Source organism: Opisthocomus hoazin, chromosome 1, assembly GCF_030867145.1.
Source record: "Opisthocomus hoazin isolate bOpiHoa1 chromosome 1, bOpiHoa1.hap1, whole genome shotgun sequence".
Lineage (NCBI taxonomy): Eukaryota > Metazoa > Chordata > Aves > Opisthocomiformes > Opisthocomidae > Opisthocomus > Opisthocomus hoazin.
Window position 1 is genome coordinate 151,701,083 of NC_134414.1, and position 288,358 is coordinate 151,989,440.

The 288,358-nt window shown below is 44.6% G+C and overlaps 4 protein-coding genes across 5 annotated transcripts; 1 reads left to right on the forward strand and 3 right to left on the reverse strand.

Annotated features, from left to right (window-relative positions):
• Positions 1-2,073: 2,073 nt before the first annotated feature.
• On the reverse strand, positions 2,074-147,960 carry VWF (von Willebrand factor). Its single transcript, XM_075441816.1, has 52 exons — positions 147,842-147,960; positions 146,246-146,300; positions 145,514-145,672; positions 143,797-143,899; positions 143,502-143,710; positions 135,363-135,487; positions 127,543-127,759; positions 125,282-125,404; positions 121,559-121,670; positions 119,383-119,429; positions 114,932-115,068; positions 113,414-113,552; positions 112,705-112,805; positions 109,559-109,754; positions 108,374-108,589; positions 102,650-102,890; positions 101,727-101,821; positions 100,272-100,432; positions 93,251-93,354; positions 86,580-86,718; positions 84,714-84,848; positions 81,387-81,533; positions 80,573-80,713; positions 78,872-78,991; positions 78,100-78,256; positions 77,389-77,547; positions 76,071-76,206; positions 72,081-73,423; positions 71,215-71,334; positions 68,859-69,002; positions 59,723-59,866; positions 58,604-58,768; positions 56,271-56,314; positions 51,552-51,729; positions 47,059-47,279; positions 45,873-46,065; positions 44,872-45,213; positions 38,039-38,244; positions 33,805-33,907; positions 33,621-33,695; positions 32,992-33,096; positions 32,307-32,512; positions 30,783-30,932; positions 22,859-22,969; positions 20,794-20,977; positions 19,868-19,908; positions 14,928-15,044; positions 11,644-11,742; positions 10,122-10,250; positions 7,963-8,002; positions 3,342-3,439; positions 2,074-2,411 (listed from the first exon to the last, which is right to left on the reverse strand). Exons 1-52 carry the CDS (start codon positions 147,869-147,871, stop codon positions 2,223-2,225), a joined length of 8,451 nt encoding a protein of 2,816 aa, XP_075297931.1. The 5' UTR covers positions 147,872-147,960; the 3' UTR covers positions 2,074-2,222.
• Positions 147,961-178,830: 30,870 nt separating this feature from the next.
• On the forward strand, positions 178,831-199,973 carry CD9 (CD9 molecule). Its single transcript, XM_075441827.1, has 8 exons — positions 178,831-179,002; positions 190,633-190,735; positions 193,613-193,710; positions 194,917-194,991; positions 196,205-196,297; positions 196,942-197,031; positions 198,837-198,920; positions 199,600-199,973. The coding sequence occupies exons 1-8, from the start codon at positions 178,937-178,939 to the stop codon at positions 199,663-199,665; spliced, it is 675 nt and encodes a 224-aa protein (XP_075297942.1). The 5' UTR covers positions 178,831-178,936; the 3' UTR covers positions 199,666-199,973.
• A 22,855-nt stretch (positions 199,974-222,828) lies between these two features.
• On the reverse strand, positions 222,829-238,872 carry NOBOX (NOBOX oogenesis homeobox). Its single transcript, XM_075418637.1, has 12 exons — positions 238,720-238,872; positions 238,610-238,631; positions 237,963-238,058; positions 237,459-237,566; positions 236,570-237,265; positions 236,057-236,163; positions 235,378-235,496; positions 234,387-234,520; positions 226,505-226,775; positions 225,579-225,925; positions 223,450-223,797; positions 222,829-222,887 (listed from the first exon to the last, which is right to left on the reverse strand). Exons 1-12 carry the CDS (start codon positions 238,870-238,872, stop codon positions 222,862-222,864), a joined length of 2,427 nt encoding a protein of 808 aa, XP_075274752.1. The 3' UTR covers positions 222,829-222,861.
• A 3,907-nt stretch (positions 238,873-242,779) lies between these two features.
• On the reverse strand, positions 242,780-280,121 carry ARHGEF5 (Rho guanine nucleotide exchange factor 5). Of its 2 annotated transcripts, none has more exons than XM_075441835.1 (15): positions 280,048-280,121; positions 256,438-260,020; positions 254,438-254,519; positions 254,000-254,064; positions 253,419-253,681; positions 252,348-252,508; positions 251,309-251,461; positions 249,803-249,932; positions 248,823-248,897; positions 246,843-246,932; positions 246,370-246,524; positions 245,627-245,788; positions 245,152-245,222; positions 244,718-244,822; positions 242,780-244,373 (listed from the first exon to the last, which is right to left on the reverse strand). In XM_075441835.1, exons 2-15 carry the CDS (start codon positions 260,003-260,005, stop codon positions 244,219-244,221), a joined length of 5,235 nt encoding a protein of 1,744 aa, XP_075297950.1. In that variant the 5' UTR covers positions 260,006-260,020; positions 280,048-280,121; the 3' UTR covers positions 242,780-244,218. The 2 variants fall into 2 exon arrangements, with proteins under 2 accessions (XP_075297950.1, XP_075297959.1); XM_075441844.1 differs by having other exon boundaries at positions 256,438-260,017; positions 280,048-280,116.
• Between the last annotated feature and the right edge of the window lie 8,237 nt (positions 280,122-288,358).

Below are 288,358 nucleotides of genomic sequence, written 5' to 3' on the forward strand. Positions count from 1 at the left end.
TTTTCCAATAAATAATCTAGAGTTCCTTAGGAGAATTACTAATTGCTCTAGGCTGAAAGCCAATATCTTTATTTTTGTCTGTTTGTCTCTTGAGACACTTAGGTCCACAAGATTTTTCTTGTTGAGGTATAAGTGATGAAAGCAGGAATGTTTGCCCCTCTGTTGGTCAGATCTGTCCATCCACTTTGTTGCTGGTGGAAAATACCACCTCTGTATGTCTGCTTTTGAGAAGTTCAGAAAACTGCAGCTCCATCTCTGTCCTGTGGATGCTCCTTGTGTTGTCCCCCTGCCCATAAGCTGGAAACAAAGGGGCAGTATGGCAATGGTAAGGGGAAGAGGAAGACATTGCCTTTTACTGCCTATCCACTCCTTTTCTCTTGTCCTCTCTGATGTTGCAGGCTGCTGTTCCAGGAGTTTCTTATTTTCAGCTTCAGATGAGATGCTGTGCAGCTGATTACCTGGGTGACCCAAATCCATCCGTCAGGAAGCTTAACATCCAGAAGCAACTACAAGAAGAAGCTACTGCGAGGATGGAGGAAAACTGATGACAGAGATCTGCTGAAGTAAGTGGGGCTGGTGCCAGCTAAAACTTGGGTTTCTCTCCCTGGGGTTATTGTGGTTCCGTAACAGAAGAAACAGAGATGCATAGGAAGCCTGCACTTCTCCGAGCAGTATCCAGCAACAAAGGATGTCTTGAAAGAATAATAAGGGAGAAAAGGGCCTACAATTCAGTATGTGTTGAAACCACAGCTGAATGGCAAAAGAGAAGAAGCAAGGATCTGCCTGGTTCCTCTCAAAAAGGAATACAACTTGCCTTTTTAGTTGAAAGCACAGAGGGAGTTTTTGTTTGCTCCCAAAGGGAGACATTCATGCAGACGGGGAGGTGTTTTGACCCATTTAATCATATGACATTGGCATTCATGTAAGGAGCAACAGCTCTTCATCTCAAAACTTTCCTCCCCGTGACCCAGGGGAAATGGTGATAATGGCCTCTGGAATGACTTCCATTTTTACAGATACCAGCCTAAAAACTGCACAAGGATAACCTGATTTCCCGTACTTTTCTGTTAGGCTTCTCAGGAGTGCTGTCACCCTTCATGACTTACATATATAGGGTTTTCACTAGTTCAAGAACACTTCTGCTAGAGCTGGAGAAACTATTTTGACCCAAAACCTATTCCTCAGCCTTAGTGATCCCATCACAAACACATGGAAAGTTTGGGGTTGCTTTTAGTTTTTTTTAAATACACCTCCTGTATCAGATTTATACTTTTTTTTAAAAAAAAAAAAGGTTAGCTCAAATCAAGAGGAAGATTAAATATTTCTTATCTTGCAAAAACGCCCTCTATGAAGTCTGTGTCCCGGTGGATGACAGGTTAACCATGAGCCAGCAGTGTGCCCTGGCTGCCAAGAAGGCCAATGGGATCCTGGGGTGCATTAGGAGGAGTGTGGCCAGCAGGTCGAGGGAGGTTCTCCTTCCCCTCTACTCTGCCCTAGTGAGGCCCTATCTGCAGTGCTGCGTCCAGTTCTGGGCTCCCCAGTTCAAGAAAGATGAGGAGCTACTGGACAGAATCCAGCGGAGGGCTACGAGGATGGTGAGGGGATTGGAGCATCTCTCCTACGAGGAGAGGCTGAGGGGCCTGGCTTGTTTAGCCTGAAGGAGAGAAGGCTGAGAGGGGACCTAATAAATGCTTATAAATATCTTAAGGGTGGGTGTCAGGAGGATGGGGCCAGACTCTTTTCAGTGGTGCCCAGCGACAGGACAAGGGGCAACAGGCACAAACTGAAGCAGAGGAAGTTCCGTCTGAACATGAGGAAGAACTTCTTCACTCTGAAGGTGACGGAGCACTGGAACAGATTGCCCGGAGAGGTTGTGGATTTTTCTCTGGAGATATTCAAGACCCTCCTGCACAAGGTCCTGTGCAGCCTGCTGTAGGTGACCCTGCTTTGGCAGGGGGGCTGGACTAGATGATCCACAGAGGTCCCTTCCAACCCCTACCATTCTGTGATTCTTTGATTCTGATCTCATCTCTGTACAACCCGAAGAATAATCAGAAAATGCTCTGTTGTGCTAAGTAAGTTTTATTGTTTGCTATGTTGATGCAATTAGTTAGTCAGGATTCTACTGGACAAAACCATCTACAGAGAGAAAATGAGGCTTGCACTGTAAAGTTCCTTCATCATAAAACTTGAGATTACAGAACTGGGCTTCTTGGAAACATTCAGTCTGTACACTTCCGAGAATAGCATTCGCACTGAGAGGCCGAAGGGATGTAATGCTGCACCACCGTCCCATTGGCACACCGGAGGGGGATCGTGACTATGGTGGTCTGAGTGGCTGTACAGCAGCTGCACAGATCTTCCCATTTCTCTGTCTGAACAGAGTATCTGGTATTGCTTCTGCACTTGCCCTACACGGAAAAAAAGAGATACCAGGTTTGAACAATGCCAGACCTTGGTGCAGTCAGACTCCATGTTCTTCCCTTCAAAAAGAAGACCCTTCGCCAGGCAGCTATCTGAAAAGCCTGGGCATGTACACTCTGAATACTTCTCCTCCCCGTTCCCATTCTTTTCCCAGTAGCCATGGAAAAGATAGACGCTCATTTTGCCTACTGCCGTAACTAAAGGGAGTACTCAAGGGGCTGAGTGCAAGCCATCTTCTTGACTGTCACCCTTGTATGCCTATAGTTTTGACTGCGTACAAGGGTTGTATAAAATCCTTGTAGGAAACATGGTTATCTCAGATTAAGCAGCTGCCCTGCTACAACCCAATCTGGGAAAAGAATGTAATCTTTTGTTCCCAGTCTCAGAGAAGTGGGAACACCCAGAAGCGAAGCCATGTTCCTGTTTCAAATAGAATTTGCTCTATAAGGTGTAAGGTGTAAGCAGAGAATTAAACTTCTAACCTGGTTCTGGAAGAAATGCACAAGACACCCAGAACAAAACAGCTTAGTTCAGAGAGTAACAGAGGACTTGTAGAGCTTAAAAAGTACAGAAGCTGCATCAGAGGGCTCAAGTTTAAATGTCCATTAAAGTATCATGCATCTATATAACTATTTACACTCTTATAAATCAACTTCAGAGCCTGAAGATGGATATGATTCTGATGGAAGCAAAGGAGAGTTGTATGAACACAGCCTTTACGCCTTAGTGTATGTGCCTTTTTTCATGCTGGCTTGAATAGCGAAAATTCAGGATCACCAAATAAGTGAATCAATGAGAAGGACAGAAACTGATGCTCCACTTACTGAAGTCACGGTGGAGGCACAGCTTTCCGCTGTGGAAGAGAGAAAGGGAGCAAGGGCGAGCCTTGGGATGGGGAGGTTGCTTTTGTTATTTACCTCACAATGAGAAATAGGCACTTCCTTTTCAGCCACACATCCGTTGACATTCCTGTACTGCAGTCTGGTACTTACTGGTCGACATTCCACTTCCACACCTACCAAGTTGAAAAAGAAAAAAAAATGTTTTGATAATGCTGACAAATGGGGTTTTTAACTCCCTTCCCTTTATTACTGAAATTGCTGTTAGTGAGACGTCATTTCTGGTAAGATCCCTAGCAAGAGAATTAGGTGTGTCTCCTTAGAGTAATTAATGTAGAGATGTGTGACTATATCACACTACAGCCCTACAACTCCACTGGAGAACAGGATTTCCCTCATGTTTCTTCTCAACTGACTGTTTTGTTTCAAAGTTAGGCAAACCTAACATTTACCTTTTACCTGTTGGATTCTGTGTTAGATAACTCTGTTTTTAAAGATAATTCAATGGTACATTGGGCAATCAGGTGCACAGGAAAAAGATGACACACATGGGAACCCCAATAACCTAATCAGAGAAACAGAACACCCTGACCTGGCTATTCCTGGGGCTGTCACAGTAGAGAGATCCCATTTTCCACGGATGCACTTCAGGATGAGGCAGTGGGAGCAGGTCTCCAGATCACCTTACAGACTTAGGTGGGTCACTGCCTTCAGGACTGTGTGGGACTCCTTATGCAATGCTAGAGAAGAACATTTTGGGGTTCTACAAGACTTACTTATCATGAGATGTTTAGGGGAGGAACCAAAGGTGCGGTAAGAGAGGGATTAAGGTGTTTACTGAGGAACAAGCATGGAGAAATGCATGGATAAAGGCATAAAGGGAGCTGGTTGCATGTTAAACAGCTGCCGGTCCATACTTTTGCCTGACCTTGCCTTACGTTTGATCACTGCAGTCTGTCCTGTCTTCTTATTAAACTCCATTTCTAACTGCTTGTCCCAGGTGATGGACTCTCTGTTTTGTGTGGATGTGTGTGTATGGAGACTTCTGTGTCAGCAACCGGAATTGGACCACAGGTCACAGGGCCCATGAGTCTCGGTTAGCAGCGATGCAGGGCCAGTTACTCGACAGAGAGAGTGCCTAAGACCACGAAGGACCTTCATCCTGATCAGCCAGAGGGGAGATCAGGATGGGAACGTGGGTGCTGTTTGCCAGTGTACTGAGTGTTTCTGCATGTGTATATAAAGAACGTGTGTATGCATGTTGTATACACGTGTGTGTGCCTGTTGGGGTACAAGCTCAGTCTCATGTTGCCTGGACCTGGGGACATGGAGCCGTGGCAGCCTCCCCTCTGCCGGGCTCCTGAATATGACAACTCTTAACAGTCCTTGCACGTGTGGTGGATTTTGCAGAAAACTAACGTGGCAAAAAGAAAAACTGGGGAGAAAAATAAAATTAAAAAAATAATTCTGTGAAAATCTAACTTTGGATCAGTGGGAACTTTTCCTCTGTCTTCAGTAAGTCATGAAAAACTCTCATACTGGTTATCCAATACTTTTTGTTCTTAGTGGTAGGTAAATCATAGAATTGTCCCTGTTGGTTTTTTCCATCTAACAAGAAATCCACACAAGAGGCAGTAGGTCTGGATTTGTTATGTGTGGAGGGTGCAAGCTCAGAGAATCTGCTGATCCTTCTTTCTGAAGTGAGGTTGGTTTGCTATGATCTGTTAACTGCAGCAGTCAACAGTGATCCTGCTCCTCCACTTTTGAAGGGAACCTTGCCATTGACGTGCTCAAATACAAACTAATCCAGAATATTTTGTTCTGAACACTCTTGTCTGCTTTGGTCCACATATAAAGACTTGTGAAGGAGCGAATGATTTTTTTTTAAGTGGATGTTTTATGCACTGCAAACAGCAGTTCTTTGTAGTGTTAGCACAGTGCTATGCCTCTGTAAAGACAGGCACCTACTTTTACTCATTTCTAACTAACCAATGGAATTTCTGTATTTATCAGAATACTGGACTATTTTTTATGTCCTACACAACAGCATTACAGAGAGCTGACGGAATTCAGCTGGCCAACTACACAACTAAGTAGATACATAAATTCAAGAGAAATGCATCCATCTTCCTAGCAGCAAACAGAGTTTTCAATATCTTTTCCATGGGAATGTTAGTACCAAATTGGCTCTGTGTCTTGCTAAGGCTTTACGTTTCATTTAAAAAAAAAAAAAAAAAAAAAAAAAAAAAAAAAAAAAAGCTTGAAAAGTGTTTCTGGCTCCAGGGCTGCCAGTTCTCTTTTAATGATTTCATCACTTCATTTCATAAAACTTGTCCACCTGGAAGGAATACACAATTGTGTCCGCACAACTGAAAGACCCAAACAGAATAATTGTCATCAGACTCAACGCAGCTTCATCACCTTTTTGATCCTGACTTATTGACTTGTTCTCGAGTTACTTTACTACTCTCCTTTACTGTTTTTGTAGACTGTGCCTTCTTTGCAAAGGCAAGTGCTTGTAACTTAACAAGGCACGGGCAATGGAGATAACAGAGAAAAGAGGCAAGAAGCAGAGATGCAACTTCTTTGTTAAGTGGGAAAATAAGGAATATCCTTTGCAAATAATCAAGTCCTTTGCTAGTACCACAAAAATCTAACAAGAAAATAAGCTGTTCACTTATGTGCTCCTATGTACTTAAAACCTGGAACAATGACCTCAGGCATACTAATGAACTCCAGTTGCCAAGGCATAACACAGAAAGGGAAACTGGCTTCTTAAACAACCCTTGCTCAAAGCCACGTAGGACCCTACTGAACCAAAGGCATCTCCCTGAACTGTGCTTTGAACTTGAGAGAACGAGTTCTTTGCCCAATTCTTTATGGTACTAAGGTGTCTGAAAGACAAACTCTCTCAAAACCTGGGAAGGCAATGTAACCTATATCTAAGTCTCTGCGTCCATGAGAAACTGATTATTCTCTTACCTGACTTTTAAGCATAACTAAATTACTCTGGTTTTACAGCAGCTTTGCCAAGCCTTGGTGTTCCATGCAGAGTGTGTAACAGATGGCATATTGCTATGGAGTCCCATATAGGAATATATAGGAATATAGGAATATATATAGAGAAGAGAGTTTGGTATATAGAAGTATCTGTTTGATTCAAAGCTGTGTGTTAGTCACCGTCCTTCACTTGATAACTCATGGTTAGTTGGCTGGATGCAGTATGTTGGCTTTTTCCTTATGAAAGGCCCTGAATAGAGAACCAACCACGAAGAGGTCTCTGCTGTAATATGGGATGTTTCAGTTTTGAGCTATATCCAAGCAAACACCAATGGGAATAAAGATCTAAAGGCCCACACAAAATGCGCATTTTTAAGCATGTGATATTTCACTTAGATCAGTTTGGTTTTCCTGCTGCAAGGAGGTAGCACATTTAAGTCACTATAACTGTTAAATAAAAATACGTATTGAGCTGTGCTCATTTGGAACTGGGTTGCTCTCCTCAACTGCAGTGGTAGGCACGCTCTATTTGTAGAGCCTGCCCACAACCCTGTCTTTGAAATCTTCAAATCTGTTTTTGTTAATAAATAATTTTCAGTATTCCTTACTTGAAGCCCAGGAGATCAATGCTCTCTTAACTAAATTACCCGTTTGAGCCATTTGATGACAGTCTCCCTCACTAGCTTTCTGACTTCTGTTTCTCAAGCCGGAACTCAGTGCCTGTACAGACAGGCAATGGCTGCAAACTCTACAGGAGTTACCATCCTTCATCAGGGGTATTACTACAGCAGTCACTGTGCCAGTGTGGTGATGGCTGCTATGCTGGCCATCTTTTATTTATTAGCACACGCATAGAGAGAAAAAAAAAGAGAGAGATAATGGAACACAGGCAAGATGTTGATATTCTGACCTTAAAAGAGAATATCAATCTTTTGTCACTACTTTTTAATTATTTTAAATGAGCTACAGTATTATTAATTTTTAACGTACAAAGCAGAAAACTGAGAGGTTGTCTGTTCACAAAAGTGTCAGAGATTCATTTTAGAAATAAGAACCCAACCCTGCAATCCTTCCTCATGTAAGCAAACCCTGCCTATGCTCACAGCCTGACTGACATTTGGATTGTCTACACCATGCATTAAATTAAGAGTTGCAGGACTGAGTCCTAAACTGCCGAATTTAAGATGCAGTCAGGCAGGCTGTTCAATACAAATGCACCTTTGACAAGCATTTCCCTAAACATTTTTTAGTTATTACATTATCAAAAACTAATCAAAATTACATTACTGCCACTAGGGTTTTTTTTCTAAATTCATTTTAAGTTGATTGATTATTCATGAAGTGGTTGCCTCACACATTCAGTATCAGGTTATGTGACTTGTCAACCTGTGTGTGCAATGCTGTTCCTGTTATTTTCAGATGAACAATAAAATAAAGCATTCATAATTAACATCTACATAAAATGTGGAGAGTATCTGTTTCTTTCTAAGCACTTGTGAATACTGTCAAAACATGTGTTCTAGTGGACAAAACATGACAGCAGTGTCCCAGTCAGAGGGCGGACTTGTTTGGTGGTTTATTTTAACCACATTGCTTAGCTCTGTTTCATTAAACTGCATTTTATGCAAAACGTAGCTCCTTACCCAGTAGTTGACACTCTCTGCAATTTCCATACAAAACTTTTGGCTTATTTACTTACATGTGTCACAGCAGGTATTGCCAACTTTTGCAATTCTGCCCTAAAAAATACAAAAAAAAGAAAACTTCTATTTTGATACAGGTAATACACGTTGATTCTGCTGAAAGAACATAAAGGGATGTTTAAAACAGGGTATTAGGCAAGAAAATTGTATTTCTATATTGTACAAAAACATAAATCTACATTAGTCATCATCTCTATCCATTTTAAGGTTTTGAACTTGTGATTGTATTTGTTGACAGCTGATTGGAAATAATGGACTACATTAGCAAGTTCGACACCTGAAAGTATTGCTTTCACGTTATATTAGGAGCTTTCTAAAGACAAGACATTGAATATGAATAAATTTCTGGGAACCACAGTGATAAAAACAATAGCATTCAAGTCTTACGTCTCTAAGAAAGGAAGTTAAACAGTCCCTCCTGCTTTTTTTTTTAATCAACATAGATGAAACCATGCCTATTCCACAACAGCTGAAAATCTACAGACAAATCATCATAAAATATCACATCTGTCAAATAACTTTCAACAGCCAAAAATATTATTTTTCTTGTTTCTTTAATATCATGTAGAAAATAAATTTCAGAAATATATGTATGCTGGAAAATTACTGAAAACCCATAGTGAAAGGAAAAATGGAGAAATATTTACCCTGCAAGGTGATGTCATTGTTGCAATAAACACCTGAACTTACATGCATAAGTTTGGAGGCTTTTTTAATTAAAAAACTAAACTTTCCATCTGCAGCTAGAGGAAAACCACTAATTTTATAGCTGAAGTAGTTCAATTTTTTTTGATGGGAGGAGAATAAATGCAGTTTGGGAAGTTCTGGTTAAAAAGTAAACTATTTTTCATCGATTTACAATGAAGACCTTTAGAATATGATAATAACCCCAAGGCTGTAACATAATCCAGCATTTCTCTAAATCTTTGCTTTTATAACGCAGCTGTGTGTCCTACACTGATTTCGCAAAGAGAGAAATGCAGTGTAGAAGCATTATTCTTCCTGCATTATTGTCCTGGGTTCAACTGGGATAGAGTTAGTTTTCACAAGCAGCTGGCTGGGCTGACCCTAACCAGCCAATCAAATAGGATATTCTATACCATGGGATGTCATGCTGAGTATTTAAGTGGGGAGCTGGCTGAAGGAGGGGGATTTTCTACTCAGGAGCAAGCTGAGCATCGGGTGGTGAGAACACTGCATGTTGTATATTCTTTTTATCAGTATTATTGATTGTAACTGTCTTCTCCCTTTGCCATTCTGTTAAACTGTTCTCATCCCAACCCATGAGTTTTGCTTTTTTCCTTCTGATTCACCCTCCCATCCCACTGGGGAGGGGGAAGAGTGAGAGAGCAACTGCGTGGTTCTTTTGTTGCCAACTGAAGCCAAACCATGACAATTACACATACCAAATCCTCCATTTCCTTGGTGTGTATGTTGAGAGAGGTTTGGGCATGAGCTTTGTCGAAGGCTTCCTGCTACCTGTTGTGCCCAAGAAAATGGGGACAGGTGGGTATAAACACCTGTGTGATGCGAGACGAGCAAAAGCAGGACCCCACATGCTACACTCCAACCTGCACTCTGTTCCTCAGCATACGGCTAACCGCAAATCACGGGAAAGATGGGTGGACGCGTTGAGCGGGGTTTTTATTATACCATTGTACAAAACAACTGCAAATGTGGAAGCTTCAGCTCTTCTAACAGCACTGTGAAAATTCCATTCCCTAACCTCATAGGGGTCCCTTCCAACCCCTAAAATTCTGTGATTCTGTGATATGTGTATTCATAGAAAAAAGGGGCTGATCTCACCATTTTCTCTGTTTGCGTAGTTATCCACACAGTTTTGCTCAGGATACCAAACTGAAAACATTGTGAGAACAACCATTTTCTTGTGTTTGCCGCTTCATATGGAACAGAATTACTGCAAGCTCAGCGTGCCTCCTGCAGTACAGTCCCACATAAAACCAGCATGTAATTTAAAATAAAGAAAATTTACAGTTTTCTGAATTTTAAGGTAAGTTCAAATTCAGTTTAGGCAAGGTGCTGGGGTAGAGTTGGGGTTTCCCACCCTGATACACATAAGGTGCATATATACAGAAACGTAATCAGGACAGAGCCCATAAGGAAACCTGGAAACAGGACCCATTTCAATACTTACTCCTTCAGCCAAACATCTTCTGGCATCAAACGGAGGACAGCCAGTGATTCTCCTTTCCCAGATAAATTCCCCTTTCTCATTTACTTTACAGAAGTGACTATCACAGCCATCCTGAAGTGATTCATTTGGCTGTAAAGATTTAAGGGTTGTTAGCTTTACACAGAAACGACATGGGACAGCAACATTTCAGGATACTGTACAACCTGACCTTTGCTTTACTGATATTTCAATTAATGTACCATGGTGGTGACGTTTATAAAAAACAGAAGTCTTTAGAAAAGATAATTGTTAATCAACAAAGTCATCATCCTCTATTTACTTCTATATACTTCTATAGGCATACTGATTACAGCTTAGTCAAGACTGCCAAAACCTGACCTTTTTCAGCTCTCTGAAAAAGAAAAAAAAGAAATTTCCATTAACTTAAAAGAGAAACTTGTCCAAGTGAGAAACTTGGGAGTTTGGCCTATGAATTGTCTTTTAAAGAAACATATATATTAATATTTAACTTCTGGCTGAGTTGGGAGCTTCTTTAAACAAAGCACATAAAATCCCTCCCAGCACCCGCCACCCCCCCAGAATCATAGAGTTATTTAGGTTGGAAAAGACCTTTAAGATCATCGAGTCCAACCGTAAACCTAACACTGTCAAGTCCACCAATAAACCATGTCCCTATGCCCCATGTCTACATGCCTTTTAAATACCTCCAGGAATGGTGACTCCACCACTTCCCCGGGCAGCCTGTTCCAGTGCTTGACAACCTTTTGTGAAGACATTTTTCCTAATATCCAAGCTGAACTTCCCCTGGGGCAACGTGAGGCCATTTCCTCTCGTCCTATTACTTGTTACTTGGGAAAAGAGACCAACACCCACCTTGCTACAACCTCCCTTCAGGCAGCTGTAGAGAGCAACAAGGTCTCTCCTCAGCCTCCTTTTCTCCAGACTAAACAACCCCGGTTCCCTCATCCAGTCCTCATAAGACTTGTTCTCTGGACCCTTCACCAGCTTCATTGCTTTTCCCATACTTTCCCCATCTAAAACTTAGCTCAGTAATGGAATGAAAAAAAAACGCTATCTGCTGTTTCTTGTGACAAGCCAATGTATTTTAACCAGAAAAATATCAACTGCTGTTTAAGAACATACCATGCTGAAGAAATTTTTAAAAATTCCCATTTTCAACTTTAATTAGCAATTTCTCTTTTACAAAAAGGTTTTTAATTTCCTCTAAGTAGTTGCTTGAGCTCATACTTCAGTTAAAGTTCCTTGATAATATTCATGCTTGTGGGTGCATCTAGAATGTCCCTCCACATTTTGCACTGTGGCATGAAGTCTTACCTCCTTTTTTTCATTTACAAACAACAACAGAAAAAGAACTTTCTTGAGAAACTATTCTGGCATATAAAAGAAAAGGCACTAGTAATACCATACTGCCTAACCAAAAAGGTAAAAAAAATGCACTCTTGTTGGGTTCATCAGGAGTCTGTGCTACATTTACTCATAAATAAGAGTGCTTAAAACTTACCTGAAGGTATTTAAGCCTTCCATCTCTCAGCCTGATGCCACATGAAGTTGGCACACATTTTCCACAGCAAGAACCAGGGATTTCCTGCATTCTGTAATTCTAGAAGGTAAAGGATATTTTTCTGTGTTTATTTTGTTTTAACCACGCTTCCTACACATATTCGTAGAGGGGTTTTTTTTTAAAAAAAAGCAGTAGACAAAGTGCTAGCCAGCAAAATGCTTTTTTAAAACAGTAGGACTAGAATAACTTAATCTAATTAGTTGCATTCTTTCATTGTTTGGTTTTATAAAGACTGGTATTAATCCTTGCACTGGTTTATTGTACAATAGGGAGAAAATTTTATTTCCAAGTATAAAGCCTCCTGTGTCCACTAAATTCAATATTCTTTGACTGTAACCATTGTAAGGTCAGGTCTGCTAAACAAAAGATGACAATAGGAGAGGGTAAGAAACTTCTTTAAATGTTTTGAGTGACATACAGTTCACATTTGTGGTGTGCAGGAGCTTCTCTGTAAAGTTAATGAATACTACGCAGTGCAACTTAGGGAAGTAGTTTGCAGTGCTTAAACTAGGAGACAAGGGCAAGATAACCACAACGTAGCAGGCAGGGAAAGGGGAGAACAAGGCTAAGGTGGAAAACATGGACTATGGAAAGAAAAAGAAAATGGCATGATAAAACAAGAAAGTAAAAAGAGCATTAGAGAGGGTATGATATAATAAAATGAAAAAAGAAGAAGAAAGAAAAGAGGAATAATGGAGCCCTACAAATGGCACAGGAATGAAAAAACAGTGGCATGGAAAGGAGCATGGGAGAATGAGCAGCACTAGATGGAGAGGAAGAAAGGTATAGAGTGGGTAATGGAAAGAAAGAAGAAAAAAAAAACCAGAAAGGAACTGAGTTAACACATGAAGTGTCCCACAGTAATGTCTCCAGCTGCTACACATAACCAACAGCTGCTTATGATGAGCTGAACATTTTTAAGACAACAAACACTTTCTGGTTGAGTGAAGGCATGCATGTTATCCATATGTTTTTTATAGAAAAAGAATTTGGGGAGGGTGGGGGGTTACTATTAAATCACTGGAAGAAAACACATTTCATTGTTATTTAGGTGAACTTGCTCTACTAGCAAAAATGTAAGCACCTAAAGTCTTAAAGTGACCCCAAAAAATGACCCTGATGAGCAGAATATGCTGCAGTTGGCTGCACTTCAATTACCAGTGCATTTATTTTCACAGCTTCAGAATCCAGTAGAAAGCAGGTGCTCCTTAGAGAGCATATACTCTTAACCCATGATTTTATCCATTACGAAGGAATTGCTTTTAATCTGGGTGTACCATGAAATCAATGACTGTGAGACAGGAAAGATCCCAAGCATGTGTGTGAATCCCACTGGCCTTCGAGGGATGAAGACAGGCTATATCTTATTAGATACTTTTTTCCCCCTAAAGCTCCACAGATTCATTACAATGGCTACAAAGGGATACGTACACCTAGACCTGCAACCTCCCTTGGGTAGCTGCACATCTCCTGAACCCAAGTTCATAGTGCTTAATAAGCCCAACTGGAAATTGCCCTTTCTTCGGAGTTTTTTGTTTAGTCTGTACTCTTGGGTCAGGTAGGGGAAAGGAGCTGCTTGGGAATTGTGTGGGTGGGGAATGGAACAGGAGATGAATGTTTCCCCACTTTTTTACCACGTATTTTATTGATTCCACTACCTTTAATTTCTACAGCTGGCTTCTTGCATTGAAAAGCAAGAACTGATGTTTGTGTATTTTTGTGTGGGAACATATACATGCACACGTGTTTCTGGGCACAGATTCATTCTAGTGTATCTGGGTTTTTTATCCTGATCTGCCAGGTTATATTTTGTGGAAGTGAGGAAGATGCTCAGCACTGAGCTTGGCCATTTATTTTTGTTTCAGAAGCCTGCGTCTATAATCATATCTTATAGGAGGGGTGATATTAGGGTCCAGAACCTCCTAAAGTATTCCAGATTCTCCCTTTTTTCACAGGCTACACCTGTATCAGCAAATAAAGGGGGTCAAGGCCAGTTTTCTGGCCCCGCAGACAAGTGGAACACATACGTATGTCTAAACTGCATTCTGCCCACAAAACAGGCTGGCCTGGGGCCCTAACCACTGACCTGTGCCCAGGCATCATTTGGAAGTTTGTTAGTTCAGATAGGCCAGCTGGGACACTGCTGATAATTCTTCAAGATAAGTGGTTGCAGGACATAATTTGAGCCCGCAGTCTCCCTCTGTTTAGTTTATTACTACAGATGAAACCAGAGAAACTTGACTTACTGCATTGTCCTTTCCAGATCTACTTGGGGATTGAAAAATGGACTCATCCAAAGCCCTGTAACATGTATGCCTCTCCTGGATATCAGCTGGAAACCCCATACTTTAGAGATGTGGCTTTTTGGTGCCAAGGCCACTGCTTGGCCCTGGGTTTGGTTGGGGCCATTGGGCTCCATCCATTATCCAGAGAAAAGCAGAAGAGGAAGAGGCATTTAAGCCTTTTTCTGTGAAACTTAGCTGCTGGTCTGTGCTCTTCAGACAGAGATTAAGCTAGCCTCTGCAACTTGCTTAGGTCTCCTTCTACCTGAGGTATTGATGCTAAGAGAGAAAACTATGTGATTGAGCAGAACTAGTCAGGCACTCCAGTCACACCACTGGTCAGTGGAGTAAAAATAGGAGCTATTTGCCTCTGTCTTTCCCAGCCAAGCTCACTCCTTGCAGATGATGGCAGCAAAGCAGCAGCAAAGACTTGAAAAAGGCCAGTGGAACTGAAGGGGACAATTACCTCAAATCACCTAAGGCATGGTTGGGAATGAGACAGAAATATTATTGAGCCTGGCTATTAGACAATTTGGAATAGTCATCGGAAGTCCCTGAAGCATGCATATCTAGCTGAGCTACTGGTCCCTGGAGGGACAGATCATACTGTAGGAAAGGAGACACAGCAGTTCCTGTTGCAAATGACTTGCCAAACTTTACTTTGCCCTAAAGGTAAATAGTATAAAACATACAATAAAATGTGCCTGTGGACCTAAGTACTATGAAAAGTTACCTTTCCTACACCGTGGATTTAGATCACATTTGGTATATTTCATCTAATTCAGGGAAAGAGGAATATGGAGCCTTGACTTCTCAGAAAAAATTGAAGAAATGCAAGAGACCCCAGAGTTGCACAGAACATAAACTGGTGTATACAATGAAGAACATGACCTTCTCATCAGAGACATTCTTAACCAGAACATCCAGACCACTTGCACTTACTATTGGGCATGGTTCACAGCTTAATTTTGTACATGTCAGAGTGTATCTCCGAGAAGATGTTGACTGGAGGGAGCAGACACATGTTGTACATTGATCCACCATCAGTCGTCTCCATGGCTGAAACATTAGAACCGGTTTGTAAGTCAGTAATTGTCTTTTCAACAAAACTCAAATAAATGAGCAATTTTATCTAGGTTAAATCTCTTTCATTAAATCTTGCATTGGAATTCTTTGCAAGAGAAAACTGAAAAGCAGTGCCCTCACTTTCCAGAGACACAAATTCTTGCTTCTGTAATTCCACAACAACCAATACAGCTGTTTTTCAAGAAGGGAATTCCTTCAAATGGATGAGGAATATTTTGTCCTGAGCTATCCTGACGATGTGTTAGGTGGTTGCCACCAGTTAATTTTTCCTGAGTGTAATGAATTGGTTCACCAATGAGTTTTTATTCTTGAACCATTGCAACCCACAGATCATGGGCAGAAATTACTTGTTATTGTTCTTGTAATAATACTGCTTACAATCTCCAGTGGCCTAAAAGCTTGAAATTGAGAAAGGATAAAGAAAAACAAAAACAGAAACAGAATTACTGAGTGAAGAACTGGACTTGTCCATAGTTACAAGCAGATCAGTGTCTGAGCTGGCACACAATTCAAATTACCTGAGCTCTTCCTCAGAATCTTATTTGCTAAATCCCATCACCTTTTCAAAGCAAGAAAAAATGGCATTTAAAATATTTAGTAAAAATGTCAAATTATTAAATGGGAAACTAAAGTGTGTGGAGTTAGTAATTGGATTCCTAGCACTGAAAGGAATCCTAAATACAAAGTCTTTCTGCCTCCCAAGCGCACAACCTTTCATTTCAACCCCAAAATAACAATCCACTAGGGTGAAGGAACAAAATGGGAGGAGCCTACTGAAGATTTTCACAAAGAACTTCTAAAACCTAATAAATAAGATAAGCAGACACTGAATATTGCTAGATTATAAAAGCTTTGAACTGTGCTTCAAAAGTCAATGGAATGTCACTGTTGATTTCATTTGGAACAGGAATTTCCCATTCTACTTACTATACATATCCTCAAATTCCTTTTTTTGTTGTTCCACGCTAGTAAACGCTCATGGTACAAATGGAGCAAAACCAAGAAGCTGGCCAGAGCAACAGGTAAAGGTAACGTGTTTCTGGATAGTTCAGAGCCAATACTCTGACACATACACTGAAGGACAAATGTTCTGATTAAAGAATTTTAACCACATTTTTACTCTGCACCCCAGCACAACTGAGGTCCTCAGGCCTCAGTGGTTTTCTATAAAGCACCAGCAACAGCAATTACTTTTTTTGTTTTGCAGAGGTCTAGAAAAAAGATCCCCTACATACTACATGATGGAGGTGGTAATACCAATGGGGAGATCCCTGTCTTTTAACAACTCAGCTTGAGACTTCATCACGGGGCTCTTCAGCTTTCTTGTTTTAACCTTTTATAGTGAATATCAAGTCATTAATCTGGAGGGTTAAAAGAGCTCAATGGATGCAGGCATGAGGACACACTTGTAACATACTCCTGTGGGAGAGGGGCAGGTAGCAAACGTCATATGAAACTCCAGACTTTTTGTTTACTCTCAACATTGGAAAGCATTCAGACACCAGAGTGATAGTTCTAGTACGGACTACAAGGGGCAATCAATCCACTGACACTAGTACTGCTGGTTAGTAGCTCCACACACGCATGTGTGTGTACATACAAAAGCCTTGCAAATCTGGGAGATGTCCTCATCATGTTGACCTGTTTCAACGTATGTTTGGGTTTGTTCCGTTTAGTATCATAATTATACTTAATTCATGCCCCCTAGAAGTAAATGCTTATCACAGAATGCCTCAGCAGCTCTACGCTTTCACATCACGAAGAAGGGGTCTATAAAGCCACAACTGATATTAGAAATTATACCCTCATTGGATCTTCTAACAGTTCTAACATTCCAAGTAAAGACAAAAAAGACAGATAAAGTTGAATTTACATTAAAATCACTGTTACAGGCAGGAACATAGGACTTACTAGAGGCATGTTGAAACAAAATCCTCACACAAAAGTGACTTGAACTCTTGGTGAAAGGTCTTACCTTGATCCACAGTTTGCATCACAGCTTAGTTCTATGATATTTATTAAATGCATTTAGGGATCAGCATGCAAATGGCTTTAACAATGGCTTTCTGTGAACAAACATAGCTTAGCATGACAGAACTGAATGAAATAATGGATTGATACATCTTTTTCCCTTTATATAATACACCTATCATGTGTTTTCTTGGCTAACTTAGAATGAAATGTCAACATCTGCTAACCCAGTGTTAGTGCAACCAAAATAACCTGCATAAAGCCCAAATCTACTCATATGTCCTTCAAAAATGCCACTCAGTAAAAGCCTGGGAAAACAGATGAGTGATATAGATAATCCTTTTGGTAAATACAGCCACCTGCTTGGAAGTCTGTAGTTAAAGCCCACAGTATTGTTAAGAACAGCAGAGTGAATGCAATACACCAAATTACTGGAATATAATATTGGTAACCAGATACAGGACAAAAATGTAAAGGGATTAAGGACACAGTCAGTTAACAGAATGCAGTAAAAGACGCAAAAACTTGGAACTATTCAGTGAATGAGTTAATGGAGCAAAGTTTTCCCTTGATATAAAATGAAACTTGAAACCTGTTCTTAAAGGACTCTGAATAAAGGTTTTGAAATCCAGGAAGTATAAATTTCTGTGGACACCACATCTTCCTTCCTGACCAGAACTCTGGAACAGTCATTGAAGTAGAGAATAGTGTTAAGACAAAGCTGTAGTAACACCAGCTGCTCAAAAGCTTTCAGACATATAGCTCACTAGCTTACAACAAGCCATTAAATGAAGCTAGTTTAATTGAAGAGAAAATTTCATTAATTTAAGACAAGTTCTAATATAAGCATTACTTTTTTTTTTTAATCAAAACGGACACTTTTTTTAGAAATCTTCCAAGATTATATCTCAACTCGAATTTCACACTCTCCATACTGAGAAAATATTTTGGTAACTGTGTTGTTGAATGCTAACTTCAGTAATGCTTCACATTTGCGACAGCAAGAGCACAGAAGTAACGTAACAGCTGGGGTCTACCTACACCCCCAAAATTTTGCACAGGCAGTGTCTGAAAAAATGACCAATTGTCAGGAAGATCAGTAATGCATTTTAAAAGCTGTATTAAAAGAAAAAATAAAAAGAAAAAAATTTTAAAGACAGCTTTTATATATAGTCAGATAGTAAGTGAGTCAAAATGTAGTTTTGTGTCAGCTGAAACACTTTATGAATTAATTCCAAACAGGGAAAATTTTATTAAGATAGGATTTTTTTTCAATATTACAGCAGCTGAAACATCTTATTTTTAAGTCTTCAAAATACAGATACTTTTCATTTTGCCTTCAACATGACATTTTGTTTCAAGATTTGCTTATGCTTCATTTTAAAATATTTTAAAATGTTTTACAACACTTGAAAATAGAATAAAAACTTTGCTGGACAGATAAGGTAAACATTTTGTTGGAAGAGAAAAAATTAGTTGTTCATGAAAGAACAGCATGCCACTGAAAAGTTTTCTTTTTGCAACACAGAATGCATATGTATATGCATAACCTATATAACAAAAGGTGGCAGGAGCTAGCGATTACTATACTGCATGACACTCTCTACAAGCATGGTCTTTATAAAACGCCACAACTAGTTTTGACAGCATACTATAGAGGAGACAAAGAGAGTAATCAAAGAGAAAGCAGATTATTTCAGATTTTACCACTTAAAAACCCTTCTCCCAGTATTTTGATAAGAAAGGCAGAGTTACTCCTCAGATTTAATTCTACAGGGAAATAATCACCATGCAGAATGATGGATGCTTGATGACAGGCCTTTAGCTCTAACAAGCTGATAAACTTATGCCTGTTGACTATGAAAAAAATCTAAACCAGAAGAAATAGATGGAGAAAGGTTCTCTCTGCCATACCTCAGATGTCCAAAAAGATTTGGGTAAACTTACCTTTTAAATATATGAAAAAGCCAGACGTACATTGCCAATGCAGGAATATGTAGGTTAAAAGTTAGGTTAAATGACTAAAGAGGACCTGTTTCCCTGGGGGATAATGAGAATATTTAGAGCTCTTTGACACCAGAGGTGCTGCCAGAATATGGATTTAGGGAAACAATGGACAATTGACAGAGCTCTCCAAAGATAAACTCGGCATAAATGAGATCAGATGCTTAACTCCCATCATTCCCACTGTCATGGGCTGGGTTAAACATTCTTAATCTACCCATTAAATATGCAGTTGAGAAAAAATTTCCTCTGAGGGCATATCAGCAGGGATCTTGAAGGGGGACAGAGGTCAAACAGTGAGGAAGCTCAGCTTTCCTGTTCCTGTTAATAGCCAAGCAGGGATACCCCTCCTTCCACACAGGTGGAGTAAGAGTCTCCATCCTTTTTTAATCTGCTTTATCCTCTAGGTAGAATACGGGAAGTTTTTGCTTCCCTGAAGTGGGCAAGGATCATTTTTGAGATTATCCCTCACAGAGAGTTTCCTGTGTGTTTGATAGCCTGCAAGTCATTGCACAACACAGATTACCACAGTTTCTAAGCATTTTTCTCAAGCATCCTTTCAAGATAAGGAAACATTACTGTTCCCATTTTGCAGAGACGTTCATTGTCATCTAGGAAGACAGTGGCAGGGTCATGAACTGGACATACACGTGATGAGCCCTTCACCACTGCATTTACCCCAAGGTCTCACTCGCAGAGATTGTCTGAACAAAGCTGCCCTGTATGCTCATGTGTATTCAGGCAAGTTCATGTTCTTCAAAAGCTTATTCATACATCTAAATGTCTTACCACCATAGCCAATAAAAGGAATCGTGTCTTACCCCAATAACAGTGCCATTCAGAGGACAACCATTCAGGGGTACTGAAAAAAGAAGATAATATTCCATTTAGCATTACCATTATCATGACATTACGGAGATTTAATAAACCACAGGTATGCTTTTTTGACTTATTAGAGTTCCAGCGGAGGACATTTAGATCCAGAGGCATAATTGAGCCCTCTTACATTATACCTAGAAAGATAGCAATTTGTCAGAGTTATCCTAAATTCCACCTTCAAATATCTCTTGCTGAGCTGCTTTGAACAAGTAAATGGTGCTATATAAATGTTCCCCTCCAGTTCAAGCCTCACACTCTCGCAAGATGCACTCAGGTTTTCTGTAAGTTGCAGTGCGTATTTCTCCTCCTCCTCCCACTGCTAGCTTCTCACTCTGTGGCTGCATATACACTTGTCAACTAAACATGAGTGGAAGTCTTCCCAGACTGAGGCCGATTAGACAGATCTTCTGATTTGGACTTTTGACCCAAGACTATGCTAGGAAATGGCCACAGTCACAATGCTCAGAGATGTGCAGAAGACAGCATGGCTGCATGCAAACTGCCTGTTCATAGCAGGCACTGGGGAAAGGGTTGAACCTTCCTAGGCCAAAAGCATCTCAAGACCTCTTCTAAATGCTTAACAATGCAGGCTAGAGCTGTAGACACACAGACCGATATCTCTCTCTGAAGCAATGCAAAATAACTTCAACAGTAAGCAGTTCAGTAGGAGACAGAGGATATTAGTTAGAAAAAGAAAGTAACAGCAGCAGGTGCTACTGTACCCAGTGTCTAAATTATACAGAAGAGCTTCAAAGTAGTACTATACTTCCATAACACACACTTTTGAAATTGCTGTTGAGAAACAAGTGATCAAGACACGAGATGATTCATTCTCTAGTGATTCCGTTTGTCATATGCAAAACCTCACCACATCTGCAGGAAGGACAGCAGTCTATTATTTGGTCACAACGTAGTTCAGTTCCCTCTGGACAGTCAGGCACATCCATTTGAGAGCAAGAAAGATTCTTCTGCTGCACAAAGACCTCATTGTTCACCCGGACACACTCATTGATAATGCAGTGATTGAAGGGGGATCGCCACTCTGTGCCAACCTGATGGGAAATTGGAAAAGGATTAAATACAGGCAGCAGTACTTATGCCAGTGGATAGAGAAAAGATCACCACGACCAGCACGCTGGGTTGCAAAAAGCACATTTACTGTGTCAGGAACAGTCTGTCACTCAACAATTCTCCAGAAATCCTTACCACAACAATCAGTTTATAGAACAGTCTGTTGCTTGGTTTGCAGACTATAGGAGATACAGGAGTATTATTATGGTGAAAAACAAAGGGGGAAGTAAAATAACACGTGCAGAAGAAAAAGCACTCTTAACTAGACTTAAATCTACATCTGTTACCCTGTAGCTGGCTGCACTGCATTGCGCTGTAGCCTAGCTGGCCCTCTTTCTGCTAGAACCTGATGAAAGTCAGCTCTACTAAGCCTAAAGGAGGCTTTGGCAAGAGGCTCTAGACCTGAAAATAATTGCAAATGACAGACCTACTGGTTATAATCACCCATGGGTCAGAGAAGGCAGGAATTTCACATGTTATTATGGGAAGAGACCACCACGGGCCAGCAAGAAGATGCTGTCACAGTTCAACACTGGGAGGAGCTGATCACTGCTTTGAAGCTCTATGCCTCAAATACTCTTTGAATACACTTCAAGAACAGTCAAAGTGAGAATCAGACCCACAGCTCCAGTAAATTCAAACATCTTTACTCAGAAAGTTAAGGAATACTTTTCTGTCATTTTTTAAATGGGTCTTTGTTAATGACAGAAGAGTTCAAAGAGGACACAGCAACAAAGGGACAGCAGAGTACAAGGATCTATTACTCCATTAGGACAACTGAAATCAGGCCTTCTGAAGGCTGGTTTTATGCAGCAGAGCAGACTATCGATCCACATCAAGAAATGCCCTTGGTAAAATCCAGGAAGAGGCAGGCTGCAAAATGTTACATTAACTTTTGAAAAGACATCAGTAGACTGCCTTTGCAAAAGAAATTTTTTAAAAGACAATATCAAACGTGTGAAAGCGAGACATAGATGAAAATGCAGACACACTACAACAAACAACACTTAGGGAAGAAAAGATGAGGAGACGGTCTATTATTTTAAACATATTTAACTCACTGTTCCCACCTTTGTTGAATCCAAACTCTGCATTGGATTAAGCAGTTCAGTGCTACTGGGGCAGGCAAAGGCTTGCCAAGGACGGGTGGCTGATGGACAGAACAAACTGAACAGGCTGAAGGAATGAAAAATGTAGGCAAGAAAAGAAACAAAGATCCACCCAGCTTTCCAGAGTGGTAGGATATCTGCTGCACATTTCAAATGGCTGTTGCAGGTATTCACTTCCCGTTCGGCTCTTTGAATGCTAAGGGAAGAGGCACACTGCTCAAAATAAACTGTTATTCCAAGCAGAGGACAAGCGTGGCCTGGACCACCAAGGTCTGATCTGACATGCAGCAATCGTCTTTAGCAACCAGAGAATAATTCATGGGTTTACCCTCATTTAATTCCCAACATTTCAGTGCATACCAACTAGGACATTCTATTTGAATAGAACCAGGAAAGTCAAGCAATCCACTACCCCACCTGCCTGTTATCCATAGAGTAATACAAATTAATCTGGAATAATTTAAACAAACATCTTACAGCCAAAGAAGAACATCCTGTTAGTATTCTTTTGAGTTAGTATGTGTGAAAATTTACATAAAAAGATTGCTTCCTTAGACCCTGAAAATGGAAGAGAGCGTTTGCTTGTTAGAAACAAGTGGGTAAGTCACATGCCTCCCAAAAAAACTGTTTTTCAGTGCTGCTTGCCATATAGCAGAAATAACACATAACTTCCTCATCTCCTCCCATGGAACACAACATAACTCCAGGGCACTTCCGCTAGAAGAAGAAGCGTCCACACCACCACCACCTCACCTCATGCAAACGAGGATCTGCATCACCCCGAGACCAGAATAGCTGCTCCTCACAGGCAGTCTTCTGGCATCTCCCACAACATTCCCCTTCTTGGATGATATACTTGTAACCCTGTTGGAGAACAGAAAAGGACTGACTGATCCAAAAACAGAAGACAAAGGAGAAGATTAATCCTAAAAGAAAAAACTGGAATAAATGCTTAATGTTAGCAACTTTTATGGAATGGGGAGTTTGAAAACAGAACTGTAAGGCCACACACTGCTATTACAAAACCAAAAAGCAGTCCACCCAGCTCAGGATCCTGTTCAATGGTTAACCTTATCTACCAGAAAAAATAAATAATAAAATGCACACCACATTAGGAGTAGAAATTCTTATCTCATTAGCTCCTGCCCAGCATATGTTTTGAAGACATAGTCACTTCATCTACATTGACTAACTCTATGTACTATCCTTGTTCAGGTCATGCCAATCGACTAATGGGCCTTGTGAGGACATCAGCTTCTCTAGCGTGTTATGGAGCATGCCTTCTTGGAGTACACAAAATGCTGATGGTGCCTAACAAAAAAGAATAAAAAAGAAAAAAAAAAAAAATCTGAAATCATCCAGAAACATCTTCCTTTTGCTAGGATCTGTTCATATATGTAATAGCACAAAGATTTGCCACAAGACAGAAAAGAACACAAATAGGCAGAAATGAAAAGGGAAGAGGTAAAAGAAAAATGCTTTCAGAGGACCCTGAGCTATTTCAACAGCATTAAGCAGCAGTCATTTCCAAATGTTGGTTTACTGTAAGTGAGCAGATTCTTTTATGCATTAGCAAATTGTAAAAAGCAAGACTTTCGAATAATATCGCTCTGCAGAGGAGTGCAAAAGGAAAATTAAGTAAGCCCACTTCTAAGAGTGACTGTCACAATTGTGGTGAGATTTGGTAGGAATCTGTACGTGAATGTTAAGAATCCAGTTTAAAACAAATCACATTAAATCACCTCTGTTTTTACATACGAGTCATATATAAGAATTTTTATTTAATATTTCAAAAATCCTTTCTTTTATATATAATACTATTATACAAAAGAAAATGAAAGGCAAAAATTGTTCTAGTAGCATTTTGAATGTTAATCTGTACTCACAACTCCCCTTCCCATCCCTGAGACTTCAAGGTTAGGATTCAGCCTGAGCACTTTCAGACATCTGATTGCCCTGTGCTGAAGTAGAGGGGGCATGTAGCCCAGGGAGCAGTTTTGACTGATCATTAAATCTTTTCATCTCCTGAAGTAACCAGCCAAATATTCAAACACTGGAGTATCTAAATGAAAGAAAGCAAGGAGCTTTATTCTAATTAGAAATAACATATTCTATATTTAATAGCTAGGCAGTCTCCAAAGAGCAAAGCATAATTCTGATTTCAATACAGAGTTGAAGGAGAGATGTTCTGTCAAAGAAAATATTGTTGGTGTGAAAAATGCCAATGAAAATAAGTGTAATTTTATTTTGGTCAACCTCTTTGAACTGAAATTGCTGAAGTATTCCCAACTGCTCCCTCACTTCATGGACTGTCCTTGTTTTGCAATATGAAGCACTTTAGCAAACCTCAATAATCAGCACACTTTAATATGGAAGGGCATTTTGTATGCTGTCACACAATGTGACACCAGACCGACCTAGCTTTGTGGGGAAAGTTGTGCTGTTGAAGATTCTGTTTTATATGACTTTTATCTGTTAAATATATGTCTGAAGCATCTGAAGTATGGGATGCAAAATTTTATTTTAGTGGCAAACACAGAGAAATAAAAATCCTTGAGCTGTTTGTGCCCAGAATAAACTCAGCATCCTGACTAAGCAAAATCCAGCTGCAGGACCCATATTTCACTAAATTAGTTTGTACAGAGCCCTCTGAAGTGCAAACAAAAAGGGGCTACGCAGACTCCAGGTGTGATTTGCACTCCTAAGGCGCTGACAAAGATGTTGCTTTTGGACAGTTCAGCCTGCTTCAGTGGCCCTTTTGGTGCTCAGTGGGTTCAAAATCTGCGGGCTCTGACTCCTAAGGGGAAGAAATACAGGAGATCACAGCTCTTGACCTCGGTGCCTGCTGAGCTTCTCCTAACAGAGCCCCTGAACCACTGCAGAGTACAAACCTGCAAAATGCAGCAGTTCATGTGCTCCTCAAAAAGCAGAGCAGCCATCTGTACTTGAGAAGGTGGACAGTGATTCTGTGCTGTCAAAGATCCTCCACAGCATGAGAAATATTTCACCATCACAAAACCCCACCCTCACACCATGGAAATTTTAGCCCACAGGAATAAACAAAGCTTTATTCTATGTTTAATTCTAAAGGTGGCAATGTTTAAGGTTACCTCTAAGAAAAGGAAAATGTATTGCGCATTTTGTGGTGGTTTTTTGTTGTGGTTTTTTTTTCCCCAATTTGATGACTCCTGTACAAGGAGTATACGATACCAGGATTTATTCCTGAGCTGGACAATCTATGAACACGAACATCTGAGAAGGCTCGGATACTGTGCTGTTGAAGGTTAATGTTAGATCAAACTAGGCAGAGTTCCTTCACTATTTTTCATTTTCTAGCATATAGATGCTAGTGTATAGAGATGCCAATATTGTCCCCTGCTTTTTGTGGACTGGATCTGCTGCTTTATTCCTCCTCTGCATCTTGCCCCCTTTTTGTTTCCTAAACACAGATTTCAAACAGGGAATTAAAACTCGGAAGAAGCCCTAGGTAAGTGACTGTCTGTCACACCGAGAGGCAGATCACAGTCTACAGGACTAAGAAAATCCCTCTGCCCCAGGAGGTAAGAGCTAAGGCAACACAAGGCACCCCTGGCATCTGGACAGATGCCCATGGCGGACTTGGGAGCGATAACAGGCAGCTGCTGCGGAGAACCTAACAAGCACTCAGCTATGCTGCCAGATCAGGCTGTTTTATGAAACACAAATGTAGAGATAAAGCTGATGTCCCACGTGGAGAGGATGAAAGCATGTGGATTAGAACATCCTACATGGGCGGAAATTTTGCCCACTTTCGAACTGGGGCTTGGCTTGTGACAAACACCAGAGGAATGCAGACTAATTCTGTAGCATTCAGAGAACGTACATTTTGGTTTCGTTGCCTACTCAAGGCTACCAGAGGGATCCGCACAGGCTATGGCTTGGCATATTTGTGTACTACTCCCTCTTTTGTTCTAGCGTTGCTCAGCGTACATAGTTCATCTTTTCATGTGTGCTAAGGTTTTGTCCAGAAGACTCTGTCAGCTGCCTCTTGGGCAACAGAGCAGGAAAGAAAGATCGGAGATTGTTCCTCAACATAGTACTTTTAAGAATGCTTCAGTATTTGCCTTTTACGTATTGAGATGATAGTACCTAGAGAGGGTTGGAAGAACCAAGGAGAATGAAAATGACAACAGTAGACTGAGAAAAATCCAGCAGAACGGATATAAATCAACTTGAAATGCTGAAAGCAAAATCTTCAGTTCAACACAATTCTAGAGACTTCCCTGGAGCTGCACTCGTTTACCCCAGGTGAGGACTTAATTCTCCGTTCGCTAGTCTCTAGAACATTAAGGGATCATTTCCTATTTTCCATAATAAACTATGCTTTAAAATGCAAGCAGGATGTTTCAAATTACTCCCCACCAAGACTTCCAGAGTTTTTAAATGGGATACTGCACATCTAATATTCAAACAACAGTCTTGCTTTTACATTAGTTTCTTTGACCTCCTTAATACCATGCTTTACGTGCTACTTCACAGGAAAATATCCATTGGAAATATTGGCGATTAAAGCCATAGCTTTTGTAGTCAGCATCTATTACAACCATCATTCACTATGTCTTTGCATGTAGGGTGCAAACATTCTTTATTTTAATTTAACACACTCATCAAGAGGCTTGAAAATCTAACCTAATTAACGTACACACACCTAGCCAAATGACTTTGCCTTAAACACTTATCCCAGAAAATGATGCTTCATTCTTCTCATAATTATCTAATACTTTAAATTATTCAATACTTTAAACACACTCTTTTACACTACAAAGTAACCTAATTTCAAGAACACTGACAGAAAGCAAACAAAGTAAGTGCTCCCTTCACATCAGTATACTGGTGATTTTAAAGTGTTTTGAAAGCTGCTATCCATTTCACCACCATGATTCTCTGAAGCGATGTAGTCTGATGTAGTCTCAGAGAAATCATTCCTGAAGAAGCGCCAGAAGAGTAGGAAAGTACAGACACCACTCCTCCCTGTGGCATATACAATAATTACAGCAATTATCTGCTCGCTTGCTCAAAACTTTGGTAAGAGAAAAACAGAGAAAGCAAGGGGGCTATGACATGTAATCAAGCAAATCCATGTCTGTCTGCAAGCGAGAAGGCTCTATTTGCTGTTAACCTCTTCAGAGAACTGTGAGATTGGTTCATTTTAACGAAACATCCACTCATTTCCCATAGCGTTTCTTTACATTCAGAAACAACAAATACGATTTGAGTTTTATTTTGTCGTGCTCAGGAGAACAGTAGTACCGTTCATTCACCCAGGTGAAGGAGCTAGTAGATATATTAAGGTTTTTTATTCTTTTTGGGTAGCTAGATAAAACACTGTAAGCAGTTTTCACAGAAGTCAGATGACACAGTTGACAGTGACACTGCACAACTTTAAGACCTGGCAATGCATTAATAGCCATGAGCAGCAGAGAGTTTGAACATCACCTTAGCAACGATCCATAATTAAAGTATGTCTTTCATGTCTATACAACTTTCAGTGTCATCTAATCTGAACTGAAAAATAAGCTTTAAGGCCAACTGAAACTGGATTACAGAACAACTGCGGTCCTTGTTATGTATATCCACTGAACCAGGAATAAGCAAAGGAAAAAAGAAAATCTGAGCTGTGCAGGTTCTCCAACAGCTACAGTTTTGGTTGTGCAATTTTGATAACCATGAAAGCAGCAGAAGAAAAAGCAGATTCCCAAAAAAGAACTGGCATGGTTTCCACCAAGGCTTTTTGCTCGTTTTAAAAAAGCTTTTTGACACTGCAAAAGCTTAAGGTTGATTTGTCAAGAAGCTGTAGCATTAACGATACTTTATTAGAATAACAGATTATTGATAAAGTTATGGCTATGAGCCAAAGCCCAGACAGATACTTTAGATCTAATATTTCATAATAATTGCCATACTAGAAACAAGCCTCTTCTACAAATGGAAATTGAAGGGATTCCTCTGCAAAACCTGAAAGCTCTTACCTCTACCCTCAAGGTTTTCACTGCACTGGGCATCCTCAAGCTTCCTCATCAAACTCTACACTTGCAGAAAGAGCACTAGCCTGCTTTGGTTTTTTTGTTTTTGGTTTTTTTTTGTTTGTTTGGGGTTTTTTTTGTTGGGTTTTTTTGTTTGTTTTTTAAAGAAATGGGTTTTGCTCTGGTCCTAGGGAATTATGCAGTTTAAAACATAACAGAGGAAAATATTATTCAAAAAAAAAATTATATTTTTTACACACCTTCTCATGCACACATACCTATATGCTATCCAGCCTTGTTCTGATGCAGAGTCAGTTAAATGATACTGATACACAGTGGGATTAAGGCATCTGAAATTCTTTGAAAACCAAGGCACTATTAGCTTAACAGAGTCCAGAAAAGAGAACTGCTTTTCACATGTTGGTTTGCTTGACTGAAACATTCATAGTCAAATTTCAATGCATGATTAACTGTTTTAAAACACATATTAGTGTAAATTCAAATGAGAAAGCAGGGTTTCTACAACGGTAACTCAGCTGTGAGGTACTGCACTTATACACTCTATGCCCAAGGTCAGTCTTTGACTCCCAGACACATTATTAACAATGTCAAAAGCAAAATGAACACCTCTAGCTTCTCATAACTGTATATGTAAGGTTTGCTAATGAAGAGCTTTCTTCCAAATGTAACTGAACAAAAGCAAGGAGGAAAAAGAGATAGCATGTGTTGATTTTTCTCAGCCTCTGCTCTGAATGCAACTGCATAAATAGGACACATTAAAAAAACAAAAAAAAAGGCAGACTTTTTAAAACCAGTTAAAAGGTCTAGGAAGAACAGTGAGAAATAGGCTGCAAAGATTTGGAGACTTGGTGGAGGCAGAGAATGTACATGACGTATTTGTTTGGAGATCCACTGAATTTCCAGCAAGAAGCGAGAAGCCTACTCCTGGAGCAGAAAAAAGCAAGTGAATCTTGTCTCACACGCAGCACTAGCAAATTCAGAAGATCACAGTAGCATCCCAGTCAGCACAGTGAATCAAACACCGAAGCAGCATATGTCCCTCTTAGTCAAAGGGTATTGCAGGTATTGCTGTAGCGTGCCCTCCTTTGCATTCCCCACTGACAAATCCCACCTGGCCACCTACAATGACACCAGGGCTGTCTGTTGACTCACAGGCCAACATGCAGACTTCTATCAGTTACTGGACCACTGAAAGCACTGATGTTACAACACACATTTAGAAACCCTTCTTGCTTGGTCAACTGAATTTTGTGTGGGGAATGCAATATACAGCTTAAAACAAATATTTAAAAAGCAGCTTAGAGATCTGCATAGTATTAACTAGCTCATCTGTGCTTCTGCACTGAGGAAAAAAAGCAAATTATCATCTTCTGGGCTTCCGCGGGCAAAACCCTGGGTCAGCAAAAGACCTACAGAGAATATTCTGAATCCCACACAGCCAAATCCAGTTGCTCCACATAGACCCCCCAGAGCCTACTGAACTTGCAGATTGTGAACACAGCAGACCACAGCCTAGGGAGGAGCTGCTTCAAGTCAGATGTGCCTTTTCCTGAATAGAAATGGCTAATAACATCAAGAACAATCTCAACTAATCCATGTATATTCTGAAAGCTTTACAAAGAGGCAACAAGTATTTGCGGTAGCCTGTGGTGTTTGCAGCACAACTTCTCATCTGGCCACACGGCAGTTCGTAAAGGAGATGGTTTGTCAGCACTTCTGCCACCTACTTTTTTCTGGAGACCCAAGCTGTGTATTTCCACTGTCCTCACTGACTGACCCATCTATGCTAACCTCATGAAGAAAGGACATGGGAACATTCAGAGATTATGAGTACAAGGTGCTAGATACCAGACCAAAATGCAACTCTAGGGCATGACATTTAATTTTACAGTGATTTTTTACTTCCTGTTTCTCCACATCATGTTAACATGAGGAATGCTAGGGACGTAACTTGGGTACTTTAAAGAAAGTATAAAAACCATTTTGCACAAATCATGTTATGGTCAAAGTCTTTGAATCTATGACACTGGCAAGTGCTGCTGACTTTTACCCAATTCCTTTGACCTTTCTAGAATTCTACCAACTTTTTGTACCAAGTATCTGTCTCCTCCTGTTTGACCAGCTATGCCAATATAACAAAGCAGCTCACACTTCCTTTGCGGGCTTCCAGAAGTAGACCAGGTCATTTTACAGCATGTAGCAGATGTCTAGGCATAATAAAGGCCACAGCATGTGGTGTTCTTATTGCTACAATGGGCAGAGCTGAGCAATAGACAGATCTGAAACGTTTTCTTCAGAAAGTGAACTTCAGCTAGAATCAAGTCATTTGAAATTGAACTTCAGTCATCACAAGTAGTTATTGTGCAAGTGGTGTAAATGACAGACATTTCAGGATGCAGTTTTCCTTTTATTGAAATATAAAATAAACTTGTCACTGATTTCCTTGGCAGCAGGATACGGTCCTAAAACAATAACCCTAAAATAAATTCAGTAATGCTCAGGCCCTCTTAGACTCTGTTCCCAAGATAATTCGTTGCTACAACACTTCTTGTCTATTTTTCTCTGGTTTCTCTAAACATGCAGGTTTAAAAGTAATCATTTAATTTCCCCATCAGGGCTCTGCTGGCTAATGCACTGGTTTAAATGTTACTCACCCGAGAGCAGAATGTGTTACATGCTTTGTCATGACACTCCATCATCTGAAGTCCTGTAACATCATCCCTCATACTAGTGCAAGAGCATTCTCTGCAACCATCTTCCCAGGTTGTCCCGATGGAGTAGACTATGTTGTTGTGCACACACACCTATTGAAAGCAACAATCAACACATGAAAGAGCACACTGTTGCTGCAAAGCCACATTGCTGGCTCCAAAAAGCTGCTTTTTAAGATGTGAAACCTACCATAAATTTTATGGAGTATTTTGAACTCAGTAGAAATGCTACAGGTCTTAAAATTGTGGCCATTCTGTTCAGGAAAGGAAAATAAGTGCAGCCAAATCCCCTGTTTTATAAAGAATAAATTGGAGATTTTTATCTGCAGTTGGTGGAATTACCCAGGGTCTGACTCAAATTCACTGGAAGTATAATGTGACACAATATTTAGAGATAGTAAACAGTGAGTCTTGTAGCAGGAGCCTTGCACACAAAAATTCTTCCAGCTAAATCAGCTGATCTCAAAAAATCCTACTTTGAGCTACAAGCATTCATTCTCTTGTATCCTTAGGCCATCACAGCTACCACAAAAGTAGTGCCATATCTTCTATTACACTTTCTATTAGTAAATTTTACAGCGTGTTACTAAAGAGTTGAACATCATTTATTTTTATGGATATAACAAGTAAGGCACAAAGACATAAAATTACTTACACAAGGTAATGAACTACTTAGGAACAGAAAATAAAGGCTACATCTCCCGAGCTGCAAGACAGTGTAATCCTATGTTAAGCTGTTAGGTAAGGTTGCTTCAATGAAAAGTCTACATTGCCCTGCAACCTCTCCTCTAAGCAACCTTATCTTAAAGGTTAACTTAATACAACAACTTAATAAAAGGTTGGCAAAATGAGGAAAAATATATCCTGGTGAAACTTTAACAGAGTCAAGCATTAATTTGGCAAAAACTGAAAAGTGGCAATATAGTTCATATAAGATACAATGCCTCCTCAGGCAGAGGCAAAGATAATCAATGGGCACAATGAGTTTAGGTCTAGGGTGTCCCAGATATTTCAATGAAGTATAGGATTGAAAGAATATATAGTAACTGTACTGATCCAAAAGTATGTACCTCTGTTATCCAGAAACAAATTAAAAATTTTACAGTTACTCCTGAAATTCCTAATGCTTGAATGACTTTGAAGTTTCATATAGAAACTTTCATCTATACGAAACTTTGAAGTCATTCAAGCATTAGAAATATATATACATATAAAAATCATCTGATTATCTCAAAGTCACAAAAATGGGTTAGTTATGTCAGAATAAATGACTGTAACACAACAAGCAACAGTCTGATGCAACAGTGTATTTCTGCAAGGCACATGTAAATTAAAAATGCCCGGGCATCGTTATCCAGTAATCTCTTTGGGGGCTTGTTAATATCTAGCTATGTGTGCACTTTGGCACCATCAGTCCACGTACAAAAGATACTCTCATCTGTGGAAATCCCACTTCATTCCCCTTACCCTGCCTGGAACGCAGGTGGTGGTTACGCAGCCGCAGTCATTGGTGAGAGATCTGGACATATATCCCAGAGGGCAGCTCACTGTTGAGTTTGTACAGCTGCAGGTACACTCGTATTTATCACAGCACTCAGTCTTCTTAACAGTCAGCTCTCGATGTGGTGGGCAGAAAGGTCTTTGAACTAAGCTGCATGCTTCTCTGTTACACTCTAGCAGAAAAAGGTAGGTACCACGTCAAGCACACGGCATTTCAGACTGCCACGAGAGAACAAGACAGTTCTCCCATAGCAAGGCACTAATTGCTACTGCAAACTGTTATAAACCTACTTAAAGACTAAGAAGTAATGCAGATACAAAAGACCCAGGTCAAAGATCGTGCTGCAAGTTCAGTAAAAGTTCCTACCCTGCCACAAAAATCTTCTCTCATATACAATCAAAAAGATTTATAAAATAAGCATAAGGGTCAGAGCACACACATCCAAGACTAGAGCATTTCTCTTTTCCTTAATTCAAACGCATACTCAGAAAGTGCCAACAATACCCTTCTTACAAGTCTGTGAAATCATGACATTTTTGTTGGCTCCAAAATTAAACCTACCAGAAGGAAAAAACAATGTTTAAAGAAAGTTGTCACTGTTGCTCAAATGCAATGCCCCAGCGTCACTCCGTGCTACAAAAATTATCTTACCACATGTGTAATTTGGTCTGCATTCTCCAGGATTGGTCAGAGCAAGCTGCAGGCCAAACTCACAGGCAGGGGCAGGAGGCAAATCACAGGAAACCAGATCACAGACTAAGAGAAATCGAGAGAGTGTTTAAGACCACACCTGAGTAGTTAGTCCTCAAAAAAAAGACACATACATGCATGCACATCCTGATTAACCATTTTTTCCCTACACTCAATTGCTATCCTACAATATGAAGTAAGTTAGAGTTCAGCAGGTCCAAGTTTGCTTTCAAAATAGCTTAGGGGACAGTTCAAGTTCAGGTTATGAGTATTAAGGTTCTAATGTTATATTTAATGTGCACATACAGACCATGCAAAAATAGACACTTGAAGGAAGACCGTTCTAATGTCATTTAGACAGAAACAAATTGTTCTGTTCTCTTCTTCATCTCTTACAGAAAGTCAGGTTTGAAGTGAATTGAGACTCACATCTCCAGGAGTTGTTTATTTTTCCACACAGATGATTGTATGGTCATTCAGTTGTTTAAAAAGCGGTGTATTGCATTAAATAAAATAATGGATTGCATCCTTTCGAAGCATTTCGTGAAAATATGTACCAAGAAGACTCCCCAACATTTATGAGAACCTACCACACTCGTACTCGGGGCAGCACTGGCTGAGATCCCTGCGCAGACGAGGGACTTCACAGGGACCACAATGAGCAGCTGGAGTAAGCAGAAAACATTCACAAAACAAGTTTGGATAAGAACTAGAAAACTAGGTAAGAAAAAAAACAGACCAAGTGCAATCATACTTAGAGCTAAATGAATTTACGTTTGGCAGTAGGGCAAGGTCGGACGGTGCAGTTTACTTTCCTGTTATCAAGACATGTGCAGATCTTGCAAGGCTCATCAGCAGGAATCCATGTTTCCATGTGCTGCATGAACAAAAACCCAGATTATTAGAAAGAAATCAAATATTCTGGTCACTGGCACATTGGCAATGGAAGTGGATGAGGTGGAGCAACATTAATTTGGAAAACCAGAAGACTATATTCAGGATTGGTTGGCTGCTCTGTTAACAGTAAGAACCTAAGGAGATACGTAATAGAACAAGTTCTTCCCTTGGAAAGAAGAGGTAATGTTTGTGTTTAAGTAGTGTTCCTTTGATCAAGTAGTGCATGACCAGAATTATGTTAACGTTTAACCTAAGCTTAGAGACAGAATATCTTGGCCATCTATACTGGCCGTTTAATCAAAGACAAATGCTCCTTCTTGAAGGAACAAAGGAAAGTTGGCAAAAGAAAGTAGCCTTGAGTCATCCTTAGGTGATGTGATCATATATGGATAAAAGGAGTTAGGCTACTTCATCGAGGAAGACCACCAAGGACCGTCAGAAACCCCCAAAAGTGCAGAAGGGTCTGAAAAGAAGCCAAGAAGAATGACGCCACGTAGTGGCACAACTCATGTAGATTAGAATGAATATGTATTAGATAGACAGAATATGCATTAATTTAATGTATAAATGTAACAAAGAAGTAGGCACTGGGTGTGCTTGATGTGTGAAAAGTCCACCGAGCACCCAGGCCTGAAGAGAACTATAGCTCTCCTCAGTGTGTGAGGATGGGCTTATCACACACTGGGTAAAGAATCTGCTTTACAGACACAGACACACAACTCTGAAATTACTGTACTGTACCAATTTAGCAAAAGATGTAATGAATGCATGACTGGGGTAAGCAATTACTATTGTTTTAAGCATGAAAAATGCTCAGAAGTTATAAATGCAATCGCAGGCTATTGTGAGTAACAGTGGACTCATGCAACGACATACCATGACTGGATGTTCAGTGGTACTAAGGGAAACAGCGATATTGTGGGAAATACGTAGAAGTGGCTGCTTTCCCAAATTAGCAGTACTTCAACACATAGAAATCAACAGTACACATTTTTGACTGAGAATATATGGGGTCTCATCACTTGATTTCTCGGTGGACTGCATGCTGGAAAAGCACTATAGCAAGGCCATATTGGAAACCATCACTGTGGTGATTACCTGAAGCTAATAAGCACATTCAGAAATTGCCAGTAAAGTATATCATTATTCAACCACTGCTCTGTCTCTTGAGAGAGAGGTAAATAACTGATTTTAAAGATGCAGTTACTTCTAAAGAGCTGTCTACATTTAACACCCATGTGAATAGATAGGTAAGAGTGAAAAGATGCACTATGGGACAATAATGTTAATTTGCACGGTCTGAGTGAGAACATGTAGAGTAGGTTAGGATGCCACAAAGGGAAAAAGTGTCATCCAGAAGACCCTAGAGCACGGTTTAAAAATAACAATCTGCTGACATCCTTAATACTAAGGAGAAAGGAAGGAAATATCAACGCACACTGCCATCTGCACCAGAAATATCTATGTACTTAAAGCCGTGACAGGAGTCTGAAAAAACAGTAAAAATGGTACTTTACTTTCAAAGGTTAACAGTGTGTCAAGGACAAGACAGCAGGCATGCTAGAACAAGCCAAACAGAGGTTTAACAAAGCTTAGGAACCAAACCGCATGGGGTTGGTTAATCCATAGGAAATCTATTTTAGTCATAGAAAGCTTGCATCGATGTATTGCCAGTAAAGAACATTATCTCGGGGCTTGGGAAAGCGACTCAAATCCCTCTGCCAGAGCATTTAATGGCCTCAGGGCTAAAAAGTCCTGAGAAGGTAGCTGATAGAGAACACGAGAAGAAATTACAAGAGACAGATAACACATTGTTAGTAGAGCTCTATATGGGCGTTGGTATTGAGAATCCCATAAACCCAAGCACAACCTGGGGTAGAAAGGAACAGAAGAATGAACGTGAGAGGGAAAGAAGGGGGTTAAGGAAATCATAACCCACCACCAGTTGCACTGCCTGTTGTATTGCTCACACAGTTAATCCTGCAATGGTGGAGACACAGAACGGCTGTGTGAGCTGATCCTCGCCTGCCCTCCACCTCGCCATCCACACAGCAGCTGCATCTAAGCCTTACCATCGGGGTACAGACGGGAGGTTTTCAGAGTTAAAACCCCATTAAGGGGCATGCGACAACTCATGAATTTCAGAACTTCTGCAGACATAAGTAGATATCATCCAGACATTACTCCCAAGATGTGCACTGAGTTTTCTCCATGAGGGCTTGAAACAATTATTTAAATGGAAAATGCACTGCATTGCCTGAGGATTCAGTGATTTAAGGTGCACAGATCCTTGACTTTAATCTGCATTTGCAATAACCTTTTCATACAGAATCATAATACAATAACTAGAGTTCTCAGGGTCACTGAGAGTTGTGCACTACTGATCTGTGTTTAGGCAGTGATTATATACATTGCAAGCTATTTTTTGCTTCAAGAGAAATAACAAGATTTTTTTCCTACCCTTTTATTATAAAAATTACTGTTTATTTTCTTTTAATTTCCATTTTACCAGCTCTGTAAGCACTACACTAATGCAATGATACTGTATTTCAAACAAAGATCCAAAACAGAACACAAAGAAAAAATCATGGCCATATGTATGGCGATACTGTAATCTTAAAATAAAAGCTAATAAAAGCTACATGTGTTCTATCCTTCAGAAAGATCTAACCTTTTATTTTGAAAAACATCACCGTGATGCAGTTGTGGAACGAAAGAACACACTTTCCCTGCGTCTTCCCTCTCACTGCCAAAATCAGTAGGGTATGTACGCCTGAGGAGGGGGCTCGGTGCTTGCCATCAGGCTCCTGCACCAGCCGCTTGCCCAGCAGTAGGAAATCCTCCCAATCGTATTTAGCTCACACCTTTTCACTGCGCTGCGCTTCGACATTGAGCAGCGGGCAGCACTAAGGCAAAGCACCCTGCTGCCTGAAGAACCGCGTTCGCTCTGTGAAGTTTGATGCTTTTGTTGTCACTATGTTAATCAACGCAAACGGTATTTGAAAGAGATGTTTCAGCCACAAATAGTCTTTGCTTCCTCTCAGTTTAACTGTAAACGCTTATAGCGCATTTCTTGCTGAACTACACACAAGCCTAAATTTGTGCACGTAAAATGAAGTTACTCAGAGTACATACATTCACTTACTTCTTAAAATCTACCTCATTACTTACAGAGTATACTCTACCCACGCACACAGAGACTTCTGTTATTTAAAGAAGATCTGTGTTACAAAAATGATTATGTCTCTGACAGCAGGTTTGGTGACTATGATAAGACCATTCAAAAATCTCGTTGAGAATCTAAAGCCCATAAAATGCTGAAATTGAAGCCCCTCCTTCTTCTTACAGGTCCCTAACCAAACTGCAGATTTAAAAGGACTGGCTGACTTAGGTGAACACTCTCAGAGCTGCGTAGCTGGGGTGAAGAGGAACAACCCCAGCTACTGGGAACAGGGGAGGTAGGGAGGAGCTGTGTGATGCCAAAAGGGAAATCAACAGTCTCCCTCACTGCAGCCTGGCACCCAGCACCCCTAGATCTTCCCAATCTCATCCTGCCACAGAGAGCTCTGACCTGGCTGAGGAAGTGGATTTTCAGTGAAACTAAAATGGTTAACTTCATCAAAGGAATGATTGTCATCAAAAAAAAGGAGGTAGGCTAATACGACTCGGCGTAAGGTCGTCTTGGTCTCACTGCTCCACACCAATCACTGAAAACACCTCAGTAAGCTTCGCAAAGACAATATGGCACATTTTAAGTGAGGGTTCCAGATCTACAATCAAATAGTCATTACTGGCAAAAGTCTGCTGAATGGAGGTGTTTCTTTTTGGTAAATGTTGACTTACGCCATCCCTCCTCTCTTCCCTCTAGACCTCCCTCCACACAAATTTGTCATGCATTTCCGGGTCTCTACAGTCCCAGCTGCGAATTTTATACCCGTCCCAGCCAATTTCACACCAGGGGAGCTACATGGGGCTGACAGCCGGCTGCTTATGAGGAACTGAGCTAGAAAATCAAGTATCCAAATGAGAAAACAGACTTATAAGACAGATTTACTTGGAAAAGTACAAACCCCAACCGCTTAAAAAGGCAAGCTGCTAAGTATGTAGTTACCTGGTGGTGCGTGCCATCTTTGCTGACGCATTGCGTGCAGACTTCTTCATCAACACAGCTGTCATTAAAAATCACCTGTCCGTCTGGACAGAAGCAGCCTTCTGTGGGATAATCCTTGCAGACACTGAGTTTGGTACTATTCTCACAGTGCTTTATGCAGGCTTTGTGGCAGTGATCGTATGTCAAATATGTGGGACATTTCATTGCTGAGGAAGACAGAAAAAAAACTCTTTAGATAAAGAGATCTGAAATGCAGATCATTGTTTCCACTCACACTTTCTTTAGAATTCTGTTCAGGTTTTTGAAAGCCATCATCTGATGAACATATTTTGTCCTCTGCAGCCAATAACATCTTTGAAAATATGTTTGTAAAACAAAGTCCACAGTGGAAAGTGATTGAAGGCATTTGCTTAAGTTACAGTCCATGCAGAAATCATCAAGCCACATTTTCAGGCCACGTGAATCAGCAAAGTATGACTTACCCTAATAACGACACAATGCCTTACATGAAACGAACGTCTTGCCTAACTTGATTTTCAACACTCAGCAAGAGACACAAGAATTTAGAAACACCTCTATGCGTATTAGAGCAGCAGCGGTAACAGTGCATGGCTGGGAGACATCCAGGACAGACTGAAGCATCGAACAAAGATTTTTTTGACAGCTCGATAGGTGGCAGTGCTCCCAAGCAACTAAAGAAAGCTAACAAATAGAACATTTTGGCACTTCAAAACTGAATCAGTTGGTTTTCTGCACCTTATTAACTAATTTGCCATATTAATGGAATTAACTGAATCAAGCAAAGTTGCATTCCCCCCTAAGCCAACATGTAAAATTTTTACTGATGAGTTCATAACACTGAGGGTATTGTCTCTAAAAGCTAACATAAAAGTAAGGCTACAGCTATTCAAGAAACCTATAGACACAGCTTCCATGCTGTATACCCCCTTAAGTCTATTTTATTTTTCTCTACAGCTTCCATTAGGAAAAGTGTTTCTAATTTCCCAGTTTGTGACTGCTGTGAGGCTTATAAAACTTTTTTTCAGATCCCTGACAAAAAACACTGAAAAAAATTATGGAATGAAGACCTGAGCTCCCAACCAAACCAGCATCCATCAACTGAACTGTCTACACACACCCTTCTTAGCAGTCCAAGGAAACAGAAATGTCTTCAATGTTAACCCTTTTCTGTTTCAAGCCATGCTAAATCCAGTTATTTCTGGTGTGTTGGAGTCTATGGTTGTATGCATGGACAACCATCACAGTTCACAGAGGAACTTGAAGAGCCACAGGAACTTGATGGGGAGTCCAGTCCTGCCGTGAAATGCTTTGGCTGGATTCTGAAAACACAAAAAGGTTCATCCAAGTAAAATAGGAGAAATCGGCTGCTTATAAACCTGTACTAGCAGCTACTTAGACTATACTATGTTTTCCAGAAAACTCGTTTCCAGAAAGAATTCTGTAAACAAGGTGCCTAGAGTAAGCACCAGTGCCTACTGCCTGTGATGGTCTCAACATCAGCTCAATGAATATGTGAAAATACATCCACAGCACTTATTAAGGTAGTGTGTCACTTTTTTATTCCAGTCTTGGTAAATATACTCAGCACAGTGGCTTTCATCTTGCTTACCTACCACTAGCCCTAAAGCAAACCCAGTAAACCTTTTATGCACAAAATTAGCTTAATTTATTTTGGAATTTAATGCTGCTGTCCATCAGCATAGAACCTGGACAGCCCTCAAGAGGAATAAGTACCAGTGCTAAAGCCTCTAACATACTTCATGTAACGTAGCCCCTTCTCCTTCCTCCTCTGTGGCTGTTATTAAGGAGCCAGGTCTGTGAAAAATGCAATGAAGAACCATGCCCCGAATTCCAGATATGCTATCAAAAAGCCTGTGTGCCTGGGTAAAATGGCAATGTTTTTTTCAAGGAAGGAAGAAATAAGGTGGTTATGTTTTGCAAAAGAAACGTAAATGAGCTCATGTGAATACACTTCTTTTGAAGTCTCCTCTGTCCTTGGGAATATGGGAATAAGATGTGCATAAGCAGAGTCAAGAGATGGGATAAACTCTATCAATGCCCAGAAAAACATCCTAACCATCCTTTGATCCTACTGGCACAATGACAACCAGTAGAAAGCCACCTCAGACACATTACCACCCTTATGGTCCAGAGATTTAGCCATGTCCTACATGACTTACAGGTGACTCTGCTTTTTGATGGAAACTTCTGCCAGTGGTACGGAATGTGAGGAGGCATGAAGGACTCCCCACAGTCAGCCTCAGAAACAAGTATTTCAACAACCCACCCTCATGACTGGCTATTTGAATGCTCACCTCAAATGCCTGTTATTTCTGAATGAAAAGACTACGTGTGAGTACTAGCAAAAGGGAAAAATAAGGTTGAAAATGACATAAGAGTAATTCTTCTGCCAAATTAGTTTGAAAAGAAATCTACCTCAAACACTAGCCTGTATGATGTTACTACGCTCATGTATTGATATTGTATTCCATTTGTTGGCTCCATTAAAACACAATCTTTTCTTTCAGACAGGGAAGAGAATAGTAAAAGAAAAGCTGGAGAAAAAAAAATGCAGTTTCCTGTAAACCTATGATTTCAAGGGGTCATCTGGCACAGTTAAGTATTCAGCTGCTTAATTTTCCTTTAAATTATAGTAGCTATCCCTAGTAGATACTGGTTGGGAGAAAATAACTTCTATGAGGATCTACAGAAGGTGCAAGTCCATCAAAATAAAATAAAACACTTAAATTCAGAGTGAAAGATCTAATGAGTTTGCACTGGGATTCACCCTTTGTGGCTCAAACAGACAAGACAAGACAGAGCATCCTTGGTTGAAGTACTAAAAAGATATTTAGGGGAGGGCTGTTTTTCAAGACTGTGATACATGGAGAAAGGCACGTGTCCTTTCAGACCACAATACCCCTCCTTTCTTATCAGCAGCATAATTTAGCACAAATTTAGCAGCTAGCTAGCTCTTGAGGTCACATACCCCTGGCTTGCCTTTTGCCTCACTGTACTGTCCTGTGCAGCCAAAAGGACAGGTAAAACCCTAGCACTGAGGAAGCTGGAGAGAATAACGCACCAGGACCAATAGCTCAGCAGCTGCCAGCCAACCTCCCTGCACTGCTCGGGCACGGTTTTCTTAAATCTCCCTGAATGGAGACATCCCTTTATCCAAAGGGATATGTTTAGAAGGTTTTTTTTCCAGTGTTCTTGGGAGTGGTTTCAGGTCACATGAAACCAACTTAGATCAGTGCTGTCATCAAAGGTGCAGTCCCCTCTGAATCTCCTCACCTCAGCTGCTCTTTCCTGCTGATACTTTCTTCCCTTTTATGGTTAGTTTTCAGAACTCACGAAGCAGCACGTGAGGACTACTGCCAGCACAGCAAAAGGAGTGGGAATGCACGGCTGGAGACGGAAGAAGAAAACTGTCCCAGATCAGCTGAAGGCAGTCGTAAAGCCACCCCCACACTGTTGATTTCCAGGTCATGGTTTAAATCCTTCAGCTGTTATGGTCCTCACCAGCATACCTTGCTCATGCAGCAAATGAACAGCAGCAGATAATCTCAGTGTAGCTCCACTACACAAATCCTTCATTAGCAGAGATGGTTTAAAGGTTTCTTGTATCCCGTTGCTTCTCTCTCCTCCTCCTGACCCTCATTCTTGCTTTTCTGCCAGATGTCACTGCCCCTCAGTTGGGCAGGCACAGCCTGCTACGCATTTGCTTTCCAACCTGGGCCTGCAATACAACCCAATGAAAGACAAAACACCAAACCCTCCAACAACCAGAATGGTTCATGAAAAACGTCGCGTCCAACCCAAAATATCTTTCCAGGAATCCCTGCAGCTGCTGACTGTCACCAGCATCCACCTCAGAGAAACACAGCTTTACTGAGCAGTACCAACTAGCAGTTTGTTTCATACACCGTGCAACCATCAACTACCTGTCTAAATTTAATTCATCTGCAAGCTGGTATTGGCAAGTACCTAGAGGGCATGTCCATACTGCACATAAATGAGGTTAAAGAGCTGCTGAGAAGCACTCACGGCAACATTAGCATACGAAGATTCACAACTGCTACTTCTCCTGTCATTTATCTTCTGAGTATTTCTGCTTTCTGAGCAAAATTTGCTAACTGGTGCTGTTACTTGAGCTACACAGTTCAAAGCTGACTTAGTCACCTCCACATGAGCTGCCATTTCTTTTGTAACTGCAGAATGAATATATCTTGGTCCACTCATTAACCGGTATATAAACAATCCTACGTCCAGGTGAATAAAACTTCCTCTCCACGCAAAGCTGAGTGACAACACGTGTCAATACTAGCAATGCAGTGATTTGTTATAAATCCCTATGATCTTCACACTATTATAGAGCCCATACCATGATCGAAGCGGAAACCCTATTCAGCAGGCATTCACTGTCAGGGTAAGCCTGTTCCAGGGGTGCATGTTCTATGCATCAGGTTTACATGGCTATCAGTGGAAGCTACAGGCTGCTGCAGCACACATCTGCTAAGTGTGGGGAATAGAAAAACAAGAAATACGTGTATCTTCCTCACTAAGCATTCCCATCTTGTGGTAAAGTTTCCTTCCACCCATTGACACAAAGCTGGAATTCTACCAGATAGCACTCAACATATTCACTGTCCCAAAAAGCAGCAAGGAAAGCTCAGGCAGGGGAACTGAATGAGCACAGGATGGAGAACAGGCTCTGTGTCTTTATCGGATATTCCAGCAAGTATGTTTACCCATCCAGGCAGAGCAGCGAGAAAGAACTTGTACCGCTTGAAATGTCCCCATCTGGCACAACAAAAACCCAAATCTAACCCTAAAAAAATGACAGGGAGTTGGGGGAGGGAAGCAAGGTACTCCAGAACCATGCCGGTGTTATTAAACATGTAGCGGTAGAGTGATTAAGCTGCACTGTCTATTTAGTCGTGTAACCTGTACAATGTCCTTGTAATTGGCAGGGGGTTTTTGGCAGTTGCACACATGTACCTGCTTGAATGGAGAAGATGAGGTATTGTTAGGACACTAACGATTATTTTATGCAACTAATGTTAAAATGGGCAACTCTTTGGCTGTCCTTGTATACGCTGTGTAACAAGATGGGAATTTGAAAACTGCAGAGAGTTATTAAGGTACTCCACTGACATTCAGCCTTGGATATTACAATCTGCAAAGTCTGACTGAAGCACTAAATTTGGAAAACGGCTGGCAATACTCTCCCTCTGTCTTCTAGGACTATATTCCAAACAGACTATGTTGTTTCTTAAAAGATTCAGTTTGCAACAGCAACACTTTTTTCAATAACCAATCCTGGAAGGGTATTTAAGACACTAACTGGAGGCTCATGCCTAATTCAAATTCATATTCTTGGCTTCCTATCCCATCATTCCCTCAGTTTGAGTTCCAAATATGAACAAAACCAAAACATGTACTAAGTTTTTGCTGTATCATGCCTTGAGGATGCTGATTCTCCAATTCTAAAATGAAAAGCGTCTGGTCAGCAAGAGGGAAAGAATACAGGGCAACAAGAACTGACTAAACTGGAGAGGCAGGAGATGTGAAAAATAACTGGGGTATCAAGACACTACACGAGGGGCTAGCTGGGAAAGAAAATGCCTGCATACATACACACACATGTCAGATACCTCACTAAACCTGAAACACTGGGAGCGAGTATCTCGATGTCTGTAACCGTCACTGCAGACAGACTAACAGCAGAAGGTGTAGAATAAGCCACCTCAAGAGTTACTTATTTGTACTTAATTATATGTTGCATTTTTGTCAGATCTTTAGGTATGCCTCATAATAGCGCTGCTGAGACAAAAAAGAAAAAAAGAAACAAACCAGGAAGATAGGGCAGAACTTCTTAAGAAGTCTGTAAGAATTTAGGGGAGCAGGTATACAAAACAACAGCTGTCTGAACTTAGCACTAGCGTGCTTGTCCTGCTTCTTCTGGGCTCTGGGCAATTTGCAAGGCTCACATCCTGCTCTACTGCTTTCTCACAAACTCTTCACCTCCAAAACACAAGCAAAACACAGCCAGAAGGAGAACTGTATTTGCAAAGTAAATTACAGCTGGTTTGGTCAGTGTAGCTGGCATGCACTGGCGAGAAAATGCACCACAGAGAGTGGCCATTTCCACATTTTCCACTGCAGTAGAAACTTAAAATAACACTGGCTCTTCCATCATGGTCTGAAAGGTTTAGGCGTTGGTTGGAATGCGGGGGATTTGCAGAAACTACTACAGAGAATCCAGAAAAGCCTTATTTTATGTCACTGGCAGTTAGTTATGACAGTGACAGGCTGGTGAGCAGTTCCACCAGTCTAAATTACAAGTTTCCCTGTCTGCCTTGTACAGATCCTCCAGTGTCTGTACCAAAGCAATGACATCTATAGCTAAAACTACCTAGCAGAATCAGAGCAGACTCTCAGTTCAAACCTCACCCCACAATGGTTCGGTGGCTGCAGAGTCAGGTACTGTCACATAGCTGTGCTTGCCTGTGCATAGCTTTCACAGTATTTTTGTTTCATAGGTTATCCCTCCAGCCTTGCATAACTACCTTGCATTTTACAAGTTAGCAGTTTACTAAGAAACACCTTTTCCATATTATGCAGCTTAGCGGATGACAAACCAGCTATCAGATCTGCAATACCACTTGTACAGGAAACTTGATTTGGAACTTCTGCCCCAATACACAGTATTCAAAAACTAATATTACACTGACAAATTGGTCATTGTCACCACCATCACTGAGTTAGACAGTTTATATATCAGTTTTAACATATCGTAAAGCCCTTACGACAAAACTCGGGTGTTCTCCAGTCTACGCAGACCCCGTTTTCCCTGCAGATGTGAGCGTAGGAAGTTATCATCTCGCAGGCTTCGTCCTCATAGCAGCTGCTTTCTGCGCAGGCTTCGTAGAACATGTTGGGGGAGATTACCCTGTGGCACTCTGCAAACTGATCGGAGAGCAGAACGTGGCAGTGGCTCGTTGCATGCTCAGAGCATGTGTCTTCTGTCCGGATTTCACAGATCTTCCCCGGCTCTTCCACCATCCAGTCTCGAATAAACACGCTGCTGTCAGGAGTCACAGAGCCATCACGTAACGTGAAGTCATTGACATGGTTCTGGTCACACACCCCTAAGAGGGTGAGTAAAAGGAAAAGAAAGAGTCTGAATGCAGTCAGCAATAAAATAAACCTGGAGAAAACAAACACGGGACAGACAGAGTTGGTTTGGGCCGCTCAATGAATTCCAAGGGGCAGCAGAATGAGAAATATTCCTTATAGGCTAATACCAACAGAGGCATAAAAACCCTGGGTCTTGTTTCCCATTTACTTATTACGGGAGGTACAAGTTATGCCACCGAGCTATAAGCTATACAATAGATTATACCATTGAGAATACCATAGAATTAATTCTCCCAGGTAGTATTACCCCTTAGAAACCTTCCACCTTCACTGCATGCATAAGTCATGTCTCTCACATAAATGTATGTGTAAGAACCTAAAGCTAAATACTCACCAAAAAAAAAAAAAAAATCTCCTTCAAAACATAATGTGAAATAAATAAAACATGAGAGATGTCTAGCCTGTTCTTTCTAAGGTATTACTGGGAGTCAATGAGCTGTTACATTGATGGCCATAGTAGAAAAACCTACGTAGATTAGCAATGTGCCAACAACAGGGGACCAGTTCAGCCAGAGAGTTTAGAGGTTCCGGGCCACACAAATTACAATAATGTAAATAGCAGTTCAAGCCCAAGTAGGAAGCTGTTAAAATTACTATCTTTCAAACTTACCACAAAGCCCTTGTGTTCCTGAAGAAAAGCTCTTTGAATTAAGTTTAAGAATAAATTCATTGTTTCTTGGAGTAAACGTGAGATTATGTCCAAGATGGGAGAACTTGATTTCGTGCATTATTGCTCCATAGACAGTGACTTCAAACAAACTGCTAGAATAGGGGATATGAACCCTTTCACCGTTAACAGCTACCTGTTTTCAGAAAGGCAAGATCACCACATCAGTCGTAGCAAGCAGTTAAAATCAACCCAATCTTACAGTTGAAACACATTTTGACTTCACAAGTACTTGAAGATCCAGCTAAATCTGGACATAAGAATCAATTTTGCAAGCTGAAACTTTCTATGGAGCCTCAAAATGTACAGCACTAATTGACCTTCATTCTGTGTATTATACGAACAACTCTGAACATTTTCCCACAAGTGCATTCCTTCAGCATCACATATACAAAGGCAAGTAATCTAATGCCATGAAGTTAAAATGCCGTCTACAGACTCTGATTTATCAATAAACCTCAGTGAAAGTCAATGTTATCCATCACCATGCAGAACTGGCTGCAGGTATTTTGGTCCACCCTATATTGCTGTACACAAGTCAGAAGAGATCCCCTTTGCAGGCTAGCTGACTCCGGTACGTCTGAAGAACTCAGAGACTGAAAATGCATCATATCGAATTTGAATACTTCTCTGCCTACAAAACAGACATACTAAATACTAAGCTGGCCTTTTGTCTAATGCTGAGGTCCACTTGCACACAAGGTAAGAACCAACTCCCTACCTCTTCTACTAGCCAGTCACGTATAGGTTTTTGAAGAACAGAGGCTGCTCTCCCATGCACAAAACGATAACATTGTGTAAAGGACCTCTGCCAGCAGAGAAGAATCAGAGTGCAGTATGTCCTGTCTATAAACTCTGCCTTTCTGGCAGAAGTGTCAGGGAGACATTGCCAAATCCCATGTTCTTGACATTGTCACACCAGCACAATGGGAAGAACAAGAAATGTGTCTGACTCATTATGCGAACATAGATCATATCATGAAAATGAAAAAGGACATTTGCCCAGAAGCCTGACAATAGGCTGCAAGGGGAACAGAAACTGAGTAAAGGGAACAAATTTGTCCCCATAACCTGAAATTCTATAACATAAGCAGACAATGCACAGATCACTTCACTGTGTTTAGCTTACTGCCATGTCACTGAACAGCTGAACAGATACACCACGATGTTTCACTTCAATGGAGTCCATACAGTTCATCTTCAGTGCTGCTCTGCATGGTCCTTCATGGAGGAGAACTTCAACATCATGCTGCACGTCTCGAAACAAGGTGTAGGAGCAATTGCCGGTCAGCTTAAAATTCAGCCCATCAAAAGTAACGATATGTCGCGACGAACTTCCTATACAGACACCTGCAAATCAATGGAAAGAAAAAAAAACCAAAACATACTGGCATTCTCTTTTGTTCAAATTAGACTATTTCTTCACTATTGCTGTGCGCATGTGGAATCCTTTATTTGAGAAAGCTAGGAAGTTCATCAATTGCAAATGCTGCAGCAAATCATTGACAAGAAACTTTGGTAAATACTTAATCCCATGTTTTTTTTGAAGTATCTTCATCTGGAGCAATAGTATTACAAAAGGTTTGCACAAAGTCAAAGAAATCCCTTACCATTAAGTTTACTCACATTGAATGTGGTTTATTAATACATTTTATATGAAAAATAAAAGCAGAGAAAATGTATCCCTTCCCTGTTTGTAGAAAGACTGTAACATACTTTTTTTTTTTTTAATTTTTGCATTGCTTTTTTATTATGGTATTGCATTTTATTCTGTACAGTATTACAATTGAAACAAAATAACACTATTTCATTCTTATCAAACACATCACAAGTCAATACCAGGGGACTTTTTTTTTTCAGATGAGATACAGGAAAAGGGCAGAGAAATAATGTGCACAGGACAAACCAGCGGTCAACTGACAGCTTAGTGTCCTAGTCATTACGTTGCATACACTTCCTTGTCTTCACAGACTGGAAAATAAGGAGGATTATAATCTCACAAGTACCAAAACAAAACCTGAATGAAAGGATGCTTCTGGCTCATATGTTTTAAAATCTTTTGCTTAAAGATAATAAGGACAATAAAAGTAATGTCAGCTAAAGAAGTAGGAAGCAAATTGTCATTGTTAGTAATTCAGCCACTTGGCTTCTAATTGAGATTTGAGAATAATCTGCTTTCTGTTCATTGACCTTCAAACTTAATTTCCCAGGAAGAACAGCAAACAGTAACTTGTGCTTAAAAAACAAAACAAACAAAACAAAACAAATAAAACCTATCTTGTGTACCGTCAGGCACTGAATTGTCAAGAGGTACATCCCTTTGGAGCACTGGAGCATCTTCAGATATCTACTGTACCTTCTTGCAAAGTTCGTGTATAAACAACAATGAAACAATTTAGCAATAAAAAAATGTTTCTCAACCTCTTTTTATTCATGGACATCTAAAGAAATTCTAAGGTTAATGGGAAACCTTCTAAATTTCTGATGGGTATTCTGTAGCACAGAATGTATTCATGCAATCCATTTAAATCCATTTAATATTCCACAAACACCCAAGAGCCATGAATCCTGCATTGTAAATCACATTGCTATAAAATTCCTAACCAGTTCAGCAAGTGAACACCTTCATGGTGTAACTTCTGATCTACTCTCTGAACTCAGTCATTTGACATAGGAAGAACACTTTTGCAAGCAGTTCCTCTTTGCAAAAGCACGTGTCATATCATCCGCACTATCAAGTAATTCTTTGTAAGGGCTCCAACTCTCTAACTCACTCAACACTACTTTGCTGAATCACAAGTAAATTAAGCGTGCACTGCCATGCTCCTGCAGCACAGATTGCCTAACCAGCCTCCATCCACAACAAAGAGATGCCGAAGCACACTGACCTCCTACTAAGCACCCACTTTGCTATGCCCATCTCTAAAGTTTACTGATTGCTGCGAGTTTTGGCTCCGACTTCAGCACACACGGCATCAGAATCAGCCTTCTCGCCTGCTACGGGTGTTGCTTTAGTCGACACAGCAAGATTCTCATTTTGCTAAGTAGTCACTGAAACAAGGGTTTTGATGGCATTGGGATTTATTCCTCCTTTTTCAACATATGAAAAAGTTACCACTTTCCATCACAAGCTGTATCACCTTGGGAAGAAAAAATTTAAATTTTGCTTATCATGGCTCACTAAATTCATGAAGAGCTAAACAGTCTCAGGTCAACTGAGGCTGGAGAGTTGGGCAGAGAGGAACCTGATGAGGTTCAACAAAGGCAAATGCAGGGTCCTGCACCTGGGGAGGAACAACCCCATGCACCAGTACAGGCTTGGGGCGGACCTGCTGGAGAACAGCTCTGCAGAGAGGGACCTGGGTGTCCTGGTGGACAACAGGTTAACCATGAGCCAGCAGTGTGCCCTGGCTGCCAAGAAGGCCAATGGCATTCTGGGGTGCATTAGGAGGAGTGTGGCCAGCAGGTCCAGGGAGGTTCTCCTTCCCCTCTACATTGCCCTAGTGAGGCCTCATCTGGAGTACTCCGTCCAGTTCTGGGCTCCCCAGTTCAAGAAAGATCAGGAGCTACTGGAGAGAGTCCAGCAGAGGGCTACCAGGATGATAAGGGGACTGGAGCATCTCTCCTATGAGGAGAGGCTGAGGGAGCTGAGCTTGTTCAGCCTGAAGAAGAGAAGGCTGAGAGGGGACCTAATAAATGCTTATAAATATCTGCAGGGTGGGTGTCAGGAGGATGGGGCCAGACTCTTTTCAGTGGTGCCCAGCGACAGGACAAGGGGCAATGGGCACAAACTGAAGCAGAGGAAGTTCCATCTGAACATGAGGAAGAACTTCTTCCCTCTGAGGATGACGGAGCCCTGGAACAGGCTGCCCAGGGAGGCTGTGGAGTCTCCTTCTCTGGAGATATTCAAGCCCCGCCTGGACAAGGTCCTGTGCAGCCTGCTGTAGGTGACCCTGCTTCGGCAGGAGGGTTGGACTAGATGACCCACAGAGGTCCCTTCCAATCCCTACCATTCTGTGAACTACAGGTCTTTTCATGATAATCAACTCAAGGTACAAAACATAATTTTAATTTCATCCTTTCAGAAAAATCTTTATGAAGACTTGTTTTGCCAAACGTATGTCAAAACGTACGTCAAAAGTAATGTCTTCATGTTGTATCAATGTATTTAGGATCAAGAAAATTATTACAGATACACGTTTTTATTGGCAGATATCATTAAAAAAATTATGTATGATTATTCAACTAAAATCTTTTTCCCTTTTTGAAATATTCATATCAAAACAGAAATGTTAGCTTTAAAGGGTTTGGATAATAAAATGTGCTTTTTGGAACTGCTGAAACTTGGGGTATCAAAATTTTGGATGTCTAACAGTTCAGGGATCAAAATTTAGCTACCCAGCTAAAAAATTGTTCTTAAAACAGCCTGTTCAGCAGGGGACATTTTAAATTCAGATTATACATTAAAAAGAGAAGGTATATATAGGGTTCTGATTTACATTAAAAAGTAACAATATGACACCTGCAGGTTCCTGTTTTGGAGATTTCTGCACATTTTAGCTGTAATAGCACGCATTATTGGGCGGTAGAAACGCATTCTTTCATACAGCTACAACCTTTAAGAGTTCTTCGATCTGATCTCTTCGACATTTACTTCAAAATAAACATCCTGACTAATTTGTATGGAAATCGAATATATGACTACAACACATCTGGCGCAGAGAGAAGGTGAGGGTCCGTCCCCAAACCCAGGCTGAGGTGTACCAAAAGACCCCACGGCTGAGTCTACCACTCTTTCCACCATGAAGTGCTCTTCTCTGTGGAGCAATGCTCTGTGCCGTGCTGCATGCAGCCAGGCATCACTGGCCTCTTTATCCTGGACCGCCACCACTTCACTTTTGTCAGAGCATCTGTCTGGGTACTGAGGCGATCCAGAGGCTCCAGCTCAGTTTTTTGCTTGAAATCATTATTCTGATCCTCCTCCCTCAAGTTTTCCTTTCACATACGTGGGTTTTTCCTAAAGAATCTCTCTTTTTAATAAACAGATCACCAGCCTCAGCGCTGAGTGCAAGTAGGTGCACTGAACTTCTGTTCCTGTCATCCCAGCCAAGGCACTAATCACACAGAATTCATCATTTCTGCTCAGTATCACAGTAGCTCTCTGTGTGAGGTTTTATGGAGGCAGGGAGTATTTGTTGTTGTTGTTTCTTTAATACATGTGCTTGGCTGTGGTTAGACCAAACCCTCAAGCCTAGAGATGGACCAAGAATACATCACTTGCTTACAGCATGCCAACATAAATTTCTGTTTTCTTCCACACATTCTCCTTCCAGGTTCATACAGCTTTGGAAATCAAGTCTGAGATTCTCTGATTAAGCAGCGTAGCTACACTAATGTGAAAAATAAGCTCGCAGTGGTGCTGAACTTGTAAATAGCATCACACATTCCAGGCACCAGCAAGACTCCCGCACACCTAGCTGTTTATTTAACCAGTGTACAGCTTTAATCGTCCCACCTCAGCCATCTTTCCGTGACTGAGCAGCTCCATTCAGCATTACGTTTCTGGTAAGTATTTCAAGTGATGGGGGTGGGGGGAGCACACATGCAAAGATAGATACTCACACGGACACATCCATCGGCAGCCACAAGTTTCTTCAATCTTAACAGCAGGCAGATTGCTGTGACATACCGGTTTTGGCATCCTCTCACAGTTAATTTGGTGACTCTCCAGAACTGTGTAATCTCCTGGAAAGCATGTCACAGTGTGGCACTGGTCCGGTAACGTCCATTTGTCACCAGGCTAGATAGGGAGACATGGATATTTAACAACTGAAAAGAACATGGGCGGAGGCGAGAAAAATGCAAAACTTGACTGCTGCCACACTCCTACAGCTAGTACGTAAAGTGACACTGACAGCAGTGCTGCTCAAATTAGCCTTGGATAATTAAATAATAGAATGCAGCATACTGAGGACTTCATGAGGATGCGAAAGTTTAAATTAGCAATGCTGTAAGAAATAGACCCTGAAATTCCAAGCAAAAGATAATAGTCTAGAATAGGAGATGTTTTGTTACAGCAGAATTGAAGAATCTGGTACTCCATCTATTGTTAGCTTAGCCATCCTACAGCCTGCATGGATAGCATAGTCAATACAGAATTCCCCTCAGCTTCTCTTTAAATGTCAAAGCCTTTAGTTTTCATAAGCTATAAAATTATTTTAGAAAGAGCTCTGAGCACAGATGGTCACAGCAGAGCAGGAATTAACAATATTTGTTCCAAGCTAGAAAGGCGTGGAATACTCTAGTTACTTTATCCACAACTCGAAAACTTTAAAACAGTTCCTCACTTCCTGAAGGGAAATTGTTCCTTTACCAGATTCAAGTTATTAGATACACATAGTGGTTTTGTAAAATTAAAAATAAAAATATATAGATATATTCTTATTTTCTATAGGACAGCCTAAATTTTAAGGCACCAGGATTACATACCACGAAACGACAGGGAAGCAGATGTGGAGAAACATCTGTTTCTACAGAAACAGTGGTTCCATGAACTGGCTAACATTTCTTGATATTCACTAGCAGAAACACGTGGGGAAGAAAAGGTGATTTCTATTGGGCAAGGTTATCTCCCATCCTCTCCTTTTCAGCTTACCCATCATTCCCCTGACAGAGAAGAGCAAAGGGGAAAAATATCTACGTAACAACAGCATAATTCACAGGCTGTTCTTGGCACTAGTGTGCAAACCAAGAACAATGATGTAAAAGTACTGCTCTGTATCTCTGAGTTACGTGATACCATCAAGTCTAAAAGAGAACTGCCAGATTTGCAGCCATAGAAATTTACATATTAAATACGAATTAATTCACCGCTTTCAATTATGAGTTACATACTGCTTTGTATGTTTTGGGACTATGAGAAGGGAACTTGTCCTGAAAGCGGCTTAATACTTCTCAGGCTTGTGAGCCCAGAGGAAGCTGTGAAAAAGTAACATGAGGACCTTTAAGTACAGAAAAAATATTTAGATCGAAAGTGAATGATTTTTAATTACAGTTGTCTCGCCTACAACTCACAGAAAGTGGAGCACCTGGAAGGGTACATATACAGCTGTGCAAGTCTGGCAAAGGACCCTGCAGCTTCCACACATATTTAATTGTTTTTATTTCACTCCTTAACAGGAACGTCTATTGGAAAACATCTAAGAGCTGGACAAGAAAAGCAAAGCACAGCACATAAAAGAAAAATATCACTTGAAGGATCCAAACAAAGCCAAGAATCCTGGTGCAAAGGAAAACACAGGGACTCTAAAGACAAGGAAAGCATAAATCCCAATTGATATGAAATCGTAGGAGTAAGAAAACGACAGAAAGGAAAGCAAAAGCAGAGGTTTCTAAATCGTGAAGGATAAGTCTGCTGAAACCGCTGAGCCTGCCAGCACACCAGAGGAAGCCTCAGACTTCCTCTCTAAGGGAGCTCTGAACCTATGGACCTGGACTTGCACACTCTTCCTCTCACTGTGCATCTGCTGGACAGAGAGCCATGTACCTCGACCAGGTTCATCAGCTGGCACCTTTTCATTTAGTTACAGGATATGATAATTTGGCCACTGGATATGACAACCACTAAAAACCTCCACGGATTCAAAGAATGACTGAACAAATTAATGGAAGAGAAAACTGTTGAGCACTATGAAACATAAAAAGATGCCACTTGCAGCTCAGGATGCCCGAGTCACAAATTGTTCAAGGCTAGGAAAGTTCAGGGAAGTATCACATATGCTTACTTACATTCTTCCCTGACTTCTGTTTTTGGCCACTTAATACAGGGGACTGGATGGATTTTTGGCCTGACCTAGCACATTTGATCTTCTGTCCTTGTGCTACTGACCTTAGCCACAATTCATCCTTCCAGAGTAATTTCCAGGTTAGAGGTAATAAAAAAAAAAAAAAAAAATGTAACAAGTCACATCACTATTGATATTAGATAGGATTTAGGCTGAGTTTTTTGATCCCAAGAACTCTGCTTTCCTTGCAGACTGCAAGAGATCAGTTCCCACAATCTCCAGGTGCACGACAGACATCCTGCCTGGGGAACCGAGCCTCCTGCAGTAACTCTGAGTAACGCCTGAGGTATTACGGATCCGATGTAAGAGCCTGTGTTTTCTGAACTAGGAAAGAGCCTTGATTCTTCACCCCTGGGGAGTTGTGGACTACGCTGGAAGAGGGTAACGGGCCAGCAGTGGCACGTTACTGACCATGAGTCAGCAGAGGAATTCAGACTGTGGGTGCTGAACACCAGAGGCAGAGCATTTCCACGGTGTCCTGTAGGCACCATGGGATGCTCAGTTGCCTGCTCCCAAAAGGCAATGTCAGCAGTGTCCTCTAAAAACCATTTTTTCCAGCTGACAGAAAAGGTAACACAAAATCCCCCTAAAGGCTACCATTTGAAAGTGTAATTCATTTTTGTACAGACTGGAGTCTAGTCTCTTTTAGTCCAAAAGCATTATAGCCAGAACGGAAATCGTGCTTTAAGTCTATCACCAAAAAAATGAAACCTGACATGGCTGAAATTCAAGTTTAGGATTCCCAGCACTTATCTACCTGTATCTCTGTCTGCTTCTAGGAGCCCAGAGGCCTGAACACATGAAATTCTAATGAATAAACAACAAGAATCTGATTATTTTTTGTTTTAAATTAAGAAAGTTTTTCAAGCTTAGTTTGTGTTTGTTGTTTTTTTCTTAATTAGGCTGTCAACCTCAAAGCCACCAGGTTATACTTAGTGTCTGACCTAGCTAAAGCCTTTCTGTGTTGTGACCAGCAGACTGAGGCCACCGTGTAAGGCAGCTTTGATATAGCCATATTTCCCATGTCTAGACAATTCGTAAGCATTTCTTTATTAGCCACATCCTTCCTTACAGCCACGTCTTCACAAGGGAAAAATCAAAGGAATATTATTAAGGTGCTGGAAATTCAAGGTAAATCCTAGGGCAGAACTTGTAACTGACCCCTACTAGAAAACATGTAATAAGCTTACGCTAATATTTTTAAATGTATGTAGTACCATATACATTTAAAAACTTTGGCATCTCACCTGAGATAAAGGAACTGAACCATTTACAACACCTACATCAATCTTTTCTTAGAGCGGATCACTTCTGAGAGATCAGACAGGTTAACAAACATTTCTGAGCATTTTCTCAGGTTTAATAAAAGCTTTTCTGCAAAAAAAACACTAAGAACTTTGATTTCATTACTTAAGAGATGGTTTTCCCTAAAGATATGACTATCACACAATAATTATCTTCCTATAAAATTTTCATAGGGACAAGGTATTTGTATTTTTGCTGAAGGAGAGGGTCTGGACAATGCACCTTTATTCTGGCCATGTCTAGCTTTCCCAGAAGTTCTTTCACCAGGAGATGGAACTCTATTTTTCTTTGTCAGGGAAGACACACACTGTCACAGGTTTTGGCTCTGCACTGCCTTCAACAGCATTCAACACACTGCAAGATCAGGTGTCATTAAAGAAAATCTCCTTTGTATGCAAAGTTATCTCATCAGTTCAAACGCCAACATTTTCCTCCTCCAAAATAATTCTTAATACTTCATATCGTCCAGCACTTTTTGTTTCAGCAGTGTGCCCTGGCTGCCAAGAAGGCCAATGGGATCCTGGGATGCATTAGGAGGTGTGTGGCCAGCAGGTCGAGGGAGGTTCTCCTTCCCCTCTACTCTGCCCTAGTGAGGCCCCACCTGGAGTACTGTGTCCAGCTCTGGGCTCCTCACTTCAAGAAAGATGAGGAGCTACTGGACAGAGTCCAGCAGACGGCTACCAGGATGGTGAGGGGACTGGAACATCTCCCCTACGAGGAGAGGCTGAGGGAGCTGGGCTTGCTCAGCCTGAAGAAGAGAAGGCTGAGAGGGGACCTAATAAATGCTTATAAATATCTGAAGGGTGGGTGTCAAGAGGATGGGGCCAGACTTTTTTCAGTGGTGCCCAGCAACAGGACAAGGGGCAATGGGCACAAACTGAAGCAGAGGAAGTTCCGTCTGAACATGAGGAAGAACTTCTTCCCTCTGAGGGTGACGGAGCCCTGGCACAGGCTGCCCAGGGAGGTTGTGGAGTCTCCTTCTCTGGAGATATTCAAGACCCACCTGGACAAGGTCCTGTGCAGCCTGCTGTAGGTGACCCTGCTTGGGCAGGGGGTTGGACTGGGTGACCCACAGAGGTCCCTTCCAACCCCGAACATTCTGTGATTTTGTGATTATCTGTGAAGGTATTCATGGTCCTGCATGAAATTCGTAACTTGAAAGCCAGATGGATGACCCACGCAATACACTTACTTTCTTTTTGTTTCCATCCTCATCTATACATTCTCTGACAGGGTCTGAAAGAGAAACAGACATCTTTTAGCCATCGCACTCCCTTATCCAGCCTTTTAAGTAGAGGCTGCTTACTTTTAATAGAGATTGCTTACTTAAAAATATGACTTGGGCTGTAAAAAGGGGTTTTTTTTTTTTGTGTTGGAATGTGAGAATCCCTACCTGAAAACTGCAGGCATTTGTCCAAAATGTAGAAAGGTAAGTCAAAGAATGCATAGTTTGTTACTGCTTGCATGACCTGACTTCTGCAATAACATTGGTCCCAAAATACCCTGTGAGCAGTAAGTAGGGTCTGATTCTACAGGACGGCTTTTACTGACAGCCAGCTCTGCCCAGGTGGTACTTAAAAGAAGATCATGGCTTTAGCTCTGAAGCAGGGTCCAGCCTTACTTCTGAATCTTGTGATGAATTGAGAATATTTCTGGTAATCAGTAGGTAATGGGAATTTACACAGCCATGCACACACACATTTATTAAATGCAGAAAGAAAAATACAGTGAGTAAGCCCCAGATAAGATTTCTCAGCAACTAGTGCAAGTATGGAAATAGCTGCAATAAGAATACTCAATTTCTGTTTCAACATATTCAGGCATTACTGTGATGGGCAGTTTTTTATATAACCAGTTAGATGGTCACAAGGCACACACTGAAATGCAGTTTCTGTGGGTATGTGCTCTCCTAACACACCTAAAGATATATGGAAAGTAATTTCATGTAAGTACTATGGTATGACAATATGATAAGCACGCATTATGCTAGTATGTATATGCTCTATGCTCTGTCTTTTCCAGAACAAGTAATGTATTTTGAAAGCATTTAGGAAATCTTTTAAACCTTTTTAACAGTATTATTTTTGGTACACTTCCATACATAAAGTAAGAGTCCTTCCATACAAGAAGTCCAACTGTATGAGTCTGGAGGGGAAAATTATATTTTGCAGATCGTAGGAAACTTTAACAAAACAAAACAGAACATAACTCCCCCCCCCCAAAAAAAAACAAAACAAAACAAAAAAAACAGAAGAAGATAGTTTCCCACCCCATAGCAAAGGCTTTACCATCAGCAAAAGGGAGAGGGTAAACTTTTCAGATTTAGGTGTCTAATATAAGCCACCTGTCATTCAAGGTTTTGAGCATATGTTTTGTGCTGTTGAAAAAGCTTTCCTAAAAATGCAAAGCTTTCACCTCTAGCACCAATAGCTTACAGCACAGATTGCAGGAAGAAAATAGTTACTGGTTTTAAATTCCTGCTCCCCATCCTATATCTTCAATCAATGTAATTTAGGGCAAGAAAATCGCATATTTTGCAGTGTGAGGAGAGGAAATGCATCTTTAAAAGCTTATTTTAGAAGAAAAGAAAGAAAATGGCAGCTGTTTAAATCTAGAAAATGGCAGCTGTTTGATGCTCTGGAGAGATTTTAAAATGCCAGAAGTGATCCCAGTGGAGACCGATCGGATATCTCTAAGCTGGACTGTGCACACTTTGCAACTTCCTCATTCTTAGTGGTACTTGGCTCTACAAAAAAAGTCCACTTCTCTGAATGGAGACGTAACTAAGCCCTAGTAAAGCTGGTAAAAACCTACACAATGACTAACACAATGAGACAGTGGTTTGCATAGAGAATACATAGGTGCTATTGTAATAGAAATAAAAAAACCATGAGTAATAAATATCCATGTACACAAAAACCATGGAGGGAAAAGAAGTAAAATACTGACCAGAGCTGAAGTAAGTTTCATTAGATGGGGGGTATTGCTAGCTATAAATAAATGATTGCTTGTTTAAAATATTTTACACTTTTTTTTCCGGTATTTGTTTTCCTGGAAAAGTTAATTTGTTCTTTTTCTTTTTTTTTTCTTACCCTTTGGCTGAATTCTGTGTAGACATACATGTAACAACGCTTAAGTCTGTGCAGAAAAATAAGTAATTTGAAATCTTTACTCATAACTAACTTGTACCATTTCTGAAGCGTGCCCCCCATTCATTCACGACAGCTTGAGCTTTCCTAGTGTCCTTCAGTTAATGATGAGCCGTGATTATTAATAAGTTCATAGCTCGACAGCAGTTGCTGCAAGTTGGTTAATTAGAATAGCTGTCGGCTACACGCTGAAAGGGCTCAGATTTTGTTTTACACCTAAGTGATGGTGGTGGTCTAGGTTAGCATTTGTGATGATTGAAACACTAACAAACAAGCATTGGGCTGACTGCTCAAATCAAGCAAAATCATTCTGGTTTCGGCATTTCAGTTTTGGGGTTTTGCTCCAGCTACAAGGCTACAATTATATTGGACTTACCCATGCACACTTTTTTGATAAATTCACTATTCAACGTGATCATAGTGGATAAGTCTTCAAAATTCTGAAGCTTCATAATTCTGTTAGCAGCTGATGGCCCAGTCAAAGTCCTTAGTTGCTCTTCATCATATCTGTCCCCAACTCCAATTGGAAACAGGGATACCCCTAGGAAAAGAGAATAAAGGGTTTTAAAAGCACAGTGCACAGGAGAAGGAGGTCTTTGCTGTTGTATTTTCTTCATTTGCTTCTTAAAAAAAAAGACTGTGAAAAGTTTTTTCCAACAGTTAATTTTTAAGTTTTAACTGCATCAGTTCCTCCACATAGGCTAAAGGCAATTAAGGACAGAGATGGTGATGCTCTAATCACAGTGTTAGCTAAGAAGAGATCTATTAGTCCCAAGCATAGTAAGATCATGCATGGTCAACAAAACACAGCTGCAGACTTAATAACAACATCTTCACTTTTTTTCGAATGTAAAAAATCTCAATATGTTGTTTTCTTTCTTCAGTTACATGTTAATTGGATTATTTTCAAGGCATTTTATTAAAAAATAATAGTTGTTATTCAGTACATGCCTTATTCATTAGCTTTCAAAGCAACCTACAAAGGAATTCACTGTTCCTCAGCTGAATACCTCAGGAAGCTGAGGTACAGAGATTACAGCCAGAAAACCTGAAAAACATCATGCAGCACACATTGATACCAAAAGCATGTTCTTGTATAGGTCAGTGCAGAATCTGACCAAATCCTGTCTCTATTATTATTACAGTGAATCTTTCAAGACTGCAACAGTACTGAACTTCTAACATCAGATCACTTTTCTGTCATCCCTGGCTATACACAGAAACTGGGAAAATTAAATGCCACAAATTTGTGAAGCTTATGGAAGCTGTTAGCTTAAATTGCAGATTGGTCCTGAATTTACCAGTAATTCAAAGGCACCTTCATCAGGCAGGTTTTGTTCAGGCCTGTTTCTTACCAAAACTTTACACACAGTAAGTCCATGTCAGTGAACTTCTACGAACACACCAGTGCTTTAATTTCTCATCCTTTGTTCTAGTGCATTACTTACAAAGCAACAACTCTGCTTAAAAATAGTGACGGCGAAACGAGACTCACTGTTCACTCTTGCAGAAAGTGCAGCAGCCTCCACAGTGTCTTCTGATCTCCCCGACACGATGACTATCGCGACCTTTGATGCGCTGGGCCTCCCTCCGTGGGATTCCGACATTGCATTCTGAACTACAAAATCAATGGCTTTTCCTAAGAAATTAAGAGATAAATGAAAGATATTATAGAAGACTTATGGGGAGCTATAAAACTAAATCTTACTTCATATTAGTAGTTTATACAGTACTGGAAAATACTTCTTCTTAAAGTACTTTTCATGTCTGCTTTATTGCTGCCACATGAAAGATCTCAGCTATTAAGAACCTACCAGTACTACTAATACCTCCCAACACAGAAGGACCACCTTTAGCCTCTCAGTCTCTGAAGTAATGGGAATTTTACTGCCTTTCCTTAGCCATGAGGATAAAGTTATGGTCCTCACTTTAGTAGTTACCTTTTTTTGAAAGTGTTACTATTGCTCTACACAAAAGGAAAGAAGGCAACGTAGAAGATGTAATTATCTCCCAATTGCAGAACAACAGTGACATCCAGTGGCTACCTGATCTAAAACTTCACACCACTGAATCACACACACAAGTTGCTCTGCTCCCAGAGAAGATCTAGTCCTTCCTTAACTTGGTCAGCTTTCTCCACGGGTATGAAAAGTGTAGCTTGCCTCACTAAAATCAGCAACATCTCCGAAATCTAGACTCGGACTAACCCATAATATACCTGGGTGATCCATATTTAAAAAAAAAAAAAAAAAAAACAACAAAATAAAGCAAAAAAAAACTCACCACACAAGACACAAAAAAATTCTGCCTTAGCTCGGGTCACAAACTGGTTTAAACAGGTAGCTGCTGCCCTTTCATTTAACATCTGTGAACACTCAGGCAAATTTTTGTTCAAAATCATGACCTCATCAAGAAAGCATTTTGCTATTACTTGTATTTAGATATGTGTTTGCACAAATATTTATACTGGGAATGATGATATGGGGCTTTCTTAAAAGCTCCTTTGGGCTTGGAAGTTATCAGGTCAGGAAGCAGGAATGATACCGTGTGACTGATGTGACATTCAGGGCAAATAGTGAATGGTGAATACTAAATACCTGAAAAACTAGTTCCTCTGAGTAATCTGCAAGAACTGTGGAGCACAAATATGTTTGCGTGAGGAATTCACTGACCAGTTTTAAATAACAACCACATTTGTAAAACGCTGGAAGTCACATCGCAGGTAATTCACCAGCACACCACCAAAATATCTTAGCACACCTGAACATTTTGTGCTCCATCTCTTCTTTCATCATGTCACTCACCCCTTTTCACTGGTAGAAGCAAAGACCCTTTTCCCAAGCTGCTGCAAGCATGGACAACCTCTACGAAGCTCACTCAGCACACTGATTGTTGATAACATTGCTACAGCAACTGGATATTCTACAAGGCTTTAATCAGCCTTTCAGGAAGAATTTATTCCTTGGAAGAATCTAGTCTAGAACAGGTATCTGGTAAAAGCCCAAATGTCTCCTTTGCCACAGTCCTGGTTTGGAGGTGACATTCCCTTCTCAAATACTGTTGCTTTCCCCATCCTTTCCTGTTGTCTCACACCTTACGGTCCCTGACTGACAGCTTTGTATCCCCTTCCCACCTTATCCAGACACCTCTTCTTCCCTGGGTAGCCCATGATCATTATTTCCTCCCGAGAACCTCAGCCTCAGCTTCATGTGTCACCTCTCCGCAGAGATGCCCACAACTGAAGCGAAGAACTGAGTCCCACCAGGCCCTGCCAGACCCACCACAGGAACAGGGTCCTCCTCAGCTTCTCTTCCTAGAAGCTTCCATCTATCACGCGCCGTTACCTCCACTAGCCATCTCCTGCCTAGAGAGCGTCACATACTTTTCCAAGCAACAGTTTTCAAATAGAAAGATGCATGTTTGTTTAAATCAAATGCTTTTTGGAAATGTCAATTATGATCAGAAGGAAAAAAAAATAAAAATAAAAATCAACAGAAACCTTTCAACAGCATTTAAGAACAAGATGGGATGTTTCTCTTTTGCTTCTTGCTATGTAACAATTAACTTTTATTTAGTTCTTCCAACTGTGTAGTTTCATTCTGTTCTTATAATCTGATTTTCATTTCCACTTTAATTCTGAATTATATTTTACAAACTAAATGAAAACACTTTAGAGTTTCTGTTCAGTGAAAAATCTCAAAATTTTAAATGTTTTTCTACTTGCAACAAAGCATATTTTAAATCCTTATTAGTTGGGTGATGGCAATTCCATTTCACAAATTACTATTCCTGACCAGAAAAATTAACTAACCCCAGGTATTAACTCACGTCCTCTACAGCTGTCTCATAATCATTGCTACAAATGGTTTTGTTTTCCAGTTGTTACTCTGTATGTCTGTAGAGGTAGATGTTAGGTGCAGAATGGCATGTTATCTATAAACAACTAAGGGATAAAACACGATACAGAAAATTAATATGACTATATTCCAGTCCCTGAGATTGCTTCAGGATGGTCAGTGTGCCAGAAAATTGACTCATTCCCCTTTTGTCCTATAAATAATTACTAGAAAAGTATTTCAGCTTTTAACTTTCAAATACTTTAGGTTGAACTTTTGGACAGCAAGGCTCACGAACGATTTTTCACTCATCTGTGAACAGTACTTGGAATTTCTGTGTCTGCCTTTCCTCAATGACCCCTTGACTTTTGTGTGGTTGGTGTGGTCACCAGCTGCTCCAGCTCCATTTTTCTTGCTCCCACTAATTCTGAAAACTTTAGAAACTTCCATACATATTGCAAACTGGAGAAACCATTATTTTAATAATTTCTAATAAAGAAATCAAGTTCCTTTGTAACAGGACCAGGGACTATTTCAAAGTCCCCCCAAAACAATCACTCAATTTAATGCATGGAAAATTTGTTCTAGTGTCCTAAAAACTCTTTGGATTTCTCCCCTTATTTTGAAGCCAGCCCTAGAGAAGAGAGCCAGGTGTCTGAAGACACGATCAAATGAACACTTTTGTCCTGCTAGAGAGATTCAGAAAGTCACCATCCCAAGCTGGAAGCTGTCACCTCTCAGTTGTTTGTCTCTACATCTCACCAGGGAGGGTAATAACAAACTCCTCAGGGGCCATAATAAAAAATATTGACTGCTAATAAAATAACCAACTTGAGCATTTTCTTACTACTAGACTGCAACGTAACAGCAATCTGCCATTTTCATACCAGTAAAGGAAATTTTAAATGTTTACACTGAAATAAATCTTACCACACAGAAAGCTATCCTAAGACTGGAAGGAGAGCACACAGCATCTTGAACATAATTAAATTAGCTTTAAAATGACCAGGTCTGAGCCATACGGGCTTCAGCTCTCAGGAGACCACCTTGGGTCTTGTACTCGCCCTCGGTGGCTGACATCTGGGTCACTGCTGCTGCTGGCACCACTACAGCTTGCTCTGAAATACCCACACACGTCGCAAGCGCATCTCTGGCTGCGTTAGTGCCGTAGCAAGCTGCTGGCAGAAGGAAGGGTCGGCTCCCCCAGGACCCCCAGCTGGGCATGCCTTCCCCGTGCTGCTGCCCACCCGGCCGGCTGCCTCAGCCAGCTCACCCTGCCTCAAAAATAACCGCTCCAAAACAAGTGCATCGTTTCCAGGCATTCTAGTGCTTCCCTCAGCTGGCCGACAGCCCAACGCGTGCCCCTTCCCGCAGCAGGCAGGCAATGCAAGCGTGCAGCGCTGAGGTGTCCGGGGCCGAGGCCGAGCCTTTCTGCTGCAGCTAGCCCTTCAACCCAGTTAGCTGCACGGGACCACACCATCAGCTATTTATTTCAGTGATGGACCTTAGAGAAAAATCAAAGTACTAATAGAAAATACCCTAAATTCTCCTCAATAAAATAAAAACAAAACCTTTTTTTTGTCTTTAAAGAAAACCTGGCAGTGGCCAAAACATTATTTTCTAGCATTGACAAGGGGTATCATGTAAGCCCCAGTGAGGTGAATGGGAGGTTTGCTACGGGCTTTAAGGGTTACAGGTTTTTAAGGATTTTCTCCTTGTGTGCACGTGACCCTAAGCCTGGACTAGCAGCCAACACATTCCCACACACTGAACATAGGAGTAAATTATGTTAATCTCATGTATTACTGTTACAAATGGTTTCTGTTTCTCACATGCATAATGTGCTATTGAAAAAAAAAAAAAGGCTACAAATGGGCTTTGGAAGCAGAATGACTTCTATGCCCACATGTATTTTAGGCATTAGACATACAACCCATGAGAAATCAAGAAGGCAGTCTCGAAGCCAAAAGCCTCCATCACATACAGGAGAACAGCAGAGCTGAGAGCAGCATGACACACAATAAAAAAAAAAAAGCTGTTCCCAAAGGCAGTGGATGCGATGGGGTATGCGTGTTAGGTCATCTGTCTCTGACCTCCTGCCCCCTCTTCTCCTGCTGCCTCCTAACACGTTACACTTATGCTGGTCCTGACAGGCATAATGGCCACAATTAATTTCACACATGCACACATCTCCCCTTCCCAAATTTGACCATCTAAACTTTTATCTGGATAACTGAACAAAAAGGAGCTTGCAGAAGCACTGAGCCCCCAGCAGCCTTTCAGCTCAGTCAGCAGAGCATGACTGTTAGTCATTGGACACGTCCAGAGAAAAAACACAAATAAATAAAAAGACAAAGCAAAACCCCATCGATCTATGTGGGCTGCTTTAGAAAAGGTGGGTCGGTCATTCCAAAGGCTGCCACCACAGCACCAACATCTCCTCCCCATCTTTCAGTGCTGATACACTCCTGACTACACTGTGGAGTACAAAACAAAAGTCACGTTTGGCATAATCATAAAGAAAAAACAACAGAAGACATCCTACAAAGATGGGGGGGGAAATGGAGAAGGGATGGCATCACTGCACGGTCATCTTCTCTCAGCTAAGACCATGAATATTTGATGCTGAACTTCTGACAGTCAGAAAAGGCTTTGTAAGAACCTTTTTCTGGTTGCCTCAAACAAGACTACTCAATAAGGGCCAATCAGCTGAGCAATGTGTTGTGTTTTTTTTTAAATCACCTGATGCACATTCAAGTCGGACTCATATTCTGAAGTAATAATTTAGAATGGTTTATGTAGCAGTTCCTGCAAGGCCTGAAAGCCGATTAAATGGACATAAACAAGCTTTAAGGACAAAACACAATCTGTTGAGTAGGGTTGGAGGTGTTTACTGGAAGTCTACAGGGAATTACACTAGGTTCTGCCTTATTGAATAATTTCATTAATGATTTGGATAAAGGAGGAAAAATGTGTAAAAAGGCATGCTAATCTGAATCACAGATATTAGATTGGGAGCAATTACGAACATCATGGAATGAACTGAAAGAACACAAGGTGCCCTAGAAATGCTTGAAATACATCCAAGAAATTAAAAACAAGATTCAACACAGAATAAGCCAATCTGGAGGAAAATAAACCAATAGACGGACATTTAATGGTTTGGTGGGTGCCTCAGGGAAAGCAGAAACTGCTTAAAAGCAACCTTTACAATTATTTTCTTTAATTTTGTCTGAAATGAGGAACAAAACGTAAAGCCCCAGTGAGGGTCTGTGGAGTTGTGACAGACAAGGGATTCCAGTTCGGCGGAGGTTCCTGCTGGGAACTTGTGAATCACTGCCTTAAGTGGCCTCAGTGGTTTTGCTAACACTTCTGCAACATCTCGACCAAAAAAGAAAAAGTACTAGAAGAGGTCTTAATCACCCACAAGTACTGAGAGCAGCCTGGGAAAGAAGCAAAAAAGAAATTGTTCCTCAGCACTTGAAGAGGTATAGAAAAAGCCAACAATATCTGGACTGTAGGTAGTCCAGATTGCATCTATTTAATCCAGCACTTTTCTAATCAGGAACACCCTCCATGATGATAATCCTGAAGCTGGTCTTTATAGCTTAATTCACGGTCTTGACTTGACATTGAATTGGGTTTTTTTAACTGCAAATAGCAGATAATTTCAATTTTGAAACAAATTAGCTATTGTAAACTGATCCCACAGATCAAAGCTTTAAATAGTCAGTTCTTAGCACATTGATATTCTGGCATTAATATGTGCCAAATAACAGAATGGCTCAACTCTTTACGAACAGCACAGTTCTCTCAGTCCAACAGCCCACCAGCACTGAAAGGGGCAGGCTATGATGTCCCAAACCCTACCCTCTGCTTTCCTGGATCTGCAGGGCACAAATCCTCCATTTCTCTTACCACCAAGGGGTTGTGACGATCCCAGGCTCCACCAGGACCACACTGAATGCACAAACCTCATAATAAATTAACTAAAAAAACCAAGGAAATAAACAAAAAAAACTTGTCAGGACAGTGAATTAAAATAGCTCAGGAAAGGGACTAGTAGAAACCCAAAGCTGGCTTCAGAAAAGAGCTGACACCACCAATTCAGAAACAGAAGCAGGGGAGAAAGTGAGGAAGACCTCTGTCTTTCAGTGGATGGCAGCCCTTGGACCAGGGCAGCTGCTGGCAAAACCACGGCCTTGGGTGGGTGATGGGGGGCAAGATTTTGAAAATTCTGCATAGACTGCGTCACTCAGGGCAGAGATCTGAATAAAGTGCTGTGGTGGGCCTTTGCTTCCTAAACCACAGGCGGTGGTTAGAAAGGAAACATTTATACTTTCTTAATCATGACAGGCAAAGCTAAATGCCGTTATTCAAATATGTTAATAACTATAGAAAGTTTCAGTAAATATATTTAAGATTTTTTTCTTAAAAGAGGAGGACCACAAAATTTTATTTTCTGACAATGCTTTCAATAGAGCTGAGCCACACAGATCATACTTCCTCCAAATTTTGAGTCTGAGGCAGGCAGTGGGCGTGGAAAACATCAGCCTGAACGAGCTACTTTTAGTAAAGGTATAAGCAAGCAAAATCATGTTTTTATAAAGTGTTAAGCGGTATGTACTGTAAGGATTGCTCAGTGTGCTCCCTATGACTCTCCTAAATATCCACAAATGCTGAACAGAGGCATGTTTATGTGATTCCCGGTTCTCTTGCATAGATCACTCTTTCAGCTGAATGAAGGCTTATGCAGTCGACTCTTGCTTGCAGTTAGTTTTCTTTATTTTCAGTTATTTCTTATGTGAAGTTGTGTACAATTTCATGATGTCTGAATATCTCCAGAGCTTATTCTCAGTAGGTTACTTATGCAATAAGATAACATCAGGCAGATTTTGGCTCAAGCATGGGAAAGCTTTGTGGTATAGGCTGCTCTTTTTTGTTCTGCCTATGCCCTCAAATACTCTATTTATTATTTTTTTATTTCTGAGTAATACAATGTATCTCTCTCCTGGAGTTTCCTTATGGCTAAATGAAACAGAAGAGGCAATGCTTGCTGCAGTAAGACTTTTGCAGTGATGGCAACAGAGCCTAGCATTGCTCTCTACACATACAGCTTTTTTGACCAAAATAGGATGATTTGGATCAGCAAAGATGTTTCTACCATAGGGTAGCACGAATAAGAAGAAACAGCCCTGGTCTGATAGTAATGATATTTTTGATAGGCAAATCCTGATCAGGCCCTCCATAGGCTAGAAAACAATTGTAAAAGCTACCTAGGGAACTGCAACATTCAGACTGAGCCATCTAGACTTTTTAAGCAGCCTCTGTGTTTCCAGAGGCCTGAGCACAGACAGAATGACATGAGTGACACGCGTTTCCCACGGATGCCGAGTCTCCTATAGTGTCAGCCGAATTCACACACATTACAAGGTGCAGGACAGGACCACAGTGACTTATTTTCATTACTTCATTTGGGAGGAACTACTTCTACTCTATCCCATTTTGGTTCATTATACCACATCCTTCGTCGTGGTCTCTGAGCGTTTTCCAATGAGACATAAACAAATCACTAACGAGTATGTCATGTGGCTGCCTCTCCCATTTCATTTCCCAAAGGCCGTGTTTTCTCTGTTTATCCTGTAGTTCAGTGTGGCTTACTATACACATTACATGGAAGGCTTCATGAAACTTATCTATTTGTACGTAACAATTTATCCCACAACGAGCCTATAGAAGTCTCATCAGCCATCTGGTATTTTTATTTCTCCAGGCTGAGAAAGCAATCATAGCTAATCCTCCTGCGAACTATGGAAGTCAGGTTTTATTTCTCACTCTTCTGCACCAATAACTCTTTACAGTCTGAAGTAGGCCAAAGACCCTAAAAATCTGTGTACTCCTCAACTCTTATAGGACCCTAATGCTAGGTGACTGCCAGAGCAAATGTGGTTCCAGTCCAGAAGAACAAAATTCTCAGGGTATCTGGTGAAAGATCAGATATGCTGTAGGAGAATCATTTTTTGCTGAACCCTACAACAGATACATGTGTGTGTACTGAATTTCCACAGGCCCAGTGGGAAATCTGTGTTATGTTTTAACACATAAAAATTAAAGTGGACATGTTTTTCAGGATACAGTTGTCTGGAATAGAAGACAACATTTCACAAGCAACTCTTCAGCTAAGGTGCCACCTTAGGTGATCCTTGCTCCCTGGCACCATCTCAAGCCTTGTGCCAGACCAAGTCCTTGTGGGACCAGCACGGCAACATGGGTGAGGGACCTGAACCACCCAGAATATAACTACTGTTTTGCTAAGTTATTTTTCAATCAGATCATTTACACTGGCTCAGCACAGAGTAACAAACATCTGGCAAGGGCAGCTACTGAAGTCAGCATAAGCAGTTCTGCTGCTAAATGTCTAATCAACTAATTGATGCTGAAAGGTTAGTGATCAAATTCTTCACTTCTTAATTAATGTTTTGCTTGCTTGAAAAATAACAAATGCAAATCCTGTGAATTACTTTAAGGCTAAAAAGAAGCAGGTTTTCTTCCTTCCAAGATAAATCCTAATTTGATTTAGGACCTATGGATACATTTTAATAGAAAAAATTGAACCTTTACCAAGAAATGTACATATAGAAAAGATATGAGTGAACTAAAAACACTGAGGATCCTACTGCAGAACACTACCACAAGAGCACTGATATAAACTGGTAATTGGGGTCACGCTATATTTAACATTTCTGGGATTTTTTTCCCTCTTGTTTAAACATCAACAGCCACATAATCACTCACCTAGTCTGGTAGGACCTTGCTCCCTTTGCTGAACTGAGCGCACCATCTCTACAAGCTTTTCAGTCTCTTGAGGCATGTTCCATGAAATTTCTAGATTATTCTCCCTGGCATACTGGAGAACTGACACCTGAATTGAAGTATTGCCTGAAGCAGAAAGCAGAAAACAAACATTTTAAGCAGTGCATGAATGTCTTCTAACAAATCTAAAGGATACATTATTGTTGTGTTTTACATTAAGCACAACTAGACAGTGATTTTCCATCAGAGTGTGAAAGCTGCATTTTCAATCAAAAGATCAAAACTGAACTATTCCCAGGTGAAAAAATACGCAAGTACTGCTGGAAACTGTTGCTTTTCTGTCAGGAATCAGCATGCAGTATTTTACCTCAGATCAATTTGATCAGGATTGGAGAAAAATCACTTTACTGATCTCCAGATATTCTTCCTTTTCCATTTTAAAATTGTCTAAGCATCACCTTTTTTTATGGGCACATCATTTTGCAAGAGTGGTACTCTGATACCCTGAATTTCATGGGCCAAGCTCCCTGAATGACTACATTTCATGCAAATTTCCCTCTGTCATACACCACTTGAGTGACATGCATCAGGCTGCAGCATGGGACACAGTGCACCCAGGGAGCATGAGTTGCACAGGGCAATGAAGAGAAATTCCAGGTTCTGCTGTTCTCTGACATCCTGGTTCTGCTTAAAAATTATGTAAGAAGTATGAATAAAATTATTAACAGAGGGTTGATATAGATAGTTAACAAATATCAGACTTGCAGAATTGAACTGGGCAATACATTGTTGATAATCATCAGCTGTACCTCTCTTTCTGGTCTTAGAAGGACTTCTACCGTATACTGCAGTTATTTATGTATATAGCATATTATTCTTTATCGCTGCTTTGTAAAACATTTATGAAGTTAATAATAATTTTGATTTCATGTACCCAAATGTTGCAGCACTATATTGATCTGAATATTGTCTACTCACCACACTTTACAGTTTTTTCACCATCATCTTAAAGATTTTAAAATCAAGGCCTTAGTGAGGAGTTATTTCATAGCTACATTATTATCGTCTTGTTGTCAGTGATGTAACATTTGCTATTACAGGCTTCAAAGATAAGGAAAACAGCTAGGCTAAAATAAATTATCTGTTGGTTTGTTGTTTAGTTTGTGTTTATTTCACTTGGCACGCTCCCCTATATCATGCAGGCACACAGTTTTCAGAAAGAGTGTCTTCCATGTATGATCTCTGAAAAATCCAAGTTATTCTAAACATATAGAAATGCCATACTTCTCCTCTACGAGCTCTCTAATTAGTACAAGTGCTGGTAATCGCTTCTTTTGGGAGCACAGGTATAATACAAACATGTCAACACCCAGTTGAAAATACCAGCAGCAACAGCAGTTGCTCCATGGAAACGGTTTAATGCTGAATTGAAAAAGTACAATTCTGATCAAAAAAATACAGGTTTGTTAAATGCTACTGGGAAAACACAGGATTCTGTGCATCCCCTGCCACGTGGATGCACTTGGTGCAAGGACACATGATGTCCTAATTTACTACATGTGCCACACGGTCCCTTCTGGTACGTGCAGGATACAGGGGATTCTGCCAGGGTGGCTGCACTGACAGTATCTGTGCCGAACGACCAAACTCGAGGTGTACCTCCCGTCAGCACATACTCTGCATGCTCAGTGAGTCTAGCACTCCCAAAAAGTGTTTGTCATCCAACACGGGTCAGGAAATGAATCTTAAAAAGTCAGTTCCAGCACCCTAGGTTAGCCATAAAGGGCTGGTGAGACCCACAAATGCCAGTTCCAAAGATCAAAACCTTGCAGTCGGACCAAACCCGAACCAAAACCCCTCTGAGTTATCCATTCTTACTTGAACCAGAACTGAACTTGAACCATTATTTTTAAGTCTGCTGAACCAAAAACAAACATGTATTTTTGCTTTTCTGACACTGAATAACAGTTCAGCTAAATCTCCACCCTGTGACAGGGATCTCTGCCTGTTTGGCACACACACTTCTTACGTCTAGTACAGTATAAAGGGACACGCTCATCAGAGCTGCTGTCTGAGCTATTTCTCATCACATGATACCTGGAATTGGATGTCAGCCCTTTATTCACCCGAACCAGAACAGCTTGGCTTGGGAGGAAATGTAACTGCATCTCAACCAAAAGCTTTACTAGTCCGATTTCCTCAATACTAACTTAAATTTTTTTGAGGGATTGGAATGACTCATTTAAAATCGAAAATTTAAAAAACTATAGTGGGAAGCTGTTTTGTCCTGTATAAGCAAAACGTCTTTATGCATTTGAGTTAAAAGACAGATACATACTGATCTCAACTCTTTCAATAAATGCCTGTATAAAGTTTTTCATTTCCTCAAACTCTGATGCTCCAATATGGGAACTTCCATCCAGAAGAAACATGACATCCATTGGTTTGTTGCACAGCTCTGAGGACAGGTGGGGGTGGGGAAAAAAAAAAGGTTATTTACACATTCTAACCAGAAGTAGCATCTGCTAATCCATTGTTAGGAGCAGAAAGGGCAGAAATACCTGCATTTTGGGAAAACAAAGCAGGTCAATGACCAGTTGAAACAATAAGTAATGCCCCTTTAATGAAAACCTTGAGCTTTATATTCAGTGGGATACATTCAACTCCTGCTTTTCTACTAATGGTATTTTACTCTCAGGTGACTAAAACAAAAACAACAACAAACAAACAAAACAACCAAACCAAAAAACAACAACAAAACCCCAATAACAACCATACCAAAACACAGAGTACACCCCACACCACCCCCCAAAAACAACAACAAAAAAAACCAAACCACAAAAACAATGAAATCTCTTCCAGAATGAGGAAGTGTAATTTTAACTTGCTTGAGGCAGGCAGATCAGAATATCTTTTTTCTTCTGTCACCCTCCAACCTATCTGAAAGCTACTGTACTTTGCTGACAGAGGGAGCCAAGGACTTCCGAGCCTACAGAAGGCTGGCTGCAGGTCTGTGCTTGGTACTGCTGAACTGGGGCAGCACCCTCAGCCTCCAGTGAAGACAAATGGTCCTTCCTCAGCATTGGGACAACGAGATACCAAAGGAGATACGGGAACCCTTCAAATTTCAGTGACGTGAGGGGGAAATGGAGGAGAAAGGATAGAGGAAAGAGGAAATTGCACAGAAAATACATCCAACTTTACCTGGAATTTCTGTCCAAAGTTTACGAGAGCAGCATGACTGCAGCACTAATTCAGGTGCTTCTTCAATAAGTGTGCTATAACTATGCAAGATAATTGGGTTATTAGGCTGACTGATCTTTCTGAGCTCTTGGATATTTGCATTAGGGGTTATGCCTATGGGTATAACATTTATGCTCCTGGGAGGTCGTGTGATAACATCAGTGGAAGGACTGGATGACACCATATATACCAAGTGAGGAACGTCTTGCCTGCCCCCATTCACTAGTGTAAATGTGTGTTTGGAAACATAATCGAGGGCATTCCCAGTGTTGGTAGCCTTCCCTCCTTGGTAAGGTATGCTCCTCACCTTCTCAATAATACTTTCCTTTGACTGTATTTCCCTAAAGGAATACTCCAGAGTGACAGACTCTGAATACTGCATGACTGTAATATGAATATCTTCCTGTCCTATATTCATTTCTGTGATCACCCTTTCAAGGAACTTCTTGACGATTTTGAAATTTTCCTCCCCTACATTGTCAGATCCTTCCACAATAAAAGCAATGTCCAGCCTTCTGCGGGGGGTGGGGTTTTCTGAAAAGGGTGGTGGCGTTGTGAGTCCCCAAGGGGGAAACAGGACACTGGATCTTGCTGGAGTGGATGTAGCTTGTAACAGAGGACTTTCTTCAGGTCCCAGCTCACAGAGATGATCAATGAGGAGATTCCTATTATCCATTAGCTCTAACACGTTGTTCATTAGGAAGGCTTTATTATCTGGTGACTGCTTTTCAATGAACCTGATTTGCTCCACATTAATGTATGGTCCAATCCCCACAGGTATTACTGCAATTTTTTTATTCTTCAAAGCTGTGAGGATGCTGCGGAGTTTTCCTGGAGACTTGCTTGCTATAAATAGCACTGCAATTCTGGCAGCATTGGTCCTTTCTGCTTTCCCAAAAACATGAAACACAGTGTATTTAAGGACTTCAGCAGCAGATGCTACTTCATCACCTGTGTATTTTATGCTTTGGACAATTTTTCTCATCTGGGACTGTGTTTTGATATCTTTAAGGCCAAGATAGATTGTGGGGCCAGCCCTATACACCAGAATTGACACTCTGATTTTCTTTTGGGAGATGTGGAGTTTCTTCATCATGCCAATTATGAAAGTCTTCAGCTGTTCAAAGTCCTCCTCTGACAGTTTATTGGAGCCATCCATCAGGAAGGCCAAGTCCATCATCTTGCTGCACGAGTATTCACTGGCTGGTAGTTCAATGTCCTCCTCTGGAACAGGTGTTGTCGGTGATAAGGTGTCCTCCACTGGCTCACAGGCTATGCAGGTTAAGTTCTTCCCTTCACACAGACTACAAGAAACACCAAATTTAACTGTAAAAAAATCAAGACTTCTAACAACCCATCACCCACATATAATAAAAGAATGTCCATACAGATACAGTTAAATATCGCAAAAACACAATAAAAACAAAACATGATGTGAATGCTTTTTTCCCTGCCCCATTTCCTCACAAATCCCCACGAGGTATCGTACAGCTAAATCCTATATGTCCACGTATGTTTTTTTAGATCCAGGAAACATATGACAAACTATGACATGTTTGTCAGAGGACGCTCTCCTTATAACAACTTTTGGCAGAATGTGTAAAATCTGTGTCTGAAAACTGTCTAGAAACCCACTGCATTTGAGGAATATGGCTACCTACAAGCCACTGGTGGATTGAACTGGTAGATCTGGTTTGCTTCACAAGGAAGAAAAACATAAGGCAAATTGGAGGCAGCTAATGCAAAGTCGAGTAGGAAAGACGCTTTTAGCTCTGATACGACTTAGCAGAATCTGTGAGAACGCTAGGTTTACCTAGGTTTTAACCTTAGTGAAAACAACAAACGGCCTTTTTTCTACCTCTGAAGTGCACTCCTTTCCTTTTCTTTTTCCCCGATTCATTTTGTTTTGAATACAGCTTTGGCACATGTTCATGCTTCATCTTCTATGTCTCCTTTGTTATCTTCCCTTTATTTACTATGTTCTCTGTTTAAGTCCCTTTTCTCATATCGAATTATGCATTTCGTCTATAGCTGTTATCTCTTTTTAGTCCTCTTTGTCCTCCCTTACCATTCCTACTCACATCCATTAGTACATTTTTTTCTTCCTCTTTCCACCTCAGCTCCCATTTTTCTTTTTCGCCCATCTCTCTCTTTTCCACTATTCATTCTTCCATACCACCATGAGATTTTTCACCTCTGTCACCCTCCACCTTTTAGGAATTAGTTTATAATTCATCTCTTTCTATCTTCAGCAAGGCTTTAACGCTTCTACCCTTCTAATTCCTGGTTGCATGATTCTCCTTGCTTCACTTAGAGCAAAGAACACGACCGTACTCACGCACAGGGTGCTACGGACTCAGTCAATATAGTTTCCTTGTCCTACTGGGCAGTCCAACAAACAGAATCGGAAAAGCTTATGAAAGAGCAAAGACCAAAAAACGCTTGTTTTCACTTCCAGAGAAAACCCAGTATGTACCAACTGAATGAGTCAATACTGGAAAAAGGTGTCATTTTCCAGGAAAAGACTTCACTTTACACGTGGCACCTGAGTATAAGCTGTCTTAGTTTAAGCATTACATTCTTTCAAGCTGCTTTTAGTGTCTTCCTAATTGAAGAACGCACAGCTACTTTTGGCATTAACATATAGCAACACAAGATTTATTATTTGAATCCTAATATGAACGAGCCTCTTCTAGTTTCCAATTTCCTTTGGATATTTGCTCTAAAACTCATTTTTGTGCAATATTTTCTATTGTTTGTACAGATGGCGTAGGCATCTAAATTAGGTGACAGCTATGCAAAAGGATGTTTCCCTAGTGAGGTAAGTTTTCCTAATGTTCTGAAATCTTTTGTGAACAATGGCCAGTGTATCAACATTTGAGATAAATTATTATTAAGGATTACAAAAATTAGGGAACAGAGACTCATTTATGAAGATTCTTTTTTGACCTTTTAATGGAATTCAAGGTTCTTCACGTATACTGTTAAAAAAAACATATTTAACTGATCAGCCTAACAGTCTCACGCCCCAGGTTTATAGCACAGACATACACTAGCCCCGGCAAGAGGCCAGGAATTCAAAGTCCGTACCCATTCAGAACTTCTGTGAGGTTCAGAGCATTTGGAGCTAAGGTGTTAGTCTGGGCTAATAGCTGCTGCAGTTTTACAACTCAGTTTCTATTAAATATGGTCAAATTACAAGATGGAAAACTCTCCTGTATTCATAGTATTATGAGTGACTAGTGAAAGTATCTATCAAGGGTCTAGACATCTGGAGAATGCCAAACTTTCAGATACTACAGGCTTTGGTGTAATACGCCATTGGGCAGTATGCAGAATGCAAATCAGTCTCTGCCACATTGCAGCCTAAGGCCCTTATCCTGCACAGGGCACAGCATTGTGTACCCTTCCATTAATTTCATCATCTTTGGAAACACATGCATACAGGATCAGGCCACAGGATATCATCTTAAAATCTTGGGGAAACTGGTTTTCCAATAATAGTACACAATTCCAACTGCTAGTAATCTCAGCGAGTTCTAGACTGAGTGCACATTCAGATCTTGCACTATATGTAGGATTTTTTTAGTACTGGCAGAAGGAAAGAGTCTGATGGCTTTATGGATGTTGAATCACACCTTACACAAAAAGCAGTGGAACATATGAAGCCATTGGGGCCACCTACACATGGGAAAAGGCCATTTTTGAAAGCGGTTTATGAATTTCACTTGCTTAAATTCAGCTGACCTCCTATAATCCCAACCGTCACTGAGAAACCTCAGATTCAGATTGTACACAAAGGGATACTGACATAAAACATGATTTCCAAGCTTCATCTTCAGTGGTATATTTAAAGTTACATTCAAAAACCTATTCATTCACATGTGCTTCATCTCTCTCCCTTCATCCTACTCAAGAGGCATGTAATTCCACTGCATAAACCCGTCATACCAAGACTGACAGTGCTGTGGATCATCTCCGTGCAACACTATTCTCCTTCCATGTGGGATCCTGACATCTCCAAATGCACACACGGGACAGTCTTCTGGGCTGACACAATCCAGGGACAGTTCATCAAGTATTTTGCCTGTTTCAAAATAGCACAGTAGTATAAAGATGTCAATTTTCATGATTTGCAATGCTAATCATTGCATTTACCCTGCTATAAACAACATGACGAGGCTCCTGACTTGGGCTCAGAAGTTCTGAATACTCTGTCAGTGTCATGGTCACTGCCAGTTTGACACAGAGGAGTATTTCCTTCCTTCATAACCACTTTATTTAGATATTGGAAGTTCTTAACCCAGTATATAATCTGCAACAGCCACTGCCATGCAGAAGGTGAACATATCTTTAGAGCATAGCATTGAAGATGACAGGAGAACATGGTATTTTCCTTTTTACATATATATCATCGATTTCTCCCGGTATCCCCTTCCTCACTCTGACAAGAGATACCAGAGCCCCAAATAGTTATCTTTGGCCTTAAAATACCCACTTCCTTTGACTTCATGTCTTCTCACTCTGACCTTAGTTCATTCATCTGAGTTTTCACTCTCCTTTGGAAACTTGCTCATCTTTCACCCTTTCCCTTTCTGTCTCTCCACACCTCATATTTCCCATATTTTTCCCTTTCCCCTTTCTAAGAGATAGTTGATGGGAACAGCTAAGCTGAAAGCTCAGGCTGACAGGAGGATGCCTGCAGGGCACTCTCAGGAGCACCAGAGCCGTGGAGGCACTAAGCAGGTCAAGCCAACAGGTTTCCCCCAGTGCAGTAGCTGCTCTGAAGGAGAGCATTTTATGAGCGTCCAGCACAAGTTCATACACTCTATAACCACATAGTCAATGACCTCTGTTGGTACTCAGCCCCTAATCCTCCTGTCTTCCTTTCTTATCACCCCACTCTCATCCTCTCTTGTTCTTGCTGGCACCATTTCATTCTCCTCTTCTAGGCATCACTTCATGCCCTTCATACACTGTGCTCATTTCACAAACTCAAACCAGGATGCCTAACTACCTTCTTCCTTATGCAGTAAGGAATTGTGGTGAAAATGCATCAGTAAGCTGTTTAAGGAGTTAACTGCTACATCTACATCTTTTGCAATATCCAGCCTTACCAGTCTGCGAATATTTATGGACTATAAGATCCCTTTTTGTGTGATAGGAACACTTAGGGGAGGGGAAAATAAGTCTCTACAGTAATACCTACAAGTACCAGGAGCAGAGCAGAAAAAAGTAATTAACTGCTTAAAGCAAAAGATGGAATTACCTGCAGGGCAGTGTACATGGCATCCTTCCACACACTGCAGAGGGCACGCCAAAGGCTGAGGGTGCTGGCAGGTTATAGGACAAGCAGGTCCACAGCTATTATATCGCCATTCACATTGATAATCTAATTCTTGTTTGTTCAGGTCCTCACAGCTTTGTGCTATGGTGTGAAAGAATTGGAGGAAAAAAAATGAAACCTGAGGGTATTCACCACGCGTCTCAGAACTATGACACCAAACTTGCTACAAAGTGGACCCTACGTGCATAGAAAAATAAATATTTCCATCTTTAAATAACAATGTATTTATTTTACTACATTCAGGGCAAGCCACTTCTTAAATTTTTTTCACATAATGAAGTACTTGCTCTAGATCAGAGATATTTGGTTTTGATAAAACTAATTGCCAAAAAACTTTACATTTTAATTAAAAAAAAAAGAAAACGTACAGAAAACATTTCTTTCGCTATATTTGTTTGTACCACGGACTATTGCTTATTGAGAGAGTGTTTTTTCCAGGTATGGCTATGAACATAAAACAGAAAAAGGAGAGGAAATGTCACCGTGAGCTGCTAGCCCAGTCCCATTAAAGAGAACTTCTTTGGACATCAGCGGAAACAGAGCTGGATAAGAACAGTTTATCTGAGCCAACAGCTTACTGATTAAAAGCTTGAATGCTTTCACCCAGTTCTTCCTCATCCGCCCTGTACTTACGGCACATAGCTGGTGATCTCCAGTGAACAGCAACACCTTTTTGTGCACAGATATGTGCATACGCTGCTACAGCATCACAGAAGCAAGCACAGTCTCCAATAGATTCACAAGCACAAGTGTCATACATGCAAATATCTATGTAGGGCTCAGGATTCACCTACAAGAGAGAAATACAGGGTACAGAACACTTGCTGATTGCTCTCATCTCCTTCTAGACACATTTAACCTTCAGATGGTTTGCCTGCTCCATTCACCAAGAGTTGAATTGCCACATAAATCAGTGTAGATCTTTCTGCTGATGTCTGCAAGGACTCAAATTGGGCCCCAGTCTCAAAGTTGTTACAGACACTGAAGATTACTGCCCCTTAATATTCCCCCTATGGAGTAACTTTATATGTTTTTGGGCCCTGTCCCCACACCCTCTTGTGCAGCAACTTGGGTAGAATGCAGTCTGAATGGCATTACATTAGCTCAGCTTTCCCTCCCCTCAAATCTCAACCCTTGTTCCTGACTTTATGTGTCAGTCTTTGGGCTTCAGAGTAAAATTGTCCTCAAGCAGAAGTTATTCTGTAGCTTTCTAGTAGTTGTTATCCCGCATTTTCCCATGAAGGATCAGCTACAGGACAGGGTCAGAGATGAGAATGCAAATTAGTCAACCTCCTCCCAGCCCTGTGTGCTGTCAGCACAATTATACTTTTCCCCACAGCTGTAAGAAGTGTCAGCACAGATCATGCAGAATTGAAGCACGTGAAACACATGACACAATACTCACAAGTTTTTTGCATTCTTCAAAGAGATCCCCAGACAAAATGCTGCATGACGTTTCTACCATCACCTGCTTCACTACATTTCCATTACACAGTGGAGACATCGAGGTCTGTTCCAGGTTGGGCTTAATATTGTAAGAGACAAGCACACATTGCATTAGCCTTGCCTTCGCCTTGCCTTCAGGACTCTTCAAATTGAAGAGACTCACTAGCACTAGACATTTTTCACGACAAAGGAAGTTGTTTCTTTGAGTAAAGTTGCAACCTGTTGTACGGCAGGCACAAATCCTGCCATGACAGAACGCAGAGTAGAGCAGGTCACCTCCTACATTTTTGACAGCTCTTCTTTGTACGCTGCAGTTTTAACACAGACATTTTGATGACAGCAAGTCCCACTGTACCAAACATCCACCCTGCAAAACGATCATTCACAGCTCTACAGAAGGCCCATGAGACTCGCAAATATGGCCAGTCTTCAAGAGACAACACCCACGGCCACTGCTGAACAGAAACAGCTCAGTAGTCTCCCCCTCTCCCATTCAGTTTATCTAAGAACAAGGAACACAAGAACCGACACGGCATTTATCATGGGAGAAGGTCTTCAGGTTCTGTCCTGTGCTTATCACACTGAAATGAGGAGCTGCTCCTTCTCAGTCTTACCCTGCAGTCTCACTCTTCATTATTGCAACTTCTTCTGTGCTTCAATCGACTCACATCAAAAATGTGACATTCAGCAAGATAACACTGTGGCTGTGTCACACTTGCACATAACCAGCAAACTAACCCAAAAGATTTCATGTGATCAAAAATGCTTTTTTTTTATTTTCTGATAATTTAAAACCTTCAAGGAAAGACCTAAAGAAGGACTTTTTTTCTCCTGTCTCTCTGAAAATATGGATGAATTTTCAAAAGAAATTTTTCAGCCTTAAAAGCATCATCTGAATAAAATGTTTCATTATACAGATGTCCAAACAAGCGGTCTTCAAGCTGTTTCTTCTCACTTTCTGGTTTGGAAATACTTTCAGCCATAATTATTTGTCAGCTCTAGACAAATTTAGTATTTAATTTCATTCTTTCAAAACTCTGTATTTGGAAGAGAGGAAGTATGCTCCCATGTGTAACATAACTAGTACCTCATGAAATCATCTAATCTCCAGGACCAGGACATAGATAACACAGATACACTTTTCAGATAGCAGGTAACCTCCTCAAACCTCTCCAGTGTGAAAATCATAATGGAATGCTCCTTAAAAAAGAACAAGAAGCACACGGAAAGAAATTAATCTGTGCATTCAGTAGTTCATAAATGGACTGACTAAGATTTGGGATATAGAAGTTTGGATAGAGAAATACAAAATTTTTATCTGAACTCCCCCTGTCTGAAAATTACAGATGTTTTTTTTAGATTAAGTCTAAAATGAGATTTCCAGTTATACCTCGATTTCAAGCATCTGGGCTGGCAAACTCTACGAACAGCCTCTACCGTACAGACTGGCTATTTTAACATTCATCTGCAGCCAAGCAGTGCAGGGGCCTTAAATAAGTTAATTGATCTTTTATCAGATTTCAATAAATAATATTATTTGGCAAAAATACGGGGGAAGGAGTTCATTGCTATTGATTTTTACCCTTTCAAACCTCTTTTCCCAGTCTTGAGTGATACTGTAACCCATATTAATTAGTTTTCACAGTTCATTCGCAATCACCTTTTCAACATCAGCACAGTACGGATTAACTTTCCAAGAATTCCCAAAGTCAACTGGATCTACTTCAAGATGTTCATTGCTGCTGGTCAAATCATTGTTTTGGATCCCATCAAAATTTCCACACAGACCACACACTTGATCCTTTGCAGGGAAAGAAACACAAAATACATAAATCTTACATCTGTAGACTGGCTTACAGTTTTGTTAAGAAGTCTTTTTAGCCTAGTGCTTTAATGGCACAAGGCTCAATAACTGAGTTATCCCTGGCCTTGCCAAGTTTGCTAGAATAGACATGGTCTTTCACAGAGAAAGTTTAGTTCCTCTTCCCGTCCTGCATAGCTGAAAGTAGGACCGGTCTGTCTCCAAAGACTCCAGGAAGCAAGACGACAACTCTGACCAGTGGTGCCTGTTGACTCTCCTTAGAGTGTGCCTCTACAGTCCCATTTTATTTTCAGAGCTGACTGTCCTATCACCATGACTAGTGAATCTGGCCCCTTACACTGCTCTTCTTGAACATAGAAGAAATTATCTCAGTCACTTAAGGGATAGGTACTCTGAGGCACCACAGCATTCAATCTTTCACTCATAGCTCATCTCCAGAGACCCAGAATTTACCAGTTACAGTTGAGCTACTGGGGAAACTAAGCAATCCTTATGATATTACAAAAAAAAAAAAAACCCTTAATTTTCAAGCACGTGCCCAATACTCCATGGAAAACTATCTGCATGTCTGTATTAAAAAAAATGCTATCCCCCAGGGAAGAGGTAAGTCCATTCTTTAGTGAGAGTAAGAAGTGAAGGAAAAACCACTTACTTTGAAATTGCCTTTTAAGATAACTGAGACCCCCATTGCCAGATCCCAGGTCACACTGATGCTTTTGCCCAGTAAAATGATGTAATAACGGCCAGACTTCATGACTTCTAAATCACTGTCATCTTTAGGAGGTACCTTGATGTTTACCTGAACAAGAAAAGCACATTGTCCTGTCAAGAGTGTCTCTAATTACTGTTTCATGTAGGTCACTTCCAAGTGGGACATGTGCTCATATGCTAACAGCCATTTCCAAACATGCTGTTTTCCAGAGAACAGATAGTTCCCATACACTACACAGGTGCTCTGGAGCACTTGCAAAACTGCAAGCCAGGTATGGGTAAGGGACCGATTACAGGCTTGACTCTACACTGAAAAGTTCCTGTGGGTAAATTATTGCCTTAGAAACAAAACTTCTGCACCAAATTGGTATACAAGTAAGGTACTTCAGTCTCATCATGTTTATATAATTTTGAATGAGGCTATGCCCCTTGTGCTCCCAGGATATAACATACGCTCACCACAAATGCTGACACACAAAGCAATGACTGCTGAACAGAAGCACGGCTGGTCAAGAGGACAGGATATACCCAGCTAACAACCAGTTTAGTGAGAGTAAGAAGTGAAGGAAAAACCACTTACTTTGAAATTGCCTTTTAAGATAACTGAGACCCCCATTTATCTTAAAAACAGCTAACAACCAGTTTAGTATTCGGTTAATGGTTTACTGAAAAAATAAGTTCTATTTTTATTTCATCTTTTTAGGAAACTAACAATTCCGTGCTCCTGAGGCAGGTAGCAACAAAAGGGCTGGCTAGGTTTACGTATAATGCAAACTGGGAGAACGACATGCTTCGGTGGCCTCTGAAGAACCAGAGCCTGACTCTGAAGTCAGGAAGTACTTCTTTCCCCAACCAGCCACACCAACGAGAAAATCCTGAGAGATTCCTTCTGGTGTCTCTTCATTTTTCCATCACTTTCACTTCCCCTGTGTGCCTCTTTCCATCTGGCTGCAAATTCACTGCCTCCAGCTACTAAGAACTTCAGAGATTAATTTAAAATGCTTTCTTTCATATCATAATCCCCTTTCCATAGTAACACTAACAGGATTATTAACCACATTTGGAGATAAAGGCTTGGCTGTTACTTTAAGGACCACTAATGCATTAACTGAAAACTGCTTAATTGTGGAAGAGGCAGATGAAAACTTTCAATCAGTGCAAATAATGATTAAAGCAAGGGAGAAAGAGGAACCCACAAATCATTCACCCACTCCCTACTTAGAGGGCACAATATTTTCACATCTCACTATTCTTTGTTGCTCAATTCAGTAAAAGCTTAGCATTGTAATTCTTCTCTTTATCTCTGGGTTATTATCAGAAGCCTTTATCCCCAGCGAAGACAGTTCACATCCTCCAAGGACCTGCTAAAAAGGGCCTTCAATGTCTTTAAGGAAAAGTATGTTAAAAGATATTTCAGGAATTGGAAGCTTTTTCATCTTCTCCTCTGCCCACTGTATTACTACACAGTCTAGTCACACCTGGCTACTTATCTTCTATATATAATAGTCTCTGTTTTTCCAAACTCAGGCAAAAAGCAGGAGGACAAAGCTGAGCTGGGAGGTTGACCTAAATCAGAGAATTTCTATGTTTATGGAGGCTTTTTGCCCAACCATGAAGTCATAAACTTTTGACCTTGAAAACTGGCAGATTTGTTTGTTTCAGAAAAGTAAAAATAATTTCATGATTTTTTTTTTTAATGTAAGCCAGAACTGTAACATGCAGATACTTCAGTTAAGATCTTGTTTACTTAAAACCAGAAGAAGCTCTCAAAACAGTATCATCTTAAAACAAGGCTTCTTGGAAACATTTTAATGGCAAAAAAAAAGACCCAATTCTCCTGCTTGCTTCTAAGGATTCTTGTGGAAAAAGAGTGCAGGAAGTCATTATTTGGGAAGAATTTGCCTAAGAGTCTTTATATCTGTTGTTTTTCCTTGATGTCTTATTTGGTTGCTGTTACTTCTAAGAAAATCTACTCTAGACATTATGCTGAGCCTTAAAGTCCAGAAAGACAGCTAAAAATACAGCCAAGGTCGTGTGGACAGTCTTGTGATACGGATCTAGGTCTTGAAGGACATATTCCCTCAGGAACTAAACACTTTCTGTCGCTGGAGGTGCTGGATGCCTAATCACCTCTTGTCTTTTCTGGCCCTTCTTTAGGTGTCCAAATGGAATCACAGCTCTTCTGAAAATCTGTTTCCCAAAGAAGTTTTCAGTCAAAGCCTGGCTCTATGGACTGATCCCTCTGCACCCTCACCTAAGCAGGGGATTCTTTAGCAGCAGAAATAAAGAACTGGTTGGGCAACCAATACGTCCTATGTTCATTCGTGCAGCAATCAAAAGCCGCCATGGATCATATGCTGTCAAGATGCACTGCAGAGACACTACCAATAATAGTCATGTTTTTATATGTTCCTATCAAGCTTCGGTGACACGCAGCAACTTGCAGGCGATTTGCAGACTACGCAAAACCTGGTACAGCTTTGTCTGTTAACCCATAACAAGGCAAATGTAGAACGGTTTTACATTTCACTGGGAACATTTTTGCAAAGCTCTGCTCCAGACGCCAGTTCAGAGCACAGTACTTCTGAAAACTGAGCAAATGAAACACTATAATCCACTGTAGTCCTGCAATGATTGAACACACAGACGGTCTTGATTGTTACGGTGCCCAAGGCAAAGAGCTGAACTGTGCCCTTTGAAAAGCCATGGGGTGACATGGGAGGTGGAAGTGATTCTTGGTCAATCTTCAGTGGTTGTTAGTAGGAAAGGGGGGAAGAAAAGAAGCATCCAGTCAATTCAGCTTTCCATCTGACAATTTAACAGGGGAAAGGATAGTGATATTTGCTTCTGCAGTATCAACTTGTTTGAGCCATGACTTATTTTTTTCCTGTGTGCTCAGTCCTTCTGATGGCTAAATTAGTCTGAAGTTTTACTAGTCATGGGACAGTCATTTCTTAGCTCTTCCTTGCACTTAACCTTGTTTGAAATAGACTTAGACCTTCCATGTTTAGAAAGGGCACTCCTTGTATGAGCTTGCATTGAACAGCATGCTTATCAGAGATAAATTTATCGGCATCAAGCAGAAATATCAAAATGGCATTGCACCTCTATGAGCAAAACAGGTACTTGTAATCCTGCTAATCTGTTCATTTTATGATCTAATTTTCAAGAACCACTGAGCATGAGGTCATTCATGCCTCATCTTACTAAACAATCTGAAATTCTTTTCCCCAAAAAAGGGAAAGAACAAGAACAAAAGCATACATACGTTTCCATTAAACAACTCTATTTCCCCACTTTCATACAGAATGATAACCCTTTTGGTGCACTTTTCCCCAGTGAAGCCACAGCCTTCATTTGAAATTAGTATCCGGAATGTCCCAGAGTCATCCTTGCAGAAATCCTATCAGATGAAAATAAATGAAAGAGTCATTAATGTGGAACATTTGAAACCTGCATACAGATCTGTGGGGAAAAAGGAAGCCTCATATAATACCCACTGTACTCTGTGGACAGCAGGATATGTGTTGGCATGCCAAACGTTCCTATATTAATTTTGTGCCTAGTGTTGATATTCATGTGCTCCACCCCTTAAAGAATGAGGCACACTCTGCCAGTGACACACACACGTGCATTTGATGGCTGGACTTGATGACCTTAGAGGTCTTTTCCAACCTATGATTCTATGATACAATGTATTTTGCAGGAAGGATCCATGTTATTACAGCATCTGTGATATTTTAAAGACGTACAATAGTCACAGTGTACATCTTAATACACATATAATTGATTTAACAGTGAAAACAAGACTCTGTGGCTTTAATAATAAAATAAACATATAAACCTAGAAGGTTAGGTTAGAAAGAAACTTGCTGCACAGTTTCAAGCAAAATGTTTGATATCCAAGTTTTCCCACCTGTACATGAATAATAATTACAAGAATGTCAGCCTGTTTCTTGGGGAGCAATTGTGTCATTTAATGTATTGATTTTCTTTTAAGTCAAATATTTCTGAGATGCATGGAGAGTTAGTACTACATTTATGTGATGACTCATGACTATCAGGCCTTTTAGGTTCTTCGGGTTTCTTTCAGTATACACTTTTTAAGAAAAATGCTCTGCCTACAGTTCTCTGTGTTTGTCACCTGAGGAAAACAGATTTCGTTTTCATTTTAAGTAGTTTTGTACTACTCTATGCTATTACTGCCCATAAGATCTTTCCACAGAGTTGTCACTAGTGTCAGAGAAATCATTCTTCTAAGGTAATCCAGCTGGCATCAAAGTGGGAGCATATTTCAAAGATCTAGCCAGAGACAGGTTGATCATGCTTTCCCACACAGGAGGAACTGCAAGGAGGAATGTGCCTCATGAAAGGGGTCTGTGGCTACTTTTCAAAAAATAGCCCACCCAAGAAACACAACAATTTGTAACTGCAGAAGACTGTTGTTATCAATCAGCAGTGGATCCATCTAGTGTTAGACCAAATTTTCAGATAAACCCTTCTTATTTTGCATGCACATTCTTAAATACCCAATGATTTGCATCTGTAGATGAGCTTTAATCTTCTTTATCACTCTAAATTTCTGGCTGCTCCCACAAATCACAGGCTGACATTAGTGTGCTATGTCAACGGGATATTGTCAATGTACCCAAACAGGCTGGTGCATGGAACAGGACAGTGACTTTGCCAAAATGAAAAAGCAGGGTCTGTGCTCTGGACACATTTAGTGAAGGTTCACCCAGCACTTCTGGTCTCACTCAGTCAGACAGTAAGACATCACTACAGGATAAAGCGGCTAGTGGGGAATGAGACAAGATTGACTTGTGGGTATCTACAAGTCCTTGTTAGAGATGAGATTCAGACAGCTTCTCTCTGTACCATGCTGCTATCATATGATTTGTGACTGCCAGCTAGACACATGACAACCTAATTCACTTCTATAGAACACAATGCAATCTCCATATTTCTCAAGGCTTCTTTGAAGCCATCAATAAGCTCTGCTCTCCTCTACCATACACCTGGCTTAGTAATTAAGAATACTTTACTGGGATTTATCCGAACATTGGACTTCTCTCCTGGTGTAAAACACTTTATACATATTATCAGACAGCTTCAGTGTTCAACATATTCTTACCTGAACTAATACATATTGACAGTTTCCTGGAAACTTGTATTTCAATCCGTCAAACGTCAGATAATGAGCTGTACCGATAACAGTGCATGTGCCATCACACATATTTTTGGTGCATTCCCACTTTCGACCATGGCACACACTGTAACAGAGAAAACAAATCAGTGACAGTTGTAATTATTTCCAATGTATATAATAAGCAAGAGAATGCAAGGTGCTTTAGGCAAAGCAAAAGAACAAAGGTTTCTGCCTCCAAGATCTCATGACCTGAAGACTCTCCAAAAGACACACAAGTGGTGATAAGCTACTATTTTGGCTTGTTCTGTTCTTTTTCCTGGGCCTGGGTCAAGGAGTACCCTACTGCAGACCAAAAAAGAGCATTGTTCCCCTGTGTGTCTTAATCCGGGCATCGGCTGCAGCTCTGTGAGGAACCTCTGTAGTTGTCTGTGCTGCTGTCTGTCCTCAGGTATGTCCCCAGCAGATACTGTCTGTGTTTGGCCTTGAGAAGCTACTTCTAGAGGGCTCCATAACTGAGCTGCTGGAATCCTTCTCTAGATAGATTTCCATAACTATCTACCATGCAACAGATGACAATCACTCTCACTAAGTTAAATTAGCATCTGTTAGCTTAATCTTTGCATCTGTTTGCATAAATCCAAATAGTGCTTTAACATGTTAAATGAATAAGGAATATGTTTCCCTTTTTCTTACAAGCTGAATGTAGCAGTATGTGCATTTTTAACTTCCCTATTACAAAAAGAGGCCTGCACAGAGCCTGGAAGAATATTTCATAATACTATTAGTATTTTATTTTGGATATCCTGCTCTGAGTAACCTTTTAGAAAAACAGACTGATTACCCTCTAAGGACCACTACAGGTTAAACATGAAGTATAATATAATCAAACCTGGTTTTATTTTCAGTACTGTCCATTTTTCCCTCATTGAAAGCCAAAATAGTAGTAAATTTAATATCCAACTGATGTCATAGGACATGCATTTACTCTAGCGATCGTCTTCTGAAATCAAGTAACCAGGACTGTAATTGAGTCTGCCCAGTGGCTTTTGTTCAGATTATGTACTGAAGTATAATACCACCCTTCTCCAAAGAGGTCTCTCTGTTCTTAAATTACATTCATTCTTCATGATAATTTATCCCACCTAGCAACTGGAGATGTTACTTCACAGTCTGACAAGAATACACATATGGACAGAAATATTTCTTTTTCTGTACGTAGGTACACATACTCATACACACCTCTGTCCTATGGTGTGATACTGTCCCCTGAGGTCTCCTGTGGTGATCAAACCAGAATGTCTGCCCTACAGGAGAACTCAAGTTTGGCAACCTATGGACAGGACTCCAAGCTAAATCTCAGCTTATGCAACAGCAGATGTGACAAGGGTGTGACAAAGCTCCTGATCATGAAAGGAGATACACCGGTGGTTCTCTGCCTGTACGGCTTGCACGTGCAGACTTCCTCACAGGCACAGAATATGCAAGAAAAAAAACGGCACATCCTGACATGCAAAGCAAAACAAGATGCTGTCCTGTTTATTCAAGGGGAGGGGAATTCTGAAAAGAAATCAGACACAGGATTAAGGTCTTGATATCCTTACAGCCATGTGCTGTAGCAGCGGTACTGCATTGTCATTACCATACAAAACCAGTGATGCCATGACAAAAGGGACAGTGTTCTTTCTTTATTTCACTCCTTTTGCACTCTTTTTGCCCTTTGGGTTTTTTTGTTGTTTTGTTTTTTGCTTTGTTCTAAAAAACAAAACATAACAAAACCACATGGTGACCACATTCTGAGTGAATATTTAAAATACAAAGAAAGCCATTTCTCTTACTTTAATGTAACTCAATTTGTTTTGGTGTAATTACACCAGTGCAATAGACAGAGGAAAAAACAGGGCTCCTAGTCTTCATGATGACACCAAACCAGCCGTAATCCAAATCAAACATTACTAAATTTCTGAGAGTTTCCAAGAACATTTGTATCCTTTCATTGCTGTGATACATAATAATCTAAACCTTACATGGTACCCTGATAGATAAGGCTCAGAGGTAAACACCATTATCACAGAATCATAGAATAATAGCATGGTTTGGGTTGGAAAGGAGGTTATAGATCATCTAGTTCCAGCCCCCCTGCCATGGGCAGGGACACCTTCCACTAGACCAGTTGCTCAAAGCCCCATCCAACCTGGCCTTGAACACTGCCAGTGAGGGAGCACCCACAACTTCTCTGGGAAACCTGTTCCAGTGCCTCACCACCCACACAGTAAAGAATTTCTTCCTTATATCTAACCTACAACTGCCTTCTTTCAGTTTAAAGCTGCTACCCCTCGTCCTACCACTACAGGCCCTTGTAAAAAGTCCCTCTTCAGCTCTCTTGTAGGCCCCCTTCAGGTACTGCAAGGCTGCAATAAGGTCTCGCTGAAGCCTTATCTTTTCCAGGCTAAACAACGCCAACTCTCTCAGCCTTTCTGCACAAGTGTTCCAGCTCTCTGATCATTTTTGTGGCTCTCCCTGGACCTGCTCCAACAGGTCCATGTCCTTCCTGTGCTGAGGTCTCCAGAGCTGGACACAGGACTCCAGGTGGGGTCTCACCAGAGCAGAGTAGAGGGGCAGAATCACCTCCCACAACCTGCTGGCCATGCTGCTTTTGATGCCACCCGGGATATGATTGGCCTTCTGGGCTGCAAGCACACACTGCCGGGTCATGTTGAGCTTCTCGTCAATCAACATCCCCAAGTCCTTCTCTTCAGGGCTGCTTTCAATCCTTTCTCCACCCAGCCTGTATTTGTGTTTGGGATTGCCCCGACCCATGTGCAGGACCTTGCACTTGGCCTTGTTGAACGTCATGAGGTTAGTACAGGCCCACCTCTCAAGTCTCTCAAGGTCCCTCTGGATGACACCACTTCTCCCAAGCATGTCGACTACACCACACAGCTTGGTGTTATTGGCAAACCTGCTGAGGGTACACTCAATCCCACTGTCCATGTCACCGACAAAGATGTCAAACAGCACCGGTCCCAGTAGTGACGCCTGAGGAATACCACTCGTCACTGGTCTCCAGCTGGACATCGAGCTGTTGACCGCAACTCTATGAGTGAGGCCCGGTGGTCCATCCAATCAAATCCATGTCTCTCCAATTAAGAGACAAGGATGTCATGCAGGATGGTGTCAAATGCTTTGTTCAAGTCCAGGTAGATGATATCAGTTGCTCTTCCCTTATCCATCAACCCCGTCGTAGAAGGCCACCAAATTTGGCAGGCACAATTCACCCTTAGTGAAGCCATGTTGGCTGTCACCAGTCACCTCCTGATTTTCAATGCACGTAGTTTCCTGGAGGATCTGCTCCATGATCTTGCCAGGCACACAGGTGAGACTGACTGGCCTGTAGTGCCCGAGGTCTTCCCTTTTACCCTTTTTAAAAATGGGGGTTATGTTTCCCCCTTTCCAGTCAGTGGGAGCTTCACGGGACTGCCACAACTTCTCAAATATGATAGATAGTGGCTTAGCAACCTCACCTGCCAGTTGCCTCAGCACCCATGGATGCACCTCATCAAGTCCCATAGACTTGTGCACCTTCCTTAGATGGTCTCAAACCTGATCTTCTCCTACAGTGGGCGGTTATCCTCATGTTAAAATGAGGAAAAGAGGGAAACTGAGAGTAAAGATAAGAAAAGACTTCAAAGCATCTACCCAGTCCTTTTTGTTCTTATCCAGAGGTATCCTGGACAACCAGAAGCCTTGCTACAGAAGCTGCAGGTATGAAAGGGCTATTTCCCTTGGCACCCACGGGCTTTTGAACAGTGAAATAAATTGATTTGCTAACGAGCAAGAGACTAAGAGAATAAAAAATAAAAAACAAGGTCAGTGAAGCATAAAAACTGCTCACTCTTTAGTTTGTTATTAATTTTGGGGAGCTAGAATAGCATTTGACACCATATCTAATAATCTAATCTAATAATAATACTAATTTAATAAACTAATAAGGAATAGCTTGCTTAAGGTTGGAGAAACATTCATCTATTAAATGCTACATGAATGCAGATGGACACCATCATTGCCCCAGGGATTTTCTAATCAAGCTCTATAAGGGCAGGGAAAGGGGAATTCTATCCCTGCTTTACAGATGTAAAAACTCTGGGATGAAAACCCTGAAGAGCTTTCCCAAGATCAGATTGCTAACCAAAGAAAAACCGGGTACTGAATCGAGGTCTCTCGTAATGCCTTAACTCAAGCGTAAGCATTGTTTAATCTTGATAACACTTCACAGTATAATAAATATCGTGGAATATATTTTCTTCAAAGAACGAAATTTCTGTAACACAAAACCTATTGCACCCTGTGCTATTAAATCTCTGCTAATAGGTAGAGCAATGCCATGATTTTGTATATACATGCACGGACAGATTATAAAGTACGTGGTGCAGCAAAATTCAGATTAACAAATTTCTGCTGTGCGCTGCTTCATAAATGTTATTCCAAAATTGTCACTGAGCTCTACAATGAATTCCCAGCACATAGCATAACAAAACTTTGCCACTAGCTTAGACTTGGAGACATTCCGTTGTTCATGAATTAGGGTCTCCCATATGTCAAGCCGAATGTAAACGCCAAATCTGACACCTCTGGCTCATATATTGCGTTTGCAGGTGTTCACATCTGGCTAAGAACAAGTGAGAACGAGAACTCCTGCAACAGCAGTACAAAAAGCAAAAACAAAAGAAAAGGAAGATCTGACCTACAAAATGCAGACTCTCAACTCTTATTAATTCTCAAAGCAATAGTAATTTCCTATATCACTTTCTAAATGACATTTGACTTGATATTTGTTGAGAACTATCATGAAGCTTTTCAAAGTCACATAGTTCAAAAAAAAGCTCTAGCGACATACTTGAATGGACCTTATTTCCAGTTATACTTTCACATTCAAGGAAAATATCTAAAATGAGAGGAAGAACTTTTTATCAATGAGAAAAAGCATGATTTCTAACATTTTCTTGACCCTGATTATTGAAGAAAATTCTATATATTACAGGAAATGTCAGTTACAGTGGCATTGCCAGAAACAAAAGGGCAGTTACAAGAATGAAGCAACATGGTTATTACTATTTTTAAGATTGAAGATTTTAAGAATGACTAAAAATAAAAAGACTGGATGGTTATTGTAAAGAATCTTGCACATTCCACAACAATGCCTAGGAGTTTTACACCTTACTGTTCTTGTTTCAATAAAATTTTCATTGGGTCTGTTTTTCTGTTGAGTCACTTTTACCTAGATGCAACGTAAGCAGGCTACAGCATAGGTACTTATATAAAAACACCAACTTCTACTCCACGTTCCTCCCTTCAAACCTAATTTTCCCCAGATCTAATTGCAGTACATGATTCACAATGTAATATGTAGCTGCAAAGGAAAGAAAAGAAACAAAACACTGAAAAGTCAATATTTCCACATAAAACCATAAAGCTTATATCCAAGTCTAACTTACACTATTTAGAAGCAGTCCCGCTAGTTTAAAAATACAGCACTTGAAATCACTGTTGCTCAGAGATCAGTGCACAAAACAAAAACCAAACCATACGACTCTTTTAACGGTGCTGATTCTCCAATCCAGCTCCCCCCAGTCACACAGAGGACAGCAGAAACTCTGCTTTTGGGGGTGCCACAGAGATGGGCAGGGATATTTTGGGTAAAATGTAGAAGAGATCCTGAAGTCTGAGTTCAAAGAGAACAGTTTCCATACTGCCGGTGGCAGGATGTCCTACACCTTGGCCTCTTGGAGTTCTGCAGGAACAGGCCACCATGCCCTCCACAAGGACGCGTGGAGAGCAAAGCACGTCGCCAATACAGCAAGCGTGCTGCACCGGCAGAAGCCAAGAACTGCCCAGCAGACAGATATCCTACACTTTACCCAAGGCAGTGCCAAAGGCTTCCCTCCATGCAAATCTCACAGCCCAGCCCTTTCTTTTGAACATACAAATTCTCTTTCAAGAACCAAACAGGACAGATAGGGATGTGGGTGAAAGACATGGAGCACTTACTCTTGTCTTTCAAGAAGATATCACCAACACCCTTTTTTTTTTTCCCATCTTTTTATTTTTCTCCAAGGTATCAACAGAATGAGCACTCATTTGAGATATAAAAGGTCAACTCTGTTTCTGCCTCGTTTGTTAACATTTTTCTGAAGAGCTCCTGTCATATTATAGCTGGCATATCACACCCCTTCTGCTGAGACATGCTTCTGGCTGAAAGGGACTGATTTGAGGGGCCCCAGATGGCAAAAAAATGGAAGCACGACAGCACAGCTTAGCAACAAAATGCAGGCTCCACTCCTCCCAGCTCAGTGGAGCACTTATATTGTTATCTTGTGTTGCAAGATCAAGGAGCAAATCCATTAGTGAGTGGCTGCAGAGGACCTCTGCAGACACAGAGACTGACTGTTTGTAAGGTCCCACGTACAGTCTGATAGATACTGCACCGGTCTTTCTGCAACACGAGAGGGGAATATGCTGGTCTGTGCAATACGTGCGTTACTACACTGCAGAACCTGACTTCATATAAAATAGATCTGCTAAGCAGCAATATTTGGTTTTATTAGAAACATGTTAGGTGCCCTAGATAAAAACAGAAAAATGCATTTCCAGTGGCTCACCAGGTGTTGCAGTCTTTAGTCACTGTCTCTCCCTTGGCATATTCTCTTCCGTTGTGAAAACACGGGCATCTCTCAGGCGCAACACACTTGTTTTCATGTCGTACCTAAGCAAAACACACAGTTTGTCAGCATGTGGGCCTGCTGGTATGTACCAGTGAGCAGAGGACTAAGCACAAGGACACGTGGATAAAGAAAAAAGGAAAGAATAGAGAAAATGGTTCAAGACTATCTAAAGTAAGAAAAGTACAGCATTGCTAATATTTTTTCCCACTAACGCAAATAGAGCTATGGGTACATAAATCACAGTCTTGTTTCAGGGCATAAACACCAGCTTAAACTGCTGGGAGAATAAATTAGATTATAGAAGAATGTAACGAGAAAGTCCAATTTGGCCAAAACCAGGATGCAATGAAGATAAAATAGGTTAACCTTAATATGGAGAGCAGGTGGATAGCACACACTTCTCACACACAACAAACTGAAGGATGGCCTACCTGAAAAGCAGACCAATACAGGGCTCAGCTAGGCTGAAAACTGAAAGACAGCCACTGAGGAGGAGATGAGGAGCTGCAGCAACAGAAAAACTAAAGCCCAAACGAAGATTTGGTTGTGACAGACAACGCCTCCCAAAAAACACCCACTCCCCTGTCAACTCGCCTCTGAAAATTGCACTAGTAACTCATTTTCTTTCAAATACTTACTTATTCCCCACCAGGCAGGATGAATATCAGTCCACTTGAGATATTTTTCTACTCTCACAAGCTCTGTCACTGGGGAAGAGGTCATTACGTTCTGTCTACATTTTTTTCTTTTTCAGTTTTACCCTACTGATCTTAGTTTCTCTTTGTAGAACAGCAAACTATTTGTCCTACTTAAAAACAAAAAAAAACCCAACAAACAATAAAGAAGTAATGCCTTTAGACTCTTCAGTTTTTCCCTTCCTTTTCTCTGTTTTTAATGTGATTACTCCCTTTCCATTTCAAAGATAGCCAGGATTAGGGAACGAAACAAAACCAAGGCTGGCTATGCTGCTTTGCACTTGGACATGGTTCTGCAAAACCAGAGGTAGGTTTGGCTCTTGATTCATGGAATACTGAAACGGAGAGCGCTTCCCCTCCCTCTCATTCAAAAGTCACAAAATATCACCTTCCCACTTTAAAGTTTTTCTGTAAAATCATTACAATCATTTCTTTTTACCATTAAATATTGGCCAGTGAGATCAATGTAGTCTGAACGCCAGGTTAATAAAATAGCACAGCTCTGCCTTTTCCTATGGGGACCTAGAATTGCCACAAGGAACTACTAATAAAAAGGATTTCACAGCCTGGAGACCCTTCCTTCATATGCAGCTCCACATGCTCTGTGGCTTATGGAGAGATGAATTATGCCAAATAAACTCACATTGATAGAAGCAAGATGGAAATAAAGAAATGCTTTTTTAGATGACAGAGCTGGGGCTCTGCCTTGGACTTAATCTCCACAAAGGATGAGGAGAAAACAGGCCAGAGAGGACCATATGTTTCCAAGGCTGCTCAGTTCCTTCCTTCCTTCCATCCTGGTGGCATTCAGAAAGAAAGCAATATATGACCTCACTCTCATGGCTGCTTTTCTGAATTTTTCCAGTGTTCAGCAACACAGGTCACAATAGACTTGAGGGCTAGCCTCTGGATACAAAACTTGGTATTAGGCATGTGGTTAATAAAAGATGAATTAGGACCTCTTGTACTTGCTCCCTCACACACGGACACGAAGGTAGTCACAGCCTATCCCCAGTTCTAAAAACTGAATAGACTGGTATTAATATATCCATCACAAAGATATGGTCACCATGAAGCTACAGTGCAGCAACTGTTAATCCACTGACAAAGAGGAAGACTACCTTGTCTGAACACTGCAGAGTGAGTGCATGGGATTTAGAAAGCTGGATATAAATACTCAAAGTGGACTTTGATGAGAAGACTAATTATTTTTGCTGCAAAACTCAATGGGTGATGATTTTTTTTAATAGTAACACACAATCTACTGGTCATATTGACACCACATCCAAAAGTTGGTATATGTGGCAGCCCAATGTCATGGTGTTGAGCACGGTACCATGTGATGCTATCAGGCCAGTAGCATTATTCACAAACAGCTAGACTTTCTGTGGAAGTCTCTCAATCCATCAATAGTCAGCATTTAATACAGGAGATCTAACAGTCCTGAGTGCCTGAGGTGGTGGGAAGCGTGAGTGTTGGGGCAGCAACCACAAGAAAAGACAGGTTTGTAATGAAAACAGCTGCTGTTCTCACCACCTGATGATGCTCCTGAGTGCATGTCCATGGGATTATGAGTGGCTGACCAGGTGATGAAGCTACCCCCTACTTGGGGATCTGAAAGAAATCTCCATTATTTCCTTACTCTGTCTTATTAATTGTTAAACCTTGACAAATCTTGCAAAAGGAAGGACAATACTACAGGTTTCAGAACCTTTAAGATTCTTCTCCCCTAAACTCTGCCTTAATGAGGCTGAATTTTAATCTCTCTTGGTCAACACGATTCTGATGAGTATCTCACTCTCAAGGGAAGCTCCCGTTTTCATGCTGTCCCTCCTGATACACCTAAGGGCTTCAGCAGCAAGTCAGCCAAAGATATAAAGGAGTAAGGAACTAAGAAAAAGGAAGCGGGTCAGATTAGAACCCAACAGCTCACACATTTTGACTAAAACAGCCTGTCATCATTGCTGTGCAAAGACAAGCCAAAAATATGTTAGGACAGACAACTCGTGCAGTTTTACACTTTTCTTTTTTACACTTGACTTCTGTTAGCTGTATGCTTCTTATGTTTGTTTTATGAAGCATTATCTTTGGGCAGTTGCACGTACCAGAAAGCTGGTACCCATCTCCTTGTGCAGACTCTGTCATGTTGTTACTTAGGATAAGCCTACTCTGAAGAATACACAACAGAGCTAGCAAGAAAATTAAAATTGCACTCTAAGTTTCTGCTGAAAACAGTTTGGAAGAAGAAACCCTTGCAAACTTTTATGATTAAAATGTTTAGATTTTTTTTTTCTTTTTTCTGCTAATACATCATAGTTTCAGAAATAGTTTTATTGCAGCAGTCAGAATACAATAAAATGTTTCATTTCAATTTTAAAACTTAATTTGCTTCAGTTGTTGGAAATTGAAAGAAACTAATTTTCTAGTTTTGGAGTGTCTGAATTTTGTTCTTTCTGATTGTTCTGTTCCTCTTTTGCCCCAGAAAGACGGTTAACACTCCGTTTGTATATTTATTAATATTTTCCAACGGGAAAAACCTGGAGTGCAGTAAACTAATCTGAGAAAGCATATTTTTCCCCACACTTCTGCACATATGTTATGATTTATCTTTTCTGCTTTGCAAAAGGGTGACAAGTACGGAGAATTTCCCACCCTCCAGACAATCAAAGACAGAAAAAGAAGAATTACTTTTCATTACATATTGTACACTTTTATTTTCAAGAAAACAAAACAATGTAAAATATTAAGTCAAGATGAACTGAAAACCATATTTTTCTGTTGAAAGAAATTAGTTTTCATTTGCATCTTCTGACTGGGGAAATAATCAATTGATTGATTGGCAATTTCTCACCCCAGCAAATTTTCTAATCCAAATCTAGCCAACTGCAGCATCATGTTCATGAACAATCCCTGTTTACTTTTTAAATTATTTTTCAGATATATAATTCAAAATCAGCAGGCAATTTGTGCATGAAGATTTTAGACTATGGATTGCTCTGCTTAAGATCGATAAATCAGCTAACTGATCTGTAAATATCTCTTTATATATTCAGGAATAACATTACACTTATTTACACGTTAACTCCGACATACACTTGCAAATTGTACTAGAGAGTTGTTTATGTAAACTGCATAACTTTGATTGCGTTTCTTGATGGTACGAACCATTTTAGAGAAGCAAAAAGATTAAATTTGGTAAATGGTAATAAATCATCTGTGACTATTCATAATTTTTATATGCTATTGTATCACTGCAAAAGAAAAAAAAAAATCTTCAGTAAAACGGCACCGGTTCTTCCAAAGTGATGATATGTGCAAATATTTATTCCCATAAACGTTCAGTAATCTGTTACTTCCCACAGACTTTCCTACAAACAGCAGCTCACCTCCATAAGTGCTTGTAAATTAAACAGGATTACAGAACACCAACAAGGGAAACTGACCAGCAAAAGCAATAGTAACACCTTTTTCCAGTCTCCTTATTCCTTAGCTCTGAAGTCTGGAAAACACAGACTTCTTAACTTCACAGCCCTTTCCCTCAGTGTGCCCAGAGTCTTCAATGGAGAGAGAGGCAGCGCGGAAAGGAGAACCCGGTCACCACCCCAAATCCTTCTGTCTTTGGCAAACAATACTGGGATCGCGGAGGCTCATTGCAGAATGCAGAAATAAGGAAAAAGCCTCCCCCAAAGCACCCTGGTTAGGTACCTATTAGTGACGGGGAGGAAAATGCTCTGTGACAGGTGGCAGGTCCCATGGAGTCACAAGCCAGGAGTCTTAACACGGGGCAAAGGACACCCACCTAATGAAAGCACCGAGCCTGACCCCGCCTTTGCATGGCTGTGATTACCACAAAATCATCTCTACACTGGCTTCTCCCATCACAGCTTTGACAAACATGTATCTCGCAATTTTTCTCCCCTGCCAGACGGGAAGCCTACGAGAACAAGCAATTATAGACTGAGTTTACTGAAAGATTGACCCATACTGTCATCTAGCGGGCAAAGCACTTCTGCTGGGTGGGTTTTTTTTGGTTTTTTTTTTTTTTTTAAATACTGGGCCCGATTCTTCTATCTAAAACCTGACAAACCATCTTGTTAAAATTAGCAGCATGTTTCACATGACTGCAGAGTCAACTAGAGTTTCCACTTCCAAAATGCCAAGACTCCTTCTCCTGGCAAAATGAATTTTATGAAATAATTGTTTCAATGATAGCTCCAAAGTGCTGAGAAGGAATATGAAACTGTACTAAATGTGAAGGTTAATTACTAAGAAGTTGATTGGGGGGGAGGGCTGTCCCTTGTTTGTTTGTTGTTTGTTTTTTTTTTCCTATTGAGGAGTTGTTATAACTTATTTTACATTTATTTATTATTTCTGAAGTGTACTATTACCATATCCTGGAACTAAAACCAAATCTCAAGCTCTTTTACCATATCACAGAGACCTGATTGTTACGTACAGAGAAAGATCTATTTACACTGGAGATCTTGGAACTTTACAGGTACACAAACTTTTGTATGTTTACCTATCACACTACTATTTAGGAAAATCCTTCTCTAAAAGGAAAGACATTTAAATGTGAAAAGAAGCAACACTTGTTTTCCAACTGTGGTGAAAATTTGCTCAATGTTGATATGACTGCCTTCAATTATGTTGTATACCTTTGACTTCAGACCTACAAGATACTTTATACGCCTGTGATTTTGTATACAGCTGGCATTTTATTCTGCAGTAGTACCTATTTACATAAGTGTGCATTTATCAGCAACACATGGTAGCAAAGTTAAAAAATACATGAATATTAATGCTAGAAATGACTGTGTTATGAGAACTCTATTTTTTTTTGTTTGTTTCTAATAAGGCAAGATAAGGAATTTCAAGGGACAAAACACTTGTGTTTATACAGAAGTGGAAAAAACAACATCTTTATAAAAATACATGTTTCCAGGGAAAATGCATTGCTTTTTTAAAATGGAATTTAAACTAATGGATTAGTTCAATTCATTAGAGCTGAAGCCTAAACATCAACACACTTCTCATGCCTAGAAGTAAAAACCCACACCTTCTTTTGCTAAAAGTCAATGTCCAGCACATATTAAGCTGAGCCCGAACCCTGAGTAGGTATAAAACAGAATAAAAAAAAAATTATCTTTTGCATGTCATGACTTCCTGGACTGCAGCATTTGAAAACAACTTGCTTTACCCTATGCCCCTCTGAGTCAGGAAACCGCACCAGCACATCTCAAAGCACCACATATAAAGTCTCACAACTGTAGAGTATTTTAGCCCTCAAACAAAATAAACACACAGCCTCAACTCTCTTTTTCCAGCATCTATCTGGTACATTCATCTGCCTTTCCTGCGTTGAACTTCACAAACTTCTTAATCCCATCAGTTTTCCTGGACAGAGAACTCAAAAGTGCCATTCACCTCACTTCATAAGGAGTGCACCATGTGCCTCACCTCTTGCTGCCTGGGACTATGCCCTCGGCCCCCGGTGAGACCCTGCGCACAACTCTTCACCTGCCCAGAGCCTTGCACAGCACTGAACACCGGTGCTTTTTCCTATGGCCCAGAGAACAGCAGCAGCAATCTGCTCTCTGTTCTACTCCATCTGCTTTTTATCAGGGCTCTAAAAAGACATTGAGTTCGCAGTCACTGGCTTAGCAAATAACTATTTGCTATTTGCCCTACTTAAAAATGACTAAACTAATAATTAAATCTAAGGGTTGCAGGGGAACATAACGCTAGACTCCAGAAAGTATCTTGCCAGTGAAGAAAGCACGGCTTAGCACACCATCTGCAACTCCAGGACACCCTCTGGAATCATCTTAGCAAGTTTCGTGTCTCACGTTCCTTCTCATGGGGAACTCTCAGTTTGGTACAACACATGGGAAGGCAGCAGCAGAGGTGGAGACTTGACAAGGAGGCAACTAGTATCAGCAGGAGGGTTAGGCTGGATGTGGGGTGGGTATCTGGGGGATGGATGCCTGTGTACTTCTGTCTCTCTGACTCAGGAAGTTCAGTAAGACTAAGGAGTAGTTTGGGAGAAGAGTTGAAGTGGGGTTTGGCTTTTTCATTATTGACTATTATGACAAGTTAAACTTCACCTTCTATGCAGATATACCAACATACATACTTTCAACCAGCCAGAATTTGACAGAGTCAATACTTCACACCTGCATGTTTCAAAGCTGCAAGCAGACTGCTAATAGGAAAGAATGAAGACACGAAATCTTCTCCTTCCCGCAGTTAAGCAGGCTTACCATCCCTTTTGGACAGAGGCATCCAGATATGCAGCCATGGCTGATGCATTCCAAGTCATAATTCTGGCAAGTCTTGGCACATTCCAACCCTTCAGCTCTTGGGTTGTTTGCAGGACAGACAAGTCTTTCCATGGGGGATCTGCATGTCAAGCTCCTTTTTACTTTAAAAAATAAATTTACAAAAATTGTAATTAGAACTCAAGTATTATGAGCACAGTATTCTTCTAAAGGATGGATCAACACTGTTATTAGAAAACTAATTTAAAATATAGAATGAAGCAACGCCACTACACCACTATGAGTGACATTGTGAAGGTAACAGTCCCCACTTCCCACGATGGGACTTCAGTCAGGCTATCATAAAAGCATGTATCCCAATACAGAAGCAAAAGGAGCTGCATAAGGGTTCAGTTCCAGATTGCACTAGGTCTACAAGCACACTTTAGTGTGAAACATATTTCAACCTTATGATACTAATGTGAGCACAAAATTGATGTTCTGAGAAGGAACAGTATCACATATTACTGTATTTAGACTCATTCCCAACACGGAGTATAACTACACGGGTCACCTGATAACAATGCCCTTAGCTTAAATACAAAGTTTTGAAACTCTTTGAGAACTCAGGTTCTGATAGAAGATCAGAATTTCCCAAGAAACTAGGTTATTATTTCAAGTGATGCTAGAAATATGCCTCTCTAAGGTTTTGTAAGACTTCACGCACTAATATCAGAAAAATTATGTCTTAATAACATTACAACAAGAGTTTGGTGAGATATACACCTAGGAGGCTTCACCTGAAGGACAGTGGGGGACAGCCAGTGACACTGTCACTGGTGGTCTACCAAGACCTTCTCTCCCATTATAATCCATAAGCACCATCTATATATCAGTGGAGGACCTCAAAAAATCCCAGACCACTGATAATCTGTTTTCCAGTGCAGTGCTTAGCTCTGCAAGGCAGTTGTCAGTCCGGTTCACCAGTTCTACTGGTGAGATGCCTGGTGGCTGGAGGACACACTCAGTGTCTGACAGCACTCTAACCTTCAAGCCACAAAAAGCATTGTCTGCACCAGAAGGAACTTACAACCTGCTAGTCAGAAGCAGGAGGTATAAAGCTGGCTAGTCACTGATGTTGCGTGGTCCTCAAATAGCAACTCGGGCACCAGATCACCACCAATGGACCCCTTAACATCTTCGTTTAAAGACAGACTTCCTTCAGTGGCTAACTGTAATTTTGAGAGGTGGGACACAATGAGACCTGCACCGTCCCACACAAACATTTTGTTTCTATCCTGTAACAAAGGTTAGAAAAAGAGTCAGACCACCACCAGCCACTGCAGCCTCTGGTACTTCTTCCCTGTTCTAGACTACCAAGAGATTGAAGAGTGAAAAAAAGAAAAAAAAAAAAAAAGAGAGAGAAAAAAAATATGAATTTTTTTAAGGCATACTAACTTCTGGCAGATGGCCTCTCATCAGCGAAAACATCTGGCAGGAAGGCACCAGGAACTCTGTTTGTACTGCAGTGCATGAAGCCATTTTCACAATAGCTAAGAAAAACAAATAGAGCTTATATTTAACAAAGTGACATTTAGCTTTCACTCACGCTACTTTTTTCAGAGAGGCCTGCGGGGAACTTTGTCAGAGTACCAGAATTATACCTCTCACTGGGGCTGATCTCTTGCTCTCTACCCACTGTGCTTACCAACCTTAAAGGCAAACCTTCCTTAAGAAAGCTGCCGTGATATATTAGCATGGTAACCTGGCTGTATGCTAGCCCTGTCCCGCTGAATCCAATGCATCTGCACAGGCATAAAGCTGGGCAAGAGAACAGTCAGGTCTGCTGTGGAGAGAGGCAAGGGATGCCTTAGTGCCTGCAACTTATGACTTCTGTGGTACAGGAGAAAAGGAGAAGACGCTGTTCCCAAAGCTGGCCAGAAGCCACCCAGCAATTATATTCCTGTTCTCTGTGTACTGCTACTCAATTTAACAATTACAAATGATTTTTAATATTTGTATCTTTGATAGAGGTAATTAGGTTTTAACACTTAAGAAATGTATCGAGGTACATTAAAGTGACATTTTAAAAGCCTACAAAGTGGCTATTGTCAGTAATTAAACTCCACTTCAAACTGTCAGGAACTGCTCATGGAACAGGGATCACTACTGCTTTCTGACTAAGGCGACATTTGAAATTATATGGACAGAGGTGCAACAGCAAAACTCACTATTTGGTTTGGTGGAGGTAAAATCCTGCCATCTTTTAAACTACTTCCAGTGGAGGTAAAGGAACCGAGGAACTGAACCAACTAACTACTCGGGCTATCCGAAAATTTGCGTCACAACGTGTAGGGGTGAGTTATGAACATTGCACTTACCACACGGTGTAATGATCTGAAAAGATGTCCTCTGGCTGAAAGATCTCACCGTCATAGTAACAAGAGCAGTGGGACTTGGGCACGCACTGCTCACGCTCGTCCAGGTAGTGCCCGGGGGGACAGTAGCACCCTTCCACGCAGAGCTCATCACAGTCCTCATCTGGGTAGGACAGAGACCTGCAGGTCTGGTTGCACGGTGTCCCACACTGCCGGTACACTTGGCCTTCAGAACAGGTCATTGCTGTTGAATGAGGTGCACATCAGGAAGGCTGGCATTTGATCCAAAGCCAACTAAAGGCAAAGCTGACTAAACCAGACTGGGAAGCTGGGAATTAAAATGTATTTACTCTATTTACTCACCGATGGAGGTCTGTATTACTCTGTCTCTCCTTTAACTCTGCAGCACCAGTGAAGATGAGGGCACTGCTTATATGTACACAAGCAAAACCGTACTACATGCAGTTCCAAATAAACGTTGGGATTAGATAGCAACCCCCACATTGGAAATCCATCCACAAAATTTCATCCAGAACGAAAAACACGGGCTCTGTCCAACCTCTGTTATTACTTGGATCTACAAGCTAGGAGCACTACAAGCATCATGCACACATTCACACTTCTCTTCCTTTGCAACATGGCTAGGGACTATTTGTCAAAATAAGTAGAAAAGTAGGTTTCTGCCTTGATAAGCAGGTGCTGCAACAGTTTAAAGCTTCACATCCCAGAAGCTCTCAGTGATTTCTGTGGAAACAAGCACAAATAATGAAGCCATTTATTGACTGTGGAGCCAAACCTTGGGTACTAATGATTTTTGATGATGAATTCATTTTCATGGAGACCCAAATATGGCCTTTGGAGCTATTTTAGCTTCTTTGTTTATAAAAGACCCACTTAGTCCTACAGGGCTGATTTTGAGGCACCCTCCTCGGCATACATCGGCATGGGCACTAGGTGGCAGCTATGACAACACATTTCAGAAGACGACACAACAACAGTATTATCAAGGACTTTTAACAGGCCTCTTGATAATCAAGATTTACAAAACCTGTCATGTATAGCAAACCTCCAAAGAAAACAGCCAGAGTTGTAAGGTGATACGGTAGGACGTGCAGCAGAGCGAGGGAAGCAGCTGCAAATAACAGCTGGCACATTCGTACTGTGCAAAAACCAAGATGGAGGAATTATAGAGAAAGGTTTTCCTCTTGTCATCCCTGCAGAATGATCTGACAATCTGCCCAGAGGCATCTGAGGTGATCTGAAGCCTTCTTCAGAGCAAAGATCTCCGAAGTCTTGTGCCCAGTTTGTGTCCAAACTATTCAACACACCTTCCACAAAACAGTCCAAGAAGTTGGTGTGCTCACCAACACAGTAGGCAGAAGAAATACCTCCTAACTCAGAAATCAACAGATGACAGATTCACTCAGCTATAAGACTCTCTGGCAGCTACTCACAGAACGATGCTTCTGATCTACTTCAACACGATCTCTGCAGTAAATCAAATACTGAACAGGCCCAGCCCAGGGCTGAGGACCATTTTAAAAGTAACTTTCACCACTAAAGGTATGTGCGAGCAGGACAACTATGAAGCCTCAGCCAAAACTACAATTTGCTACACAGCAACCTCTGGAAACAAGGAACCGGTTTGGCAAATTTCAGATGGGTACACCAGTTTACTAGAGTTTTGACATTCAAAAATGACAGGATAACTGAGCCCAACACCCTGCCCTACTTCCTAGTCAATAGTAGCATGCCCTGCCCACCGGGACAAGTTTGGAGTGGGTCCCGTTTTTAGATAAAGTTTTGTAACCCATCTTACCTGCCCATGCACTTCCTAAGATTTTAGAAACTTCGCCCATTTTTCCAGTTCTGCTATGCAATGCCATGTTCACACTCCAAGTCCTAATCCACTGCTTCATCACCTCTCAGCAACATCTGTTTTTAACAGCAAAAAGGCAAAACAACTGACCTAGGAGGGGACTGTTGTCAGTACCCTTCCTAATACACTGTCACTAAAAAAAAAAACATCCCGTTATTGCCAGGAAAATGAGAGGAAAAGGTGAGGTGCATCTAGTCTGTATGGATGCCTGTTATAAACCTGAAACAGCTCAATGCTGTGCTCTGAAGCGCAGCCTGTCCAAGGGATAAGATGGGAAATAGTGTCAAAGCATTGGCAAAATGTGTATCCATCAGATAGTTCATCCAGCTTCTTGTGGGTGGGTTTTCAACCCCGAGTGAGAGAGGCATAAATTCTGACCAGTTTCTCAGATAGTGCAAGGTGAAAACACAATCACATCTAGGTCAGAGGTACCCCACCACCACCAGAGTAAGGAAAACAGTGGGCTTTCAACAGCTCCTAAAACCTGAAGAAAGATCTAGGGACCTGTTGATTCCCCCTTGCCACAAAATGACACATACATACATACACACACGAGGCATGGAATCATCAAAACATTTAGGTTGGAAATGACTTTTAAGATCAGAGTCCAACTGCAAACCTAACACTGCCAAGTCCATCACTAAACTGTGTCCCTAACTGCCACATCTACACATCTTTTTAACACCTCTAGGGATGGTGACTCCACCACTTCCCTGGGCAGCCTGTTCCAGTGCTTGACAACCCTTTTGGTGAAGAAATTTTCCTAATATCAAATCTAAACCTCTCCTGGTGCACCCTGAGGCTCTTTCATCCCATCCTATCAGTAGTTACTTGGGAAAAGAGACCAAAACCCACCTCACCACAACCTCCTTTCAAGTAGTTGTAGACAGCTGTAAGGTCTCCCCGCAGCCTCCTCTTCTCCAGACTAAACAGCCCCAGCTCCCTCAGCCACTCCTCATCAGACTTGTTCTCCAGACTCTTCACCAGCTTTGTTGCCCTTCTCTGGACATGCTCCAGCACCTCAATGTCCTTCTTGTAGTGAGGGGCCCAAAACTGAACACAGTACTCGATGTGCGCCCTCCCCAGTGCCAAGTACAGGGGCACGACCACCTCCCTACTCCTGCTGGCCACACGATTCCTGATGCAAGCCAGGATGCCGTTGGCCTTCTTGGCCACCTGGGCACACTGCTGGCTCATGTTCAGCCGCCTGCCAACCAGCACCCCCAGGTCCTTTTCCACTGGGCAGCTTTCCAGCCACTCCTCCCCAAGCCTGTAGCGTTGCATGGGGTTGTTGTGACCCAAGTGCAGGACCTGGCAATTGGCCTTGTTGAATCTCATACAATTGGCCTTGGCCTGTTGATCCAGTCTGTCCAGATCCCTCTGCAGAGCCTTTGATCTCTGTAGAGATCAACTTGGTGCCATCTGCAAACCAAGATCTCCTCATCCAGATCATTGATAAAGATATTAAACAGAACTGGCCCCAAACTGAGCCCTGGGGAGCATCACTTGTGACCAGCCACCAACTGGATTTAGCTCCACTCACGACGACTCTTCGGGCCCAGCCCTCCAGACAGTTTTTCACCCATTTTTTTGCACATACGTGCATGACAAAGACAGCCCTTCACAGTATGGCCTATCTGCTCCTTCCATGCAGCATGAAGGGATTGGCTCTGTTGCTTATTCATGGTAGCCTGCAAGGATAGGAGTCATCTCTTAAACAACTAAAATAATCTCAAAGACATGGGAGATGAATGCGCTTGTTAGCTTGACACGCAGCAGAAATGCTGTGCTACGCTAATGACTTACCTCCCTGCCGCTTATCCACTCCAAATCAAGCAAACTGCTTCTGTCAAGTCATTTCCCAAGAAACTGAATCTCCGTTGACCGAGGCAGGAGCAGATCACGTGTTCAGCGCACGGGGCCATCAGTACAAATTACTCAACCTGCACATTCACTTCTCAAGCCCATTAAAAGAGGGATTGTTCTCCTTCATGTGACAGGAGATGTCTGAGGCAACAGGATTATTTAATGGGGGCTGATGGATCTGCAATCAGGGAAATCGTCACTTTATGAGAGCATAAAGCGCTCTGTAATGCACAGAGAGGAGGAAGCAGCTCTGCACTATTAAAGATTAATTGTGAAAATTGACTTGTTCAATTACAGAAAGAACGATGGTGCATTATCGCTACTTTTTCTTTCAGCCTCCAGACCTGCACATTTTTAAAAGGATTTTTATTACATTACTGTTCCACTATCTGAACATTTACATAAATTACGTAAAATATTACGAAACCATGCAGTAGTTTAACATAAACTGGTTTTGTTGTCATTCGCAGCAAATACTCTCCAGCCCGCAGAAGCTTTAGTCACTGACCTTACAGGTACCCTACTGGGTGGAAGGCCAATGACTTCTCTTTCTCTCTCTCTTCCAGTTTCTACACTCTCAGTTTACAAATGTTTTTCCCACCCCCTGTTTGCAAAGAAGTAGCAGAACAGATCTGGAGAGCTACCAAGCACACATGCTTTTGGCCAAAATTTTCAATTGCCTTCTTTCTTCAACAGCAAAGTTGCTCAGGAAAATGGAAAAACATCCATTTCACAAATATTTACAGGGAAAAGTGTGTCCATGTTCCATCAAAATCCCATTGCAACGGATTTTCTCCTACCACATTGACCAAACAGAGATAAAAGATGTTGGCTGCTTCTGCTCCAGCTTCTTAGCAGTTCGGCTACTAATCTTGCACCAGACCAATCTATACAAAAATATCTTATTCCTTCTGTTACCCTACCTCTAACCCAAACCTGCAGTCTGAATTTTCATTCTATCCGCTGGCAACATCTCATCTTTTAGACTTCAAGCTTTTGAACCAGGGTTGCCATTTATTACAGGTGGCATCCTGCAAACAGTCCTCAGTAGAATTCAAACCTTAACTCATGACAACTCTTGTAGGAGTTAAATGTCTACACAAAATACCACAGACAAAGCTCTTGTTTGCTTATCTCAGTGGTGCCACCCATGGCCTGTTGATCAAGGTTAAGGATCTCACCTTGGACAAGCCGCCACATCATACCAGAAGTTATAAGGAGAAGGAAAGGTGCTCATACGTGGTTAGCAAAATGAATGGTGTACACGAAGTGAGATCTGACACAGATCGCAGACCTCTGCATTGACCAGGTGATAATCAAACTGTTAAAAGAGATACAGACGCCAAAGTGGTTGTGGGATCTCCATCCTCAGAGACATTCAAAACTTGTCCAGACAACCCAGGCAATCTGTTGTAAGTTAGCTCTGCTATGAGCACGGGCTGTACCAGAAGACTGCCAGAGGTCCCTTCGGATATAGGTTTGTCTGTAGTTGTGTGATTCTTTTCCATGATACCACTTGACCGAGCATCTGCCTTTGAGCTTCCTCCTTACCCTCAACTTCGGCTGAAGTCGAGGAGTCACTGATGAGGTCAGGAGCTGGGAAGCTTGGGCCTCGAAAGCAGGAAGTACCAAAAAAAGCAATTCATATGTTACTACAAATCACTTGGAGATTCCCACCCCGGGATATTCAGAAAGCTTCTAGGTGAGTAGCTGAAACTTAAATACAGCTGAAAACAGAAATGCAGTCAAAACCTCTGATGAGCTATGTCAGATGACTGCTTCTCTCCCCCACTGCTGAGCAGTCTGCGAACAGTTTTTGCTTCCTTGCTAGAGTAGAGGGAAGGTATATTCTTTCATCATTTTCCCTAAAAAATATTTGGCACTTTGCAGAAATCGTCTCATTCTAGATTTCTCATCTGACATTGCCAAGAAATTCTTTCGAGACAAGGAAAGTAAGGGGGTTTTAGGAGCATTTCACTTACGGCAGAAGTCAGGTTCTCTCCACTGGACCAAGATGTTCCTCCTAGCACAGACTGCTGCGTAGTTAGCAATAGCAGAGCACAGACAATCCTTGCCACTGGAGCAGGAGCAAACATCAAAGCGGCAGTTCTTCACATAAGGAGTGGGACTGACTTCATGGTGACAGGGTTCAAACGCAGAAGACATCAGAATTGAGCAGGAGTCCTCAGCATATTTGGCTAAAAAGAGAAAAATTATATGCTTGTACTCAAGCAGTCAGTGGCTTACAAGAAATTCTAGAAGAGCCACAGCAAGTATTTTCTTTTTCTTTTGTAAAACGAATACCCCACACAGAAGAACAAAATAGGATGAAGTAAGCATAGAGATAGCATCATAGCTCATAGGTCATGAGCTCCACTAAAAGAATAATGTTTCACTAGTAAAACAAATTAAGGAAAAGCAATGCTTTTATGTTCTGTTACCACTGTTTCTGGTGCTGTACTCCCTTTTACGTGGCCTCTGCTTTCTGCTGTTTTTTATATTTGCAAAATTAAACCTTCTAGGCTGTACTACACTCACAAATCACCAGTGCCTGCTCTGATCTACAGCCATAAAATTTTCTGTGTGTTTGCAGGAGGCTGCTGTAACACCTGGGACAAGAAAATTGCTCTGAGAATTTCTCCCCATGTCAAACCAGGAATGAAAAGCAGCATGGAGGGAAAGAAGGCGGCTGTCTGTTGGGATGCAGTAAAAGAAGGGAGAAAAGGGTTCAGGAAAAGTGTATGAGGTGTAAGGACAGAGGTGTGAAGAGGACAGGTATTTTGTCCACCCAGAGGATAAACACAATACTGCTGCTGCTTGTAGGAGTAGCTTCAGTGGCACAAATTTGTGCTGTGACTGTGATGGTCTAACTCTGACTGTGGTCCCAAGTGAACAGCAGCATGATCCCACATTACTGATTTTTATGTTCAGTTTCACAAAACATTATATTTTCCTTAGGAAGCCTGCATCAATCGGCATCTCTCTCCATTTGGTTGGATTTTTCTCGTTTTGTTTTAAACAGAGTTTACAGCCATCCCACTCGTAATGTTAGCAACACTAACTTCTTCACTTTCTCTTTATTTTTCTTCCATTTATGTGTTTTATTGTTGTGTAAAATGGAAGATCACAGTTTGCTGCACGTGTTAATTTTGGATGGAGTTCAGTACCTAAACGAGGATTGAGGTTGCAGGGGTCACTGTCTTGTTTCAACAAGTCTTGGCAGTCTGCATTGAGCTTCCAGGAGTTTCCAAAATCTTCCAGAAGAGCTTCCACCATGCCAGAAGGTGTAAGAAAATCGTCCCCTTGGTTACCATTGTAATTTCCACATAGCCCACACATCCTTTCAGAATAGACTGGAGATAGCTAAGGAATACAACGTTAGCCTGGTTATTCTCCAAGACAGGCCACCATCGTATAGCAAGATTTGCTAAAGAATGAACCATACACAATTTACCAATCAAGAAAATTCGCAAATACATAGTAAAACACTATGGACACAATATCATGGTACTACATTTTTAAACTTCTAACAAAAACGCTACCATTAGTAGCAGCAGGACAATTTTTGCATGGTACAGTGATAATTTCCAATGGCAACTAAAGGTGACTAGGAGAAAAATGGCTTGCTTTCATGCTTTGACCAGCACTCCAGTTCTGTCTTTCCCTGTTGTTCCCCTTCGTTCACATAAATGAACAGGGCAACAGTAGGGGTTGCATTTTTTATTACAGTGAGATAATTATATTTCCAATGGTAATCTGGGAAAAGATACTGCACCTGAAACCATTTCACATTTTAAAAGACAATTTGAAGATGAGGAAAATTTAAAGAGATTGTTTTGTCACAAAACAGGAGACAATGTTGGAGGAGTTGTTTCCCTCAACATTAATGACTATTAACAAAATAAGGAAGAGTTTACTACCCCTAAAGCTATGTTACCTCACATTAGACCTTCCTCCTGCCTAGAGAAAATTATAACGCACTATAATCAGCTTTGTAAACAACCCACATAGCAGATGTACTTTTCACTCTGCCTTATTCTTGCTGCAAATCAAGGGACAGCTGAAATGGGACCCTAAACTTAGAGGTAAACAGGGAGAAATCTCCTAAGCAACACCTGCAACACAAAGGCACCAATATCTTTTATTCTAGTAGGAACTGTCAGCTTCTATTAGAAGTAAAGATCTGGTACATCACAAGTACTACCATCCGCCCTCGGGAGCTGACTCAAGGCTTTAATGCTACAGTAGCTCTCTGTATGCATTTAGTAGAGGGCTACTTTGGTCAGATTGGTGGGAGTAACCAGTGAAACAGAGGCAAAAAAGCTGGAAAAAATATTAATTAAGAAAACTGGTTTTCTGTATAATTAAAAATAAAAATAAAAACATCCTCCAAAATATAACCTAACACTAGCCTCCCTTCAAACACCACGGTCAGAAAGTAAATACAGAGCATCGAAAGGAAGGAACAACCATGAATTATTAGAGGACACATATCCTTATTGCTCCAGTGGCCAAGGAAGCTCCTTTTTCACGTACTCTGCAGAAGGACAATGACTCACACAAATCCAAATTCTGACATATTTTCAAGTGGAAGCTCAAATCACAAATATCTAGTGCTCACAGAACGGACAGCCTTCTTGAAGGACATCTAAAGACTTTTTACCAGAAGTCTGGCCAAGGTAATGGAAGTGTATCACTTCCCCCAATTGTCAGAAATACTTGGCAACAGGTCAGTCTACAAATCCAACATAAACTAACGCTCCAAAAGCAATTAAAAAGATGCTTTAGATACCCATCAAGGGAAGGAGCTCAGAGCAGAACAGAATAAATGCAGATGATTGGAGAAACTTCTATGTCTTTCATGGGTAGAGGATCTGGAGCAGAAAATTAGATTTGGTTTAACTGTAAGAAAGAATTTGCCAGGCTCTACAGGTCTCTGACCAGGCAGAAAAATGCTTTGAATACTGAGGAAAGCCAAAACTTCTGAAATGTGCCAAGGGACTGAACTGAATTATTCTCAGCCCAAAAACAACTTCTAGGACCCTTGGAACACAGAGATACAGGCTAGATCGAAACAAAAATAGCAAAACCACGGATGCTTTCTAAAGTTATTCTTGACCTTTCTTCTCTGTTATCTTTTCAACTCTTGTACTCACTTCTGAGCTAGCTTTCACAAACCCTTACACTGTGCCAGACATTACATTTAAGCCAGATTTTGGGGCAGGCGAGGAGAGTGCAGAAGCAATGCCATGGTTCAGAGATGGCAGTGCTCACTGCCTGCTAGAAAGAGCAACCCCAGGAAAACCGGTTCTCTTGGCAAAACTCTTTGCAGTGCTCAAACCTGCCCCACGCACAGCCCAGCTGCAGATCCGCCATCACAGGCAGGGCCGTGGTTAAGCACCCATCCATGCAAACATGGCAGGAGCACGCCGGTCCGTGGCCACCCAGCATCACGTGGGAGCACATCACGCCTGTAGCCTGCGGGTCACCACACCAGGAAGCTACAGGTGGACTCCTGTCCCTGAGGAAGCAAATACACCCTCAAGGACAACACATGCAGTCCCAAGACCTACCGATCTAACGAAAACAGCCTCTTGGAGAAGCAAAGAGGGCAACAGATGGCTCAGCCGGAGAAGCCATGATGGTTTATCATTTACCATGCTGCAGCTAACACACACACACAGAGTGGTTTAAGTAAAGCTTTCTCTTGTTGCAGCTAGACTGCTTCCCTTACAGCTCATTTCTTTTAAACCTGGCTTGGGTATTTCCACAGTCCGCTGCAGTCTGCATCACAGACAAACCCTAATTGTTAATCAAGGATGACTTCAAACATTCCTCACAGTAGAAGGAGCATGCAACATATTAATTAACATAGTAATATAATAATAACGTAGTTAATTTATTTTTCCTGGAAATTATGAGTAACTCTGTCCCTGGAGCCATATTCTTCCTTTATTTTAAGTCATACAAATCCATTGCTTTAGACAGGACAGTCAAAGGAAATGAAAGCAAAAATCCAGTTTGGAAGGTATCTGCTGAACAAAACACAAAACTATTCACGGTTAATAATGGCTGTCATGGCAAAAAAAAAAAAAGAGAAAAAAAAAAGCTACCAAGCTGCTGTGGGATGAAAATCTTTGTTTCTGGAATACAAAAGGACCTGTATATTGCTCCGGGGGTAGTAAAAGAGAATGGAATTTCTAACATGCAACACAAAGCAATTTCTCACTTCAGACAAGAACATCTTTGTACATCTTTGGGTGGGACGAGAGAGAGGGCAAAAAGGCAGAAATAAAACAGACAGAAAGAGTACCTTCACCAGGAGTTCACCATGACCATCCCAGTCAATCTGCAAATCTTCCCCGTAGGTAAGGCGAACTGAAGTCCTCACCGTTCGCTGGATACGAAGGGCACCTTAAGACAACCAGAAAATGTCAGTCAGTCAAGCCAGGATGCCACCAACGTGGCGTTTCACTGCCTGGGACTGCTGTGTCACGCTGAGCAGGGCGAAAGAGTGGCTGCCACAGAGCAGGGGGCACACAGGTCTGCCAAAGCAAGGGGTGCCAGCAATGCCCACTTGGCAGCCCCCGAGCTTTGTGCCTGCTCAGCAGTTTACATCTGCATGAACTGATCCACGGGCTCTGTTTTAACGTACTCAGGAGCCCTAGAAGAGGATATATGTGCACTCTGCAAGAACTCGGGTGTTAACTGTGACATTTTGCAAGATAACTGGAGGGATTTCGAGCTTCTGGATAAAAAAGTAATTTTAAAAAGCATAAACCGACAGTGGCTTTCAAGATCACATCTCACAAACCCAGGCCAGCTTAATTCTCCTGATTTTAGAGGAGCTGAGACAAGATGTGTCAGCTGCAGGGAGAGAAGCTGGAATGACAGAGCTTCTAGAAGAGGATGCAAGTGAGAATTTGGTACTGAAAACACTTCAGTTGGCTAAGGCGTGCCAGTAAACAGCAGTAAGAAAGACCCCTTCAGCGGCTGGCCAGAGTTCGACCATGCAAACACACCTTGTAGCAAAGGGACCTGTATGTCTTGTCCATTCAGTGAAACTCCTCCTCCATGCTTCATTTTAATGAGGCTGTTGTCCATATCCCGGATTCGGACGGAAGCTGAGCGAGTGCACACGGCATCAGGATCATCTGCACACTACGGAGAAGGGAGAATTTGCCTCGACCCTCAAGCTTTCACTTCACTGGTGACGTAGCCCCAGGCCCCCAGAAGGCATTTCAGCATCCAGTTCGGGAGGTGTTAAGTGCCTCAACGGTTTTATGGATCTAGTTTCTGCATCCCACAAACACCAGGCTGGCAGCCTTTCTTCCACTACCCTGCTAATCACACACCATGGAGCTTCCCGCAGCTCCTTGTCCCAGAGCCCAGAAAGCAACCCGCGGGCTCTACACCGGGACGTCAGCAGCAGCCCGTGCCGGCGGCCGGCCCCACCGGCAGGAAGGGCACACTGCCCCACGCAGACCCTCACGCCGGGAAGCAGCTGCGTGGCTCACACTGCCCAAGGCTCTTCTGCTCCTGATTTTCCCCGGCTGGTGGGTTACGCAGATGAGGAACAGGGATGGCAAGGCCCCCGGGTCTCCTCCCTGGTTTCGAAAGGGAAGTTTCGGTGGAAACCCGTTCTGCAAGTTCCCAAGCACAGATGACCTCAGAGCTGCATTACCAGAGGTTCCTAACGCAGGACACAGGCGTAGATGGTGCATACGACCACGGCACCCTGTTCCTCCCAAGCCTGCGACCTCTCTGTTGCTCGTGGCCTGCAAGGCAGGGTGACGCTCCCCTTCACTCCTGTCCATCTCCTGACTCCATTGTACCTCTCCCTGCCTTCAGTTCCTCCGTCCCTGTCCCTTTCTTCCCCTCTGCTTGATTCAGCACCTTTTTTCCATCTCCAGGATAGTTCACCCATTCCCACGCGCAACTGGTCGATTAACTTCACGACCCTGTCACACCCCCTGAGGCTTCCTTCCCTCCCCGCACCAGCCTGGCTCCCTTTCCTGCCTCTCTCCAGCCGTCTCCACTCACTGACCTCCAGCTGCCTCCCTCACATCCGTCAGGGGAGACGGAGAAGAAAGTCGGGAGCTGCCGACCGGCTCGCGAGCCACAGAAATCACCAGCCAGCGTGACTGAACGGAAAGCACCCCAAGGTGCTGCTCTGCCCACTCGGTGCCCGAGGAAATGGCGTTTCCCCGGGCACCGGAGCGGCACCAGCTTTCAGGGTGCTTTGCGAGGGGCGCAGCCTCCTCCGCGCGTGTTTGTTCAGCCGGCAAAGCGGCGGCGAGGGCTCGTTCTCAAGATCTCATCACCGATCTCAGCAGGCTCCTGGGAACGGCAGCGGGGAGAAGCGAAATGCTTCTTAACTAAGGAGAAAGGCTGCATCTGTTCTTTAAACTGAATATTTCATAGGAGAATTACTTCTGTTGGCCTGTGCGCCTGCAGCTTGCATCACGCTCCCGCAGCCCTTCCCGCCCTCTCACGAGCGTGCGCAGAGGCACTCAGGACCCAGCCAAGGCGGCTGTTACCTGCACGGTCTCGATGACCACAGAAAAGGAATTTTCCACGCAGTCCTTGGCCAATAAGTACTGACAAATCCCGCTGAAGGTGAAATACTTGTTGTCGAAGCTTTTGAAATGGGACTGGCCGGTAACGGAGCATTCTCCTGAAAAACGCAGAGCGCCGTTAATCACCCCAGTGCCAGCTGCAAGCAAAACCCTGCCCGTCCCTGCAAGGCATGGAGGAGGAGGAGCAGCCCAGCAGAGCAGGTTGCACAAGGCCCAAGTCCCCTGCAGACCAGAAAGCGCAGGCGAGATGCCTGTCTCGCTGTTTATTCCTGGAAGTCATTACCGGTAGTAACAGCGGGGCCAACAAAAGCTGGGAATATGGTATAAATCGCACCCCAGAGCTGAAATTCACGCCTACGGAAAAGCCTATGTAATGTTTCAAACGGAGGGTCGTGAGGATGTCGGTGAATGGCTCAGCTCTCTGCACTGAAGCAGATTTAATCCTTCTGTAGTACATAACCTGGAAACGCTCTCGAGTCTTCTGCAGGCTAGGTCGTACCTACTACTTAAGTGATGGGTGCTGGTGGCACTAATTGTAAACAGCAACCGATGATTTCTTTTACGTAGGAACTAAGTTTCCCTCTTGATACATCGAGGAAGCTGAGGAGGCAGGAGCATGGAATTACTAATGCCTCAGACTGGCAGAGCTAGGAAAGGTGCTCGGGATTGCCCAGCATTACCCACATGCTCTGCACACTGGGCAACGTTGCCTCTTCACCCCTCTGCAGGAGCTTGCAGCATCTTGACATAACACGCTCTAAATCCACTTTTAGTTAGCCCAGTGGGGTAGATCTGCACCCATGGGGCTGGGTGCAGATGCAGGAGTTTTTACAATGTTGAGAATCAAAATTCGCAACAAGACTTGTCGGACTCTTCACTGCTGCTCTGCTCTTCTTCTGCAGAGGTGCCTCATTCTCAGTCTGTGTTTCACACTTGTGTCATGGCAGACTGTGAGCCCTCTCTTCATCTCTCTACTGGTGTTTTTAGAGTATTGTAGTATGGTTTTATAAAGGCAACGGTGTCTGAATGCCTCCTTCACACTGGCCTCCTTGAACACAGCCCCAAAAAAGTTTTTGTTCCTTTGTTTGGCTGCCTTGAACACCAATAAGTTGTTCTAACATTAAAGTAAAAACACCTTATCAGAACAAAGAGCTGGAAGACGGTCACGTATGCAGTTACTCCAAGGGCAGAATTTATGGTGAACTTTACTCTGAACCGTTATCTTAATTAACTAGTACAAAGTTAAAAATAAATCCCTAGTTACAAGAGCTACATCTAAAGTTCTTACAGAATAATGCAAATATCTGGCTTGTCCACCCTTCTGCTATGAAAAGAGGCTATTTAAACACGTCAACATCTTAACATTGTTAAGTTGTGGCTTTTCATTGCCAGGAAGGCAGTATTCCAATGCCACAAATGGGACTTCGTACCCTGTTAGGCTAGGGCCTCTGCAAACACAAAGGAAGGCTCCAACTCCACAGAGCTTGCAAAGAAATTATTTCATATGAGAAGAGTATTACACTTAGAGATGGTCCCACAGAAAGCAAGGTGGGCAAAGACCTCCTTGTCCAGAACAAAATTCAAGTGCTGGGCATACACTGGCCATTCACTGACAAAGGATGGAGAAAACTTAAATGCTACAAGCTGGCAGGTAAACCCCATGAGTTATTCTCTCTCCATTGCCTTTGAGTCCCACAGAAGCTCTGTCTAATGAACGTCAAATGGAAATTTCTGTTTTCGACATACTATCAGCGTTAACCATCTTAAACCAGGCTGTGCTGAACAACATCATCACAGATCCTGAGGATTCTTAGCCTTGCACAGCCCTCAGAAAAGTCCAGTGGATATTTGTCATGCCTTGGAGAGTAAGGTGGCTTGGTATTTTGGAAATCTACTTTCTGTTCAGTTAAGCTTGGACAAAGCTAAAACAAGTGTTATTCTACTCATCTTCTGAGTCAATTATCTGGCTATGCGATGTGGAGAACAGTTTTAAAGAAAACAGGCATAACCCACTATACTACACACAGTTTGATTTCCAGGGCATTCTCTGCAACTAGGAGCTAAGAGGACATGCAGCATGGACAGCTGGGGACCACTACTCCAGACAAGTCCCAGCCCTTTGGCACTGCTCCTGGAAGGGCAATTTCTTTCTTATGGGTCCCTCTATCTACTCCATTTGGTGTAATGCATCCCCTGAGATTTCCTAAAACCTACTGCCTTCATAATTAATTTAATTATGATAGCAGCTTGAGAGCTTCTTGCTAGTGCTAGCCAGCTACTGCTAGTTGGCTGACACAGCACTGCCTTCTGAAGCACTACCTCCAACCGGGTACCCCGTTTTATCACCAAACTTATAGCTAGGCAGTTCATTCCCATAGTATAAAAGAAATCTTTCCTGATAAACAGGTTGGTAAAAAAATAATGGAACTACCTTGAGCTTATATAAGTCTAAGTACATAAATTTTCCATGACACATGAGTTTAGAAATATTTGTTGCAAAAATAACCAACCAACAACAAAAATATGCTGTAAGATTGCTACAAATAGACAAAACAGTACAGGTAACATAAACTTGGCTACTGTTCCTATCAAGGACTGCTACTTTGGGAGGCTCTTCTGCCCTCCCCTACTGTCTCAGTACAGTCTGTAGATGTTAGCAGGTGTACGCACAGCAGCTGCACTCATACAGCCTTCAGTCCTGTACAAGCCTAGCTGAAAGGTGACTTGGATATATTGGCTGAAGATGAAAAATAAGCTGGCTTTCTTTTGAGTTCTGCTCATTCTGCAGAGCTTCCCAGCTCAAAAAGAAAAAAAAAAAAAATAACACCAAACCAAAAAAACAGCAATGCTATACTCCCTCTTGCACAAAGCTGTACATAGACATCTGTTTGTAAGCCTCAATACCAGGCTTATCTTCAGTTCTATAATCACAATGAAGAAGACATGGCTGGAGCTGAGGATAAAACTTTGGCCCACGTCGTATTCATAGTAGCCCAGAAGCAGCAACATTAAGAGCTACAGCCTAGGTCAAAACTGAAGTTAGAAGACCTAGTCCTTTTTTGTAAACATGTTGCTGCCCATTAGCTAAAAGACGTAACAGATCAGCTGGGGCTGTCTCCTTGATTCTGTGTTTTAGACAGCGAGATTCCCTGCACTTGGAGAGATCTCTAGTGAACACCTCAAGCACAGAGCTTCTCACAGTCCTGCTTGGTATAGCTCACTAAAAATGTCATTTCTATTTTGGATATTTGCATAACCTCCTCCTCTTTTTGTTTTTCTGCTGAGAGAGCAAGTGCTATTTGGAGCAAGTGCTCTTTCCGTCTAAAGCAGGAAGAAATGGAGCATTGATGGGTCAGGCAAGCTTACTGCTAATAGAAAGACATATTTCTTGATAGCCATTTTAAGACAGTTGTAATTCTCCTAATTTGTAAGGATTGCAGAGTCTCATCCCACAAAAAAGAAATCCAACAAAAACCATAAAACAAAACAAAAAACCCCCCGCTCTCTCTTTTCCTTTCCTGCCATAACCTCAGTCTCCTTCTCATCCCTTCTGCTGTCAGTTCCCAAAAGCAGGGAGCACAAACAAGAGGAAGTGCCGTGCTGTTCCCCTGCAGTCTCCTACACACAACACCAGCAGTCAAATGCAGTTTCAGGTCAAGCAGCCCTTGCCATGGCTGAAGACAGCGCAGGAACTGAGATGGGGGATGTGCCACAGAACTAGCAGGAGGAAATAAGGAAGGTGGCACTTTTCTGGCCAACGCACAGCATGAAAAGTCACATTCCCCATGTAGGCAAAAACCTGGGACAGCAGCCACCAGTATCAGTGAGTTTGGGAGGTAAGCACAGCAGGAGCAAGGGGAGCATGAAGACCTGCAGAGCTGGCTCTCCAGTCCGCCACCTCACAGAAGGCAGGGCGGCCACCTTCTCCCCAGGGTTGTAGCTCCTTCACCTGTAACATGACCTACCGGGCCCAAAGCCATGGGGTGTCAAGAGTGACCCAATCTACTTCCAGTACTTCAAATTGTCCCACCAACAAAAGTACGCTAATTCAGACAACCAAATAGGGAACGGTACCTGGGTCAAAGAAACCCATCAGTGTTCGTCTACCTGAAAGCCAATCCTCTGAACATACAGACCCGTCTATCTCGGTAAACTAAGCAATCAAAAGAAGAACCATTCTTCTCACCAAACAGGATTTTTTTATTGCTACACATAAACCATACAGCACAATGTCTGTCTTGTCTCACAAGAACTTATAAATATGAATCCATCTGGCTTGCACTGGAGCAAGCAAGTAAGAACAAGGACAGATTCACTTTTTGTGTGGGGGAAAAAAAAAAAGCGGGATGTAAGTGGGAGGGATGTAGGCAAGGGGTACTTGTCAAAACTCGAAAAGAGAAGAGCCAACCTACCTGGGCATTCCCCATTGCTGCAGATCCAGGTGCCACGTCGACAAATGCTAAGAAACATACCATGACAAGTTAGGCAAGAGTACGTTAATTCAGATCTTCTGTTGCAACTTTTTCCCAAATAATTGAAACATGGGCCTCTGTTTCCAGGAAATTAGACTAGTCCCCAACATCCTTTCCATCTCCCATAACCTCATTTCTTAATATATCCATCCCTTCTCACCATCATTTGACAGCAACTGCTGGTAAAAAGAGCTGGAATGGTTGCAAAACACAAGAACTTCTTTTTTCACCCCCTCAAAGTTCAGTGTTTAAAGGACTTTTCAACTACATTCCAGTGATGTGGAATGAGTTTTAAATGCAGTTCTCATGGTATGCCTATTCATACAACAGAATCATAGAGAAAAAAGTTTGAAGGGACCTCCAGAAAAATCTTATGCTACAACTCCCAACTCAAACAAGGGAATTTCAAACCTACATCAGGTGGTTCAGGACCTTGTCCATTTGAGTTTAGAAATCTCCAGGATGAGGTCCCATAGCCTCTCTGGCAGCTGTCCCAGTGCTGCACCACCTCAGGAGGAAGAATTTTTTCTTGTGTCTAAATACAGTTTCCCCGGCTGTAACTTGGGTCTATTGCTTCTTGCTCTTTCACTGTTGGCTTCTGAGAAGAGTTTGGCCCTGCCTTATTTAAAACTCTCCTTTAGGCAGAGAAAGTGCTCTCATTAGCCTTTAAACATATCTATTTCCCTTTGATTCTCCTCACTTCATAAGCTCCCCTGCTATGATCATCTCCAGTGTCCTTCACAAGACTCTGTCAAGTCCGTAAACCTCTCTCTTGCAGTGGTGGTCCAGCACTGACCACACTACTCCAGTCATGGCCTCATGTATTTGTCACAGGAGGTCAATAATCCCTTTGCTTCACCAACCAGCTAGACTTCTGCTAAAGCAGACCTTCATCAGTCTGACAGCGTACTGCTGACATAAGCTCCTCTTACTTAGTTTCCCTTTCTGTGCAAGGCACAAGGAGATAGATTGTCTCTCCTTAAGTGACCTTGGGTGGTGGATTTAGTGCCATCACCCACTAGCACCACTAGTAAATAGTAACTAGATAGTGATTGGGATGGCTGTCTTCCTTGGGTCTGTGGGATAACATGTTGGTCAATCCTAGAATCTCCAAAATCAAGTAAGTTTCTAGATGTGCTAGATTCTTCTTACTCCTTCCATTATCCCAGCCCTTGAAAACCATTTGTGGGGAGTCAGTTTATTGAGGATGGTAAACACAGAGCCATTGGAATGACGTTCTCCGCAGCAGTATCAGATCTGAATAACAGGAAGCATTTTCGAACAATACAGTCTGGCGGCACTGATCTCCCAAGAGCAATAAGGTCAAGCAACGTGGCCAAGCTCAAAGCTGCAGACAGCTCCAGGCAAAAAGACAAAATCCCACTGTCATGGTTGGTTCATATTCTGTGATACATGGCGCAGATAATGAAAAACTTCCGGTTAACAGGGATGATGCACAGACCATCTTTCTTCTGCATATGATGGCCCTAACTGAGTCTTTCTTCTGTGCTCTAATTAGAAACATCTAGGCACAGAGTTGTCTGAACTCCTGCCACAAATACATTCACTCTTGTATATAACCAGATCAGGAATACATTACTCGTTCCCCTTCCTTTCTTTAGACAGTTAGCCTTCCCCTTCAGGCTGGCATTCATGAGTGAAAGAAAAATTGTGAGCCGTGCAGCCGGGAAGATTCATTAGCTTTGTGAGACGTTCCACGGACGTGCCTGAGCTAACTCCTCTTGGAAAGAAACAAGGTTTAGAGGTTAAATAAATGTAGGAAGTCAAAACAAAGACACCACTGCTGACACCAACTACACATGGAAACCTGCCGGTCTGTCTTATCCACAGGAAACAGGTAGTTCTCTACTATTTGAAAGAGTATGACCCCCACATTGTTCTATCAGATCAAATATCCCTTTAAAAGCAGAGCTGATTTTGTCTTTGTGAACAGCTCACTTCTTGGAAGGGGCTGGAATTTCCAATAAGAGAGCAGGTTCTCTGCCAATGAAAGGAAATTATAAAGGGGAGAGAGATTTCTAGAAAGATCATCTACATGGTGTGCAGTACTTATTCTAAAGCAACAGCAGCCACACCAGAGCAATACTGAATTTACCATGAGTTGCAGTCCTGGGAGATGGTGAAGCCAGGAGGATAATGTTTTCCTGAGTGGATGCAGGAGCAGTCGGAACTTTCAATGCAATGTTCTCCCTCAAGGAGCTTCCCCTCTGGACAGATCAGATACACATGCCACACACACAGGGACACAAACATAAATATGATTAGATTTTCTAGTTCTTAGAATCATAGAATGATTTGAGTTGGAAGGGACCTAGTTGAGTTGGAAGGGATCTAGTTTCAGGCGCCCTGCCCTGCGCAGGGACACCTTCCACTAGACCAGGTTGCTCGAAGCCCCATCCTTGAACACTTCCCAAGATGCGGCATCCACAACTTCTCTGGGCAACCTGTTCCAGTGCCTCACCACCCTCATAGTAAAGAATTTCCTTCTTACACCTAACCTAAATCTACCATCTTCTGGTTTAAAGCCATTACCCCTTGTCCTATCACTACATGCCCTTGTAAAAAGTCCCTCTCCAGCTCTTCGTCATATGTTTTGGCAAGACTTCATATCCATTATTATCCAGAGTTAGTCACAGACAGCAATAAGCAAGAACGAGGCTTGCCAAAAAGCCTCACGGGGACTGGTGTCTACTTTCCTTCAAGTGCTGCCTCTCCCTCAGATGTGCTTGAATGGAGCATTTCTGGTGCTCCCAGAAGAGCTCCTTGCTTAGCCAGTCCCCAAGTCAAAAACATACATATTGGAACATAAATGAGTCAAACACAGGGAGCACAATCAACCTTGATCAGAGCTGGTCTAGAAACCTGACTGTTTGAAAAATACATGCACTTTACTGACTGCAGTAAAGGGTGTCTGGACAGGTTCTGTATTTGTTGTAAGAGGACAGAAGAGGAGACAAAGTAGGGAATGAAGGAATAAAGTTGGACAACATAAAACTCTAGCTGATGGGGTCTGAGAGAAACATTACCATGTGGAACCGTGGTTTCTCTTTTCAACATCTGCAGAAGCAAAAAATGAAAGGGCTATCTTCCCAGCTTAAATTCAGTTGCTGAGATTTCCATATTACATAACTATAATTACCTATTCTAAATATAGAGTATTTTATCTTAAAAAGATAAATGGAAGTACAGATGAGTTACAAGCCTTGTCCAAGATTACACTATAAGCCAGTAGTAGAAGCAAGGACAAGCTTCTTTCTCTTAGATCCCTATGTTGGTAGATAGAGGATATTTCTCTGTTCTCAAAAAAGCTGCTGTAGCAAAACATTCTGACTGCTGAAAACCCATCTCCCTCCTCTCTGAAGGACTCCTTCCAATTGATTGCAGAGATTCTGGCCTTTTTCCCTGTCAGCAGCAGTCACCACTGACAGCGAGAGACAGGTAAGTCCCCCTTCTCCCATTCTTGCCATAGGGCTGCCTGGAAAGATCTTTGCTGTTGAGAAAATCCTTCCAGCGAGAGATACTCAAAACAAGATGTGAGCATTTAAGAGCAGTGTGGCTCTCCAGAGAGCACAAGAAAACAAAACATCCACCTTTTTTCCTGGCAACAGTAATTCCATTTACAGCAATTAAAGTCACTGTGTGGTGCATTTAAGGGAAAAAAAAAAAAAAAAAGAAAAAAAATAGACACATTCGTTGAACAGATCCTTTTACTCTTGGAGCACTGGAGGGAAGCTAAGCAAAGGTATAATCCTCATTCTAAATCCCAAATTCCTCTATTAATCTGTGAGATCCTCCTGGCTCGCTATGAAACTCAAATCAAAGTTCTTCCCTGTTGACTGTGCACCAAATAACAGCAACAGTTTTTTTAACTGCTGATTCTTTTTCCTTTTCATGCAGTTCCTTCTATCCATCTGCTTGGTTCCTCATGCAGTACCCTTTCTGTTGAGCTCCTGTTTCTCTGCTCTTCAGTTCCTGTCATAGAATGGTTTGGGTTCGAAGGGACCTTGTAGATCATCTAGTTCACTCTGCCATGGGAAGGGAAATCTTCCACTAGACCAGGTTGCTCAAAGCCCCATTCAGCCTGGCCTTGAAAATTTCCAGGGAGGGGGCATCTACATCTTCTCTTAGATCTAACCTGCAACTACCGCCTTTCAGTTTAAAGCCACTATCCCTTGTCCTATCACTACACGCCCTTGTAAAAAGTCCCTCTTCAGCTCTCTTGTAGGCTCCTTTTAAGTACTGAAAGGCTGCTGTAAGGTCTCCCCACAGCCTTCTCTTCTTCAGGCTGAACAGCCCCAACTCTCTCAGCCTTTCCTCATAGGAGAGGTGCTCCAGCCCTCGGATCATTTTTGTGGCCCTCCTGTGGACCCACTCCCACAGGTCCACGTCCTTCCTGTGCTGAGGGCTCCAGAGCTGGACACAGGATTCCAGGTGGGGTCTCACCAGAGCAGAGGGGCAGAATCACCTCCCTCGACCTGCTGGCCACACCTCCCTTGATGCCACCCAGGATATGGCTGGCCTTCTGGACTGCGAGCACACACTGCCAGGTCATGTTGAGCTTCTCGTCAACCAACATCCCCAAGTCCTTCTCTTCAGGGCTGCTCTCAATCCTTTCTCCACCCAGCCTGTATTTGTGTTTGGGATTGCCCTCACCCAGGTGCAGGACCTTGCACCTTGTCCCCTTAGACTCTTCCTGTGCTGAACTGACCAGTGCAGTTACCAAAGGAAGAACATAGCCAGAGCCCTTGTGCGGCCAGTGGATTCACCTCCTTCACTTTTTCCCAACACTCCCAGGCCTGCAACAATATAATAGCTAGGTCCTTCACAACAAAATCAGCTCCTGTGCCTAGTTAGATCACCTGCCACCCTTCATGTGCACCCACCCCGGTCCTGCCACAGAGTAACAGCACTGAACCTCCAGTAAGTAAGAGACTGGCAGCTAAATGGGAAACCACTAAGCTCTGAATGACTGTGAATATTTCAGAATGCAGTTAACAACCCCTCAAACAAGGCTGACATTGTCATCACTGCTTTGTTTTGGAAACCAAATTATGTTTTCAGTAAACTTCCGTCACACTTGGTATCTTGTACAGGAGGACAGTAAATACCTCTATGCATTCGTACTAAGTCCAGATTTGAAGGGTGAAAGGCAGAGATGGTCCTATCAAAAACAAATAAACCACAAAAAAAAAATCAAACCAAACAAAAAAAAAATCTAGAAATGAGAGCATATGGAGCTTTGACACCAGGAATAAAACTTTCCTCCTGTACTTGTCTTAAGTACAAAAGACAGAGAAGGAAGACTGTGAAAAAGCCCCAAAAGTGGTGGTGGGCAGCCCCCTTTAAGCCAATCAAATCTCCTGTGTGAATGATTCAATAATAAGTGAAATCATTCATCTACATTCATGAAGATCTTTGGAATGACAGTGCAAGCTCTAAGTATACTGTTTTTCTGTAAGAAACTCCTTCAGTATATTCTCTGTTCTTCCTTCCTCTAACTGGATGCTTCTAACGAAAAGCAATCCAGAAGGAATCTAGGATATGTCAATGGTAAGCAGTCCCCCACTACAAAAGAAAGGCAATACTAGAGTATTAGATGGTGCTGATTTTCACAAGCTGGATCTATAAAATAGCCCTTTCATGGTGTGTGCATACAGGCAGTATAGAAACTGGTTTATTCTAGTGCATGGTCCCAGAAAAAAAGAAGCGTTTCTGATTTTGCAAAAATCTAAGGGAAGACACAGTTTTCCTTCTTCTAATGAAACAGGTAGCATCACTGCCAAACATTTCTCTGTAAATAACCCAGTAAATAAATTACCAGGGCAGCTGCAGCCATCAACACATTGTCCATGACACACTTCATTGATATTCAGGCTCTGGCAGGTTTTGACACAAGGGGATACACATTCCTTATACTCCATGCCAACTGGACATCTTGGCCCTGAAACAATTAAAAGAAATTAGAAATGCAAATTTCTCAATAATTCTTAAATAAATAAAACCCTTAACTATCAAAGGCTGAACCACAGAGATACCAAAAAGGTCATATCCTCTTCAGTCAATGATTTCTTTTTCAGCAGCAGAACGTTTTAAGAAATACTTGATCTTCAGTTTGCTGCAACATCATCACCTGGCAGGTTGTGTCGTAAATACTCAGAGGTTAAACCAAATTTCGTTTCTAATAAATTTAGTCTTAATAACTGAAAACCAAACTCATCAAGAACAATCAAACACGGGGAGAAGTTTTGCAATAATATCCAAGTAATTTGGATAGACAAGCATGTTCTGTACCTTTAAGCTAAGCAGTTACTCCACTCATGTATGAAATTACACTGTTTCGTGTTTCCAGAGAGAACTGGGAGACAGTTAAAACTCTGGAATCCCATCCTTTTTCTTCCAGAGAACTGCCAGCACAGGATAACACCCATGCTGTGGTTTCTTCACCCCTGTCACTATCTAGGCTAGGCCGTTATGCAAGCACATGCTACAGCCATTCCTTCGTTTTGATGCATCGACATGCCCCGCAAGACAGCGTGGGCATGGAGTGGGAAGAAAAGATTGGAGCCTGCCCTTTCCCAGTAAATCCTCTGTTGAAGGAGGTGGGAGGGTAACGAAGGAGCAGTCTCGCTCTCCTTGGCTCCAGGGCTTGGGCACCAGCTCGCACCGGTACAGCGAGCCCAGCGCTAGAGCCCTTCCAACACGGCAGAGCGTTTCATGCCTCCAATAGAACCAGCACCATCATCTGCTGAGAAAGCGTCAAGCACAGACGAAGGGTGATGGAAAATCAAGCTCCTGCTGTGGCAGCAGGCCACCTCTCTTTTTCCTGACTCAGAAAAACGTGATTTGTGAAGTCAAGGGTTAGAAATGAGCTTTAAAACTCCTGGGAATGGAGAGGGGTTAATTTCACTCACGGCTTTAGCTAGATATATCGACAGCTCTAGCAAAAATGGGTTCTCTGGCTTGCACTCTGAGCAAGGAGACAAGTTTTCACCAGTTCCCTTTTATGTTCCAATAAAAAGGTAACAAATTACTGCGAGAAATAACACTCTCCTCTGGTATACAATCCCTTGAACAAGTGATTAGCAATATCTTACGGCCCTAACTATAATCTGCAGGCACAGTTTTCTTCAGTGGTGGCCAATGGCAGAACATCTTTACCAGAGAATAAAGTGTTGTCAGTACAAATCAGTCAAGTTACCCCACGAAATCAGTTTACATCAACAGCCTGAGTAAATTGTCCTTCTTGTGTAATGTAGAAAGCACAAAAAAATCATTGAGAATATGATACTAGAGGATTGATTTTTTTTTTTATCATTATTCATTTGTGTGCTTATGCTTTCAACCACAGTACTCCAGTGGAGGTATAGGTGTATATCAATGCTGGGTGCAAACATGACCTTTCCTCTGTAAAGGCAATCCATCCCAGTCAATCTATGCACTTCCTCATTGCAAAATCTTAGCAGAGATGCAAACAGGACCTCTGACCTCAGCAAAACTGGGCTAATAAAGGCACCACTTCAAGATGCAATCAGTGTCTCTAACCTAGACAAAATTTGGCTTAAAAAAGGCAACATCTCATTTTCCATATAATTGTTTCAAGCAAATAAAGAATGAAACAATTGTCTTTACGAAAAAAATCGTTAAGGAGAACCTTCCACAAGGATGCTGACTGACAAGTACAGGCTAGGCAACATCACACATCTGGACCATACATGAAATAGCTCCTAAACATCCTAGTCTATACCTCTGTGTATCAAATAGGCCTTCATTGACTTTGTATACCATGGTGGGATCTGTAGCAGCTCAGGATCTTCTTCATATATGGTTCAAAAAATCCTGTCTTAGGAACAACAACTTCGAGAAAAAGGTGAGTGATGGAGAGCTGAAAAGGGGAGTGAGCAAAGGCATTTCAGATAAATGGAAGCGACAGGCACTTCAGAATTTACCCTGTCATGCCTGAATCAACCAGAATCAATATCCTAGAAAAACACCAGTTGCTTTTAGCTGCAGCACATAAATCTGCAAGACAGGCATGATCTCATTTGGGAGAAGCAGCCCAGGAATAACCTGTCAGCTTACTGCATGAGCTCTCTTCAGGCCATCCGTCCAAAATCACTCCTTCATGTGCGCAGCTTCTGGCATAATCAAGGAACACCGAGCAGTGACAGTCCATGCCCTGGGTACAGGCACAGATGTCTCCTTCACAGCGATCAATGTATGGCTCTGGATCAACTCGATGGTGGCACCGGGAGAAGGTCAGAGATGTTCTTAGCAGCTGGCAGGTTTCCATGACACCCTGTATGACAAGTGAGGAGCAAAGGTAGAACGGGAGAAAAAGGGACAAAATGAGTTACTACAGTCTCAGAAAGAAGGGAGGAAAAAAACCCAACTTGTCCAAACACATCGTCACCACTGTTGATAAATAACATGATGGTTATTATTTAACACCACCATGTAGTTAAATAACATCATAGTCAAGAGCTAGTAGTGAGCTACATCCATTTATTCACCACACCTCTGTATACACAGAGGTACATTAATATACTGATTATTATAAAATAGAGTGTCATATAAGGGATATTTCACACAGAAACATGTCAGTCAATCAGTCAGCAAATGGAGGGAAGCAAAGAACTTCTTTCTACCCAGCGAAGAACCAGATGGTGTCTGGAGTACCAGGAAGACACCCACAGCAAGGGAGAGGAACCTGCAACTGAGGTACTTAGGAAGAAAAACGAGCAGAGCATCTTTTGGATAATGAAGGAACAAAATAAGTTTCAGGCTGAAAGATCAAGTCTGACTGGAATCCGAGGAATTCAATTTGTTTCCCACTTTTGGCCACATGTTCCCGTGGCTCCTGCTGGCTTGTCTGATGCACAACAGGTCAATTTAACTCTGATAAATGGCAGAAAAATAACCCAGGGAAGAAGAGCAGTTTGTTCAGCTCTTCCTGTGAGTTAAATCAGCATGGTGACAGCTAGTGTAAGGAGAGGACTGCACAGTGAGATGGAGGGGGGATGGTACCAAGACATCTGCTTTCAGATGGCAGCAAGATAAGATGAAACTTAGCTGTACATGAAACAAAACCTAAGGAAAACTTAGTTTATGGCTGAATCCTCCAAGGGACCCTCCCAAACAGACTTTCTGTTATGTGTGCATTATGTCACAGCTCAGTAGGTCTGAGGTCCTCTACGAAACTTTCTGAAAGGATCACACTGAGTTTAGATAAATGGAAAAATTATTTTCTGACAAAACCCTCGCATAAATCATTGAAGCATAACTTTCTTCTACTTATTTGTCAGTGTTTTATACATGCAGATGTACCCATGCTGTATATTTTAGGTGTTAGACACAGTGGTTAGGGGTGGGGCACGTTCTTCAGAGTAGTTCACAGTAAGGAGCACTGCTCCTGAATACCTTCACAGGTACCTGAGGTGACAGCACATACATGTTGCTGTGGAAAAAAAAAAAAAAAGAAAAAGAAAAAAACAACACCAAATAACAGAGAAAAAAAAAGTCATGTTTTCTTTTTTGGGGAGATGAAAAATGGAAAAATGGGGAGCAAAAAAACCCACAGAGTTCAGCAGAGATCTAGATGTCTTCCCTGAATGGCAGATGGTATACCTGTACAGGAAAACTGCAGAGTAGAATGGACTTTTTTTTTTTGCTAAAGGGTGTTTTGTCCAGGTGATCATCTAAAGCTAGCACCAGTCTCAACAGAGAGAGAACTTCTTGCTTATGAAAACAAAGCAACCAGAAATGTCTGGCCCATTGGGAATAAATTTAGAGTTTAGCAAAGTGCTCAGTGAACAACCGCATACACAGAGGTTTTGAGCTTTCTGAGAAAGGCCTCAGGGAAACACAGAATCACAGAATGGTAGGGGTTGGAAGGGACCTCTGTGGGTCATCTAGTCCAACCCTCCTGCCGAGGCAAGGTCAATGCTAACTGAGCGCCATTAGAGAGCTGAACGTGATTGTCCTCCAGAAAATCAGCTCCAGCCTGGAATAATTCTGATGCCCAGACAGCAGCCACCATGCTGAACCAGCTGGACAAAAAGACTAGAAGGAAGGGAGCAGGAACTGCATAAATGGTGGTTGGTGTTTCTCTGAGACTACACAGAAGTACGGAAAGCTGAAAAAGTGCCCTAAGGGTGGAAGTAACAACAACAGAAGCAGCCAAAAAGGCTATTAAAGCAGTGCTTCAAGATGAAGCCGATATAAGCAAAAGTGAGCTCAGAGACATTCAGAGGATGAACAGTGCAGCAACTCCTGGATCAAAACCTTGATCCAGACACCATCAAACGCAATAGAAAATCAGCATATGGAATAAGCCCACTTAGGGGCTGTGTTAATAAGTTTTCTTAATAAGGTAATGGCCTTGCTAAACAGGTAATACAACTCATCTGTTATGTTGCAATAGAACTCAGACTCTGTACAGTCCATTAAACAGTAAAACTAGTAGAAAATCTTTTACGACCATGTTTATTGCATATGAGTAAATGTCAGACATGAAAGTGAATTTAAAAACAAAGACGATTCCACACACACACAAAAATTAACCCCCGTTTTTTTTTTCCTGTCATGTTCTTTGGTCTTGGTCGTGTTCAATAACAACACACCTAACGACTGAGCTCTAGCTGATTATCAAAAAACCAAGTGATATATGTTAGAAAGCAACAAACAGATCATTTTCTCTACGTAAAGGTCTTCCTGCCATTCAAATTGCTTCAGATTTTCCAGTGAATTTATACAACAAATGATAGCTGAAATTTTCCCATCTTTTAGATGTATCTCAATTATTGTGATGAATTAACAAACATAAGCTGAAATATATATCTATCCAAATAGATACAAAACAAACAAAAAAAAAAAATCACCTTGAGGGTGGTCAAAGACAGGAATAAGTGTTCAGAGAGGCTGTGGAACCAGAGAGATACTCAAAACATGAGGGAACAAGGACCTGATCAACCTGATCTAGGATGGCCCTGTTGCAAGCAGGGGGTTGAACTAGATGGCCTGCAATGGTCCCTTCCAACTTAAACCATTCTGCAAATTATTTTTGTTTTCTCTCCTTTCTGTAAAGCTTAATGGTCAGGCTGAACTAAGAGAGGTCCTTGTTCTTTAGTTCAGAGGACAATGCACATATGTGCTGAGCACCAGATACCGGCAGCCTCACCCACTTGTTGTGGCGTTCCTGCTCATGGAGCAACAGTCCTGGAAGCGGCTCCACAAAGACTACAAAACCTCTAAAACCAACAGACCTGGGAACGAAGCCTCAAGCTGAAACAGTGCTTAGAGTACAGATGGCTGTAAGATTTAAACCAGCAGAACTTACTGCAGTATCCGAAACCCAGCTGAAGGTCTTGAAACTTCTCCCTGGACTTCTGCATGAGTTCTATTTTAAGTGTTTCTTTAAACGGGTTGGCGGTGTCCTGGCACTGCCAACCCTTAGCGACCGCAAACTTGCTGACCTTCTCTCTGCCCCAGTCCCACCACACAGCCGTAGGTGGAATTTTGTACATTCCTCCAATTTCTGTGGCGTTGCCTTCTGCTTCTGCATGAACTGCCCTTATCTATTGCTTACCAATTGCCAGTAAAGAGATATAACCTAAAAAACAACAGAAGAAAGCAAACACACCCTCTTCTTCCCTTGAATTTAAACCCAATGTACACAGATACCCAGAAGTGTTTCTCCAGATCATTCAGGAAGGGTATATTTTGGTGCCATAATTGGGTATAGTTTTTCAGAATACATCTTCACTCACCGAATGGAGAACAATTTATCCTAACATCTTTGCAAGCAAAAAGCACCCAAAGCCAGCATATTTAGCACACCAAATGCTGGCTGTATGTTTGAACAAACATAATAACAAGTGACAAAAGTCATTTCATGCGAATGCTGATTCAGCTAACCTGTATATTTCAGGAGCAGAAAAATGAGATTTTAGATATTGTGAGCCTCATTTTCACCCCTAAAATATATTTGCTGGACCTGTTTGCAACCCCTATCATCACAAATTATGGTCCAAAACTTGAAAACATCACCAACTTGCTTTCAGATCTGGGGATAAATGCTATGTCTTTATTGCATATGAAAGTAGTCCATGGGATATCAGTGGGACTTTTTCTTACTAATCACAGCAAAAGCTGAATTTCAGCAAAAGCAGAAATTAATTGAATTCTAATTTCAGTCATTTTCACATCTAACATGTTATAGGTATAGTTTCTGAGTAAGCAAGAAAAAAACAAAGAATACAGTGAACTGTGGCATCCATGCATCGTTTCTATTAGAGGTGGAATCTAGAAAATAAAGCTAACATCTAAGAATGCATAAATCAATTGTAACGCTTTAAAACGTGTATTTTTGTTTTCAAGGCTACCTCATTACCACAGTTACCCACATCACTCCGTTTTATACTTCAAGATCCATGTCACCTTCGCTGTTAGTCATCTGCAAGGCTATTAGAATGCAATATTTCATTGAACAGGCAGCCTAAATCACCACATCCGAGTGGTGAAAAAACGGATCAGGCAAGGCAGAGAAGCGCTTTCTCTCTGGTAACTATTTAAACAGCAGCTGGAGAGGGCAGGGCACGGTGGGGAGGTGGTAGCTCCCTCCCTCCGATGCTACCCAGTTTGGCATGCTCTCTGGATCACAAGGTAAGGCAGCTCCACCGTGCAGATGCCAAGCTGCCTCCAGCCCTAGGAGGGAAACAGATTTATCTGAGAAGAAACCGTATCTGCAGCCAGAGCAGTAGTCAAACACACGTAAGTGTGTACATGTTTTTGAGGTGGAGGGCAGGGAGAGGCCCAGAGCAACAGCAGGGTAAGAGCGTGAGCTGGCTGAAGACCGTCAGCTGATGCATGGAGCCATTAATCAAGATGAGAGCTCTTGCTTATTAAAGAACACCAAATTGTCCACCTTTTCTATGATTTGAAGACAAGAGAGCAACAGGGCTTTCTGGCTTTGCTGCACCTTGCCCAGGATCTTGCATTTCCAAGGATGCTGTTGTGGTGGGGGGGGCAGCGAGGGCGAAGAAAACCACAGATCTACCCCGAGTGGGGAGACGGGGGCGGGAGGAGAGCACTGAGCTGAAGCTGTTGTTGTCCCCACCTAGCAGCTGATCGCCTGGCAGGGAGGGAGGCTGGGAGATGGAGGAGATTTACATTCCTGAAGCTGAAGCAAGCAAACAAAGCACGCTATTAAAGAGCCCTACATTCTTCAGCAGGCACTCATTTGACCAGACTTCTATTAATAGCACTGTGTTTATTCTTGCATAGTGAATAAATTAAGCCGATGTTAAATGCTGTGAGCTCACGAACTCACACGAGAGAGACGATAATTTCATCCAGTTTGCGGGAGAGCAAACTTTATCCAACAAAGCATCAATATTTAACATGATCTGTATAACACTCGCATTAGTTGCAGTCTACCCATCAGACAGGATTTCGCCCTGCACGCCACTCCCTGGCCTCAGCTGCAACGTTGACATTTTCTAAACATGAAACTTGCCTGAGTAGATGGAATTCTGGCAGCCACAACCAGTCACAAGAACTAGCCCTGTTCTAGAGCTGTGACTGGGTTTAAAACGAACTCCTCTCCCTCAGAGGACATCTCAGCCAGGTTGAAAGCCCTCATGCTTTGGTTACACCCTTGGCACCACGTACCATTACTCAAGTCAGATGTTGAATCAGTCCCACCCCTGACAGAAACACCCCACGCACACCAGCTCAGCTCAAACAAGAAACGTAGGCTGGAGATTTCCAACCTGAAATCTCTGCTGTGTTTCCTCAGCCAAGTCTGCAGGCTGCGAGGCTGAAGCTACAGTGCTAAGGGGCATGAGCATGCTTCACTGAATATCAGAACTTGTCTAATAAAAGCATCCCCAACCAAAAGCTTAGCGGAAGCATAAATAGTCAGAAAACTGCAAGCTTGTCCGAGCCTTAGTTAGCTTTTTCCAGGCAACTAGGAAATCAGCACTTGAAGTATCTGTAGAGCAGGTATGGTCTGGGAAGTGCTACTACTCTTTGGAAATCATCTGAGCCTGGTTTAACAAGTGTCAGTCTACAGGACTTGCATTGCAAGAAACTGGCAGCTAAATTTTGGCCTCAGTTACTCTGGCCTAAATCTAAACTTGGCAACCACCAGATCATTCCAATTTGCAACAGAGTACACGAGATCAGACGCCCACCCTCAACGGATGAAGGCTCAGTTCACCATCACAGGTATAAGCTGTAACACCACGTGCAGTCAGTACCTATTCCTCCTGCTTTCCTCCCTGAGCCGGTGCCCATCCTCATGTGCCCGCCCTGTGTCTAAGGGAAACCAGGAATATGTTTACACTTGTAAAAGAGGAGAAGAAAAAGGTTGATGCAGCAAAGGAGGTCACAGAGCTGGGTGAGACAAGCAGTTCTGCGTTTCCTCAACAAATCAGAGCTATGATCTATACGCACAGCTGAAGGATCCTCGTCCTCCTGGGAAGGGAAATTGCCTGGTGGCACAGGGCCTTTGCAACATCTACAGACAACAGCTCCTCTGTCAAAAATTGTGGGAATCGGCTGGGCCGCGGGTGGCCTTAACAGTCTTGATGGAACAGAGCCATATCTATGATCTAATTATTTTGTACACCTGTGGCTGAAAAACAGGAGGAAAGGAACGAAAAAACAGGATGGGAAAATCCAACTCTTCGATAAGCATGAAGGTCGTGTGAATGGACACACGATGACCAATCAGAAGAATACCAAAATACTACATACCAAAAGACCGTCACCAATGAGACTCTGGGGGTGAGGGACAGGGGATATAAAAATGTTATAATTAACCATTACAGTGCTTCTGCTTCTGCTTGCTTTTGCTCGCTTTGTAACTGCCGTAACTTTGTGGTGTGCTGCCACAAAAAATAGCCTGGCTGAAGCATCTCCCCACTGTGGTGACTCCCAGGTACGTGAACTGCCACACATTCACAAACACTGTTGCGGTGATGGTGCCCACAAAGGCTTCAGAACTCATTTTTCCCTGCTGGCAAAATCAGAGAGGGAATTAACTACCTTTTTCTACAGACACCACTGAAACCCATCTTTCCCACGCAATACCAAAGTTCCTTCGGCAGCAGCTCACACTTTCGGCTCAAATGAGCTGTTAATTTGTTTATCTATTTGATGCTTGTGTGTTGGGTTTGGGAGTTTTGGGGTGGAGAGGAAGAGGGGAGCATGTATCTATAACAGTTTTAGAAAGAATTGCAACAGGCAGGGTGCAGTAGCAGAGAAAAATTTCACTCACTAAGTAGTGAGTAAACTGTTCCTGTCCCAACACCATATGTACACAAGACCCGGGTCATAACGTGCAGCCTCCAAGGTCACTTCCCCACCCCACCCAGCAGAGCCCAGTGCAGAAATCCTGCTGCTACCACCAGCCAGAGTCCACAGGGAGGGCTGGAAGTCACCAGCTCAGGACCTGCGGGCACGCAGCTGCACCCTGCGCCCAGCCCCACGCCGGCTCCCAGTGAGGCCGGGAGCACCCGCGGACAGCACAGGCGGGCGCTGTGGATGGGTCACCTCACCTTCTGCCGCACCTGAACCCACTGTACCGCAGCGGGGACCTGCACAAGGCCACCACCAGCCCCGTGGTTCACTCCCACCAGGCTGGACGAGGAGCCGCATGCCTTTGTCCAGTGCAGCAGCAAGGTCAGTGCCCAGTAAGCTATCTCAGGCCACACTGCACCTCAGACACCCCAAAGAGGTATCTCCCACACCTCACATCCTACCCTCTGGCTGAGGGGGGACCACGTTAGGCACAGACACGGATTCAAGGAAGCATTTGTGTTCTTCTGCCAAAGGGCAGGCGAGCTGCCTTCAGGTAGGGGAGGACTGAAACCAGAACTGCATCGTGCGGCACCAACCTTCTCTGCGACATCAGATGAAATGTTGCAGGTGTTGCTTGGACTCTGCACTCTCTTGCACCGCTTGTTTTCACTGTGCAAAGCCCAGGAGTTCGCAAAATCATAACTGTTTCCCACAAGGGTCCCTGTGAACGAAGAGGAGGAGAAGCCCATGGCTGTTTAGGCGTTTGAGAAACAAGTGGTCATTACTGGCTGCTATCAATGCAAAAGTCTGCTTAAAACTGTTTTTAAAAACAAAAATTATCATGTTAAATGAATTTCTATTCCAGATGGATTGACTGTAGAAACGCCTCTTCCAGTGATCCAGACTGACTGCTACAGAGGACCTCTCTGAGCTCAAGGACAGATCAGCTAAAGCCTGCAGAAGGCAGCTCCCAGCTCTTCTCACACCTGCATGGACATGGCAGGACTTGCTTGCTGGTCAGCTATAATCTGCAGAAGCCCAAGCATGCCTACACATTCTCCTACCATTTGAGAGTTGTCAATAAAACACAAGGCATATTAGAGAGTCAAACAACATGAAGATGTTCTTCCCAGTCGATGAAAGTATTAGCATTCCTGATCCCAGCTAGCCTTGATTTTCTCCTTCTAACTGAAACTAAATCTTGCATACAAAGAAACTTAACGTACACCACCATTGCTTGGGCCCATGATCTTACTGCGTAAACTGTCCTGAAACATGCACCTCTGTCCTATTACAAGGAGTTCCTCACTCAGGCTTGGCAAGATTTGCACCCACTTTGCAGCAAAAAGCAAAACTGAAGGAGTTAATCTATAAGGGTGCTGCTTCCTGGGAGACGCAAGCCACCTCTCTGCTTCTCTTGCTCCATCCTTCTGAGAAGGGGGATCCTCCCAGAAAGGGAATGTTCCCTCCTCCTCCTCCTCTTGCCTCCCATGGCCTGGATGATTTGAGGACTACTTCTACTTCCTTCTGTGGGCACCTGCTACAAAACAGTTCATTTCATGACTTTCTCTCAGTTCTGTAACATTAAAACCCTGTTGTGCTGCACGTCAGAATACCAGTTGCCACTGCTAATGCACTCCCAAGATCTTATGCAAAGCATGCATTGAAACATGACCTGACTGTATCTAGAAAACAAAAGAAATGCTTTCCAAACATATCTATATAATATTTTAATATTTTGTAATATATCATTATATACATATCATTAAAATTTCATTGAGCTACCTGCTGTAAATTAAGTACAAACACACAGAATATACCGAACACTAAAACTGTTCCTAAACTAAAGAGCAGTCATGAAAACTTCACTGACAATGTTAAGGCAGATATAATAAAGCCAGTAGCATTTAGTAGACTTTTTTTTTGTAAACTAGAAATTAGAGACTTACGAATGTAGCACAGGTTAGGCCCACAGCAGATGTCAAAAAAGGAAGACTCCGAGGAAAGGATGACAGGGAAAGGTGGTAAAAGGCATGAAAACTTCATCTATGCAGCCAGAACTCAGCACAGGAAAAGAAAAAAAAACAGCAACAACAAAAACACAACCCTTTAGCTTGCCACAGATTGTAAAGATCAGAGTAACAATGACATCTAGTCTGATGAGAAGCAAGGCGCCAAATTAAATACATTCCCTTTTATTTGCACTAACACAGCCTCACACTAACCATTACATACCACAGCAGATGGGCTCCGCTCTGAAGCGGTGTTCCTCCAGCTCTGGATGCATTTCCATGCTGAGCTCCCCACCAGCAGGTACCACCAGCTCCTCATTTACCCATAATTAAGATTTGAAGGTTGGGACAGCTGTTGGCCCTGAAATGCTGGTCACCTGTTTTTGCATTTCTCCCCTTCCACTAGATTTTTTCTTCTGTGGTGCTTGTAAATTTATATCTCTTAGGTAGTTCTTTTATGCAACATTTATAGTACAAAATCTTAATTCCCCTGCTCTATTCTATGATTCATACTTTCAAGCAAGACTTTTTCAAAATAAGTAATTTCAAAACTTTTGTGGATTGTTTGGGGTTTTTTTTGGAACCTGCTCTTCAAACCTTCTTGTTGCAAGCCCCTGTCTCTCTATTAGCAGACCATTTCACAGGCACAAGGGATTTGTCAACAGCTTGCCAGAGCAGTTCTTCCTCCTTGGAAAGTACTGGGGGCCCAAAAACTGAGCTACCAGCAGTTTGCAGCTGGCTAGACTTGATCAATTGGGGTTTGCTCAATAGTTCAAGGTCCTGACCCAGGTAAGTCCCCTCAACACATGACAGCAAAAATCTAAGATAATAATGAACAAAGCGAGATAGCTGACAGTGTATCTTTCCTGTGATTTGCCCAGTGTAGCCTTAAGTGACCTATGGCAACAGATAAAGGCCTGGAGAGGCACTGTGACTTTAAAATGAGAATGCTGCAAGACTGCATGTAATTTTTTTTGCCAGCCTGCTTTTCCCCCAGAAGATTTGTCCTCAATGCTAAACAGCACAGTCACTGAAGACGCACAGCATCTCACTGAATATCATTAGTTATTACTTCCAACAACACAAATTCAATAGAACATGTATTTTCAGGGTACTCGTATTTTCATTGAATGAGCAGCTTTGCAAACGCACAGTAAGATGCAATTCATACTCCTGGAAAGGTGAAAAGCAGCTGGACATGAAGGTTTCACTGACCCCCAGAAGAGCACTAATGTGGGGGCCACCGAGCTGCTTAATAATTTGGGGTCATGGGGATAAGTTTTTTCTGCAGAGCGGAACTTTGGAGAGGACTCTTCAACCCATGCTCTGCGCTACACACCCTGTCAATCAGTGTGGTGATTCTCAAGTATTTCACCTACTCGATGAGGCTCCGGGAAGAAAAGCAGGGAGGGAGAATTATCTCCAGCACATCTGACTGCTCCGGGTGGAGGGAAGAGGGAAGAGGAGCTGCCACCACCAGTGCCTTTCACCCAACACCTCCATCTCCTTCTGCGGAAGGACTCAGTAAGGTAGGAAAGGTGGTGGAAGGCACAACACAACAAAAACAGCCTAAAAAAAACCTGGGGTTCCTTAAGTGTGCAGATGATACTACTAAGAGAGCAGCCTGGCAGCTCAGCTGTTGACTCCAGCACTGCACACCCACCACGCAGCGACTGCCCTCCTCTCCCACACAGCACATTCTGTTTTTCCTCCTTCTCTAAGCAGCCAAGACACTGGAGAAACAACTCCTAGCCAGGGCTCGTCAGAGCCGGACACCTAGCAACCCTCCGGAGAGCCCGGGTGGGATTTTTGCTAAAACATTGGTTTTGTCTAAGTCTTGCAGGAAGCACGCTGAAAATAGATGCTTTCACAAAAGGTAATGAAATCAAAGCTGGATGCAGGACAAGTGCTTGAAGAACTGGTGCCTGATGTAGACCACAGCACGGACTGGTACCAGCGTGTGAACAGGCTGTTCAACAGCCCAGACACCCAGGCAGCTCGCCAGCATGCAGCCTCCTTTGAAGATCCAAGATGCGTTCAGGAGGTTAAAGCACAACCCAAATCTCACCTTCTCCCCGTGTCCCAGAAACACCCCGCTACTTCGATGACCCTGCCAAGGTCCTCTAGGAGAGGGCCACCCACCTACCATCTGAGCAGCAGGCAGGGCCTCCAGGGCCCTTCTGTTGGACTATGACTGCAGTGCTCTAATTGCTGCCCTCATGTCTCTATCTCTTTGGAGACAAATAAAAACAAAGCAAAACAAAACCAAACAAATCAAAACCACACATCAAACTGACATGATCTGGGCAAGACTTCCACCCTGCTCCCCTTTTTTTGGTCAGAACAGTTGCTTTCGCTTATCTGATTTTCAGATAGATGAAGTCCACTCTTGACGGAAAAATCAGTGTTTACTATGATATCTAGGTCTTAGCATCACGAGGTCCTTTTGAAGTGTGAAACCGGTATGCTGCTTGTCTACTTTAAGACTGATCTTCACGCAAGGCAAAACGTTGGCAATAACCACCTTGTGCTCAAGGCGCCTATCACAACAATATCACTGTGAGACAGCTCAAAAATAAGAGTACCAGGCAAAGACTGAGGCTGCAGGCACACAAATAAGCTCCATGAGCTTGCACTGCAGCCTCTCACACTGGGGAGAAATGACCCTACGCTTTCTGCAAGGTGAGAGCATGCCCTTCAGCCACTAACACCCTGCAAGGCTGTGGGGTTTTGGCCGCTTGCTCATGTTTGCATGCCCTGAGGAGATATCAGGATCAAGTGGTCCGTGTTGTGTCAGATTTCCTCTACAGATTTATGCAAGTCATCTCTTCTGGCCTGTGCTTTGGATGCCCAGTTGTAAAATGCTCATTACAATGATCATGAGATGCTCAAACGCCAGGGGCTGAAGGCTGCCAAATAGATACCTGAGCATCTAGAAAGGACTCAACTTCATGTTGCTGATATCAGCAAAGACTGGCAACGAGTTAGAAGTGTATGATGACATTGGAAAGAAGAGCCTGTTCAATTACCAAGTCTTGGAAGCATTCACAGGATGGCTATAAAGAACCAGAGCCCAGCTGGCAAGAAAAAGTAGAGGAGAAATTAACTCCTTCATTAGGATCTAAGGGAAAAACAAACAACCAAAAAAACCAAACAAAAAACTCCGGAAAGCTTCTGAGAACTTTCTTTTTATATTTTAGTTCTGCTTAGAGTGTGAGAACAAACTCTCAAGGGGCAGCTGGCTTGTTTTTACTGACACATCCGACAAACAAGCAACCATGTACGACAGAATCAATTTTGTTTGTAAGTCTCGACAGGACATGAGCACTTCTCCGCAGGATGAACTGGTTTAGTAACCAACTATGTCAAAGAGCGTGACTCAGCCCCCCATCCCCTTTCTGAATGACAATGTGTGACTGTAACTCTGAAACCTACTGTGAGATTTTGTTTGGGGTTTTTTTTTGAGGTTCAAGAGCTACGGCCTAAGGCCACTACCTTCAAAGCTGGGTCCTACTAGTGTCAATTTGCTAGGGGTAGGAAAGGAAAGGTGGTGGAAGCTTGAGGACATAGCTTGAGTCACATCACTTAGACCTCCAGGAGCTCAATAATTGAGCACCAGAAGTGTACACAGAAGCAACATGCATTATCCTTTCATCAGACTATCAATTTTCAGTTTCCACACCAAAACACAGTGAGGAGTCATGGGTGCCATGAAAGTAGCACATGACTGGATAGATTATAGAACATGAGTATAAATATATCAAGACAAAAGAAAAACAATTGCACACTGTTCATTAAGCTTAAACACCCCTTCCTTCACGCCTCCTTTATTTACTTGCTGTAAGCAGTAATGTCCAGTATGCACTTTCTTAGGAGCAAACCAAACTAACCCTCTGTGCTATTAAACCACAATTTATTTTTTTTTCTAAAATACAGAAAAATTGTGTTGTCTTGTTTTCAACATAAACATTTACGTTTTGTTGAAACGAGTCCAAAACGCGTGATGCTACACGAAAGTCAGCATTTATGGGCTAGATTGTACCCATGACAACTCCGACTTCTGCACAAATTTGGGATCTGGTCCTCCGGTGCCAAAAAGAAGCCCTAGAAATGGGCCATCAAATCACACGAGTTTCCTCCTATGCAGGCAGATATGAAGATTATATTAAAGTACTGCATTAGCTTCTAAACTGTATGAGCTACAGTCTGTGAGAGACAGAAGAAAACATTTCAGCTGCAGATCTCTTTCCATCACAGTGGTTCTAATACGCTCCCCTCCTACCAGGCAAGGACACCAGGTTACCATTTCAGCCCAAATCAAAGCAGTTTAAAGTCTAGCACACCTTGAGGTGCCTGCCCAGCCTTCATAAAACCCGAAGGAAGGTTTAACACATCTCAGCTACCTGACAAGCTCATGGGCTATAGCGCAATACCTGATGCATAACTTCTAGCATCATCGCTCTTCCTTTGCCTCTGGCATTCACAACTGCATAGTGCTCCCTGGGGGTTTCCAGAGGAGAGCCCATCTTCTTGGCAACATTAGATCATTGTCTTTTTCCTTTGTGCACTGTGCTTCCATTGCACATTATTATTCTGAATTTCAAAGATCTTATTGTATTTATTATCAATACATATCCAGTCCAGAAATATATCTAACGGATTAGAACCGAGGACCCAATCTGATAAATCAAAATATGCCCAGATTTTAACGGGAAGCAACGGACACAGCAGCAGGAGAGTTCAGTCTGCCGGCAGCCTTAAGGTAACCCATCAGTGCTCTCAGATCGCTCCGTTCTTACACCGAGCTCACACCCTGGGTTGGGCTGACCTTTGAGACATAATCAGGCTAAAATGAGAGCAAATAAAAACTGCAGCGGAAAGAAAAGCGTAAACTGCTTCACAGGCTACCAATAGTCTGCCTAGATCTTTCGTTTAAAGAATATACCTCTCCCAGGTGTTTGTGTTGCCCCTCACCTGGAAGTTAGCTTAAATAATTTAAAAAAATAAAAAGTCTGAATTACTCAAAAGCTGGTTTTACTTGGAGCAAGTTAAGAAATGCTTGTACAGGCCACCTCACCAGCAGAGCTGCCAAGGAGACAAACTGCATGTGGGAGCAATGACGTCCCTCACTGATACAACAAATTCAAACATAATTAATTCTAATTCCTTATAAAGGAGTTTAAAAGAAAGGTCTGTTGTATCAGAGTAAAAAACTGAGTATTTCAGAGTAAAAACTGAGTATCTCAGAGTAAGAAACTGGCAGAATTGCTGAGATATGTTTCTATTCTTCAGGCTAAAATCACAGAGCTGTATGTCCAAGCAGGTTACAGAAGTCAGGGTCTTCCTCACACAATAAGAGCTACACATGTTCTCTGCCACCTCCTCTATCATTTTTCAGCTCTTCCAAGCAGTGATCCTGTCATGTACTTCATTACATTCAGAAATCCGTGGTTGTGAAAGCACTGCTTTTTCTAAGAGAGAGGATACAGTCTCTGGCACGTTAAACAAATACAGCATGAAACACGTTTAAACATGAGCAGTAGAAGGGAATCTTCTATATGTGAACAGTCCAAGGCAATACTGTCTCCTTCGCTGCTCCTGCTTGTTATAGTAGCCTCACTCCCCTTTTTCTCGAGACTGTTGTCTCAAGAAACAGATGCAAACTTCAGATTTCAACACATTCAGACGTCAAGGTATCCAACCCCAGCCAAGCAATTCTGTGAGCTGAGTTTGTTTCTTATTACTTTACATTGCTGAAGGACTGATCAATCACTTCAACATACTATGAAACCATTTTATTTCTGTACATTGAAGCTATGCTGATGTATGCCAAGTGTCAGTAAGAAACATCTCTGGAGCACTGCCAGGCTCTTCTCCAAGTTGCTTTGTCTCCCTTTCTATTTTCTGTATCATTTATTTTTAATACATACTTTACATTATCACCTTAATATATTAATGTATCCACTAACTTTACTCTAAACCTTTCCTCTTCAGGTAAGTGCTAAGAATTAAAAGACACTCCAAAATACCACAAATCTAAGTGAGTCCTTCAAAGTCATATTCAGGGCTTTTCCAAAACTCTTAGTCTTCACCCACACTTTGCATCCAGGTGCACACAGTAGCAAAACCAGTCTTGTCTCTCCCTCTTATTAGGAATTGATGTGATATAAGGTGCACCTCCAGTCCAACAGCCCATACAGACAGGGAAATGTCACTGAAAGGTAACCACCTTATAGAACAGCATTCGATGCCAAACCCAGGTACAAACCTGCCAGTGGCAAACCCCAGGGTTTAATATTCTGCTATTGCAACACTATCTGTTCTTACTCCCACTTGTCTAACTCCTGAAATACTAGAAGTGGAATCAACGAGTATTCCCAACATCTTTTTTGCTGGGACTTCTCCCAGTTGGTCTACCCACACATTATTTTGTACATTGTTTAGTCCATAGCTTTATCTTTGTATTTCAAGATTCATGGTTTCTAGAAGTGTTAAATTCAGAATTCTGGGCTTTGCTCAGGAATGAGATGTGACAGCAATTTACTTTCAGGAGCAAGGAAGATGAAAGAACTTAGTCAGACAGCTTTTCAGCACATCAAGATAAGGTACCTGACAGGTTTTGTAGAAACATTTTGCTGGATCAACAAAATCTTTGGTGAATCACCCATCAGGAGAAGTGTGCAGAGCATACATTAAAATATAATCAGTTAGTCATAGTCTTACCTTCCTGAGTTCTGAAGTCATCTTCAGCAAATTTATTAAAGTTGCCACACAATCCACAGGTCTTATTATAGTGCTTTTCTTGAAGGAGTATCTGAATATTCCCGCTGATATCAATCTTCACCACAAAGCCATGTTCATCGCTGGATATTTTATAATAACCTGCCTCCTTCTCTATAAATATGCCATTGGAGGCAAAAGGTATGGAAACCCTGTGAAGAAAAATAGGAATTTCTCAGACTATGACACACAAAAAACATCATTTTTTTTCTGTTGGAATACTTGTTCCCACAGATACCTTTTGTCTTCCTGCATCATGCCTCCATCTAAAGAGAAGCGGAGATTGAAATATTCTCCGAGATACACAGAGAAACCAATTTTCTCCCCATCCTGGTAGTCACCTGAAGAGATGAGACATAAGCAAATATTGTTAGTTCTGGGACTCAGAAGGACAACTTGTAAGTACACGTTGCAGAGTTAGGAGCATATCATCTGACGTTTTCAAGAGCCACGTTTAATGTGAAAGGGACGGAGAGTCCCAAGACGAGGGCTGGCATCAGCCACTGGCAGGCGCACCACCCGGCACCGGCTCTCCCTGTTACCATCTCTAGCCTGTGAATTCTCCATCCTAACATGCTGGAGGAGTTTCCACAGCACAAGTGCCCAACGATCTGCCTTGCTCTTGCGCTTCCTAGTTTCCTCCCCGGAACAACCCACAGCTCAGTGATAAGAGAAGGGGGTTGAATCCATTGAACTGACGGAAGAAAGGAGCTTGGATATCTTCGTTCTTGATAAGCCCTCTAACCATCTCAACTGGTCTTTAAGGGGTGGATGCCAATATTGGCTATCCAACTGGGGGGGCAACTCACTCTGAATTTTTCAAAAGGAGCAGCACATAGAGACAGAGACAACTTTCTTTGATTCCGAGAGAGAAAAGGGTGGGGAGTTCAGACACAGTCCTTTCTCTGCTTTTGCCCATTGCCTAGCTTTGACTTTACAGCAGCTCCCTGCGCAATGTGCTTGCCTGTTCTGGACCTCCTGCTCTGGAGCAGCCAGCTCTGCCCAGGCCTAGATGCTTTACTCAGCAACGCAGATTGCACTTCACAGTCGTGTATCCAAAACCAAAGCAAACCCATGCACTTATACTAAGACAGGAATCAAAAATAGATTATGCCATGTTTATGTGCCCTATATAAACAAAAAATGTCTGCTTACAGTGGTTTTTTTTAAGATTTAATTGATCACATAAAATACTGCAATGAATTCATACTTCACATATACTGGTGGGTTCTTCTACATTCAAAAAATTTGTACCAACTTGTTCAAGTTGCAAAAGAAAATTAAACTGGTATATAGTTCCTTTTCAGAGTGATGGGATCAGTTTACTTCAATTTACTTGTGGTCAGTAAAAAGTCATCTCAAACTATGACTAATACAGAACAGTTATTGGTGAATACAAGAATATCTACCAGAAGAGTTTGGTACAAAAGTGATATACGGTTTTGGCTCTCATATAATTTCTTGCCCATCCCCAAGAATAACACTGCAGAGGCTAATGCTAATTCAAAGGCCTTTTGTCCGGCAGGATGGGATTCTGCTTACTGGGGGGATTTAGCATACAGGTAAAATTAGTTCTACAGGGTCGTGTCATTCCTATTCTTGTACTCAGCTTTAACAGCCACATTTCCCTTGCAAATTCAAAATTAAAAAAGGTCTCACTTTGCCTCTTTAGAAGAGTCAGTAAGAAAATCTCCATTCCTTGGCAGCTTAGTTACGTGTGAGCTATATTACCAAGAGATAACAGAAGCCAAAGTGACAGAATTTCCTCAGAACTAATCCTACCTTCAAAAAAAAAAAAAAAGAAAAACAAGATCCTTTTATGCAGTGGTCCACCCTATCTGACAAAGGACATCTCTTTGTCTTTTCTTCTCAGTGATGGAACGCAGCACAAGCGCAATGCCACATCCCTACAATCTTTTGCATTTGTTACTTCTTGGTATCTTGCTCAGACTCACCTAAGAGTGTGAAGGAGCGCTTGTGACAGTCCCCAGCAAGGAGGTAACTGCAGTCCCCAGCAAAGTTGTAGAAAGAACCATCAAAAGTTTTGATGTGATCATTACCAAAAAGGCTGCAACGTGGACCTGATGACTCCTGAAGCAAAGAACCTGATGATCCTGGATATCAAAACATAACATAACTGGCAATGTAAAACAGTAACTTTGCAGTTCGGGAATTTGCTGGAATTTATTACACTGATAATTGCACGTCCTGGACCTTCAGCTGCAGCTTCCAGGCAGACTGTATGCCTGGCATGACAGCCCATAGGATCTAGCACAGATTTTTTAATTATATGCTTTAGTGAAATGGCTTTTTTCCTTTATTTCTACTGGCCCAAACCTTGCACAGGTAATTTAAGTCCTGATGCTTTAAGCAATGCCATGTGCTCATTCATTTGTGCCTGTCTGAAATCCCATTAAAATCAATAGGGCAGTAGCAAAGCCTCATCGTTTGTACAGCCAAACATCACTGACTTCAGAGAGTCTTTGTGACTCCACCAAGTGCTTAAAGAACCAAAAGGAGTTAACTTTATCAATGACCCCAGCATGATAAGAATACTGCCTGAGGCAGAATTGCAGGATTAGACAGACAAAGAAAGGGGGATGAGGAGGGAAGAGGGGATCTCACAGAAGAGCCACGGAAGACATATTCTCGTTCCTAGACATCAGAAAATAAACATGTTTTCCTACCTGATACTACAGTGGCCAGCAGTAGGTTTACTAGCAGCACTGCTAAGAGGAGCATCTGTCAAAAATCAAGAGAGAGAGATTACAATATTCTTAGTTTGGGATGTTTAGTCTATTTCACAACACCTCACCATTTTCTATCCTTTCTTTATAAAGTTATTTTTTAGGTTCTACAACATTTCAGAAAGCCTTAATCCACACAGAGTTTCACAGTAATTCAGTTACCCACTCACGCTTCTCTAAATAGGTAATCTATGAGAATAATTATTCTTTGTTCCCATTTTCACTTCTCATTGCAAGCAAATGTGGGCTACCTCCACAGGAAATGCAACCCAACATACACACACATTCCAATTTACCCGAGTTAATACACTGCACATACAAAGCCCTTCAATACACAGCATTATTTATCAGACAGTCATGAAGCAGCACATCAGATTGGATCAGCCACCTTGGCTCCAGTAGAAGTCACCTCTGCTGCACAAGATTTGCATCCTGCCCAAACATCCATGAAGGGAAAGAATATACTGGTTTTGCACCAGCCAACAGGTCTGGCTGGCAGACCATCATAACTACATGCTTATAACCCACTGACTTCAGGGTGGTAATACGACTGAGATCAGGGGCAAGAAGTAAAGGGGAGAAATTGTGCAGAGATTAGAGACCCAGAGTGAATATTTTCATTCACCAAAATCAGTTTTAGCATTGCCTCCTGCTTTCTACAATCAAAACGTCAGCCTTTGCTCTCTATATGTCTATAAACTACCTCCTGTACTGCCAGGCCTTTAAAAATAATATTAGGATATGAGTGTCATGCAGATGGTGCACTACAGATGCGCTCTGCAGCAAGACATCAGCAGTTAATGGATGAAAGCTGTAGGGAGCTCCATCTAAGTGAATTAATTTCAGTGATCATATAAGCAACTAAAGAGGCTTAAATATACCACACTTGATATATTAATGCCAGGAGACCAGACACACCTTTCTCTAAAAGAACTTTCAAATTAAAGACTAGAATACATTTTGCAAAGACAAATTCCGATTTCAGTTTACAGATGCACACTTCTTTTTGATGTCAATTACACAGGTCCAGCTCCCAGCCACATAAATAAACACTGAGTTTGCCTTCTTTAAAAGAGACGGGAAAAGAAAGATCTATTATAAATCTCAGTCTCATATAGCACTGCAAATGCCAATCTGACATAAGGCTGTTACTGCTGCGAGACAGCAAAGCAGTGGCAACTGCACGGGAATGCAACTACAAAGTGATGATAAAGAAAACAATGGGCATTATTCTCAGATTACACACTTGCTGGTGTATTTTTAGTGCATGCACTGTGTTATTGTGACCAAATCAGATACTGCTACTCTTTGTTAACCCTTCAGTTTTACAAAACGGGCAAAGAAAAAAAGACGGGCTATAAAACCCTTCTCTTCAGCCCCATTTCACCTCCCAGTCTGTTTTAAGTTGCAGACTTGAAGTTTCCCCCAATTCTAACAGAGCGGGTGTCACTAACAAATCAGAATACAATCAAGTAAGATCTGTCAGTATATAACCCTCTATAATTTTATCACTGGCTTAATTAGAAATGAATGTACCTTCTTCCGTGCGAGATTCCTCTTGCACATGAACAAGAAGCTCCTCCAGCTGCCACTTGCAGCCTACAACACCATTGTTCCTGTGTTCCTTCAGAAGACAGGACTGGAATGGCTTTGGTCTGAAATTTCTTGTTTTTGTACAAGCCAGGAACTCTTGTTCATTTAAAAGGAAAGATAAAGACTGAACGTCACATCCGTCTGATTCTCAAGACAATAGATTAAATTGTTATCGCGTAAATCAGTAGCCTTAATTGCCAGAAAGTTACAATAAGGGGAAATAGTTTTTAAAACTTACATGACAGATAAGTCTTTGAAATATATTTTGCATGTGTATGTGTGACAAATCTCACTGGCTGAGCCAATAGGCAGTATATTTATTTGAAAGACTATTGTTAAAGAGGAACGGTAGGATGCTCCACACCTGAAAGACCAGAGACCTATGCAGCATTTTTTCCTGCGAACAACTGCTTTAAAGGAGAAAGAAGAAAAAAATTCAGAGCTAGTAATGACCTGTTTTTGTTCTCCAGGTACAAACACATTTTAATTTTTTCACATTATATTAGATCAACACATTCGGTCCTTGAATTTGCAAACGTTTATAAAGGTACCCTCCGGAATAACACACGGTAACAAGTTAGTCATGCACATACTTGTTTACAGAGGTGAGCACAAGCTTTATGGGCATAAGTACAGAACTGAGCAAAAAATGCAGAGCAGGTGACATCTTACTTTACTTTCAATGTCCCATGCTTCATAATTGCAATAGCTATTAGTAACAACAAAGGGGTTAGGAGGCAACACGTTTCCCCGTAAATCATACTTTGCCCCTAATTCATAGAATCAGGTCCTTACTTTAAACCAAGGAAAACAATGCAAAACAATAAAAATATGCCTCCTGAGAGTGCCCAGCAGGCGTGTCTGTCTTGTGCACAAGCAACTCTGAGAATGAAGTGACTATAATCCCTACACACAGTTCTTAGAAAACAAAACAACAAAAGAACCCCACAACCAACAAAAAAAAAAAAACAAACCACCTAACCACATTGTAATATCATCATTTCTTCCTGCAGGTAATTTCATAATTTCCCTTATGATTTCCACAGATGACTAGGTTGATACTTGCAGAATGGTGATGGATTATTTTTGAGACAATCCAGGTGACGTGTCTGCTTAGGTTGAGGAGTTACAAATAATACAAATAATGAATTGTTCGACACACTTACTTTGTCTTGTATGAACTCTTCATGATATTTGCATGTTAAAATGCTACTGAGCTGCACTACAGCTACCAAGTGACAGACTGGACGAAACACAGACCAACTTGTTTCTTTCCATGTGAAAAGCCTGAGATCAAGCTTTTAAAATGAACACTTTGCATCAAGCTCTTCTGAGCTAGATGCTCGTGTTTTTTCTCCAGCAGCAGTAAGGTCTGCCCTGCTCAGATTCATGGCAACGCAAAGCCCACACCTGACCTGGGGAACATACAAGAAGATGCCCCACGTGTGCAGAAGCTTGGCATCCATTGCAGCCAGGGCCTTTGCTGTGCTCCACAGACACCCCTCCAGCGTGGGGCAGTCCTAGCAATCCCTGCTGCTGCAGTAAAGCACCAGTAAAGGACAGCAACATAGCCCCTGGCTTCCGCCCAAAGTGCTCCTCTGCACTTGCAAAGGAGCAACCTCTGTGGGAAAAAATATGCAGGTCAAAGCTTTAAAAACTATTTCTTTGGCATTTTTGCATTAGAGGGTGCAACAGCAAAAGGTGAGAACCTCTAGACAGAGGAACCAGTAAGTATGGAGGCTCTGACACTACTGAAACCTACAGGCCAAGGTTTTACCCAGTCTGAACCTGACATGACTTTATAGAAAAGGGCTAAAAACCTTTCATGTGACACTGCCTTCGAGGCTGCAGATACAGCTGATCAACAAGCAGAAATGGGGCAATAGCAGGCACAACAGGGAAGATGTCAAGGTGCCTCATTTGTCTTTTAGTCTCAACGTCTGCTTCTGGTTTTGTATGAAGACAGAGGAATAGTGTTGACTCAAAATCATTCTCTCCTCTCGGGTCCAGCTGCCAACTCTCAGCAGGTCCTGCATACCTCCGAAAGCCTGGGCACTACTGATCACAGAGGCAGATTCTCAAAACCTTTCATTATGGGAATACCAGTACTATTCATGACAAGGGGAATAAGATCTCCTACCACCATGGTTTTTTGTCCTCTCAGTTTTAAGCTTTTCAGTGCCTGAGCCCTAAATCAGTCCCTTCATTTGGTAACTTCTTCTTGCAAATCTAAACCTAACAGGTAGCTGTGATTCAGACTTTCTCATTGAGCACATACAGAAGACAGAGTGAGAGTCCCTTAAAATATGCCTTGAAAATAGAAACATTGCTGGTTTTTTTCCGTAGCAATTTCTTTATCGTTACCACAAAAAGGGCAGAGCCCTTCAACAATATGGGACTGTTTAGTCTGCAAGCGTGATGGATGGCCGAGGTCTTCCTTTATTGGATTTTGTGCCGCTGCCTTCACACCCTGACAAGCTTTATCTGGAGCGCCAGCAAGGGAGAGAGCAAACCGCACCGAAGTCTGAGCCCATCGAAAGGTGCTCCGGGGAGGAGCAGGCTGCAGGCGGGCAGGTTGCCCAACTCGGACTCAGGCTCTGCAGTCCGCACGCACTCATCCGTGTGGCCAGAGCCTTGGTCCACACCGCGGGACACTCTGCGACTCGCACCGTCTACTTTTAATAGAGGGTTCAGATAAGCCAGACATCACGACACCTTTTAAGTGTCTTAGGGACCTTGGGGGACATAACAGAGAAAATTAATTGAGCCAGATACCCAAAGAACAAACTTCCTTTTCCCCTCCTGACTCCATTTTCTCCCGAGAAAAAGGAAATGGCAATTAAAGAGCACATTTATTGGCTGATACTGTACATTGTTCCAATACAAAGCTTAGTGATGCTAGGGTAGATCTGACATGTATTTTACAAATAATACACCCGAGGCACAGGAGGAAATACATAAAGGACCATGAACTGTTGCTGGTAAGCCCCTTATAGCCAGTTCCTGGAACATACTAGGAAGGATTTCTGAGAAAAATTATAAATAATAATGCTATTCATTGCTTTGTTCAAGTACTAGGTCACATGCAACACGTCCAATGTTTCCTAACAGTTATATGATAATATGTACCGAGGCATTAGACAGCATGCCACATTCGTCACTGAGCTTGTTATGCGGACAAATACGTATGCAAAGTGTTCATGTTATGAAATCTGCAATACCGAGTGCAGGAACTGTGATGAAACACACAGGGCTTGAATAAAAAAAACCAAACAAACAAACAAAGAAACTTGATGTAGGTAAACTGGAAAACTAAAGCCTGGCAATACTGAATTTTGATTCTGCACTTAAGAACTGGCAAATTACATTCGGCTATGGAAGCAACAGAGGATATCACTTTCAGACTATTTGAAAGATGCAAGCATCTGCTGCAAGAGAAATTCACCTTACTTAAGGAAAACATACCAATGAAGTTCAGTAACAAAATTATCTTTAAAATCGCTTTTTTAAGAGGGAAACAAGCCAATCTAGGATGTCAACACATAGATCTCAACAGAGCCAACTAATATGAAGACTCCAGCCTGATTCTGGTCCTCCTGTACGCATGTTGAGCTGAAGTACTCTATTCTGGACAAAGTTTGTCTCCATAAGCATCACTTATTTTCTGCAGACAAAGGCACTGATTGATTTTCTGAGGTCTAAAAAGTGTTCTTAGCATCTTGAGTAAATGCCCCAAATGTCACATCCTCAGATGCCACACAAAACCAGAGGCAGGACGGTGAAAGTTCTTAAGCTGAGACTCTATGGGGAAGGAAGCCATGCTGATTCATTGCTCAGAAGTAGTCAAAAAAGTGAAAGAATTACAGGAAATGGGTGAGAGAAAACAAAACAAACAACAAAAAAACCCCAAAACACATCATTATGCAATCATAAATACGAAGCACACTTCAATCTTGAATATTGTCTGTGGTCTTGGCCAGTCTATCTCAAAAACACTGAAATTCTTAAGGATTTAAAAAGAAGAGATTAAATGGTGATTAGAGATAGGGAGCAACTTCTCTGCAAGAAAAGGAAATTTCCAATCTTAGGAAATCAAAGACAGGAAGTATGAGGAGCATCTAACACATCACAAATGGCAGAGAGAGAAGGTAAATAAGTATTCATCATTCGTCCCAGTGCAAAGGCTGGGAGCAGTCAATGAAATTTGCAGGGCGTTGCCTTTAAAGCACATAACTGGAAGACCTTGGCACAGGTCACTGTGTCAAAAAAGGAGTCAGACAAAATAATGAAGAGCTGGTCTATCACACAAATGATGAATCAGATAGATTTTGTGGCTTTGAAAGTCTTTACCCTCTTAAGTGTTGGAAGCAGAAATCCCATCCTTTAATGTTATACTTAATTTCTTACAACTCTTTTCCTAAGCAACAGCTGTTAGCCACTAGAATCCTACTTTTTGGTCCAAAACCAGACCAAGACAGCTTTCGTTATCCCAGTCTGAGGGAAAATATGTCTCAATGTTTTTTCACAACTGAGATTCGTATCAACTTTTCCATTAGTGACCCAACAGTGAAACTCAGCATAAGCTAGAATGAAGAAGCTAAAATAAGAATCATTGCAAATAGTTCTGAAAATAAGGGCATCGTGTGACAGTTCCTTAAAGCTCAGAGCAGCAGGCCAGAAATAGTACAGGGCAGAAGCTTAGCAAAGTTACTTCTGCATCCCTTCCTATCTTCCCCATGTCAAAGAAAAAAAAAAAAAAAAAGGGATCCACAAACACCCAAAGAAACCCCACGTGAGAATATCGGCTAGAAAAGCCCACATAACCCTGGATTTGCACCCTTCCCTTTGGAATATTTAGGTTACTGTACTCCAAGGAAAAAGCTGAGCTAGACGAAGTACTCTGCTACTGAAATGGAGTACTGACCTTCCGTATGTAGAAAAGCCTTGAATGAGATTTATACCACATAATTCTTCACTGAGACCTTTTAAGGGCATAAGTAAGGGCGGGGAAAATCATCCAGCTACAGATATTCAAGAGAAAGGAGGATATGCAGACAGCTGTAGTGGCCAAAACAGCAAATTAGAGATACCAGAAGCAAGGGATGTTCATAGGGGCTGCCCAGAGTCCCTGAGCAGAGCAGCAGCAGTGCCTGCTTGCCCTTGGAGCTGCACATCACCTCTCCGCCGCTTCTCTGCCTTGCACGGACTCCTTAGAAAGGCAAGATGGAGAGCTAACCTGCCTTGCAACAAAAACGCCGGAGCCACAATCTGTCCCCATGGCAGGTGCCCGAACAGGACCATATTTGCTGCACACAGCAAAGTAAAATAAATTTCAGCAAGAACCAGCAGAATACATTTCTTTGAAATGCCCAGAAAGCTTATTTAGAAAAATAAACAATGGCACTGGATCTAGACCCATATGAACTGCAGGGGCTTTGGTGCATTTTTGGGGTCATCAGTGCTCAGTTCCTTCTCCTGCCATGGTAAATGACAGATGGTTTAAAGACAGACACTCCTCAGAGAGGATGGGAGGCACCAAAAACCCACATATGGTATTTCTGACCCCTCAGCCTCCGGACTTCCTTCCACATGCTGGGAAGTTGGAAGTTCACCCGGTAAAACCAACCCTTGGACGCTCTCTCTCCAAACTCTACAACCCACCAGACAAGGGCTGTATGAAAGATCCTCCTTCTTACTACCAGTTGAACTCCTTCCCTGGTGGCAAGTTCACGGGATTTCCAATTTCACAGCCTTCCCCAGGGTTTCCTTTTGAGTCACCCGAGCCAAAAAGACCTCGGGCTGTAGCGAATGAAGCAAGGCTCTTCATGTACCCTCAGCAAGTTTGCTGATGACACAAAACTGGGAGGAGCGGTGGATACACCAGCAGGCTGTGCTGCCATTCACTGAGACCTGGACAGGCTGGAAAGTTGGGCAGAGAGGAACCTGATGAGGTTCAACAAGGGCCAGTGCAGGGTCCTGCACCTGGGGAGGAACAACCCAATGCACCAGTACAGGCTTGGGGTGGACCTGCTGGAGAGCAGCTCTGCGGAGAGGGACCTGGGTGTCCTGGCGGACAACAGGTTAACCATGAGCCAGCAGTGTGCCCTGGCTGCCAAGAAGGCTAATAGGATCCTGCAATGCATTAGGAGGAGTGTGGCCAGCAGGTCGAGGGAGGTTCTCCTTCCCCTCGACACTGCCCTAGTGAGGCCCCATCTGGAGTACTGTGTCCAGTTCTGGGCTCCCCAATTCAAGAAAGATGAGGAGCTACTGGAGAGAGTCCAGCGGAGGGCTATGAGGATGGTGAGGGAACTGGAGCATCTCTCCTATGAGGAGAGGCTGAGGGAGCTGGGTTTGTTCAGCCTGAAGAAGAGAAGGCTGGGAGGGGATCTAATAAATGCTTACAAATATCTGAAGGGTGGGTGTCAGGAGGATGGGGCCAAACTCTTTTCAGTGGTGCCCAGCAACAGGACAAGGGGCAACGGGCACAAAATGAGGCACAGGAAGTTCCAGCTGAACATGAGGAAGAACTTCTTCCCTCTGAGGGTGACGGAGCCCTGGAACAGGCTGCCCAGGGAGGTTGTGGAGTCTCCTTCTCTGGAGATATTCCAGACCCGCCTGGACAAGGTCCTGTGCAGCCTGCTGTAGGTGACCCTGCTTCGGCAGGGGAGTTGGACTGGGTGACCCACAGAGGTCCCTTCCAAATCCTACCATTCTGTGATTCTGTGATTAAAGCTCTTCAGCGTAGCTGCCAGACCACCAGACTACAAATGGGCCACGTAGCAACCTGACGCGGGTGCCTCCTGTCAGCCCAGCGATCTGCAGCACAGCTTCAAAGCAAAATATCCCCCCTCCTGTACAACGATGCTGTAATGTCTCCAGGAAGCAGGAATCTTCAGCTGGTGCCAGCTGGTACCGCTCTGCTGAGCTCAGTGGCACTACTCTGGCCTGCGCTAGCTGAAGAGCCAAAAGCCTCATAAATTTGCATATGTTACAAAGAGTTACCAGAAGCTGCGTGAAAGGGCAGGGGTGAGATTATTTTTCTCCTGTTCTACGAACAATTTGTCCCTTACGTAAATTAGGTATCACCTTAAGGATATACGCCTGATTCTGCTTCTCGGACACTAACCCAAGTGTCGGAGTTCCCAGGAGGGGGATGCTCCTGTGGCAGAGCAGCACAGTCTGGGAGGGCATCACTTGCTTTCAGTCTTCTCCTGTAAGAGTCTGGGAGCAGTTGCTCACTGCTCTTTCTCTTTTGCTTGTTAATATCTTAAGCTTCCACCCCTGGGTTGAAATTCCCCACATACAGGGAGTCAGCCAAGGCCAAATCAACACTTCCCCCCCCAAATTGTGGGTGTCATATTCCTGGGGTTTTTTTCCAACTAGTCAAAACTCTAGCCTTATTGGTTCATACATTATATTTAGAGGCACAAGATTTTCTAAGCAGGGTTCTCAATGCATACACACTATTCACCTGACAAACTCCCCAGTTACCCTGTGGGATGCTTTCCATTCATCTAGCCTGTTCCAGAGAGAGCAAGCATTTCAGCATCCTTGTCACACCTTAACATCACCACTAACATCAGACACTAATCAGGCAACCACCACAATATAAAATACAAAATACATAGAATTCAAGGGAATTTTTCCATTAAGATAATATAAGAAAATGAGAGTCTGGAATCTGTGTGATGTCATGCCAGTCTTCAAAACCCATGCTTTAGAAGCAGTTAATCCCTCTGGGATTTAATTTGTCCAAATGCCTCGCTGCTAAAATGCCTTTAAATGAAACGAGAAATATGACTAGCTAGCACTTCTGGGCTGTGGGCCTGTAAAACAGTCGCAGTAACAATTCACCTTGTAGCATGACATGTAGAGTAATTCATTACTGAATCAGCCGAATTCACCCTCAGATACATTCCAAGATCTCCGAATCTCATTTATTTGGAAAATGTCCTCAGCTGGTCTTTTAACTGTAATATCTGGTTTTGGTAAGCTTGTAAGATTTACAGTTAAAAAAAAAAAAAACATTAAAAAAAAATCACCTTTGATTGATGACCCTGGAGCAAAGGCAGGAGGAAGCCAACAGAACAGAAACATAGTTTTGAGCAGACACCAGAGAAAATAGCCCCACCACCACTGCGCTCCTCATTCAGACGGGATGGAGGAGAACCAAAGGCTGTCAACCCCAAAGTGATGAAGCACCACGAATGCATGCACGTACAAACACACACCAATATATGCACCCACTTGCATATATCCACCAGTTACACCTGTTCCGACAGGAAAACACTAACGTACTAGCAAGGAGCAGAACAGGAATGGCCAAAAGATGGTAAATGCCCTCTTAGGATAGGAAGACAGTTTCAAACGCAGCTTATGAAGCAGCAAGGAAGCAGGGAGCAAAAAGACCTTGAAATTTCTTATTTTTTCAGTTACAACACTTACAGCCAACACAGCGCAGGAGAGCAGCTGATCCCTTCTGACAAGCAATTCGGCTTCGAAAAGATCCGCACCTTTCCTGCGCTACTGGTAGGGGATGGCGAGCACAAGCCACGGGGCAGCACGGGGAAAGCCACCGGGCGAAACTGCACCAAGTGAAACAAACCACCCTGAAGCTAACGCAACAGCTCGATGTTTACAGCCTTCTCCAGCCAAGCTCTTTTCAGTGGTGCCCAGCAACAGGACAAGGGGCAACGGGCACAAACTGAAGCAGAGGAAGTTCTGTCTGAACACGAGGAAGAACTTCTTCCCTCTGAGGGTGACGGAGCCCTGGCACAGGCTGCCCAGGGATGTTGTGGAGTCTCCTTCTCTGGAGATATTCCAGACCTGCCTGGACGCGGTCCTGTGCAGCCTGCTGTAGGTGACCCTGCTTCGGCAGGGGGGTTGGACTGGGTGACCCACAGAGGTCCCTTCCAACCCCGACCATTCTGTGATTCTGTGATTCAATACCACAAGTGGTTATTTCTGCAGAGTGAGGCCTTTCCTTTACAGAAGGCAGCAAACACAGACACCGTGCTGCTGCTTTACGGTTTGAGAAGCGATTTCATCCCCCTCCCCTTCTGTAACAAGACAGAAACAATACTTTCTGCATTTGCATCACATGTGTGTAAGCAAGGATAAATTAATTAGCGTCTTCTGCTCCATGCACAGCGCTGGTTTAAGGTCCCAGGAGGTTTACTAATGATGGAGTTACACTAATAACAGCCTTCCCGAAATGCTCCTGCAAGAGTACAAGTTTCCATCCAGGGTTGCAACTGTCAAACGCCTTTCCACTGCCCAACTGAGACAGGGTCCAGCGCCAGCAGGAGCTTCGGTGTTCAAGGCTCACCCCTGTAGGGTTGTCCCAAATTAATTATTTTTTAACTAGAATACCACCAGCGTTCAGTTAATGTTTCAACCCAATACAACTGTTGCTAAACTGTTCCAACAATTAATGCCACACCATCTTCAAAACACACGCTGCAACTCTGGTTTCAGTTAGCCTAGATGCAGTTTTCAGACAGCTGATTATATGAAAGCTTAAGAAACATTTATTACCACGTTTTCTCCACATACCTGGCCGGACAATTCAAGCCAGTTCTCCACCATCGACTTATTAAGTTAAAGCAACTGAGCTCCCAGATTGTGTCCCTAAAGCATATTTCCCCCTATCTTCAGTGGTTTTCATGGCTCATCTCTAACTCTCTCCAGAGACCAGAACTAGAGACTGGTTTAAATATCTAACACTGGTGCTATCCCTAAGAATACAGCATTGCCTTTCTGGCCCATATCCCTCCCTTCTTCACCAGCATCTTCTATCAGCTCACCATGTTGAACAGCATAAGGCAGACACAGATGCTATCAAGGCACCACCAGAAACAAACCTTCTCAGAAGGATGATTATCATCTGGCCACATATGATCAATGTGATGAGCATTCAGTTGGGGTCTTTTTTGCATCATTCTAGGTTTTCTGGTCACCCAAATGATGTTACAGCAAGTCTTACAGCAAAGCCACCTAAATATGTCATATTAATACTATTTGTCAAAATTGTGATCTCACTAAAGATTTGTAACGTTTGTAAGACACGATCTGTTTTTCATAAAAGCACCAAAATTCATAAAAAGCTCGAGTAGCATAATGCAACTACTAATCTGTCCAGATTCTTCCACACTTCAAAGAACAAATTTTTTAGCCTCAGTATTTTAAAATATCTAACTTGAATTTACAATGACATTTAGCAGGAGAACGCTAGACGTTGACTGCCCTTGTAGGCAATGCAAAAAAACATACTATCATTTCCTAATCAAAACTCTCCATATTCAGAACAAGTTATTTCGACTAAAAAAAACTGGTTATATTAGTGCTGTCAAAGTACAGGTGACAAATACCAATCAGCAAGGGGGATCTTATGCATTAAAATATTTTTTCCATTGATTTAAACTTTGCTGGGACTTCAATTTTCATATCTTTACCAGAGATTCAATCACAGTATTCATATCGGCCTTCATTTAATAAAATATTTATACATGCTTTCAGGCTCTTTGACTTAATTCTCTTTTGAATATGGGCAACAGAAATGAAATTTCTCTGACTAAATGCTATTAGACCCTTCCTAGCGTCAGGGAACTTCTGCACACAAACAAAACAGTTGCAAAAGATTGGGAAGAGTGCTAGAATTTATACGAAAAGACACAGATGCCAGTTCCCACTGAAGGACACGGAGCTTCTGACGGTCTCCACTAGCAAGAGCAGTCCCCAAGACTGAAGTCTTGGCCCACAAAGGTTCATTACACTATGTCAGGGCGAGCCAGGATTTCACCTTAAATGCTCATTCCATTTTCTTAATCACTTTTGAAAAAGAAAGGCTGTGTATGGATGTGACTTCTATTCAGCTCATTTTCTAATGGATGTGACTTCTATTCAGCTCATTTTCTAATGTCAAGCAAGAAACAACACACTCTAATAATAAGCAGATCGCCAAGACAAAGTCACGTGTTTCTCTCTCTGAAACGCTGATTTACCCCAGTACAAGACAGAGCATGTTACTCATTGTGGAGGACAATTAAGTCGCAGAAACATTCACTGCTAACTGGGAACAACTGGCACCATTATGCGACCAACAAATCTCTGCCTCATGCGCGTTCCCCACCACCACCCTTTTCTTCCTGCAGTCATCCAATACAAGCACACGGGATGGGCTGGGGGTGGGGAAGCTCAGATTGTGAAATTTGCCTCCAGCTCCTGTTTTTTCCTCACATATTGGGATACAGTACACATCCTAAAATCACAAGACTAATATAAGAACTATGAAATTCTAGAATAATAATTGTTTCTTTTCCATATGCCTTTTGATTTTTTTCTAACACCCGAGATTAGCATTTTTAAGATTTTCTTCACAAAAATGAAGGCTAAAGATTTACTTCAAGATGAAAAACAAAGCTGAGATATCCACAGGAACTCCCAATCCCTGTATGTGGCATTCAGATAAAAGAGAAAATCCTCCAGATACTACAAGATTCCAAAATAACATCAGGCAAGCTGACAGTGCAGATGCAGGAACTGGCAGGGGGAGAGGTGTCTCCCACTGGACTGTTGCAAAAATTACAGAGTGTTATACAAATTGCATTACAAATTAAAAATACCCTCTGAGTTTAACTTGAGCGCTCTATTTGAGCAAAAAGACATGGGTCATGCAGTCCGATTTTTTTTTTTTTATTTGGAGTGAGACAAAAACCGTGCAAAAAAAAGCATTCCAATAAAAGTTTAGATTTTGAACAGCCTCAAAGTTGAGAGCTACCTTGACCTTCCTTTCTTGCAAGCCCATTTCCAAAGATTTTATCTTAACAAGACCGTATCTTGCTTATCTGTGTTTGATTGCTTGACATAACACTGGTCACAAATTGTTGTGAAAACATGAAACTGTTAAAGATTATGCTTACTTTCCATATCTAACAAAGCAAGCAGAATATAATCTTTTTTCCTTCTCTTGCTTAGAAGAAAAATGCATGGTATTTAGAAGGAACAGTGCCTGAGGTTTTATGTAAGCATGGATAGATCTGCATTTTTTGTTTACTTGCTTTTTACTTTTGTCCACATCCTCCTTCTGTTTCATTTTTCCCTATTCACAGCACAGGCTCAGCACTGTTCTTGCTGGTTTTGAAGTTACGTACAGAAATGGTTCTGGAAATACTCAGGTCCAAAGACACGTACAGAACTGAGCTACTGATCCCAGCAGTCTGACATGCTTTCTGGAAGGTGAGATTCAAGCACTGATACACAGAGATCTCAGGAAGGTTAGGGCAGATTTTCTAGCATACATGAAATTGGCAAAACCCAAGTTTAATTTGAACCTAGTGGGCTGAGAGAAGAGCACACCCACCTCTTGGTCTTGGCGTTCGGGTTAATTACAGTGGTGCCTGCAATATCTTTCTCGCTCTTTCCCATTTCAGCTTTCAGCACAGGGCATGAAATCATCTTCCCTCAAATTTCAATCTGAAAATGAACTCCAGACATTTCCAAAAGTTACCTCACCTTCAGCCATTTTACTTTAATACAGACTATTTAATTAACACGCTGTGACATACATTCTTTTACATACATTCATTGTTCCATGTATTACCCCCTTTATTTTTTCCCTCCTTCTTCCCCCGATTTGAGAAATCCATCCCACCTCTCGTCATCACTCTCAGTCTCTTTGGAGAACAGGAGAGCAGAGACAGGCAGCAGGTATTGTTACAACAGGTGCCACTACTAATTGCATAAAGATAATTTTATAGCAACTACAGTGATGGCAGAACTGCAAAAACTGATTCTGGGAAGATTTTTTCCTCATCCACTACTTTAATTAACACCATAAGCCAAATGAACTACTTGCTGCTTTAACATGTAGAACCATAAATTACTCTATACAAGATAGGGGCAAAAATCTCTGTAAGTAAAAAAAAATAAGAAAACATTTTTTGTATTTTATAAGCCATTATATTATAGTATAGGGATTTCTTTCAGGAAACAAAGAAAAAAATACTTTTAAATTATCTAAAACATTTTAAATCAGGAGCACAGCCAAATCTCATTTAGTGAAAGACAATGCAAAACTTAGTTCTTATAAGCACATGCTGATTTTCTTCCAGACTCAAAAGCATTGAGCCGTTTACGTATAGCTAGTAGCTACATCCCGCAGCAAGTGTTTTATTTACAAAGGGAAAAGAAAAAGACTTCCCTGATAGACCCCCTAGGAGCACCTACGAGACCACTCACAGACCAACATCTCACTATGTTAAGCGCTGTACAAACACGGGGGAAAAAAAACTCTGTTCAAACCCAAAGCATCAGCAGGAAGACAACAGCAAGAACGCTTGAGCGAGGTGGTTATGCTGAAAAAATTTTACGGATCATTGAGTAGACCTTAGCACGGTTTGGGCATCGACGAGCTTTACAAGTATTATGCTTTAAAGATTTTAACGTTACTTTTAGCTATTTGTCCCTCCACAGTCTAAAATTTTTAACTTGAGTCAGTGCAAAATGGCCTGTTTGGAGAAGCCAACCCAAAGCAAGCGTTCCTCAAAGAAAAGCTGAAAAGCACTCAAGCCTGAATTTCCACTAGCTAGAACTGGTGAGAATCAGGCTAGCACCAGTAACTACAAAATTACAAATGGAGGTTAACTTCAGATTTAGTCCCTCCAGAGACTTAAAATAAAAGCATCCGGCTGCCATATTTGTTAAGCAACAGAAAGCGACTTATACGCCACGTTCGTGTGTACGAAGCTCAGAAGGGCTCTGTCCCGAAGCGCTGGTTCTCAGGCACCGAACTGAAGTTCATGCTGAGCTCCTGCCCATGGCACCAGGCTCTTCCAAATCTCTCGGCTCCTAGCTGGTGGCTGGGGATTAACAGCGCTGGAAACTAAAATTCATAATTTCCTACAGGGATGTACTTTAAGCCTAGCTTTCAGCCTGGTTTAAATTTTACATATATACATATTTTATATATATTTAATTCCATGGCCAGTTTTCACCAAATGGTGTTCTTATGTGCTTAATGAGTATCAGCAACCTGACACGGGGGGAATACTGTCCCCAGAGAAGGAAAGCCTGAAGCACCCATTCAGCAGTTATCACCATTGCTCAACTACAAACCAGTTGATGCTTTTTCCCTGCTGGCAGCTTGTAAATGCAGGAGGGAGCGGGAAGTCCCTGCTCTGTAGGGTGGCCAAGGTGACAGCGGGAGAGGTGAAACATGGAGGTCAGAGAGGAGGGCAGGGGGGTGGAAGAGAAACTGGGGTTATCACAGTGGGAATGAGAAGCAGAGGGTACAGATCTGTAGGAAACTTCACTACTCCCACTGTTTGCCAGGCAATTTATATGTGTATAGGTGGGGGGGTTTATGCCTCGTTTGGAAAATCTGACATGGGATTTGCAGAGTCCCTGTCTTGTCTCCTCATCCAAAGGGCTGCGCAGAACCTCGAAGCCTGGAAATTCCTGTTAGACCTGTAAAACTCCACACTCTAGTGATAACGGAGCTAACTGGCAAACAACTTTTTTGCTGTTTAGAAAATTCTTCATTTCCAAGTTTTCATCCTAGTTTGGGAGGCTTCCTAGATGCCTTAGATCCCCCGCTCCACTACAGCCTGATCAAGCAGTGTGCTGAAAAACAAGGGAATTGGGCAAGGGAACAGACTGATACCAAAACCAGAGGTGCTACAGGCACAACACATCTCCGAGGAACTAGCATCTTCCAGTGACAATGCTAGGAAGCCTCTGACCAGCTGTACTGAAATCTCAGGAACCACAGCTCCGGTCAAACAGTACCACAGTGCCTCTCCTCATCAATTAATTTGCCTAACGGGTAACGCACCCGGAGAACAAGGAGGCTGTTTGAAGAACTCTCGGTGGAGACAAAGGAAGGCTTGTGAACTTACCCAGAAATGTCAGTCGGCCATGCCAGAAGATAAATCTGACAAGGATGTTCTGGGCAGAATAATGCTCAAAACAGTTTGCAGTCTGGTTTATCTGGTCGTTGCTGAACAGCACAGGAGCTCAGCAGTTCAGTGGCATAAAAGAATGTATATATTACTCACATCATTTATCCTGATCAAGATTAAAAAGTGTGATGGCAGGCTGATCTGCTACAGACCAACCACCGCCTTATCGGGGTGCCCGTGAAGAGCAGAACAGGACCTTGATGGCGGCTTGGCTCCAAGACTGCCAAGGGCATGGCCAAGGATGCTGACCAATATTGGTTCGCTGTTTCCTGCACTCTTCCCGACTACAGGTAATTCTGGTCTCCTGTTTTTACATACACTGTAAACTATTTGGAGCTGGCACCTTTTGTCTGCTCTCAATTTGTACAGCACTTGGCTAAGTAAGGACCAGGTCCACCACTCTGCATTACAAATAGCGTCAGCACCACACCAGAAAAAACACCCTGAGCTCTACCACACGCACTCAACTCGTTGAGTTTAATCCCATGGAATGGAGCGAAGGTAAAGCGTTTGCAAGCGATGAAAGACACATTCATAGCTAGGCTAGAATTTACAGCCATCAAGGAGCTAATCACATGACTGACATAAAACCTAGTCTAGGCAAAGTTTTGTGCACTGAAAGGGGTAAGAATACAGTGCAACAGCATGGAAGACAGCTTTGTACCCTTCTATAATGAAGGTTGATCTAATTTATTTAAGGCTATAGAAGATTTTAAGCACCTGAGATTCATGCTGACTTTCACTGTCTTAACATTTTACTGTGCCTTGTAAGCACACAGCCCAAGTTCAAAGCTCTTACCAAAAACACACCAGTTATTTCCAAAGGTCATTTTGCATATCTGGGTCCCAACTAATGCCAGGGTTTATGCTAGCTACCGCACAACAGTGAGCACACGATGGTCCTCAACCTTGTTTTCCAGAAGTCCTGCACAACCTCGTGCACCAGGTTGGCCAGCCACCTGATTCCTGCTCTCTCCAACCACTTTAACAGATCTGTACATCCCATGATGCCTCATGTGGAAACGGTGTTGCACAAGGTGAGAAGAGAGACAGTAGGAGATTTAGAGATAGGGAAAGAACAAGCATTCAGCCAAGTCACTGCGTGCCCCACACAGTCACTGCCAGGAAGCCAGAGACTCTGACATCTTCAGCCAGGGTTAAACGAGCATCCTGAAAAAGGACTTCAAAAAACGCACACATCTGTACAGAGTAGTAATCATTGTAAAAATCACTGTTTGCTGAAAGGCAAGGATGTGCAGCAACAACTTTTTCTCAGTGCTAACCATAGGTAAAAAAAATCTCCAGAAACCAGGGGCTATACGAGGTAAGGCAGCATAAATGCAAACTGCTGAGAAGTAAGAAATGCAGAGTTAAGACTGCTCTGGGAGGAGGTGGGTACCTTAAATCCATCCTGCTCGACGCAAGGCAGGAATAAATCTACACTTCTCCTGCTGTTGTTACACAGGCTGCCTAGCAGTTACGTCTGGCCTTCCACACAGACCCTTTCTAGATGATAAGCCAGGAGTAGGGAGCAGGAGGCAGCGTGGTCAGCACGGCGGTGAGCCTGGCCCCGAGCTCCCTGCTGCACTCACCAGCGGAACAAGACGCTGGCAAGGCAGCAGTGCGAGGGGGAACAAGGTGATGGGTACCTTCCAACAGGCAAACACGCTCTGTTTTGGTGGGGAGTTAACGTTCCGAGGGCTTTCATCTGCCAGACGCCATGACTTCTCTTGGTGCCTCACCAGCTTGCCTACAGCACGTGCATCACCCTTCTGCAACTCCTGCCGCCGTAGAACCAGTGTTGCTGGGTAAGTATCTTGGCAGATCTTCAGTGACAAGGAACACATCCTTTCTGACAGGTACAAGTCCCTGCGACATCATGAGATGAAGGACAGCAAGTGCCAGATTAAATATGAGGTTTATTAATACTGATTTTGGGCAAAGCCTCTACCCAATATACAGTACTAACTTTCCCAGCTCAGGATGTGTCAAGGTGGGGTTGCTCAGAAGCATAACTATATTTGCTATAATCCCAGATCAGATGCCAGTGTACTACAATAAAAATGTCTTCAAACTTTTACATTTATTTCACTAGTTTATTTTCAGTACTGATTCAACACTGACAGTAGTATCACTGTGGTAAGAGAAGGCAAGTTACATTATTCTAACTGTGCAAACACAAATCAAACTGTTTGTCTCTGGGAAATGTTTTCTCTGCACTTTTAAGCATGGAGACTCAAACTGACAAGGACACACCTGGATTTGCATCCAGGGGGAATGCACCTACTGGGCTGCTGCTATCTGTGCTGAGGAGCCCTTGAAATGAAAACAAACCAACCACAAATCACACTGATGGGAAGGCTGTCACTTCTGGATTCAACCACAGAAATGAAATATAACAGGGGAAAAGAAATATTGGCTTTATTGCCAGACACAAAAAGTAAATCATCTGCAGAGAGAATGACATTCCTCCCCTCTCCTTCATCCCAAACCAGATATCAGATCTATGGAAGCGAGTATACAGAAACCTTCTCACCTTTTGACAATCCAACTTCAAAAAGAAAGAAAAGCGAAAAAAAAACCCAAACAAAACCAGAACAGTTGTATATGCTTTGGAGACTATACATATCTATTAAATAAATTATAAAATTATCTACAAAATTTAGCAGCTTCCTGAAGCTAAACAACAAAATATGTAAACTCAGCGATACCAGGAATTTCAGTTCAGCTGTAAATTTCCACAGGTTTCTTGGGGAAACTGGGAGGGTTCACATAGAAGGTATTTTGTGAAATTATAAATCTATCTATGCAAAGGTCCGAGGACTGAAATACTCTCAGTTTCCTGATCTGGTATTCCAAGCTGGACACCTAAGAAATACTAAAACTCACTACCACTGAAGTGTCCCACTCTGGGCTGAGCAGCCCCTCGGGAAGCACAGCCGTCCCCCGCTCCCTTCCCCTGAACAACCCAGCTCACCCCAGCCAAGGGAAGGCAAAGAGTTGCCCCCTCTCAGATGTGTGGCCACAGACTTTAAAGGACCAGAACTTATTAACTGGCGAACAAACTAATAATAATGTCCATCACAAATATCACATAATCGGGTTTTTTTTTTAGCTTTAGTTTTGTTTTGTCTAATCCCAGGCTTGAGCCGATGTTCTGTGAAGCCCAGGTAGAACCAAGCACTTGAACAACACATATTTGCAGGTGTCCGTTCCTATTTAGAGACCAAAACTAATGACCTCGAATTAGAAGCAGAAACTTTCCGAAATATGCATTTCTTCTCCAGGTAGTCAAATGGGATGTGGGACTTTCCCAAAAGCTTTGCTACCAAGCAGCAGCCGAGCAGTGGAAAACCCGGCTTTCACACGTTCGTTACCTCTGCAGTCAGAAAGGAATAGCTGGGTAATCAGCTCTCGCAGCCTTCTGAAGAATACATTCCAGTCCTCCAGAGCTCTGGTATCTGGCAAATTTTCAATATCACATACTTGCTGACTATCCTAGTGTGCTCCAGGATAATGCTGAATTATGATCCCAGTCCTTTGCACAAAGTGTTCCCATGTTCTTTTCAAAACACTTCCCTCCTCCACCCAGAAAGTTAAAGAAGCGATTCAAGCCCCGCTGTGGAAATACCAAGTTTGCGTTTTAGCTTAGAGGAGTGCAAAGCAGGGAGAACAGAGGTTTACAGAGAAAGAAGGGACAAGCCAGCAGCCCTGACCACTGAGGCCACACGGAAAAAAGCTGTGCTTCTCCTCCTTTCCTTGTAAAGAATCGAGAGCAAAATGATCAGGAAATGACAGTGCTCAGGTCAGAGATGAGTAAGAGAAGCACGAGTCTGGAGGAAGCAAAAGTACTTGAGGCAAGCAACAACTAGGTTAAAAAAATTAGATTAAATAAAAAAAAAACAACAATGAATCAACAATCAGATGGAGATTTACCGCAGTGCTGCCTCTTACAGGCAGAGTGGTGCTCGCCATGCCCTGAACTGCAACCTCAAGCCATCAACGGTTTGGGATAAACAGAGGGGATTTTTATTAATCTCAGAAGATACCTGGTAGCCACCCGCTTAGCTGGGCTGGCCCGTTCTTCTCGGGCATCTCTGCGCTGGAGAGAACCACCCCATCGCATCCTTGAAAAGAAGTCAAGCGCGTGAGCCGGAAAAGGCTCTCCAGAAGAAATTACTCAGCGGGAAGGGAGAGGGGGGCAGCCCTCTGCAACCCCCCAGCCCTTGCTGGCCAGGGAAGCGAGGCACCGCACGGAGCCAGCCTCCGACACCGACTGCCGGCGTGCGACGGAGCCGTGGCTCGCGCGGCACCAGGCCGTTCATGCAGGATAAAAGGCTGCCTGCTGCGGGGTTAATACATAGGTGGTCTCTTCAGTTCAAGGCTGAGCCACAGTAATTCCACTGGCACTGCTCATGCCGCACTTGACAGACCAGAAACCGGTTTCCATTCCTGCCTGTCTAGCATCTTTTACGATTACTGAAGGCACAACGGTAATTTTAAAGAAAATCAGACACCCCTTTCTGATTATTTTCTGTCACTTGCTTTGGAATAAAGATACTTGGCAAAATCTTCAAGCCTAGCGATTTAAGTTAAGCACTTAATTCCAAGTTTAGAGACTTAAATACAGATATCCGCACACCTGACTCACCTCTGAGCATTTATAAAAGAGCCTTCTTCTTAATGAGAACAAAGCCCTGGGAGTTGAGGACACTGACAACATCTGAGAATTACAGCTTCAGTCAACACTAGATTCCAAGACTGAACAAAATCAGCCCTTTCTTGCTTTATGTATAGCTGACTAGTTAGCAATTCCAGCCAAACATTTTCTCCAGTTTCCATGACGAGTCATACCAAACATTGGTCAGCTTCATGGCAACCAGCCTGCATGCAAGTAACAGAAGGTGAAAATCAAATTATTTAAAAAAAAATGCAAATCTGCAGTGTTTATGCAAGATCTGCATCCGCACTCAATATTAACTAGACATGGCAGATTTTGTACCACACTAGAGAGCATACCTCGACAAGCAGAACTAAGGTTTATTTTTTGTACGGTTGTATTCAGGTTCAGATACATGATAGGTTATTAGCAATTTTGGGGAACAGTTGACTTACTATAAAACAAACTCTAATTATAAACACAGCTAGCAAGGATCCATACCAAGCACATACACAAGAAAAACTGTATTACTCTATTAGGAAGGTGATGTATTGCTTGGCATTTCTTGAAGTTTTGGGGCTATCAGCAGACTAGCATCATGAGGCACAGCTCACAGTCTGCCTCTGCCTATTGGCATTTGAAGACTGGTTGTCAAAGTTAAAAACTCTACTATTTCTCCAAGACACTCTAAAAGTTCTGCTGCCTCTGGTTTTTTTTCTAGCTATACATTACCCAGGCTCGGGTCCACTTTACTTCAATCCCCTATCCTCCATGTAGTCTGGAGAGACAACACCTCCTTCCTCCGGAAGGAGCCTTCACAGCTATAATACTCTGGGAAAATAAGAACACTAAGTCTAGTCCTGAGAAAGCATGTCTTTGGGCATCTCAAAAGATTTCTGAAGAGCAAATAGTTTCCCCCTAGTTTAACAATGCTGATTATTAGCATTTTTCCTCTTTAGTTTGGAGTCAAAAGCAATTGGCTTCTCCAGAGTCAGGTCTTCCTTACCTGCTTTGGCTTTAGGGCACTTAACTTGAAACCCCTAGAAGAGGTTACAAGTCATTTGGAAATACTCACTGCTTACTCTAAGAACCAGACTCCCTCGCAGTGATTTGGAGATGAATACATTTGCTCTTTCACACCTCCATATCACAAGATTAATTCCAAAAAGCCTTGGCAGTGTTTTAAAGCCTGAAAGCCACAGGCTGCTTGATCAACTGCAAAACTGAAGTCACCTGGTATCCTGACCTAAGGTGAGGAGTGGCTCACATAGGGGAAAAGTAAGTATTACTCACTATCTCAAAAGTGAAAACCAAAGCTGTAGACCCAAACATCTTTTGAGCCGTAATATGTGATATTATGGTTATGCATGGTACAAATACAATTTCAAATTTAGTTGTCAGCTGAATAAGGTAACATCTTAAACCAAAACCAAAGGATTTTGTCAGTGCAAAAAATAATAACAATGATATGATGATGCTTACTTACCACCTCTTTAACTTCTCAGGTGGAGATGTATTTCAGAAAATAAACAAGACTTAAAAGTTAGAGAATCCAACTCTGCCCTCTTGTGAAGTACGCAGAATGTCCAGAAATGCACATACCAAACCCCATTTCTAAGGAGGCTTTCAGTCCTTAGTTCATGACTTGATAGGCAAGGAAGAGATGATTTTCAGTTATGTTCTATCTTGATCCTTGCTTTCATCCACCGGTTTCATCTGAAGTTTCACCAAAGGAGACTGTGGCGCTGGCTAAGAGAAGCTGCAGTTTTTTGAGTGAAATGTCAGTGGCCAGCAAAGTTAAGCTCACCTGTGGGCTGATGGAGGAATTATACGACCTATGGTTTTCCTCCACCAATTTGGGGCAGGAATATGAGAAAGTTTCACAAGTTATGTCAACATCATTAGAGTAACGGCTATGCCTTACTCCAGAACAAAGAAAAATTTTCACTTTAACGTAACACAAGCTGAGGTTGAGATGGGAAGAAATACAATGCTGTGGCTTTAAAAACATACCTTACTCTTTAAAAACCTAGCTTTCCTATGGAACCCAGCCTATCTGAGTGATACCATAGGGCATGCAGATTTCTTCGGAAGGGGTTAATTAATTACCATTTAAGTAATGATGTATTGAGGAGCAGTTGGAGAAATGCGCGTCCATCACTTCGAGGCAGTGTGATTCATAGGAAAAGGTATGGGAGAATAGTTGTGAGATACAAAAAACAGCACTCCTTTGCTTTACCCACCACGTCTCAGCTTTGATGAGAGGACATTCCATACCCCTAATGGTATCATATGGAAAAGGGAAAGCGTGTTCAGCAACCTGTTCACACTGAAAATCTTGCTGTGCTTCTGGACTTACCGTAAATACAGCGCTGTTTGGGCACGCGCTGAAAGAAGACTAAGCAACCAGCTCGAATTTGGTGTGACCCCCTAACATCCAGAGTTTCCCCATCTTGGCTTTTGCCTCTCTTTCCTTCTAAAGAGCAGGCCACAATATATCACCTGTCCCATGCTTTTTCTTCAACTCTAATATTCTTCTCAAGAAAGAAGGGAGCTGTTGTTTCCATTTCACAGTGCTTGATACACACGGGCAGACTGTAGCAGCCTTATTTCTTACTCCTTCTTTTGAAGATACAGAGTGGTTTGCTTCAAGCAGGTCCTGATGATTTATATTTCTCTGTTTCCATCACAGAAATAAATATATAAATAGCCACCTAAGCACAGGCACCAAAATAGTCCAAGCAGATGAATTTCAACTCCAAAGTACACATCTGTTGCCTGTACAAAGTCTCCTGCAACAGCTTTCCCGCTGATTCACCTTTGACAGCAGCAGCTGAGAATAGTCAAACGCTCTGGACTGCTGAGGATAGCGAGGGTTTCCGTCGTGTCATGCTTTTCAGTAATTACTGTAGCAAAATAAATGACATGTTGTATATGCTAGCTGGATGCTGCCCACAAAACTTTGCCCTCCTCTCCCACAACCTTAAAAAAAAAAAAAAAAAGACGAAACAACTTCTGGTAAGACTGCATGACACTGGCAGTATTTTCCAAAGCCTGAGAAGATACTCCAACATCTTCTGGTAATTTCAAAGATAAAGGCTTGTCTGCACTTCACAAGATGGGTCCACTAGAAGCATATTTCACTTGTTTGTCAGCTGATTTTCAGGTGGAACATAATGTAATGCAGTTAGCATGGTTAGATACCTTCCTTACATAAAAAGATAAGCTGCAACCCAACACCATGTTGGCAATTAAAGTCCTGCTAAGAGTCTCCCTATGAATGATAATAATAGGCTTCCTGGGACACCGGCTGGGATGACCTATACACAATGGTATGAAGCAGCAGTTCCCACCTGAGAACCTTGAGTGTTGTTCCAGGTCTGCAAGAAAGATTTTGTAAAATAAAAAAAGAGATGGTGATGGAAAGGAGAAGTGATTTTTCACAGGCTTTCCAAGCTATGAAGCAATCTGCAGCGTGATCGGTAGGAAATGACCACAGACCTCATGACAACACTAAGAGTCCATAACCAGAAATATTTGAGAAACCCTACCCGTGTTTATTTGACAATCTCACAGAAACTTTTGAAGTCAATGACTTCATTAGAATGGAAAAAATAAACAGTTAATTTTGAAACACGGTTCCATAACACTTGTCCTCAGAGACCTCAGATGACTTCTTCAAGCTGACAGGTTCAAAGGAGCAATATTCACCACTCCTGCAACTTCTCCTATTCAACACTCTTTCCTCCTCAGTTCTCGAGACAGAGTTAGAAGAAACTGAAGAGAGAAAAGCAATAGAACCAAGAAAATATGAGAAGAATTTGAGAACTGAATTGAGTGGGGAGGATAAGGAATAAGAGGGAGAAAATAAATTAATAGAATAAAATATAAATCTCAATCCTATACACAGCTTTTTTTTTGATCCACACACTCAAAGCTATGCATAGTTGCTTTAATTACCAAAGAGTGGTTTGCAAACTTCAAATCAAATCCATGTGTTTGCAAAACAAAGAAATTGAGATCAGTACTGGAAAACAGTCAGCCTTATCTAGTCCATCATTAATTAAACCTGTGCTGGAACATCTATTTAGATCAGCTTCCTCAGATGAGTGCTATTCCAGAATTAAAAAATAAGATTTAACTTCACCTGCAAGTGCTATGCAGTTACCCAGAAATAAAACCCTCTCCCTCTCAGAGGGAGTGCTTAGGTGGGAGGTTACTCTGCAACAGTTAATCTAGCATAGCCACTTGGAAATTAAGACATGCTAATTATTCAGTGAGGAAAGAGCTTATGAAGTCTTTTTGTGTACCATAACAATTCCTAATACTAAACCTCTGCTGTTAAAAATGAAAGGCATCTTCTGGGTTTTTTTTATTATTTTCACGTACTGAGTTTTTTGTTTTGGTTCGGATATCTTTTTTGTTGTTACTGTTCTTGGCACTTGCATAAAGAAAGTTTACTTTGTCTCTGAGAAGACAGTGGGAAGAATCTTCTAGAGCATTTGTGTGGTAACTGAAAAATTGGGGAAGAATATACCCACTTTCTGCACTGTTAGACATTACATTTCCTACTTTCTTAACTGAATGAACGTTAAAACCCCAGATTTTAAAGTTCAGTCACGTAACTCTAACATTCCTATTTGGGTACAAAAAATATTTATACTTACACATACAAAAGTATTTATAAACACGGTTGAGATTCTGCCAGGGCGTTCAGACTGCTATGCATCAGAAATTTAAATTGTAAAATTCATAATGTAACCGTGAATCCCAAATTAAAAATAATGTCTTGACAATTTCCCAGTCAGCCACCTAGGAGCACGAAGCAGAAAAGCTGGAGTAGCTCCCTAACCTGTGCCGTGTGGCCTCCCTCCAAGAGGGACACTAGGACAGCCAGGAAAATTTGGGGAAAACACCTGGAAATCCACCTGTGGCTGCCCCAGCGGAGCATCCCGGCAGCCGGAGCATCCCGGCAGCCCTCCCACGGAGCAGGCGCAGGGGAAACCAGGGTGAATTTGCATGGCAGGGTGCAAGGTGCCAGCACCCAGGAAAGGGGCAGAAAGGAGTAACAGAAAGGGGGAAGCAGAGGAGCATGGGGACTGACAGACCCCACAGCAGCAGCAGGAGCCCTACGGGACAGAATGTGAAGGAAATGTCCTCTCCTCGGCACCACTGCTGCATCCCAACCCACGTCCCCCGGACTTGGTCACAGAATCACAGAATCACAGAATAGTAGGGGTTGGAAGGGACCTCTGTGGGTCATCTAGTCCAACCCCCCTGCCGAAGCAGGGTCACCTACAGCAGGCTCCACAGGACCTTGTCCAGGAGGGTCTTGAATATCTCCAGAGAAGGAGACTCCACAACCTCCCTGGGCAGCCTGGGCCAGGGCTCAGTCACCCTCAGAGGGAAGAAGTTCTTCCTCATGTTCAGATGGAACTTCCTGTGCTTCAGTTTGTGCCCGCTGCCCCTTGTCCTGTCGCTGGGCACCACTGAAAAGAGCCTGGCCCCATCCTCCTGACACCCACCCTGCAGATATTTATAAGCATTTATTAGGTCCCCTCGCAGCCACACGTGCAGCCCCGGCCAAGCAGACACAGTGAACATCCACTGCTGGGAAGAGATCCGTGAAAGCTTGTGGAGCTCCTCACGGGAACAGAATAAAGACCAGAAGTAGTTTCAGAACTGGGACCATAGCTAGTAATCACTTATTTTGAAGGGATAAAAAGAAAAGTCTCCCGAAAGCCTGTTAAACACCGGCAACTGTTAGCTCTTGGTAAAGCACTAGTTTGAGCAGCCACGCCGCTGGGGCTGCTGAGTAAACCACTTTCTGATCCATTCTGCTAATGGTCTGTGTTTGAGCATAATCTAGTGCCTGATTATATGGAGTAGTGTTCACATTTTAACTGAAATATTATTAAAGGTAGTTCCTGGCTGCTCCAGCAGTGTAAAAGCGCTAGCGACTAGCCCTGGGGCAGCAGCACTTGGAAGAAATCCTGGATGTTTTCAAAGTTACATCTATATGACTTCTTTCTTCCACTGGACATACAGATGAAAACCAGGGACAGCTTAGCGTGAAGTACAGAATAAAAATGCAAGAGAGTGGGTATCACCAGTTTATGCAAGCCACTCACACCAGGGGAAGCTTTCCTGTTTAGAGCAACACTTCAATTTCTTCTAAATGGCACCTGGTCAGACCTCTAGGCAAGGGGTATGATTTAGTCAGTCGCCTTTGGTGGACACTGGCACCTGCCCATCAGAATAACGACAAAACACACTGTGGCCTTTGTTTTCTTGGCTATAAGACACAGACCTCAAGCAATTTCACTCTTTTCTGATGCTACCTGTATTTGTCTCTCAGGTACTTGGAAAGGCAGGATTTTTTTCCAGTTTGTTCCGCAGAAGACCTAGACGACCCTCAGTGGCCTGGTTTTTAATCTGACATCTAGAAAGGTTTGCCCTCGGTCACCACACACACTACAGTGCTGTATTATAGCATGGGAGATGTGGCACACACGGTGCGTCCCGGTGCTCAGGAACCCACCTAACTGCGTGCACCTCGACAGCAGCCGCAGCCTGCGGCCCCACTTCTGCCCTCTGGTCTTGAAATAACCTCTGACACACACAGACACCAAAATAGCAGTAGTTAGATGAATTGCACTCAGAGCTGCATACGTGTTACAGTCATGATTTCCAGAAACGGCGTTTCGCAACCCTTCGTAGTCAGAGCATTTGTCACTACCAACAGCCTGCCGTTTATTAAAGCTTTGGGCTCCCATCCTACAAACACCAGACTGCTCACATTTTGAAAGCCAGATACAAGTACCAGTCTCTGCAGCACGAGGGTCTTCAACACCAATTTCACTTGAAAAGGAGTTGAAGTGTAGGCTACGTATTCAATGGTGTCAGACTGCTTCTGTGAAAAATTAAGGAGCACCAAGACTATTTTTTGTGTTTCGCAGCAATTAAAAAAGCAGGTGTGTTTTCTTTTCCCGAAGTAAAACTGTGACAGCTTCCACATCCTTCCTTCCTTCCTGAAATGACGTACTTGCATCATTGTTAGTAGTAAGAGAGAGTCTGAATTATTTGGAACTGACGCTTACACTTTGACTAAGAGCTTAAATTTAAACAACTAAGAACAAATTATTTTTCGCTTTTTATCCCACGCTTTTTATCTCAGAGTTTGAAAACGATAACTGATTATGAAAAAATTTTCTAAGAGTTCCTAAGTTCACATTGAGATTTTCCAGTTACTCTCCTGACATTATCACTACCAATGTACTGTACACAAAGGTCTCAGGCCAAACATTTGCAAGGATGTGCCTAAATCTCTTCTAATCTTCTCCGAATCTCAGTTAAAAAAAGTTAATTAAAAACATACAAAATGAAGAGGTCTGGCTTCAGATCCTTCCTTCCAGCTACACTTCCACTTACAGAGGAAGACCTAATTTCTAGTGAATTCCCACAGGGCTTTGTGGATTCTTCAAAACCTTTCTCTTGTGGCAGAAAGCACACAAACATCCAGGATGCACAGATTTACTCACAGCATGAGATCTTCCAGAATTTCTCTGTTGTGGATACCAAACACCTTTCCTCCAGCAGCGGAAAAAGGCCAGTGCCTTTGACACAGTGTTATCAGCATGACTGATACTATGAGTCATTTTTGCAATGGAATTAAAATCTTGACTCTCCAGCTCCAAGACCAGCCTCTCCCTTGCAGCCCCAGACGCAAAAGCCAGCAAGAACCACTTACGTATATATCACGGCTCTCTCCCGCATATTATGTCATTCCAAATTATTGCTGCATTTAAAGGAACCTAAGGAAGTACCCTTAAAATTTGCTCGGAAAGGTTAGGCCAAAAGAAGTGAGACATTTCACCTGAAGTTTGATGGGTGAACTCAGGGATGGGCTTTTGAGGGGAAATAGGAAGCCACGAGCCCTACACCGGTGTAATCTGGGTCATCCTACACTCTCGGCAGCGTGGTTGTACCGTCCCGTCCCTGACCAGACCGCCGCATCCAGCCCACCACAAAGTGTACCAAAGTCACCCACTTACCAATCAAATAAAAATTCACTGGAGCTAAAAAGCAAGCAAAACAACCCTTTTTGTTGTTCCTTTTGTGACTGGCTTGTACAGTCAGAGATGTTATTTCTCTACAATACGAAAATTGTGATTATTTTTCTCCTCTAATCCGCACTTCTCAAGAAACTCTCTTAATCCCTGTCCTTCACTGGGGAAAGCTTTGTACTTTATCTCTCTGCAGCTTGAATCGTTTATGCCTGACTGTTTAAGGGAGCTGAAAGAAACATTTTCAAAGACCTGAACTTGTTTATGCTAAGGCTAAAGGCATCAAGCTAGCTGATGCTAGTCCTTCCGCATAGACCTAAAAGCAGTGATTTGGGAAAAAGGGGTCAGGGAGGCTGTGAACCTCAGTACTTCTGCAGTACCTACCAGTGGTTCCCACCATTCTTGAATACAGCTAGGAGAGAAACCCCCTCTCTCCTTTGCCTTGCTGAATTAATCAAAGGATCAAGGTCTTTGGATAGCGCAGTCTGGGTGGAAAACTCTTCTCGGGGCAAGAAGCAAAGACTTCTCCTCTTCACTATTGGCCCAAACAAGACATTTAGTTTCACATTAAAATAGGCGAAAACAAGTCAGCTTATCTGTATATGAAAACTAAGTCAGTGTCGTGTCTAGCTGATTAGAAAGGTAATTTTAAGAGGCTTCTGGTAAACTCAGACTACTTCTTATCAGCAATATCCTGAGTTTGTACTTCACTGCTGCAGTAGGGCAAAACAAGACTTTAACCATCCAGTACAATGAAGTGCAGACAATAAACATTTCATGCAAAATATTTTGACCCATTATCCCACGTAAATACAAGGTTTTAAAATAATAAATCATTCTGAAGTACTTCTACAAGGGTCATGAATTTCCATTAGTGATTTCTATTATGCAGAAATTCAGTGGATCACCATCCCATTCCAGCAATCAGAGAGGTTCAGGTATGCTCAGAGCGATGCATCTACCAGATCACCAGACTCTCAAAGACCGAAACATGAATGTCCTCTCCAGACCCTTTATATGGAATGACAAAAAGCCACATAAGCACAAATTCTAACTGTTTTCATTCCATATTCTTGAGAATACTAAAAATGCAGAAATAGGTTTCTCTTCATAAATGTTTGCTGGATGAACGAGGAGAGTTTAGTTTTAGGTAAGTACAAACTCACAGGAGGTTTTGACCCAACAGGACCATTTCTTGCCTCTGAACAAAAGGCTGCCACCCATGAATTTTAATAGGACTTGCTTTAACACAGTGCAAGCATGAAAAACGTAATAATACAAGGCTGGGGGGGAGGGAGGAAAGTGTGTGTATCCAGAGTTTTTCTTTTATCCTCAACTTCAGAAAGTGAAGGAAAGCCATGTTACTGATATTAACTCAGAGGCATAAATTCTTAATGGGAAAGTTACAGAAAAAACCCAGCCAGACCACCCAGAGCCATACAGACAATTGGTGACAGCTGAAGAGTGAGACACAGGACTTTCGCTTGCTCAGTTTACAGTTCTCGCAAGGGTTTTAGTCACGTGCATTTACTAATTTCAGCCTTGCTGGATCTATACGGCTGTGGCCAGTCTCCATCCCACCTGCTCCCTTCGCTGATTTCCGTAACAAACCAAAATCCTCCAGGCAGAGTCTGAATCACAGAATCACAGAATGGTCGGGGTTGGAAGGGACCTCTGTGGGTCATCCAGTCCAACCCCCCTGCCGAAGCAGGGTCACCCAGAGCAGGCTGCACAGCACTGCATCCAGGCGGGTCTTGAACATCTCCAGAGAAGGAGACTCCACAACCTCCCTGGGCAGCCTGTGCCAGGGCTCCGTCACCCTCAGAGGGAAGAAGTTCTTCCTCATGTTCAGACAGAACTTCCTGTGCTTCTGCTTGTGCCCGTTGCCCCTTGTCCTGTCACTGGGCACCACTGAAAAGAGTCTGGCCCCATCCTCCTCACACCCACCCTGCAGATATTTATAAACATTTATTAGGTCCCCTCTCAGCCTTCCCTTCTTCAGGCTGAACAAGCCCAGCTCCCTCAGCCTCTCCTCATAGGAGAGATGTTCCAGTCCCCTCACCATCCTCGTAGCCTTCCACTGGACTCTCTCCAGTAGCTCCTCATCTTTCATGAACTGGGGAGCCCAGAACTGGACACAGGACTCCAGATGAGGCCTCACTAGGGCAGTGTAGAGGGTAAGGAGAACCTCCCTCGTCCTGCTGGCCACACTCCTCCTAATGCACCCCAGGATCCCATTGGCCTTCTTGGCAGCCAGGGCACACTGCTGGCTCATGGTCAACCTGTCGTTCTTTCCATTCTTGGGCCCACCACCACCGCCACGAGGTTGATGCCCAAGAAGAACCGAATTGCCATCTACGAACTCCTTTTTAAGGAAGGAGTGATGGTGGCCAAGAAAGATGTCCATATGCCGAAGCACCCCAAGCTTGTCGACATCAATGTGCCCAAACTCCACGTCATGAAAGCTTGCTTCGAGCTAAGCGCCGTTCGCTCTCCTCTCCGGAGTCAAGCCCGCCTACTCCGGCCCATCGAGAGACCCCAAACCAAGAGCAGCAGAAGACTTCTGATGGTGCCGTCTAGCAGGCCGCTCTCGTGCCTTCAGACACCCAGATCGTTGGGACACCCGGACGGGCTCGGCTACAGCCAGCCCAGGCTCACGAGCAGCAGCGCGGCAGCCGGCCGCCCTTCCCAAACCTTCCCTGTTCCATTTCTACCGGGGGTGCAGCCGCAGCAGAGGCCTCTGGACCTTCACAACCCTCCCTGACTTTTCCCTAGCTCCTCATTTTTCTGCCGTGCTTCCTCAGGGAAAGGTACGAATGGTTTGCAACCTGCTCCGGGAAGCAGCTGCCCAGTTCAGCGTCTCCTCCACGGCACCATCTCTGGAATGCGCTCTCTTATCGGTTATTTTGCCAACAGTCACTCCCAACGCGGTTTTATTTGCTTTCCAGCAAGGCCCTTCTGTTCTGCTTGGGGGTTTTATGACTCTCGGTAACTGCTCAATTTCCAGCCGCGCTCTGTTGGAGGTGAATTAAGGTACGAGCCCCCCGTTTTCATCCCGTTTCCGCGCGTCCCCGCCGTGACAGCACGGAGTTACCGGCCCGGCCGACAGCAGCCGTGCCCGGGACACGCGGGGCCGTGGGTACGGCCGGCCCCTGCCCCAAGGCCGCTGGCGGGCGGGGCGGCGGGAGCGGGCCGTGAGGCGGCCGGCCCGGGGGCGGGGCCCGGGAGCCGGGCGGCGGCGGGGGGGGGGAGCCCGGGAGAGCCCCGGGGGGAGCCGGATTTAAGGAGCCGCGCCGGGTGGAGGCGTCCCGGCCGAGACCGAGCTCGCTGCCGTGCGCCCGCCGCCGCCACCATGCCCGTCAAAGGAGGGACCAAGTGCATCAAGTACCTGCTCTTCGGCTTCAACTTCATCTTCTGGGTGAGGAGCGCGGGGCGCGGCGGGGCTCCGCTCCGTTCCTCCGGGAGGGAGCCCACGGGGGGGGGGGGCGAAGTCCTGGGAGCGGCGCTTTGTTTTTGTCGCTGTTTGGTTTTGTGTTTTCTTACTTTTTTTTTTTTTTTTCGTCCCCCCTCAGCCCCATCCGGGAGGAGAGGGGTGGGTGCCCGGCCCCGCTCTCCCTCAGGCGCTGCGGGGGCGCGGAGCCGGCTCGGCTCGGCTGGGGGGGGGGGGGAGCGGCGCTCGCTGAGGGGCTGCAGCCCTCGGCAAGGAGGTGTCGGAATGATCTATGTATATTTATATATCGTACCCCGCCGCGAAACGCTGTATGTATGCTGACAGGCTGCATTTTGGCATAGCATGAGGTGTGTACAGCGTGAGGGTGGGCTCCCCGTGGCGGGGCCGGCGGGCCCCTTCCTCGCAGGCCGGCGCTGGCGGGCGCCTGGGCCGGGGCTGCTGCGCCTTCTGCCTCGGGTTCTCTTGGGCAGCGTCTCCTAAGGAAAGGAGGGCGAAAAAAAAAAGAGATCCTGAAGTAATTTGATTTGTAGGAGCACGCCACCGCAAGTGGAAATCGTATCTTGGTGCGGCCATCTCTCGCTCGCCGGGCAGCGTCGGGAAGCGGGGCTCGGCCGAGGGGTTGGGGCTCGGCCGAGGGGTTGGGGCTCGGCCGAGGGGTTGGGGCTCGGCCGAGGGGTTGCGGCTGCTTCTGAGGCTCTCGGGGCGTGGATGTCTGAATTTGGCATCGTCCGACTTGTGGAAAAGTACACAGAGAGCGCGGGACGGCTGCCCGTGTGCCTGATGCGTAGGTGTGAAGCAGAAGGAAATTTCTCTCGGCTACCAGGCTGCGGTGGGGAGATGGGCGTGTGGCTCCTCTTCGCCGTCCGATGTGGAGGAATGAAGTTGAAGCTGTGTGAAGAAACCAGAGCTGGAGTTGGTCGCAGTGTTGCGCGTGGGGTGACTGGAAGATGATGCAGTGCGAAGGAATAAAGCGCTTGTGATCTCCCAACTTAAAAATGGGGTTCAGCAAAGTGAGAAAATGGAACTGGGCTGCGATTGAGGGAACTTGGGCAGAGGAGCCTCACAAAGGGACAAGAAGGGGCGTATTGCCACCTGGGACTTGCCAGGAGGGTGAGGAGAGGGGTAGTATTTGGAAGGCTGTAGCTGATAAGAAAAGCCTAACAATGTGCTGGCTGAAACCTCTGGGTCAGTGAGGTGTTGGACCTGTTGATGAAACAGAAGTATTCATGGTTTGCTTTGTGTCTATTTCTTTTTTGAAGCTACAGACTATTTTATAGTGTAAGAACACTTGTTGTGGCAAAGGCATTGCCTCAAAGATGCTCTTAACATGACTGTTGCCATTTTACTCCCTAGGGTGCAAGGCAGGGAGTGGGGAGAGGCTTTTCATTCAGCTGGGGAGTTCTGTGGTAATAAGGCTCAGAAGCTGTGCTTGCACCTTTGGGTGCCCGGTAAGCTCGGATTCAGGCTTGACCTGTTAGTGGGGTGGAGGGGAGGAGGAGTGTGGTGGTGGGGAAGGGGGCTGTGGCACTCATGGGCTGGTGCTGCTGCCCCGAGGAGCCACAGGGACATGGCTGTGCAGCTCCGTGGGTGGCCTTCCCAGGGGATGGGCATGGGGAAAAGGAGAGAGTGAGAAAGAAGAGTTAAAGGGTGGTGAATGCTTCTTCCTCTCAGGGTGTGTGTCCTGAGGAGTGGCTGGAAGCACTGAGAGGCTGTAACAGTGAGCAGCAGGCCCAGCCAGGAGTAAGGGCGTTTGCAGACCAGCTGCAGTAGCCCTTGGCTCTCAGGGCTCGCTGCCTGCATCTGTGCCCTACCAAAACTGTCAAAGGGGAGTTTGAAGTGTGGTGTTAGTGAACCTCATGTCCTCGATGGAGGAATAAAGTAGCAGTCTCTTTGGCTATTTTAGGCTTTTGAACCTCAATGAACAGGAGAGGCAGCACTAGAGGACAGGAACAACCCTAAGAAGAAAGAAGGCTTTAATGTTCCTTATGGTAGCGGAGATGTGAAAAGTCTGTTAAGTAATGGAAGCAAATTGAGCAAAAACGTTGTGCCTGAGTGCTATTCTGAGCCTAATCTTGAAGGCACAATCAGTGACTGGCTCTTGGCCTTGGGAACCCCCTCCAAGAGTAGGAACAAGTCTGTTCATGTTTCTGAGTAGTCCATGGGTGTGGACTCCTGTTGCCCAAGTGCTGCTTAGGAATGGTGGCAATGATGTAGTTAGATTTAGTGCACCTTTGGGAGCAAGAGAAGCTGAAAGGCCCTGTGAAGCTGTGATCAAGTTTATGCAGTACCCACTTTTTAAAGTTTAAAAAAAAAAAAAATGCCTTGGAAGTACAGGTGAGGAATTTAAATGGTCTGCAGCAAACCTGCAGGTATCTGTAGATTGCATGTCAGGTGGCATCTGTTTACCTCCACTGGAGACTTGAGTGAGGGCAAGAGGAAGCAGAAAGCAGATGGCTGGGTATAGGAGGCTGTTAAAACAAAAGTTGGGAGGCTCTCAAAAAGTTGAAGCTGTGTCCAAAGGAAGGAGATAAAGGTTCATAAAAGCTGGTAGGTCAAATACAAAAATATAATAAGGCTAGCCAAAAGAAAGCTTTAGGCCTAATTTGCAAAAGCACACCCACCTAACATATCCCTCTTCAGACACATGAGGACCAGGGAGTCCTTGCAGACATTGATCTGTCCAGGTGTAAAACTGTTCAGAGGGATGTTCTGTGGGACTTTCTCTTACTGGATGTGCTTGGGGAAGACCTTGGGGAAGTTCTCTGCCGTAACTGTCTTGGAGTCCCCCATAGGCCTGAACTGACCTCTCGATGAAAAGATGGTGAAACAACAGCAAATAAGTGATTCACAACTTGCCAAGGTCACACAACAGTTACTTCAGAACTACAGATGCATTGTGATTAGGTCAAACCTCCTGCTCACCACCTACCTCTGTGCCAGGGGGCTGGAATGCAGTGGATTGGAGGCTGGTTTTTTGTTTTAAGTTGTTCTAGTTTGTGTAGAAAGTGGCACATGTGGTGCCTCTGGAGTAGGCAGAGGAGGAGATTCTTTAAAAACACAAATTTGGTGTACACTTGGAGATGTGACATTAGGGAAGAGAGAATGGCTACTGGAAGGGGAAGTCAGACTTCACAAAGCTGTTAACTTTGAAGCCTGCATAAGCCTGAATCTTAGAGCGAGTCAGTTCATTTGTTCAGTATCTGCTGGAAATGTCAAGGCTGTTAGGGAAACTAAGCAGCGCTGGAATCGCATCCTGGCAGGGATGGAGTTGACTGAGTGGAGGCAGAGCTGAGATGAGGTGGAGCTCTCTTGTGGTCCAGAGAACCACCAGAGCTGTCATGCAGGAGCAAACTACATGATGGTCAGTACAGTCCCATCTAATCTGGAAAAGCATGTGAGGTAACGCTTTGGTGCTCGAGTAATATCTGTTATTCAGGGCGATGAAGATGGGTGCATGCTGACATAGCAGGCTATGTGATGAAGCAGAGGGTGATGCTTGCCAAAGGTAGGCATCGAGTCATGTGTGGGAGGCAGGAGCGGGAAGCAGCCTGGAGTTATGAACTAGTTGGCTCAGGGGCATCTGCTGCCAGAGGGATGAAGTCTTGGTAGAAAAGGGACTGTGGTAGCTTCATGAAAGCATCAGGTGGGTGCTCTGCAGCAGCACATGAAAATCAGCTTCAGAAGTGGAGGACCTCGAGAAGCAGAAAGGTGGTGCCACCGCATAAATCTGTGGTGTGGTGGTGTCTTGCAATGCTGTGGGCTGCTCTGGTCTGCTGCCTACCTTGAGAGGAATATAGTGGAGCTTGGAAGTGTTTGGGAAACGAAGAGGAGGGTTTCCTCTATCAGAAACTGGAGTGAATTGCAATTCTTCAGCCTGGAAACAGATGAGGGACATGTATTACAGGTCTGTAGGATCATGACTGGCCAGGTAGTAGGTAGGACTTGATGGTATTGGAAGAGTCGGTGAGCAAGAACTGAGGCATATTAGATCTGAGAAGAGAAAGTTTCAGAAGAGGTCATGGCCATGCACACCGTGGTGGTGCTTTCTCCCCAGCAGGTACTGTGGAGCATGCAGTTCAAGGGGTACCTAGCAAATGCAGTGTTTGGCAGCACTCCATTGCGTTTGCTCCAAAGGTACCGTCTGTGCCTTGGGCAACCTGTAAGCGCTCAACATGTTGTAAGCTGGGAGGTCAGTCCTGGGAAATGCTACTGTCTGCCCTGTTCTGGTAACCCTTCCTGAGGAGCCCCCTTGTAGGATGATGTGCTGGATGATGATGCTAACTAGTCTGATGGCTTTTCTCCAGTTGGTAAGGCCAGCCATATATCTCACTAGCATGATGTTCTCTGAAACTTTTGGGACTCCAGAGTTTTGGCTAAAATGTACTTGTGACCTGAATGGAAGGAGGAGATAGAACTCATGGATGGTGGCTACGAACGCTTCTGAAGTCTGGTTAACCACTGCATTTGTAGGGAATGCTTTTTAATTTTGTGCGTGAATAGATCAGTAAGTTAGATGATCCGATCCCCGCTCGGAGGTGTGGGGATGAGATGTGGCTGCATTTTCCCTTTGGTTCACGTATTGCTGCAGACACCAGGCTCACTGCTGCTGTTGTGCTGCCCTTGTTGGGGCTGGTGTACTGCCACCTGGGTTTGCATAGAGCTCCTCTGTCTCAGTGTCTCCAGTGCTGGCCCTGGCATCTTTGATCGGGTCTGCAATCAAAGCTGTGCTGGTTCTGGTCTCCGGGAGTTTGGGGTTTGATTTGGGGTGGGGCAGGGAGGTGTTGAGGCTGATAGAGCACTAAAAGGAAGATTTTTTTAATTTTTTTTTTTCTTCCAGGCTGGCTCAAGCTTGGCAGGAGGTCAGTGGAAACCTCCTATTATGTGCCTTACACCTAAGTGTTCTTACTGAGGCTGGTTTTGAATAACCTTGGTGCGAGCGCATGCTTGGTTACCTTGGGTTGTGTAACGAGTGACTGCCTCTTACTGAGCTGAGCTTGTGGGGTTTGCTCAGGCTTGTTGGCCCTGGTTACAAAGTCTTTTCCTAATAAAACCTGGCTCCTCTGAGCAGCTTGGTGCACGTTGGGCGAGCGCCTGGCATGGCTGCGCCTACGGAGCGTGTGCCTGCGCATTCTCCCGCTGGCTTGCAAGGAGGGCTTGCCATCGAGGGCGTGCATCATTAAACTTAAATGCTGGGTTTTTCCCATGTGATTTTTGTGGAATGTAGAGACGTCTGCTGCCAATATTTATAATTTCATGCATTATAGGCAAAGAAGTGCTGTAGCATGCAGTCAGAGTTCAACGTTGAGTCTTTAAGCAATTATTTTCTTGCTCCTTTACACTGTAAGGCAGCTGTCTTGTCTGGGCTCTCCACTCTTCAGAGTTCCTTGTATTGCATGAAGAAGTGCAGTTGTTTATGGGAGTCCCTGCTAAAGTAAGATTAATAAAGTTAGGCCTGCGAAGCTCTCTTCTGTAACTTGAAGATACCTGTGACTTTGTTCTGAGCTACAATCTCACTGTTCGTGCTGCAGCAGGAACAGCCGGTGGCAGTTGGATGCTCTGACTTCTGCAGGGGATCTTCCCTGCTCAAGTGGAGAAGAGGGCTTGCAGGGTGGGTAGGGAAATACATGTGTGTGTATATGCACACACATACGAAAGGAACAAAATTAGTTGCTTTTGCTTTTGTGTAATCAACTGATTCAGTTGCTGACTGCAGTGTATGACTTGAAGTTGGGCTCAGCTCAATGTGTTTTAAGTCTTGAGTGCTGTAAAGTCGGGAGTGGAGTTGGAGGATGTCGCCCTGAGAAGCCTGATGTGAAGCCACTTGTACTTGGAGTTCTAGCAATCCTACCTCCTATTTGCAATTTAAATTGCAAATATAGTAGACTGACTTCTGAATAGGAACTTGTATGAAATGGGCACTAGTCTTGGCAGTGGTTCAGGAATTCTGTAATGCTGCTTCTACTGTACTGGAGCACCATTTTATTGCAATAAATGCTGTGACATTAACTTAGCCCACAACATTCTTGAAACTAGCTTAAGCAGAAAGAAAATACTTCTTTCCAGCTTACGTTTTTTTTTTTCCCCAAAGTTTGGAAATAGCTGCAGTTTCTTATATAACTGCTAGTGCTCACTGCGTATCTGTTAGGAAAGGTTTTCTCCCCCCAGCAGTTTGAAAACCTGTGCGGTTGTGGATAGCACTAATCCTGTAACTAAGGGTTTAGAGCGATGTTGAGCCTTATCTGGACTTTGTGAGGTTTTATTTATAGAGTACTGACAGGTAACAGGACAGAAACAGACGGTTCATTGCTGCTCGTAATGTTCTCGATTTCTTTGCCTGTGTGCTTTGCCATGTCATGTATCTGGTCCCGGCTTCATTCATCTGCTGTCTTGCGCAGTGAGGAAAAAGTTAGCTGTCTGTCTTGCTCAGAGGAAGATATGAGTCAGATTCTTAGCTAAAAGTTTTTACCTGTTTATGAGGTGAAGAGAAGATAGTGGCTTTTTCAGTGTGCTCCAGGCACACCCTGGATAAAACCCATGTAAGGAGCAGTCACATACAGCCTGATATACCTTCTTACTTCAAGGAAAAAAGAAATTTATAACAGTAATTTGTTAGATGCAATGCTGAGCTGACAACACTGAAGGTACCCTTTGTTTCTGACTGACTCTGCCTTATTTTCATGTACAGACTTACCTTCTGCTAGAGGTAATGCCGTGAACTTCATAGAAGTTGCATGTAAGCTTGGCTTGAGTCTGTTAAAATAGCAGATTCCATAGTTTCCAGTACAAAGGCTTTTTTACAGGCTTTGATCCATCTATCAGGAGTTCTTGCAGTGTCTTTTTTCTTCTCTGTCCCTGCCTCGGTGCTGTGAAAGTGGAGGAAGGGCTGGCAGTAACCTGGTGGATGCTGGGGGGAAGAGGGGGTGTTCTCCTCCCAAAGCTTTATCTGCCAGCTCTGAGGGCTTGCTAACTGCTTGGACCTTGAGGCCCTTGAGAGGTGCTCCTGTCTGCGGAGGTAGGATGCTGTAAGGTGTCTGCAGCAAGTGGGGTGCTTGCCTGGGGATTGTGGCCTCTCAAGGTGACAAGCTCAGAAGGGACTGAACAAAATGGTCCTCACAAAATAGTGGTTAAACCTAAAAGAAACTTTCCAGTTTCCCAAAGTAGTGTCGTATACTGCTGTATCATGGGATAGGTTAACAAAAATTGGAATTTCTACTTTGAAAAGCTCAAGCTTTCAATGTGTTTATACCAGTATCATTAAATCTAAAGATTCCCGTTGCAAGCCTTCTGCTAGGAAACTGTATATATGAACTTCAGGTGTTAAAGGGGAAGAAAATACAGGGGAAATGGCTTGATAGCATGCAAGATATGCTCAGAGGCCAAACCTCCAGCCTGCCCCTCGCAAACCACAGCTGAGCAATGGAAAGGGCTGACTTTGGAGAAGGCGCTCGTCAGGGTGTGGGGCTGGATGGGTGGGAGGAGGGAAGCCCTGCGCAGAGGCTCACTAGAGAAGGCACAGAGCTGCATGAGGAAGGAAGACAGACCAGAAAGGCTGTTTTTTTCCTGTTGCAACAGGCAGAAAGATGCATGCAGGAGTAGAGAGAGCCTTTGAGGCAATGGGGGTGTGCTTGCGTGTGATGCAAAAAAAAGGAGCCTCTGTAGAATTAGAGGAGGAGTGAGCAGGGCTTTTTATCCTTGCTTGGCATATGTCCACTGGAGCTGTAGGATAGAAGGGAGCTGTAATATTTTTAGTAGTGGTTAGTGAAAACACAAGGAAGCCTGCCTAGCTATCTGGAGCAGGGATGTCGGTAGCATGCTTGTGCCAGGATGTGTTGTTGCTGGAGGATCGCTGCCACAAACTTTTCCAATACAGTGAGTGAGTAATACCCCTTTAACTTCATATTTTTTCCGATTGGTGGAAAAAAAAGCGTGTCTTCCGAGTTCCCTTTCTTATACTTGTTACTACAGAAACATACTTTTTACATGTTTAAGTGCACAACTTACTTTTCTTAGTTCTGTAGGTTTTTGCACACAAAGTGACTAGCTTTAGGAAAACAGACAGCTTTGTTCTTTTTCAGCACAGGATAGATCTATTTAGAAATATCCTGTGTTACTAAACTCCTGTGACAAAACAGGTCTGTTAGATTGGGAAAACACATGGATTGAAATCCCAACCACGAGCTCCTCAGGGGATGTGCCTCCGTGCAGTCCAGGGAGAGGGCGGCTTGCACCCCTTTATTGGGGAGGAAAAACACAGCTACCAAACCCACCCCAACGCGGCTGCCAAAACCTGCTGGCGTAGCACTGGTGAGCAGGCTCCGGTGTGCCGGCTTGGTCTGAGCCGCTGCCAAGCAACGGGTGCCCGGAGGGGCTGTGCTTGTGTTGGTGCCCTACTCCGTACTTGTTTTCTTGAAAACTTGAAGTTTCAAATTACTTTCTTGCCTTCTGCTTTAAAAGTGCCTTTTTTTAGTTCAGTGGTCATTGTGGGTAGGAAGAGCACAAACTGAGAACACAAGTTTGCTTTTTTTATGAAACTGAGACAAAAAGTCACTTTCTTGCAAGAAGAAGCTGCGTGGGTTTTTTCTGGTCCACCATGGAGGGAATTATCACTTTATTTTATCCTACGATTCTTTTGGTGATGTGGAGCAGTTCACTGACACCAAGTACTCTCACTATTCTGTGATTGCATAAGTCGTCTCTGGCCTCCCTGGGATCACAACTCTTTTCACAGGATGACTGCTTTCCCAAGGAGAAAACATGATGCTTAACCCTTCCCCCTCCCAGTTAAGTTTGTTTTTTAAAAGGAGCCATCTTTACTATATCAGCTCTCCCTAGTGTTAACCAGATTGTTTCTCAGAGACGGTTAACTGAGCCTTCTGCTTTGCTCAGGCTTGTAAGATTACGTACCTTGGTTGTGATATGGCTTGGAGTGACTTCACAATTTGAATGCTCTGGCCTTGAAGGTGTGCTGAGGGATCAGCTCTGGGTTTTAGTTTCACAGACCTTTGTGCCCTGCTCTGTTGGCAGTGCTGCCCTGAGCTCCCTACTTGAACACTGAGGCTTGTCAAACCGCAAACACAGGTAGGTGCAGACAGCTGGGTGAGTTCAGGCTCATGGCTTTGCAGCTCGCGAGTTTCTAGCAAAACGAGCGGAGGCTGTGGGTTTCTTCTGCTGTAGGCTCCAGAGCTGGATGCCTATAAAAGCTGAAGGCTGTTTGACATGGGAAAGTGAGTCTCAAATGGAGTATTATTAAATACTAGGTGACTTAACTGTAGGCTAGAAGCAGCGCGCGTGTTTTTTCCATCACTAAGCCCTCCTGGCTTTTGAACTGAAGTGAGATGAGATGGCAAAGGCTTTTTTTAAGTGATGCTGTAGCAGTGAGCGCAGGGAGAACAGCAGCCCTTCTCTCTGCCAGTCCCCTCCTTGCACCTCTCCCTTCCTCCAGGTGCTGCTGAAGCACAGTAACTGGAAACAATAATGCTGTTGTGACACACTGTGTACTACCAAGGTTCTTGGGCATAATTTAAAATCATTTTGTCAGCATAGCCCTAACAAGGAAGGCAGTAGGTATGTGCAGGCTTTGTTCTTGCTGCATGCTTTGTGAGTAAGCCTGTGCCTACGCACCTGTGACACCGACGGAGTGCCTTTGGCGTAGGTCTGGAAACCTCTGCTTGGGTTTGGCTCATTAGGCGTTGCGTATCGCTTCATCTTTTTCCCAGCTGAAACCCTCCAGCTTCTCTTTGAGGCAGGCTTGGGAGTCAGGTGCCTGCTGTACAAGAAATGCTGGTTTTGCCTGCACGGCTGCCTTCATAGAACCACAGAATGGTTTGGGGTTAGAAGGGACCTTAAAGATCATCGAGTTCCAACCCCGCCCCCCGCCTGCCATGAGCAGGGACACCTTCCACTAGACCAGGTTGCTCAAAGCCCTGTCCAGCCTGGCCTTGAATACTTCCAGGGATGGGGAAGTGTTCCACTTCTCTGGGCAACCTGTTCCAGTGTCTCACCACCTTCGTAGTAAAGAATTTCCTTTTTATATCCAATATTCCTGTGTGAATTGACCCTCTCTTTCTTCAGTGATACCTGAGCCCTTTAGCACTTTGGCTGGGATGCTTTCTGCTGAGAAGCTACGTGGGATATACCTTCCCTTAAACCTTCACTTACCTCCATCCTCTTTGTCCTGCATGAATCTTCAAAGCTTTCCTTATTTTTGTTGGAAGAGCAAGCATAGGAGTCTAGCAGAGATGGACGTGGCCAGCAAAGCTGTGCCTGCCTTCAGTGTGCACAAGCGTTCCTGTAGCAGGGAGAAAGGGCTCCTGGGCTCCCTGTGGGGAGAGCATGGGGCTGGGGAGGTCAGCTTGGTGTGGAAGGAGTACACCTGTACCATGCTGTCAGTGGGAATGTTTTCCACATGCTTACTGAAAATTAACATTTTAAAGTAAACACTCTCTAGTTTCTTGGAGGTGAGTCAAGAATGTTGTTCCCTTCTGGAAGGAACTTTTTATCAGAGATAAGGCTTTGGGTTTTGTTTTTGTGCATACTTAGTCTAACCAAAGCTCAAGAGTTTCTAAACTTATTGCTCACTCTTATGTCTAAATTTTTAATGTCTGCTGCAATGTGTGGTATTTCTGTCCTCATCTCACTTTTGTAGCACTTTTTTTGGTAGTTAAGTGGTCTTCAAAGGAACGAAAGAACTCAGAAGCACACTCTCCAGCTTTCTAGTTTGTCCTAGTTTCTTTTTCCTTTTTGCATGCAAGACTACCCCAGGCTTTCTCTTTTCAAAGTGGGGAGGATTCAGTGTGTTCAAAGCAAACTCTTAGCATTTGCCTTACCAGAGTGGAATTCCCTCTTTCTTGTAACACTTCTCTGGTGCATTCTGCCAGATGTTTCATCCAGAAGCTAATTTGTACCCACAACAGCTTGCTGCAAACACAGGCACTGATGTTAAAAGGAACCTGGAGGCACATGGGCAGAGACAATGTAATAAAACTAAATATTGTCTAAAACTTGATTGCCTTGTTCCAGATCAACATACAGCAATGTTGCTCTTTCAGCAGCCTGTGTGTCCTTTCTGTCAGTGCAGTGACTTATTAGATTGGTTTTATCCTGCTTTGCAAGAAAGAGCACTCGAAACTCTGTACTGCACTGCATTGAAACCTTACCAGTCTGTTCAATGTGCTGAAACTTTCAGCTGGCCTTACGAGGTGCTTTTTCTTGTGATTCAGTTGTCTTTCATTGTGGAGATTGAAGATCACTAAGCCATGCAACGTCATTAGTCACCCAGAATAAAACACTGGGTGGAGGGGTCAGTGGAAATACTGACACTTGACGCTTTGGTAGACCTTGGTTATTTTGTGAAGAACAAGAATAGCATTGTTGTTGTGTGTGGTAGTTTACTATGTAAATGCATCTGTCAGCTTAGTTCCTGACATCAGGCATCTTGTTTGTTCTTGTTTCGGTATCTGCATCCCTTTATGCTGGTTCTTTGTCACCACCTCTTCAAATAACAGAACTGTATCCTGTGTTTTCTTCTGACGTCATTACTAATGCAAGGGTGGGTGTATTAATTGGTATTATTTAACAAGGCTTACTTGTTCTTACAGCTTGCAGGGACAGCAGTTCTTGCAATTGGACTATGGCTTCGGTTTGATTCACAGACCAAAAGCATCTTTGAACTGGAATCCAACAACACAACGTTTTACACAGGTAAGCTAGGAGATGGCCCAGGGTGATGGATCACGCTGTTACACCCTGATTCCCAGATTGCTTAGGAACCTTCATCTCCCTTGAAGCCTGAAGACAAAGCAGCCCTGAAGAGCCTCTGTGGGGCAGAGAGCAGCTTTCCCTGGCTGGTGCAGGGGTCCAGCCCCTGCCACGTGCGCTCATGCAGACAGCAGCAGTGTCACACTAGCGGTTTACTGGCTTCATGTGCATTGTATGTCACTTCATCTTTTTCCCAGCTTAAACCCTGCAGTTCCTCTTTGGGTGCTGTTGGGTAAGCGTGTTGTAATCCCAGGGGCTCCTGGCAGACACAGAGGATGTCTCTTCCTGACACTGCTCACAATATGAGTCAGCAAAGTTTCACTCTAAACTAAATGAGTAGTCACAGATGACATTAATAGCTAACTTTTTCCTCCAAAGTGACCAACCTAAGCTACCCCAAACCACAAGTCTATTGCCTCTTCTCTCAGAAGGAGCACACGTACTATTGTCTAACTATTACAGCCCTATGTATGCTAATTTGTACAGAACATAATGGCAAGGATGCACAAATATCTTGGTCTATATGAGCAACTATTACAGGCAACCTAGATCAATGTAGCTTTAATTAGGCCAGATGGAAGTTATTCCTTGATATATTCTGTTTTGCAAGGGGATAAAAGTGTGTTTTCAGTTTGTTATTCTAATGTTGTAGGAGTTCTTAACTGAATGGGATTTTGTCCTGACTAAGATTTTGATCTCTATAGGCACTTTTAGGCTTGAGCAGAGGAACACATGCTGCTTCAGTTGTCACTCGTAGGTGCCCAAACCTTCTTTGAAACCTGGTAGCTGAGTTTGAAGACCTCTGACAGTTGAGAACAAAACAAATTCAAATATGCACTTTTTTTACCTGCATGCCTGTCATCTTTGATTTGGACAATCCTTATACCTACATTTCACATCACTGTAGCACCTGGATGTGCAGTGTCCTGTATGGTGTCACTTGTTAGCCATCCACAGCATGGTTGGCCTTTCTCTTGCCAAGGAAAGTGACTTTTCTGCTGAGCTGCTCCATCTGTCACAACACCTAAACTGGTGCCTAAAGGGTCAGTAAGGACTGTGTAAGGCGTGCTGGTAGGCACAATTTGTGTTGCAGCCTTACAGTACCAGGGTGGCTGTGCCTACAGGCAGTACTGTTAGGAATGTGGAGTTAGGCTTGTTGGAAACCGTAGCTGTGAATATTGAAATGTGTGATATCATGAAGATGCCTTATCTGCAAGAAAGCTTCTATTTCACACTTGATGTGCTGGCATGGTAGCAAACTGGGCTGTTCTTGCAGCTCGCAGGAAGATTTCCAGATGCTTTTAACCGGACCTTGCAAAGGGAACAGAAATCTAAACTTAGCTGCTGAGCTGAATATTTGACAAGTCTTACACTGGGTAGTCTAAAACAACTCTTCAACCTCCTAAAACATAAAAGTTTTATGATATGATACTGAAGCTACTGGTCAAATGCAGCAAAACAGTGAAACCTACTTGAAATCTCTGTGGGTTAAACTGAGTTTTAAAAAAGTTTAGTAGGAATTACTCTTTTAACATATTTTTTTGGGAGTAGTTACTGACACAGTTTCCAATGGGAAATTGAAGGAATCTGTCAATTTGCACCTAGTAGCAAGGCAGGTTACCTCAGAAGTGTTCTGTACTACTGAAATAAGAGGTTCTGGTGGACTCTTTCAAAATGGAAAGTGGTTAAGTTGGGATAAAATAATTGGTGCTGGAATTTCCTGCTGGTAAGAAATGTCAGGCTTAATCACTTACATATGCTTAAGCAGATGTTTATTTTGGTGGCTATCTGATCAGTTTGCATCTAGAAAATACTATTAGCAAATGCTTAGGTATGGCTTTCTTTAAATAGTATTGATTGGGTCTCTGAAGGCCAGAACTGGTATTTTTGTTTCTATTGATAGAAGTCTCATACTAATTCTATATGCTTTGTGCTGATTCTTTGTCTCGCATTTCACCACCCCAATAATACTGTCTTGCCATCCTCTGGGAGTTGTTTTGCTCACTCCATCTCGCTGCTCTCACCAGCTAGCAGCTGTAATGCTTAAGCTGGCAGTTCCTGAGCTTAGGAGGAGAGGGTTGGACATAAATGAAGTCTTCTAGGCCACAAATGTTTGCCCTCTATACTCCAGCGCACTTGCTACTTAAATTCTGGGCAGAATGGTCTGTGGGCTCAGCCACTTGATACAATTTGGAAAAGCACTTGCTTTTGCAAAAGCAGAAAATGCAGAATTTCTTGTAGTTGGAGAGGCTGTCAAGTTGGGCAACTGAAGTGTACCTGAAGTGTGTTGTACCACCATGACCAGTGGGATAATTCAGTGTTTCCTGATGGAAAAGTAGGGTAGGAAATCATTTAAAGCTTTATGACGGATGATTATGATGCCTTTTAATACCCATTCTCCTAGAGCTAGCATGCTTCAGGAATTCAGATGCTGATAAATCATTAGTTCCAGCTGTCTCTAACTGCAACACTCTTCATCTGAAGATAAGTTGATAACTCTGGCTCTGAGCCAGTTTTAAAAAGTGTCATACACTTTGACTAAGATGGCTTTGTTACCCATCTTCTAAAACTTGTGTGACAACAGTATGGTGCACATTAATTGTTGTAAGTTGAAGTTTTTCTTTATCAATACATTTCCCCACAAATTTTGACATGTGTTTTTGAAAACTAAGCACAGCCCTTTTTTTGCTTGAAACACCTCAGTAAAGAAACTTGAACCTTGGCAAAAGCTATAAATGCTGCTTGTGGAGCAACAAATTCTATGCCTTGCTGCTGAGGTCTCAGCTAGCCTGTATACATGTCTCTGTTTCTCTTCCCTAGGAGTTTACATCCTTATTGGAGCTGGTGCACTTATGATGCTGGTTGGTTTCTTGGGATGCTGTGGTGCGCTGCAGGAATCTCAATGTATGCTTGGCCTGGTAAGTGTTCAGAGTAGTGTTTAAATTTTTAGCAGCATGATGAGAAAGGAAGCAAAGTATTACTGTGCAGTTAAAGGGCAGCAGATGCTGATTGTTTAGGCTCCACAATGTTTAAACTCATGGTCACCTACATAATACTAAAATATTAAATATAGTTTCCATTTTGGGGCCCTAATTCCAAATGTCCATGCTGTATTTGAATACAGCATGATTTCAGGAGTTAGTGATACGTTTAGACATTTATGTATCAAGACTAGGAGTATGTGTGAACACAGAACTGAAATGTTGATAAGAGTAATGCTATTTGTTAAACAGCTTGTCCTGAACTCTGCAGGCTGTGCAATCTTTAATCTTTGAGACTAGAACTGTGCTATTTGATCCTTGAAACAACAAGCCTCTACTGTTCGTAATCACAGGATGAACTCTTCTAGTTGACAACTGCTCTGCAAGCCAATTATTGGAGAGCAACCTCATTGTTTTCAAACTGGAGGGGCCAGTGGAGCTTGCTGGGTTCATGCACATCTGTACACTTGTGGAACTACTCATCCAAATAACCAGAAGACTTAGTTAATAAAAGACTACTATAGCCAGTGAAAGAACAATTCCTCTTCTGTGTCACGGAGGAATTTAATTTGATGTCTTTCTTGCAAAATGATTCTTCTAGTCCTCTGTAATTCTGAACATCTCTCTTTAAAGTGCCTTTAAATGGTAGTGATGTTTTGGGCCTGGTAGTCAACTAAACACAGAGAATATACTTCTTCTGTTGTATGGGATACACAACAAAGAAGTGACTATTGGCTCTCTGGGAGTTGGTGGCAAGCTAGGTATTAAGTAATGGCTCCTAAAGCAATAGGGATGACAAACCAGAGAAAAGAATTAGTGTCAACTATTGTGGTGCGTCCCGGACACCCGGGCAACTTCAAAGGCTGAGTGAATGGATGATTGGTTTTAATTGACACTGATCAAAAAGGATGACTTCTGCTTGGAAAACACTGCCGGGCTTTCCAAAACTCTTGGGAAGTGCTGACCCAGTGCAGTGTGTCCTCTTTCCTAGTCTTACTGGTGTTTCAGACCTCCAAATGGAAACTGGTTGAGTGACGGTTCCCACAAGGCTGAATGCTGGGAACTAGACAAGCTTGCAGTATATGTGTGATGCTGTCTTGTGGTGCTGTGGTCTTAATTAATAATGTGGTCTTTCTTTTCCAGTTCTTCCTCTTCCTTTTTGTGATTTTTGCCCTTGAAATTGCTGCTGCAATCTGGGGATTTGCGAATAAAGAAAAGGTAGGTTGCTCTTAAAAGTTGGCAGGGCGGTGGCGTGCTGGAACAGGTTGCTCAGAAGGTGTGGATGCCCCATCATTGGAAGCCTTCAAAGTCAGGTTGGATGGAGCTTTGAACAACCTGATCTGGTGAAGGATGTCCCTGCCCATGGCAGGGGGAGTGGACTAAATCTTTGAAGGTCCCTTCTAACACAAATGACTGTGCCCATGGAAAGTTAGCAGTCTACTGAAAACTATACCAGTACTAGTCAAATCTTGATTACTCGGGGAATTTGGGGGAGAGGAGGAAGATGCATTCTAGCAAAACAATACGAGAAATTAAATTCTAATACTTAAAAATGAGACTGTTAGCAGAAGAGCCAGAATCCGAGGTGCTGTTGCATGCTAGAGGTGCTCTCAAGGCAGTATCTAGCTGAGCTGTGAAGTGAAACGAGCCATCAGTGAAGCTTTACTCTTTCTAGATATGAGCTAGGTCCGCTATGGGCTGAATGTTTCTGCATCTAAAACATGACTTACCTGGGCTGTCCCCTCAAGAGCAGTCAGGATTCTGTCTTGTTTCAAAATAACATGTCTGGTGATCCGGGTTGCTCTTCTGCTTGTATTACATGACAGGGGAATATAGAATTGTAGAATCATTAACTTTGGAAAAGACCACTAAGATCAAGTCCAACCACCAACCCAGCACCACCATGTCCTGAAGTGCCACATCTACACATTTTTTGAACACGTCCAGGGATGGTGACTCCACCACCTCCCTGGGCAGCCTGTTCCAATGTCTGACCACTCTTTCAGTAAAGAAATTTTTCCTAATATCTAATCTAAACCTCCCCTGACGCAACTTGAGGCCATTGGCTCTCCTACTATTGCTAGTTACATGGGAGTAACTTTTGGGGTACAGAAATTAATAGGGAATATATTTGTGTAACCAATGGGAGAAGACTTGGTTTTCATACTCCACCTAAGAAGATCAGAGCTTTGGAACGGAAACTCTGAATCTTATCTGTTTAGGTGTGGCTTTTAAGGTCAGTATATCAGTTCAGCTCACCTGTTCCAGGTGAGAAATGCTGTCCACCCTCTGTTTCCACCCTCTGTTTCTACATGTCAAAAGGATTGGCAATGTAGATAGCAGAAATTTTTAATGACTGACTTAACTCGAAACAAGTTTTCCATAATTAAGGTAAGACAGTAACACACCACACCTCTTTGCTATCTTGTAGGTTACTGAAGAGTTAAAGGACTTCTACATGGAAACCTACGGAAAGAGGTCTCAACCAGCTGCCAGAGAGACCCTGAGAGCGTTTCAGTTAGCTGTAAGTACATAGTTATGCTTAAACTAGACAGTAATGCAGCTTGTTCACTATTCTCCATGTTATCCAGTCCCATGTACAACTCTAGTAGCTTACTAACTGGAAGAAACCAAGGGAGTATTAGTAACAGATTGCAGAGAAGATATTTTTGCTTACTATTAGTGAATTCAGTACGCTTTCCTCCCTTTGAACCTCTGAAATGCATAGAACTAGTTCTTGTTTTCCTAAAATTCAAAAGCAAGCTGGGAAACTCTAGATCTGGGTCATTGATAGTATGAGGAGCTCACCTTTCGCTGTAAGGAATACAAGCTGTCACCAAAATTAATGTGTGTATGTATACTTAACATCTAGATCTTCCTTTCAGAATCTTGTACTTGAATGCAATAAGCCTACTGTAGGTGACCCTGCTTCGGCAGGGGGGTTGGACTAGATGACCCACAGAGGTCCCTTCCAACCCCTACTATTCTGTGATTCTGTGAAAAGCTTTTTAAAATTAGGTTTATAGTAGTTGCATTGGCAGGACTGCTAAGCAAATTTGTATAAGGTCTATAATAAAACCTAGTGTAATCCATTTTGCCTTTTTACCGAATATAGGGCAAAAATAAGGATTATTTAATGTGGTTCTCTTTTCCTGTTTTCTCTTGTAGCTAGACTGCTGTGGTGTTACAGGAGTTCTTGAGCAGCAGTTCATGGACACCTGTCCAAAGAAGACCGTGCTCGAGTCGCTTTCTGCAGTGGTAAAGCATGACTGAATTTGCTCATAGCTCTGCCTCATAAGTAGAATGAGAAACACATTTCTGAATAAAGCCTTCCAGTCCATGGGAGATTCCCACGTCACACCTACGTAGCAACCTATCTCTCAAAGGAGTTCTGTTATGGAAAATCACTGTGCTGTTACTGTGGAAAGAACAAGCAGGGTCAGCAGGAAATCTGAACTTGCACAGGAAATGTGCCGTCACTAAACTCACTGGTGTGATGGACAGCATAAGGCCAAAACTTCCCCTAAAAAAAAAAAAGCTAGAGAGCTGTTTTCTCCTGGTTGCTCCTATGACTAAAGCACCTTCCTGGTGCTACGCAGGAGCTGTCGCCTCCCTTTTTGCTTTGGGAGAAGTAGAGCATGGAGCAGGTCTGAAGTTTTAGCAAGAAAAAGGAGGTGGGGGGTAATGAATTGGGGGCCTGTTTAGGTGAGTGTTGCTGTGACGCCAGTTCTCTCAACTGGATTCCCCTGTGAAATATTGCTGCAAAGGTGCCTGTGTGTCACAGATACAGGAGAGGTGTCTTGTGTAGTTCTTAATTATCCCTTTTTCCTTTTTTTCTTAAAACTACCTTGTGCTCTTGCCTCATGCTCCAAAAAAAGCCATTATGGGTTTTCCTGTAGAAAATAGGTGCTCAAAATGCAGGAATTCAATTAATGACTTGATTTTTTTTTTTTTTTTTTTTTCCCCACATTGCTTGTGCTGTTCCTTTCACTACAGGTGATTTTGTGTATTCCAGTATGTGGCCACATGAGACATTTCAGTCTGTATTTAGACTGTATCTTTCGTCCTGCTCATATGATCTGCTATGAGTTAGACTATATGAGAGTAGCTGAGGCAGCATGCAGGTTTTACTGTTTGCTTTTACTTTGTTCATTGTCTTTTAGCTTCATCTGACTTAATCTTGTGGTGTGTTTATGGTGTAGTCTCAATTGTAGGAAAGAACAGTAGATAGACTACAAAATTAAAGGGAAGTAGTGGTGTGGCTGATCTGTGTGCCTCTGTAAGAAGTAGTACTGTATTGATATTCTGATTTAACTGATTAATTCTTGCCAGTATATCCCTTTAATTCAAACTTTCCTTCTGGAGTGGAGAAAGAACAATTAAAGAAAAATGTAGTTTGCAGCAGCTCGCTGTGGTCTGCTGCTGGAGTAAGTAAGATAGGAGTTAGGATGAGACTTTGACCAACTACCAGGATCTTGAAGATGTATACCTCTGTAAAAGTTCCTTGTTCTTTTTCTTGCCTACCATATGCCTTTGGGGAACGAACTGTACTTAAATTTTTCAATTGCAATGGTAATTCATTGTCCTGGGGGCTTCAAAGTGGACTAGCACATGCATGCAGCTCGAGCAATCCTGCCATTCCTGTGCACCATGTGTTCATAATGTGCCTGCAAAATTACAGTAGCAATTGGAAATATCAAGAGTGGCTTCAGATCTGTTTGAGAAGAACTGAGCAACACAGCAACTTAAATGCTGAGAGCCATTAGTAACAAGCCAAATGTGGTACAACTGCTGTTGATCCTGATCAGCAGCGGGTGCTGCTGTAGCCAGGGTGCAGTTAAGAGGTTTGGATGCTTGAAGAGTAGACTTAAACTTCTCCACCAACTTTTGTGTTGGAACATCCTGGCTGTCGTTAAAGATGTGAAAATAGAAGCCAGTTCATCTCTAGTGCAGGCAGACTTGGTCAAAGGCATAGTCAGTCAGCAGACTTGAGCTCAAGCAAGCAAGCAGAAACAAACCTTTCATATGTGTGAAATGCTAATGAACAGTCTGATTCTTTTCAGCCGTGCCCTGCTGCCATTGATGATGTCTTCAATTCGAAATTGAATGTGATTGGAGCAGTTGGCCTTGGCATTGCTGTAATAATGGTGAGTTTCCAGATTATTTAGAGCGTAGCCGTATGGCCAAAGGGTACTTAGGGCAGAAATCTGCTGAACAGTGCCTGGTGTGGTAGTCTGCAAGCCTGTTCCACTACTGACAAGTACTGGCAGGATCAGGGTGAGTGCTGCGGGGCCCTGTGGCAGCACAGAGGGAGGGGTGTCTGGACCTCCCTGCTTCTGCTTCAGATTAGGATCTGCCTCTTGGTAGTTTTAGCAGTGGGGAGGTTGTATTGGTAAGGTGGGGGATGGACTGGTCGTGTTTCCAGCCCACTGCTTTATGCTAGTTATGTCTCGGGGATCCTTGATTTTGCTTCATTTATAACAATTAAAGACTCAGTTAGAGAACTGAAATAACAGCGCTAGTAAGATAACAGGTGCTAGTTTGACTTTTCTGGAGGAAAGTATGACATGGGTGCAAATATGCTGGGATGACCGAAGATATCTTGGGAGATGGCAATGGTTTATAGCTGATCTATTTTTGAAGTATTGAGGGTAGAGGGGATTGGTGAGAAAGGACTGAAGCTTAGGGGTGGAGGGGCAGGGACAGGAACTGCAGAATAATGTTAATGTGGCATCTGGGCCAGGAACAGCGACTACGCTTGTTCCCACGTTGAGAGCAGAAAGTGCTTTGGTCCCCCGATTTCTAACGTGTTTGTTTTCTTTACAGATCTTCGGCATGATATTCAGTATGGTTCTCTGCTGTGCTATCCGCAGAAACAGAGAAATGGTTTAAGAGCTAAAAAACCCAAGACTGCTGCACTATAAAATCTTTGTCATTAACTTTAGCGTTCTGAAAGCATTTCTAAAAAGTTATATATTTGTTACCTTTTTAATGCTTTACTTGGTACTGATGTAGGTTTGCTTTTTTACGTTATAGGTTAAAATTATAAAGGTATATCTGACTCAAGACAAATATTGTACATAAAATATCTGACTTTCTTGAAACTTATGTAATTTGGATGTAATTTATGTTGGAGACAATTTGATACTTAATAAAGAGTAAGATTGTATGTTTGTGGGGCAGAGGAGATTTTACTATGCTTATCAATCGTTGTGTTTGATGTGTAGCATGGAGTAGAACTTGCATACTACGTCAAGTGTTAAACCACGACGGCTTTAGTACAAAGTGGGAAATAACTCCTGTGCCAATGCCATATTTGATGGGAATTCCAAGGAATGGAAGAGGTGACTGTCAGAGCATGTTAGGGAAAGTGTCATCATTCCTCCATTCCTTGGTGTGTGTGAACAAAAGCAGTTTTAATTATATTCCTCAGATGTTACTGCTGTAACACTTACTGTCATCATCGTACAGGCTGGTGAAGGGTGACTGTCCTGCTGGTGATACGCCGGCAGTGGGACTGTGATGCGAACAGGCTGGGCTGTACCCTGGAGCCAGCTGGGCTGTCCTGTGTCAGCCTGTCTGCTGACATAACTCTGTCCCCTCATCTGATACCGCCTTGGTTCCTTGACAAGGCAGATTCCCATCGTTTGTGCTCAGGACTTGCCTCAGTGGCTGGCATTGAGCTTTGTTTCTCCAAAGCCAGTGAAGTACAGTCTCAAGAGCTTAAGGCACTTGTGCCAAATCTCATGTTTCTGAGTGGGGGGAAAAAAACTAAAAGTTGCTTGAGAAGTTACTGGGCAGGTCTGCAGTTGCTGCTTGTAGCAGCTTTAGAGCTGTGGCTGTCCTGTTTCAGTTTAACATTGGTATCAGGAGGGCAGAGATGTTGGAATGCATAGCCTAAAGAATTACGCGTTTGTCCTGTACTTCTACCCTAAGTGCTTTTCAAAGTGTCTTTTCTGTAAAATATCTTCTGATGGGGGCTGCCTATGGACTTGGATCCTTACTAGCAAGCTGCTGTGCTATACTTGTCTGCTATTCCCCTGCTGAAGTACCTTGTGTTCCTAGGAGCTTGTGGTCTTTGTCTTCTAGGTACTACCACAAATGTCTCTTAATAGTCCTTGCTTGTTCTCCCCATTCTCTTGTAAGGAGATTGGCATTTATTCTGAGAACTAACAGAGCTGTTGGTGGCCAGGCTCTGGCTGTAGCTCTGGGCTAATGCATGAATGTACTGCACACCTTTGTGTTCCGCATTGTCACTTGTCTGAGGGATTAAGCAAACCATGCAGCTCTCCTCTGTAATGCATTGCGCTATTCTGTGTTAATGGGGCCGTCTGAAAGTCTGCATTTCAGAAGAAGGTCAAATGGTAATCATGCTTTTGTGCATCTTATAGTGACTGGGATGACTCCAGAAATGAGTTAATATTCTTCTCCTTTAGATTTCTTTTCCCCTCTAGGCTCTCATATCAATCTCATATGGGAATTTGAGATCTACCATGTCCCTGAGTCCTTGCAGAACTGAGAAGTAACATTTTTCTCAGCTGTGCCATCCTGGGCAGGAGACTGAACCCAGCACCTGGAAGAGCTGGGGTGAATTGCTGTCAGCTGTAGTGAAAGTTTACTGCTGACTGCAGCTGCCGTTGGTTTTATTGCTCCATGTTGGTGCATGTGTTCAGGTTGCCAACATTTGGCTGTAGCCCAGCACTAGCAGTGTTTGTCAGCATCCAAGAAACTGGGTTGTAACTAGGCTGGTGAGAACCAAGCCATAAGCTCAGCATAGCGGCTGATGAGATGGGAGCACTGGAACAGGCTGCCCAGGGAAGTTGTGGAGTCTCCTTCTCTGGAGATACTCCAGACCTGCCTGGACAAGGTCCTGTGCAGCCTGCTGTAGGTGACCCTGCTTTGGCAGGGGGTTGGACTGGGTGACCCACAGAGGTCCCTTCCAACCCCGAACATTCTGTGATTCGGTGAAGCTCTCAAACTGGCATCCACTGAACATGCAGTTTATACCTTCCACTGTGGCTGCTATCTGCTGATAGACAGCAATATATAAATATAGCAATATATTATATAAATAAAGCCCCTGCTATGAGGGCTTCTTCTGAGCTGGTCTTTACCCAGCCATGCTGCTGCCGTAAGCGCAGTGTTTACTGCAACACTTTGTGCCTCTGTGCTGCCTGCCCACTTCCCTCCCATACTCTTTTTTCCGATGAGTCACACAGCCCAATCTTTGGCCCTTCCTTTTGAACATCCTATGTGTGTAGCTTGGTGTTTTCCAAGCAATCAAGAGCTGACTAAGTCATTCTTTTATCAGAGAAGAAAAAGCTACCGTTTATTACTTGAATATGACTTTTAGCAGAAACATGGGAGGAGTGGTGGATACACCAGAAAGCTGTGCTGCCATTCACTGAGACCTGGACAGGCTGAAGAGTTCGGCAGAGGAACCTGATGAAGTTCAACAAGGGCAAGTGCATGGTCCTGCATCTGGGGAGGAACAACCCCATGCATCAGTACAGGGTTGGGGTGGACCTGCTGGAGAGCAGCTCTGTGGAGAGGGACCTGGGTGTCCTGGTGGACGACAGGTTGACCATGAGCCAGCAGTGTGCCCTGGCTGCCAAGAAAGCCAGTGGGATCCTGGGATGCATTAGGAGGAGTGTGGCCAGCAGGTCGAGGGAGGTTCTCCTTCCCCTCTACTCTGCCCTAGTGAGGCCCCAACTGGAGTACTCCATCCAGTTCTGGGCTCCCCAGTTCAAGAAAGATGAGGAGCTACTGGAGAGAGTCCAGCGGAGGGCTACAAGGATGGTGAGGGGACTGGAGCATCCCTCCTAGGAGGAGAGGCTGAGGGAGCTGGGCTTGTTCAGCCTGAAGAAGAGAAGGCTGCGAGGGGACCTAATAAATGCTTCTAAATATCTCAAGGGTGGGTATCAGGAGGATGGGGCCGGACTCTTTTCAGTGGTGCCCAGCGACAGGACAAGGGGCAATGGGCACAAACTGAAGCAGAGGAAGTTCCAGCTGAACCTGAGGAAGAACTTCTTCCCTGTGAGGGTGACGGAGCCCTGGCACAGGCTGCCCAGGGAGGCTGTGGAGTCTCCTTCTCTGGAGATATTCAAGACCCTCCTGGACAAGGTCCTGTGCAGCCTGCTGTAGGTGACCCTGCTTTGGCAGGGGGTTGGACTAGATGACCCACAGAGGTCCCTTCCAACCCCGACCATTCTGTGATTCATGGACCACAGCTGAAAACCTGGTTGCACTCGTAAGATCTGCAAGCTAGCCCAGAATGAATACTTGTTGGTAATGAATACCCGTGAGCTGAAGGGTAAGTTCTGTTTCACGAGTAGCATTTGTGACCACATCTCCTGAAGGATGCAGTTCTAAGCAGCGACAGCCCTAAAGATCTCTGTGTGTAGCACTGGCTGCCCAAGCAGGGAGTGCGTTCCCGGCTGGAGTGAGGTCAGGATTGCCTTGAGGAAGCTGGAGCAAAATGTGACTTGGAGTAACACATAGATGCTGAGGTGAACAAGAGGGATAATAGATTTTCTGGGAAGCAGGAATGGGGGAATTGCAATACTGAAGGGGAAACACGGTATTTTGGGACAATGTCAGAGTGAGAATTTCCATGCACGCGCCGGGGCAGAAGTGACTAACACTGGTGTCATGCTTGCAGAGGGAGGGAGAGCGAAGTGAGTCAGGAGATGGCAAGGCTCCCTGTTCGGGAGAGGTCTGTCCTGGTTCGGCAGGTCAGCAGAGAAGCAGGTACTGACGCTTGGAAAAAAAATAGGAGTAGGGAAAATAATTATCCTGGAGGTGGGACGTAATGCCTATTGGGAGGAGCAGATAGCGTGAAGGAAAACCTACAAGAGCAGAATACTTGCCTTTTCTACACCATCCTGGCTGTCCCCGTTGGTAATCAGGTAGGTGTAACCGTGTTAAAGCCTGTCTGGAAGGCGAGAAACCACTCCAGAAAGGAAAAGCGCTTCAGCAGCTTTTATTTCCAGACACAAGTGGATTTTTTCATTAACCACAGGTGCTGCTAATCCTTTGCACTAAATTTGCTTAACATATATATATATATTTTTGTGGCTAAATGTGACACTGTATATAGTATTTTGGTGGGAATTGCAGAGCGCTGTGGGGTCACAGCAGTCCTGGTACAGGCACTTCTTGGACTGGGATAGTAGAAGAGATGATAACTGGCAATGGGGAGTCAGTCCTGTGTTAAGCACCAACATAAAACACCACCTTTAACGCTGTTAAATGGATAACGTTATACCAAGTTTGCAGAAGCTTTTGAAATGCGTGTGGCCCAAGTGGCAGAGCACAGGTTGCTGCTGGCTTCTGGCTCGTGTAGGCAGGGCGGCATCGGTGGGCTCTGCGCTGTGTGGCTCTGGGGCTCCTGTCAGCTGCGCCCCTTGTTTGCTGCTGCAAGGGAAACAAGGGAAAACCCAAACCACTACAGATACATGTTATAGATATGCTATTCAGTGTGACCTGGACAGGTTGGACAGGTTGGAGAGTTGGGCAGAGAGGAACCTGATGAGGTTCAACAAGGGCAAGTGCAGGGTCCTGCACCGGGGGAGGAACAACCTCATGCATCAGTACAGGCTGGGGGTGGACCTGCTGGAGAGCAGCTCTGTGGAGAGGGACCTGGGTGTCCTGGTGGACGACAAGTTAACCATGAGCCAACAGTGTGCCCTGGCTGCCAAGAAGGCCAATGGGATCCTGGGGTGCATCAAGAAGAGTGTGGCCAGCAGGACGAGGGAGGTTCTTCTTCCCCTCTACTCTGCCCTAGTGAGGCCCCATCTGGAGTACTGTGTCCAGTTCTGGGCTCCCCAGTTCAAGAAAGATGAGGAGCTACTGGAGAGAGTCCAGCGGAGGGCTACAAGGATGGTGAGGGGACTGGAGCATCTCTCCTAGGAGGAGAGGCTGAGGGAGCTGGGCTTGTTCAGCCTGAAGAAGAGAAGGCTGCGAGGGGACCTAATAAATGCTTCTAAATATCTCAAGGGTGGGTGTGAGGAGGACAGGGCCAGACTCTTTTCAGTGATGCCCAGTGACAGGACAAGGGGCAACGGGCACAAACTGAAGCACAGGAAGTTCCGTCTGAACGTGTGGAAGAGCAACTTCCCTCTGAGGGTGACGGAGCCCTGGCCCAGGCTGCCCAGGGAGGTTGTGGAGTCTCCTTCCCTGGAAATATTCAAGACCTGCCTGGACAAGGTCCTGTGCAGCCTGCTGTAGGTGACCCTGCTTGGGCAGGGGGGTTGGACTGGGTGACCCACAGAGGTCCCTTCCAACCCCCAACATGTTGTGATTCTGTGGTATGGACACTTAGGTGTTGTAAGCTAGCCAATAACAGTGGGGAAAAGTCATAAAGCACATGTAGAATATGGGAATTTGCACCAGGAAACGGCATATCTGCTGTTGCGAGCTTCAGGAAAGAAATGTTTGACTAAAGGGCAAGGACTTTGGATTTGGCAATCTACCAGGTAATTATGCTGGAAGAAAAATTTTTAGGCTTGCTTTCGAAAATCGGAGCTAGCTAGCCTGCATGCCTCGGGAAGAGAGAGAGTCTCAAGCTAGCTCCGCGGGTCAGCAGTGTTAGAAAAAGGCGCACCAAGGCGGGGAGAGCCCGGTTTTACGCAGGAACAGGGTTTGTTGCTGAAAAAAATAGCTCCACTGTAAAGGAAGAAGCTGGAAAAGTCTTCTGTGGTACAGCATGTTGTCACTTTACAGGAATCCTAGCACAGCAGCACCCTCATTGAGTGCAAAGTTAAAAATGACAGCAGGGCCATGCAATGTGGAGATGGTGTGGGACGGGGGAAGAAGCTGGGGATAATGGAAATAAAGGTGTAAGCCTAATTCCTTTGGGGTGGGAAGAAGTTGTATCAGACACTTGAAAAATTTAAATCCATCGTGCCACGTTCTCACTGTTTCAGCGATTAATAGGGTTACTTGTAAAGGGTGTAGAGAAGATGTGTTTGGAGAAGGGGAGAATGTAGTTACCTGCAGGGTGGCTTGTAGTTTAACCCCAGTTAGCAACTGAGCCCCACACAGCCACCCGCTCACTCCCCCCCCAAGTGGGATGGGGCAGAGAATCAGCAGGGTGAAGGTGAGAACATTCCGGGACTGAGATAAAGGCAATTTAATAGGTAGAGCAAAAGCTGTGCGTGCAGGCAAAGCCAAACAAGGACTTCATTCACTCCTCCCCATCGGCAGTGTTCAGCCATCTCCAGGAAAGCGGGGCTCCGTGATGTCTCATGGTTACGTGGGAAGACCGATGCCATCACTCCAAATGTCCCCCTCATCCTTCTTCCGCCAGCTTTATACGCCGAGCCTGACGGCGCATCGTAGGGACCATCCCCTCGCTCAGCTGGGGTCAGCTGTCCTGGCTCTGTCACCTCCCAGCTTCTCGCCGGTGGGGTGGTGTGAGGAGCAGCAATAACAAACACATCCCTGTGTTATCAACACTGTTTTGAGCACAAATCCAAAATGCAGCCTCGTGCTAGCTGCTGTGGAGAAAATTAACTCCACCCCAGCCAAAATCAGAGCGCTCCTAGAGGAATTGCTCGGGTAGACGGAAAAGCTTGGATTTGTTTTGCCATGCTGTCCCTGTCAGGACTATACTTCACAACTTCCACTCTTCAGCAGTAAAGAATATGAAGTGATTACAGCGTTTTTAGGAGCTGCCTCTACATCTCTGCCGTACTCTTCAGATGAGTCTACGACTCCAAACTTTGCAGCGAAATTGCTCTGGGGCAGGGGACAAGAAGCGTTGGGACTGGACTCCGGGTGCTAAATGTGCGCCTGATGCAGTTTCCGTGGCGGGACGGGCTGTGAAGCTCAAGCTGAGCCCTGCCCTGTTTTCCCACAAGCTCTGACCACAGGCGCTAGGGAGCCTTTGCAGACCGCTGCCTGGCAGGCCTCTGGCTGCGGGCGATGATACGAGCGGCGCGGGGGCTCTTGCTGAACACCGCAGAGCCTTTTTCCCATCCTGTTTTCCTCATTTTTCACCGCCAGCCCGCTGCTGGCAGGAGGCTGATAACGTGGAGGTGGGCGAGGGTCGGAGCACGCTGGGAGGACCGGGGCGCGCTGCGGCACGGCGGAGTCTCCTCCTGTGGAGTCTCCTTCTCTGGAGATATTCCAGATCCGCCTGGACAAGGTCCTGTGCAGCCTGCTGTAGGTGACCCTGCTTCGGCAGGGGGGTTGGACTGGGTGACCCACAGAGGTCCCTTCCAACCCCAAGCATTCTGTGATTCTGTGGAAGCAGCGGGAAGAGCCGGGTGCTTCGCAGCGGGGCGAGCAAGACCCTGCCAAGCCCCCGCTGCTGCCTGCGGGGTGGCGGAGGGACACCCAGGGGATGCTGTCCCCGGGTGAGAGCCGCTCTGCCAACTGGGGAGCGCACGAGCAAGCACCAACTTAGCGCAGCCCGAGCTGGGTTTTGTTGGGTTTCTATGTTTAGGGGGTGGTTTACGCCTATGGGCACCGTATAATTATGATGATTATAAAATAGCCACCTCCTCAGTTTCTGCCTGTTGGCAGTTCTGAGGAAATGACCTAATTTGAACTGCCAGCAGCGAGGACCTTGAACCCTATCAAAAGTCACTTTTAAATGAACCTAGAACATCTAGACAGTTGCCAGGCTTCGCTGGCAGTGATGAAAATAGGTTAGTGAGATTTTTCCACTGCTGGACACAGGCTTCCACATGCGTGGCTCCTACAAAATGAATCCACAAGGCAGCCATTCATGGCCTGTTGAATGCTGCTCTTCTCTAGCTGCCTGGTTCACGTTCAACAGATATTCAGGCTGCGGCTGAGAAGTGACCTTTTATGCCTTGGTCTTAACACTGGCGTTTCATCCCTGACTTGCAACGCGCTGGACTACCGGGCTTCTGCCGCTCTGTCCCACCAGCGACATCGCTCCCTTTGAAACATTAACAGGGCAAGGCCTGCTGCATAAAAGGAATTTGTGTCTCAAGACGCTGCTCCGTGGCTCTGTACGAGGAAGAAACAGGGTGGCGGAGGAGAGTCAGTCGGGGAGGTCGCACCACAAGACAGGTTTTTCAGCTTCGCACTGGTGCAGCCTGATGCAAGCGGCACCTTCAGCTGGCACAGGCACCAGCCCTGCTTGTGGAAAGACGGGGGGGCACTCAGCAGCCCTTTCCAAACCCACCGTCTCACCTCAGCTGGAGGTTTGTAATGACAAGAATAGCTTTAAATGTCTTTGACGCGCCTCTCTTGCTGGGATTTCTTGGTCCCTCTTGCCTCGGTATCCACGTGCATGGTTATCCTCGTAGCGGAGATGCGGGGCAGCGCGAGTTCCCAGGAGGGAGGCGGACGTCGCGGTATCTCAGGTTGCATCCCACCATCAGCAACGCAACGAGGGCAGAGGAGAGACGGGGCCAGCTGTCAGCAAGTCACGATTCATGGCTTGGTCTGCTTGCAGGCTATTCAGGGCACGGTGTAAATGCAGACAGATGTTAAAAGTAGCAGTGGACGTTCAATAAAGTTACTGTTTTGCTGCTCCTTGTATGGGACTAGTCACTCCTTTGCAATTCTCTGTGACTTTATTCTGCGTGCGAGTGAAGACAGAAAAATCTTTACTGCTCAGGGGTGCCGGTGCGCTCTGTCTCCCTTTCCAGACGGAGTCCAGCCCCATGAAGCCACACTGCCAGGCGTGGAGGAGGGAGAGGAGAGAAGGGGCAAAGGCCACATCAGCCACTACCTTGTGCCTTTGCTTGACTGGCTTTATTAGTATAGTGAATTTCAAGAATTTTCATATCACAAGAGTGAGGAAGGACTTACATTTCACCAGCCAAGATTAAAAACCCAACTGCCCTTCTGTGTCCAGTCAAACTCCTACCAGAGCTGTCGTTGTATCTGCTTTAGAGGGGAAGCTACTTTATCTGCAGTGTGAGTCCTGGGGTAGACTTCTCATCCTGCCTTGCAGTACCAAGAGACCACAGACCCCAGGAACCTCTGTGCTTACAGGGCTGTTACTCTGTGGCGTAGGAACATTGTGCTTTTTAGACCTTCAGCATCACCATATCCACCAACCAAATAACTATTTTCATTGTGTTTTTTACTTCTATTTTCTTGCTTTTTAAAATACCTCACCACCGTTCTGGGAAAATCTTCAAGACTTATCTTCCATGTAGGGCAGTTGCCTGAAAAAAAGTCATCGTACCCATGGCTTTTGTTCTGCTGCTTTCTGGGAAGACAAGCTGCAGGCTGTGCCCTTTGGCTTTCCCTTGGGACACTCCGGCCCGTTAGTAGCCAAGGTTAGAAGAGCCGTACTGGTGAAAAACAATAGGCAGCTTCTGTGATACTTTATGGGTTTCTGAAAGATAGCGTGTTCATGCTCAAGGACTTTCTTGTGGAAAAAGAAACAAAACTGAAGGTGGAAACAGGGCAGAAAGCTGAGCAACCAGTAACAGTGCCACTTAGCAAGTCATTCCCATCAAGGACGGCGAACCCCAGGTGCCAAGGTCCTCTACAAACAGTAAGCTTCTCCCCTCTGAGAGCGCCAGCTTGGCTCCACCCTTGACTTGGCGCTGCAATTAGTAAAAGCTGGTTTTTGCTGCCATCAATTCCCCTTCCTGAGCCTGTCAGCATATCTCACAAGCTGCTTCCTCTGCTTTTCCAGCCACGTGGGAGCAAGCAACTGCATCCCTTCCCAGAACAGCAAGCCCCTTCCTAGCTGCTGACGGCATCTTGTTACACCGCGAGAGGAGCTCCTCTCCCTCCAGCTTGTCGGCAAAGGTCTCATCTTACTCCAGGGGAAGATTTCTATTAAAAACTTTAGGTTTCCCTTCTATAAGCACTTTGTTTTACAGTGCATGTGTCACATTTATCTGTAAAATTAGCCCTGCAGCTGGCACTAGCTATTCCTCCATGCTTTTTGCGATGGGACCCTTTCACCAGCGCCTTATCGTCGTCAGAGTTCAAGTGTCTGGGTTAAACTTTCTCTGCTGCGTGCCTCAAGTTGAATGGGTTTTTGTGTACATACTGAAGTATCAGCACACAGAGTTCAGTTATCGCCAACAATGAGCTTAGAGGAAAAAATGTTGTTTCGCCAATGTTTTTTAAAAAATAAAGTAGTCTAGCAACCATTTGACTGAAGTACAGCCTCTGTTTTGGAGGCAGTGCCTGAGAGTCGTGGATGGCTTCTGCTTTTCATTAGAGATGTGCCTATAGCTTTCTAGAAAGCAAAAGAGCACTGAAGGGTAAGCTTCTGGGAGACACCTTCATCTGTATAGTCCTGCTAGACCTGGAGGTGAAGCCACCAAAATACTGGGGCACCTAAGCGTGTCCCTGAGATGAACGACGCGCAGCTCAAAAGCTTCGCCTACACTTAGCCCCACAGGCGCCTAAAAATCCGCAGATAGTCATCAGGCTTTTCCTGGGAACAAGAGCTGTGCCACAATGCAGATCAGATCTTCTCAGCCTGGTCCGAGAGGAGTTGGGTGGCTCTTGCCTCGGGCTGCCCCCAGGAGGAGATGTCCTCACCTGCCTCCCTGGGAAGGTCTCTCCTGTGTGGGAAGGTCTTTCCTAGGTGCTTATGGACATTTGTGCTGCACCTGGAGGATGAGACAGGGTGTAAACACTCCAGAGGCAAATTTTGTCAAGGACACTGGGGGAGGAAGAGCCCTTTTATACAACAACCTCCCCCAGGAGCCCCTTTATCCAGGGAACGCAACCAACCCTCCTGCATGCTCACCTCTCTAGATGAGTGCCCAAATCACTTCTGCATGTGCTGGATGGAGGAGACCAGGCTTTCTCAACACTCTCCAGGCTCTGGTTCCCCAGGCCCATGGCACACCTCTGCCACCAGCTTCATGCAGGGGGAACACTCTGCTGGAGGGAAACCACGACAAGCATGACCTGAAGGCATCAGACCTGGCACAGCCCGACTGTAGGCTGCCACAAAGCACCCAGGCTACTGAAACGCGTCCTGAGGTACCAGCCTTTCGGGCACGCCTGCAAATAGCCCTCCGCTCCCGTTTGCTGCCTCTGGGAGGACACCACCCTGCAAATCTGCTGGTCTCATTCAGCTTCACCTTGGCTTTTCCAGGCTTCGCAATGAGACACAGCATATATCTAGCGAGACTTAAAGCAAGGCTTGTCCTTACGGGGAGTGTGGGAAAGTGAAGAAAACATAAAAGGCAGTCCTGGCTGGTGGGTAACCTGCCTGGACCTCCCCCAGGACTCCCAGCCTCTCCTGGCTGGGGGTCACCCAGTGCCTGGGGGTCACCCACTGGGGTCTTTCGGAGCTGGGGCCATCAAGGGAGATGGGCTTTCTGGGTCCTTACTGGTATCCCAAGCACCCAGCTATTCGTCTCAGCAGGTGTAGCCGCTGCATAAAACCCATTGGTCTGGTTTTGGACGGCCTGGTAGGCAGCCTTGAAGTTTTATCTATAGCCAGCCCTCCTGGTCAACTGGTTCCTGTTAGTTTTCCCAGCTTGATGCTAAATACTCCACGGCAGATGTCACAGGATCGCATCGTAAAACCCGCTGCCTCGGGTGTGTGGCCAAGTTCCCGCAGAAACTGCAGATGACACCACAGCGAAGCGTGCCAGGCGGTGCAGGGGCCTCTCGCTGTGCCGCAGGTTTCCTCCTGCCCAGGACCCCGCTGCTGTCCTGGTGTTGCGATACAGGGGACGGCCCGGTGCTCGGCGAGACGCACGGCTTTGCAGCTCAGTGGCGGTGGCACTGCTTGGAGCTGGGAGAAGGGAGAGAGCTGCTCCAAGAGCACTCGTGCGTTTTGCACAATGACCTCTTTTGTAGGGAGATGCTCAGCACAGCCAGGGCTCTGCAGCCCCGGGATGGTACAGAATCACAGAATCACAGAATGTTCGGGGTTGGAAGGGACCTCTGTGGGTCACCCAGTCCAACCCTCCTGCCAAAGCAGGGTCACCTACAGCAGGCTGCACAGGACCTTGTCCAGGGAGGGTTACGCTCCTCCCTCTGGGGCCTTTATGATTTTCCGTGTTTTGTTTCAACAGAAAAATGAACAACCCCAGAGTAGCCAGTGACCTCTTTCTTTGTGCCGGTCCTCGAAGCCAGCAGGCAGCGACGGAGCTGGAGGCACTCCTCCAAAATCCCAGGGGATGCCCCTAGCCACCGTAACCCGGAGTGGGTGAGTAGGGGCTGAGGGTGCTACATTCTCCTTCCGCCCCCACTCCTCTTTCTGGCATCATTTTAAAATAAAGCAATATCAGCCATCTCCCGTGTTGGCCAGAAGCAGTGCGGAAAGTTTCTCCTCCCAGGTGTCCTTCTACTGCGACCTGGAGCAGGATGATGGCAGCGCAGAGGACAAGGTCAGGCTTGCATCAGGGGAAACGCAGCTGAAGACAGGGGCTGGGAAACCAAGGGAAGGGAGAAAAACTAGGGATGGAGGAGAGGGTCAAGTGCTAGAAGAGGAGTGGGGAAGGCAAATGCAGAGCGCAGGTAGAAGGAGGTATAAGGATAAAGATGAGCATGAACAACAAGATGTAGGATCTTCCAAGAACAGGTAATCGCCTGGACAAGGTTCTGTGCAGCCTGATGTAGGTGACCCTGCTTCGGCAGGGGGGTTGGACTGGGTGACCCACAGAGGTCCCTTCCAACCCTGAACATTCTGTGATTCTGTGTAATATCTGGGAGAAATTGCAACGGCCCAGGTACGCAGGAGATCAGACTAGAAGATATAAAGGGCTCTTCTAGCTCGTAACGCTGGCACTACAAAAGGGTCTGTCGGCTGGCTCTTTGGCTTGAACGATGAAATTGGAGACTCCAACCTTCTTATGATCATTATGTGGCAGTATGACCCCACACCACCAACTGTAGCTTTTTCCCTTTATTTAGCAACAACACAAAAAAGAGCGATGAATGACATTAAGACTGCAATCTCAGGTGATGCTGGTGTGAAGAGCATGGAGGAAACCTCCAATTCATGTGCGCACGCGTTGCGATACAGATCTGCAAGATCTGTCCTTCCCTTCTGGCAGGAGCTTGGAGGCTCTACTGAACAATTCAAGGAGCTCAGGGAAGAGAAAGAACGATCTTGCGATGAAGCTACATTGGTGTCATCTGGCTTCAGGCCCAAAGCGGTGCGGGGCATGCCACACAGTCAGGCTCTTTCTATATTTCTCATTTTCTGAGCTTCCTAAGTAGAGTATTTCTAGTGCTGCTGGGGTGCTGGGCCCACACGGCAACAGCTGAAGTCTGTAAGAGCCATGGACTACAAAACCTTGCACCTCCTGGAGAACTCTGCCTCTGTTCTCTCCGTCCATACCCAGTACCTGTGTCTGAACTTCAACACGTTGGTGCCTGAGCTCCCAAGCAGTAAAGCGAGGCTGCAGAAGAGAACTGTAACGATGCCTCCTGTTCCTGCAGGGTGTTCAGTGAGCGCTTTCATGCTTGTGGGACACTGGCAAACAAGACTGATGAGCAGCATCAAAGACCCACCTGGACAAGGTCCTGTGCAGCCTGCTCTGGGTGACCCTGCTTCGGCAGGAGCGTTGGGCTAGATGACCCACAGAGGTCCCTTCCAACCCCGAACATTCTGCGATTCTGCGATTCTGCCACGTGGAAACTATTAACTACTCAGTGAGGAGTTAAGATTACATGAAGGAAATATGGCCCCAGTCACACACTGGCTGAAAAGACTGAAAAAATCCAAATTACTACCTACCTACTCACTGGCTGAGACAGAGGCTCTGAGCTAAAAATAGTCTTTAATTACAAGATCACATATGCATAGGCACATAAAAATTGTGCCTTCTTAGCAGCATTTCCTAATTTTTGAATGCTCAGCTCTATTAACTGAAATAATTTCCTGCAGTTTTTTTTGAGGTGAAACATTTACCCTCTTTAAAGTGCTGTTCTACCCCCAAAAATGTGACTGCGCTCGGCCCTGTTGCTGCTGCCTGTCGCTGGGCGCACATCAGCCGCGCTCTGTGTAACATCTCCAGCTCGGGTGTTGTTTTCTGCCTGCCAGCCCTGTTCCAAGCAGGATATTTTCCATTTTGTACTCAATTGCCAGTAAAAAGGTCCTGGCGAATTCCACGCGTGCCTCTGCACCCTCTCCAGATAGCAGCTCCTTTTTATGTTACTGAAACTATGCTGTGGCTCATTTTCTGCAAATACCTTCGAGGGCAAAAGGTTCTCCTGAACGAGGAACTTCATTTAGTGGATGATGTGTGGGCCAAGAGGGCCTCACTCATTTTCCCCTGGCTAGGTTGGGTTTTGCAGAGCCAATATGTTAAACAGAAACCATTCTTATTTTAGCATTTTATTCGGCAGCGTCACATTTATACAGTCACTTTACAGAGCAGAAGAGGGAGTTCCCTCTCCTCCTCCTCCTTTTTTTTATTTTAATTATTTTTTCTGTGCTCACAGTCCCTCAGCCTGCGCGGGATGGAGGGAGGGCATTGCTCTAGACCGTGTCCAGCACACTTATTTACCACGAGCGTTGCCCGTGGGAGGAATCTTACCCACCAGACTGGAACCTGCTGAGGCTCCACAGCAAACGCTCCTAAAAGCAGCTTTCACTATGGCCAAGCCTGCTGAACCAGCCACGGCCAAAAACCAGCGAAAGGATGGCTTTACATCCCTCTAGGACCTGGCGACCTTCCGGGAAGCACCTCTCACCTCCTTGGTTTTTGCAGATACGATCACCTTCACAGAATCACAGAATGGTCGGGGTTGGAAGGGACCTCTGTGGGTCATCCAGTCCAACCCCCCTGCCGAAGCAGGGTCACCTACAGCAGGCTGCACAGGACCGTGTCCAGGCGGGTCTTGAATATCTCCAGAGAAGGAGACTCCACAACCTCCCTGGGCAGCCTGGGCCAGGGCTCCGTCACCCTCACAGGGAATAAGTTCTTCCTCATGTTCAGCTGGAACTTCCTCTGCTTCAGTTTGTGCCCGTTGCCCCTTGTCCTGTCGCTGGGCACCACTGGAAAGAGTCTGGCCCCATTCTCCTGACACCCACCCTTCAGATATTTAGAAGCATTTATTAGGTCCCCTCTCAGCCTTCTCTTCTTCAGGCTGAACAAACCCAGCTCCCTCAGTCTGTCCTCGTAGGAGAGATGGCCTCCTACGTAGGAGAGCGTAGCCCTCCGCTGGATTCTGTCCAGTAGCTCCTCATCTTTCTTGAACTGGGGAGCCCAGAACTGGACACAGTACTCCAGATGAGGCCTCACCAGGGCAGTGTAGAGGGGAAGGAGAACCTCCCTTGACCTACTGGCCACACTCCTCCTAATGCATCCCAGGATCCCATTGGCCTTCTTGGCAGCCAGGGCACACTGCTGGCTCATGGTTAACCTGTCAGCACTCCCAGGTCCCTCTCCGCAGAGCTGCTCTCCAGCAGGTCCACCCCAAGCCTGTACTGGTGCATGGGGTTGTTCCTCCCCAGGTGCAGGACCCTGCACTTGCCCTTGTTGAACCTCATCAGGTTCCTCTCTGCCCAACTCTCCAGCCTGTCCAGGTCTCGCTGAATGGCAGCACAGCCTTCTGGTGTATCCACCACACCTCCCAGTTTGGTGTCATCAGCAAACTTGCTGAGGGTACATTCTAACTCTTCATCCAGGTCATTGATGAAGAAGTTGAACAAGACTGGGCCCAGTACTGACCCCTGAGGGACACCACTAGTTACCGGCCTGCAACTAGACTCAGTGCTGCTGACGACAACCCTCTGTTTCCTCTCGGAACACCAGCGATAGCGCTGGAGACCCTCTGCTCTCCGCCATCTAGCAACCTCTCGCAGCAGAACGGTGCTGTGGTGTCTGTCTATATCTCCCATGGAGCCCACACCTATGCCTCCAGGCTGCACGCCCCGTCCACCCAGCCTGGCCGGCTCAGGCGTATTCCTGCGGATATCACTCCCTCTCCCTGGCACGTAGAGGCTCTGCTGCGGGAGCAGCCCAGCGCCGCGGGGCGAGCCCCCCCCGGAGGGAGCCCGGGAGATGGGGATTCCCTTTCCATTTCCACCCTTTGTGGAGTCAAAGTTTGAAACAGTGGTTTAAATCAGTGGAATGACTCAGTAAAGCAGCTCCGGCAGGGTGGAGAGCCTAGTTTGGGGGAAAAAAAAAAAAACAAAAACAAAAAAGGAAGGAAAAAAAAAGGCAATGATTTTTGTTTTATGATACATTGGCTGCCATTTAGTCATCTGTACACAAAGGGCTTTTCTTCCTGAGCCGTTAACGAGATGAATCAGCGGAGAGCGTGCCTCCAGATGGAGCGGGCAGCGTTGCTCCGGTGTCACACCTCGCCTGGGCTCCGCGGCCCACGTATTCCTCCATGGGTCCCGGAGCCTCACGCAGACAGGAGGCTGCTTTGCGGAACGGGAGGTTGCTGTAAAAATAGACCGTGACTCTTCCGCAGGAAACGGGCGGACAGAAATTATGGGAAACGTATTCAGGGGCAGCTTTCGGTGCTGCAAACCGAGCGAGCGTAAACAACCCGGCCGGCAAAACAGGCTGCCGGCGCGGTGGGATGGCGGGCGGCAGGAGCGGTGTGGTTTTGCTGAGCCCTGGCAGGTAGAGCTGGCTGGGACGCTCCCCGGTAGACGGGCTCCAGGCACCCCATCACCCCACGCACGGAGCCCGGACTCGGCGTGGGGACCCCCTCTCAATAAGGGTCTCCCAGTAATCTTCATTTTGATTCCTTCATCCTCAAGAGAGGCTCAAACTAAGCAGGAGCCCAGAAGCTGTCGGCTTACATGGAGGGCTCCCGCGGCGTCGGCAGGTCTGGAATTCGACGGTGAGCTCAGAGGATGGGCGCGAAACACCTCAGCCTGCCGATCCCGGCATGAAAATCCAAAAGAGAGGTTAAAAGCGGTGGCTGGCAGCCTCCTGCCCCCACCTCGCCCTCCTGCCAGCGCGGGCTGCCGTTGGGTAGCCCGAAGCCCACGGGTCGTCCACGGAGGGAAAGCTGCAGGGGCTTGGCGGGGACCCGAGATGCCGGGGCTGCGGCACCGGCACCTGGGGTGTTGCTGGACACAAACACGTTTACGACGAGCCGGAGCTGTTCGTGGGCTCGATTCCCATCGTCACCTGAGCGCGGTCACACAACGTGCCTTTTGACATCTGTTTCTCCTCCCCTCGTTCTTGTTATTCTCTCCCCTCGTCGCTCTCTTTCTTCTCCGACCTCTTCCCACCAATGTTTCTGCACTCCTCGGAGATTATAGGCTCTCAAAACGAGAGGCTCCCGCCACTCCTGATCACCACCCATCACCATGCTTTGATTTTACGACAGCTTCTGGAGCCCTATGAGGTGCAAAGAGCCTGGGCAGAAATGGTGGGTGCCAGGCCCCCGCCGAGCGCCCCGGCCGGTAGCTGTGACCCCACGCCTGGACATGCAGGGCTCTGGCATGCCCAGGGGAAGGCAGGGGAAGAGAAAAAAATAAAATAAAAAAAAAAATTAAAGTTATAGAAAAATACTAAAGAGGATTAAAAAAACCCAAGACGTATCATCAGTTCTGAAGGTATGATTATCATTAAGCTAAATGAGGTATCACCGGTGTTTCCATGCTCGTCAGCATTTAGCGATGAAGAAGCACGGCACTGTCAGATAATGGATTTGGTTTTGGGCTTGGTTTTTTAATGTGTTGTTCTCAGGCTTAGCACAGCAACATGAAGAAAAATCAATATTTACCATTCAGCAATAGATTATTTTCTCATGCTACTTGGAGCAATCTTCATATTAAGCAACGCAAAAAATATCTTGGGAATTTCAGCTGCTAAATTGAATATCTGTTGATATTTTCTAATGTATCCCGCTTTACAGAAGCTAAGAAGCCTATAAGAAAAGATTTCTCTTTTTGACTAAAACAGACGAGTTTGTTCATGAGGTTTTATATGCTCTCACCACATGAAACAGGACTTGTTTGTAGAAAATAACGTTTACTTGCGGGCTAAGGCACATAGGAAAAGGTTAATATACCAAATTTACCCATTTGTACATCAGCTATTTAGAAGTAGCAGAAGGTTAACAATTTAATGATGTTAAAATATAGTAATATAGAGGATAGATACGTGCATGTGAGTGTGCGCGCGTGTACTCTTCAGCTGAACAGCCATGCTTTGAGTAACTGGGCAAAACCTTACGGTCGCGTTCCTTCTGTGGGAACGGGCTTGTGGCAATGTCCTCGCTCTCATTTCCAGCCTTACAATGATGGCACTGAAGCAGTCCAATACAAATACATCCACACTTTCCACCTCGTAAAAACTCTTCATTAATTAAGAAAAAAACTGTCCTGGTTTTGGCTGGCATAGAGTTAATTTTCTCCCCAGTAGCTGCTGTGGTTTGGATTTAGTAAGAGAAGAATGTTGATAATACACTGATGTTTTTAGTTTTTGATAGGAAATCAAGGACTTTTTTTTCATGTTCAGCGAATGAGCAGGAGTACGAGAGCTGGGAGGGAGCACAGCCAGGCAGCTAACCCAAGCTGGCAAGCAGAAATTTTCCGTACCATAGACATCATGCTCAGTACCTAAATGGGGGTTGGCCAGCGGTCAGCAACTCTTCCACAAGGTCTGTGAGTTCTGTGATGGCTGCTCGGGGACTGGCTGCGCGGTCGGTTGGCAGGCAGTGAAAAAAAATGTATCGTGTATAGCTTGTTTTGTGTATTCTATTATTATTATTATTATTCCTTCCTTTGTTGTCTTATTAAACTGCCTTTACCTCAGCCCACGAGTTTTACTGTTTGTCCATTCTCCTCCCCATCCCGCTGGGGGCCGGGAGGAGCGAGTGAGCGGCTGCGTGGTCCTCGTTGCTGGCTGCCGGGTTAAACCGTGACAGAGCCACAGTAACACCTGACTACACACACGGCTGTATCCACTTGCTCCGTCTGACTTGCTTCGAAATTCTGACTGCTTGGCTTGGCGCTTCCAGGTAAAGCCACAATACAGGGGCAAAACAATTCTTCACTTCGCAAGAGGAGATGCAACAGTCGGAAAGCCATGGCATTTTGAAGTTTGATCCTGCCACCCTAGCAAAGTGAGCCTTCTCAAGACTTAATGTGCAAAGGAAACACCTAATAAAAGCACACAGGGGCCTAAACCCAAAGTGTCTGTGCAAGACTTACCTAATTCCACTGAAAGTAAGTTGCAGCAGGGAAAATAGTGCCAGGAGACCAAGGAGCGATGGGATTCCAGGATAGCGGTGCGGTGTGTGCTGCAGGTATGGCGTGTTAAAAGGGATAGGGGAGTCTGGTCAGCGGCAAAAGGAGAGCCCTCCCATTGAGTCACGAGGTTCTGAGCAGACCCCCTTGCGTTCTAAACTCTCTCTCAGAGGAGAGTCTAGGTGCAGCTGGATCTACTCCTAGTCCCAGACTTGGTCAACGGTTTATGTCTAAAGGGTTAAGCGTGTAGCCACTTCTCAGATTCAACTTGCCTGCCAGAGCCCCTCCAAGGACTTTCACTGAAACAGTTTCGCAAAGTTGCAACAACAGGTAATTTATTCAAGCGACAGTTATCACAGGATCGGGATTGCCGTTGATAAATTCACTGTCTACCAAAGTTGAGCTCAAGGTAACGGTTTAGCGCTTTAGTTAACAATGTGTTCCCGGGGACACTTCTGACAAAGTCAGAGGCACGACTCTTATCAAAAAGGCGTCCCTTCTTGGGAGAGGAAAAGAAGTTCAGGCCCGTCGACGCGTCCATCAGGTAAGGTTCTCGCTTGGCTCTTCCTCCCAAAGAGAGTTTTCAAGTGCCTGATTTTATGTTTGGAAAATCTTTTTGTGAGGTGGGACTAAGTCAATTATTGTGTATTGATTGACTCTTGGCATGGAATGTCGTGTTGTCAGAAGCGGGACTCGGCAATTTGACAGGTCTTCGGAGCGGACATCTTGGTGTGCGCTTCCAGGGGCCATCTGTTCTTTATCCGAAGCAATCTCTGGCTGCGCGGCCTCCGCGGCGCCCCACAGATCACTTGGTTCCCAGTGATGGGCTGTCCCCCCTTACTCCTGTCTGAGCAGATGAGCACAAGTCAATTGCTCCCTTTGTTAACTCTTCAGCTCTTGGCACCTCGGTCCGAGCATGTCTCTTGCCTTGCTTTGACAAGTCCAGCAAGGCCATCGAGTACAAGTTATAACAGCCAGGCTCACAGAAATACCGAGGACTCTCCACCGTGGTGGGCAGACATTCTTTTTGCCCGATGCTGCCACTGGCAGAAGCAGCGACAGCCCTGGACCTGTGGAGTAGACTGACCTTGGTTTAGCTCCAGCGACGTCACTGGAAGCCCAGAAGGGATGAGTCTGGCCACCTGGGTACTCTCAAGCACCCACTCCTTCCTCCAGCTGTTCACAGGGATATGAAAGAAATCTCAGTTCAAAACTTCAAGCCCCACAGAACCTGGCAAATTGAAGGTACAAGCGTGGAAATGAATCAAACTATTCCACTCAAACCATTCCTGGAGAAGCCTACATTTTATCCAAAGGCCTGAACACAAAAGATTTGCCATTGCAAAAGTTCGACTGTGCTCGTTCAATCACCAAACCTTTTGAGACTCTATCACACAGCACTCAGTGATGCTGAATGTACAAATGGCATTTTTACTGGAAATGTCATGGGCAGAATATGTCAGCTGGCTGCACGACTGTGCCACCAAACAACATCCAGAGGCATACTTCTGAAAACAAAAGTTTCTCAAAAAACACCCCAAATTCTTTTTTTTCTTTACTGAAAGAGAGGGGGCAGGTAGGGCTGGAGCAGCTGCCGTTCTGTTGGTTTTGTCCTTTTGATCTCCTGGAAGGGTTGGTTTTGGATCCAGGCAACATTCATAGCCCCAGCTGAGCAGAATTCTGCTGTCGTCACCACTGACAGTTTTCAGAGCACATTTGTAATTGCAATGAAAACTCCTATTCACACTTCCTGGAAATATTGGTTTAGGCTGTTCAGCTGCGGCTGAGTGAAACGAGCGTGAACCAATGCACATTCCCCACCGGTTCTCAGCCTGTTACGGACAGCAAGAAACTTTTACTCTAGGAAATGAAAATTCCAGAATCTCTACGCAAAGCTGTAGATTCGGGATATAAATCTGGCCGTGATTACACTGCTTAACTTCAGCAGTCTTCAGCCACTGCCAGACATAAACCAGTGTTCTAAAAGACACAAGAAAAAGGAGAGGGGCAGCAGCATTCAGCCCGTGCCAGGCACTCTTTATGAACAGAGTAAGGAGAAGTTGAAACAAAAGACCTGATGGCACTTGATGCTTACAAAGATCTCAAGGATGGGTGTCAGGAGGACGGGGCCAAACTCTTTTCAGTGGAGCCCAGCAACAGGACAAGGGGCAATGGGCACAAACTGAAGCAGAGGAAGTTCCATCTGAACATGAGGAAGAACTTCTTCCCTCTGAGGGTGACGGAGCCCTGGAACAGGCTGCCCAGGGAGGTTGTGGAGTCTCCTTCTCTGGAGATATTCAAGCCCCACCTGGACAAGGTCTTCTGCAGCCTCCTCTGGGTGACCCTGCTTGGGCAGGGGGGTTGGACTGGGTGACCCACAGAGGTCCCTTCCAACCCCTACCATGCTGTGATTCTGTGATTGATTTCACCAGGTACAAGAGGGGCACCCAGATCACTGCAAAGATAAAAATTATTCAGGCCTTGCCTCTGTCCAAGAGACAGCGGAAAGACTCCGGGTTAAACACCGGCAGTATCAAAGGAAATGCACTCCCGGTTTCCTACGGCACAACGGTCTTTCCTCCCAGGGACCCAGTGACACCCCAACAGACGTTTTAGCCATCCATTTTACATGTTCCGTGCATTCAGGTGATCAAAGCTCGTTTGGGACTGCAGCCATTCATTTCTGTACCAGAGCAAACAGTCTGGTCGCTGCTGCCCGATTTCAGCGACGTATTTTATCTGTCTCCCAGGCTGACAGTGCCAGGCAAAGCAGAAGCCAAGACTATCAGGCCAAGACCGCTCGCTCTACCAAACGAACGCTGCGAGCACTGCGGCGCGATCTTCCCACAGCCAGAGCCGAGGAACGCGAGAGAAAAGCCACGGTTATGAAACGCCGTATGGGACCGGACTGCAACACATCCTGACAGGACGCGGGCGAGGCGCGCCCACAGCAACCACCCGCGGTTCCTGCTAACTGAAAAAGACAGGAGAGAACTTAACCCCTTTTGAAATAACCGAGCCCCCTCAGCAGTAAGCTGTTGGGTCAGCCCCAGGGACGACGACCAAGTATCTCAGGAATGTGGTACCCACCAAATATTTATCAGGTAATTTGTAACAAATTTTGAACAATACAATCCTCAGGCCTTGGAACCCATACACAATTGACGGAGCCCTGGCACAGGCTGCCCAGGGAGGTGGTGGAGTCTCCTTCTCTGGAGATATTCAAGACCCGCCTGGACAAGGTCCTGTGCAGCCTGCTGTAGGTGACCCTGCTTCGGCAGGGGGTTGGAATAGATGACCCACAGAGGTCCCTTCCAACCCCGAACGTTCTGTGATTCTGTGAAATAGGATGCTAAAGCAATTAATAACTGACAGAGATCCGGTCACGCTGCTGGCATTTATAGTTACAGTCTTGCTGCCATTTATATTTATAGTTTTATAGTGAAAATTTTGTTTGAAAAAAAAGTAATTCAAGGCTAGCAAGCACTAAACCACTGGTGGACTTCCCATGCCACTTCTTGCGCTATCTGAAGTCCCTAAAATTAGCTGCAGTCGCTGGAGTTCCTCCCCCTGCTTTGCACAAGTCTTGTTCTTCCTGGGCTCGCTTCCCACGTATTCCAAGATAGCAGCCACACCTTCTGACTCCTGCACGGTCTGGGATTTCCACCTACCCCTGGGACCCTGCTGCCTGTATCAGCTCTTTGCTGTCCGTGAGCTCCCCAAAATCAGAATTTATTAAGAAGAATAAAGTCAGGAGATTTGCAAAAAACACAGACCAGAAGATTTATTGATTGAAATTTCCCTGCTTCTTTCTTCAGCGGGAGAATAATCATGGCAATAACAAAAAAAAAAAATACAACCCAAAAAAAGAAACAAAACAGTGCTTGTGTTGCAAATATTATTATTCTTGTCTCTCTTTTTGTCTCTTCTTATTTCGCAGAGTTTAAAATGGTAATGTTTCCTCTTCCTTTGTTTTTTTTCCTCAGAGTGCAGCATCACTCATTAGTTTCTTCTGTAATATCTGAAGAAAAAACAGAGTCATAAGAAAATGTGTCACAGAATAACTTGAATTTTTTCAAATGTTTTATATTCCAAAATTAGACACACACCCCCAAACAATATTTAAGGCACGTGACACCTTTTCAACAAATCTAGAGCAAGGTAATTTTGTTTCCAAAATAAAAGTCTGAAAATGGAAATCCAAACAGAAAGCTCTCCCTTCCCTGTCCTCTCTTCTTGCTCAAGAACTTCTGCCTTGAAGAGAGCTGTACACACCTCTGGAAATCTTAGAAATAATCAGTCCCGTGTAGCCAGTCAGCTCACAACAAACAACGTCTGACAGAGGACAGAACTTTGCTGCCTATTTGACTGACCTGTAAAAGTCCCCATTTCTAAAAACAGATGAATCGAAGAACTAGATATAGGATAATTGGGAGTTGTCTTGGACAGCAACCCAGAAAAAGAAAGTTCCATTCCCATTCATGCCACATTCTGCACCCAGAGGAGCTACTGCTGTCTTGGAACTCTTTGCTTATCCCCCCCTTCTCCATAAAAAAAAAAAAATCAGCTGGCCTTTCAGTTACCAACAAAAGTCTCTCCTCTCTTGCTGCTACTCCCTACTTCCTCTCTTTCAGCAAGCGATGTCAGCTCTGGCTCTCTTCGGTGGTTCTGGTACGAGCTCTGGTCTGGTGGTGTCACTCCCTTCTGCTTTCCAGCAGGTGGCACGGATCCCAGCGTTGTTCCATTGGGCACTTGGAGAAAATACGGCGAGGAGGGCAGGCGAGGCGGCTGAGCGTAGGAAATCTGCTCTGTGAAGTACTGCCCTCCCGCTGCGCTAGAAAATGGCAATCGTGAGTGCAACTGGTTCGAGAACGGGGCTCCCTGCACGTAGAAATCGTTCCAGGGGACAGCCTGATGGGCAGTGATGCCTGCTGAGGAAGCAGCAAGGAAGAAAAGGCAGAATAATGAAAATAAGGACAGGAGGAATAAAACCATATATATGTAAAAATGCGTATCTCGTGCTTCAGAGAGCATGCAGCATTACAGTTCTGCCTCAGTGGTTGCTGCCACAGAGCAGACATCACACACGGACGAAGGCAAACTTTGTTGTTTACATCCCAGTGTATTTATCGAGAACATAGTTATTAGGAGGAAAAACTTCGGAAGTTCATAGCACTGTTGTAATCTAAAAAATATGACGTCACTTCAGCACAGACCTTGAGTATATGTAATGATACTAGAGACACCTCCCCCCTCAGTTTTTTTTCCTCCAATCCTGTTTTCCAGCTTAGCTCTGCAAAATGTAAGCTGGATGCTTAATCTTCACTTTCACGTATTAAAGCTGCAATCCAGGAAGCAGGGTTCTTTTTAAATTGGTATCTAGAATCCAGCTAAACTGCTGCCTCGCTCACATGCTGAAGGACGGGTTATGGGCATGTCTACACTGACAGATTGGTTCCCTCCCCACTGCACTTCTGGAAGCCCAGGCCTTGGTCATCCACATTGCCTAATAGCCATAGGATCCCCTCCTGGAACACAAGTATGGAATAAGAGACCACCAGCTCTGCCTTTGTTCCTTCAACAATCCTCCAACTCTGTCAGCCCCAACGAGGCTTTACACATCCCCAAGGTGAGCAACCCACACTCCTGGCATCACGCTACAAAAACATTAATTTGGGGCGCTGGGACACGGCCCTCTCACTATGTCTGGCACTTCAAACTGAAAAACCACAGAAAATAACAATGAATGCCTTACAACCAGAGAGGAGAACCAGGCCAAGTGTGCTAGGTAGCACGGGTGCTGCCAGCCCCTTCTGGGGAACGTCGGCCGTGAACAGTGCGAACGTGAGCCAGCTCGCACCCACCGGCCCGCGAGTCAGACTTCTCTCCCTGACAAGGTCCACGAAAACGGTACAAAGCCAGGAGCAGCACCTGTGGTCTGAAACCTCTGTTCTCTAATTTTGTGGTAAGAACAGAGCTGTACTTTTTGGACTACTGAGCTTAATTTAACAAACCTGACAGTCCAAACAAATAAACTGCAGTGGTTTAGCTTTTGGTTGTACTTGGGCTTGAACAACTTCGAGATACAAATCCCTGACACAAAACAAGGAGGCCAACAATGCCGTTTTCACCCAGTTATTTTTTAGAAAACTATGCTGAAGCGCTTTGTGTTGCAAATTCATGTCAGACAAAGAAAAAGAAAGAAGTTATAGTCATAGTCTGTTTGCCCCTCTCTCTACCTTCTTCTGCATGACCCTAAGATACACAACTTTCCTTCAGAATGGTTTCTGCAGAAGCCCAGCAGTCAGAAGCCTGTTTCTTCCTGCTGTCTCCGACCATTCCACCTGCTGTGGCACCTTTTCTCTTTGCAGCCTCGACCCCCACCCGCGTACAACTGCAGGCATGTGAGTTTGCAGAAGTTAGCTCTCCATTCCAGACAAAACCGTTGCACTACCTGACATATTCACACAGTAACGCTCCCTCCGACGCGCAGCCTAGTAACTTTTGATTCCAATTAATGGGTCAGCACTTTAAAAGAAGATACACAGAGATTAAAAAAAAAGATGGGCAGCACATCTATATTTGTGCACGTGTATGCGCATTCCTTCTTTCTGTCACCGTCATCTGTAAAACCACCGGTCACCCTGAACATCCCAGGGTATCGTTTAGTCACTCCAGAGGAGCGGGATGCCCAAAGATTTCAGGAATTTACCCAAGTTTCCGCTGGGCTGCTGGAACAAGACGTGTCCCCCGCCGTGGCTTTGTGCGTAGCCTTGAGTGGCTCCTGCTGTCCCGTAGCTTCCGACTCCACCGTCGCCAGGCAAGGCCAGGAAAGCTGCGTGGGACTCGGTGGGTGTCGTGGGAGTGAGGCGGACACTGGGGAGCACGCTGTTGGCCAGGTGACCTGGCAGGTGGTGGAACTGGGAGAGCTGGTGCTGCTGGGGATATTGGGGCAGCTGGTAAAATCCATCCTGGCAGCTGTACTGACAGTAAGGGGTCTCTAGGCTGCCCGCCGACTCCAGCTGCTCAGGGTAACTGCAGGAAACCGGTGAACTCAAGCTGCAGAGAGCAAGGAGAGAGGCAATTCAGAGATTAAAGTAGAGGCCACAGCTACAGCAAACTGTACAATAAACAGTTGTTGTACCTTCCCCTTGACAGCTGTCCCAACCCCGATCCAACTCCAACCCTCTCTCCCAAATGCCAGGCACAGGACAAGGGCAACAGAAACCACCCGAGCCAAGCGGCTTTTGCAGCAGGATTCTCTAGCGATGCGCGTCAGCGGGGATTACCTTTCCTTCAGTTCTTCCCACTCTCCAAAGCACAGCCCAACGCTTCAAACCTCCTCTCTCGAGGATTCCTTTTCACTGTGCTTCTGAACCCCACTTTCACTTGACAGGTAATCGCTTCTGAAAGCGCTCTGATTAAAGGTATCGCTTCTCTGACAGCAGGTGCCCTGTCCTACTATGCACTTTGTAGGTTTTTTCATATTCCATTTGAAGGACATTCTCACTCCCTAGTCTAACTTCTCACTTATGCTCCCACCTATTCCTCATCCCACGTCCCACTCTCACCCTCCCAAGGCTTCTCCCAGGGTTCACCTCTTTCACCTCCCTCAAAGACAGCCTCATCTGTTCCTACCCTTGATTCTGGACGCTGTAAGCGAAGGCCTCCCTGGAGCCATTTTCCTGACTGGACAAGCTGCATTCACTGCTGGGAGTGTCCAGCATCAAGGGGACAATATGACTCTGGGGGTTGAAGGACAGACCAAGGGGTAGGCTGGCCCTGCGGATGGGCGGCGGGCTGGGAAGACTAGGGAAGCACTCCATCCTGCTGGAGCTGAAGCTGAGCTGGGGCAACGCCTTTGTCTGAACTGCTGCGCAAGGTGCCACCGCTCCTGCCACCGAAGAGACTGTGAATAAAAAAGAGAGACTGTTATGGCATGCTGTCATACTGAGAATTAAAAGGAGCAAGCAGAGGGGATGACAAGAGTGGCAGGACAAAAAAGCAAGATGCTGGTGAAAGAGTGGAGGTTAACTGATGGGAATACAAGTAAACAAGTACCAGCATTGCTGCTGGGAAGCAAAAGGGAGTAGCAGCAAGCTCTCTAGAACACAGAATGTTGTTTATTGGTTAAATAAAATTACCTTCATGGTTTCAGTCTCTGCACCCTGGATTTATTCAGCTCTCAAAAAGGCAGCCAAATGAAGCAAAGTACTTCCTGGAAAAAAAGCCAGGAGCAATCCCCCAGCCATCTTCCATCTCTAGTGTCCTCTGGGAAGAGTGGGCTGCACAGATTACTCTTTTGAAAAACGTTAACTGTCGTTTGAAAGAAACAAAAACGTGCCTTTAGAGATCCACTGCCTAGGCCATTTTTTAACCAAATTTTCACTCCTGGTTTGGCCTCTGATGAGTCACGCCAAAAAAAAAAAAAAAAAAAAAAAAAAGCAGAGATGTCAGCTGAAGAACGTTGGGAAAAAAAACAAAAACTAGGAGATGGAAAAGGAAATCAACACCATTTGGTTGCTAGAATCTTGTTTGGTGACCTGTTTCCGCAGCCACTGCTGGAAAAGCAGAGAGGAACAGTTTCCTACAGAACAGCCTCTGTGGAAAGAGGACAATATGGGAAATGCAAAGGTCAGAATCATGCATGCCAGTGATCCAGAGTAATATGTATACACAGAAGTTCAAGAAGCTTGCACATGGTGCAAGAGAACAAGACTCTCTTTTATGATGCCAACTATCAAATGATTGCTCTCTTGAGAAGTGTAACCATCAGGTGTGCATGAAACAATTCGAAACGATTTTTCAAGTCTAGCTAGGCTGAACTAGTGCATGGATAAGGCAGATACGAGAGCACATCACTGACTGTTCAGGTAAAGCTGGTCTGCTCCCACACACTGTAAAGCCTTCAGGGGAAGCCAGCAGCATGGATAGCTCACAGCTGCACACACACAGTAACATCAGATTGCAGTCATACGGAGCAACATCAAATGCACTCCACCAGGTGTGAATTAAAGGCCTCAAACATAAAACCTAAACATACAGCTGCCACAGCAAGCATGAGCCACCATCAGAGAATTTTGGTATGCGTGCCCAGAGAGCTGATAAGGAGATTCCACCTCAACACCTTGCATCACCCTTTCTCAGATTCCCAGTGTGCTGTGCCATTGTGCCTGTCTTACTGCATCTTCCCACATTCCATTTTTTTCAGACTCTGCACCTACGGAAAGAGGGAGTCCTGCTGTTTCAATGAAAACTTGAACAGCCCCGATTTTGGGCTCATTTAGAAAACTAGAGCAAAATTGAGGATGGCATCTCTAAAGCATTCACATGCCCAGACAATTCTCAGTGGTTTATTTTTTCTGTCTGAACATACCAGTTCTATATGTCAGGCAGCATCTACCATGTACCCGTCACGTTCCTGTTTTGGGACACAGCATGCATCTAGCCCCATACCACAAAGCACTAATCAAGACAACGTGTGGTTTCCTCAAAAGTCAAAATGACTTGGCCAGAAATGAAGCTAAAGATCTCTTCTAGGTTTATTTTAAACCTTCATTTGCACTGGTTCTCCTGACCATTCTGTCCCAGAACGTAGCAGTTCACACAAACAGTATGGAACAGCAGCCATGTGGGGCATAATTTACCTGCAAAACAGTCTATATCCTCATAAAGCTTCAGTTCACTGATGACAGTAGGATTAGCTATTCTGCAGATGGCCTGAGTCTTGCTCAGGATGAATCACAGAATGGTCGGGGTTGGAAGGGACCTCTGTGGGTCACCCAGTCCAACCCCCCTGCCGAAGCAGGGTCACCTACAGCAGGCTGCACAGGACCTTGTCCAGGCGGGTCTTGAATATCTCCAGAGAAGGAGACTCCACAGCCCAACAAATCACTTCTAAACCCACTTTCACACCTACCAAGAATTAAGATCGATTTTTTGAAATATTTGCAACACTTAGTGCAGACGATCTTTGTGGATCACGGCAACAGGACCCACAGGCAATGCGATCGTGAGGACAGCACACTCGGCCTCCAAAGAGCTGGTTCAGCCTTTTCTGAAGTCTCCTCTACTTCTCAGTCCTTTCAAAGAAATACACTGAATTTGTATCTTCTGAATAAAGCCACAAATGCAGTAACAATAAACAATTCCCAAAGAAGCAGTATCTGCTAAATCTGAGACTGTATTTACAGCAGATTCCAGTATCCTGTTCAATGATGAATTCCGATCACTGGCTTGAGATAATACTTACATTTTATACTTCTGCTGCTCTTCCTTACACCGATGTAGAGAGAGATATCCTCAGAAGGCTTTCCAGTGAACATGGGAATGTAACAGTAGGATTTTTCATTTATCACTTCCACTATTTCTGGGTTTTCAGTCCATGAGACAACCTTGGGAATTTTTGGTGAGCAATTTAATAATTTGCAGCTTCAGATCTCTGAACCGGTCCTGGCGCTGCACTTGTCTTAACTCAGGAACGGCTATTCCAACTCTTCAGCTACACAGCTGTCTTCCCCCTGCTACAGCTGCTTCCTCAACATCCTAGTAGAGTCAAGAGACTCATTCTTTCATACAAATAGCTTCCAATGCATGGGAAAGAGTCTTAAATTACCAAAAATGGATGTATATATTTCTGTCGGGATGACTGTGATTTCAGTCTTTCACCAGTCTTGAAGGAGACTGAGGCCTATTCTAGAGAGGTGTCCGTGAACTTACAACAGGGCATGGTTTCAACTGTGGTTTCAGCTGTGAAAACATGGTTTTTCAAATGTTCTAGGAAGCTGCTTTCACTGTTGCTAACAGACGAGATCCCATGCACAAGATCTGTTACCCGAGTGGCACCCATCTGCGCTGGAGCCCTTCCCCTTGACATCAGCCACACATGACTTGCTTAGTCAAGCACTTATTTCGTTGACTCCAAAAGGCCTTGGCATGAGATGCCTGCGACGATTCAGGCAGTTAACTATGCAGCTGCTTGCAGACTGGGAGGCCAGAGACCATGATTGTAACTTCAGCAAGGCCGGCGTTGGGCACAATGCAGCTGATGGTGTTTCCAGGCTGAGCAACCAGTCTAACCTCAGATGGTTTCCTTGCTAGGGCTGCTAGCATCGAGCATCAAGTCAAGAGTTCAGCAAAAGGCTCTATTACTAAGAGTCTCTAACGTCACCCGCTACCCAACCCAGTTTCTTTTAATGAAATATGCCTGTGTAATTGCAGCATTTACTGGAACATCAAAGGCCATCGCAAAGCTTTTCATAGATACATCCTCTTCCTGAAATTATGAGAAAACACATTTCTCTTGTAAACAACATCTTGAAAGTCGAGAAAATATTAATCGAATTTAGGAGCAACGGCGTTCTTTATTTAATGGACTGAAGATCAGTAAGCCAACTTCATTCTCCAACTGCACTGCTTTGGGAAGCATGTCAGTCTGATCCTCTTCTGGATTTTCAGCACTTCAGTACCTCCTTGTTTAAGAGCTATGACTCTCGCTTGCTGTGTCAGCTACACATCATCAGCTTTAAAGTAATTTGTTCACAAGCCCAAATACTATAAGTGAAATCATTAGATTAGATGCTTGCCATTTATTTACTGTTCTTTGACAGATTGTATCCAACTTCATCCAATTGCTCCCAAGACTTCCATTACAATCCCACCTCTGCCACTGAATAACCATCTTGCTATGTGCACAAGAGCTACCTGCATGTGCTGGGCTCCTGACCTGTCCTCAGCAAGGCAGCCATATGAAACAAAGTGTTCCGTCTGAACATGAGGAAGAACTTCGTCACTCTGAAGGGTGACAGAGCCCTGGAACAGGCTGCCCAGGGAGGTAGTGGAGTCTCCTTCTCTGGAAATATTAAAGACCCTCCTGGACAAGGTCCTGTGCAGCCTGCTCTGGGTGACCCTGCTTCGGCAGGGGGGTTGGACTGGGTGACCCCCAGAGGTCCCTTCCAACCCCGACCATTCTGTGATTCTGTGAAAGTGTTTCCTGCAAGAGCACCAGCGGGGTAGAAAAATCTCCTCCCACAGATCAGAGACATAAAAAGTAACTTTTCTTTCTAAAGGATCAGCTCTAAAGAAAACATAAACCAATTGTTTTAAGTCAATGAAGCACAGATATCTATCCACAATAAACCTCAGAAAACCAAGAAAAACTTCAAATAACTGCAAATGTCAAAAGCAAACCCCTCCATTATTTTAAAGCTATCTGTCTAGCAAAAGCAATAAAAAAAAAATAAAAAATTCTAAGATCAAACCAAGCTCAAGACTGAATTTTTGAAGGACAAAAGGCTCTTACGGCAAGTAGTGTGGCTAATCAGAAGCCATAACTGTCAGCAAGGTAAAATACATCTCAGATACAACTTACTGGCATTTTTATTCAGCTTGTTTGGAAAACTGTGCTGAACAGTGGGACATAAAAAAAGGAACCCACAAACCAACAGACAGTCCGAACTACTGGCTAGAACAAGGAAAAACAATGGCAAAGGCAGCACTGAACACTCTCCGAAGGTGTCAGGTAACAGATCGTACTGTTCTCATCCACTTCAGTCATTTGCTTGTCCTGCTGAAGGTGATCACTCTGCTACCAAGCACCTGGAGAGCCACTCCATCAGGCCTCTGGGTACAGCTGCACCATCACGCAGAGGTCACACCTCATTTCGCTGAAACCTGCCACCAGCTGTCTCCACAAGGGCCACTTCTACGAAGCAATTCGTTTTGCCTTGTAAATTGCTGACCTTTTGTATTCTTTTGTTCCTTCTTTTATTTTGCTTCTGTTACTTTGGATTTTATCCTATCCAAGTTTTATCTCCTTTGCTTTCTGAAATATTTCAATAAATAGGTGGACCCTGGATGGCCCTATTTATTGGCAAGCTTTTCTCTGCACAAGGAGGCTGAATGAATTCGAAAGTCACACTGTCTTTCATTTTTCTTCCATTTCATTTTCTGCTTTCGTTCTTAAAAAGTCTGCCTATGCAATGCTAGATAACAAAAAAGCAAGTTTCATTCCCTGTGGCAGTGGTACCCCGCATCTAGTAAGGCAAAACTGCGACTGAAGCTTCTCCTGCAGTTGTGCCATGCAGATCTCTCTTCCATGAGGACTCTCTGCACCTAGAAACAGTCTTTTCCCTCGAGGGAACGCTAGTACATCTCTACTCTGCCCAGGCACCAGTTTTCCCATGACTTGTAGGAACACAGTTTTTCAAGACTTCCACCTTCTGTCAAATTTTATTAGAATTAAACAAATTTGGAGGGCAGGGTGGGTTTCAGAAACAAAGAGAGTGTGTGGCCCATTACAGATGTCATCTTCCTCCCTCCCCTCAGGAAACCAGGTTAAAAACCAATCATCAGACATCACAGTCTGTGGGCATTAGCAAAGCATGTGTCTTTCCTCCAAAGTGATTTAGAAAAGGTACTTTTTTTTTTTTTCCAAACAGAACTGTATCTGGAAAGTATTTACCAGCTTTAGATGACACAAATAGATTTCATTACTTCTTGCCCAGCACGATTTAAAGAGAACAAGGGGAAGCTTGTTCGCGCACACAGATGTAGCAGAATGAACTACATTCCCATCTTCACACGTCCTTAACACTGAAGATAGCAGGGTTTCAGATAAGCAAAGGAAGCATGTGTTTCATAAAAGCTACGTGCATACACAGTAAATGCAACAGGTGGCCGTCAGCAGCAAGTTCAAAGGATTCAAGGAGTAAAAACCCAGCCAACTTTATCACTCATTTTCTCACATACCCACTCTCAAGGGCACTCACTTGCCCTTTTTCTTCCTTACACCTTGTACAAAGAATTCAGATGAGACCTTTCTTTCCTATCAGAAAGATGTTTTCGTGTTGTCCACACGGAGGACTGCATCCCAGTGTGCAGATTCCCCACAAAGAAATGTCTCAGTACAGGCAGGTGACAAGATCACATCCCCGAATGAAACTGCATTTCTCTGACAAATATATTCTCTCTTGACTAAACAGCATGCCTGCAGATGTACTTTAGGAACCAGGAGAGTTCTGAATACAAATGTAGAAATATGAGGATGTTTGGTTTGTTTCTCTTAAGTGAATTATTTTGTAAAATCTCGGTCTTTATCTAATCAAATACAGGACTCAACAGACTGAACAACTTCAACATTCTGGGAAGCAGCGAATTATTCAAACACTTTGACCATATTTACTCTGCTGCAAGAAGAAGTGGAAAAACTGGAACTAACTGAATTACAGTCATATTGGTTAAACAGCTCACAAAACTGACAGAAGTCATCCTTGCCTTGAGACTACGACAGGCAAATTTACCCAACAGAAGTGCTAAACTACGGTATCAAGAAAGTATCTCAATTAAGTACTTCTAGCATATGTATCTATGTATCAGTATTCTAAGCTTATTGATACAATCTTACAGTTGCTTTCTGCAGTGCCAACACACTTATAAGGTATCAGCACTATTAAAAATACATTAAAGTCTCCGGGTCATTATTAGAAAATGACTTGCACAGAACTGCCCTTAATACTGATAACCTTTTATATTTAGAATACAGCGAGGGGGCAGAAATGATGGGATGAAATTCAAAAGAATGAATTACACTGGGAAGCAGGAAAATACACGCAACGGTACCACATGTCAGCACATCTGTTGCTTGGGGTACCCGTCCCTAAGGAAGCGGTGAAGGCCTCATCACTTCGGAAATATTTATAAGTCGTGCCAACTTGAAAACGTACGCACAGATAGGAAATGCTTTAGGGAACATTCCTGCCTGTAGGGAATGCTCTGATACTCTGCACATGAACACACAATTGAACAACTCCTCTCCTTCTGGTTGCCATCGATCTCTGATGTCTAAATGCATGTTGGATAGAAACCTGGTCCAGCAGCACACCCCGCCGACCTTCACCAACACTGCAACGGCAATTCAGCTGCACGCTTATGCAGTCACCCAGCCTCCCTCCCTCCAGGTCTGGCACGAAACGGAAAATTGCACTGGCTGGAGAAGTCAAGGAACATCCTCTGGAGATGTAAAGGTACCTGAGGGAAGCTCTACAACCCCGACAGTTTATACAATGCACTTTCCTCACACAGCTCACCTGACTACAGGTTGCAGCCAGAACCTTACAGTCTAAACCAGGCTATGGGATGTGTACATCTGCCGTGAAAAGCGTAATAACCAGGGTATCACTTTCATCATCCTCCAGAGAAGCAGTACCAGTGTCAACAGCTATTACAGAAGAATGCCCCAATCACGTATCCTTACGCAGTCCTGTTCAGGAGTCCTTGCTGGCCTGTGCTAGGACATGACTGAGGACTGCAGACGTGGCTCCGGCGTTAGCACGGAGGCACCACCGTGCTGGTACATAGCTGGTAGACACTTGTTTAGCAGAGAGCTGTTAAACCTGGTGTCACTTTCTGGACTGATGGCGTAGGACTCTCACAGGACCTTCCTTAAAGTGTTTGGGAACCTACCAGCACCACCAGCTAACGCTGCAGCCATGGAAAATACTTGTGCTGACAGGGGTCTTACCTGAGGAGGAGGCAAGCGGTGCAGGATGTCCGCTGAGCAGGCTGGAGTAGCTCCCAGCTGTCGTGTCTACACCCAGCACGGCAGACTGGTCGTGAGTGCTGTCGGGCAGTGGAGGCCCGGGCAGAAGAGGTGCCCTGGAGGTACACAGAAAGGGTATGAGCATGGACCAGAGGATGAGACAAGACATTACGATAAAGCATACGCTCTTCCAACTATCCTACAATGGGCAAATGTGAGTGCAAGGGACACTATCACCAGTCTCTGGGGAAGCAGCCCCAGGTCTCCAGTGTGGCAAGGACAGGCAGCAGGGACAGTGCAATGAAATCAGTCAGAGGTGGTCTCCAACTTCTTGCTTAACTTTTCGCTTTTTGTTCCGTTTTCTTCACAGGAAGACTCTCACTCCAGATTGCCATAAATACGTCCCTGCGGAGACTAATTTCTTCCCTCTCCCTTGAAAGACCATCTATCCTCTCACATACACCTTTCTCCTGCCCCTCAACAAACGTCCCCTGCTCACCTATGAAAGGTGCTAGCTTGTGTTTCTTCAAAGAAGCCCATGACTTTGTAAGAGTGACCTAAGCAAGCGATGCTTGCACTGCCAGGTGAAAATCCATGGAAATGGAAAGTGATGGTGGGAGAGGGACTGGGATAAAAGAATTTCCAAGTGCACACGAAGCACCTGGCCAACGCATTCACAGAAACTAAAAACGAAGGGGTGATTCCACAGGCCTTTCTACCTCATCCCTTGCTCTCTACGTGACTTCAGCCAGAGCAATTTCAACAGGTTTATTTCAAAACAGTGCTACACGTTAATCAACAGTGCTTTTAAGAGGGTCTGCTACAATTTGCCCAGAAATCTGACAGGCTACCGAGGTCCGACTCAATGGTCAGCTCTCTATAGCTTAAATGGAAAGGGGAAATGGCAAAGTGAAATATTTAACTTATTAGGCATCTGTTATGGAGAAATGAGAAAACAGAGTAAGTCCCTCACCCATAACCCTCTGACCCCAAGGGGACCGACAGAGTTGACGATGTTGAATATTTTTTGCTGTCTTTCACGCTCAACTTCTCTGATTTCCGCCACTTTGCCCTGCGATTCTGAAACCAGACCTGAAAAATGGAAAGAAAGGATGCATTCAGAGAGACAGCCATCTATGCATGGGGACACAGGCAACAAAACAGCAATGACTGCCTCCACACATCACCAGGTGAGGCCAGAAACCTTGCTTCCAGAGAAAGGGACCTCAAGAAACCTTTCTTCCAGAGAATCTGCAAGATCCATTGCAAACAGAAAGAGAAGAATAACAGCAGAAAGATACCCCCCAATACCAGTTTACTTTGTTGCCCGTGATCTTTGAGATAAAATAGATTAACTCCAATCTCCTCAGCCTCTTCTGCCTACCCATTACGTGTCTCATCTTAGGAAGTGGGAAGAGATGGAGTACGCAAACGCAGACTCCATTGCTATTGTGGGTGGAGCAGCTGGTTGTACAGTGTCCATCTCTGTGAGCTCTCTTCCTTCTCTTGTTACCAGCACCAGTTGCAGCTATCCCGTTGCCCAGAAGCCCCTCTTTCCTTCCTACTCCATCTCCTCTTCCCTGCCCCAGTCCCTCTCTGTCAACTTTCTGCACAGAACCCACAGTCAGCACTGTTACCCACACAGGTGTTACCATGATACGCTGTGGCGTTACACCAACCACAGCCGCAATCTCCTTCCTCTTCTCGTTGTCGGGGTAGTGGTCTTCCTGGAACATCTTCTCCAACTCTTCTAGCTGCTCTAGAAATGATGCATTGTTCAAAGAGAGAGAGATGGGGAGCATGCAATACGAAAACAAACAAAAAAACCCCCACAAAAAATCAAAAGAAGTAAGACAGGCGAAAACCAAAAACAGAACATTTTTTACTATACTTCAAAATGCATGAACATAAAAGATTTTTTTTTAAAGTAAACCACAAAAATCGTCTTCCACAGTAAAACAAAGAGCATCACTAGCAATGCTTCAAACATAAGGCACTGGGGAACAGTTATCTGAAGAAGTCTTCACACATCTAATAGTGTAGAAGGCACTGCAATACCAGTCAGAGCAGCTCAGCACCGCCGTGCTGTGCCTTTGGTACGGTGAACACCAGCACCGCTGGCACCACACGTGTCACTGTCTGCCAGCGGGTTCCCCGGTATCTACCTGCACTATAGAAGGTGCGTGACTTCTTCCTGACCGGTGGCAGAAATTCTGGATCCTCAAGCGATTCTTTTTTCCCCTTGGTCCCATCATGGCTACTTCTGGATTCCAGAACTGAAGACCCCTTGCAGGACTGCTGAGCTGCAGCGTTGGCTGAAGCGCATTTGGATGATCGGCGAGTAGCTGGGCCACACACATCCTGCCTGCAGAGCTCTGCAGGGATTCCACTCGATGCTTTCTCAGCGCACATTCCACTTCTGTCGTTGCTTTTTTTCTTCTTTGCCTCCTTCTCAATCCCATCAGAGTAACAGCTCTCGCACTGTTCGCGTGACCCTGAGTGACCTGTGGGCTCCTGTGCAAGTGCCACCACAGAAAGTGGGGGCACAGCCTTCACATCGTTGAGGAAATCCGACAGCCGCCCACACACCGAGGCGAGGTCGAGCTGGCCGTCACGGGCCGCTGAGCCTTGGGAAGTCGACCCAGTTGCCTGCAGGGTGCAATATCTTCCATCTTCCTCCACCTTCTTCACAGGGCTGATCCCACCTTCTGTTCCCAAAGTATCCTCAGCTCCCTCCTGTGCAGGTGTGCTTTGGTATGCAGGTAGCACGCTGCTCGCTGTACTGTGCCCACCGACAGCATCAGCATCCACCACAAAGCGCTCCGTAGTCAGCGATGTGCCCTCCTCCTCGTCCTGACACTCTACAAGTAAAAAAAAAATTAAAAACAACACCCCCCCACACAGACATACACATCATCTAAGCCAGATGTGCCTGGATGTCGTGAGAAAAAGGGTGTGCCTGGGTAGGAAGTTTCAGTTATGGGAGAGGGAAAACACCACACCATGGAACCCAACAGTGAAAAGATCTAAAGAGTTCAAAGGAAAGACTGTCACCAGGACAGGGCGCTGCCAGGAAAGCAGCAGCGAAGAAAGCGATGTGGTTGTTATGGAGATACTCAAACATCTGAGATGAGAAAAGCCTCATTTCGAGAGCGAAGATGCCTGCGGAACCAACCAGCTGTAAACTACGGGAAGAACGAATTCCCGACACAGAGAACAAAGGGAAGGTCGTGTATTAAAAATAAAAGTGGGAAAACAGCAGTGGGGATAGCGAAGGTCCTTGGAATAAGGAACAGAACAAAAATCAGTGACTTATCAAGACGCTGAGTGTCACCGTATTCACATAAGCAAAAGAAAAATACAAGCAAAATTCTGGTCTACTGTGTCAGCAGTGATTATATGGCAAAGGCTACCACTTCTTGACTTACAGAGATTTCTGCTTCCATCATACTCAAGCTGACCAAGCAAAAAAAACAATTAATTGTACAAACTTCTAACCACTGCCTTAAATTTGTTTTCTGCAGCTTCAGCCACAACACTTATGAATAACAGACTTACAAGATAGGTAAAGAAATAGCTGGCTCCGGGCAAAAATAGGTGAGGAAGTCTGACCAAGTTCAACAAAAAGCACAAACTGCATTACGGTAAGAGAGACTGAATAGTAGAAGAGAGGTCAGAAAGAAGACAGCACAAGAAGGAATTAAAATAGGCAACAGAATAATAAAGAAGCATTATACTTTCCCAGCAGAGATACACATTTCCAAAACAAGAAAACCCGCTGATCGTCTCAGAACATGTGAGTCTGTGTAATTTCTGCTACTTAAAAAAACAAAAAAAAAGGAAAAAAAAAATTACTTAAGATTAGAAAGTGGAGTAATAAAACCAAATCCATCTATCTGCCTCTGTCTGGAAAGAGGAAAGTTTGAGCAGATTGTTGGCAGCACTTCAGCTGCACATGCCTACAGAGAAACGTGGTTGTTTATTTCGGGGGGGGGGTGGGAGAGATCGAAAATCATTTCATTTCTACTTTTGATATGTATTAGTGCAATGCCAGAATAAAGGACTTGCTTTCTGCCTCACTGTTTCTTTCTTGAACAACTGTTAATTAAGAAGGAACCCCACAACACCAGTCAGATGGGAGGATCATCATGGAAGTACGAGGGGACGCCAGGCTGCTCCCAAGACCTTCTAATTTGCCTTTTTACCCGACTGAGAGAACTGAATTAGCTGCAGGGCAAAGAGACAGAAGCAGGAAACTACGCAACTATAATAATTTGATCTTGTTAAGCAGCAACAGTTTCCACTGCCGTTAAACGAGATGAAATATCCTGCCGGGGAGGGTCAAGAACCGAGCCAGGCAGAAGCCGGCCGTGTTCTGTACAACCCCTTTTTCCACCACCCTCGCTGCCTCTGAGCTCCTCTCGCTCGTTATGTGAAAGAGCCAATATTTCCACGTCTCGTCCACCATGTCACCCACCCTCTGCCTCACACCAGGAACAGCGTTCTCAGCGCAGCGCTTCGACGGAGGAGGCTTTGGACTTGTCTTTCCTTCCGTGCAAACACCACCAAAACGCGTTTCGGAGCCCCGTCCGGGCACCTCGCCTCTGCGGCGGAGAGGCCAGCGCTCGGGAGTCTGAGATCACCGACGGGAAGGTTCCTCTGAGAAAAGGGAAATCGCCGTCTCCGCTTCTGAACACGCAGCCAAGGCCTGGCAACAACCTGGCACCGCCAAAGCGCAGACCCGAGAGGAAAACCCAGTTCGGGGAGCAGGGGAGGCCTTCGCGGTGACACCTCGGGAGCTGCCAGCCCGGTCACCCACGGCCCAGGTGATGAGAGACCCGGCCGAACCCCGCTGTCAGCCAGAGGCGACCTGGAACAGGCGGGACCTTCACCCCAGACCAGGAGGAGGAGGAGGAAAACCGGGCAGCGGGTGCCGGCAGCCCAGAAACCCCGCGCCGACGGGCCGGGCCATGAGGGGAGACAGCGGCTCCGCGGAGGAGGCGACAGGGTCGTTATCCCCCCCCGGGGGCCGCTCATTAGGCTCATTGCCGGGTGCCTCCCCCCCTCCTCGGTCATTAATGAGAGCCGGCGCCTAACCCTTACCCAGCCCTCCGGGTTCCTGCTCCGCGCCCGGCCCGTCCATGCCGGCTCGGCGGCGGCTCCGGCCCAGCCCGGCCCGGCCCGGTTAATGCCCCGCCCGGCGGCCAGCCCTGCGCCGGCCCCGGCCCCGGCCCGCTCGTCAGGGCCACCTGGGCCTCCAGGCACCCTCGGGGAGAGCGGGGCCGGGGTGACCCGGCCAAGCTTCCGCAGGGCCCGGGGGCCGGCGCTGCTGGTTCTCCACGAATTGGCCAGAAATCAGTGGCCCTTCATGGCTTTCGGGTGCCGCGACTCCGCGTCCTTCCCGCACTGGACCCTTCCCGTACAAACCGAAGCAGAGGAAGTTCTGTCTGAACCCGAGGAAGAACTTCTTCCCTCTGAGGGTGACAGAGCCCTGGCCCAGGCTGCCCAGGGAGGCTGTGGAGTCTCCTTCTCTGGAGATATTCAAGCCCCCCCTGGACAAGGTCCTGTGCAGCCTGCTCTGGGTGACCCTGCTTGGGCAGGAGGTTGGACTGGGTGACCCACAGAGGTCCCTTCCAACCCCGAACATGCTGTGATACTGCAGGACCCCTAGGGAAAGCCAGGCTCCGAGCCGGGGGGGACCCGGCCGTTGGTGGTCTCGCGGTGCCACGCGTCCGAAGGCTCCGTGTTGTCACCAGGTGACGGGCGGGAGCGAACCGAGCCTGGCTGGGCTGACCCCCTTCCCACCGCTCGGGTCGCAACGGCTCCGGAGGTCGAGCCCTCCGCTCTGCGCCCTCCTTTCAGCGGGCACGGTGGGGCTGGGGCGACGGTTGGGCTTGGTGGTCTTGGAGGTCCGTTCCAACCTTAATGACTCTACGATGGCTCTCCGCGCAGAGCTTTCCCCACCGCCACGCGAAACACAGCTTGCCGGTCTGCAAACAGCAGAAACGGCGCTTGCCGCAAGAACAGGATTTGCTTGGTTGGGTTCTGCTCCACCGAGACGGAACATCCTTCATCCTCACCTTGGTTACTGGCTCTGCATCTCACTGCTGGCCGGGCACCAGCCTCCTGCTGTGCCTTTCCCCAGGCCTCATCTTTGTTTCGAGGTTTGCTCCGGCCTGGGAGGGTCGGCTCCGGCAGCTGCCTTCACCTGAGAGCAGTTTCACCGTGTGAAACGAGTGTAACCCAAAACACGTGTGCCAGCCTGGAGACCCCAGTCAGCGCACCTGGTTCGGCCGCCAAGCCCAAGCCGTGCTGGCTGCAAGGCTCTTGCTGCTGAAATGGCATTGAACTTTTCAGCAGCATTCAGCTGACAAAAGGCAGCTCTGATCATAGAGCAGAGGGGACCTCTGTGCTATCAGATTAAGGTGCAAAGATAAAAATCACTGGCTGCTTTAGAGGTTTGCGTTTCTGAGCAAGGTTGTGTTTATTTACTGATTGTCAGCTTTTTCTGGCATTGTGAAGGGGAATAAGCACTGTGGAGAACGCTTTCATTTATTTTCCTTTAGGAGGGACCAACACGGGTCTCCAGGGCTGTAAGCTTTTTTTTTTTTAGAGCCACATATATATTTTTACATATTTTATACAAAAAAATGACAGCAGTCATAACATTTCATTTTCAGCCATAAACCAAGAATTTCTCAGATTCCCAACAAAACTTGTTAAGTGTAGTTTTTGCTTGTATTTCATTGCTGTTCTTACCACAAAAAGAAATGAGCGTAGCTGCTGTCTAAAGATTGTCTTTTTTTCAGTATAGAAACACAGAATTTCTTTTGTCCGGAGACACTGTGCATCAGTCTCCCCAGGTTCCTGTGGAAGATGATGGTTTCTTTGTGCTTCAGTGTCCACCTGGCTGTTTCAGATACGCTGGCATCCCTCGTATGGTGTTCCTGTTCTGTGGACCTTCTTTGGGGACCTTACTAGAAAAGTATGGGAATTTGCCTGACAAACTCTCTGCTTCTATCTCTATTTAATAGCAATTTTCTGGGAAATCAGGTTATCTGCATTAGATCATGTAGGCAGAGATCCTGACTGTCACAGGACGCAGTGGATCCTCTGTCAACTTGATTGCTGCCTCCCGAATGTGCATTTGTAAGTGATAATTGTACTGTTTCAAGTTTGTACAAACCAAGGAGATGTTAATCGGTTTCAAAAAGTATGAAGCAGTTCAGTGCAGATTTGTTTATGGATTTTGGTGGCAGGATGGTGATGGGGCTAAAAATTAAATAGCGAAAAGTCAAGGCCTAGCTGAAACGTAAGAAATCAAAGTAAAACAGGGTATAAGCACTTATTCTTAGAAGCATAAGCTGACCTTCAAATGTTCCTAAATGTGCACAAACGTGACAACAGGAAATTCGGGCTGCACCTGTGACAGGGAGAAGTTAACCTTTGATCCAACTAGTTAAAGAGTACAGAAGTGCTGTCAGTCACCACAGCAGCCCTGAAGTTTCCCACCTCAACAAGCACATACAGAATTTAACACAGAAACCGCCTCAGGAGACCAATGAGCAATACACGCCTGCTTGGTTGTGAGAGCAGAAGTTGAAAGAGGAAAGAATTCTTGACTTTTAAAACGTTCAACAAGATGACTTCTGATTTAGAAGGGCGAGATCCATGGCCGGCCTCCCCACGCAGGAGCAGCAAAGGTGAAGCTGACGCGGATTCGGCGCGCCTCGCACTGCTGCGTAACGTGACCTTACATGGGCACGTACCCAACTGATCCCAGGGCAGGGTTCTGAGACATCGGTGATCCTGATGACTCAGGTACTGCATAAATTCGTGACAGCCTGGGGCAAGCAGGTATTTTGGGTCTCTGAACATTCATGGGTCTTGCTGAAGATTGTAACTCTCCTTATGTCACTTACTCTAGTTTGAAGTAGGGCTTTGCTTTGGTTCTTAGCCAGGGACCAGCTTCAGTTCTTCTAAGGGAAAAAAGTGTAGGCAGAGTGCAGCCAGGACCATAGATTAAAAGACAAACGAATAATTGCATCCTGTCTTACGGGTATGGTGGACTGGGCTCCCATCTTCTGCAGGTCACCCCTTTAGCTTACCTTGATACACCGGTGACACACACCACTATGGAACCCGCAGCAGCAGACACTTCAGGGCTGGTGATAATGCTCTGAAGAAGCTTAGGGTATGGCTGGTAAAGCAAGCTTCCTTCACTGCCTCTGCTAAGTATAGCTATTTGTACTTAATGTTCACTTAAGAAAATACTGAATATATATTCAGTAAGTACTGAATTACTTACATTTGAGATGAAAACCTAAGTAACAAGAAAAGCAGAGAGTTGTTTATTTTAACTGGAGAAGTGCATGAGTTTATTAGGACTAAAAGCAACTTTTTTTTTTTTAATCCAGCTAAAATTACTGATATAAATAGACTGTAATAAGCTATACTAGATACAACATAAATGGGAAGTAAAGGCAGAATGTTACAGAGACAGAAAGCTGGAGACATGAAGATAACTAATTCTTCAAATATATTAAATGCAAGAAGGCTACACGTTGCTTTCTTTGGTGTACTGATTCTTATACTTGATCTTGCATTGACTGAACTGAACGCAAACACTTTAACACAGAAACAGTATTTTACAGTCGAAGGCATGTCCTCAAATGGACAGGTTCTGCACAAAAGCAGGACTGCATGTAAACTGGACTTAAAACCAGAGAGTTCTAAAAAAGAACAAAAGTCCCCGGTACATATTTTGACTTATCTACAGTGGCTAAATATCTCAGTGTTTTTCTATAAGTGTGCAAAATGGTGCATGCAATACCACGTCAGCTATCAGCTTAAGAGCAGCAGGAAAGTGCCACTTCATTGCATATGCCTAGTCATGGTTCTTTTGTACAGGGCATGTACCAACACATAATAAAAAAATTCTTCTGTCAAAAAGTCACTGTTCTACTTTGAGTGGGAGGCAGAGTAAAAAAAGGGTCATTTCAGACGGCTTGCTGGGACACGTGTTCAGAAGAGAGGTGACCTTTGTGAAACAGAACCTTCAGCCCGATACCTCTTGTGGTGGGGGAAATCATCACAGTGGCTTCTGAAAACTTTGCTTATCTCAAGTGGATTTTCTAATGCTGTCGAGGACTCTCTAACAGTATGCCAAGATCAAGTCAAATTTTGGTACGATGAAATGCTTGGCTATCTAAAAAACAGTAGACTTGCACGATCAAATAGATAAGGTGTTCTAAATGGAAATTACATTATGGAGATCAATACCATCAAGATATCAAAAGGATATTCAAATGGAAAACTCTCCTCAACTATATTGTGCTTTGCACTTAGCACCTTCCTTCTCAGGAACTCAAAGCTCTTTAGTATGCTAATACTAGTGAATTTAGCCTCACAACATCCAGTGAGGTAGGTAAGTTTGCCCCCATTTCACAGATGGGAAAACTGAGGCAGCATTCTGAAGTGACTTGCCCAAGGTCCTGCAACTTGTCAGTGGCAAAACCAGGAATATATTTTCAGAAGTCCAGATCCCAGACCTCTGTCTGATTACCCTACTACCACAAAGCAAGCAATACATGCAACTTTTTTTCCTCCTACTGCTGCCGTAGTCCTGCTGACACAGAGGAAGGGAATGATTTTTTTTTCCTGATTGAATTCCTGCTTTCTTTGGTAAAAAGCCCCTGGTTCTGTCAAAGTGCTGCATTATGCTCTTCGCAGAGGCATTTCTTCTGAGGCACAATAGAAAAAGGATGGTTTCCCCATGGCAGGGAGACTGTACAGGTCCAAACAAAGTAGAGTCTTATTTCTTGCAGAAAACCTGCTGCTTGGCATTCTTCACACGTTGTTCCTCCTTCAGGTTCTTCTGCCGTGCATGCTTGCTGGAGATGAGTTCCACATGTTCCGAGGGGAACCAGCCTCTCTCCCGGTCTGAAAGTTTTACTCCTTCTATCCATCCTGCAGTGTGGGGAAAAGCACAACATGTGGCAAAACAGTCAAACATTTTTTCATTCTTCCCATAAAGCCCCCTCCAACAAGGCCCTAAGATCAAAGAAAAAGATCCCCTTTCAGCTTCCCAATAAAGCATCTTAATGGAGATGAAGAGTCTGTTCATCCTCGCAACTCAACAATTAGGAACGAGAGGCTCCTTCTGAAGCCTGATTGGGTTGTTAAAGCTTTACAGTACTGGAGTAACTTCCAGTTGAGGGTTGGACTAGATGACCCACAGAGGTCCCTTCCATCCCCTACCATTCTGTGATTCCTACCCACAACTGAAGATAGCCATTGGTCATTCTGCTCACCGTCATTGCTGTACTGCATGACCATGATGATATCTGCTTTCTCCAAAGCCAGCTCATCATTTTCCCGAGCCTTGTAAGTCTTTATGCATTGAACCTGTGGTGCATCTAAAGGGGAGGAAAGATCATAAATGGTATACTAGAAAGCAACAGTAAACTTGTGTGCAAGAGCCCCAGAGGAGGGAGGGATATGGGACTGCCCAAACACTAAAGAGCAGAGAACTGGAAGGGACGCTGCAGGTCTTCTACCTAATATGAGGAGGAAAAATAGGTAAAATGGCTGGCAGAACCTGGCACTGAGAGAAAGCCCATGAATATTATTTATAAAAAGGCAAGTGTTCTGCCTTGGAGTCATTTCTGGGATGTTCCACCTCACTGTGACTCCAGCTCCTCTGAGGCAGCCCACCCCCATTGCTGCAGTAGCAGAGCAGTCTCACCAGGGCATTCCAGGAGGTCCAGTTCTCCTCGCGGAGGAGCCAGAGCAGAGATCCACCTCAGCTTCTCACTGCTGGAAAACATCACCAGACAGGTGTCAGGATTCAGTGTGAGGGATAGCAGTCTGATGATGGCAATGGGGGGGTGTACGGTTTTGCTCACCAGAGGGGTCAGGAAGGGGGTACTCAGGGGAAGCAGAGAAAGTAGAAGTGGAGAAAGGGGATGGGAAAAGGCAAAACCTCCCATTTTTGGAGGCTGATGGTATAGCATGGTAGTACTGTATGAGCAGCTATGATGAGATAGGAGAAAGGTGGTTCATCAGGGACTTGTTACAGCAAGCAGATGTTTTCCAAGTCCTCTACTCAGCAGCTGCATTTGATGTTTCAGGATTTGGGCAGCTGAGGGACAACCATCAGGCTCCTAGGAGGTGTCCGGCTATGGTAACAGGATATGCTGAGGGTAACCTTGAGCTCTTACTGTGTCTCTGTACGAAACAAAAACTCCACTCTCTTTCCCTGGTAATTCTGAAGTAGAAAGAGACGGAAAACGTTTTTGTTTGTTCCATGCAGCTTCATCTCGCACTTCTCCCCACGCACATCTGAGGAAGGGGCATGATCGAACACAACAAAACGTCCACCCCTGCAGGTAAAGAGGAGGAACAAAACAAGTTGTGAGTTTCAAGGTGATGAGGGTTACAGAGTGAGTCCACGTCATTTTCTGATGTCAGGAAAACAAAAAGCTTTCAATGAGCTTTCATCTGCTTCAGGCACCTTAAGCTTTGCTCTCGCTAGAAGTCTCAAAAGGCCAGAGAAGAGAGAGGGGACTTAACAAAAAGGGTAGAAATGCTAAGCTCTTTCCTGTCAGAATTTTATTTGATAGCTTACAGCTTAAAATCAAAAACACAACCCCTCCCAAAACCCCAACACAACCAACCACCAGCTCTCTTAGTTTCTTGAAAAACCAGTGATTTGCGCATTCACTCATCTTCATCCTGTCCTTTGGGAAGAAATGATTTACCAAGTAAAACTAGGATAAGTGGTTATTATTGAAGTGTTTCACATTATAGAGATGGAAAGGCAGAATAGAGGGTTAGGAGAGTGACTTGGCAAATGCTGCCACTTGCTGGCATGCAGAGGGAAAGGACTCTTTCACCAAAGCACAGACCCAGAAAGAGACAAGTATTTTAGAAGGGGCAGCAAGAATTGTGTTGAAGCACTCACTCCTTCGGCCGAGACAGGAGCAGACAGTCATTGAAAAGATGAAGGTAGATGGGACGGGTGGTGACTTTCCATTTTGGACTCAGGGTGTTGAAGTCCAGTGCTGTCAACTCACCACACTTCACAAGTCGCCTCGACTGTGAGATGAGCGGGAATATCTGCAAGACAGAAATTAACTTTTATGTCAAGTGCGTACAAGGGAACTGGTATCCATGGGTTTTGGATTTGCATTTTTGCCTGTCTCTAGAGGAAATGTGCTTGCATCTCTCCCGCTGGACAGGAGAAAGTCATGGTAGGCACCTTCAGCTGAAGGCTGACATGAAGCACTAATGAGGAACTGACCTGTGTATGATATTCTGGTTCAACAGTTCTGTGTATATTGGAGAGGAAAACAAAAAGTAAGCGCGAGTAATTTTGTGAGGTAAGAGAGAAAATATATTAGGCTAGAGCAAGGCCCAGGGAATGGGTGAGCTCACCTTGCACTCAAATTCAATCTTCTGGCTGAGGTAGATCAGCTCTTCAGTGCTCTTCATGCGCTGCACGTTTTCATTGCAATCCTTGATGAGCTGCAGAGGAAAACAGATGATCAATGAGGTGGGAGCAGAACTGCCTGCTGGGATCAGTATTATTCCCAGGACCCTCTCAAGAGTCAGTGCAAGTGACAATTCCTTAGGCATCCTCCTGCAAAAATAGTCTTTTTCCAGGTGAGCATACTAAACTTCTCCGTATCTAGAGTGACCATCCTTCTTACTTATGGAAGGTATTCTTTAGATGAAGTCTCTGTGGCAACCATTGGTTTGACTTTGGGATACTGAGGGAGATACTAGAGACATCTCTCTCCTTTCAAGTGGAAGAGGTTGAATTGCTGGTCATTTGGAAGCAGCTCTTATTAGATGGTCCACTGTAAACACAGGAGGCTGACTGGATAAACATGAGCCCCAATCATCCAACAACCCCGAGCTTGTTGCTAGGAACTGTGAGAACAGGACACAACGAAACAGAAGTACTTCAGCCTGTGAGCTGCCTACGTAGCTGCGTGAGGTGATACAGGGCAGCTGGATAACAGTGTCACAGAGATGATGCTGGCTTGAACACAGCTGGACTCTAAGGATTTCAGGGTATGACATCTTGCCCGCCCAGCTCGGGCTGCAGTGTTTTGGGAGCGGTGCAGCAGGCAGGTGCAATCCCAAGAGTTTTAAGGAGGTATGCATCGCGTTGAACTGGTCTTCAGGTAGAGAACAGGGGAGGGCTTGTAGGAAAGAGAGTGACACTCCAAGAAGGTCAAATGATCACTATATAGAGCCAGAGCTCGCTAGGAACAAGTCTAGCTTACGCTGCTGTACAAATTCCAGTTGACCCAGAAGACTTTAAATCTTTCCTCTGTAAGAAACAGGATAGAGGAAGGGGTGCAACGAAGTAATGTCTTGCCAGTATTTTTAGCAGTGTTTTCTTGTGGGGACTGGGGTAGTAGTTGATCGCTAATTAGAGACAAAGGTAAGGAATGCTAAGGGGGAGTGGTGGTTAGGAGACTGGAAAGTGCAAGTTTGGTATCCTTGGTGCAGGTTCAGTCACATCCCAGCTGGCTCCTGCTTCAGTGCTTTCTGCTCACAGCTACCATGGCACATGCAGGAGAGTCACATGAACACACTGATTTGTTGCTGGTGAAGATCAGTGACAGGGGTGAGGATAAATAAAAAGGACAGAGCCGCTTCGGTGCCCTGCAGCTCCATGATGCAGCATGACTGTGGAGAATCACAGAATATCCTGAGCTGGAGGGGACCCACGGGGATCATCGAGTCCAAATGCCCACTCCACACAGGGCAACCTAAAAGTTAAGCCATGTATCTAAGAGTGTTATCCAAACACCTCTTGAACACCAGGAGGCTTGGGGCCATGACCACTTTCCTGGGGACCCTGTTCCAGTGCATGACCACCCTCTCAGTGAAAAACTTTTTCCTAATATCCAGTCTGAAGTTCCCCTGACACAGTTTTAAACCATTCCCTCACGTCCTATCACCAACACCAGAGAGCAGAGCACGACCCTCTCCGCTTCCCCTCAGGAAGAAGCTGTAGACAGCAGTGAGGTCACCTCTCGGTCTCCTCTTCTCCAAGATGAACAAACCTAGTATCCTTAGCTGCTCCTCATAAATCACGCCCTTTAGTCCTTTCACCATCTTTGTCGCCCTCCTTTGGACACATTCTCATATTTTTACATCCTTTGTATATTGTGGAGCCCAAAACTGCACACAGTTCTCAGGGTGAGGCCACACTAATGCTGAGCATAGTGGGATCATCACTCCCTCCAACCAGTTTGCTATGCCGTGCTTAACATACCCCCAGGATACAGTCAGCCCATTTGGCTGCCAGGTCACACTGCTGACTCCTGTTGAGGGTACCATCAACCAAAACCCCCAGATCCCTTTCTGCAGGGCTGCAAGATGGCTTGACAGCCTTACCTTTTCAAGTGCATCATAGGCCTGTGTGGCTTGCACTTCCTCCTCAGACCCCGGCCGAGTTCTCTTCAGGATATTCTGCATAAGAGAAGATGTTTTTCATAATGCAGACAGGGAAAGCTGGACATATGTCTCTGGGAGGGGCAGGAGAAACAATGAGGGACTGCCTCAGGGGACGCTAAACAGTGGAAGGTGATGAGATGTGGAGATAACAAGGCCAGAAATTTGAGATATAAGCAGAATGTTGCTGATTAGCTGCATTGAACAGGGCATCCCTGAAAATCTAAATCGTATTAACTATCATGTACAAATTACATGGCATAGGAAGCAACCGCTAATCTGAGCACAAACAGCCTGACATAAAGAATTGTTCTTTGGCTGATACTCTTTTTCTCCTGTTCAAAAAAGGCTAAAATAATAATAATAAAAATTTAATAGAAAGACCTCAAAGTTAATTCATTAGGGACTTGTTGGTTCCCTGTCTGGAAGGCTCCTATTGCTCAACGTTACAGGCAAAGAGTAGAGACAGGCTGCCTTCCAGAGGGCTGCCAGGGAGCCCCTGCTTTATTTTCCTAGCAGGAAGCCAAAAAAGTTCAATAAAATGTAAATCAACATGTTCTGAGAAGACTCCATAAATTATTTATCGGAGTACAACTGAAGTAGTGTTGCGACAAAGTCCTACCCAGTGCACAAACTGCACTGCCTCACAGAGGCTATCATATCCAGCTCCTGGTGCTGGTCTGATGCACAGCAGGCATTTGTATGATGACAAACGGGTTTGTTTCTGCAAAGGTACATTCACAACACACACAACAGAGTGGCTTTAAAGCATCTTGCCAAACTTGCCACAGATGCAACACGAGGAGCTGCGTGCAGTCCTTCCACCCAGTGCTTGGAGCTAGCTCGTGTTTATACGACTTTCAAAGTTGAAGAAGGGTCAGCTTGAAAGAAACTGCAGGAAATCAGAGAATCAACACAGTTACCTGTAGGAGGAGTTTGAGTCGAGTGATGCGCTGGAAAGGGAGGATGAGGAAGGATTTAAGTGAGAGGCGCTGGCACACTGGATCACTTTCCAGTCTCTCCAGGACTTGCTGGAACCCTGCATTTCCATTGCTGTGGGAGCAGTAAAGAAAAAAGACATCCGGGTATCAGAGCAAATACATAGTCTTCCTAGTATGAGATTTCAGTGAGCTTTGGAGTACTCCAGTTCCAACAGTCAGGTTTTGTCCTTGGGGTAAGAGACGCCAAGAAACCATGCCACTCTGCTGAGGAAGAGCAAGTATGGGTTTCTAACAGCTATAGAAGCACAGCAATACAACTGTTACTGTATCTTTCTTCTTTCTGCCACAGCCCTCTGGAATAAAAAGCCAGAAGTAACATCTGCATTTCAATTCCCCCCTATCGACAGGACACCTTCCACAGAGGGAGTGGTGGTTTGTATTCTTTCCTTACACTGCACGGTGCAGCGCCAGGGTCTGTGTCCAGGGTCTGGAAACAGCTGCCTCCCCTCTCTCGCTACTCCTGACAGGAGCTGCCTTCCTCCCTCACGCCTCTCTTCCCCTCTTAGACCCAGTCACTGCCATACAGTTCTCCATGTTGGGCAGCAGCAGACACAAGGCTAATGGTAGGAGAGTAGCACCTGCCACCACAATAGCCAACCCCATATCCTCGAAGAGACGGGGAAGAAGGTTGTGGGCCCAGTAGACGTTGCCCTAGACAATATTCTAGTGGGCCTTTCTGTGTGGAACCGAGCCTTCCCTGAAGGGAATCGACTATGAGACTCTTCCAGCCAGCAGCACCCAGAGACAGTGCCTGGATAGCCTGTTGGGAACAGTGTCTTCTGGAATCACTGTAGCTTCACTGGAATTGGGTTGTTAAGAAGCGAAGCAGTGCAGAAGTGGCAGGGAAACCTTGCCCAGGACTGAGCCTGTGCCTGAGCAATGCTTGGTTGTGCCACTGGGTACAGAAAAGGAGGGCAAGAGACATTCCACTCCACCACCCACAGCAAGAGAGACTGACAGTGGCCCTAGGATTTTCAATCCATTTTAAAGACTCCTGGACAGCCAGTTTAAGCTTATTGACAGCAGACAGATTTTTCTTAATTACAGAATCACAGAACGGTTGAGGTTGGATGTTTCACTTGAAATAATCACTCTCTGGTTCTTAGTAGTCTGAAAACCGCTATCCAGGACAGTCATTTTTGCTCTCTTCAGTAGAAGGTAGACAGAGACAATAGCCTGCAATAGAATTAGATATTAATTATTCTTTCCCTTTCCAGTGCCATGGGAGGGGAGCCTGCAGCAGCTCTGTCCTGCTGTCCCAAATGCCATTGATTTGAAGAAGGTTCCTGCCTGTTCTTCTGGGGGTGTAATGAAAGCACTGGTGAACAGCCTGTACCTGTAGCACTCCCCATCGTTTGAAAGAGTGAATATTCGAGGTGTAGCAAGGAAGTAAGGGGGGAGAAGGGTGTAACAAACGAGAAAACTTACAGTAACCGCTGGAAGGTTTGCTCCTGGTATGTCTGGTTTGTTACATACGGTAGATAAACCCTGCGGAACTCGGGGGCATGTTTCAGAGCCACATCGCACACGTGGAAGGTGAACATGTCCTCCTCAAATTTCTCCTCCAAGTCAAAGAGGAAACTGCAGCACATGGTTGCGGTGCCATAGAAGGAGAGGGAAATAACAGTGTAATTTAGTAAAGCAGGAACATCCTCAGTCCTCTAAAATCCTGACAGCCCTTATACAGGACAGCTCTTTATTTTTAGTGAGAGCATAATGCTTGTACAATGAAAATTTAGGGCTAGATATCATCAAGGAAGAAGCAGAGACAAAAGACTTCTGTTCTTGAGAGGTCACGCTCCTAAAGTCATGGTCAGGAAACAACTGAAAATTAAGACATCACCAAAATAATCCCACTAGTAGAAATGGGAAAGATACCAGCAAACCTTACTAGCTTAGCGATGTGTGTAGCCAAGCTCAGCAGGAGAAAAGCAGAACAGAATCCTACAACATACAGGATTCCCTGCATGTGGGGTCACGTCTACGTTTTACGACTTATGCTCAGTTGATTCACGTTAGGTTCTGTCAAGCGATGGCTGTAATTTACTTTTTTTCCCCCTATTTTTTTTTTGGTCAGGGCTTGTGCAGCTGCTTCATCTCGTATTTGGCAGGAGCTACATTTGGTTTGGGCTGAAGTCTAGTTAGTCAAGTTTAGTTGTCGTTGCAGCCAACAGCACAGGGCTACAGTAGCATTTCGAACATTCTGATCTCCTGCAATGAGCTCTGCACACAACTGCGCCGTAATATCTGGGACTTCACACCAAGACACATCGCCCTGCCACCTAAAAAGGCAAATGTTCCTTTCAGGGCAGCGTTGGTGTGCGATCACGAAGCGCTACGTGTCTCTCTACCTTCAAGGTCAGTGAAGACGCAGAACAGGAGTGAGAGATGTTATTGACAGAAGCGATGGGCTGTGTCTGTGCGTCACGGAGGGTGTCAGTCCTGGAAGCAAAAGGCCATATCTCACCTGGCACTGACATCGCGTACATCATTAAGGCGGGAGAAAAGCCACTGGCGCTCTTGATTGGTGAGCATGGCCTGGAGCTCCACTGATCGCTGGAAGTGATCTACTGCCACATTTAAACTGCGCAGGTATGAAGCCTCAGACATTATCAACTCAAACTTGGCCTTGAGAGATGAAATAAGGGAGCACAGCGTTAGCAGACTACGCAAGTCTGTGATGAATCTGATGGAGACCGGGGCAAAGCAAGAAAACCTCCCCGTCCATGATGTAAGTAGTGTGTAATTACAGAAGACAGGCTTTAGGGATGAAGGGCAAGCATGCCATTGCACAGTCTTTCTTTCTATAGAAGACAGACTTGTGGTATAACTTAAAAGAAAAAAAGCTACCTACTCTCATCTTACTTTTTCTTATCCCTCAACTCCACTTTCACTGGGTTCCCTGTTTTACATGCTCCCATAAGTTTTCCAGCATCCACATCACCCACGTTTTTCTCCTTCATCATTTTTCCCATGCTGTTGTTTCTGCCTTTCTCTGGGTCCTCCCATCCACTTTTCAGCTCCTCATATTTTCCTTAACCAGTTTCCCTGTGTACCATTTTGCTGAACCCACACGTCTTCCTGCTTCCTCTCAGCCCTGCACCTCACACAGGTCCATTTGGTAAACTCACATCCTACCACAGGAATTACAATTCTCTGCGGTTTTATTAGCATCTCTCACAATGTTACATATGGGAGAATGCTGGAAGTCTTTTATTTTCATATTCTCTTTTGCATTGAACGTGCTCAGAATTCCTTGTTTTATCTCATTCCAATTTCATCACGTCTGTTTTCATGAAGTTACTGATGTGGTCCAGAGTCCGTCCTTCACTGCTCCTTTTCTCTGCAGTTCTGCACTGTACTACTGCACAAGCACTGGTACCACATCCCCTTACTGCTTACATGGGTAGAGGTGACCTCTGCATTCAGCCATTTGCACTCCCACATCAGAATGTTTCGCTCTCCACTTTCATCACCCTTCTGGGGACTTTTTCTTGAGTACAGACCACCCATCTACCTTGTTACATCTGCCCATTACCTCTTGCAGCTTCTGCTCATCGCGGGACATATTGAGTAGGATTCTGCTGCCCCGTATCATGGGGATGTCCTGCCAGAGGGATGCATTAGATGAGACTGACAAACGTTGCAAATAGGAGTCCTGGGGAGACAGCACTTTCCTCCGTAGCCTTGGGGAGCTTGGGAAACTCGACTCTATGTCCTCTGCGAAAGAATCCACTCTCTTCTGGCTTTGAATGGCCTTGTTCAGAACCACATCACTGTACTCCTGGTACAGCAATCTTGCTGTGAAGAAAGGCATATACATTTAAACTTTCTATAGCAGCTACTCACCCTCTGCTTCAACCTGGAGAAAACTCTGTCACTGTCTTACATGAGGATAACTGAATACATCAGACCACACGCATCTGCTGTAGGCAGAGCTCACCAGCTGCCTGAGCGTACTGCAGGACTCTGGTCTCACTCCCTGCACCAAACACCGCTCTCTGACGCTCCCTCCTTGCTACCACGTGGTAGGAGCCCCTCTCCTTTGCGCTCACTGCAAGGCTGAGAGAAGTTGGAGGAGAGGGGTCTGCCACAGCACTTCAGGCAGAAAGTACTTACAGGAGTTGATCAGTTTGGAGTGCCGGCGTCTGAAGTTCTCCACTGCATCTGCAGGTTTCTTCTCTCTGACAGGGAATAAGGATTTGGAAACAAAGAGCAAATGAAGAGCACAGCGCCAGAGGAGGCTTATCTAAATCTTAGTAACAGATCTGTCACAGCAAGGACCTCTCTTTCGAACAAGCTCAAGATCCACACGCTTTACTTAACAAAGAACAAGGGTTGGCTTAATGGAAACACTGTCCTAAAGGGACAGAAATACTTCTGTTGCAATGGGGTCCTCTCCCAGAGAGCACAGACTGAAACACAGGCCTAAATTATTTTATTATAGTTTTCTAGTCCTTCTCATCATCTTTGGTTCCTCAGGAACAATGGAGAGCAGCAGGTGTCTGTGCTACGCAAGGACGGGGGCAAATTCTAAGGGCCCTTTGAGAGACTTACCGCAATATAACTGTTTCTGAACTGACTGGTGGCTCCCTGTGTGCCTTGTGAGCTTCTTCCTCCGAAGGAACAGAAGGAATTTCTGTATATAAGACAATTAAAAAGCAAATGCGTAAGTCCATTTTTAGAGTCAAGCTACAATCCAAATGATACACAGATATCACTTACCTATACCCCACCTAAGTGGTAGTCTTGGGTTGGAGCACAGGTGCCCTCCTGACCTTTATTTCTGGGTCAGAAACACTCTAGTTTTAATAATCCTTGACATTATTTACACTTTACATCTGTTCATAGAATAGTTTGGTGTGGAAGGGACCTTTAAAGGTCATCTAGTCCAACCCCCCTGCAGTGAGCAGGGACATCCACCACTAGATCAGGTTGCTAAGAGCCCCGTCCAACCTGACCTTGAATGTTTCCAGGGATGTTACTTAGCCACGTTTGCTTTTCAGACAAAGAAAAAGGACACTTTCAGTGATGACAGTAACTCTGAGCTTCCCTCCCCAGTTGCCTAAGCAAAGACACTGCCTGTGGGCCCTTTTTGGTGCTCCCTTTCCCCTTTCAGCAACTTGGGCCAGGCATCAGAGGATCAATGGACCCAAATTCACTAGTCATGCCTGAAAGTCTTTTTTTTTTTTTTTGTGGACCCTGAGCATCAAAAACTCTCAGTGACTTCTGGGGCAGAAATCTAACAAAGTCACTCCTGTGAAGGGATGTGGCCTGAAAATGAAAGCTGTAATCCAATCCTGACATTTATGTAATACGTGAGCATTTGCAAACTGCTGCTTGAGTCATCTTCTGATGATATAAAATGGGGAAAGTGTGAATTTTTCTTTTGTTTTGTGAGGGATTTAATTAAATAAGGTGTGAAGAAATTCCATGTAAAGTTCATTGGAAGTAGCAGGAGGAAGAAATCCCAAAGACTGAGCTGCAAGTATGGATCAGGGGAAAGACAGTACTGTTGCCTTGAATGTTTTAAAATTTGGCACCAAGAATTTCCAGGTCAAACACGTGAACAAATCTTGATTCAAGTGCTGCCAAACCTTTTACCCCCCTCCACGCTCCCCTCCTTTTCCTCCGTGTCAAAAATCTAGCACGTTGTGGAGCCTGGAAAATAATCTAAGAGCTGAGAAGAAGCAAGTATGTTTAAAGATCGTGTAAGATGTAATGAAGAACAGACGTGCATCTAGACAGTAAGTACTGTCTGAATGAGCTGCGTTGCAGAAGATGCATGTTTTCCATTTGTGGCATCAGCGACTTGGCTCCTGTGCAAGCTGGGACCTTGGATTTGATAAATTTGCCTTCTTATCTGTAATCTCCAGTCCTACATTCTCAGTTAGATCATCTCTTTCAGAAGGTCAGATTGGAACCTAAAGGTGTCAGTTGCAAAATAAAGGGAGGTGGCAAATAAACAGGGAACTAAAACATGCCGTGACAGATACGGGCTACTGAGGGTGTGTGCAGGCGTTCACCTTACTGCTTGGAAACCGGCTGCAAAATACAACGGCCGTGTGATGGCAGCAGAGGTGACGAGCAGAAGCTCAGAACTGAGCCCCATCAAGAAACTCGTCCCTGCAGGTAGGCCAAAACAGCCCGTGTGACTGAGTCAGGGCGACAGATCATTAAACGTGGAGAAAGGACAAGAGGAGAAAGTGGAAGCGAAACCGAGGGGTGAGGGCTCCGTGAAGCGGGATAAGCTCTCTGCTGCCGGCGTTGGTGTGAAATGAGGGGCCTGAGCCCCAAAGCTCAGCCCTCAAGAGGACGCACTGCTTACGGGGCAGAAAAGAGGAGCTGGGGTAGAGCTGGGAGAGGGGAGCCTGGGGAAGGAAAGCGAGGGGGCAATGCAGCTGGACTGAGGAGTATGACCAGAAAGGCATGCGAGCAATGTCGAGCTCTCCGCTCTCACGCCTCTCTGTCACACCGCCTATTGAATTTAATTGTACGTTTTTGGTATCTGCAGCGGGCTGGGGGAGGGGGGCTGTGGAACGGAGGAGAGGACTCACCCTGCAAGATGTCTGGTGGTACTGATGTCCTCTTCAGGCCCTGGCGGTGCCAGTCCTTGCTTTTTACTCTGCGTTTAATTGGGTTTTCTTGACTGGCTGCCAGCTCCTGTGCCGCTAACCTGATGGGTTTTTTGTCTGGCCAGCTCGATGATTTTTCCAAGGGTGAATGTCTGGGCATTTCCTCCTTTTGCTGAGCTACCAAGTGGTATTCTCTTCCTTCTCCTTCCAGCCTTTGCTTGACCCTCCTCTCACCTTCTGTTTTCTCTGTGATTGCCAATGCAGCTTGGATGTTCCTTGTGTCCACACCAAAGATGCCTGCCTGTTGCTCCCATGGCAGCTCCACTGAGACCTCCTCTTCTTGGAAGGTCGTTCTGGTGGTTGGTGGTGATGGAGGGCTGAGCTGGAGGAAGTGGATTGGATTGGTGAATGCTAGCATTGGAAGTGGCTGTGCAGAGTCTCCGCTCTTGGAGTCTGTGGATGTTACCAGGCCTTCCAGCGAGGGCCAAGAAGCATGGTCAGGTGAGTATTTTCCACACTGTATACCCATGTGCTGGTCTGCTGTTTCAGGGCTGGTGTCAGAGCAGCCAGCCAACGTTTCATTTCCAACAGCAGAAAAGCTTTTGGCCAACAAACTGACCCCCGAGTCATTAGAAGTCTCAGTATCGTGGGTACCTGAGTCACTGAGATCCCACTCTCTAGTTACTGGAACAAGGTCATCTTTCTCTACTACATCTTCTCCATCAGAAGCGGAGGCCACAGTGTTAGAATCAGACACAGAGGCAGCAGTCTGGGAAGGATGGCTTATAGTAGGGTGGATGGCTAGTAACTTGTTATTGTTCGTACCAGAGCTGCGATGTTGCCTGGAGCAGGGTACAACCACCAGTGGCTGGTAACGTTCAAGGGCTGGAGGCTGGGCAAGGTGATTTGCATTAAGTGCAGGGGCCTGAGCTTGACTGGGACTTTGGACATGGGAAGGAGGATGGGGAAGCTGTTTGGCATCAGGCTCAGACACCAGAGGTAGGCTAGAGTGGGACGCAGGGGACAGAGATTGTTCTTGTTCGTTCACAGCAAGGACCATATCTTCTTCAAAGGGCCAAGTCAGGGTGCTCAGGACACTGGAGATTCTGGATCCAGGCTCTTTTTGGTTTAAACTGCAGTCAGACTGATCAAGTAAAAGCATTTGTTGTGCTTCATGATCCACATTCGCTCCTGTTTCCTTTCCTTGGATAATAGCCCTCTTTTCTGGGGGGTTTTGCCGAATTGTCTCTGGGTGGTTCAGGGGAGTGGAAGTCCTGCCTGGTGTCTGGGGTGGTTCCAGAGGCCCTGCAGCAATAGCCACAGTCCTCCTATCCTCAGGAAGGCTCCCCTCTAGAGGAAGACAGCTCGTGTATATTACAGAGAAAGAAGACGGGCCACTAAGGTCTTCATGAAAGCCTTCCTCAGAAGTAAGGAGTTCAGGAGGAGCGTTGGCCTCCCCTGGATCAGTACTCACAACAGCAGTTTCCCCTGACGTTGGGTGCCGCACTTGTACAGAAGCGGCTTGGTTGGCTGGCTTCTCTACAGAGCCTAGCAGTTTGTTCAGGCTGGCCCCAGGACAGTCCTTAGGGGTCCCAGAGGCTGCTCCACCAGCACCTTCTTGCTGTGGGCCAGACGTTGAAGCCACAGAGGCAAGCTCTGAGGGTGAAGCTGGAATGAAGTCCTGAATCTCAGCTTTTCCCATATTTTCTGTAATGGCATGAGGATCTATGGGATCAGGTGGCTCCAAGTTCTTGGTACCAGAGGAAGGGTGCACTGGAACAGAAGCCTCGGGGTTCTCCACACTAGAAGGTGCTGCCACTTCTCCATGGAGTGATGCGTCTCTTTCATCAAACCTCTGGACAGCATTTCCATGCCCATCACTGTGCTCATCCTCCCCGCCCAGTCTTGTCCTGTCATCCCAGTCAGCTTCTCCAATATCCTGACCACCAATGGAAAAGCGGCCAGAGTCTTCTAGGTCTTCTGCCCGGTCAGAGATATGGCATGTGTGTGAAGGCACCACTGGAGTTTCACCCACTGGGTTCAGGTCATTTGAGGACAGAGGGCTGACAGCGGGTGGCTGACATCCAGAACCTGCGTCTGTGACATGAGCTTTCAGCAGCACATTCTCACCAGGATGCTGATCCACAGAGACAGGTTCCCCAGAAAGAAATGCTGATCCTGTTTGTTCAGCCAAGAAGACATTCTCCAAACCACAGAAGCCCACATTATGCCTGGGAACAGAAGATACCTCTGACCCAAAGGCTGATGACAGAGCCTCCAGTTTGAGCTCTTCCGTCTGCAGTTGTTCCTGCTCATTTTGTTCCTTGTTTTTCTGATCTTTGGGCTCCGAAGATTGTCCTTCTTCTGGCAGATTCTGCTCTTCACACTCTTGCTTCTCTTCTTCCTGCTGAAATTCAGACACTGCCTCCTCCTGTGCTGGTTCCTTACGCTGTGGAGTATTCGCTTCAATTTTTTTAGCAGTATCCTTTACTTGGAAGGCACTCTCTGCTGGAAAGGCAGGTCTGCCCTCTGTTTTTCTCTGATCATCTTCAAGATGAAGGCATTTTGGAGTCGATGAGTTTTCTTTCAGAAACATTATAGTTCTCTGGTCTTTGACCATGTTGCTATTCTTTGTTTCACTAGCTGAGATGCTTCCTTCCACTTGTAGTGAACTTATTTGGCTGTCATCTGTTAAGGTGGAAGACAACTGATGGGAAGAGGAAGACTCTGTACTCTCTTCTGAACCCTGGAGTGCTCTTATGCTTTCCTTAGCATCTTCAGAAGTGTAAGGTTTAGCCACATCCTCTACTCCTTCCTCTGAGGTAGGTTGCTCATCAGTTGCTTGTGCCACTTTTTTACTGCTTTGCTTCTGCTCTGCACCAGTATCAACCTCCTGCAAAGAATCCATGGAGATCTTATCCCGAAACGGCTCAGCCTTATAATGCCCCTCTGAAACGGTTTTACATACCAAGAAGCATTTAGGTGTGTCTCTCTGAGAGGAAGTGGCATCAGCCAAAGGAGCTTTTGGATGCTGGGCCTGAGGGTCTGAGCCATGAAAAGCCAGTTCTGCCTGGCACTGAGGAAACTCAGTGCTGAGGTCCACAGCCTGCAGGACATCATTGCCAGGGGCTGGCCCATCCTGGGCTGTGCTGAGAGAGGAAGAGTCCTGGTTGCTTTCCAGGTCAACCAGCTCTACTTGCTTAAGTTTCAGAGAACAATTCAGTCCACCCTCCTCTAAAAGCATGTCTCCTTCCAATTTTGAGAGTCCCTTTTGAGGCTCTGCATCACCTTGCTGCTGCTCCAGTCCTGCTGGCACATTTTTCACAGGGTTAGAGGGTCTGCCCAGCATCTCTGCTGCTTCCCCTGGAGCTGAAAGGCAGTCCTCAGGAGTGCTGAGCTCTGCTCCCTTCGCAGAGTCAGACGGGCTGGTGCTCATCTTGGCTGATGCGTGAAGGGCATGATGCTGCCTTCCGACTGCTGCAGAATCCCGAGCTTCCCCACTGGCTTCTGGGGGAGTGGTACCTCCCTCACTGGTTTCTTCAGACTCCATCAGCGACACATCCTGCTAAAGAAAAATGCATTTTTCTGTTACTACTACAGAATGAGACGGTGGATCTAATTAGCTTAAGAGACCTTTAAAAACAAGTACTAATGCAGCTGAGGAGAAAAAAATCACAAAAAACACCACAAAAATACGTACTTAGTGGGTGATTAGAACTAAGAAACAAATAGCAAGACTGAGGGCAGGCAAACACCTGATGTAAGCTTGCAGTATGAGAGCAACGCCAAAATAAAACTACTAGTGTTTTTTTTTTAGTTTTACATGCAAATCCAGAAAGTGACTTTCGTCAAAGAGCAGAGATGCTAATCTCTGTGTAAAGGCTGCAGTGCAACTTGTGAAAAGCGTTGGCCACGGCTAGCTATCTCAAAGCCAACAGGGGATACCAGAAAGCATTCAGAGAACAAGAAAACCATCAAAATCTCCATTAATTTTTGCGGGGCATGGTGGATGAATACTCATTACCTCTTTCAGTAGCTAGCTGAGTCTTAAAGATCTTTGATTTCAACAGGGAAAGGCCTGTACTTTGGAGCTGATGGGTTTCTTCACAGATCTCTGTGTATGTATGTGCAACGCAGGGCCTTATTGCAGCTGATGACAGGAATTGATTAACAAGACATGGGAATGTAAGGATTTGATTAACAGGTAATTAGGACATGACACAAGACACGAGATATTTGAAGGCTGTAAGCCACATAGGTTGAGAGGAATAACTCTGGTGTGCGTGGACCTATCTACAGACCACAAAGAGAAATTATATCATCATTTAGTCTCCTCTTTTGGGGGTGGGAGGGAAGTCATCTCAGGATTGTTGGACAGTTTCCCAAAGGATATGGTGGAATTTCCCATCCATTATTGCATTTGAAGTTCAGACATGACAAAGCACTAGGGAATGTACATTTGGGGAATGTCTGTGAAAATGATGGCAGAATCTGATTCACCGCTTTTATCTTTCAATCCCTACCTTAAAAGACATGAGAAAGAGACTAACGTCAGTGGCTCCTCTCCCTTTTCTTCTGCCTTTGGGACAGTTTCTCTAGTGTTCCAGCCTGTCTTCTCTATTCCCTATCCTAAGCTTACCAGAAATGGCTTATAAATGGCTGTTTTGGCCTGCTTCACATACACCGATACCCCTGCAGTCACACCAGAGCTTGTAATTTAGCTCTGAAGGATCTGCTGCAATGTGCAGCCACAGTCAGACTTCCCCCTGAATAAAGCTTCAGCGTTCTCCTCCTTCATCCTATCTTACAGATGTCAAAGTTTCCAGACACGAATGCGTATTCCTGCATCTTTTGGTCAGAGAAACCATTCCACATTTCTTCAGGTGAAAGCCCGCTAGCTGTTTAGTGGCAAAAAAAAAACCCAAGGCCTGGCTCTGAACTGCTCACAAAGCTCATTAAAAAAAAAAAAAAAAAAATCCTTTTCTTGCTCAAAACAGACAACCAAACACCTTTTTTTTGTGTGTCTGGCATTTCTAATTTCCCTACAATTTAAAAATAGCAATTTTTTCCAGGATTTCAGCTGCTGTTGTGGGGGAGGGGGGTGTGTGACAATTTCAACCTGGGAGACTTGCAGAGAACAGAAAGTCTCTGCATGAAAAGAGAAATCTTTGAGATCAAGGGCGATTTCCTTGTGCTGGAGTGGCTCTGTAGTCACAAGTAACTTTTTCTGATCCCACACAGAAAGTAAAAGCAATAAGGGCATGATTACATCTGCACTAATTGTCCCAGTTAACTCCCATGGCCAGGGCATGCCTGACCTGAAAGCTGGTTTATCACCTGTTTTTCCTTGCGTCAGGTGAAAGAGAACACCTGCTCATAAGCAAGGAGCCCGTGCTCTGGAGTTAGAACTGAAGCACTACTACACCTTCATCATGGGGATTGTCATCATCTTCTAGCTTTTTAAAAAATGGGGGAAAAAATGAGTTAACTCATCAGTTAACTTTGTTCCCACGTATTTTTTCTCATGTGATCTTTGATTTTTTGTTTATATTGAAAAGATGATCATCCTTACAAACCAAGGGCAAAACTGGGATTATTCAGCAAATTTGGGTCCCCCTTCCCCCCAGGTAGGTAGTCATCGTAAACAGTTCTAATTTCCACAAACGCTATGTTTCAGAGAGATGTGTCCATTCAGAGAGTTCCCACGGGGCTTCTGCCGGGCCTTACTGCTGTCAGTTTACAGGAAGCTACTTTGGGGCTGCCAAACGGTCTCCTGAAACTGCTGCACATGGGAAGGCACAGAACTATGGGGAAGAAGCACCGCACGGAAACAAGAGAGCTTGGCGGAGCACAGAAGTAGCAGGGTCATCCACTTGTGAGCAGCCACCTTGTCCAAGGCAGCATCGACTTCCCTTAGGTTGTCCCCAACAGGTACGCCTACCCCTCCTTTAACCACGGTTCCACGACCACATCAGATCACTGCTGTGCTGCACCGCTCTCAGCTCTGCCAGCTATCCAACTTGAGTGTCCCCTGCTACATGACTAGAGAAGTACTACTTCTCACAGCTGGCACAGGCAGTGTTCAAAAACGGGCTCCCCAGGAGCAGACAGTTTAGGGAGACAGCTGGTCTTGGACACAAGCTGAAGGCTAAGGAAGGCTTCATACTACTAAAGACAGGATGGCCCATAAAGGTCTGAACAGCAAGATCACAGAATCACAGAATAGTACGGCTTGGAAGGGACCTCTGTGGGTCACCCAGTCCAACCCTCCTGCTGAAGCAGGGTCACCTACAGCAGGCTGCACAGGACCTTGTCCAGGCGGGTCTTGAACATCTCCAGAGAAGGAGACTCCACAGCCTCCCTGGGCAGCCTGTGCCAGGGCTCCGTCACCCTCAGAGGGAAGAAGTTCTTCCTCAAACTCCAGCCCGCACTCTGTGAGGGAAAGAACCCTTGCTCGCTGTGCTGCTACAGATGCACACAACACTGGATTTCCTCTCACTAAGCTCAAAGACCCAGCTTCCCTGGCTCTGTTGCAAGGGATTTGGACAGGTGAAAGGACAAGTTTAAAGCTGCATTTGGACCAGTTCCACGATGTTCCTTGGAGACAGGGTAGAGGGAGGTGCAAGCAGATCAACGCTGGAAGCTGTCAAGTGAGATTTGTCTCATGATATTACTGCCAGGTGTTTTGCACACCTCAGGGAGAGCAAGGGAACAGCTCTGAGAAGTGATGCAGGAGGAGGGACAGGCAAACCCTCTGCCGAGACAGCGGGGGAGGATTTATGCATCCAGTCAGGGAAACAGTTCAGCTCCTGCTCGAAGGCTGGTGCGCTGCTGTGAAAGACGCGGACGTCTCCGCAGTAAGGACTCCGTGGAGACGGGACAGAAAATACAAAGACTGCCTGCACCTGTAACCTTCACATATGGAGGAGCTACATACAGAAGCCTAGTAGTTACTGGGAGACACTGTGGAGCACTGCTGTGATATGGTCCCACTACAGGTCAGCTTGGCCCTCTCCACCACAGAAGGGCCCAGGAGACCCCCAGGAGCCGGGTGAGCCAAAGCATGCTGTCCATTGGCATCTGCAGTCACGCCAATGACGTGACAGACAAGCATCCAGGAGCCTGTCTGGCAACGGCCAACTTCTAGCAGGCTACACAAACTCTCCCAGAAACCTCACCGCTACCGCTGCTGGGGCTCACTGGTCTTTCATGCCTCTCTGGATCAGAAGCTGAGCGTGCCATCTCCCCCTCTGCTCCAATGGTACTTCTCGAGTGAGGTGCTCTGATGGCCCCTGTTTAGATAAAGCTAGCCATACTCTTCTCCCAAGAGGGCCTGGAAATCCGAGACTTCAGCTCACGCACACGCAGCGGTGGGAAGCAGCTACCGTCGAACTCGTAGGTGATTCTGGGTGCACAAACTCACTGCGAGCTGGAGCCGTCAGAGGGTGCGGCTGGCTGCACGTCGGCACGAAAACAGAGGGGCAGTGCTTGGCCACACTGCAGCAGGGAACACAAAATTTGAGGGAAGAAGGGCGAGGGAGGAGCCCAGCTACGCAAGATGGGAGGGCAGCGGAATCACAGCATGTTGGGGGTTGGAAAGGACCTCTGTGGGTCATCCAGTCCAACCCCCTGCCGAAGCAGGGTCACCTACAGCAGGCTGCACAGGACTGCATCCAGGCGGGGCTTGAATATCTCCAGAGAAGGAGACTCCACAACCTCCCTGGGCAGCCTGTGCCAGGGCTCCATCACCCTCAGAGTGAAGTACTTCCTGTACTTCAGTTTGTGCCCATTGCCCCTTGTCCTGTCGCTGGGCACCACTGAAAAGAGTCTGGCCCCATCCTCCTGACACCCACCCTGCAGATATTTATAAGCATTTATTAGGTCCCCTCTCAGCCTTCTCTTCTTCAGGCTGAACAAGCCCAGCTCCCTCAGCCTTTCCCCGTAGGAGAGATGCTCCAGTCCCCTCACCATCCTCGTAGCCCTCCGCTGGACTCTCTCCAGTAGCTCCTCATCTTTCTTGAACTGGGGAGCCCAGAACTGGACACGGTACTCCAGATGGGGCCTCACTAGGGCAGAGTAGAGGGGAAGAAGAACCTCCCTCGACCTGCTGGCCACACTCCTCCTGATGCATCCCAGGATCCCACTGGCCTTCTTGGCAGCCAGGGCACACTGCTGGCTCATGGTCAACCTGTCGTCCACCAGGACACCCAGGTCCCTCTCCACAGAGCTGCTCTCCAGCAGGTGCGCCCCGAGCCTGTACTGGTGCATGGGGTTGTTCCTCCCCAGGTGCAGGACCCTGCACTTGCCCTTGTTGAACTTCAGGTTGAAGCACGAGTGGCCAAAGCAATTCCTGGGGATGGACGCATGCACCATCGCAGCTTTCCCAGAGTACAAAAGGCAGTGTGAATCCCATACTTCCTTCCACTGTGGGTTAATTCACCTGGATGGAGATGACAAACACTTCTGGTTTTAAATAGAAAGTAACTCACCTTCCCTCCCTCCCTCCTCCAACAAACAAGAAAGGAGAAATAACAAGTGCTGTCAAGTACAGACAAGCCCTTCAGCTAGCCAGGAAACAAGGAAGCAGAGAATTAAGTGAAGCCCTGAGATCCTCCTCCTCCTCCAAAACGTGGGAGAGACCTAGCTCGCTGCGCGCCATCCCCCCGCCCCGTGCCAGAGCCGGTGCCTGCCGGGCAGGACACCAGGGGCTCCGCTCCTTCCCACCGAGAGCTGCTGTCAGAGGAGAAAGCCGTCCACAGCCACCTTCGAGCGGCGCGGCCAAGGACACCGAGCTCCTTACTAAAACCAAGGCCTTCCCAAGCGGCCGGCCGCGCGGGCGCTCCCGTGATGGCAGGGCCAAGGCCGGGCATCGGCGCAGTGGCTCGGGCAGAGGGACCTCCAGAGGGGTGCAGGAGCGGGGTCAAAGCTCCGCAGGTCAGCAAGGGATTACGCAGGGCACCGGAGATCGGCGTGAAGGAGGGAAACGGTGTTACGCAGAGACAGCTCTGAGGTTTCGGAGGGCAGGTGGAGCCTGCTGTAGGAAAGGACGTAAAGAATAAGAAAAGCAATCTAAAAAGGTGCGTGACAAAACAACGGAGCGTCTACAGCAGCGCGAAACGGTCTACGTGCTGTCGGTATTCTCGGAACCAAGAGCCGCCTCGAGTGCTTCAGGCAGGGGAGGAAAAAACCAAACCTGTCAGCAGCACCCGATCTCCTGGGAAGCTGCTGCTGAGCTGGGAGCAGCGAAGGAGACCTCGCCGTCAGTCACACGATGCAGCCCGTCTGCCCGAGTTTTAACGCTCCCGGTAGCATCTCACTAGCTGTCACTAGTGGTAGGCACACTCAAGATACACTGAACCTATTAATTATCTAATGATTCACTAATTGAGAGAAAAAAAATATGGTTACCTTTCCTACCTTTTCTTCCATTTAAGTAGATTATAATACTTAACACTAACAAAAAAAAAAAGGCACCAAAGAAACAGCATTTTGGGCAGAACAAAATTTCACCTTGGGAATTGCTACTGAACATTTGCTAAACAGCAAGTGAAGACCGCGGCTTGGATTGCACATTGCACTTCCCAGAGATGCAATAAAAATGATTCAGCCTTAAAATAAAATGGGGTCACCTGTATATCAAGCAGAGCTGAAGTTTTATATTCATAAAAGCCACGGATAAGCCTTGATATTCTGCAATCTTCTAGTACGAGAGCAAGCAAGAACGGCGTATGGTTCTCGCTGCTGTAGCTTAGTAGAAAGACTGCTGACACTACTGGGTGGACAGAGGAAGGATTCCCTCAGTGAAAGCAATGTACAGAGTCGCTGCAAGCTGCTCTGTGCAGGTCCCTCTGCAGACTCTGGGGATGGAGAGACGACTGACAGAATCCTCCGGGGCACGAAAGGAGGAAAGGCCTCCCGAGATGCGTGCTGTGATTTTTTTCACGCGGTGCTGGCTGCTAGCAGTATGCTATACGTGTTCCTGGACAGCGGGTTCGCTACAAGCTAGAGGAGTTCCCAGTTTCTCTGTAGACACAGTGATTCAGGACCTAGACGGGAGAGACTCTCCAGTTAGCAGCAGAAATTTCGCCGTCTCCTACTATGCTGCAGGAGCATGAGCCAGAATCCCACACCGCTGTTTTTGAGTCTCAGATTAAAGAATACTAATGTTTGCACCAAACCATTTTGACAGATGCAAATGCCATTAAAGCATCAAAGGGCTTGGAAATACACTTGAAAGCTTGGCTTTGGTCAGAGTGCACGGTGGAACCATGGCTGAGCACGGCTGCTGTCACGTTACCTGCAGCAGTCCTGAGCACAGTTCAGCTACAGACAGATAAGGACGAACAACATTCAGCGAAGTGGACTGGGACAAACTGTCCTCCCCTGCAGAAAGGGCCTCTGAAGTGACCCTGTCTGACGTTCTTGGCAAACACGTAACACAGCCTCTTTCACAGGCAGATCAAATTCCACCTTGAAAACCGTCGGATTTCTTGCTGCTGTTATCCATGGCTGTCAGAGCCCTACTGGACAGAAGACACAGTTGGGAGATTTTAGCAATATGGGATGACTGACAAGCTGTACAGCAAAATATGCCCAGCCATAACTATACTGGCAAAAATGCTGCTTTTGTATCAATAAAAGCATATCCTACGCAACCAAAACAATTCCTCAACCACCAACAAAACTGCACTTGTATGTCACACCATGCCAACGACTTCCACCAGCACAACTTCAGGAGCCGCAACAGCTGTACCTACAGCAAAAACCTGTACCACGTAGCTGGCTTCACAGAATCACAGAGCGTTCGGGGTTGGAAGGGACCTCTGTGGGTCACCCAGTCCAACCCCCCTGCCGAAGCAGGGTCACCTACAGCAGGCTGCACAGGACCTTTGTCCAGACGGGTCTGGAATAACTCCAGATATTCAATATTGTTAGTTCCATCAACTGGACAGAACAATAAAAAATTGTTGGTATCAACATACCATGAGACAGCAATAACAAAAAACCCCAAAATCCTGAACGCATTTGTCCTCATTTTGTGCTTTTAGAACGCATGCTTTCAGCCTTAGCTCCCCACAGAATTCTTAATTACCTTATGACTTCAGCAATGAGATTTATAAAAAAATGTGAAAAAAAATGTTGTGAGACTCGTATCATTATCAAAAGTACTTGGCAATACTGCAATAATGATGCAGCTTTGTACTGAAAACGGCAGCTAAAGAGAAAAAAAAAAAAGGATCCATCCAAAAGGGCTGTAGGGAGGCGTGTGGGGAAAACAGATTTTGGTACGACCCTCCCCTAACCCAACTTCTCAGGGAACAAACAATTCTTTCTTGGAAATTCAATTGGTGTACTTAGATCGAAGAAGCTAACTAGTACAGCGATACATGTTTGCTATTAGGAGCAAAAAGTATTAGGCATAAATAAAATGTTATAAGAAATGTAAATGTGGGAAAGCCCCAGCAAGGACCCCTTCCCTCTCCCCATGGAAAAATAGCTTCACACACCCAAAGCCACAGGAATTGTGTGGGTGCTGAATAGGAAGGTACTAATGCAAACACACGGAAAACTTGTTGTTACTCACAGTATAGCGCCTGCGTGGCCAGCTGGCGTAGGTTTACTGTGCGCATCACAACATTTTCTGTTTTTCATGTAGTCCCACTTCCTAGAATCATGTGGTTATGTGAGAATTTCGGCTTACAATTAAGAAAAATGCACGTCTGGCCTTTAATGGGTGTGGAAAAGGCCTGAAAAACAAAGTATGGCTCAAAAATTAGACCTTGCTGTCTGAGTTTATCTTCATTTTTCAAACCAAGATGTTAAGCCTTAACTTGGGACGAACGAGAGCAAGCGAACCCCCTCTTCCCCCTCTGCCTGGTTACTGGCTTTCAGCAGTGGGGACTGATGACACTGAACTCCTTCGCAGAGTATGCAGACCTGATCCAGCGAGCTACGTGAGCTACCAGAAACTAAAAGACCGTCAGAGAAATATGCTGTGGTATAACTGGATTAACAAAGATGAATAATCAAATTCGACAGGCCCGATTTAGGTATTGCAGATGTTTGGCAAAGTTCATCTGTTTATGGCCCAGTCCTAAAAAGCTGCAGAGCTCCTTCAATTCCTTCTGCTGCTGCTGGCTGTACAGACCACCCGACCCCACCTGGAACCAGGTCCTAATAAATTTCGATTAAGACTTGATGCGGCGCCCTGAAAGATTAAGGCAATATCCACCCAGGCTGCTGCCATCTTCTCCCACGTGCCAGCGCGCGTGTGGTCATGGGTGAGCCAGCTCAGGGAGTTCTCAAGCCAAAAAAACAACCCAGAAGCAGAGCGACGCGAGCGGCCGTGAAGGTGTGACACAGATGTACGCAACACTGGATTTCCTCTTACTAAACTCAAAAAAAAAACAACCCCAAAGCAGTAAGTGGGACTGCCGAGCGCTGCGGAGGTGGAAACCGGCGCGCCCGGCCAGCCCACGCGGAGCCGAAGCGACGGAGCGGGGAAATTTCACATTTTCGGTACCGGCCCTCTGCCAGTAACACGTTTCCTACCCTTCCAGGTCAGAAGCGGGCGCTACGGGAAGCCGTATATTCTAATCAGATTTACAACCATTTCCACAGGAGCCCTTATCTCAGGGTTTAACGCTTCCTTGTCTCGTTGTTGCCACCAACTCTACGGTGCCCACGAACCCAAAGACAGCCTTTCTCTCCTCAGCACAGGACTGGGCGTAAAAGGACATTGCATGGCAGGCAGATCAACTCGAAGGAGCCAGCCCCCTGTCAGCAACTCTGAAAACAAGTAATAGCAACAAGGAGATGCCAGGGAAAGCCCTGGAAACCCCCTCAAACCCTCTGCAAAGTCTAGCACGGAAATACTCAAATGGAAGGGGAGGGGAAGGCATTTCTGTGAGTTTGTCTTTCGGATTGAGTGGTGAACAGTTATATAAATCAGGGTTTTAAATTGTGTAACTGATAGACATCAATCTTATGAAATGCTTTTTTAGAACTAGCTTCACCAATTACCGCTACCTTATTTCAAAGTTTATAGTCGTAATTAAAGCTCACAGATGATGTAGTTAAGATTTAGCATTAGTTCCTAATACGGTAATTAACACAGCATATTATAAAAATTAAAAAAAAATAAAAAAGTGGAGCCCTACAGGTACAACCTGAAAAAAAATTAAGAAACAGCACAGCTAGATCAACACTACTGGTATTCTCTATTTCAGCAATATTTCTCCTTATTTGTCAATCGCCAAAATTATGCCCTCATACTTTCATGTGCAGTACAGCTCCAAGTCTGTATTACTTTAAACCATGGATTTTATACCAGCTCAGAAATATCACTAGCATTTCCACAATGTACTACTTACAGTATTTTTCCCATTTTAATAATTGAATGAGTTTCAATGAATAAGGAACAATTCCAGATATCTGAATACTTCCTCCCTCCATTTTCATTCTTCTGCATACGAATGAGGGGGCAGAGTCTGCTTCCCACCACCACCCTTCAAGATTGCCTAAAACAGTACTCCTTGATGGCTCCATGGCTCTTCAGATATTAGCTGAGCAATTAAAATCCTGAAATTGCCCTTTGGCAGTCTTTGAAGACATCAGCCCTGAGACTTGACTGGCCTACGGCTTCCTTTTCCTCAACCCTGTGGCACGTAAAACCACCTCTCTCTCTCCCCTCCCAGGTCCCACCCCACCAGATGGAGACACACAAAGACTTGATTTCACTCCCCTGCCTGAAATTCACCCCAAGCTCATGACTTCAGTGTGCTAGTGAGAAACCAGAGCATGAGGCAATTGAACTCCTAACAGTCATTGTGACTAACAGTGTCATACAGACCCGATACCATTTCCTTTACCTCTTTTATGACTCGATCACAGAATAGTGCCAGCTCCAGCTGAGGAATGCAAAGTCCTCAGTGCACTCGCATCCACCAACCTACGCAAGCGTGCAAGTTATATTCTAAATGAGGTTGTGCATACTTCAGCATGAATAAGAAACTTCCCCTGGGAAGCTACAGCCACCAGTTAAATGAAATCCAAGACGGGGCTCGCTCTCTTTCCCATTACCTGCACCACACTTTGATCAGCGGGGCATAAACAAGCCCATAAACATCCCACCTCTCCCAAGTTCAGTGAGATACAGCAGAGTTCCTCCAGTTCAGCCTCACAGGTGGTGCTCAGTCGTAACTTCCGACGTAGCCCATCAAACTCACCTAAATATGGACTTGGCACGCAGCACACCGCTGCGCTTACAAAAAAGTCACTACAGGCGATAGCAAAGCATACGATCCGGCATGGTCAGTGTAGTTCAGGAAAGCTAAGAGCAACAGAGGTGCTTGAAGGGAGAAGGACTGGGAGGGTATCAGGAAAGGAGGCAGGGGTGTCAGTGGACGGTGCCCAAGAGGGAGGGAAGAGTCAGAGCTCTCCTTCTCAGAGTCCGCTTCCAAAACGCCTTCCTGTACGGAAAAAGGGGTCTTCAGGGTTACCTCTGCCAGGCTGATGCACTTGGGGAACCTGGCTCCAAGCACAAACGTTGGCTGACTGTTACTGGACCCAGCACCTCGCCTCTGCCATGTGTGACAGCACTCAGCGGACAGGCACGGGGCACGAAGCGAGTGACTTTTTGCAAGCCCCTGGATCAACAGGACAGAAGAACTGCAAGCGAGGCAGAGAGCTGGGGACAAGATGAGAAGCGAGGGTCCCAGCCTCGCAGCGAGAGGCCGAGACAGAAGCCCTTGCCTGGGAGTAGCAGCAAAGCAGAGGGTTTAAACAACCCAAGTTCACCTACTGGTTTATGAGCCACGGCTCTGCCTCTGCTCGGCGGCAAACCTGGACGGTTGTACCTGGCTACGACTCGCTGCCACGAGGCTGCTGAAGGGAAAGACAGTGACACGTGTCTTGATGTGACAGATCTCCTCTGTCACGCTCGGCAGCGCTTTACGCAGGAGGTGTGACAGATCACAGCAGATCGGCTCCCAAGAAGCAACTGCATTAAGGACGGTGCAATTACAGCTACACCCACAGCAGGAGATGCTGGCATTACTGCTCTGGTCACACACATGTGAAACACCCTGCACTCCAGACTTTTGGCTGTTCCTGCTCTGCTAGCATTTACCCTAACAGAAGATGATAAAGACTCACCCATAGAGCTGTTATTTCAAGACTTGCCTCTACTAACAGCTACAGCTTGTGAACAGTTAGACACAGTTGCGGTCACCTAGAAATGCCAAGCTAGTGGGTCCACAAAGGATGACTATGATCATCGGTACCATAACGCAAGGCTGGAATGGGAACATGGACATTAGGATACTAGGTGCTCTCCTTCCTTCAATTCCCCACTGCAGTCATTCATTAAAAGAAGGATCTACAGGAGGCTTTGATTACAATGAGGTTTTTTTCAACGCAACCAAGAACTGTGCCTTCATCCCCAGACGTCATGCGTCTGCACCACCAGTTCCTAATTCTGGCAGTTTCCAGCAGCTTCTGCCTGTCCGAGGGTCATCTGCGCAGCTGAGGTGATACCAACCCCTCCTACCTCACAGACCTACTCTGAGGATTAGTCAGGGAGTGGCTGCTCAGCACACTGAATATGCAAAGCCCTGTTATAAACTCCGTATCTGATTGCAAGTGTAAGCAAAGTCTTATTGAAGCAATCCCTTCACTAACAAAAATATGTTGACTGCCCATTCTGTTCCTTCCTTCTGTGTCTTTTGCCTCCAAGTTTTTCAAGATACAAAACAGGTTACTAAGATATTTTCCTTTTGTGCTGCAGAGATGCTCAGTACAAATAATAGACATTTTTCACACAAAGATGTGACCATAATTAGTTGTTTTAGCTCATTTTGGACCAGTATTTCTCTGGTATCATACTTCTTGTACTGTAAGGATCTCGCTGCCCAGTCAAAGCAAGCTCCCGCCCCATAACCTCACATATGTCAGATATTCACAGGGTCTGTTTCTCACTGCAGGCACATTCAGGTAAGACCCCTTCCGCAACTCCACCAATTTTACAAGCTTAGGACATCCAGCATTGGCTATTTCTTGCTACCTCCAAGCACAAAACTGTCTCTCCACCAAACCGTTCTTTAAAACCAAGTTGGTGGTTTTGCACCTGCTTACCTCCACACTTCTGTATTTGGCTCCTGCGTGATTTTTTTTTCTTTAAACGCACTTTGTTCACTCTTTTTCATTGTCACAGTCAAATTCTGTACAATGCCATCTTTTACATTAACTGATCAAAGGAAACATGCTAGTAAAACATAAGACATTTCAGGGCAGATTTGCTTTCTCATTGCCTTGCTGAACTTGAGGTTTCTGTTCATGCCAGTTTCCACTGCACAAGCAACCCAGCAGATCTCAGCTTCTCTTGTTCCGTTCTTTTTTAAGGTCATTTTGCTGTAACGATCAGAGTCTGAGTTAATCCATTTTTCCATGATGCTGCGTACAGAACGAAGGAAAAATGGCACTGGTATGTCCGGTAACACCCACTGGGCAACTCAGCTGTCATTTCTACACACACAGCCACAATTTTAGGCTGCTTTTTATGGCCCTGACCCTCCCTTGTGACTGGTCAGAGCACACACTATAACGGCATAACTGGCATGCCTGGCCTTGCTCTTCCAGGATAAGGCACATGTCATTGCTCCAGCATACTTCCAAATTGCTCATCTTCCTTTCTCGGCCCCTCTCTGAAATGAAACAGCTCGTTTTACTCATTGTGCAGGGGCAGGAAGAGAAGGTGGACTGCACAAGCCATGTCAGAGGAAGATTGTCTTGCCAAGGTGGCACAGGACTCTGGCTGAAACAAGCAGTGTTGACCCTGGGCCTACAGGAACACCTTGTACCTTCCCTTTCAATCCCCGCCACGTGCACTAGGAGATCATCCCCCTCTTCCCAGTGGTGCTCAGGGATGAGGAAGAGAGCAACAGTGAAGTAATGTTACCTCCCATCCTTCAACACAGCACCAGACGGTGTTAGGAAGTCGCTGGGCAACTGGAGGGGTGAACCCACCTGTCTCAATCACTTGTGCATTTAGGAAAGCACACTGTGACCCATAGTTTGCTATAAAAATAGAGGTACTCCCACTTCTTTTCGCCTGTCCCCCCACAGCATCCTCTCTCAGCGCTGAGGCTTGTCAGGTATGAAGTCACGACAAGGTTGTGCGCTAAATTGCAGCCTTCTCAGTGCTACCCCCACCATCCATCTCGAGCCTCTTCTTGCCTATACCTGAAACTTGCCTTTCCAGGAGAAAAAACCTTTCTGGGCAGGGCTAGAGATGGGAGAGAGAAGTGTGTCATTCTAAAACCACCCCTAAAATCTGTCACCTATATTGTATTCAGACTCAAGCCTGAAATCTCTCCATGTACAAAGAGAGTTCCAGAAGAAGAGAGATGCAGAGAAGCAACCGACAATGGGAAGAGCTGTCTGAGCCATCTGCAGTATCAACGATCAGGACCAAATCCTCACTGTTGTAAGCACTGCACAGCGAGATACCGTCCCTGTCCTGCAGGGCTGGCAGGATGCTTGGAACACCTCCTCTCCTCTAAATCCAGCAACAGAGGGGAATGACGTACACGCTGCACCTTCTCAACTGCGCTGCTACGCAATCTGACAGCCCTCACCTGTACAAAGAGACAGTGATCTCAGAGTACTGCAGCAAGGAGATCGACTCAAATGTTGCAGCTAGATTACATTTCGCAGGGGTAGAGTTTCCCTCAGATGCCCGCATTACGGAATACCTACGGTAAAGTTTCTGCGTCTGAACAGAACCGCAGGCTTAATCCATGCCAAAAGGACTTTACCTAGAGACTCACAGAATCACAGAATCACAGAATGGTAGGGGTTGGAAGGGACCTCTGTGGGTCACCCAGTCCAACCCCCCTGCCGAAGCAGGGTCACCTACAGCAGGCTGCACAGGACCTTGTCGAGGCGGGGCTTGAATATCTCCAGAGAAGGAGACTCCACAGCCTCCCTGGGCAGCCTGTGCCAGGGCTCCGTCACCCTCAGAGGGAAAAAAACTCGACCCACTAAAGACATGGCTACAGCATCAGAGCTTTGCTAGGCATGGGTATGGCTACGGCATCCTTCCTTCTGGGAAATCAAGCACACCAGCAAAGCCACCCTTACTGGCGTACTCTGTTTCCGCTAGCACCTCCACAAAGGACAGGAGTCTGTAGTGAAGACATAAAGGCCCAGTTACGATTTATGCAAGTCAAAGAACACATGTAGGCACTTTTGATCATTACACCTGCAAATTTTTGTGAGTATAAAGTGTACATGTCATGAGGCTTACACATGCTTATTTTTTGTAGCTGCCCTGCAACACTGTGGCCAAAGCATCTTCTTCTTGCCAGCCCTCCTCCTGCTAGTGGTGTACGTGTTAGTAACTAACACCGATCTGGGCATTTACTTCTGTTATTAAGCAGATATCAAGGGTAGCCATGGCAGCCACCTTGTGGCAGCGCTGAACAGCGACCGTGTCCAACAGGTCACCAGTCTGCTCCTAACCCAGACTCGGGCCTTGCGCCACACGTCCACTGGTTATTTAGGGCTACGAGGACGATGAGGGGCCTGGAGCATCTCTCCTACGAGGAGAGGCTGAGGGAGCTGGGCTTGTTCAGCCTGGAGAAGAGAAGGCTGCGAGGGGACCTAATAAATGCTTATAAATATCTGAAGGGTGGGTGTCAGGAGGATGGGGCCAGACTCTTTTCAGTGGTGCCCAGTGACAGGACAAGGGGCAATGGGCACAAACTGAAGCAGAGGAAGTTCTGTCTGAACATGAGGAAGAACTTCTTCCCTCTGAGGGTGACGGAGCCCTGGCACAGGCTGCCCAGGGAGGTTGTGGAGTCTCCTTCTCTGGAGATATTCAAGACCAGCCTCGACAAGGTCCAGTGCAGCCTGCTGTAGGTGACCCTGCTTCAGCAGGGGGGTTGGACTGGGTGACCCACAGAGGTCCCTTCCAACCCCTACCATTCTGTGATTCTGTGATCCCGGGGTGTCTGCAAGCTGAATCGTGCCCTGGCATGACCAGGCTCCTAATCCCCTCCCCCCTAGAGGGGGGTATTTTGGATCCATGAACTCTGCTGTTGGATTCGTGGATGAGTGGCAGCCGCTCCTCACCTCTCCTCCTCCTGTCACACCCGTTCTGCTCACCAGCCTGTGGCTCTGCTCTGCCCACAGGCAGCACATCCAGGGGACCGCCAGGCTTGTGGATCCCACTGGGCACCACCTCATCCTGACCCAGGCAAGGCCTTGGGAAGTTTTGTGTGTGATTAGCGGCAGGAACTCAGCGCCGAACGCACTCTGAGCACCAGCAAGGCCAGGGGCAGCGGACCTCGCACACCGAGCACCCGGTGCAGGCAGATGTTCAGTCTGAGACTACCAAGAGGCAGTTTCGTGTCCGAATGCCACACGCTTCCACGTGACTTACTGCAAATAGGATACATTCTCAGGAAGCTAATTTATGGCCAGCTCCGCTTTAACGCAGCATTCTCTGAGCAGCAGGTTCCTACCACTTCAGTTCACTTCTTGTATACAATCTAATTACAGTTTCTATAGCCACTCCTCCTCAACCTCTCCTAGCATTGGAACACCCTCTATTTTGTATATATTTACATATGTTTGTCTATTTGCATACGTACATTTGTACACATGTCACGGTAATCAACCTTCCCTGCTTCTAAATTTTTCCCACTATCAAAACCAATAGCCCTCCCTCTGACCTTGCACTGAACTTGTACTAAAGTCATGGGAATTTCTTCTTTGACTTCATCCAGCTGTAATCCAGCCCCCAAACTGTGAGCCCAAAATGAGTCTCCACCACAGGCTCAGTTCCACATCCCCTGCAGTGTTCAGCGTTGCACTTGAAGGAACGGCATTTAAAACAATCGATGGGGAATGGGGTTTGTCCCAGAAAACTAATTCCACTAGAAAAGCAAGAAAATTGGAGTCAAGATTAATGAAGCTTTCCCAAAAGGGTACCCACCTGGCTCAGGCACTGAAAACCACTGAGAACCTCACATCTACAACACACAAATAGGTTGGCTCGCAATTTCTCTGCACTGATGAACCTTTCATAGGTACCAGTACGTCACAGCCAAGGCACAGACCTTCTTCTTGGTATGTTACATGCTCTTTCCCACACACAGTCTAACTCCAACGCACATTTCTTGACCACAGGTGTAAATGCAGCTGACCTAAATCCAGTCTTGGCTAAACCCGGTTCTCCCAAGTCACGGAACCGAGTTAACCCGGGCTACTGAGCAAATCAAGGCAGCTATTCTCACACATCCACTGGAAAGGGAAGGTAAAAAAAAAAACCCCAAAACATTAGCTTCCATTAAGCTTTAAGGTAAGGCGTGCTTGTGACAATTCCTGTACCTCAAGCCTTAGTTTAACAAGCTCTTCACCTTGCCAAAAGGAGTCCCATGCTCTGCCCTCCTTCTTCCCACCCCCACGCTGTCCTTTCTCTGCTGGTGGTACAGGCACACATGTGGCCCCACAATGAACCAAAGCAGGGAACTGACACGGATGACAGCAGGTAGCCACGACGGCTTCTCTCAACGGCAGTGCCAGCCGAGAGGATTTGTGCAACCTCAGCCTGTTTGTCCAAGCACAGAAATGAAGGAACTAAATGTACCATTCCCTCTTGCAGCAAATCCAGCACAGGCACGGGATGCTGTTGAACGAGGTAGTTCCCCTCCAGCTTTCTCCCATCCAGTGGCATGCTACCCTTCTGCACCAGACCCAGCACCATCTGGCCACAGGGCAGGCTGATCCAACTTCCAGATCCAAAAGTCATATTTTTTCATTCAGGGAAGAGGGTTAATTTTCAGTTGGAGCGTCGATTGAACTGATTTGAGGCCGCTTGGTCACTAGATCTCATCCAAGGGAAGCGGCAGGAGCTTGCAGTCACCACTGGACGAGAACCGGATCGTTCCTTCAGCAGCAGCCTGTAGTTCCTCTGGATTAACCATCACGTGAAGCCGTACTCCGAGCGACACACGGTATTCGATCACATTTCTGTGCACACAGACACCACAGCCAGGCGCACTCAGCCGCTGGTCTAAATCACACCAGCCACCCTACGACTGCAGCTCCACAACGGCCTCTCCCCGGAAGGAAGAGGTTAGCATGGAGAACAGCTGCACGCTCGCAGTACAACAGGCCATCTTTTTGCTGGAATGTGTCATCCTGGCAGCAACAGGCTCTGTAATCTGGCATGAAAATTTGTAGCAAGACTTCGTGGTTAGGAACCGGGCTGGACAGATGGAGATAAGAAATTAGCGAGGGTAATAAGCCATTGGAGTAATTTACCTGGGGAACCAGCGCAGTTTATCACTTGATATCTGGAAATCAAGACTGGACACTTTTCTAAGAGAATTTTGGATCTGATGCAGTGATAACCAGCTGGGAATGTAAATACCTGCTGGGGGTCAGAATAAGGCATCTGTCCCCAAATGGCCAACATGATGAACACCAACTGCACAATGACCTCAGAGAAGAGGGAAAGAACTTCTCTCTGTATAGCCCAAGTGCCAAAACAATAGAGCACAACTACACTTGAAGCCACTTCCAAGTACTTCATTAAAAGATACAACAGCAGTTCAGCAAAGCTGAAAGGACTTACAACACTTACCAGGCACGACTTATGAAATAAACCAGCTATGAATAATTTAGCTAAACAGTAGCTAAGTAGCCAACATCAAACCAGAAAGATACGAGATGACAGAAAGCACAGTAACTCTTAGAATCAAATATTACTGGGAAAAAATGTGATTCCAATTATGAAGTTGAAATTCCTTGCAGGCTGTTTCTTAAATTTTGCCTGGAATAACCACAGAGAGTGAAGGTCATTTACACAGACACAAACGAGTTAAATAAAACATCCCACTTTAAACCAGACTCCAAAGTAGAGAACATTAAAAAAAGAACCAAACTAAAAAAAAAAAACACCCTGTAGCAAAATTTGTATCTTTACCTCTAGCAAGCACTTGAAACAAGTGAACCATAAGAAAGGAGAAGACTCAACAGCACAAGAGCAAGAACATCCATCTGAAGTTAACAGGATGAAATAAAAAAAAAAGTCACAAGGAACAGACTCTTACCATAAAAATCTATCAGGATGTACAAGAGGTTTCCAGAGGAAGCACTTGTGTCCCACTATTTCAGACAGCAGGGAGAAGGGGCTTCAGCAAGAGCACGGACCTCAAGCCTAGTTGCCTGTTGTGACCAACAATTACGCTGCGTAACCCCGCTCGCAGATTTATCAAGATGGCTCGGGCTACTGCGCAGCCAGCCCAACACGAATGCTGCCCTCGGTCACAACCAGGCAAAATGAGGTTCTACACGGAAACCAGCTGAGCTTTTCCAAATATTAACAGCAACTGAGCATTCAGAAGAATTTAGACCTGGTACAACTTTGAGCCCGACTTACGGATGCCTCCTCCTCACCCAATCCAGTCCCTGGTCTGAAATCTGGGTCACCCATACCTAATTCCTCCAAACCAAGCCACCTCCCTCCCGTGCAACCCTTTAAAAGGACTCTGCCCTCATCCAAGCCCTCTAGGTTAGGAGAAACTCCAAAACGCCAAAGAACCGGGTCGCAAAACTCCCAACACATTGCAGATGTGGCTCGGTCGGAGAGGAACGGGCGCGCAGCTCCAGGAGAAGCCAACGGTGCCCGCACCCAGCAGCTCCTCGGCGAAGCCAAGTCAGCGCGGAGGAGCCCAGCTCGGGGCTCCCTCCCTGCCCCCGTGCTCCCTGCCGGGTTGAAGCCCGGTCTCGCCCACCCTCGGGGAGTGAAGGCGGTGCGAGGGTGCCGGGGTGCCGGCGGGAGGACGGCTCAGGCCGGAGCTCCGGAGCCCGCTGGCAGCTCGCCTGGGGCTCCCGGGTCGCCCACGGGGCTGCGAAGCGGCCGCGGGAAGCAGCCGGGCAGCCAGCGGCAGGCAGGTGCCGCGGCCTCCCGCGCCCGCCCGCCCGCAGAGCCCGGAGGAGAACGGCCGAGCGTCCAGCCCGCAGCCCCGGCACTCCCGGGCTCCGAAGCGCCCGCCTGGGAGGCACCGTTTCTGCGGGAGGAGGCCCGGGACAGGGCCTGCGCTGCGGGCCCTCCCTGCTACCGGCAGCGGGGGACGGGGACGGGCGCTGCCGGCGGGGCGCGGGGCCTCGCCGTCCCGCCCAGGCCGCCGCCGAGGCTGCGGAGCCCCCGGAAAGGCGGCGGCCCCGCGGCGGGAGAGGCTCCCGGGGCCGCGGGCCCCGACGGGAGCGGCCCTCCCCGCGCACCCACACCTGTGCGCGCCGGGCCCGGCCCCGCGGAGGAAGGAGCGCGGCAGGGCCCCGCCGTCCCGGCTCGGGAGGGGCGAGCGCTGCCTGCCCCGGAGAGCCCTCCTCCCCGTCCCCCCCGGGTCCCGAGGCGGTGGAGCCCTCCCCTCCTCTTCTCTTCTCCCCCACCCGCCGCCCCGGCCTCAGGGGCCGGCCGGCCGCCCCTCCGGCCCTGCCCGGCCCCGGCGGGGATCCGGCGCCGGGCCCGCGCCTCGCCTCACCCCGCCGGGCCGGGCCGCCCCCTCCGGCCGCGCTTACCTGCGCCGGCCTCCCATGGCCGGGCCGGGGCCCCCAGCCCTCGGCAGCCGGGCGCCGTCTCCCCGCGGGGCCGCAGGTACGTCCCAGGTGAGCCGGGCACACCTCCAGGAAGGCAGGCGGGCCGCCCTGATTGGCGTGCGGGGCGCAGCCGGCCGCCGCCGGGCCGCGCAGCCGCCGCCTCGGCGGGCCCGGGCCGGGGCCCACGGCCGCTGCGCTCCCCGGGGCCCGGGCGCGGCCCTCCGCGCCCCCCGGGAGTAAGGTACTGGGCTTTTTGGTTTTTAATTTTTATTTTATTTTTTTAATTGCACTGGGTTTGGGTGGGGGAAAAAGCTGCTGAGCGCCTCGTTGCGCTGCCCCCAGAGCGGGTACGCCTGACCCGCTGATCCCGGGCTGGCTCGGGAAACGGGGGGGCTTTTTATCAACGTGGTGTTAACGTTTTGTTTTCTTTTTTTAATTTTTATTGATCACCTCAGCCTCTGGGTTTCGCCGCTCCATAAGGTCACTCCTGAACTTTGCACACGTGAACCCTCCCGCTCTGTTTTTCCTCCCAACAGGCTTTAGGGAAAAGTGCCGGAGAGCTGTCCTCGCTGCGCCTGGCCGGGCTTTGCCTCTGCAGCAGAACACCTCGGAGGTCTCAGGATTACGTCTGAGATCGTCGAAGAAACATAAAGTAACTAAACTCCTGGATTCAGGAGAAATTGAGCGGGATGTGGGTAGAACAACTCTGTAGGTTGTGTTAAAAATCTGAATTCCCAGGCATCCCGGCTCTCCTAGGTACACAGGTAAATATCCCGAGGAGCCCTGCCTGCATCAGAGCTTTCTCTGCTGTCTGTGCTTAGCTGGGGACTGAAAGGGGACGGTTTATCAGTTCCCAATAAAGGAAGTTCTGTGGAAATTCTGTCCCTGTCTTCCAGCTTGACTGTGGCAATAAGGGCACACAGTCTGTAAGGAGGCTTCTTCCCCCACGTGGGAGAGTGGAACAGAGCCTGGCTGAGAAAAGGCATAAATAAAGGGAAAAGAAGTCCTTAAGGGGAGGACAAGTAGAAACGAGACAACATGCATTGGGAGTAGCAGAAAAAAGGGAAACCCTGACACAGCTGATTTACGGTGATCATAAAAAGAAGGGCCAAATTCAGAAGTTTTGGGGTTTTCATTCCATGGCGAAATGAGCAGAGTAGATTGCTTCGTTCTGCACTGCCCAAGTTTCATTATTTGCAGCACAGACTTCTGGATTTGTTTAAAGGAGTACAGGATTTATGTGAAAATTTACTTCACCCCAGGATAGATCTTTGCTCATAAAGAATGCAAGGTGAGCAAAGAATTATGCCAGACAGGTGACTGAGGAAGGCATTACCTGTAGTACATTTTCTGCCTCCTCAAATTGATATCCATTGCCAGCTCTTCACTGAGTCTTTTTTTCCTAACCATTTCGTGAGGCTTTGCAGGTGTGTATCCTCCAGGACGTGCTCTGAAGAGTTCAGCAAAAGAGCAGGGGGAGCTTGAGCCAACCAGTGGAGAAACCCTGTAGCCCACACCCAGGCAATCCTCAGCCCTCCCTTCCCCAGAAGACCCGTGCTGGGTCTCCCAGGCAGGAAAACCCCCCAGAACTGGCACACCGAAAGCTCTGCCTAGGCAGTGACATAATCCTACTCACGCTTGCTACTGCTTTCTGATCCAATTAATGCTTCATTCATTTGTGTGGATGAATAGTTTTGTCATAGTGGAAGAGCTTCTGCAGTTGAGATTCCTGTTCCGCATCACTGCATTTACAGTCAACGGAGGGGAAAGGGATGCTTCAAAGTCCCGTGAGCTAAGAGACTGGGGAAATCGACTCTGGGTCGGGTCTCTCATGGGTTGGTGCTTAAACCTCTGGGATGTTACATAGATCGGTGATGCCTCTTGCTACTGCATTTTGTCAGTTCCTAGCAGCTGGCAGCGGGCTGGAGTTGGGCATCCTGACTGGAAAACGGCACCTCTGCCATCCAGAAAAGAACAACTCATTGTCTGAGAAGGGCTTAACCTTTACCCCTCTCCTTGGCACCTCCAGCAGCTGCAGAGGCAGTTTTGTTTGCTTCTGTGAATCATATCCTGAGGTACCTTGCTTTCCCTGCCCATTGCACAGAGTTTGAGTGCCTAACTTTTCTTCGTGCATTACACAGGGTGAAGAAGTGCCTAAAAGTCATAACGTGCAGCTCTCACTGTCACAATATCTATGTGCTTCTGTGGGCCAAGCTCTCCTTGCTTAACTCGGCAGGAACTGGGCTTCTAACTTCTGTATGGACCCATGCAAAATTACTGCAGTGCCATTGAGTTGCTTCTTCTGACGGTGGCATGGAGGGAAGGTCAATGAAGAATAGGTGTGCTATACAATTGCTGGGCCTGGCCAGCACCCCTGGAGATCGTCTAGCCCACCCTCTGGCTCTGAGCAAGGTCAGCTGGAGCAGACTGCCCAGGACTGTGTCCAGTTGAGTTTTTAATATCTCCATGCATGGAGATTCCACAATCTCACTGGGCAACCTGGGCCAGTTTAACCACCCTCGTGGTAAAAGAAAGGGTTTTCTTATGTTTGGAACATCTGCACATCTGGAGCGCTGCACAGTGTGAGCAGGAGAGGTCCTGTCCCATGCGGGGAGTGCTCCCCCTTCTCCTTTAGGAAGATGAGGTACAGTGAGTCAACATTTTTGTGTGGTAGACCCCACAGCGTGGGGGTCCTCTCCCAGCAGGATGGAAGTTGAGAGGCAGCAGTAGTGGGGGAGCAGAACAGAGAGCAGCACAGAGGTGTCCCAGATGAGTTGAGCTGCATCATCCTCTGTCTCAGCCCACCAAACGCTGGGCTGCACCAGATCCCTGGCAGTCCCTTTTCCTCCAAGAAAACACTCAGAATCACAGAATGTTGGGGGTTGGAAGGGACCTCTGTGGGTCATCCAGTCCAACCCTTCTGCCGAAGCAGGGTCACCTAACAGCAGGCTGCACAGGACCTTCTCCAGGCGGGTCTTGAATATCTCCAGAGAAGGAGACTCCACAACCTCCCTGGGCAGCCTGTTCCAGTGCTCCGTCACCCTCAGAAGGAAGAAGTTCTTCCTCATGTTCTCTCATAACCCAGAGACCCAGGAGCGCCAAGAGCAGGGTCCTCCTGCGCCCTGATGTGCTCCTAATACCCTCAGCGCCCTGTGCTGCCTGAGCACGCCGTGACCTCGGTGGGCTGAGAGGCAGTTCGGACGACAGCCTCCCGCTCAGACATCCTCCTCGTAAACATCCTGTCCAGCTAGAGTCCTGTGTTGTCCTCACCACTCCACGGCAGACATTACTCCGAGTTTAACTGCTGCTATACGCAAAGCACGAGGTTGTAACTGTAAAAAGCCAGGTAGACAGCAGAACAGAACCTGGCAGTTTTAGTAACTCTTAGTTAAGCTGCTGACATCTCAGAAGTACCACTGGGGTTCTAAAGGTCGTCTTAAATTTATCTAAAATCATCTGGTGAGCCCTCACTTCTTGGAAAACCAAATAACTTCCCTGGGTGTGTTTAGCAGCTATACCTCCCTCCATGCAAAGAGAAACCTGTCTGTATGGTAAGAAAAACCTTTGTAAAAATGGGAAGAAACAGAACACTGAGCTTGGAAACAGAACCAAAGTAATTTTATATACAAGCAGCAAGTAAAACACCCATCCCCAGTGAGTCCGGTCCTGGCTGTTTCCTTCATTTCCTCTGGGGCTTGCTGTGGGCATCCAGTGGTAATGGTCCTGAAATTCAGTCATCTCTTTTCCTGCCCCTTATTTATGGCTTGCTATCAGCACTTAGCAGAGTCCCAGCATCATTGTGGATGAAAAGCTGGACATGAGTCTCCTTCTCTAGAGATATTCAAGACCCGCCTGGACAAGGTCCTGTGCAGCCTGCTGTAGGTGACCCTGCTTCAGCAGGAGGGTTGGACTGGGTGACCCACAGAGGTCCCTTCCAACCCCTACTATTCTGTGATTCTGTGATATGAGCCCACAGGGTGCACTCGCAGCCCAGAAGGCAACGGCATCCTGGGCTGCACCCAAAGCAGCGTGGCCAGCAGGTCGAGAAGGGTGATTCTGCCCCTCTGCTCTGCTCTGGAGAGACCCCACCTGGAGTCCTGCGTCCAGCTCTGGAGCCCTCAGCACATGAAAGACATGGACCTGTGGGAGTGGGTCCAGAGGAGGGCCACAGTAATGATCTGAGGGGTGGAGCACCTCTGCTATGAGGAAAGGCTGAGAGAGCTGGGGCTGTTCAGCCTGGAGAAGAGAAGGCTTCAGGGAGACCTTACAGCAGCCTTTCAGTACTTAAAGGGGGCCTGTAAGAAAGATGGGGAAAGGCTTTTTATCAGGGCCTGTTGCAATAGGACAAGGGATAATGGTTTTCAACTAACAGAGGGCGTATTTAGACTGGATATAAGGAAGAAACTTTTTATGAGGAGGGTGGTGAAACACAGGAACGGGTTCCCCAGAAAGGTGGTAGATGCCTCTTCCCTGGAAACGCTGAAGGCCAGGTTGGACAGGGCTCTGAGCAACCTGGTCTAGTTGAAGATGTCCCCGCTCATTGTGGGGGGTTTGGACTAGATGACTTCTAAAGGTCCCTTCCAGCCCAAACCCTTCTGTGATTCTGTGGTCCAGCGCTGCATTTCCACAGGCCCCTCTCCAGCACGCCAAGAGAAGCGCAGGCTCTCCCAGACCTCAGCTCAGCTTCGGAACCACAGGTTCCATGCTCTTGCTGGATTTGTAGGTGCTAGCACCACGTTGAGCTACAGCAGATGCAGGAGTAAAAGAAGAAAAAATGTCAGATTTGCACAGTTCACTCACGTTTTTTATCTTGAAGACAGCCTAATTATTGACAAGGGGTTTGGGCCTACCTTCACCCGAGAATCTGCTTCAGTGACAGTCATGGATGCAGTTATAATGGTGAAATCCTACTGTTATCTGGAAAAGCTGTCGCTTATCTCAGGAGATCAAGAGACTATGGACTTAATATAGGCAAGTGCTGATTTCTGAGATCTTTCCAGAAATTTGCTCCAGTATGTGTTCAGGAATAAGTGGCCATGCCAGAAAGGATTAGGAAAATACAGAACTGGGAAAGTCCTTCAGGTGATACAGCTAGAGATGCTTTCCTGTGCGAAACTAGTTAATAAAACTGCGTTGCTGACATGATCTGGGTTACTAACAAAAGCCCTGAGACAATAACCAGTCTTGTCAAGGAGCAGGTACATCCTGAGAAGAGCGGTCACAGGCTGAAATGGGCTTCCCCCATTTCTTTCTCTCCTGGGAAATCCCAACTAGCCTGCAGCCAACAAGTGACCTAGACACAACACTCTTTGCTCTTACAGAATAAAACCAGGAGCAAAATAATCCACGTGAGTTACATATCTTTATAATCCGTATTCAACCTCATCCCTTTTTCTTATACAAAAAGCAGTAAGGACTCTTTGTCCAAATGGATACAGAATCACAGAATCACAGAATAGTAGGGGTTGGAAGGGACCTCTGTGGGTCACCCAGTCCAACCCCCCTGCCGAAGCAGGGTCACCTACAGCAGGCTGCACAGGACCTTGTCCAGGCGGGTCTTGAATATCTCCAGAGAAGGAGACTCCACAACCTCCCTGGGCAGCCTGTGCCAGGGCTCCGTCACCCTCAGAGGGAAGAAGTTCTTCCTCATGTTCAGACGGAACTTCCTGTGCCTCAGTTTGTGCCCATTGCCCCTACGTATGTGCCATTGAGTGATAGTTTTACATCGTGATGAACTATCTACTAGTTCCTATGAAGGTCTACCTTGGTGGGATGGATTAAGAATGAATGGCCCGTTTAATGTGTTGTGCAGATTTCTTCCAGAATAATAGCAGTGGTCTTCCCCGATGTGCAAATGGGGCCGTTGTCATAGACAGGTTGCTTGCTAAACCCCACTGTTGTACAGGTGCTGCCAGGACAATTTAAACAAATGGACAAGGCTTCAGACTGACAGTCGGAGACAAAGGCTGTTGTCAGAGACAGGAGAGTAAGGGCTTGTCTGGAGAGTCCCTGCCTGTCAGCCACATAAGGTAGCAAAAGCGTATTTTTATTTGCATACATCCATTTGGCGTGGCATTGCCCATCAGTTCACTTGATTATAAGCTACTGCCTGTTTCAAAAGGCAAGAAAGGGTTCGTTCTTTGTGGGCATGGGCCTGGCGGAGGCTGATGGGCTTTCCCAGTTACAGTCGTAGCTGCAGATCTTCCACTGCAATCCAGACTGGCGTCAAGGAAAATGACTGCTCATTGCAGGGCTTCAGAAAGGTGTTGGGCCTCACACGTGCAGATGTTGGGTGCCTGGACCTTCCCTGATTTTGCTTGAATTTGAGCTACGAATGCCCAGCCTCTAATAGCAAAAGCAGGCAAAATAGCCTCAGCTGTCATTTGTTTGCTGAGGGTGCAAATATTGTCCACTGAGCACAAGGCAAGGCAAACTACTGTGAACGGCTCATGGCGTTAGGTACAAACCAAAGAAAAAAGAATCTCCACACCATGCCTTCTACATAGGACTTCACATGATCAGCTACAGCAAAATATAACCCAAAACTTCACATCTGTTTCTTTATATGCTGTTTTAAAAGACAAAAGACAATAGATTAAAGCTTAGTCTAATTCAATTAAACATCCTTTTATACAAGACTAATAATATGTGGACTTTTTGCGTAAGGAAGAAGTTCCTTTGAATAAATATGGGGGAAAAAAGGAGCTATAACTAAATGGGGTATGTTCTCTGAAGCAATTACCCAGCCTTTGATGATACATACTGTGGGCAAAGCAACCTGTGTCCTGCTCACCCAGTAGTTTTTGGCAACTCAGTGACTGCAGTTCCAGGGAAACAGCAGTGAACTTTTACATTTTTAGGAAGATTTGCCTCAGCCAAAATTGCAAAAATTGCATTTGATATACCTAATGCAATATGATATCACACTCCTTCCTGTAGAATACTGCTTTTCAAGCCCTATTCCCACCTGATTAATATATGGAGGTCTATATGGAAGTATCTCTAATAGAATCACATGAGTTTCAGATACCTTTTTATTCCAAAAGGTAAAGCTCATACTAGTGCAGGGAAAAGACGGTTTATGACCGCGAACAGCGATGAGGGCATTCCTTACTACTTTACATTGAATATTGGTGTGTGTGTCTTTCACTCAGTAAGACTGTTGCAGTAATTTCTGGCCTGTTGTCCACGTCAGGAGGTCCATGAGCTATCTGAAGAGGATTCACGAAAGGTAACTAAGAAATACAAGGCAATATCTGTAAACAAGGATGCTGAAAACAAAAACAGGTTAAAAACCAGTGCTACATATTATTAAGATGCCTCCAAAAGGACAAAACCACATTATGGAGAAAAAACTGTTGTATTGGGGAAGAAGCAGTTGGACAAGGAGAGAGACAGGAAAGCTTTTAACAGGCTTTGCTTCTACTGCCTCATCAAAAGCGTTAATTCCTGGGCATCCAGAATGCACAACACTGGTTCTTACTATCCAGAAATATCACAAACAAGTTTTGAAAAATCTTCATGAAAGCTAGTAATGCAAACATTTCCAAACAGCTGTTCTTTTACACCAATTGACAGAGGCAATTTCTAGCTCAGTTACGATTTTAAGGAAATCTTCGGGCTTACGCTTGCTCCCCCCTGAGATGCTGCATGCGAAGGATACTCTGGTTATTGCTGATTCCTGGCAGGTGCCCCTCACAGACCGAAATCCTCCTTCGCTGCTCCCAGGGAGGCTTTAGGAGGCAGCGCTCGGTTTCCTGCAGCGCTCTCCGGTTCTGTGTTTGTGATTCTGAACGCTGCGAGAGGAATGCAAAAAGCGATTTTTTTCCCTAAATCCTTTGGTGATCTCAGATACGTGTGGCCCCCAAAGATCTGCGAGAGCAGCTGAAAACCTTGTGGAGTGCAGCGCAGGGGACCGGCGGCTTCCTGAGGATATTGCAAAGTCTGGTCCAGGCAGTGAGGCTGCTGCAGGCCCTCTGCAGCTGTCTGACTGGGATCCAGTTCTTGAAAGCCCCATCTTGAGTGTTTCCTCCCTTGAACAGGAGACTGATTTGCTAACGGCTTTGCTCTTATGTGCTCCTTTTCTTCTGAGGTTCCATCCAGAGCTCAGGCTGCGTGGCTGTAATTCGTAGCCTCCATACTTTGAAGCTATCGTTTCCTCTCATTGCTCCTGCAGGACTCTTGATCCTGCAGACATTTAAGACTCAAATTCTCCCTGCAGGCCGGCGGGGTGGATGGCCTGTGGACTTGGCCTGTTGGGATGGAGGAAGTCCATGGAGATCGGCACCAGCAA

Coding starts and splice junctions, on each gene's coding strand:
- VWF (XM_075441816.1), bottom strand. CDS start 147,871: ATGTGCAAGAGGAATCTCGCACGGAAGAAG. Junction 84,849..86,579: donor GTCAATATGTATTAGTTCAG/GTAAGAATATGT, acceptor TTCATCTGATAG/GATTTCTGCAAGGATGACTC. Junction 33,097..33,620: donor CTGCCCCGAGTACGAGTGTG/GTAGGTTCTCAT, acceptor GATTTCTCTTAG/TCTGTGATCTGGTTTCCTGT.
- CD9 (XM_075441827.1), top strand. CDS start 178,937: ATGCCCGTCAAAGGAGGGACCAAGTGCATCAAGTACCTGCTCTTCGGC. Junction 179,003..190,632: donor GCTTCAACTTCATCTTCTGG/GTGAGGAGCGCG, acceptor TTGTTCTTACAG/CTTGCAGGGACAGCAGTTCT. Junction 194,992..196,204: donor GATTTGCGAATAAAGAAAAG/GTAGGTTGCTCT, acceptor GCTATCTTGTAG/GTTACTGAAGAGTTAAAGGA.
- NOBOX (XM_075418637.1), bottom strand. CDS start 238,872: ATGGTGGACGAGACGTGGAAATATTGGCTCTTTCACATAACGAGCGAG. Junction 237,567..237,962: donor GCTATTTCTTTACCTATCTT/GTAAGTCTGTTA, acceptor TTGGTTCCGCAG/GCATCTTCGCTCTCGAAATG. Junction 226,776..234,386: donor ACCGCTTGCCTCCTCCTCAG/GTAAGACCCCTG, acceptor TTTTATTCACAG/TCTCTTCGGTGGCAGGAGCG.
- ARHGEF5 (XM_075441835.1), bottom strand. CDS start 260,005: ATGGAGTCTGAAGAAACCAGTGAGGGAGGTACCACTCCCCCAGAAGCC. Junction 253,682..253,999: donor CTCCAAACTGATCAACTCCT/GTAAGTACTTTC, acceptor CTTTCTTCACAG/CAAGATTGCTGTACCAGGAG. Junction 251,462..252,347: donor GTACGCGATGTCAGTGCCAG/GTGAGATATGGC, acceptor CATGTGCTGCAG/TTTCCTCTTTGACTTGGAGG.